General features: G+C 50.0%; 2 protein-coding genes and 1 long non-coding RNA gene across 9 annotated transcripts; 2 read left to right on the top strand and 1 right to left on the bottom strand.

The window, feature by feature from the left end:
* The first annotated feature begins 33,408 nt into the window (after positions 1–33,408).
* On the top strand, positions 33,409–51,925 carry HDAC11 (histone deacetylase 11). Of its 5 annotated transcripts, none has more exons than XM_049862902.1 (10): positions 33,409–33,553; positions 34,522–34,670; positions 36,914–37,014; positions 42,950–43,066; positions 46,243–46,319; positions 47,357–47,419; positions 47,809–47,917; positions 48,409–48,505; positions 49,608–49,786; positions 49,970–51,925. In XM_049862902.1, coding segments are annotated over exons 1-10 (1,110 nt in total). In that variant the 5' UTR covers positions 33,409–33,551; the 3' UTR covers positions 50,186–51,925. The 5 variants fall into 5 exon arrangements, with proteins under 5 accessions (XP_049718859.1, XP_049718855.1, XP_049718856.1 ...); XM_049862898.1 differs by lacking the exon at positions 33,409–33,553 and adding an exon at positions 33,562–33,792; XM_049862899.1 differs by lacking the exons at positions 33,409–33,553; positions 47,809–47,917 and adding exons at positions 33,562–33,792; positions 44,263–44,305.
* A 30,456-nt stretch (positions 51,926–82,381) lies between these two features.
* On the top strand, positions 82,382–207,052 carry FBLN2 (fibulin 2). 3 transcript variants are annotated; one of them, XM_049862516.1, is made up of 19 exons: positions 82,382–82,496; positions 101,670–101,814; positions 138,052–139,398; positions 173,930–174,041; positions 175,823–175,952; positions 176,975–177,155; positions 180,730–180,939; positions 181,598–181,711; positions 182,394–182,495; positions 184,614–184,754; positions 189,055–189,189; positions 191,172–191,309; positions 193,066–193,209; positions 193,325–193,453; positions 193,874–193,999; positions 196,753–196,869; positions 197,350–197,478; positions 202,633–202,756; positions 206,136–207,052. In XM_049862516.1, the coding sequence occupies exons 3-19, from the start codon at positions 138,111–138,113 to the stop codon at positions 206,491–206,493; spliced, it is 3,678 nt and encodes a 1,225-aa protein (XP_049718473.1). In that variant the 5' UTR covers positions 82,382–82,496; positions 101,670–101,814; positions 138,052–138,110; the 3' UTR covers positions 206,494–207,052. The 3 variants fall into 3 exon arrangements, with proteins under 3 accessions (XP_049718473.1, XP_049718472.1, XP_049718474.1); XM_049862515.1 differs by lacking the exons at positions 82,382–82,496; positions 101,670–101,814 and adding an exon at positions 104,727–104,823; XM_049862517.1 differs by lacking the exons at positions 82,382–82,496; positions 101,670–101,814; positions 184,614–184,754 and adding an exon at positions 104,727–104,823.
* LOC126063972 (uncharacterized) lies at positions 82,431–83,963 on the bottom strand. Its single transcript, XR_007514423.1, has 3 exons — positions 83,714–83,963; positions 83,278–83,375; positions 82,431–82,520 (listed from the first exon to the last, which is right to left on the bottom strand). It is a non-coding gene; the product is annotated as an uncharacterized LOC126063972 (long non-coding RNA).
* Positions 207,053–286,171: the final 79,119 nt, after the last annotated feature.

Here is a 286,171-nt window from a genome sequence, read left to right as displayed (position 1 = left end):
ACTCTCTCGTGCTGCTGGTGGAAGTGTAAATTGGTTCAGCCAATTTGGAGAGCTTTTTGGCACACACGTCTGCAAGCCTTTATTGAAAACTCTCGAGGCCAGATGTGTTTCAGAATTTTTTTCTTTTTTGGAAAAGGGACCTGGAAGGTAAAGGGTGTTGATACTCTGTGTCCATCACCACTCCCAATGGGTTCACAAGCAGCATTCCGTTCTCAACACACTGATTTTTCTGCAGTAAAACATGAATATTCACACTAAATGGGGGTAAATAAAAAATTTACATAGCCTATGACATCACGGAGCCCTGGTGGCGCAGTGATTAACAGCTCGGCTGCTAGCCAAAAGGTTGACAGTTTGAATCCACCAGCTGCTCCTTGGAAACCCTATGGGGCATTTCTACTCTGTCCTAGAGGGTTGCTACGAGTCAGAATTGGCTCAGTGGCACAGGTTTAAGGTCATCTTAGGTCAGTTTCCACTGACAGAGGATGTTGCTGCAAATGAATGGGAACAATGTGGTTTTTAGAGTTTTTTGGGTTGCAGAATTGTGGAGAAGGGGTCATGGATCTGTATGTAGTAAACATGAGCATACTCTACACTACCAGTTCATCCACTTTAAGTGCCTAACTTAGAATAGGGACTTCTGAACTGTTTTGAGCACAGTCCACAGTAAGAACTACAGTTCACGTGTAACTCGATCTACACATGCATTTATATAACTGAAACAAGCTTCTCTGAAACAGTGTTCACCTTTCCGGCAGCTGATGCCCTATGGTATCTCCTATATTTCACTTTTTGACTGTTTTCCATGCATCAGGCATAGATCTAAGCATTTTTTCTATATTTCATTAAAAAAAAAAAAGCTGTTGGATTACAGTTCAACAATAAAAAAACAAATAACCCAATTTAAAAACCAGGTAAAAGATCTGAGTCGACATTTTTCTGAAGAAGATGTACGAATGGCCAAGAAGCACACAGAAATATTCCTTATCATTTGTCATCAGGGAAATGCAAATCAGAACCACAGTAAGATACCACTTCACGTCTACTAGGATGGTTATAATAAAAAAGACAGACAATAACAAGTGCTGACAAGGATGCAAAGAGATTGGTACCTTCATACACTGCTGGCGGGAATGTAAAATCGTGCAGTCACTATGGAAAACAGTCTGGCAGTTCTTCAAAAAGTTCAGCATAGAGTTACCATCTGATCCAGCAATTCCACTCCTAGGCATATACTCAAGAGAAAGGAAGACATACGTCCACACAAAAACTTGTATGTGAATGTTCACGGCAGCATTATTCATAACAGCCCAAAAGTAGGAACACCCAAATGGCCACCACCTGATGAATGGATTTTAAAAATGTGGGGTATCATACAATGGGATATTATTCAGCCATAAAAAGGAATGAAATACTATACATGCTATGATACGGATGAACCTTGAAGACATCATGCTGAATGAAAGAAGGCAGTTACAATAGGTCACATATTACACGATTTCATTTACATGAAATGTCCAGAATTGGCAAATACGTAGAGGACGAAAGCAGGAGAGTGGTTGCCAGGGGCTGGGGCTGAGAGGTAGAGAGTGACTGCTAATGGTTACAGTATGTCTTTTTAGGGTGATGAAAATGTTCAAAATTAGGTTGTAGTGATAGTTGCACCACCCTGTGAATATCCTAAAATCCACTGAATGGTATACTTTGAATGGGTGAGTTTCATGAAATGTGAAATATATCTTAATAAAGCTGTAAAAACCTTTTTTGATTGGAACCTTTTACATTGATGTGTTTACATTGATTTCCCAACCCACAGTCTGACAAAACAAGTACAGAGAAAGTCTCACTCATGTGTACAAAGAGATACAAGGAAGACAATTTATTGCAATATTTAGTGAATGTAGGCAAATTTGAAAGCATTGCTAATTTCACTAAGTAAAAGGATCCATAAATACAGCATGATATGCTCATAGGATTAAAGACTATGTAACAGTTTAAAAGGATGAACCATATGCACATATCAACATGGCTAGATCATGAAACCATAGTGTTACATGAAAAAGGGAAGTTGTCGATGTAGGAGGTACTGGGATTTCTGGTGCCGTCAACGTTCTCTTTCTCAGTCTGAGTGGTGGTTTCACGAGTGTTCACTTTGCATCCTTTTGTTGAACTGGACACATACTTGATAGGCATTTTTCTGTATCTTTATAATTAACTTTATTTTAAAAAACAAAAGGACCAATGCACGCTACAACATGGATGAACCTTGAAAACATTACGCTGAGTGAAATTAGTCACAAGAGGACAAATACTGTATGATCTCACTTACATGAAATAAACGAATATATAGAAACCAGAGATTATTCATGGTTACTAGGGGTGGGAAGGAGGGGGAAGGGGAAGTTTTTGTTTGGGGGGCATTGAGTGTATGTTAATGGCAGAATATTTTGGAAAAGGATAGTGATAATGGTGGCAAAACAAACGTAATCAATGTCATTGACTTATAAATGTGGAAGTGTTGTATTGCCAAATGTTTTGCTGAGTCTGAAGCAGGCAGTCATGAAAGGGTTATCAAGGGTTATTAATCATCCCATAGTAGTTGTTTTTCAGAAAAGTCTACTCTTGCTACATTTTCTTTACAACTTTTATAGCACTTCACCATGATTGGTCCAATCCCCAGGTTTCTTGTCTTCTCCCGACAGGAGGCCAAGGCGCAGGCCCACCGACTCCAATCTACCCACTATATGACCTTCCTGGGGTGGCAGTAGCAAGCCCTCACCATTTTTTCAGGGCTGTGCACGATATTTTTAGAGCCAAGCGCAAAGACCCATTCACTAAAATTATGCGGACTGCACACACATCAGAAGACTGACGATCCTCCCCTCACTGTTCATGCATATGTATGTCACTCCCTATAAAAGGAGCAAATCTGTCCTGGTTCAGGGAGCTGGCAGCCTTAGGTCACGAGACCCTGCCTGTCTCTCAGTTTGCAAACTGTGAATAAACCTTTCCATTCTTCCAACCCTGCATCTAGCTGACTTCATTTCACTAGTCTGCTTGACAAGAACCTATTAGTTGACAGCTTCGAGTCTATTTTCACCACAATAAAAAATGAACAAAAGGAGGAACAAAAAAAAGGAAATGCAGGATGTTGTTACACGCAATGCTATTTATGTAACTGTTAGGAAGATGCCTCTCAATACTACTGTATCCATCCATTTCTGGTCAGGAAAATAGAAGTCATTCTAGATATTCATACAGAAAGTTATTTAATACAAATAATTGTTTCTAAATTGAAAGGGATGGAGGAGCAAAGGGAAAAGTAAACATTACCCAGACATCAGGAGCTTGCTTCTTACCCCTGGACTGCAGCCAAGAGCCCACACTGACAGCTGATGTGTCCCGGCCCTGCCTCTGCCGATGTTCATAACAGCCACTGCTACAGCCACTGCCACTTTATGGTGCCATAAAGAAAAAAATTTAAAAATCCCTTTCTTCCTTCCACTTTACAATCTCTCACTAGTGCTTCCCATGAACAGCAGACAAGGAGTCAGGGAAATGTAGTTTGGAGGCTTTTAACCCCAGGTGATAAAGCAGGGAAGGGTGGAGTAGGAGTTGGGAGCCAAAAGACAGAACATCTATATATCCTTCACACAGGAAGGTTTCCCACCCAAGTCACTATAATGATTACAGTCTACTTTGTTCACAATAGACTGTTTCTTTTACTTACAAAGTCAAAATCAAAACCAAACCCAGCGCCGTTGAGTCGATTCTGACCCACAGAGAGTCAAAGCAATTACAAAATATTAATGGTTGTTAATTCTGAGTTTTGGAACTATACGGGTTTGCTTTATTATTATGTATATTTTTCCATATCTTTTTAAAATCTAAAAATCAATTTTTAATTAAAAAAAAGGGAAATTACTGAAAAGATACTAAACCAATATGCTAACAGTCTTTGTGTTAGGGTGGTGAGTCTAGGAAATTTGTCCTTTTGTTTTAAATTTTCCAAATTTCTTTGACACTCTTGTATTCAGTTTATAGTGAAATGTTATAATAGGGATGCTCTTGTTTTTTTTACCTGATTTTACACGAATGCACTATGGTTTAGAGGAAACACCACGCCAAGAAAATAATTTAAGCTTATGTGACTATACAAAGCATTAGCGTTAGAGGTTTATTTGCCAGGACAGCATACTTTTAAAAGACGAAGAAAAGAAAAGAAAGCAATAGAAAAGTCTGTGGATTGCTTATTCATTCAATAGATCTTTGTTGAGTGGCTGGGTGTGCTAGGTCTTCGGGAAGACAAAAAAAACAAAATGGTGTCTCCAGTTGTTTACAGTCTCATGGAGAAGACAGACAACCATAAAGGCTATATCTGGGGCATGGAGCAGCAAGGAGGCTTTTATTTCTGCCTTATATATTTTTGTAAGGTTTGAAATTTTGCCAGAGCCCGTGTCTAACCACTGTAAACAGAAACAAAATAAAGTTAAAGGGATAGAGTGCAGGCGATGCTTTAAAAAAAAAAAAAAAACCCATGCTAGAACAACGATAAATATAGAGTGTTCTGGGAGTCCATCAGACACCCCCAGCCTAGTGTTGAAGAGGTGGGCATCCCAAAGGATGTTTCTGAAGTGAGAAGCATGAACCTCTTCTCCTGGGTTATGAACTCTTTTGTTGTTGATGTTGTTATTAGCTTCTATCCAGTCAGTCCCCGGCTCATGGCAACCCCATGCACAACAGAATGAAATGCTGCCTAGCCCTGCGTCACCCCCCGATCAGTTGCAGATTGGACTCTTGTGACCCATAGGGTTTTCACTGGCTGATTTTTGGAAGTAGATCGTCAGACCTTTCTTCCTAGCCCACTTTAGTCTGGAAACTGCAGAAACCAGTTCAGTATCGTGGCAACATGCAAACCACCACTGACAAGCGGTGGCGGTGCCTGAAGTGCATTGGCTGGGAATCGAACCAAGTCTTCTGCATGGAAAGCAAGAATTCTACTATTGAACCACTATCGCCACAATGAGCTCTTTATAGAGTTACAACTGTTTTTCTAATATAATTTCCTCCTCACAGCTAGGTAGCTAAGTAAAACCAATCCCATTTTACAGATCTGGAAACTGAGCCTCAGAGAAGGGAAGTGACTTTTGCAAGGTCATACGGCCATTTGGTTGGTGGAGTAAAAATTAAACCCAAGTCTCCTAATATCCAGACTATGGCCAACAAGATTGCCAATGCCTTTTTTTTTTTTTTTTTAAATAAAATGAGAATTTATTTTCTGTTTTCATGCTCACTCTGAGTTTTAGGTGTCATTTTCTATGAACACAGGAACTGAACCCATCTTATTATCTCTTCTATATTAATTAGTGTCAGTTTTATTTTTCTAGGGTCAGCTGATACACTGACCCAGGATATTAGTCATTAAGGGAAAAAACATAAAAAGCTTGTCCTGGGAGATGCTGTGAAGAGTTTTGTTATTCTCAAAATGCCAGTTTGACCCTTGAAGTGGGATGAGCTGTTTTGCTGCCACAGAACTGAGTGTGTCTTTCAGCAAAAATGGGCTGGATTTGGATGCAAAAGAGCGGATATTCTAAAAAGCTTCAACTTCGAAGATCAAGAGAAAATTACACCTCTTCTGTATTCTTCTTGGAGCTTTTCAGATGCCATTGGCATCTGTGATCTTTTCACCCTCACGGAAACCCAGAGAGCAAGGGCAAAGTGCTTTGAAGAGGCCCGGCAAATGCCATTTTTATTATTATGCCCATTTCACAGGTGAGGAAATTGAGACCGAGAGAGTGCAGTAAGGAGCCAAAGAGCTGACCCAGAACTTGCGCCTGGTGTATTTTCCTGTATTTGGGTCTGGGCATGGGGCAAGACAGAATATTCCCTCTGACCTGATTTAATCCTGAGGACAAGGCGGCGGGGGGGAGGGGGGTTCTGTTTGTTTGTTAATCACTTTCTTTCAGACAGGAGAATGGATCATGTTTCTATTTAAAATATCTTCATGGTCTTTAGACCAATGACTAGAAGATTATAGTTTGTAGAAAAAAATAATAATTTTGTTTAAAAAAAGAAAAGATAGATGAAGCAGAACATGACAGCTTCTTGAAGCGTGTCTATTAAATAACTGATTTGAACATAAAATTAATGATGTGGTCTGACTGCAAATAGAGAAAAATTATTGTCTGACCTCTTTCTTGAATTCCTCCAGGGACCCAAAAAACCCACTGCCGGGGTGTCGATTCCAACTCATAGTGACCCTGTAGGATAGAGTAGAACTGCCCCATAGGGTTTCCAAGGCTGCAAATCTTTATGGAAGCAGACTGCCACATCTTTCTCTCAGAGAGCAGCTGGTGGGTTTGAACCACAGACCTTTTGGTTAGGAGTGAGTGCTTTAACCACTACACCACCAGGGCACTTCCTCCATTTAAGTCAGCCCTGTTCTTCCGTATGGCAATCCACAATCTGCCTTCCTAGAGCTTCCCTCCAACCATGGGTCAAATTCTACTCTCAGGACCACCACACAGAACAAACATGATCACTGACCTACCTCCCAATGTTTGTCCTTTGCGAGCTTAATAGATGATGTCTGATATAGTCCCTGGTAGTGCAAATGGTTAACACTCACTACTAATTGCTGAGAAGTTGGCAGTTTGAAACCACCTGGAGGTGCCTCAGAGGAAAGGTCTGGCAATCTACTTCTGAAAGGTCACAGTCATTGAAAACCCTCCGGAGCACAGTTCCACTCTGACACACATGGGGCCACCATGAGTTGGAATTGACTTGACAGCAACTGGTTCAGTTTTTGGTTTTATGTGTAATATAGATATATAGTGGAGCCCTGGTGGTACGGTGGTTAGAGCTCAGCTGCTAATCAAAAGGTCAGCAGTTCAAATCCACCAGCTGTTCCTTGGAAACCCTGTGGGGCAGTTCTACTCTGTCCTATAGAGCCACTGTGAGTTGGAATCAACTTAAAGGCAGCGGGGTGTATCCTTCGGTGACTTTCACCTTTACTCCTTTCTTAAGTAAGTGTTTAAAAAACCAAAACCAAACCTAGTGCTGTCGAGTCGATTCCAACTCACAGCAACCCTATAGGACAGAGGAGAACTGCCCCACAGGGTTTCCAAGGACCACCTGGTGGATTCGAACTGCCAACCCTTTGGTTAGCAGCCGTAGCACTTAACCACTATGCCACCAGGGTTTCCTGTAAGTGTTTAGAAATATCAATTTCCTCTAAACAAATATTCGCGATGCAATGTTTTCACTATTACTCAGTTCAAAATGCTTTAAAATTTCTCTTGTGACTTTGTTTCTTATACGGTTTATTCAGAAGTGTGTGGCTTAATTTTCAAATAATTTTGCTATTTTGTAGATACCTTATTTTTATTAACATCTAATTTAATGTGATTTTTGAGACTTGTTTTTTGGTCTAACATATGGGCTACATGCAGCAAATAAATATTTCATGAGTACTTGAAAAGAAAGTAACTGCAATTTTTTGGCTTAATATTCTGTAATTATCAATTAGGAGAAGTTTGTCGATACAGTTGTTTAAAATATTCTAGATCCTTACTGATATTTACTTTTTTGTCTGCTGAAGGTAGGTATTAAAATCTTTAATATTATGAATGACTTTATGCCAATACATTTGACAACCTAGATGAAATTAACAAAGTCCTTGAAAAATACAATTTACCAAAACTGAAACAAAAAGAAATAAAACATGGGAATAGCCCTTCATCTCTTTAAAAAAATTAAAATTGTAGTAAAAAAAAATGTTCCCACAAAGAAGCTCCAGGTCAAGAGTGCTTCTCTGGGGAATGCTATCAAACATTGACGGAAGAAATAATACTAATTTACACAATGTTATGCAGAACATAGAAAAGGTAGAATTGTTCCCCTATTTTTTTCATGGCTCCAGCATACAAAACTTTGACGAGAACGTTACAAGAAAATACAATTACAGATCAATATCCCTTATGAACACAAACAAAAATTCTTAAGAAAATATTAGCAAAACAGAATCCGCTAAGGAACAAAAATATAATACATTTTGGTTTATCCCAGGAATACAAGGTTGGTTTAACATTAAAATCACTCCCTCTATATCATCTCCTTAACAGGATAAAGGAGGAAAGATCACAAGAACATCTCAATTGAGAAAATTCAACACCCATTCATGATAACAACTTCCAGGAAAGTAGGAAGAGAAGGGAACTCCTTAAATCTAATAAAGTAGACTATGAAATATATGTAGTTAAAAACATGCTTAACAGTGAATTATTAAAACCTTTTCCCCATGTAACAGATTGAACTGTGTCCCCCCAAAATATGTGTCAACTTGGTTAGGCCATATGTGGTTGTCCTCCATTTTGTGGTTTTCCTATGTGTTATAAATCATAATCTCTGCCTGTGGTTAAAAGGCTTTGGGTGGGATGTAACACTCTTGCTCAGGTCGCCTCTCTGACCCACTGTAAAGGGAGTTTCCCTGGGGCGTGGCCTGCACCACCTTTTATCTCTCAAGAGATAAAATGGAAGAGGAAGCAAGCAGAAAGGGGGACCTCAAATCACCAAGAAAGCAGCACCAGGAGCAGAGCATGTCCTTTGGACCTGGGGTCCCTGTGCCTGAGAAGCTCCTTGACCAGGGGAAGTTTGATGACAAGGAATCTTCCTCCAGAGCTGACAGAGAAAGAAAGCCTTCCCCTGGAGCTGATGCCCTGAATATGGACTTCTAGCCTACTGGACTGTGAGAAAATAAACGTCTCTCTGTTAAAGCCATCCACTTGTGGTATTTCTGTTACAGCAGTACTAGATGCCTAAGACACCTCATATCAGCAATAAGGCAAAGATGTCTTCTCTCACCACTTCTACTCACTATTTTACTGGAAGTTCTAGTCAGAGCAATAAGGCGACAAAGCAGGAGGAGAAGGAAGAAGAAGAGGGGACGAGGAGACTCGGATTGGAAAGGAAGAAATGGAGCTGTTTCTATTCACAGGCAACATGAGCCTGTGTGTAGAAAATGCTGAAGAATGTTAAAAAAAAACAAAAACCTGCAAGAGCGAATAAGTGAATTTAAGAAGGTTGCAAGATAGAAGATCGATATAGAAAAACTGTGTTTATATACAAAAACAAACAAACAACAACCACAAAAACCTGTGTTTATGTAATACTAGCAAGAAGCAACTGGAAAGTAAAATTTTAAAGGATACCATCTGTAATAGCATCAAAAACATCAAATATTTATAAATGAATTTAATGAAATAAGTACATGACCTCTGCACTGAAAACTACAAAACAGTGGATTGGAGAATTGAATATTTTTAGGATGTCCATTTTCCCTCAAGTTGATCTGTAATTTCAACACAAACCCAGTCAAAAACCCAGTAGGCTGTTTAGTAAACGTTGACAAGCTGATCTTAAAATTTATATGAAAATACAAAGGGGCTAGAAGAACCAAAACAATTTTGAAAAAAGAACATACTTGGAGGACTTATTTTTTTTTAATTTCATGACTCACTATAGAGCTGCCGTAGCCAAGACAGTGAGATTTTGGCACAAGGGCAGGCAAATAGATCTATGGAACAAAACAGAACCCAGAAATAGATCCACACATACAGTCAATTGATTTTCATAAAGGTGCCAAGATAATTCAATTGGAAAACAATAGCTCTTTTATAACTACTGGGTGGCTAAATCCATGCACAAAAAAATAATTTGAGATAGATCACAGTTGGAACCATAGATCTTCTAGAAGAAAGCATAGGAGAATACCTTAGTGGTCTTGGGGTAGGCAGAGAATTCTTAGGATACAAGATAAATTAGACTTCATCATAATTTAAAACTTCTGCTTTTTGAAAGGCACTGGTAAGAGAGTAAAAAGATTAGCCACGGACTGGGAGAAGATATTTGCAAATCACGTATCTGATAAAAGATTTGTATTTAGAATACATAAAGAGCTCTCAAAAATCATTAATACGAAAACAAAAAAACCAATAAAAAAAATCTATAAGAGATTTGAACAGATACTTCACCAAAAAAGATACATGGATGGCAAATAGGTACATGGAAATATACTCAACATAATCAGCTATTAAGGAAATACAAATTAAAATCACAATGAGAGAGCACGACATGCCTATTAAAACAAAACAAAACACTGTAGTCAGTTCTGACTCATTGTGACCCTGAAGGGCAGAGTAGAACTGCCCAGTAGGGTTTCCAAGGAGCCGCTGGTAGATTTGAACTGCTTATCTTTTGGTTAGCAGCCAAGCTCTTAACCACTGTTCCACCAGGGCTCCATATACCTATTTAAAAAAAAAACCAATGTTGCCAAGTTGACTCCAACTCGTAGCGACCCTATAAGACAGAGTAGAACTGCCCCATAGGGTTTCCAAGCAGCAGCTGGTGGATTCGAACTGCCAACATTGTGGTTAGCAGCAGAGCTCTTAAATGTTGGTGAGAACATGGAGCAATTGGAACTCTCATACTATGCTGATAAGGAATGTCAAATGGTACAGTCACTTTGGAAAACAGTCTGGTGGTTTTTTAAAAAGTTAAGCAAATACTATACCCACCGTAAGAACCAGTCTGCTCTTATTTACCCAAGAAAAGTGCAAGCATATGTCCGACAGAGACTTGTATTCAAATGTTCCTAGTGGCTTTGGTTGATATAGCCAACACACTGGACACATCCCAAAGGCCCACCAACATGTGAATGGATAAACAAACTGTCGGATATTCAACCAATGGAATACCATTCAATAATATAAAGGAGTGGAACGCTGATATATACTACAACATGAATGAATTTCAGATAATTATGCTCAGTGAAAGAAGCCTGACATAAAAAGAGCACATACTGTATTATTCCATTTCTATAAAAATCTAGAAAATGCACACTCCTCTACAGTGACAGACAGCAGGACAGGAGAAGGGTGCAGGGAGGCACAGGAAGGAGGGATCACAAAGGAAACTCTGGGGGATGGTGGATGTGCTCATTATCTCAATGATGGTAATGGTTTTCATGGAGATATATATATGCGTGTGTGTCAAAACTTATCAAATTATATACTTTAAGTGTCTATTAAGCTGTTTCCAAAAGTGAAAAGAAAACAGAAAATAATTATAATACCTATATCTGGAAAAGGAATCGCTCCCAGAATGTATTAAAAAAAAAATCCAACAAATTAATAACAGAAGACAAATAGTTCAATAAAAAGGTAGGTAAAAATGAACAGACCCTTTATAAAAGAAGATATACAAATGGCCAGTAAGCACAGGAAACAGTGCCCAGAGAAATGCAAAGCAAAGCCACAGTGAGACACCACTTGACACTCATTAGAATGGCTAAAATAGAAAAGAGTGACAATCCCAAATGTTACAAAGGGTGGGGAACAACTGGGACTTTCATACGTTCCTGGTGGAAGTGTAAAATTGTACCAGCTGCCTTGGGGAACAGTTTGGTAGTTTCTTATAAAGTCAAACAACTCTGTTGTCGTTAGGTGTCACTATCAAGAGAATTTTCAGCTTACATAGACTCCATGCGACAGAGCAGAACTGCCCCATAGGGTCTTCTTCACTGTAATCTTTATGGGAGGGTTCGAAACGCCAACTTTTGGGTTAGCAGCCAAGCGCTTAACCATTGAGCCACCAAGGGTCCTAAACTTACTTTATGGCTCAGCAATTCTACTCCTAGATATTTAATCAAGTAAAATGATAAATCTACAAAAAAATCTTGTACACAAATGTTCATAGGAGGCTTAGTCATAATAGCCCCAAGCTGGACATAACCCAAATGTCCATCTACGGGACTGTGGATAAACAATAACTTGTGGTATGTTTATAAAATGGAATACTGTTCAGCAATAAAAAGGAACAAACTACTGATACATGCAAAGAACACACGAACCGATCCCAAAGACATGAAGCTGACTGAATGCAGCCAGACACACAAAAGCAATGCATACTTATATATCCATTTATTGAAGATCAAGAACCAGCTAAACTAATCCATAGAGTTAGAAATTGGAGCAGTGGCGGCCTCTAGTGGGGAGGTGGATGGACTGCAAAGGGACAACTCCCTCGAGTGATGGAAATGCTCTATATATTGATCTGGCAAAGAAGTACGCACACATATACTTAAGATCTGCATATTGTACCTCAAATAAAATGTAATTTCTTACATTTCAAGTTTTATTTTAATAATGAGTCGGTTAAGTGCCATTTGGACATCCAGCGTGCTTCTATTATGGAGGGTTTACTCCATTCTGCAGTCATGAAGCCTCACAACCCTGCACACGGCAGGTACTTTTAGTGTTTCCCCTTTATGGATGGGCAAGCACAAGACAAGACACCTCGAACAATCTGCCTATGGCTTGCAAAGTGGCCAGGTAAATAAGGGCATCAGACCTCTTAATTACGCTGCCACCTGTTCTAGGCTACCTGGGTACCTGTGTTGGCTGCTAGGAACCCAGGGGAATCAGGTCCAAACTTGCCCTCATAGCGTGTCTGGGCCAGTGGAGGAAGCAGCATCTGAGTGGTAAGGACCACAGACATGCCAAGGCTCCAGTGGGGAACAGAGCCCTGACTCCACCTGTAAACTGAGTGAGCACAGATCTGACCAGGTTCCCCTCCTGCTTTGGAGTCACTGCCCAGTAAAGCCTAGCCACACTCTTTCTTCTTCCAACCCACCTTGCAAATGCTCTTGGATCACAGAAACCAGACACTGACTCTGGTACCTTAATCTAAAATTGGGGCTTAATGAAAGGATACTGTGGACTCGCAGGATTGCTGGGAGCCTGGAGGGACAGGCTTACCAACTGGGCTGGGACCCAGGGTGTAGGCAGAGGGGGAGCACAGCCGAGGACTGGGTCCCTCTGTGTGTCCCCACTCCACGACAATCAATACAGCCTTCAGGTTTCCCCATGACCTTGCCCCTTTCCTGAAGGGGCTGATCTAGGTGACTCACATGCCTTTCCATGCTCCCCTGGCTGTGCTGATATGGGGAGGAGGGAGGGTGTCATGGATGCTGTGGTCCCCACCTAGAAGCTCCCTTCAGGACAGAGGCACTTATTGCCCTAGCTGCCAGGTTTGCCTGTTGACAGCTCACAGGGAGGCATTGTCCCAGAGGGAAGGGAGCTGCCTCTCCCAAGGTTATGTCCCCTTTCTGAGGGCAGCTCACATCTAAGGACCAGTCAATGGGGTGGAGTGCTTCTAAAGAGCCAGACCCCTGCTTCAATGGGTCTATCTCTGAAGGACCATCCCAGCTCCAAGCTCCCTCTGCCACCCCTCCCTGCACACGACATCTTTGGAACCATAGGGCACTTCATTTTCTCCCTCTGCCTGGTCCTGCTTTCCTTACCCCCTCACGGTGTTGTTCCCCGGGCACTCCCTAGTCAACCTCATGCAACAAATCTCTCTCTCATAGTATTTCCCTCAGAACCCAACCTGCATCAGAGAATCTGCCTCTTCGTCTTCTTCATTGGGAGGCTTCACGTGCTCCATGTGCACCATGGGGTGATGGAGAGAGGATGCCTGGTTCCCCAGTGTCCGTTTGGCTCTTCCTGCATCAGTCACAGAACCCATGCATTTTGGTTGAGTCTGCCTAACAACATTTTCCAGACTCCCTTGCAAGCCATGGTCACGTGATTAAGTCTGGCCAATAGCACAAAGTGAAGTTACCTGAGCAACTCCTGGCCTGTGCCCTTGAGAGGAAGGCACTTCCACTCTCCCCTTTTCCACAGACCGGAAGAAGGGTGTGCGGGAGGAACTGGAGCAGCCATTTTAGACCCAGAGAACTGTGCATGGATGATGGCAGAGCAACAATTATGCCCTTCATTGTCCTAGAGCTGGAGGACCTGCCTTGGACCACTCACAGATGTTTATGTGCGAGGGAAATAAAATCTCACCCTGTTTAAAACCAGCTGCCGTCGAGTGGACTCTGACTCATGGCATCCCTGTGTGTGTCAGAGTAGAACTGTGCTCCATCGGGTTTTCAATGGCTGATTTTTCAGAAGTAAATTGACAATTTTCTTCCAAGGTGACTCTGGGTATACTTGAACCTCCAACCTTTTGGTTGGCAGCTGAGAATGTTAACTGTTTGCACCAAAAGTTGCTGTTAATTTTGTTATCTCTGTTCTAGCAGCCAAATACATACCCTAGTCAATAGAGAGGACTCTATAAAAGGAAGATTGGGTGTTGGAAGATCAGTCAGTACAAGGGAGGGTTCTAATACACACAACCACATGAACAGAGTCCTTAGAGAATGCCTTGTCACCTCTCTGTCGGCCCCAAATCATGCCTCCCTCCCCTGTTCAAAGTTCCAGCACAGCCACGGCTTCCTGGAGGAACTGGCCCTTGATCAGAGGGAATCCAGTAACATTGACAAAACGATCAGCTTGGTGGCCCTGGTTGGATGTTGAGGTTGGGAAAAAATTTGAAATTAATGATCTTAAATGTGTATGTGACTGAGTTTACTCTTTCCATTTTAAACCTCAGATGAAGGTAATTAAACCTTATCTCGGTAATCAAGTTCATGACTTTGCAGTCACAGCTGCAGATCTGGGAGCAAATAAGAAAAGGGAAAGAGAAACCTCAGGTAGAGGCTGTGTCTAAAAGGAAAAGCAAACTTAACTGAAAAGACAAGTTAACAACAAAATTAAGGGTAACTTCCACTTCATTTGGAGCCCTAATGGCAACATGGTTAAGCCTTTGGCTGCTAACCAAAATGATGGCAGATTGAATCCAACAGCTGCTCCTTGGAAACCCTATGGGGCAATTCTACTCTGTCCTGTAGGGTTGTTACGTGTCCGAATCGACTTGACAGCAATGGGTTAGGTTTAGTTTTGGGTATGCTTTATTCAACAGCTTGTACCTCCAATGGAGTTCATCTCAAATTTTTCAAATTAAAGCAGACTTGAGTCTTTATGTACTAAAAAATGTTATTTCTCTTTCTGAAACTTTGGAAAACTTTGGAGAGATTACTAAGTCCAACAATTCAAAGAAACTAGCTTGACTCCCCAAATTTCTCTTGAAAAGAAAACTGAACCAGAGACCCAGTTTTGGGTTGTGATTACTTCTGATCCTGCTACACGGCGTCTCTGTTGAAGGTAAGTCCTGCGCAAACCCAGACAAGTTGCCGTTGAGTTGACTGCAACTCACGGTGACCTCATGTGTGTCAGAGTAGAGCTGAGCTCCACAGGGTTTTCAATGGCTGATTTTTGGAAGTAGAAGCAGGCCTTTCTTCTGAGGCACCTCTGGGTAGAATCAGACCCCCAACTTTTGGGCTAGCAGCTGAGCGTGTTAACCATTTGCACAACCAGGGACTCCAGTGCTGTGCTAATGCTCTCATTGGGCTGGATCTTTTAACTGACCAAAGTGCTGCCCACACTGTTTAAGACTTTGGTTTATAATCTCATGTTTAGCCATTGTCCCCAAATCATGTCCACCATGCTAGGGTCACTATTTTGGCATAATACCTGACTCCTTCATTTCATACTCTGCCCCCCGACACACACACAACATAAACCTGGCATTGAGCACAGGTCACTATGTCCCAATGGTGATCTCCCCTTGGTGGCTCTATACATCCATTCTTGTGATGGGTCTCTAGATAGGACCACCCCAATCCGTCAGAAAGTTTATTATAATGGACTCTCAAAAGAGAAGGGGCTGGGATCTTGATTACTTTGTGCTCAAAAGGTAACATGGTCTCCATGCAAAATTGCCCAACTTTTCCCCAGCCACTACCTTTGACCAGCTAGTGCGCCTGTTATATTCTCCTTCTCCCAAGGCAAAGGGTGCCCCCTCTGCTTGCTTTGTATTTACCTAAGAGGAGTTACTTCAATGATTCTTCTCAAAATAACAAAAATTTGCTCTAAGGTGACTTTTTTTTATTCCTCTTAGATAAACAGGTGAGATATAACCTCTAAAAAGCAACTTCTCTTATTTGAAAACACAAACAGACACAACAAAAACTAAGTTCCATCTAATTGGACACCCTGCAACACATAGTAAATGATCACCCATCATCACACCATCCAGACACAACTAACCACTGATGGTTGTGTGCTCTCTTCCTGTCCTTGACCACCAATCAGACTTACTTTGACAGAGCTGTTCAGGCACCTGGGCCAGGAGAGAACTAAAGGCAGAAAACAAGCTTCCACCACACTTTGCAGGACTGGTGTTCAACAGTGACACCTTGTGGCAGCATCTAAAGCAACAATGCCACAGACGGGACTTTCCTGTTTGTCCTCCCTTTGCCTGGGGTTCTAGACCAGGGCTGACTCCTTTGGACTAAGTCAACTCCCAGGGTTCTAGATCTAGTAGTTTGGAGGAGGAGGCTCAAGAAGGATATAAAGAGACTTTTGTCTTATGTGGGGCTTATGTTCAAAAGCCTGCTTATGAAACAAAAATTGCATATAGTCAATTTACCCTTGGAAATTGCTTAAATTATCTTAAATTAACAGAATTCAGGGTTTTTGGAAGTTCAAAAGATAATAATCACCTTTTTTTTTTCTCTTCTTTTAATTTTGGCTATGGTCTTGCTTTCTTTGGGACAGTGAAGACCAAGGTCTAGTTTAAATGGAAGGAGAGGTAGAGAAAGGTGAAGGGATAAATAAAAGCTCTTTCTATCTCTCATATGTTTGATATGCTACAAGTTAAATAGCATATGATATAACTCCATTATGTTACTGGTGATGTGGGATTTAGTAAAAACAAACTGACCAAACCTGTTGCCATTGAGTCAAATTCTGACTCATAGCAACCCTATGGGACAGAGTAGAACTGCCTCATAGGGCTTCCAAGGAGCAGCTGGTGTATTTGAGCTGCTGATCTTTTGGTTAGTAGCTGAGCTGTAACCACTGAGACACCAGGGCTCCAGTGGGATACAGTGGGCATGGATACATTATGTTATTTCATCTCACAATAACTATATGAGGTAGGTATTATGATTCCCCACCTGCCCTTCATAGACGTAAAAATTGAGGCTCTGAGAGGGCCCATGATTAGCCTCAAGTGTGGAAAATGGCCACTCAGTGACCTCTCCCCAGCCCTGTTGGCTCATCATGTGTTCTTGCACAGTTCTGAACCCCAGGGGCAACCTCAGCTTAGGCTCAAGCTGGGGCCCAGCTACCCACGACACAACACAGTGTTCTGTATGAGAGCTTCAGACCAAGGGCTCTTTGAGCTTGTAGGAGCAGATGGTTCCAGGTGGGCACAGGTGCCAGAGACTTCCTTCTGAGGGGGCGGTGATGGACTTTGTTCCTGAAGATAGCCAATGAGTTAAAGGTGGGTGATGAACAGAGCAGAAAGGCATGTCAGTCAGGAAAAACACAAAGAGGAAATATGGGGCTGGGAGGTAGAGCTTGTTTCTTGGGGATTAGAGTATAAAGTAGGGGGTGATGTTTTGGACTAGCTAGGGGGTGCCAAGTTAGGATGAGCCCTGAGTGCTGTCATGAGGGTGAGCATGGGGAAGGAGGACATGGGAGACATCACACTCCCTGAAGCCCTGCTCAGGTTGCCCAGAAAGTGTGGCTGTTGGGTCCTAAACTAAGGTTGAAATGGCCTGTCTTGGGGTTTGCTGCCGTAGAGTATCTCTCTGAGCCTCTGCTTCTCACACATGAAATGGCAGTAATGATAGCTGGGGCCATGAAGATTGCAGGGCAGCACAGCGAGTAGTGCTCAATATCTATGACTCATGTGTGAACCTATTAGAAGCACTGACTATAGCTACTTCATCTTAAACTCCTACATGTCTCCATAAGGGCAGGTGTCGGAGGCCAGTCAAGCTGGGCGCAGACTGGGACAATGGGTCAGTCAGTGGCGGGTGATAGAAAATCCAGTTCAGACTAGCAAAAGGGAGTGTATGATCACGGGGAATGGACTCTGCAGGCATTGAACTGGCTCAGGCAATAATCCAGGATTTGTCTCTCTCAGTCTCTCCGTTTCGCTTCCCTAGAAGTTGGCCACCTTCTCAGGTAGGCTCCTTCCATCTGATGGCAAAGATGGTTGCCAGCAGCTCTTAACTTAGAATTCTGACCTGTTAATTTAGCAGCATCAGTGGGAGAAGTCTGCCTCTTCCAGAAACTTCCAGCAGAAGTTTCAGAGAGAGACCCACTGGCCCACCCATCCCTGACCAATCAGTGTGATTTAATGCATGAATTAAATGCCAGCCCTGGACCATCTCAGGAACCGAGAGAGGAGGAAGGCGAATTCCCCAGGAAGAATTGATGAGTCAGTCCTGTTACCAAGGGAGGGTGCTGGGCAGGTAATCCCACCACTGCCTACACCACCAGTCTATGTTGCTGAAAGGTGGGATCAAATGAAAACAGCTCTCCCTAACAGCTGAGCCATCACCAAGGCCCACAAGCAAGATGGGAAAGTTTCCACCCACAGTGATGACTTTGATCATCCTGGGTGTATCAGGTCCCCTCCCAGATGGAACACTTTCAGCATCAGGGATTCGAAAGCCTAACTGGTCTAGGCACTCACTGCAGCCCTGTCTGGCATCAAGCCCAGATGGGCACCATTTTTTTCTAAACCATCTAATTCCTTATCAGTTCATAGCAGTCTGAATTTAGATTCCTGATGGGAGTTCACTTAATGCAAGGAACCTGTGAAAAATAGATAGCCTTAGGTTTTTCTTTTCTTATACAAATGTCTTCCCAATTGCACTGTTATCTCTACTTCCCATAATTTTTGGTAGACTGCTTCACACCCAGTAGGTTCGTAATAATGTTCGTGTTTGTAGCACACTCTGGCGTCTATAAAGGGATTTTGATCATGTCCTTTCACGTGTGTTCACATCATTCCTGAGAGAGAGCCCAGCAAGTATTAATATGTCCATTTTACAGTTCAGGAACCTGAGGCTCAGAGAAGAGAAATGACTTGCCCAAGGGCACACAGTGAGTAGGTGGCAGACCTGAGATAGACACCCAGGCTGCCTAACCCCCAACCTCTGCTCTGAGTGTGTATCGGGGTACCTGGTACTCAGTAGAATGGAACAGAATTTTCTACATGGGATAGAATTGCCAGATAAAATACAGGACACCCAACTGCTTCAAATAAACCTTTTTTTTTTTTTTTAAAGTATAAGTAAGTCCCAAATATTGCATAGGGCAGCCTTATACTAAATGGTGATTTGTTGCATATCTGAAATTCAAATCTGAGCTTCCTGCATTCCTATTTACTAAACCTGGCATCCTAATTTGAGGGAGACTTTTAATGATCACTGAGGCCCAGAGAGGGACAGGGATTTACCTGAAATCACACAGGGAGTTAGTGGAAATCCAGGACTTGAACTGGTCTGCCTTTTCCCCAGGCGTCAGTCTTGACCCTTGCAGTCCCACCTCTGCCAAGTTCCCAGGGTGGTTGTGGAGGGCTTGGAAGTCTCTGGCAGGGGTTCTAGAGCACACAGCCACTCTCTCTCCAAAGGCTGCCTCTGTGCTCTTCCCATCCCCCCGCAGCTGTCCTACTGGGCAAAAACAACTCCCAGAGCAGCGGAGCTGAGAAGAGCCAGGTCACAGCAATTAGACGAGATGGTGTTGATTGAGATTTCCAAACAGGGAGCATGGACTGCTCAGGAAGCAGCTAATTAAGCAGGAGACTCCAATTAAGAAGTAAATGGAGCGTTTGCAGCAAACCCAAGCAGCGGCCCAGTGGAGCAGAGAGAGCCACGGGCTCAGATTTTTTCTCCTGCATTCAGCCACTATGAGACCTCAGATAAGTCATTCACCTCGCCGGGCTACTGCTTCATGGGCTGTGAAATGAGGGGATTGATTATGCTAGTTGATGCTGAAGGAACTTGCTGGCCCCAAGGACCCTGCTATCCCCAAAGTGGGTGACTCCCAGGAAGTGGGAGGATTCCTTCCCTCCAACAATGGAAAAATTTCCACCACATACTGTGCTACCTAAGGGCAATTACTTTCCACTTGCAGCGGATTGAAATTCCAGTCTGTAAACTCAGTTGTGCAAGAATTGTGCCTTTCTTCATTTCTCAAACTCCAACTTAATTCCTCTTTCTAGATCCTATTCCTGTAGGGTGGCACTCAAGGACTCTCTTCTTCCTACCCCCAGCATGCACCGGCCTTCTGCTACCTACAGTTACGATTGAGTGGACTCCGACTCACGGCTACCCATGCGTGTCAGAGGAGACCTGTACTCCATAACGTTTTCAATGGCTGATTTTTTGAAAGTCGATCGCCAGGCCTTCCTTCCAAGGTGCCTCTGGGTCAAGTTGAACCTCCAACCTTTTGGTTAGCAGCCAAACATGTTAACCATTTGTACCACCCAGGGACTCTTTAGCTGCATTTTAGGGGAATCATTTTTGGTTCCAAGTCACGGAGGGGGGTGAGCAGCCTTGATTAACAATGACCCCAATGTTTCTTGCTTCTCAATATTCACATCCTTTGGTAGTGCCCTTCCACACTGGCTCAGGCTTGGCAGTATAACCTGCTTTGGCCAACAGGACGGCAGGAAACTCGATGCATGCAGAAACTTGCAAAAACCCTTGCTTATAGGATCGCTGTGAGTCGGAATCGACTCGACAGCACTGGGTTTTTTTTTTCTTTTTTTTATTGTACCTTTGTCTCTTGGAATCCCACCTCTGCCATGAGAACACACCTGGGCCAGCTGGTTTGAAGGCAGTGAGAGGTACACAAGGGAGTCAATGGTAGACTAACTAAGAAGGCTGAATCGTCCCAGCCAAGGTCATCCTAGCTGACCCACCATCTGAGCCCAGTCATCTGCTGGCCACAGCCAAGATTAGCCAAGCCCTGCCCAGATTAGCAGAACCACCCAGCTGACCCATCAACTCGTAAGAAATAATGAATGGTTGTTTTTGTAAGCCTCTAAATTTGGGGGTCATTTGTTATACAGCAATAGCTAACCAATACATGGCTTTTTCCTGAACTGTACTAAATTTTTCCTAGACCTACGTGGATGGTTGACATTATGTATCAGGTATAGGAGAAGTTCTCCTATCAGCTAAAGAGCTTTGTAATCCAAGGTACAGGAGGCCCTACCATATAGTGATGAACAAGTTCCTCTCATGATATTCTGGGGAATGCACAAAAAAATTCCATCTTTGTAGAAAGTAATGTGATCATGTGTACCAACACCAGTTGCTGCTGAGTGAACTCTGACCCATAGAGACCCCATGTGTGTCAGAGTAGAACTCTGCTCCATAGGATTTTCAGTGGCTGGTTTTTTAGAAGTAGATCTCCAGGCCTTTCTTCCAAGGCACATCCAGGTGGACTCAAACCTCCATCCTTTCAGTTCCTTGCCAAGCACATTAACTCTTTGCACCTCCCAGGGATTCCTAATGTGTACCAAGAGCTTTTAAATTGTTCACACCCCTTGATTTAGTCTATATTCTAAGGAAACAGTCTGAAATTCAAGAAAGAGTAGAAAGCCTTTATAACAAAGATTTTCATTATAATTTTATTCATACTAGCAAAAAAATCATAAAACATCTAAATGTACAATAATACAGTTGAGTAAATTAAGATGCATCCAGTTGGTGATATATTATGTATAGCCATTTAAATCAACATTTGTAAGGAATTCATAAACTACATGGGTAATACTGGGTTATGCTGTTCACAGAGAAAGCAGATTATAAAATTCTACATGATCTAATCTCACAGATGCAAAAAAGTGGAGAACGTTAGTTGCACTTGAGAGGTAGGATTATGGCTGATTTTTATTTCATTCATGTTTCTGAATTTTCCATATTTTGCCCAATGGGCACATACCATTTTTATAATCTGGGAAAAAAACCTTCTTATTTCTATCTATGAATGTAGGTATCATCCAGGGTACAGCTAAAAAAAAAAAAACATAAACTGCTCAAATGGAATTTAATATAAGGAATTGGTTACTCAGGTGACGGATTTGCTAAGAAGCCAAAGAGTTGACTGTGAGGTAACCCAGAGACTAGCCACTGTCAGCTGGAGGGACAGAGAGAGGTGTTGGCATTACCCAGGAGCAGGGTTACCTGGTGAAGCTAGAACCATGGAGGGGGTTTCTTGGTAGGAGTTGGGACCATAGAGGTGGGCTGTCCAAGGGGAACTGAGGCCAGGGAGGCAAACCTCCTCCCACTGCTGGAGACATCACAGGGTGCAGAGGGAGGAAGAAATACCCTGGTCTCTCCTTTCTTCCCGCCTTTCAATACTCCATCACTGTTGACCATTGGCTGAATGGAAAGCCAGAGGGCAAGGAGAGGGGAGGGTAGATCTGAGTGTAGACGGACAACTGGTCGGCATGGTGTGTGCAGTTTTATATAGCAGCGGTCAGTGTTTCCTTATAAACCTGGGTTCCACCTAGTTTTGTTTGATTAAGATATACATTTCTGCGTCACCCCAGAGGCATCATAGAACTTCTCTCTTCTGGCTGCAAAGTACTCCGCTCATTGGCTTAACTATTTCCCTATTTTTCTGGTATTTCATTCAAATTTCAGTTTTATTACTTCTATAAAGACTGATGGAAACGCTGGTGGCGTAGTGATTAAGCGTTACCACTGCCAACCAAAAGGTCAGCAGTTCAAATCCACCAGGCACTCCTTGGAAACTCTATGGGACAGTTCTACTCTGTCCTATAGGGTTGCTATGAGTCAGATTCAATGACAACGGGTTTATAAAGACTGATAGCAGCATCTTTATATACATTGTTTTAAAATTTCTTCTAAATTATTTCCCTCAGCTAAATTCTCCCAGGATGGTTGTTATATATCATCAATTTCTTAAAGCTTTCAGAGAGGCAACTTTATGCTGTGGAAAGAATTCTGCATTTAGAGTCACACTTGCTATGTGAGAGCATCTCTAAGCTTCATTATTTTCCCACACGCAAAAAGAACACATCACTCCTGGCTGCCTTCCCAGCAGCCTTTGGGAGGATTGACACAGGTACCTGTCTGCGCATCCACCTGTATGCATGGCACAGTGGTGTCGTTGTGATGAAGAAGGAGACAACGCTTTGGCAGTCTTGGAGTTGGGATCAATGAGCATCTCCCCTCGTCTTGGGAGAGGTCCAGTTCCCACCAAAGCTTCCCCAGCACTGGGATCCAATAATCTGAGGAGGACAATTTCTAGGCCTGAACCACACCACATTTGAGCATCTCCACGATTTCCCTGCAGCCCACACGCTTCGTGACAATGCAGAGCATATTTTAATAATAAACGCTAAGACGCTGACGGCCAAATCCTGCTAAACTTTAGAAGGCTTCCCCTACCCTCCCATGCTGACACATTCATTCCCTCTTGTTTGCTGAATTTGCAACTGAAAAAAAAAAATTTTTTTTTAGATGAAACATCTGGCATAGGTTTTATCAGTTAGGAATACTTTTCAGGTGGAAGTAGCAACAAGCCCATTTCTTGATGGCTTAAGCATCATGGTTTATTTTCTTATACAACTGAAGGCGGGTAGTTTCTGTCTTTGGGTCAAATACTTACTAATACTCAGGGACACAGGGTTTTCTAGTCTTTCCTTGTCACTTTCCTTAGCGTTTGGTGAACTTCTCATAGGTCTCTGTCTTAGTCACCTAGTGCTGCTGTAAGAGAAATAACACAGGTGGCTAGCTTTAAAGAATAGAAATGTATTTGCTTGTGGTTTAGGAGGTCAGAAGTCCAAATAATGGCATGGTTCTAGGGGGGTGTTGTATCTTGTCTATATCAGCATGTAATAGCTGCCATCAGCCCTTGGCAATCCTTGGTGTTCCTTGGTGAGACTTTGTATTTCTTAGAATCTGTCTTCCCTGTGTGTGTCTTTGTGTCTATTCTTTCCATAACTCAGAAGTGATTAGATCTAGGACCCATTTTACTCTGGTACAATCTCATTCACATAACAAAATAAAAACCCTATATCCAAACAGGGTCCTATTTATAGGTACGAAACCAAAAAATCCATTGCCATTGAGTCAATCCTGACTCAGAGTGACCCTATAGAACAGAGTAGAACTGCCCCATAGGGTTTCCAAGGAGAGGCTGGCGGATTCAAACTACTGACCTTCTGGTTAACAGCCAAACACTTAACCACTGCGTCACCAGGGTTCCTCTTTATAGGTACAGGGGTTAGGATTTCAATCCATATTCTGGGGGGGACACAATTCAACACATTACAACCCTCCTCGGCCAGAATTGCGTGCGGTGGGGGCTGAGAAAACAAAGGTCTCACCTAGACTGGCACACTGCCACCCTGAACAAAGCTGGGAGCCATCAACAAGGAATGAGACATTGTACAGACTACTGACCAGTTGGCCTCCCAGGATTACAGACACTGTGGAGAAAATTTAGGAAAAAAAAAAAATGTTTGATCATCTTTGGTTTTAGGTAGAGGTTTTTAAGGCCCAGGAAATTTGCCAAGACAACTGTTCTTGGCAGACTTGTCAAGGGGAGAAGAAAGATGCTTAGCTCATAAACATGTGTTGAGGACCCACTGTCCTCAAGGTCTTGAGCTCTGCTTGGACACACAGAGAAGTCAGAGATGGATCCTGTTCTCTGAAAAGTCACAGTCTCACGGTGGAGATAGACATGAGTACAAAGAATTCAAATGAAATCCGTAAAGGAATTTTTCACCAGGCATATATGTTTATTAGATGCACATTATGTGCCAGGCCCTGTATTAGGCACGTGTGTGAACAATACAAGTGTTGCTTCCACCGTCCTAGAGCTTCCGATCCGGTGGAGAAGTCAACAGATGAGTAAACAAACACATGTGTGTATGTGTGTGCAAGGTTACAATATCTGATGAGCGTTCTGAAGGGAATGGAAAGGTGCAAGGATGGACAGCATGGGCTTGGAGGGGACTGGCTTTCATTTGGCGTCCAGGGAAGACCTCTATGATAATATAGCAGCAGCTGTTGACACCCAGTCCATAGCCCTCAGCATTCACTTCTTGCTGCGAATACCTGTGACTCAGCATGCAGGCTTTCCCTGGCTGCTTGGCCTGTGTGAGGGAAGGCAGAATTGTTGGAAAGTTAACACCCCTGGCAGTAGTCTCCTGCCATGATGGACAGGAGCCAGAGGATAAATATCCCAGCTTCCTTACCCCTTGGTGGGAAAATTCTGGTCTGTTCTATCCAAATGGTGTTGGAGCCCTAGTTGCCCACAGCAGTCGTCTGCTCATTGACACACCTGAATTGACTCCCTTCTTTTTCCTGTTACACTCCCTAGTCAGTACTTCTAGAATCACCTTCCAAATGAACAGTTTGCACTGAAGTCCTTGTCTCGGAGCCTTATTCTGGGGAACTCACACTAAGACAGGAGGTGACAACGTTCAAGCCAAAACGTGAAGGATGAGAAGAGCCAGTCAGCTAAAGTGTTGGGGGAAGAACTCCAGGTAGTGCAAAGAGCATATGCGAAGACCCCAGGATGGGAAAGGGGTTTGTGTTTTGAGATGCTGAGAGAATTCAGGATGGCTGGAATGCTTGAGGTTAGAGTGGGACTGTGTGAAGTTGTACAGCAAGGCAAAGTCAGCTCATGCAGGGCCTTGTCTTCTGTGAAAGATAAACAGACTCCATGAGAAGGGCAACGGAAGGCACTGGAAGGAATAACATGAAAGTGTACGGAGGCCTCATAGGAGAGGAGATGGTGCGGGAGGGACAGGGATGGAGGGGTCATTGGGCTGATATCCTTTGAGAACAAGGTGGGTATCACCAAGTGGAAAAGGGGGAGGAAAGGTAGAGGAAAAATCACAGGCAATCCTAGGATTCTAGGAGTCTCTGAGCCAGATTCTCTCATCATTTATATCTATTAGTTCCCTGAAATTGAGAAAGTTATTAAAACCGTCCCCCAAAAGTTCCAAGCCCAAAAGGTTTTACAGGAGAATTCCTTCAAACTTTAATGAAGCAGAAATTGAAGATATTATTTAAGCTGCATCAGAACATTAAAAAGGATAAATTTAATTGACTTTTATGAATTCAATATAACAGATACAAACATTCTATAAAGATGGTGTAAAAACTAAGTTGCAAGACTGTATATGCTGCCAAAATCCTAAATAAAATATTAGCAAAGAGAATTTGGTGGATCATGAAAGGAGTTTATCCTAGGAATGCAAGGACAGTTCACTCTAAGACATCATATCATTTAAAGTGACAGAAGGATCATTTTAAAACTCCACAGAGTGGCATCAAAGAAGACATAAGGGAATAGAACGATTCCCTGTCTCCTGGACAGGAAGATGCACTATTGTGGAGCTATCAATTTTCACTTCAACTGTATCTTACAGTCAGCCAGAACCTCCCACCACATTTCTCTGGTAAATTCATTCTTCTTCTTTCCTGGAGAACTGTTGGACATGTTCTCGTTTCAAATCTCTCATTCCTCCTACCTCATATCGCTCTTAGCTAATGCTCTCTCCATATCGATAAAAAAGCAAACAAACAAAACCCGGAAGCAAGCCAATGGGAACTACCTCATCTCCCTGCCATCAACTCCAGCAACCCACCGACACCACAAACTCGGCCTTCCTCCCTGACAGAGTAGAACTGCCCCATAGGGTTCCTAAGGAGCAGTTGGTGGATTCGAACTGCGACCTTTCGGTTAGCAGGGGAGCTCTTAACCACTGTGCCACCAGGGCTCCATAGTCAAAAGACAATTGGCAAATTGGGGAAATGTAATTCTAATACATATGCCAGAGAATGGACTCATTTCCTTTGCTAAGAAAGAGCTCATACAAATCAATAGGAAAGAGGCAAATAACCCAAGAGCAAACTAGGCAATGGATTTGAACAGGCAGCTCACGAAGAAGCTCAATCTCACTCAGAATGAAAAGAAATGCCTATGAAAACAACACTGAGTCCTAGGTGAATTTAACGGCTGTCCACACAAAAATCTGTCCGTGGATGTTCATAATAGCCTTATTCACAATAGCCAAAATATGGAACAATGCAAACATCCATCAAATGTTAATGGATAAACAAAATGTGGTCCATTCATGCAACACAATATTATTCAGCCACAAAAAGGAACAAAGTACTGATAAAAACCCCGTTATACAAGCTATAAAATGAATTAACTTAAAAAAACCATTATACTAAGTGAAAGAGGAAACCCTGGTGACGTAGTAGTTAAGTGCTATGGCTGCTAATCAAAGGGTCAGCAGTTCGAATTCGCCAGGAGCTCCTTGGAAACTCTATGGGGCAGTTCTACTCTGTCCTATAGGGTCGCTATGAGTTGGAATCAACTCAATGGCACTAGGTTTTTTTTAGGTAAGTGAAAGAAGCCAGACACAAAAGGCCTCATATTGTATTTCCATAAATATCCAGAATAGTTAATTCCATAGAGACTGAGTAGATTAGTGAATACCAGGAGCTGGGGAACGGGGGTGGGGGGGGGTGAGGCAGGAGGGACTGCTAATGGGGACAGGTACAGGGTTTCTCTCTGGAGTGATGAAAATGTTCTAAAATTGTAAATTTGGATGTAAAACTGAATATACTGAAAACTATTGAATTGTACACTTTAAATGGCTTGATTGTATGGTATGTACGAGTCGTAACTCAATAAAGTTGTTAAAAAGCAGAGATAAGACTTTTTACTCCTTAGATTGGCAGAACAATAGGAGTGCGGGGAATCAGACTCATATATTGTTGATAAAGTAAATTGTTGCTGTTGTTAGTTGCCATTGAATCAGCTCCAATTCATGACGGTCTATGCACACCATGACGAAACGTTGCTTAGTCCTCCACCATCTTCATGACCACTGAGTCCGCTGTTGGGGCCACTGTACATTTTGAGTGTTTTGCAACCTATGGGGCTCATTTTTCAGCACCATATTGGACAATATTCTATTGTGATTCATAGGGTTTTCATTGACTAATTTTTGGAAGTAGATCACCAGGCCTTTCTTTCTGTCTTAGTCTGGAAGTGCTGCTGAAACCTGTCCACCATGGGTGACCCTCCTGGTATTTGAAATACCAGCATCATAGTACCACACCAGCCATCACAGCACCACACCAGCCATCACAGCACCACACCAGCCATCACAGCACCACACCAGCCATCACAGCACCACACCAGCCATCACAGCACTGAAGAGCAATTTGGCAATTTCTACCAGAATTTAAAACGCGTGTGAGCTTTGATGCGCACCTCTAGGTTTAGCCGACCCTGTGGAAATACATGCAGAAGTATACCCCGGTGACTAAGAATCCGTTGGGCACTGAAAGAGAAAATAAACTGGAATTTAACATATATTGACGTAGGACACAGTTTTACAATGGAAAAAACACAGCCTTCAAAAAGGAGGTAGATGAGGTCGTGTTGATCTGGGAAGATCTGCAAAGATGTGTTTAAGGTGAAAAATTGAAAGATTCCAACTGGTGGACAGACTGCGATTCTCTTTTTTAAGTAAAAGTGCTGGTACAGGAAAGTGTTCAGGAAGGAAATGCAAAATAGTGATGATCTCTTGGGAGAGGGACTGAGATCGGAAAGGTTTCATTTTCATTTAATAATCTTTTGGAACTGTTTGAATTTTCTGAATGTATGCATGCATTACCTTTATTTTTTAAATGCTGCTGGGATCAACCGTGTGGTGGCATAGCAAGCCAATTTCGTTTTCTTTATGCTTTCCTGCATTAAAAAGAAAACCTTTTACAGTCTCATGCATTCCAGAAAGACGCATAATAGTTCTCCTTATGTATACAATGATTTACGGCTGTTTAAAAAAAAAAAAAACAAACAAGAACCGTCGCCCTGCCCCAAGAGAACCTGTTCCATTGAGTGGACTCCGAATCATGGTGACGCCACGCATGTCAGAGAAGAGCTGTGCTCCATCGGGTTTTCAATGCAGGCCTTTCTCCTGAGGCGCCTGCCATCTTTTGGCTAGCTGCTGAGTGCATTAACTGTACCACCCGGGACTCTACTGTTTTCCATGAGGATCCAAATTAGGGTTCGTGCCTTCCCTCCCTGGGCCTCCATTTCTCATCCTCACGAAAAGGCAGCAGGACAGGTTTGGCGGAGTGCTTGGGGAGGGACCCTATGGGTGTGCGTGTCTGTGGACACCTGTGCTTGGGCTCCGACATGCATTTGTGGGCTCCCACATGAGTTTGTGGTCCCTTCCGAGGCCCAGATCTAATCTTGTAATCCTAGTTGTAATCCTTTTTAAAGAACCTCCTTCCATTGTGTAAACATCAGGCCCAACAAAACCCAAATTTGCCCCTGGCGTGTATATAATGGCTACATCTGTGTCCTCCTGGTATTCTTTAATTCATTCATTCATTCTCTCCTTCAATATTTGTGTGCCAGCCACTTCCCCTTTTAGTGAAGGGACAGGGTGAGGAAGAAGATAACTTAGCTCCTGAGACGTTCAGGGAACCACATAATGTATTACTGAGCACCCCACCCTCGTCCTAGGCCAGCCAGAGAAACACACTCCAGTATATGCAGGCGTTGCCAAATCTGGGGCTAGAACACGGTGGGAGGCACTGTCGGTCTGTGTCTGTGAGAATCTGTGCTTGGGAATCGGAGGCTGTGTGTAGTTGTGCGACTGTGACACTGTGCGTGCGTGTCTTTGTGACTGTGATGCTGTGTGTCTGCATCCGTGTTTGTGTAGCTGTGTGATCGTGAGGCTGTGTGTCTGTACCCGTGGCTGTGTAGCTGTGTGACTGTGAGGCTGTGTGTCTGCACCCGTGTTTGTGTAGCTGTGTGACTGTGTGGCTGTGTGTCTGCACCCGTGTTTGTGTAGCTGTGTGACTGTGAGGCTGTGTGTCTACACCCGTGTTTGTGTAGCTGTGTGACTGTGAGGCTATGTGTCTGTACCTGTGGTTGTGTAGCTGTGTGATTGTGACGCTGTGTGTCTGCACCCGTGTTTGTGTAGCTGTATGACTGTGAGGCTGTGTGTCTAAACCTGTGGTTGTAGCTGTGTGACTGTGAGGCTGTGTGTTTGCACCTGTGTTTGTGTAGCTGTGTGATCGTGAGGCTGTGTCTGTACCTGCGGTTGTGTAGCTGTGTGATTGTGACGCTGTGTGTCTGCACCTGTGGTTGTGGGGTGTTGTATCTCTCTCTCCATCAGCATAGCTGAGGAGAATCTGTGTGTGTGCTTTGTGTTGTTTACCTCCCAGGCCGTGGTGGGAAGTGGAGCTAATTAAGAACGCGTGACAGAGGCCCGGCAGCACTGGTGACTAACGAGCTCCCATGGCCATGGAATCCCCTAGGTGCCTGTCTTCACTGGTACAAGGCACTGCCCGGAGCCCAGAGGTGCAGTGATGATTTCGTCCATTCCACTGTGTGCAAACTTCCTAGGCCCATTGCTGCCAGTCACAAGAGGCGCTGTCAACCTCGTGTGACTGAGGTTGCAGCTGGGGGCTCTACATGTACTCTATGTGTACCCAGGAGCTCTCACAAATGCAGTGACTTCTTGTCCCTCTGGGCATCACCTGGTTAGCAGATTGGACCAGTTCCTGGTAGGCAGAGGTGGCCACGACAGTATCAGTTTTCCATGGTGACAGGCCCTATAAGGGCTCTGGGTCAACAAGGCATTTGCAGGCAGTCCTGGAGACCGTAGGCAGGGTCACTTCTCAAGCTCAACTCACTCCTGTTACAAAGTGGCTCAGGAAGGGCTGGAGACATGTCCAAAGGCAGCCAGAATACCAGTGGATGTTCTCCACTCTCCACCGTCCTTACCTGGCTGACCTGTGGGTGGCAGGCATTATGGTTTGGGGGTTTCTTATTCATTTTAAGTTGAAATCTATTCCAAGATCTCATGAAAGGGGAAAATAATAAGTATACAATGTTGAATAGCTCAGTGTCTTCTTTCATCACAATGACATTTAAAAATAAAATATACATGGCTAAAATGTGGGATAAGTTTCCTCTCTTCAAAGGGGCTTCCCTTGACCACTGTATATTTTGGGCCCCCATTTTGTCCCTCACACAATCAGCTGTGCCCTTCACAGCACTTAGCACAGTTTGTAGTTATGATTTTTTCTTTGTTCCAGGTTTGTCTTTCCCACTAAACTGTGAGCTTGCCACAGGCAAAGCCCTCATCTTCTATGTTCACTGCTGTGTCCTCAGTGTCCATGTCTTAGACAGCACATGGTAGACTGCTGTAACAAAGAGGCCCCATACACCAGCTTGAATGACAGAAGTTTATTTCTCCTACAGGTTGTAGTGTGGGCAGGTGGTCCTTGGCTGGCATGGGGGTTTGAAATGTGGTGTTGGGTGCCTTCGCCCTTCTTCAAGCCCCCCAGGCTCCCCAGATCTCTTCAGCCACTGGGGAACAATTTAAATAAAACCTTGTCTTACCCAGAGCACTCCTACTCCCTTTGGCCTTAGCTCCTGGCCCAGATAGCCCCAGACCCTTGTTCTCCCAACCAAAGGCTCATCAGTGTGGCTTCCCAAACCACAGAGCCATTTCCCTGAAATGAAGTCAGCCTCTCCCACGGCACACAGGGCTGCATGCACTGTCTCACTTGTTGTTATTGAATATTAGTTCTTTCCTCCTGTGGGCTATAGTTTACACTTGTCTACATCCCTGGCCTTTGGGCAAGTTACTCCGTCACTCTGTGCTTTAGTTTCTTCATTCGGAAAGCGGAAGTAACCAGTTTTCCCCCCAGGGTTATTTTAGCTGCTGTCAGGTCAACTCCGACTCAAGGTAACCTTATGTCCTTGTGATCACCAGCATGTCCAAGTCCATCCTTGCGGCTACGGTGCCAATCCATCTCACTGAGGGCCTCCCACGCCCTTTTGGCCCTCTACTTCACAGAACAAGATATACTCCTCCAGCGATTGATCCTTCCTGATGACATGTCCAAAGCAAGCAAGTCTGACATGTTCTGTTGTGATCCATAAGGTTTTCCTTGACTGATTTTCAGATCTCCAGGCCTTTCTTCCTAGCCTGTCTTAGTCAGAAAGCTATGCTGAAACCTGTCCGCCATGGGTGACCCTGTTGGATTTGAATTATCAGTGGTGTAGCTTCCAGCATCACAGCAACGTGAAAGCCACCACAGTATGACAAACTGACAGACAGGTGGTAGTTTTAAAGATTAACTGAGTATAAAGCTTTTAGAACTGAGCCTAGCACATGCTAAGCGCTCTTTAAATAATACTATGTCTTTCTTCTCAACTTTATCCTGAGGCAGGCTGAGCAGGTATCACTTCATTTTTCAGACGCAGAAATGAAAGACCAGAAAGCTGAAGCTTTCTTGCCAAACACTGGCAGGTGGCTGGGTCTGGGTTTCAACCCAGGCCAAACCCTCAGTTACCTCGACATAAAATTGCGATGATGGTGGACCTCCTCATAGGAGTAGGTTCGAAACGACCAATGTTTTGTTATATATATTTTACCACAATAAAAAATATGCAAAAAAAACACAAAAAACAAAAAACCCTGTGCCATTCCCCTTTGCTGCACGGCACTTGATGCCACCCGTGGTCCAGACGATGCTCCTGGCAGCCCTATGGTCACCTGCTTCTGTTTGATTGGAGGGACAGCTGGGCAGACAGAGGTCCATTGTCTCTGTCCTCTGGGGCTGTCGTCGGGGCCTCCTCCGGGTTCCTGCCCCATAGACACTCCCAGCTTTCATTCAGCCTTGTCTTGGCTTTCCTGGGAGGGGGTGGGGAGTGCACCCTGAAGATGAAATCACCAGCCCTGCTTTACGGATGGGGAAACTAAGTTTAAGGACTTGTCTCAGGTCAGAGCCACTGAAGATGGGGCAGAGGCAGGGGGCTCACTCTTGTGCAGCCTCAAGTCACAGAGGTATAGGTCCCATTAGGTCAGAGGCGGCAATGCCAGAACAATCCCTCATTAACTCAAGGAAGCAGGAGCAGGGAACACGGACACTCGCCCAAGGTCGTAGAGTGCCAGCCACCAGGGAACCCAAAACCAACCCATTGCCGTTGGGTAGATTCCAACTCACAGCGACCCCACAGGACAGAGTAGAGCTGCCCCCCGGGTTTCCAAGGCTGTGGCTCTTTACGGAAGTAGATTGCCACATGTTTCTCCCGCGAGTGAGGAGCGGCTGGTGGGTTCCAACCCACATCATCCTCCCCAGGAGCAGCTGGCGGATTACCGCCGACAGTTGTTACACTGCGAGTGCTCAACCACTGCGCCACCAGAGCTCCTTCATGGCGGGGAAACCAGGCCTGCCTTTCCTCCGGTCTGGCGTTGTTTCTACCCAGTTGGGATTAAGGGTTGCGCCGGGAGGAGGGAGGAATTAGAATAACTCCTCCCCCTGGGCGGGGCGAAGGCGTAGGCTCCAACCCTCCGTGACGCGCGGTGGTGAAAGCTCGCCGCGGCCCCGCCCGTAAAGGGGCGTGGCATCCCGAGTCAGGTGGGATTCCACTGGGTATTTGCCTGCTGCGGGCGGGACTTCTGGCCTGCCTGGCCTTGGGGGCGTGGCCTCCTTCTTGGCGGCGAGCTCCCCGCGGGATTCCATTCCTCTGTGACGCTGGCGCCGGTGCGAGCGGGGCGGAGCCGAGCCCGCCAGAGCTCCGCCCCCCAGCGGAGGCGGCCGGGCCGGGGCGTGTCCTGGGCTGGGCCCCGCCCCTACCGGCGCCCCGCCCCGCCCGGTCGTAGAGCGGCTGCCACCGCAGGGAGGTCCCGGCCCCGGGATGTGAGTGCGGCGGGGGTGGGGATGCGGGGTGGAACGCCGAGCCTGGCCCCGGGGGTCCCCAGGGGTCCTTATGAACAAAGGCGTGAGAGCGCGGGCGGCCCCTGGTGCGGGCCCAGGCGCGGAGGGCCAGGGGCGCCCGCGCAGGGTGCGCTTAGGCGGGTCCCGCGCGCCGGGCCAGCCCGGAGCCCCTTCGTGGCGGAGGAACAGCGACTCGGCCGCGCAGTCCAGGCCGGGCGGGGGTGAGCGACATGCGCGGGTCTGACGTCTGCCCTCCCCCGGCTCCACCAGCTGTGCAGAGGCCCCTGGTGCCGGGTTTCTGGTGCTGGTGCTGCGGCTGCGGGGTGGGAGGGAGGATTAGCCCCTCGGCGGAGCCGTAGGTGACCCTCGCCCCCGGTCCGGGGTTGGGCCACAGCCTCCGTGAGCTCAGACCTGCTGTTTCTGGGAACTGTAACCCCAGCTCTCATGGACAGGGAGCTTTCTGTGCTAGGACTCTTGCAATTCATTATCTCAATCTTCCCAACAGCCCACATTTCACAGTTGAAGAAACCGAGGCTGAGGGCCCAGGGCCGCACAGTTGTTGGGTGTGATGGTTGTAGCTTGGGAGTGCAATGCTGAGGCCTTGCAGCCAGACCGGTGGGGGTGGGGAATCCCGGGCACCCCGCTGCTCCACAGACCCCTTGTCTGTGTGACCTTGGGCACGTCCTCCCCTCTCTGAGCCTCTGATGTGGTCTTGGTGCCTGCCTCCAGGGCTGTTGTGAAGATGGGGTTAGGTATGTCAGGGAAGGACAGTGAGCACTTAGTCAAGATTGTTATTGCTGCCACTGCCGTTGTTAAGTGGCCCCTTTCTGGGTCCTGGGAGCAATAGTGCTGGGTCAGGGCTGTGTGGTCAGCTACACAGGCTCGTGGGGAGGGGGCAGCTGTGACAGCTGTTCTCCACACTGAGGCCGCCCCATCTGTGCTCACTGAAGGCCACACACAACCCAGCTGTACCAGGCTGTGCCGGAGACGCGCTGGCCCATCGTATACTCTCCGCGCTACAACATCACCTTCATGGGCCTGGAGAGGCTGCACCCCTTCGACGCGGGGAAATGGGGCAAAGTGATCAATTTCCTCAAAGGTATGGAAGGTTGCCTCTCACCCTACATCCACTCCCGCTACCCCACCTGTCCCCCATCCCCATCATCCCTACTGTCTTTCCTCTAACACAAGCCTCAGACCTTCCCACCTCCAGTAGCCCCCCAGACTGCTTTCCACCCATGCTGTCAAAGGACTTTCCAACCTAGCCCTCTAGGCACCGTATGTGCCTGTCTCAAACCCACACCGGCTTCCCATGGCTGTGAACCTGAGCTCTGCCTCTGCCCGGGAAGGCCCAGTAGAAAGGGAGCTGATTAATGATGAACACAGAAGAGCAAAAATTTGAAGAAGTCCAGTGACCATGTTCAGCAAGCTCAGCCCAGGGGCAGAGAACCTTTGCTCCAACCTTTGAATACAGATGGGGGAAAGTAGGGCCCAGAAAGGTTGGGAAACATGCCCAAAGCTCCTAAGTGGCAGAGTGGGGTCTGGAACTTGGAACCCCAGGCTTCCAGTGGGGCTCCTTGCTGAGCAAGGTGGTGCTCTGGAGCACATTCATTTTAGCTGTAGCTACATCACTGGTCTGATTTCCGTGGGAAATTCAGGCATCACATGGGACTGGTATATGACTATTCTCCTTTTTTCCTCTATCAAGGCTTCTTTCATGGAGGGAGGTAGGAAATGTTACCTGGAAGTGTTACCTGGCATAAGATGAAGCATTGAATATCTTTAAACCACACCACCCTTTTGATCACATCAAGGAGAAAGTCTCACTTTGAGGCTAGCCTGTCTTTAACACCTCTCAAGCCTTGCCCATTTCCCTTTTTAACAAATTTAGAGCAAGCCTCTGTGCCTTGCAGAAAACAGGATCCAATTAGAGATTAATAACAGTGTGTTTCCACTGTATTTGTTTTTTGGTTAACTTCTATTTCTGGCAACGGTAGTGATTTTCCATTTGTAGTTGTGAGCAGAAAGAAAAATATTAGGTAGGAAAGTTGTGACACTAGGTGAGGTGTGTGGAGCTGAGCCCGCCTCAGACCTCGCAGGCCTCTGGCCTTCCTGCATATGGACCCTTATGCACCATTTCCAGCAGACCTAGCCTGAGTTCTCCTCTGGTTGCCCCTTCTCAGACTCGTGTGTCACCCATGGGCTTAGTACATGGGTTCCTTGTCTCCCTGTCTCTGAGCTGACAGTCAACTCTGAGTTCCTTCTTTTTCTCCTTTGAGGATGAGGGTGGAGAGAAGGCAGGGACCATATGGTGAAAGGCCTCAAATGTCCTGCCAAGAAAGGAATTGGTCCTTTATCTGAAGGCAATGGGGAGCCATGGAGTATCCTGGGAGGAGGAGCACCTGCATGGAGCTATACGTGAAAAATGTATGCAACCAGCTGGTTTCTATCAGGGTTGGTTTCTAAGGTTGATGCATTAAAATAGGTCCACTAAAGTCTGACCATGCCACTTCAACTTCCTAGAACCCAGAGCACCAGGGTCCTATCCTCCCTGTGCCCTGCTGCACTTCCCACTCTCAGCCTCAGGTTCTTCCTTTGCCAAACGGAGCTAATCTTGTCTGGTGCGTGTGAGGGGTGATGAAATCATGTAGTGTTTCCCAAACATCAGTCATTTGAAACCATTCTTGGGGCCTGGCCATCTCCTCATACCACCTGTGCCATCATTTTCTCCCTATTTTTATTTACTTAGCCTCTGTTTTTAAATACTTAAACTTGTTTTAAAAGGAAACATGAAGTCATCTAAGTGGGAAAAGCCAGTTTCAGCTGCCATAAATAGAAGGTCATGGTACAAAAGAAATGCCATGAAAACACAGCAGTTTGATTCCATTGAGGCTTTCTGCTGCCTGTAGGCTGTAAGCCGATGGCCTGCTGTCTCCAGGTTAAAAAGGAGCAGTGTCAGGCAGGCGTTATGGGAGGCCAGCATCACCCTGCAACTCTCTGGATGTCCTCAGAAGGCAGAGAATCGACAATAGCTTTACTCACCTGGAGGGTCAGTGTTCTTGATGCCTATGCCACCTGCCTCTGAAAATTGCTCACTCACACCTGGACTCACCATGTGGCTGTTAGTGGCTTGGAAACATGGGGTCACTGTGTGACAATGTCCGAGTACGAGGGCCTGACCAGTGTGCTCACTGGCCTGGACGGTGGCCGTTCTCAGAATGCCCAAGAGCCAGTAGTCCCTTCCATCTCTGAGGACAAGGATGGGGCAGCCAAGTCTGCAGCCTGGGGACGGGGCCTGGCGTGGAGGTCAGCAGGCAGCGGGGCTCCATTCTGTGATTTCAGAGGAGAAACTTCTGTCGGATAGCCTGCTGGTGGAGGCACGGGAGGCCTCGGAGGAGGACCTGCTGGTGGTGCACACGAGGCGCTATCTCAATGAGCTGAAGGTACAGAGTAGTGGGCCCTGGGGGGCTGCCTGCCCAGAGCCCCTCCTGGCTTATGGGACTAGGTGGAGAGGGGGCTGGAGATGGCCAGCCACCGCCAGTGGAGAGGGGGCAGCAGCTCAGCCTGGAGAAGCACAGCCTGAGGGCTCCCACTTCTGTCACTGGGGCTGGGGGAGCATAAAATGGTCTATGGCCCCAAGGGAAGGAGGAGAGAATGTTATAAAAAGGGAGATACCAGGGATGGGCTAGGCTGCTCCAGGTGGTAGTGAACTCCCCGTTGCTGGGGGTATGAAAGCTCCACTTGGTGGAGATTGAAACTGTACAGGGACTTTGCGCTTCTACATGGGTGACTTAAAATCTGGGCTCTGTGAACAGGCATTAAAGACTACTGCTGGCGTGATATATGGGGTGGGGGGAACCCAGCCCTTTAGTCCATCTAACCAGAGCTGTTTCACTTTGGCCTGTTTTTATACTGGGCTGAAGTTTAAGGTTCTGTTCCAAGGACTTCTGGTGATAGAGACTTGTCAGAAACTGTTGGGCTAAAATCTCATTTGAGGTGTAAGCAAGTGGGCAGGTGGGGTGGGGGGCGGGGGGGTGAACTGGAGAATGACAGTCCCTTCAAAACTAGGCCCGGCATTGCCAGAGCCTCTGGTTTTCAAAGAGAAGCCAGAGACCTGGATTAGTCAGTGGAATTTCTGATTTGTTAATGGGATAATGCATTTGACGGTTTTAAAATCCCACCTGCAGACTGCCCTGGGCTCCCAGGCTGCCCACTGTGGCCTCTTTCTAGAGGAGCCCACAAAACTCCTGTCACAGGCTGGGTTCTGAGAGCCTGGAGTTCAGTCCACTCCATAGGGCAGAGGGGAGGCGGGAGGGGGTATCAGCACCTGGAGCCAGCGTGAGCCCTGGTAGGGGAGGGGCCAGGGATGCCACAGGTGCTCTGCCCTCAAGAGTGTGGGAGCCCTGACCCCAAGCCCCGGTCTTCAAGGCTGGATTTGTCTTAGACTCAGAGCCGTAGCGGATGCCAGAGATCACCAGGCCCCCAGCTCTATGGGCTGAAAAGCCAGGGCCAGAGAGGAGCTGTTCTTGTTCAAGACCACCCAGGAAGTAGGGGTGGGCCTGCTGGAGACCCTGTCTTCAGTCAGGGCGTCCAGACGCGGGCCATGGCTGCTACCTCCCTCCTCCTGCCACCTGACCTGAGCTGTGAGAATTGTAGATGAGGCCATAGCAGTGTGAGCTCATGAAATATTACCAGGAAGAGGCTGACACCTGGTTCCTGGGCAAGGGAGGTGTATGAGGCGTTGGCAGGGAGCCCAGCACTTGGCTGTCCTCGTTTCCTGGGCCCGGGCATGTGTGGACACAGTCCACAGCCCCAGGGCCTGGACCAGGAGGTCAGAATCCAGAGGGTGAGGTGCGAGCAGAGATGGGGGGTTTGAGCTGGGCAGTGAGACACCAGCACAGGGTGGGGCCAGCACTGGAATGAGTGGACCGAGAGAAAGGTTGTAGATGGGGAGATGGCCTTCCGCATGCCTGTCCTTGGGGTTCTAAAACATCGACTGAAGCCTGTTATGTCATAAGTATTATGAGAAAGTCCCAAGTAGAAAACTGAAGTCAAGGACAGAGGGAGAATTCGAATGTGTCAATTGGAAAGGCTAACCAAGGTTCTGGGATTGAGCTGCATGTTTGATTTGAAGCTCCCTGGCAGCCAGAGCAAAAGGCGAAGCACAATGATTTCCATAGCACCTACTAAGGTGAAGAAGTCTTCATTCAGTCATCCAGCACACCTGTATTGAGTGCCCACTGTGTGCTGGGTACAAAGAGAATAAGACGCCAGGTTCCTACTCCCATGGGTTCGCATTTTCATGGTGGGAGACTGGAGATAAAGCAGTAAACACACAAGAGCATTTCAGAGAGCACCGAAGGCTAGCAAGAAAAGTAAAAATAGAGAGTAACTGGGTGGAGGTGTGCTTATTTAGACTGGGTGGTCAGGGAAGGCGTCATGGAGGAGGTGGCATTGAGCTAAGACTGAAGAATGACACTGAGGTGGAGCTTTGAAGGAAGAGCATTCCAGAGGCAAAGGTCAGAGGAGAAGAGCATCCTGGAGGGGTGCTGGGGCTGGGCTGAGGGAGCAAAGAGCTGGGTGGAGCAGACGAGGTCAGGGAGGCAGCAGTGGCCAGGTCACGAAGTCTTGGAGGCCGTGGGGAGGTGTTTGGATTTTGTCCCAGGTACTCTGCTGCTCAGGTGAGACCCATGTCTATTTCAGACATTGCTGGCTTCTGGGGGCTGCAGCAAAGGACCTCCTTCTCCCCCCCATTCAGCCAGTTGCCTGCAATGTTTCTTTCCTTTTCTCTGCTGCAAGCATCCAGAGAGCTGTCCTTGGAGAGTCCTACAGGTCTCCCAGGGACTGTTCCTTGGCCGTTTTGGTTCTGTGTGTATGGGGAGTACCCACCCCTCCCTGCCCCACCTTGCTCTGCCCCCCACCCTGATTCTGGGCCCCTGCCTGGGCCCTGAAGGAAAAGCAGTAGCCTGTTTGCAAGGCAATGTCAGTTCAGGGAAACAAACTTTTATTGAGCACTTACTATGTGCAAGGCCTAGAGTTGGTCCCACAAAGGGTGGTGGTTGGGTTGGGCCAGCACAGGGCTCGTGCCTTCTGCTGACCCCAGTGACCATTCGCCGTGGGGTGTGGGTTAGCGCAGATGCAGCGTACACATCTTGTCCTTGTTCACCCCATGCTGGGCAGCGCTCAGGTCACACTCATCCCGCTAGTATTCAGAGAGCACCAGGCCCTGTTCTAGCGGCAGAGATAGAACAAGAGAGACCGTGGAGCGGGCATTTAGCATCAAGTGAATGATATAGGGTGTTAGAAGTTGCTAAGTGCTGTGGGGAGCAAAGGAAGGGGGTGGAGGGGGCCCCTACCACGTACCAGATCAGTTGCCGTGGAGACCGTTCTGACTCAGAATAGAAATGTACTCCACCGGGTTTTCAATGGTTGATTTTTCAGAAGTAGAGCGCCAGGCCTTGCTTCCCAAGTGCCTTTGGGAGGGCTCGAACTGCCAACCTTTCAGTTAGCAGCTGAGCACTTAACCATTTGCACCACCTAGGGACTCTGGAGGGGACCCAGCAGGGGTATTTTGAATTGGGTTGTGAGGTCAGGCCTTTCTGACAGGCTTCCATGTTAAGCCCACATTGGAGGCCTTGTGAAGAGGAACCCCTGTTTAAAGGGGTGTGCTCCACAAGGGAGCCCTGGTGGCACAGTGGTTAAGAGACCGGCTGCTAAACAAAAGGTCAGCAGTTCAAATCCACCTTGGCAACCCTACGGAGCAGGTCTGCTCTGTCCTATAGGGTCGTTATGAGTTGGGATCAATGGCAATGAGTTTTTTTTTTTTCTTTTGGCTCCACAAGGAGCTCTGGTGGCACAGCGGTTAAAGCAGTCGTCTGCTAACCAAGAGGTCAGTGGTTTGAAACTACCAGCAGCTTCCCTGGAGAAAGATGCAGAGATTTACAGCCTTGGAAACCCTATGAGCTATAAGTCAGAATGGACTCGACAGCAGTGGGTTTTGGTTTTTCTGGGGGGCGGGGAGCCCACATTCGTAGCCAGTGATTGAGTCTGGGGTTGAGGCAGTTTGGCTCTGAGGAGGCCCTGAGCCCGTCCCCACCCACTGCCACCCAGCCCAGTCCTTTAGTGCCCTGGCCCAGGGTGAGGTGATCGAGGGCCTGACCGTTTGCAAGTCTGGGCAGCCCCACCCTGGCCAGCTGCCCTAGAAGATAAAGTATCTGTCCCCTCCACTGTGGCCCCCCCAGCCCACCCCTCCCTGCCAGACTGCTACCCAGAGCTTCCACTCTGACTGCCCCCGGAGTGCCTCGGTGGGGGCTTTGTGGGCACTGGAATTCTGTTTTTCAGCGCCCCCCCCGCCCTTTGTCAGTAAATGAATTTCCAGATGTTGCCCGCCTCCTCCCTCCCCTCCACGTCTGGCCACTCACCCAGGCTCTGCCCTCTCATCCCTGCCACCTCCTCTGTCCTCCCAGCCCTGTCCACCCTCTGCTGCCAGTCTGCCCGCCCCCCCCCACTTGTTTTTCACCCCAGCCACCGGTGGTCTTTACTAGAACAGTACTGACCATGGAACTTTCTGCAGCAGTGGACATGTTCTATGCCTGCTCTCTCCTATCTGGGTGCCACGAGCCACAGGTGACTCTTGAACACTTGGAATATGGCCAATGTGACTGAAGAACAAAATTTTAATTAAAAAAACAAAATTATTCATTCCTTATTACGTGTAAGTAGCCACATATGGTTGGTGGTGACTGGGTTGGACAGTCCAGGTCCAGAGCGTGAGTAGGTCACGTCACTGCTGTGCAGAAAGTGCCACAGGACCAGAGGAGACGCTGAAGTGCCCAGCCCCCCTGTCGCTCTCCTAAGTCTCCGCCTTCCACGCCCAGGCTCCCAGCTTTGCAGACTCACGCCTTCTCCCTTTGGCTGGATTCCATCCCTGCCCCGGGGGCTTCATGCCAGGCACCCAGACCATGCAAAATTCACCCTAGCTTAGAGGTTCCCAAATGTGTCCTGCACGACTCCAGTTTTGTAGAAGGTTCTGTAAAAAGCAAAAGGGCAGGCAGGGCTTGTGCTTGAAAAGTTTGGGAGACAGTGGGTGAAGCAAAGTAAGAGAGGATTCTTTACTACACAACCTCTCAGAGCCTTTAACATGCCAAAGTGCCTTGTGAATTTCTAAGAGGTGGACAGCATAAGCAGTGTTTCCCAAACTTCCTTGACCGTGGAACCCTTTCTCGGTGTAGTATTGGGATAGGCCAGTTGCTGTGGGACACACTTAAAGAAATACCCTTCTAGTGGCTTTATTTAATATGTATTGGGCCTCTCAAGAGGCAGAGCTGTGGCTTCTTCGTCAGATCTCCATCCCCTCCTGGATTGCTTAGCGAGGAGGGAGACAGTGAGTTAATTTGTTCCTTCAATGGTCTTTGTTCATTTATTTATTCATGGAAAAAATGGTTCCATACCTACCACATGGAGCCTACTCTGGGCAAATGATTCGTGAGTGAGGAGGCTGACCTCAGGCAGAGCCCTGCCCTCACCTACACCCACACCCCCGCCCCACAACACAGGGGTGGGTTCTACGGCTGTCAGACATTCATAGTCTAGCTCTAATACCCGCTTGTTACAGCAGGTGGACCCCCAGGCAGGGCCTGATGGGCACCTCTCCTTTCAGGCATTCATGGGTGCAATTCTATGCTCCCTTGAGGGAGGGCGTGTGGGGAGCGTGCCAGCCTTCCCAGCCACCAGCTCTCCTCAGCCTTGCTGGCCTGAGAGGGGTGCTGCCTCTGCTTTGCGTAGGTTCCTCCTGGTCAACGCACCCACCTGACCCTTCCAAGCATGCCCCCTTTCCTCCAGCACACCGGCTCTTGGCCTGTCTCTTTCCCACCCTACTGTCTCCTGCCCGTTACTAGACAGGCTCTGGTCTCTCCCACCTTAAAACTCAGCTGGGATAAATGATTCTCAACGGTGAAAGGGAAGGAGGAAGGAGACCTGGGTTTCCAGTCTTGGCTCCGTCCATGGCTCACTATGTGACTTGGACAGGTCCTCCCTGCTCAGGCGTCAGTGTCTCCTTCTGTACAGTTATCCTGAAGCCATCTTCCAGCTACAAGGATGTGATCTGGACCCCTGCGGATCCTGGTATGGCCACAAGAGGGCGGCCAAGGGCTTGGGAGTGCTAAGAACGTGGCTGACTTCACTTTAGGAAAACCCAACTGCTTGAGACTGCTCTGTTGTGGGGCCTGAGGGTGGTGGGGAGGGGTGCTCTTGTTTCTTATGAAGGGAACTTCCCTTGACCAGGTAGTTCACCCAGGGCCAACGTGAAACTGCCCTCACAGCGTTGAACAGGGCGTCTGATTGCCCAGCGGAGATCAGGGGCTGTGTCTCTTTCCACAGTGGTCCTTTGCTGTCGCGACCATCACAGAAATCCCCCCTGTCATCTTCCTCCCCAACTTCCTTGTGCAGAGAAAGGTGCTGAGGCCCCTTCGGACCCAGACAGGAGGAACCATCATGGTAGGTTGGGAAGTGGGAAGGAGGGGCGTGGGCTGGGGCTCCCACACCCTGGGCTCCTCCCCACCCTGGACTTTCCGTTTGGAATGCCCTCCCCCCACTTGGTAGTTGAACAAAATCCTAAATATTTCTCAAAGCCCAGCAACAATGCCCCTTTCTCCAAAAAGCCTTTTCCATCCTGGGACCTTAGAATTCATTGTTCCCACACCAATGGCCTTTTGTTAGCGTTACCGTATATGCTGGTATATAAGATAGGGCCCATCCCCCAAAGAGCATATCCAGAAATTATGGCTCCAGCATACCCAAATTCAGGGTGGAAGACCGAACCCCATAATTAAATGATGGATGATGTCCCCCCACCCCCATCATGGGTGTAGCAATAAGGGAAAATGAGGTTTCCCATCCAGCATGTAGTTTCCTTAAAAATTCGCTGCAGGCTGCCAAGGTGATTGGAGGCAGAGGAGCATTCCAGACTCAAATGTTTGAGGAGCTAACCCAGCCCAGATCAGTCCTTACTGATCCCTCTAGGTTTTTTTGTTTTTCTTCCTCTATTTTTTTTTTTAATCGTGGTATAATACAAAAAACATAACATAAAATTTGCCATTTTAACCATCTTGGAGGGTACACTTCATCGGTGTTAAGCATATTCACCATGTTGTGTAATCACGGCTATTTCCAGCTCTTTTTTATCAGCCCACACAGAAACTCTACCTGTTAAAGCATTAGCTTTCCATTACTCTTCCACCCTCCCCCCACCGCCCCCACACCTCCTGCTAATGTTCCTTGGAGCTTTGAGAATTTGTACTTTATTTGGTTAGGAGACTATCACTGCCCACCCCAAAACTGGGATCTCCTACAGGATCGCAGTATTCAGTCTACTGAATTGCCTTGAGCAAAAAATAGTCTATGTTCTCTTTCAGAGCCTCATTAAAATCATTGTCAGCTCATGTGTGACGATAAGTAGTTAACACACGTTTCTTCAAGTTTTCCTTGCAAAACTGCAAAGGGGCTCCCACACTGCCCCTGTCATATGCCAGTCCATCTGGACTGCTTCTGGGACTGACTCTGGGAATGCTGGGGGTGCCCCCCACCTCATACATAGCTCATCCCCACCCAGAGCCCATGGAGACAGTTGGGGAAGGGCTAAGTAATGGGTAAATGACCCGGGCTCCTGGCATCACCTGTGCTTGTCTCCAAAGGCAGGGAAGCTGGCCATGGAGCGGGGCTGGGCCATCAATGTGGGTAAGTGCTGCAGCCCCGGGAATGTCCAGCTGCAGGGGTCCAGGGGCAGGGAGGGTCTGGAGGAACCATGGGGGCGGCACTGTGCATGAACAGGTCTGATGCTCTTCACGTGGCCTCCTGGAGGTAGCACCTGGGAGGGACAGCCGGTCCCTCCATCGGATGTGGGATCCTTGTCTCTCCAGGACCCCTTTTCTCATGTCTGGTGAGGGGGGGTTCCCTCCCCTCAGAGAGCCTGTGCCATCCCGGGCAGCTCTGTGTGGGGCTGAGCCTGCTTCCATGAGGCTCCCCTGAAAGGCTCCGTGCCACCTCCTGATGGACAGCCCATGGGGACATGGTCATCTTGTGGTAGGTAGACAGACCCAGGATCAGTGCCATCTTCTTCTCAGGGGTTCTGAGGGCCTGCACTCCTCAGCCCCAGAGCAGTGGGGTCTGTACATGCCCTGGACTCTCCCACAAGACTGACTCATGGGAGGGCTGCACACAGCAGGCTTCCTGGGCCCTGCCATTATCGCCCATGGAGGGACAGCACTTTACAGCTTGCAAAACCCTTTCCTCTCAGGCCTCTCATGTGAGCCTGGCATAATTGTTACCAGACCCGTTTCATGGATGAGGAAATGGATGTCAAGAGAGGCCCAGTGGCTTGCCCAGAGCCCCAAGCAAGGCCCCGTTGTCTGTGAACTCTGCAGTGGTAGGACCTGAGTCTCAGGGGTGTTGATGTCGCCAGGACCCAGTGTTAGGTCAGGGGTAGTGACGGTGTGGTGGCGTTCTGCTATGTATTGATGGCAGAGTTCCAGCCCAGGGCCTGAACCAGCCCTCCCCATATTGGAAGGCATTATGGCCTGGCAGAGTGGCTAAGGGAGCTGGTCCTGATCCAACTGGGTTTGAACCCTAGTTCTGCCATTAGCTAGCTGTGTGACCCTGGGCAAGCTACTGAACCTCTCTGTGCCTCACCTGTAAAATGAGGGTGATGATTATAGTATCCCCCTCATAGGGCTGCAGGAAGGTTTCAGTGAGCTCAGTGCCTGGTGAGGAGTCCAAGTTCAATATATGTGAGCTTTTGTCTTTTTTTTTTTTTTTTGTCTTATCACTACCCAACAGTGGCTGCTTGAGTGGTGAGAAGGACAAGCTCCTTGTATCTGTGGGCCCAGCTTCACACTCTGTATATGTGGGGCAGGTGCTGGGCTAATTTCAGAGGGCCTCGCAGCTCAGATTCCCCAGGGCCTGCAGGGCAAGGGTCTTTGCAGGGCACTGAGGCTCCGAGGCTAGGGCCTCAGGGTTGGGAGCAGGCAGGGTAGATGGAGCTGGACCCCGGCCTCCAGGGCCCTCCGCATTGCCAAGGGCAGCCATGACCAGCAGAGGGCGTCCATCCCAACCAAACCCCAAAAACCCATTGCCATTGAGTCAATTCAGACTCATAGCGACCCTATAGGACAGAGTAGAACTGCCCCACAGGGTTCCAAGGAGTAGCTGGTCGATTTGAACTGCCAACTTTTTGGTTAGTAGCCATAGTTCTTAACAACTGTGCCATCAGGGCTCCATCACCTCTACCACCTGCAAAATCTAGGCAGCCCCATATTAAGCCTGTCCCCCCAACACACCCTGACATGAGGGAGTCACAGGAGGCAGGCCCCAGCTCTGGGAACAAGGAGCAGCTTTCTGCTGTGGAAAGGAGTGAGCTCTTGTCACCTGGGGGGGTAAGCGGGTGCTGCTGCTGACTTGTCCAGAGACCCTGAGAGGGCTCTTGCTCTGGGCAGTGGTGGTCACAATGGCACAGCCACTTCCTGACCCAGAGCTGGAGATGTGCCAGTTGCTCAGTTTCCCTTGCCCACCTGGAGTCCAAGGAGCGGGCCCTAGGAACTGAGCCAGGGAGTGAGGGATGCTGGGAGGACGGAGGCATGGAAGCCTGGCCCTGACTAGCACCTCTGTTTGTCCTGCAGGGGGCGGCTTCCACCACTGCTCCAGTGACCGGGGCGGGGGCTTCTGTGCCTATGCGGACATCACACTTGCCATCAAGGTAAGTTGTGGGCAGCGGCGAGGGAGGGGGCGCTTGCTTCCAAGAGCCCTCTCTGGCCAGGCCCTGGGCTGGGGCCAGGATCCTACCCGCAATGCCAAGTGTGGTGTTCTCACCCCATGTTATAGAAAGGGAGACCAAAGCTCAGAGAGGGTCGGGCTGGCTGGGTGACTTGGCCAGTCTTCGACTCGAGCCTGACCCTTCCTCTTCTTCTGTGTTGCCTAGAGGGGTTGCCTGTGAAGGAAGGTGGATATTACAGCCCTTGAAGGTGGCAGGGACCTGGGTCAGGGAGGGACGTACATCGAAAAGATTGAATCGTGGGAAGGAGAGGGAGGAAGAGTAGGAGGAGAGATGATAATGGTGGTGGTGGTAGTGGGAGCAACTGGCATTTAGAGCATGCTTGCCTCCGTGCCAGCCTCTGTTCTCTGTGAAATAGAATCTGTGTTTACCCTCATTTTATGGATGAGGACACCAAGGCTGAGAGAGGTAAGGCACAGCTGAGGGGCAGACTGGCCCCGGTCTCCATGTCTGTCAGGCCCTGGAACACCCACCCACTCTGCACCCAGCCTCGTGCTGGGCATCAGGACTGAGCTGAGGAGTTCCCAGCTTCCATGGGGCACATGGACTAATGGGGAGGCAGGCAGGTCAGGACAGGGGAGCACAGGAGACCTTGGAGGGTGGGGAGGGAAAGCAAGGCTTTCTGAAGGAAGAGGCATGAGAGCTTGGCATTGTAGGATGAAGCAGAAATTGGGGATGGAGTTCCAGGCACAACCTTGGGGGAGGGTTCCCAGGGCTCTGGGGTCCTGGGAAGCCCTGGGAACCCTGGGCTGTCACTGAGGACCAGGCCTGACCTCCTGCCCTTCAGTAGCACATACCGCTTCCTCCAGGGAACCTTCCCTGACCACCTCCTGCAGCTCTGCCTGCTGGTCTGTTTGCTCACATGCAGGATTGCCCTCCCAAGCCCCCAGTCCCACCTGGGCAGCACTCCAAATCCTCCAGCCCACTCAAGTCCTCACGTTTCCCTTCTCCTCCCCATACAGTTTCTGTTTGAGCGTGTGGAGGGCATCTCCAGAGCCACCATCATTGATCTCGATGCCCACCAGGTGAGTGCCAATGTGGGCCCAGGCCCCGGGACCTCCCCATGCCCCCAGAAGCCTGTCTGTTGTACAGAGCCCTCACTAGGGGCCTCCCTCCCTCTGGGAACACTTAGAGCCCCAAGCTGGCCTCTGCCACCTCGCCCTGATTTCCTGCCTCTCAAGTTGGAAGCAGAAGGGCTGTCTTTGTCCCTCTGCCCACTTACCCCAACCAGTGTGGGAAGGGTGGAGGGTTGAACCCAGGCCTTCCCCTCCCTCATCCTGGCCACCTTCCCTTCACTTTCCAGCTTGCTTCCCCTGCCCCATCGCATACCAGGCTGATAGCTCTTCCCAAAACCCAGCCTAGCAACGTTACTCTCATGCTCCAAACTCTGCCATGGCTCCCCATTGCTTCCTAGTCCATCTGGGGCGCCGACTTCCTGCACAAGGCTGGTGAACCTGTGGACCTGCCCCTCACACACAGGTCATGTACACATTTCAGGGCTGCACAGGCCCCTAAAGCCACTGGTAAGAGCTCGTTGTCCAGGGGGCACACCGCTGAAGTGTGGAGACACCTCTTCTCAGGATTCTGAATCCAAAGCTGGCTCCTCTGGTCAGGGACAGGGGTTCTGGAAGGCCCCCCGCACCACTACCATTGCATCTCTGTTTTGGTTGAGACCTGCTCTGAGCTCGTGGGACACTGAGCTCCTGGACCAAGTCGGGAGATGCTGCCCTCCCAAATGTGCACAGCCCTTCACAGTTTATGCTTTCACATCCATAAGCCCAACTGATCCCACCACAGACTTGAGAGGGTGGCCAGGCCAGGACTCAGAAAAAGGAAGCACAGGTCTGGGGCTGGCTCAAGGTCACGTGAAGGTCATGGGCCATGTTTTGAGGTTGAATCCCAGCTCTGCCGCTTAACAGCAGGGACAGCAGTGTTGCCCAGGCCTGTGGGGAGTTTCCCGGGGCAGGGGTGGGGAGGTCACCTGCCTACAGGTGGCTCCATGTTCTTTCTACAGGGCAATGGGCATGAGCGGGACTTCATGGGGGACAAGCGTGTGTACATCATGGACGTCTACAACCGCCACATTTACCCCGGGGACCGCTTTGCCAAGCGTGAGTTGTTGTCCCGCCCCTCACTCTGACCTGTGTTCTTGCTGGTTGGGGCTCGCTCTCCTGAGTATTTCCTGTGTGCTGGGCCCTGCACAAGTCCTCAGCATCCCTGTGAGGTGGGGACCGTTCCAATTTTACAGATGAGGAGACTGAGTCCTAAGGAAGTCACTTGACCCACCCAAGATCACATAAACTTGCTTTAAACACGCATGTAGGTTCTTAAATCACCCTCATTTAGTAGAATTTCCTTCTCCTAGGTCTGCATCTGTGTGATAGAAGGTAGGGAAGGACATAAGAGAAATAAGGAGAAAAATATAAATAGAAAATACAGAACAAGATGGCAGGAATAAGCTCAAATATAATAATCCACTCCCATCAAGTCGATTCCAACTCATAGAGACCCTGTAGGACAGTTGAACTGCCCCACAGGGTTTCCAAGGCTGTAAAGCTTTATGGAAGCAGACCACCACATCTTTCTCTCACACAACGGCTGGTGGTTCAAACCACTGACCTTTTGGTTAGCAGTCAAGTACTTTAACTACTGCCACCAGGGCTCTTCTCAAATACAAGAGTCATTAAAATAAATGAAAGTGGGTTAAACTCATCAGTTAAAAGACAGAGACTCTGAGATGAGATTTGAAAGCATAGGCAGTTGCTCAGTTTGCAGACTGGGGGCACGTATACATGAGGTGTGAGCAAGTCTGGGGAAGGTAGGCCAGCCACTGGTATAGCCAGGGTACCAACTTCTCAACTGAATCTTGCATGTGTTGACTTCGAGCTTGAGGGCACAGCAGGGTGTCCACATGGCTGGGCAGTAAAATTAGACATTGCCGACCTGGGTCCGTGAATAACCAGGGCAAAAGTGTTGCTGCTCTAATCCCCCTTTTCTCCTTCACTTCCTTTTTTCTGCAGCTCTCAGTAATCATTTTAGGTTAATTTTGGGTGAGATAAAAAGCAGACCAGTGCCTTTGTCTCCGGAGTCAGGCCGACTGGCTTCCAGTCGGGGCTAGGGCACTGAGGGCTCTGGGACCCTGGGCAATCTTCCCCTTCCTGAGCCTCAGTTTCCCTTCTCTATAACCCGGGACTGTTCCTGTCTGTGTCTCAGAGGCTATCAGGCGAAAGGTGGAGCTGGAGTGGGGCACGGAGGATGATGAGTACCTGGATAAGGTGGGGAGGAACATCAAGAAGGCCCTCCAGGAGCATCGGCCGGACGTGGTCGTGTACAACGCAGGCACCGATGTCCTTGAGGGGGACCGCCTTGGGGGGCTGTCCATCAGCCCAGAGGTAGGTCCTGACCCTGAGGTGGGAGGAGGTCTGCTCTGGGGACTTAGCGGTGGCAGGAAAAGTGGGCGGGCACTGGTGCTTCTGATGTCAGAGAAGAGCTAAGCAGAAGCAACAGCAGTCAACCTGGGCCAGGGTTAGACTTGCAGCAGGACTTCTGATACCCTCCTCCCCACTACTCCACAGGGCATTGTGAAGCGGGATGAGCTGGTGTTCCGAGTGGTCCGTGGCCACCAGGTGCCCATCCTCATGGTGACGTCGGGCGGGTACCAGAAGCGCACGGCCCGCATCATAGCTGACTCGATTCTCAATCTGCATGGCCTGGGGCTCATTGGGCCCAAGTCCCGCAGCGTCTCTGCACAGAGCTCGGACACACCTCTGCTGCCCATGGCAGTGCCCTGACCTGAGCTGCCCTGCTGGTCGCCTCCCTGCCTGCCTTGAGCCCAGCCCACCTGCCCGCCCACCTGATCTAGTGCTTTTGGTTTTCTAGTCTGAGGGGCGGTGCAGGGCAGCCAGCTAGGAGGCGTGGGCTGCCAGGCAGGGAGAGTGACCTGTGTGGCCTCTTGAGAGCACGGAGGGGCAGGGGCCTGCCCCGACTGGGCTGGCAGCTCCTCCACTCTCCCCATGGCAGCTGGGAGGGTCTCCAGGCCCCTCTGCGGGGTGGGAACAGAAGGCAGAGCCTGAGTCCCAGGGAAGACCCTGCATGGGGTCTTCATAGTCGTCTAAGAGAAGAGAAAGGAGGTAGGCAGTTCACAGAGGAGAGAGGATGGGTCAGGCCCGGGAAGCCACAGGGAGGCCCTGGAGGTGGGGTGTTCTGGTTTTCCAGAAAGTCAGACCCAGATCAGATCGAGAAATCTTCCATCTCTACCACGTTTGGCCTCATCCCTGCTCTTGCGTCCATGAGATTTGCTTCTCCCCTCCGTGCCTCAGCCAGGGTGTGAGGAGCAGGTGTGTCCAGGGATGGGGCTGGGAGCAGGGTGCTGAGCTAGGCTCCAGGATGTGGGGAGGGGGTTCCCAGATCACCTGGCCTTGAATTTGAGGGCAGTAGGGAAGGGGGTACAGTTGCCTCTCCCATCTGGGACTCCCCTTAATAAACCAAGGGCTGAACCAGCTCTCTGAGAGCCCTCCCGTGTGATTGAGGGATGAGGAGGCCTGTGAGCCCCCAAACCTCCACCTCAGCAGTGGTCTCATCTGCAGGTTTATGGGAAGGATCCTTAGCTCAGGGAGGAGCTTGGGCACAGTAGCCTTGATGGCGGCTGCTGACCCAGGTGGACAGGGGGCAGAGGAAGATGGGGTCATGGGAAGGCAAGGCCTGGCAGGTAGGTATCAGGGATGGATGCAGGAACTACAGCCCCAGGTAGGGCCTGAGGCATTGGCAAGGCCAGACTAGGGGGTTGTGGGGAGGTTCTTGGAGGGCGACCAGTAGTCTCCATCATGGCCAGGCCACCAGGAGGCTCTGAGGGTAGGTGGCTGAGTGGGGCCCTGGGTAGGGCTGCTGCCTCCACAGGCCTCACCTCCTGACCTATCTCTGTGTCCAGGGTTCCAGATGGGCCCTGACTTCTGGCCCTGGCCTTGGCCTTGTCTTCAGCTCTAATCCGAAGGGGACATTCAGGGTGCCGAGGAAGCCAGGCAGGGGGAATGTCCACCGCCTCCATTGCCTGGGCATATTCTTAGCCGGTGACTGTGGCCTTGACCACAGTCAGGGGAGGGAAAGTGGGCCAGCTGAGGTGTCCCCTGCTCTCGGTCAGCCCCACTGATGGGACTTGTGCTTGTGGTCATCTGGGGGATGCCCCCACATTTCCCTCACCCTCCCTCTGCTAGGGGGAAAGAGTTCCAAGATCCCCAATTGACTCAAATGTGCCAACCTCCTGGCCTGGACCTGGAAGGACTAACAATGTACTTGGACCCCCCCGCCTTGGCCAGTAGTCCCTGTGGACCTGACTCTCGGTACCTGACATCCATGCATTACCGCTGCAGGCCTGTGGCGTCGGGGCAGGCAGTGCACATGGTTTGGTGTTACTGAGTTTCTCTTCTGTTCATAGAGAATCATAAAGGCTCTTAAGTGGACCCAGCTGCTGCGTGTTCTTGACATGAACTCCCACTCCTTTCTGAGAATGACATGAAATAAAGATTAGAATTCACACAGCACGTGACCAGTACATGCTAGGGTTTTATTTCATCCTCGCAGTCTTACAAAGTCGGCAAGTGTTCCCATTTTACAGATGAGGAAACCAGGGTTTAGAGAGGAGAGGAATTAGGCCACACATCTAGCGCGTGGTAGAGCCAGGTTGGACCCGCTGTTCGTGTGCATGTGTATGTGTGTGCACACTCGCGCTCTGTACCAGCTGCCTCAAATTTAGTGGGGGGAGACAGGTGGGGTGGGGTTAGGGCAAGGATGTTGCTCTTCAGACAAGAGAGTCTAGGGCCCCTGGGAATGGGGTCTGGGAAATCATGGGGGTTGGCAGGCTGGCAGAGCTGGACTATGAGGGTGGCTCTGTGCGGACAAGGGATGGCTTCCAGCCTTGAGCTACAGTTGGAGCATGTATGGGGGTCTGTCACCCTGGGATGGGGTTGACATGGGGCTGGTGATTCCATGCTGGGGCTGAGGGGTTCAGGCAGGTGGTGAAGACAGAACCTCATCTTTAGCCTGGCAGGGTGCTGAAGGATCCCCAATGTCAGCAGTGCAGCCTGGGCGGGGAGCAGGGTCAGACACCACGCCAGGCTGGGATCTGGGTCAGCCCCACGGTAGGTGTGAGGAGCAGGATAAAGGTGACGTTGAATGAGCGCATACTAAGTATGTGTCAGGCTCGGTTCTAAACTTTTGATGGGAATTACCTGCTGATCTTCACAGCACTCTGCAGTGAGAATGGTTTTTATCCCTAATTTACAGATGGCAGAAACTGAGGCATGAAAGAGTTTGGTTACTTGCTTAAAATCCACACCTAGTTAGTGGAGGGGTGAGGATTTGAAGTAAAGCCGTGGGCTGCAGATCCTGAGTCTGTAAAATGAGGACTAAAGAAGACTCATCTCGTGGGGTCCCAGGAATACACGCGTCAATCTGTGGGCTGCACTTAGGGTGCTGTGTGGCGCTTTGTTAGCACTCAGTCAAGGTTAGCGACGATGATGCTGAGTTTCCTGGAGGTCAGGGAGAGGGCTCAAGGCCAACTGAGGTGATGTGTTCAGGACCTGTTCTTAAGATCCGTGCATTTTACTGTATTTGTATTATACCCCAATTTTAAAAGGCCAAGGGACAGATGCCAGCTCCAGGAAGTGGCTGAGGGCTGGCTCAGCAGCCCTGTCAGTCACAGTAGGTGCTAACAGTGGGGTGCAGTGGGCATGGGTTGCCAGGCTGAGGGAGGACTGGGAAGCTTGGGAAAGCACCGCCAAATAGGAGCCCATGTGGGCACCCTCTGCTGGCTTGGGCCAGCTGCTAATGCCCGGCAGATGAGGGGTTTCTGTGCAGAAGGAGCTGGGCCAGCGTCTCTGGAGCTCTGGAGCAGACATCTGGCTTGGGAGGCAGAGCCTCCGTGTGCTGGGGGCGGGCAGGCCAGGCTGCCAGGGGCATTGGGCAGGCAGTTTAGCCTCTTCGAGCCCAATTTCCTCAGCCATCATGCTAGATCAGGTCCTGAATTTGTAGGGCTGCATCGAGTGGCATACGGGGTGGTAGGTGGCACTTCGGAGCCTGACACCAAGTTGGTGCTGAGTTCATGCCTTGCTCCCAGTAGTGGTGCACTCTAGCACCATGCCTGGCTGTGGGGCTGGCTGAGGCCTGTGGAGCCTACATCTCCCAAGCTGTGTCACAGCTCTTTTCTCCTCAGGGGGCCGGTGAGGGGCCCTCTGTTGGGAAACCCAGACTGTCACCCAGCCTCCCACAGGAACCACTCTTGAATGTGGACCAGCAGGACCCCAGTGGGAGGCAGAAGCCGGAATGAATTCACCCCCCCGCTGCCTCGGGCGTAAACAAAGGCAGAGGCTGGCATGACCTCCCCCCAGCCAAGAGGGACTCCGGGCAGATCAGAAGGAAAGACTTTTATGATGCGTTCCTGGCTCCTCAGCCAAATGTTTGGAGTTTAGGGCCAAGAACTCCTTCAGGGCAGCTTGCCCTGTAGTTGGTTTCATTCAGCTCAGCCAACATTGGCTGGTATGTCGTGCTCTAGGCCCGTGACCAAATCCCTTAAACCCTGGAGCCTCAGCCCTGGAGTGTACAGTCACCATGATTGTGAGGGAGGCAGCAGGGTGCAGTGGTTAACGCACGGGCTCCAGATCCTCAGCAGCCTACTAGCTGGGTGACATGGCTTCTCTGTGCCTTAGTTTACTCATCTATAAAATGGGGTTAATCACACCAAACTTTTGGTTTGTTATGAGAATTAAATGAGTTTTATATATATACATATATTTAATAAAACAAACACCCATTTATTACCTCACAGTTTTGTCACTCAGGAATTTGAGAACATCAGTGGCTCAGCTGGATCTCTTTGTAGATGCTCTGAAAGTAAATTCCCTTCCAAGGTCATTCAGGTTATTAGAATTCTGTTTCCTGGTATCATAGAACTGAAGCCTGGCTTGCTCGCTGGCTTTCAGCCAGTGTTCATTCTTAGCTTGTACTGGTCACCAGCATGTCTGGGCTTGTGGACCCATCCCTCCATCTTTAAGCCAGACATGGCAGACCAAGGCCTTCTTACGCTTTACCTCTCTCTGACTTCCCCTTCTCCTATGTTTCTTTTCTTCCTCTTCTTATCACATCTTTCAGTTTACTTTTCTGCCTGCCTTTTCTACTTTTAAGGGCTCATATGATTACATTAGGCCCACCTAGATAATCCAGGATAATGCTATCTAAAAAATCCCTTCACAATAGTACCTATACTGGTATTTGCTTGACTAACCATGGGACAAGAATCTTGGGAGTACATCTTTAAAACTGTGCTTACCATACCTTGTATCTGACTACCTTGCTAAACTCACTTATTAATCTAATAATTTATGTGTAGATATTTTGGATTTGCTATGTGCACACTGATACCATCTAAAAAAAACTGACGGTGTTATTTATTCCTTTCCAGTAATTTTTAAAATAATATTTATGTTTTTGGTCAGAGTTTACACAGCAAGTTAGGTACCCTTTTAACCATTTCTCTACATATTGTTCAGTGACATTGGTTACATTTTTCACTATGTGTCAATATTCTCATTATTTCCACTCTGGTCTATTTCCACGACTCTAGTTTCCCTGCCCCTCTCCCCCCACCCCCATACCTTCTCATTTTTGCTTTAGGGTAACTGTTGACCATTTGGTCTCACATAGATGATTTTTTTTAAAGGATCACAGTACTCATGGGTGATATTGTTTATTTCATAAGCCAATCTGTTGTTCAGCTGAGAAGTGACCTCCAGGAGTGGTTTCAATTCAAAGTTTAAAGGGTAATAGTCTTAGGGGCTCCTCTAGTCTCAACTGGTCCAGTAAGTCTGACCTTTTTTAAGAATTTGAGTTTTATTATATGTTTTTCTCCCAGTCTATCTGGGAGAAAATCTATTCAGTCCCTGGTCAGGACGGTTGGTAGTGGTAGCTGGGCACCATCTAGTTCTTCTGATCTCAGGGTGGATGAGGCTGTGGTGTGTATAGACTATTAGTCCTGTCGACTAGTTTCTTCTTTGAGTCTTTGGTTTCCTTCTTTCTCTTTTGCTCTGGACAAGTAGAGATCAATAGTTGTATCTTAATGAGTTATTATTTTTAAAGTGCTTAAAACAGTATCCAGCATGGAGTAAGCACTCAATACAAGTTACCTATTGCCATCATTGTCATCATCTTGATTGTTTGCATCATTTTGGTCATCATTGTTGTCGATGTCATCTTTATTGTCATCATTATCATCATCATCTTTGTCATTGCCATCATGGCCATCATGGCCATCATCATCGTCATCATCATCACCATTTTACAGATGAGGGTGAAGTGACTTTCCTGGGATCACACCATCAGGCAATGAATGACAAAGCCAGGGAATGGATCCAAGTCTATCTGACTCCAAAACCAATGTCTTTTCTCCATACCAAGCCCTCTGGCAAAGGACTGGGATGAGAATAGTCTTGGTGAGCATTGCATCCCACGCCCATCCCTATTTCTAAGCCCTGGACAGCTCCCAACCTTACCAGCAGTCCTGGGAGTCCTCAGCTCCCCCATTGTCCAGATGAGAAAACAGCCCATTGGGAGGAGGCAACCCATCCAAGGTCCTTGAGTGGCCAAGTGGTAGGGCTAGGTGGAGACAGGTGTAGTGGGTGCAGGTGAGTGGCTGTCGTTAAATACTGGACAGCTGGACATGCACACTTGGCCTTCTGCAGGGCCAGTGGCTTTCAGCTTGAATTCTCAAAGTACAAAGTAATTTTTCTTAGCAGGTAGCTAAGACCGGCTTTATGGACTTGGTGTGTGCACAGTGTGTGTGAACTGCCTGTTCCCACCTGCTCATGGTGCATGGCACACTGAGGCACACCTGGTGGTACTGCAGCTGGTCATAGTGGGCTGGAGAGAGGTGGACTGTCCTTCACACAGGGCGTCCTCAGCTCCAACCGGGGCTGCTCACCATCACCACCAGTTTGTAGATGAGGAGCTGAGACCTGGGGAGGGCTGTAAGGATCCTGACACCTCTGGTCAACAAGCTGGGACCAGGACCGGGCCTCTTGGCTGGCACCTGACACTGCCTTTGTACAGCTAGGTGGAAGGGAGGGACCATAGGTGACATGGCAAAGCCTCACATGGAACCTGGCCCTGGTTAGACCTCCACACCCATGCACTACACCACTCCTGGTGCTCCCAACGTTCGTCCTCATGACAACCTCCCAGCGAGGGGCTATGAGTTCCATTTCAGAGATTAGCAAACCAAGGCTGAGAGGCCCACAGGACCTGCCACAGGGCGCACGTGCCTAAGCGGAGCTGGCTGGTCTGGCTCCAACGCCGACTTGTTCTCACACCTTCTGCCACCACCCTGGGCTCTTCTCTGGATTCACTGTTATCAAGGTTAAAGGAATCTGTGGGCTGGGTGACCAGGAACATGGGCTCTGCTGGGGGCTTTGGAGGTATAGCCAGCCTGGATTTGAATCCTGCCTCTGCCACTTGTATGACCCTGAGCAGGTATGACCCAGTGCAGGTGGCATCCGCTTTCTGACCATCACTTTTTTCTCCGTAGAGGACTGTGTGAGATAATGGAAGCTGTGCTGGCATACATACAGCAGGTGCATAATGTAAGTGAGATCTGCCATGGAAGTTCCCCTCCACACTGTTCTGTCCTCATCATCTCTTCTGCCCAGAACATGGGCAAAGCCATTTCTCTATCTCTAGTTTTGGGCATTCGAGTAGGTTGCTGGGGTAGCCCTTTCAGGGAGAGCCTGAGGCCAGGGCCTCCAAGGCAAGGGCCCCCAGGCCTGATCTTGCCCTACTCCCCACAGCCCACTCTCTCCCTTCACCAACCTGGGCCCACAGCCACTTAACCCTGGGGGCTGGCTGGTGTCCTGGAGCGTTCACGGGATCTTTTCATTGTGAGGACCTGGGCAGCACAGCCAGGCCTGGCTTCTGGGATGTGGGGGAGCCTCCCTGAACCTGCAGCCTTCAGCAGGGAAAAGGCTGGGTGGGTCACTGGAGCCCCCCAAGCCATGGGAGGAGAAGCTTCTTCCCTTGGGGAGGCAGCCTCATGCAGGGAAAATTCAGGCTCTGGACTCAGATTTGTGTTTGAATCTGGGCTCTTGGTGACTCTGGGCAAAAAACTTAACCTCTTTGTGCCTCAGTTTTCCCCTCTGTAAAACAGGGATAATAATGCCTTCCCTCCCAGGGCTGGCTTGACTGTTAAAAGAGATCAGGCAGACCCAGCACCAGCCTAAGGCCCCCTCTCACCCCTGCCTGGTGAGACAGTGCCCCCTTTCAGAAGGGGATTAGTGTGTTGGGTATGTGTTCAGGCCCGGGAGCCAGAGCAGAGGGTTCAAATCCTATTCCTGCTCCTACTCTTGGTGTGACCTTGGGCAAGTGGCCACCTCTCCATGCTGCAGGTGACCCATCTGTAGAGTGAGGGTCACATTAGTGCTGATCTCTTAGAGTGGTTGTGGGGATGAATGAATGAGTCCAGTTAAGCACAGAGAACTGCACCTGATAAAGCTTAGCTCTTAGCATTACCGAGGGGCGTAGGGATTGTGATATAAGCAAAATCACAGCCTTCATGTTCGTTAAGTCTGCAGAGCTATATGCAGTGATCTTACCACTATTGTCTGGGGACCTGCTGTGGGCAGGCCCTGGGCTGGCTGCTGGGACACAGACCATGCCTCAGCTCCCGTATTGGATCCAAGTTTCCCGAGGGTGGGACCGAGGCCTGTCGCATCTCTGGGTCATTTTAAGATAGAATCAGAGTCTACATGGTCAGTGTGGGCAGGACTCTTATGGCTCCTCTAGTGCAAACCTTGCGGTGCACAGATGAGGAAACTGAGGCTCAGAGGGACAGGCAGGAGCTGGACCCATGGGAGGCGGCTACAGTGAGTCAGTGTGACATGGTGCTGAGAGCTTGGCTCCTCACTAGCTGTGTGGCTCTGGTAAGGCATGTCACTATCACCTGAGCTTCAGCCTTTCCTACCGTAAGATGGGGCTCAAAATAGTGCCCCCTCAAGGGTCATTGAGATCAAATGAAATGTGATGCAGGTGAAGCAAGTGCCCAATTAATATGAACTAATGGTGGCACAGACAAGGCACTTGGCTGCTAACCAAAATGCCGGAGGCTGGAGTCCACCCACAGGTGTCATTTAAGAAAGGCCTGGCAATCTATTTAAAAAAATCAGCCATTGGAAACACTGTAGAGCAAATGGAACAACCAGAATGGAAATACTGAGACTGTCGACATGTAAAGACTGTAACCAACGTCACTGAACAATTGTACAGAAATTATTGAATGGAAACCTAAATTGCTGTGTCAACCTTCCCCCAAAATACCATAAAACATTGAAAAAGAAACAAAACCTATAGAGCACAGTCTACTCTGATACGTGAGGTTGCCACGAGTTAGAGTCAACCCGATGGCAACTGGTTTTTTTAAAATGATATTCAAGTTAGAACAAGGAAGAACAGTGCTCTAACCAGCGCTGTGCACGATAGTGGTAGACACAGGCAGAGGCTCCGGGTTCGCAGGCACACTCTAAGCCCTGGGCAGGAACCTCCCTGGCGTGTGCTAAAGCCTCACCCTCATACAGCTCTGCTTTGCAGATGGAGAACGGGGGCTGGGGGGGTCCTGTGGCTTGTCCAGTTCTCACAGCGGGGATGCAAGGGGCAGGGCCCACTTGGGAGCTTCCTCCAGAGCCTGGCATCTAACCTGCATGCTGTACACGCTCCGCTTTTGGGGACCCTGCCTGGGTGACCTCCCCACCCAGGAGGTGTGTTGGTGGAGGATTTCCTCTCAGAGGGGAGGCCATCTGGCTGGGCAGCTGCTGGGCATTTTCCCAACGCTTTCCCACTCCTAGAAACACTGGTGGCGTAGTGGTTAAGTGCTACCGCTGCTAACCAAAAGGTCGGCAGTTTGAATCCGCCAGGCGCTCCTTGGAAACTCTATGGGGCAGTTCTACTCTGTCCTATAGGGTCGCTATGAGTCGGAATCGACTCAATGGCAACGGGTTCGGTTCGGGTTCCCCCTCCTTAGATCCTTACTGTGGGGCAGAGGTGTAACTGAGGGGGAGGGGGAAAGGGGCAGGTAGGGTGCAGTCTGGGTGCCCTGGGTGCTGCTTGAGGCAGGGCACCACTTAGCAGTTTCTATTGGCCATCATGATATCATGAGCTATGGAGAAAAGATTGATGCTGTCAAGGATTTCATTTTACTTGGATCCACAACCAAAGCCTATGGAAGCATCATTTTATTGGACAAATCTGCTGCAAATGTCCTCTTTAAAGTGTTAAAAAGCAAACACATCACTTTGAGGACTAAGGTTTGCCTGACCCAAGCCACGGTGTTTTCAGTTGCCTCATACGCGTGCAAAAGCTGGACAACGAATAAGGAAGACCGAAGAATTGATGCCTTTGAACTATGGTGTTGGCAAAGCATATTGAATATACCATGGACTGCCAGAAGAATGAACAAATCTGTCTTGGAAGAAGTACAGCCAGAATTGTCCTTAGAAAAGAGAATGGTAAGACTGCATCTCATGCACTTTGGGCATGTTATCAGGAGGGAGCAGTCCCTGGAGAAGGACATCCATGCTTAGTAGAGGATCAGTGAAAAAGAGGAAGACCTCAATGAGATGGACTGATACAGTGGTTTCAACAATGGGCTCAAGCATAGCAACGATTGGGCTCAACCATAGCAGTACTGGGCAGAGTTCGTTCTGTCGTACACAGGGTCGCTTGAGTCAGAACTGCCTCGATGGCACCTAACAACTGCAACGTTGGCCATCATAGTTTCCATCACCAGCTGTGAGAAATCATTCAGCAACTTAACACTTATTACCTAGTTAGGCCCCTACTGTGGGGCCCTAGTCTTGGAACTCTTGGGGAAGGGCTGGCCTGCTAGGGAGGTTCCTGCTGGGCCGAGGGCAATGGGCTGGGCCCCCGGAACCCCACTCCCTCTCAGACCCTTGAGCCAGCGCACGCAGTGCCGGTTGTCTCGGTAACCGATACCCAGGCGGCCAGACAGAGTTATGGCATGTGGCTGGGAGGCTATTTTGTCTAATAGGCTAAAAGGCCTTTGGAAATTCCTGAAGCCCATCTGGTCCTAGTTACACCAAAATATTGCTGTCTCTTCAGCTCACAGACAAGGGAACACTTTTATTTCTCCTTTCAGAGCTCAGGAATGTGCCTTAAACACTAGCGGGCAGACGCCCATTTGGTTCCCGGAGTTCCTTGCTCACGGGCTGGACCCATCATTCTTTTAAAGGGCCCCTGCTCCTTCCCCTCGGCTCCTGGAGCCCCAAGCCATCCTGGAAATCCTGGGAGTGCTGTGGGGAGGGCAGCCGCTTTGTGGTGTCCTCAACCTCTGTGCTTCCTGTCTGGATGATGGGCTAGATGACTCCCAGGGCTCTTGTGAGAAGCGAACACAGCCTCTGAAAACCCTGTGGAGCAGTTCCACTCCAACGCACGTGGAGTTGGAATCCACTTAACAGCAACTGTTGATCTTTTGGAGGCCTTTCTTCTGAGGTGCCTCTGGGTGGACTCGAACTGCCAACCTTTTGGTTAGCAGCTGAGAACTTGACTGTTTGCACCACCAGGGACTCCTGTTGCATGGTAGGTATCCATAGGTGCAGGTTTCTCAGTTAGCTTGGTGAATTTTAGCAAGCCCTTGACTGGTCTGGAAACCCTGGTGGCATAGTGGTTAAGTGTTACAGCTGCTAACCAAAGGGTTGGCAGTTCAAATCCACCAGGTGCTCCTTGGAAACTCTATGGGGCAGTTCTACTCTGTCCTATAGGGTCGCTATGAGTCGGAATCGACTCAATGGCACTGGGTTTGGTTTTTTTTGTTTGTTTGACTGGTCCAAGCGAAGGTAGCCTCCTCTGTACGATGGGGTAGAAAATGGGGTGAAGGAGCTTTGGAACAGGCTGTGTAATTCTAAGGGGAGTCAGTCACGGTTCCTCACACATCTCATGCACCCACAGTCACCTCAAGATCCAAGAGGTGAAAACAACACAAATGCTCTGCATCGAAGGCATCTCTCAGAGGGTCCAAGCCAGGCACTCACATGCTTTTCCTGGGCACGAGTATGTGTTTGTTGTGGGACCCCTCCTGGCTGTGGTGGCCTGAGGCTGGCCGGGGCCGCCCCAGGCTGGCTTACTCAGCCATGATCCTCGCTCTCCAGACTGGCGGACTCTTGGCTCTGGCCCTGGACCACTGTTTGGGGCCAGCCGGCAGGCTCCCTGCTTTCTTGAGGATGTCCTGCTCCTCCAATCCTGTCACTCTGGTGAGGTGCCAGACTCAGCACCCTGTCCTCCCCACCCCATGCCTGCTGTTCCTTCCAGGCCAGCCGGGGTCGCACCTCTGACCCTCCTGAAATTAGGCATCACTACACGCTTGCTTTAGCCAATGAACTGTGACTGTGAGTGGCTTGGTCACTTCCGGGTGGAAGCTTTAAGAGCCAGTGCGTGTTTCTCCACGTTCCGTGGCAGAATCACGTGTCAAGCTATAGCATCTGTCAGCCTGGGTGCCTGTTTGCCGCAGATGAGTAGAGCCCATGGTCAAACTGGGGGAGAGCCACAGACTGAGCAGGAAATAAACCTTTGTGGTTTTAAGCTACTGAGACATAGGCGTGGCTTGTTGCAGCAGCACAGACTAGCTCAGCCTGACTGATACCGCATTTCCCTGATCAAATAGAAGTTAGTGATGCAGTTGGACTCCTGCTGGGCCAGGGTCTTACCTCCAGTTAGTTGTTTTATGGCTGGAGGGAAGGGGCCTTGTCTCACAGGTTATAGAGCAGCCAGGGGTGGGTTAACCAGTAAGCAAGGTACACACGGACTTACCTGTATTTACTTACTAATCTGTAGTGCACAGTTTCACATGGGTTTCACCACATCAAAAACAAGTGAAATTGTGTATTACGGATTAGTAAGTAAGCACAAGTAAGCCTGTGCTTGTTGGGTAACCAGTAGCTGGGAGCAGGCGTATTTCCCATCACAAACAAGAAAGCCTGTCTGAGTATGAAAGGGTAAACTGCTTTAAAAAAAAAAATGGCAGGAAAGGAGAATCCTAGTGACTTTAAGACAGGACGGCCATGAACAGCAGTGCAAGTTGTACACTGCACAACTCTAGGGGGTGCTATTCACACAGTAATCACCTTCGATGTGTGTATTTATTAGGACAATCTTCCAACAGACAGCAGTCAAGTGTCTTTAATGTGCACAAAATTGCTGTACAGGCTAGCCCCCATGCTGGGCGAGTACTGTATTTTCTCAAAAATAACGCACCCACGTAAATAGCGTGCCTGGGAAAATAATGTGTGAGTGGGTTGTGCAGTTGACAAAAAAGTATAATGTGCAGGTTATTTCCGTAAAGATATGGTACCTGGTTTCACCGAGAGCTTCCCTAGCTCAAGCAGTACTTGGTAGGGTGTATTCTTGTAATTCATAGCGACCCTATAGGCCAGAGTAGAACTGCCCCACAGAGTTTCCAAGGAGCACCTGGAGGATTCGAACTGCCGTCCCCTCCGGGTTTTGTTTTTGGGTATTCCTGTGATAACTTTCCTTTGTTGTCAAGCTCCGCTCACAGCCCAATTGTTGACGGTCTGGTCACCCATGAGACACATGAAGCTTGTTTTCTGTTTTTAGAATAAGCCCTGTGTGCTTTTTAAAATAATAGCTTAACAGTAAAAGAGGAGACAGCACAACCATTAAAAGCAGACACAAGAACAACAACGACAACAAAAATGGCAATTTGGGGCCATTTGTGTGGGTGTAAATGACCTTTCCTATCTCAACATGCACCGAGACCCCTACTGCACTACGCTGTGGCCTGAGAATTCTCCACATTGTTAAATTTTCTGTAGGAACACAGAGAAAACATTGTGTAGACTTCATTTCCTCTTAAAATGATTACATTAGAACTATGTTGTTGCTTAAAATGGTAAACTAAAATTATCTAGAGAATTCACATATGTAGCATAAGCTAGATAAATACCATGTCATCACATGTAAAAGGATGGTGTCAGTGAGGTCTAACCCCCACCCCCACCCAGCAGGGACTCTGACCCCTCAATGACTATAAATGACAGGAATTGTTGGGAAGGTTTGGGGAGCTATGGGCTCTGGGTTCAGATGTTCTGGGCTGGAGTCCTGGTGCTCCCTCCTTCTAGCTGTGTGACCACTTACTCAGAGCCTCAGTTGCCACTTCTCTGAAATGAGCATGCTGACACCTGGAGCCCATCTGGTCCTCGTTACACCTCAAGGGGTGGTGGGAAGGGTGAGGTGGGTATGGAGATCACACAGCACATGGTAGGTGCTCAGAGCCCAGCGCAGGCATCAGGGTGATGACTGGGTGGGCTCATGCATGGCCCAGAAGGCCCAGGCCCACTGGGCTTAATCTCCACACAACTTTGCTTAGTGCCTGTGGCCAAGTCACTCCACCCTGGTCTCCTCTCCGGTCAAGTGCAGATCACAGCATGTTCTGTGACTGCTCATTTCATTGTCTGTCCTCCCTCTAGAAAGAAAAGGGCACGGACTGGGCCTGTTCCCTCAACACAATCCCAGAACAGGGCCTGGGGCACTAGTAAGGCCTTGGTCTGCACCGTCACTTGCTCCAGTTGGGGGGCAGTTGGCTGGTGTCTATTGGGACTACCCCTGCCCCCTAGACTGTGGGGAGCTGACCAGGAAAAGTCTTCGGCCAGACCAGGGCATAAACCTGCCTCCCATCCCACTTCTGTGGAGCAACAGACCCGGTGTCTCCTCCAAACCTGTGGGCCCCCCCTACTCCTGGGCAAGTGCCCCCGCTCCCCGTCCCACTCTGGGTCCCTTCCCAGGTTCCTCTCTGTCAGGCCACTTGGCATCGGTGGTACATCAGGACATCCAGCAGACTGGGGCCAACACCACAATTATTTTTCCACCTGGAGTTTCCAAGGCACTGCTAGCACGCCAGTGGGTGAGAGAGGAAACCAAAACTAGGATGAGCTGGCTAGGGCTGGCCAGAACCCATGCTCTTCCAACCTTGGGCCCATGACTTCTTTCCCCTGGCCTCAGTTTCTTCGTCTGTAAAATGGGAATGATCCTCTTAACTACCTCTAAAGCGGCTGTGAGGAAGAAATATGTCAATCCATGTAAAGGACTTAGGACAATGCCTGGCATAGGAAATGCTGCAGAAATGAGGTATGATTATTATTAAAATTCATTTTGACCTGGATTCTAGTCTTAACTCTGACCCTTTACAGCTGGGTGACCAGGTCTGTCACTCTCTTCCCTGAGTTCCCCTGCTCCCACGTGAGGAGGGGGCTGTGAGTGACCTAGGTCTGTCACTCCCATCCCTGAGTCCCTGTGCTCCCACGTGAGGAGGGGGCTGTGAGTGACCCAGCTCTGTCACTCCCGTTCCTGAGTTCCCTGTGCTCCCACGTGAGGAGGGGGCTGTGAGTGGCCCGGGTCTGTCACTCCCACCCCTGAGTCCCTGTGCTCCCATGTGAGGAGGGGGCTGGGAAGCCCACCTTAAAGGCAGGTACATAGATGAAGTTGGGTTCATGCAAAGCCCCCCCTTCCTTCTGTCTTTCTTCGTCTAGACCGGGAGGTGCCCAGAGGCAGGAGATGGATCCTCCGACCTCTGGCAGGTCCTTCCAGCTCCATCAGCCATGAAAAGGGTGGCCCAGTGGGCCCGGGGATGTGGCTGTGCCCCATCCCCCACATGCAGAAGAAAAACTGAGTCCCGGGCAGGACAGGCCAACCCAGGTCACCCTGAAGCTGAGCAGCTGTCCACCCAGCATCGCCGAGGTGCGGTCAGCCCAGCTCCCCAGGGTCCAGCTGTGGGAACATGCTGTCCCAGCCCGTTTGGCGGCCGGCCTTGGCTGTTGTTTGGGACAGAGTGCAGTCATCAGCCATACTCCCGATGGCCCACCCTGCCGTCAGCCCCTGTAGCTGCTTGGCTGACCGAGGTTGTGTGCCGGGTGACCTGGGGCAGGCCTGACCCTCCATGGAGTTCTTTACCACCTAAAGAACAGAGAGAGGGGTGGGATGCTATCATCTCTGAGTGCCTCTCCAGCTCAGGGCCTGTGGAAGGAGATAGGAGGCTATGGGGAGGGTGTGATGCTCCACAGATCTGCACACCCTGATGGCATTTGGGTGGCAGGAAGAAGATGCAGAGGTCAGAGTGACTTCTCTGGCCATGGGGCATCTCCTCCATAGCCCTGCTTCCCTGCCTCCTCTACCCACCTCCTGTGCTGGCCCAGGTGGGTCTGTGCTGAGGGGAGCAGCTCCTGGCATGACCGGGCAGCAGAAGAGTGAGCTGCCAGGGACCTTGGGAAGGCATCTCCCACAGGAGGAGCAATCTATGGCATTGGTCAGGGCAGCCTGTCCTGGGCCAGGTGGATCTGGTGAGGGAATGGGGCTGAGGCAGGCCACGCAGGGGTTGACAGTCTGCCGGAACCAGGGGGAGCAGCAGGGTCTAGCCTTTTAGGCAGCCAGGGAAATCGAGGCAGGGACCCAATCATAGGGCCTAGTAAACTTGGCCTGAGGAGGAGGTAGCTATGTGTCCAGGCCCAAGCAGGGGAGGCCCATTCAGGGGCACTGGAGCCTGGATCCTGGGTTCAAATTCTGCCTATGCCACTCCCTGCCTGTATGCCCCTGGGCAAGCCTCTTCTCCTCACTGAGTCTCCATTTCCTCTGCTGTGAAACAGAAAGTAACAGCGCCACACACACAGGGTAGATGGGAAGCTTGGCAGCTGGGAATCCCAAATGCCTGGTGTGCAGTCAGTGTCTTCCTTCCCTGTCTCTTCTGTGGCCGCAGGGCCTGAGGAGGCAGGTGCTGGCCAGGTTTGCACTGACACTGGCTTCCACGGCCTGGGAACCCTCCAGGCCCGTCCTTGGCTGCCTCTGCTGGTGGTGCCAGCCCAGGGCAGATCCTCTGCTTGTGGGAACTTGGGTCAATCCCAGGAACAGAGGCCAGACTCTGGCTGGGAGAAGGGGCAGGATGGAGGCTTGGCTCAGGCTCTGCCAAGGTCTCTTGGGCACATGATAGACAGCGGGCACCTGCTGGCCGGGCCAAGGGCCAGCGGCTGGGGCTGGGCCTAGCACAAACAGTAGTAATCCCATGGGGCTGGGCATTGGGAGTCTGCGGAAGCCTGTAGGCATTGAGTGGGTGTGTTCCCAAAAGGTGCTTGGATCAATGCTCACTTGGGAGCTCCCTATGGTGGGCGGATGTGTGGGTCCTGTGGGGGGTGGTTGTGGTGTCTGCTGGGTGGGGGCATCTAGCTGGGGTCGACAGTCAGAGTCTAGAGCTGGGATCAGGTGTGCTGGCCTTGGGCTGAGGCATCGGAGGCCAAGCTCCATCCCTGGGCAGGTTGGCAAGACCCAGGCAGGCCATAAGGACATGGACCAGGGCTAGAGCTCAGCATGCCTTTGCGCACATGAGAACAGGCACACACAGCTGGCACACACAGGTATGGGGAGCGGAGTGTGGGCTCAGCCCTGTCCCTGGCCCAGGTATCCAGGTACCCTTGAAAATGGTACCCTGCACTCCTGAATTGTCCTGAGAGCCTGTCCTTCCCTGAGGCTGGCCCTGAAGGGCAACCTCTGTGGGGGAGGGAAGCCTTGACTGGCTGTGTCCCCAGAGTCTCTGCCTCCCTCATCAGTGACTTCAGGCCTTGGGGGTTGGGTAGAATGGGCTTTTTCTCTCTAACACCCTGACCCCAGCTTCTGGGGGTCCTGCCTCGGTGTCCTGGAGCAGATAGGGTTAGACTGTTGAGATAACTTTATGCAGACCTAGGGGTGCCTGAGTGTCCTGAGCAGGGAGCCGATGGAGTTCGGGCTCGCTGTGGAGTGACCTCCTGTAGCGGATCCTGCAGTTGCTCTGCCCCAGTACCTGCGAGTCAGGCTGGGGCTGGGTTCCTCCGAGCCCACGTCTTTGCCTACCTCCTTCCCAGGCCCTCTCCCCTTCCCTCAATGCCTCAGAGGCTCTCCAAGGAGCACTCCCTCCTGGCACTGCAGCTCCCCAACCCAGGGCAGGGCCAGGCTGAGATGGGGTGTTCTTCGCTCTGGGCCGGGGCCCCCTCAAAGCTTCAAGGATGGGCTCGGGGCCCTGAGGAGCCAACGAAACTCTCTGAGGAGTGTCCCCCCTTGACAGCCTGGGTGCTGGAGGGACTGGGGGGAGGGTGGGCGGGAGGGTGCGGGGGAGAGCTGCAGACAGAGCACTTGTGTTCCACTGCTGGCCCACAGGGCTACCTCAGAGAGCTGCCGCCTCTCTCTAGTAAAATGGAGAGTTGGGGTTGAAATCGTGGCTCTCTCAGCACATTCCCAACAGAATGTATTCGGCCTATTAATTTGCAAATCCTCCAGCTCTGATTGGAACTAAGCCATTGGCTTCCCTTCCCCCTAAAGGTTCTGTGGCTGCAGAACCTCAGAGTGTCTAGCCCCAGAGGCCTCTAGGGCTGTCCCCCAACAACCTAGCATAATCAGTGCTTTGAAAAAGGGAAGCGCAGGGGACTATGGGGGCCTTGAGGAGATAACTCCAGCCAGGGAAGGCTTCCTGGAGGAAGAGTCATTTGAGCTGACCCTTGAAGGGTGAATTGTGCATCTCTATGTTGGGAAGGGCATTCTAGACAGAAGGCCAGCATGTGCAAAAAAAAGCCCAGGGGCATGAAAGGTCTTGGTATTTTCCAGAGAAGGTGGGTGGGGCAGTGGTTGGAGCCTGGAAGACTGTGGAGGAGAGGGCAGGGAGTTCTAGTTTCCCTGATGCCTTCTCTCTATGCCAGGACCCCTCTGGTTTTAGCCTCTTCCTCCCCACTGCCAGAAAGCCACCTCTGTCTCTGGCAGCAGGAAGGGGATGCACTTTGGAATCACGCATAGCTGGGGGCCCTCTCTGTCCCTGCCACTTGTTTGCTATTTAGCTTTGGGCTGGTTACTTTTTTTCTCTGAGCCTCAGTTCCCTTATCTATAAAATGGGGTCAATCCTCCCTCCTCCCACAGTTGTTGTGAGGGAAAAAAAAAAAAAGGAATAAGCTCGGTTAAATCCTCTCCCAAGCTCTGGTACAGAGTACAGGCTAAAATAATGGAAAACCAGAGAACCAAGCCACAACATTAAAATAGTGAATTTCTCTTCCCACTCATCACCCTTTCCATTAGAGCCTCTGCCCTCTGGAGACCCTCATCCCAAGTCCAGGGAAAAGCACTGATCCAGGGCTTTTCTGCTTCTGCCTTCCTGTGTGATCTCAAATGAGATCTGCTTCCTTTCTGAGCCCCAGTTTCCTCATCTGTAAAATGGACATCACTGGGAGGATCCCTAGGGTTAATGCTTACAAAGCTCCTGACTGGTGAGGGGGCTTCTCAGAGAGCAGCCTAGCCCCCTGTCCACTCCTCTCCTTCCAGTTATGAGGATGACAGCCTGGATTGTCCACAACTAAGGAAACTGAGGCCCAGAGAAAAGCAGTTGCCAGCCATGCCCTTGCTGTATGGCCTTGAACAAGTCCTGACTTCCTGGCCACTGTTTTCCCAACTCTGGCTCTTTCTACATTGTTCCTGGAAATTCTTATTGGATCACAGTGAATTCCAAGCCCAGGGAAGACTGGGTGGAGGGAGGGGCAGTGGGAGGGATGGGGTCAGAGGAGCTCGCCCTCGGGGGCCCGGCTGTCCAGGTGAGAACAGCTTGAGTGCCCTGCCTCCGGGGAGGGCTCCCCACCACCACACATTCCTTCCCTGCCTGGAGCCTTTCCTTTCTTTCCTGGCTCCAAGGGGAGAGTATCAATCCAGAGATAGCGCTGTCTGAGCTGAGGCCAAAACCCTTACTGGGGGGAGCTGACAGTGTAGCCAATAACTTCTGGGAGGCTGTCCAGCTGGACAAGACCCCCAACAGGGCCTGGTCCCAGCACTGCCTCGTGACAGTCCCTCTCGGGGTGCTCTGCCGGGCTTACCAGGATAGTGGCTGTGAGCTCCTAGCCCAGAAGCCCTACTCCTAGACAAGCCAGGGTGTGACCTCGTAGGTGAGACCAGACCCTTCCATGGATGAGAATTGTGCAAGCCTCAGTATAGGTACTATTCTCTCTTCCTCTGTTAGAAATCTTCCGTAATAAAAGTTATAAGACAAATCCTACGGAATGACAAAATACTTTGACCATCGTAGCCCTAGATCACTCACTTTAAGGCCTCAGCTGATGAGTATTTTATTTATGAATAGAGTAAGGAAGCAGTCTACCTTCATCTGGGTAGAAACTTGGCAATTTGGTTTGCAATTTTGTGCCAAATGAATGCGTAACAAAAAGTGGAAACAGCTCAAATGCCGGTCAACAGAAGAATGGATAAACAAAAATATAGTATATCCATGCAATAGAACATTATTCTGCAATAAAAAAGAGAGATGTTAAAAAAATAAAAAAGAATGTAGGAGAAGACAGCACAACTGGATCAAGGCAAAGTCATTGAAGCGTCCTAGACACGTCCAAACACCTTGAGAGGCTGAGTTACTGGGGCTGAGGATCGGGGACCATAGTCTTGGCAATTGGCATAACACAGCTCATAAAGAAAATTTTCTATATCCTACTTTGGTGAGCAGCATCTGGGGTCTTAAAAGCTTGCAAGCAGCCATCGAAGATACATCTATTGGTCCCATCCCATCTAGAGCAAAGGAGAATGAAAACAACCATAGAACCAAGGAAAATATTAGTCCTAAGGACTAACGAACCACAGCCTCCACCAGCCTGAGCCCAGAAGAACTAGATGGTGCCTGGCTACCACCACCAACCACTCTGACAGGGATCACAATAGAGGGTCCTGGACAGAGATGGAAAAAAATGTAAAACAAAATTCAAATTCCCCCCAAAAGGTAAGACTCTGGTCTGGCAGAGACTGGAGGAAGCCCCGAGACTGTGGCCCCCTGGATGCCCTGCCAACTCAGAACTGAAGCCCTTCCCAAAGTCTACCTTTCAGCCAAAGATTAGACAGGCCTGTAAAACAAACAATAACACACATGAGGAACATGGATCTTAGTTCAATCAAGTATACACAACCAAATGGGCAACACCTGGCCAAAAGCAAAGACGAGAAGGCAGGAAGAGACGGGAAAACTGGACAAATGAACATGGGGAAGCTGGGGTGGAAAGGGGGAGAGTGCTGACACATCGAGGGGATTGCACCCGATGTCATAAAACAATTTGTGTATAAATTTTTGAAGGAGAAACTAATTTGCACTGTAAACTTTCACCTAAAGCAGAATGAAATTAATAAAAGGAAAAAGATACCAAGCTCTGATACATGCTGCACCATAAATAACTCTTAAAAACGTTTTGCTGAATGAAAGAAGCCAGACACAAAAGAACAAAGATTGTATGATCCCACTTACATGAAATATCTACAGCGGGCAAATGCACAGAGACCAAATTAGTGGCGACCAGGGTCTGGGAGAGGGGGCGAGGAGTGAATGCTAATGAGTACAAGCTTCTTTTTGGAGTGACGAGAATGTTCTAAACTTCGATTGCAGTGGTGGTAGTATAACCCTGTAACTATATACTAAGAGCCACTGACTCGTACACTTTAAATGGCTAATTGTAGGGATGTGAATTATATCTCAATAAAGATGTTAAAAAAAAAAAAAAAGATGTGTACTTTATTTGTTAACATTAACATGCCAGCCTTAAACAATAAAGTCTTTTGTACTGAAAATTGTGAAAAGCCATTCAAGTCTCTGGAGTCAGCGTGTCTGTGGTCTGAGCAGGGGATGTCTTCTCTGAGCCTTGGTTTCCTCTGTAAATGGGTATAATAATGGTACCTCCTTCACAGGGTACTTGAGAAGATTCAGAGTCGAAGCACTCAGGGCAGTGCTGTTGTATCACTGATGTTGTGCTGTGTAGTCAGGCCCTGACGGCTTCAGCATACTCCGCCCTCAGTTCTGGGTCGGCTTCCATGAGGCAGCAGGAGGCGGCTGTTTAGGCTTGGCCAGAGACAGTCCGTCCTACACAGTTGCTTGCCATTGGGCATGTTGGCATTCTCCGGAGGCTCAGTTTCCCCAGCTGTGAAATGGGAATGAAACCAGCGAGGCTCTGGCCTTCACTGTTGCGGGATTAATTATGTACACCCCCCCCCAATATGTGTTGTAAATCCTAACCTCTATGCCTGTGGTTATAATCCCATTTGGGAATGGCTTGTTTTGTTATGTAAATGAGGTAGGATTGGTATAGGGTATATTTTGAGTCAATCTCTTTTGAGATATAAAAGAAATTAAGCAAGCAGAGCAGAGATGGGGGAAGAGAGATGCCAAGCCACATGAAGATCACCTAGGAGCAGAAGCTCAAGGAGACAAGGGCATTCCTCCAGAGCTCACAGAGAAAGTCTTCCTCGAGAGCCAGCACCCTGAATTCAGACTTCTAGCCTTCTAAACTGTGAGAAAATAAATTTCTGTTTATTAAAGCCACCCATTTACCATATTCCTATTTTTTTTGTTATAGCAGCACTAGATAACTAAGACAATAAATTTCCTCAGGTCTCTACTCATGTTGGCTTCTCAGAGCTGCCTTTCCTGGGTGCTGTTTTAATTGTAGACCCATCATTCCCTGTGCTTGTTCCCTACTTGATTGTTCTTCACTTACCACTTCTGGAATATTCCATATTTTCTTACTTATATTTTTTATTGTCTCTCTCCTCTCACCAGAATAAGCTTCGTAAGGGCCCAGAACAGTGCCAGGCACCTAGTCGTTGCTCAGTAAATATTTTGGAGTGTTGAATAAATCATATGTATTGTTGACCAACAGCCTATGGGACAACACAGGAAGCTGGGATACTCCTGGCTCTGGGCCTTTGCACCTGCTGTTCTTTCCCGTAAATGTCACTTTACCTGACTGCCCACTTAATATTTACCCTGCACCTTGTTCTAGCTCTTTCTGCTTTTTCCCCTCACTGCAAGTGTCACTGTCTGACATGCTATTTACTTGTCTACCTTTGGTTTTTCCCACTAAACCGTCAACCCCATGGGAAGAGAGAATTTGTCTGTCTTGTTGATTGTTGGTTCCCCAGTGTCTGGAGCAGTGACTAGTCCAGAGTTGGTGCTCAACAAGTGTTTGTTGAATTGTTTGTTGTTGTCATTCCCAGCATAGTAGACCATGTGATTGTCCGATTCAAAACGGCCAATACCAGTCCATTTCAGCTCACTAATGCCTAGGATATCGATGCTTATGCGTTCCATTTCATTTTTGACGATTTCCAATTTTCCTAAATTCATACTTCCTACATTCCAGGTTCTGATTATTAATGGATGTTTGCAGCTGTTTCTTCTCATTTTGAATGGCGCCACATCAGCAAATGAAGGTTCCGAAAGCTTTACTCTACCCACGTCATTAAGGTCGACTCTACTTTGAGGAGGCAACCCTTTCCCAGTCATCTTTTGAGTGCCTTCCAACCTGGGGGGCTCATCTTCCAGCACTATATCAGACAATGTTTCACTGCTATTCATAAGGTTTTCACTGGCTAATGCTTTTCAGAAGTAGACTGCTGGGTCCTTCTTCCTAGTCTGTCTTAGTCTGGAAGCTCAGCTGAAACCTGTCCTCCATGCGTGACCCTGCTGGTATCTGAATACCAGTGGCATAGCCTCCAGTATCACAGCAACATGCAAGCCCCCACAGTATGACAAACTGACAGACAAGTGGGGGATTTTATTGAGCACTGACCAATAAAATCAAGGATAGGGCAGGGAGTTCTGGTGTCTTGGTCATCTAGTGCTGCTATAACAGAAATACCACAAGTGGATGGCTTTAATGAAGAGAGATCTAATCTCTCACAGTCTAGTAGGCTACAAGTCCAAATTCAGGGCTTCAGCTCCAGGAGAAGGAATTCTTTCTCTGTTGGCTCTAGAGGAAGTTCCTTGTCATCAATCTTCCTCTGGTCAAGGAGCTTCTCTGCACAGGAACCTTGGGTTCAAAGGATGTGCTCTGCTCCTGGCTTTGCTTTCTTGGTCATATGAGGTCTCTATGTCTCTCTGCTTGCTTCTCTCTTTTATACCTCAAAAGAGATTGGCTCAAGACACAATCGAGTCTTGCAGATTGAGTCCTGCCTCATTAACATAACTGCCACTAATGCCATCTCATCAACATCATAGAGATAGGATTTACAACACATAGGAAAATCACATCAGATGACAAGATGGCAGACAATCACACAATACTGGGAATTATGGCCTAGCCAAATTGATACATGTATTTTTGGGGGATGCAATTCGATCCACAACATTTGGCATTTTCCTCCCTGCTGCCAGAAAACCACCTCTCTCTTCGGCAGCACCTCTCCCAAGAGCATGCACTTGGGAGTCAGGTGTATCTGGAGCCCCTCCCTGTCTCTCTGCAGTTGCTGTCCTTTCCCGTAAATGCCAGGCACCATTTGAGGGGCAGGGTTACAGCAGGGAAGAGACCAACCAAGACTTGGCCTTCGTGGAGCTAACAGTGCAGAGGCAGGGGCACAAATTGGTATATATAGCACAGAGGTTCTCAAAGTGTGGTCCACAGACTCCTAGGATTTCCCAAGACTCTTTCACAGGATTCACAAGGTCAAAACGACCTTCATAATAATATTGTTGTCAGTTGCCGTCAAGTCAGCTGCAACTCATGGTGATTCCGGGTACAACAGAGCGAGACATCACGTGGCCCTGCACCATCTTCACAGTCATTGGTATGCTCGCTTATTGTTGCAACCGCTGTGTATTTTGAGTGCCTTACAACCTACGGGGCTCATCTTCCAGCACTATATTGGACAATATTGCATTGTGATCCATAGGGTTTTTATTGGCTGATTTTTGGAAGTAGATTGCCAGGCCTTTCTTCCTAGTCTGTTTTAGCCTGGAAGCTCCCCTGAAACCTACCCCTCATGGGTGACCCTGCTGGTATTTGAAATACTGGTGACACAGCTTCCAGAATCATAGCAACATGCAAGCCACTCCGATACAACAAACTGACAGACAGGTGGTAATTCACAATAATACTAAGATACTGTTTCCCTTTTCTCTTGTTAACATCTGTAGAGATGATGCAAATGTTGGTGGGTAAAGCTCGGCTCAGGGACGTGGTACGAGCTGTACCAGTCATCACTGGTTCCTCCCCACCGTGCACTCACGGTGAGAATAAGGCCAGTTTCACTTAAGAACGTCTTAAGAGAATTGAAAGCAGGCACTCAATCAGATCCTTTTATACCAATGTTCACTGCAGCACTATTCACAATAGTAAAAGGTGGAAACAACCCAAGTGTCCATCAGCTGGTGAATGGATATACAAAATGCGGTCTAGCCATACAATGGAATATTATTCAGCCATACAGAGAAATGAAGTTCAGATACATGCTACAATATGGAACACGAATACAATATGGAGCAATATGAATAAACCTTGAAAACATTACACTGAGTGAAATAAGCCAGATGCAAAAGGACAAACACTGTATAATTCCATTTATATGAAATACCTAGAATAGGCAAGTGTATAGACAACATCATGGATTGAATTGTATCCACCAAAAATATGTGTCAGCTTGGCTAGGCCGTGATTATGTGTTGTAAGTCCTGAATTCTATATGTTAATGAGGCAGGATTAGGGTGGGGTCTATCTTGAGTCACTGCCTTAGAAGATGTGACTCAAGTCACACCCTTACCCAAGTCACACTTTTACTTGACTCACATCTTATATCTTACGATAAAAGGAGAGAGAAGCAAGCAGAGACAGGAGAACTCACCACCACCAAGAAAGAAGAGCCAGGAGCAGAACGTGTCCTTTGGACATGGGACCCCTGTGCTGAGAACCTCCTAGACCCAGGAGACAGAGAGTTGTAACACTGGAGATGGCACAAGATGGTGAGAAGCAGTGGCAGAGAACCAGCAACAGCAGAACCAGGAGAACGACAGGAGACAGCGTAGTGGGTGTGCTGACCCACGGAGTGAGACAGCTGAGTGCCTTCAGGCAGAAGGTTTCCTGGCAGAGTAGGGTGCCTCTGGGCACTTACTGGTGCAGCTAAAGCTCTTTGTAACATTTGCCTGAGTAGGGCAGAGACCAGGCTGAGGAGCTGAGACAGATTGAGAGAGAGAGAGAGAAAGAGAAAGGCCTACCTTCAGGCATGGCTGAGAAGCTGTCCTCACTGAAGAACTGTATCCTCAGTCATTTCTGCTCCTGAATTGTAACTTGTTATGCCAAGACACATGGAAATCTCCAAGGTACATGGGACCCACAGAAGCTGAAAAGGAGACAGGGTCCTTCCCCGAAAGCCAACAAGAGATAAAGCATTCCCCTAGAGCAGGTGCCCTGAATTCAGACTTTTAGCCACTTATACTGTGAGAGAATAAATTTTAGTTTGTTAAAGCCATCCAGTTGTGGTATTTCTGTTCTAACAGCACTAGATAACTAAGACAGAAGCCAAAGTCTATTAGTGGTTACCAGGGGCCAGTGGGAGGGAGGGAAAAAAGGGGGACTCAGTGCTTAGAGGAAACTGAACTTTTGTTATGGGTGATGGTATAATTTGGAACTGAATAAGGGTTGAACAACACAATGAACGTAGTTAACATCACCGAATGGTGCCTGTGAAGATTGTTGAAATATCAAATGTTTTGTTGCACATTTAGCACACACACACACACACACACACACACAAAGAATGCCCTTGATCAAGTGGCAAAATTATGAATTTTGTTAAATCTTGACCCTTAAGTGCACATCTTTTTAAGATTCTGCACAATGAACCAGGGAGTGTCCATAAGGCATGCCAAAGAACGATAGTTTGTGGTGGGAAAGCACTTGTGAGATCGTTGAGTTGCGAGGTGAATGAGCCATCTTTTTTATGAGAACACTGTTTTTTCTTTGGAAGAATGACTGACAAGCGATGGCTGTCCAGACTTGGGTATTTGGAAGATGTTTTCCTGAAAAGGAACGAAGTGACCTATCATGTCAAGGAAAACCCTGGCAGCAATTGTTGCCAATGATAAAACTCAACTCTCAAGTGGCAATTAGAATATTGGAAAGCTTATATTGGCACCCAAAGCTTGGTATGCTGCTTGCCAATACATTAAGACTTTTCCAATAAGATTGGTAGCGATACCAACAGATGTGATTTTTAGCTATTGAACAATGAAAAGTGTCAATACTTGAAGATCAGTCAACCAATATTTTCCAAATAACCAAGACCTGTTGTTACAAATCATGCCTTGATAAAAGTTTCATTCCAAGTGCAAGATAAAACCAATCCCATTGCCACCGAGTTGATTTCAACTCATATAGCAACCAGATACAACAGAGAAGAGCCGCTGCATAGGGTTTCCAAGGAGTGGCTGGTGGATTCGAACTGCTGACCTTTTGGTTAGCAGTCGAGCTCTTAACCACTACCTCACCAAGGCAAGACAGACCCATGGATTTTCATGTAACCAAGTATGAAAAGTTAATTCACAAGTTTTCAGATTTCACACTGCAACTGAACTTTAAGAAATGACCACTTGTTGAGCTGTAGCAAAGAAAAATATTCACAATGATTTGAAAAGGCTATTAAAATGCTCCTCCCTGCTCTGACAGGGGTCACAATAGAGGGTTCTGGACAGAACTGGGGAAAAATGTAGAACAAAATTCTAACTCAAAAGGAAAGACTAGACTTTCTGGCCTGACAGTGACTGGAGAAACCTCGAGAGTATGGCCCTCAGACACCCTTTCAGCTCAGTAATGAGGTCACTCCTGAGGTTCACCCTTAAGCCAGAGATTGAACAGGCCCATGGAACAAAACAAGGCTAAAGGGGCACAGGAGCCCTGGGGCAGGGACTGGAAGGCAGGAGGGAATAGGAAAGCTGGTAATAGGGAACTCAGGGTTGAGAAGGGAGACTGTTGACATGTCGCGGGGTTGTTAACCAATGTCACAAAACAACGTGTGTGCTAACTGATGAAAAACTAGTTTGTTCTGTAAACCTTCATCTAAAGTTCAATAAATAAATAAATAAAAATAAAATGCTCCTCCCTTTTCTGACTATATGTCTGTGGGAAGCCAGATTTTCTTCAGGGAACTCAACCAAAATCACGTATCACAGCAGAGGGAAGGCAGAAGGCGATATGGGCATCCAGCTGTCTTCTATTAGGCCAGACATTCAAGAGAGTTGCAACAAGATTGCAAAACCCAATTCCACCCTTCTCACTAATTTTGTCGTTTTGAAAAATATAGCAATTTTCATAAAATATGTATTTAGGTTAACACGTAATGGAGTCACTCTTGTTCCTTTTAAATCAATGAATACACAAATATTTTAATGATTTTTCAGTTTTAACTTCTCCTACAGTAACTATCAATATTCCTAACCCACATAAACTAAAGCTTTTTAAGGTCCTCGATAATTTTTAAGGCGGTAAAGGTAGAATTGTCAGGTAAAATGTACAATATTTAGGATATAAAATACTAAATGATTATTTGTCATTTATCTGAAATTCAAATTTAACTGGGAGTTTGTTTTTAGTTATTCATTAAATCTGGCAACCCTGGTAAAGGAATCTTGAGGGCAAAATATTTGTGAACTGCTGGTTTAATATATTAATAAGTGTTTAGAAGGAAAATAAACCAGATAAGGATTCAAAGAGTGAGGAGGATTGCTATCTTATTGGGAGTGGTCAGGGACATGGCGACATTGCAGCAGAGTATGAGTGAAGGGAAGGAGGGAGCCATATGGGGGAAGAGGGCTCCAGGCGGAGGTCACAGTGAGTACCAGGTCCCTGAGGCTGGAGTGGGCATTGGTGATGGAGACACAGCAAGGAGGGAGGGAGACACGGTCTCTTCTGTGAGGTCGTTGTTGTTAGCTGCTGTCAAGTTGGCCCCTGACTCATGGCAAACCCATGCACAATGGCATGAAATGCTGCCCAGTCCCTGTGCCATCCTGGGGATCCTCCATGTCACCAGGCTGTTGTGATCCATAGGGTTTTCACTGGTGGATTTTAGGGTAGATTGCCGGGCCTTTCTTCCTAGTCCGTCTTAGTCCAGAAGCTCCTCTGAAACCTGTTCAGCATCACAGCAACACACAGGCCCTCCTGACAGACAGGCGGTGGCTGCACATGAGACAGGCCCTCCTGACAGACAGGCGGTGGCTGCACATGAGGTGGAGTGGCCAGGAAGCGAACCTGGGGCTCCTGCATGGAAGGGGAGAATTCTACCACTAAATCACTGCCTCTCGTTCTGTGAGGCAGGACATCTTTATGTTCAAGAAGTGGGGGCTCAGAGAGGTTTTGGAACAAGTGTGTATTTGCACAGCTGGCACAGGAAGTCAGGGAGCAAATCCCTTAGGGGTGACATCGAAGCCCACGTTTGACCGTTCTAGCATCTTCCCCAGCTGCAGGACAAGGGCAGGCTGGCGCAGGGCCCCATGGTAGTACATGCTCCACAGGAAGTTTTCTCCCTCCCTGGCTGAGGGGACGGCAGGGGAGGGGACAGCAAAACAAAGGCCTTTTGTGAGAGGGAGGGTTTGGGGTCTGGCCCCGTCTGCACATAGGATTAGGGTCATCAGTCTGGAGGAGCCAGCACGGGCTGATCCTGACTGCCTGCTGGGCAGGGCATCCCTGCTGTTGGAGGCTTGGCTGCTGGGTCACATCTCTGCAGTGGTGGATTTATGCCCGTCTGGGCTGGGAAAATAAGAGTCGGGGATCGTGACAAGCGTCCTCCTGGGGGCTGTAGGACAAAACCAGAAGTGTCCTTATCCTTGGTGTCTTAAGTTAGCTAGTGCTGCTATAACAGAAATACCATAAGTGGATGACTTTAACAAACAGAAATTTATTCCTTTACAGTTTAGGAGGGTAGAAGTCTGAATTCCGGGTGCCAGCTCCAGGGGATGGCTTTCTCTCTCTCTGTTGGCTCTGGGGGAAGGTCCGTGTCATCAATTTTCCTCTGGTCTAAGAGCTTCTCAGTGCAGGAACCCAGGGTCCAATGGACTTGCTCTGCTCCTGGCTCGTTTTGCTTGGTGGTAACAAAGTCCCTCTCCTTTCTGCTTGCTTCCCCTCTTTTAGATCTCAAAAGAGATTGACTCAAGATACAACCTAATCCTATAGATTGAATCCTGTCCCATTAAAATAACTGCCTCTAATCCTGCCTCATTAACATCATAAAGGTTAGGATTTACAACACATGGGAAAATTATGTAAACATAAAATGGAGGACAACCATATAATGCTGGGAATCATGGCCTAGCTAAATTGACACACATTTTGGGGGGGGGGACACAAGTTCAATTGGTAACACTTGGGGACCTCCCCAACATCACAACCTTGCTACCACTTGGATCAGAGACCTGGTGGTTGCCCCAGGCAACAGGGGCTGCCCTTCAGCTTCAGGACACAATTATAGGAGGGCAAAGGTGGTCTGAGGCCTACCAGGTGGGGTGGGGCAAAAGGTCAAAGGCTGCAGCCACAGGGCCTGTGCTGTGGTCAGAGGCTGGGCCTGGGACAGCAGGGAGGAGCTTCAGGACAGCTAATGAGATGCCAGGTCAGCTGTGGTCAAGGGTGAGTGGTGGGAGCATCTCTCCCCAGGACACCCAGGAAGGAGCACATTGACTGTACATAACGTACAACCATCATCAAAGTGACCAAAGTCAGCCTGTTGTTTATTATCACCACTCCGGAAGTGCTGAAAGAAGTCAGTGGTAAAATCCTCCCCCCTCCCAATTTTTTTCAGTCTCAGTGCTAAACAATTACCATGGATACTGTTGGTGCTTAATAACACATATGCATGCTTCAAATTAGCATATCTTTACGACTTATCCTTTAATAAACATTGGAAGTTAACTAGAGAACTCCCAGTTATACAGCCGGCCTGGTACACGCGATGATTCAAATGGAAGCATTTGCTTGGAGGGGAAGTTCATAACGGTTTGGACGCAGTGAAGCTGTTTGAGATGCAGTTTGCCTCTAACTCCCTGTGAACCACCTATGGGAGCCTTTAGGCCTTGGGTTCGAGCTAAACGATTGCTCACTGCTGCAATGATGAGGAAGCAGAACTGAGTTCACTTCAGTTCTGCCTTTCCACGTGACCACATGGAGCCTTTATTTGAGTTTAAAATCTATAACAGTGAAGCAAATACAAACTCCGAGTGTAATGTATTCGCTTGGTAAGTGTGAATTTTAGTTCCTACCTAAAATATATTCATTTCACTTCATGATTATTACTGGAAATAATTTCATCATATAAGAATCGGCCTCTTAATAGTTTAGTTTAACTAGTAAAAAAAAAAGCCTGCCCTGAGCACTATGGTCATTTAAGAACAATCTATATGGGATCCAGTTGACAACAGCAACTTGAAAGATCAGATAGAAATCTCAGGGGGCAGTAAGATTACGTTAATGAGGGAAGAACAACTCAGAGAAGGAGGGTGGGAATGGTTGCACAACTTGAAGACTGTCATCAACGTCACTAAATTGTACATGTAGAAACTGCTGCGTTGGTGTGTGTTTTGCTTTGTATGTTCCTGACAACGACAACAAGATAAATAAAATTTAGAAAAAAACCAAAAAGAACAGGGCTCTTAAAAATGATCTACTCTGGGTGTTGAACATACTAGGTCTGCCACTGGCCAGAGTAACCACAGAGGGGGCCTGAATTGGGTCCAGAGAAAATAAGGGCACCACCTAGAAGGTGGCTCTAGGCCCAGCTCAGAGTCCAGAGGAAAGAGGGGCTACACTTACATTACCTATGCCATATGTGTGTGTGGTGGGCTTTCACAAATCGAACACATTCATGTAACCAACACCCAGAGCAAGAGACAGGACCTGACTAGCCCCCAGAGGTTCCCTTCTTGCCCCCTTCCAGTCACACCCACCCCATGGGTGCCCTCCCCTAACTTCTGACAGCACAGATTAGTTTTGCCTGCTCTAGAATTTGGTAAAAAATGGAGTCATATAGGGGCACACCAGCCCGGGGGAAGGATGAGAAGTCAGGAGGGGACAGGAAAGCTGGTAATGGGGAACCCATGGACAAGAAAGGGAGAGTGTTAACACGTCGTGGGGTTGGCAACCAGTGGCACAAAACAGTATATGTATTAATTGTTTAATGAGAAACTAATTTGCTCTTTAAGCCTTCTTCTAAAGCACAAAAAAAGGGGGGTCATATGTGTGTAATCTTTTGTCTCTGACTTCTCTGCCTCAAAGTTACATTTCTGAGAGGCATTCATGTTGTTGCATGTGGCTGTACACCATCTATTTTTCCTGCTCTGTAGAATTCACTTGTGTGAAACCATCCAAACCAGCTGCCATGGAGTTGACCCTGACTCATGGAGACCATATGCTTTTCAATGGCTTTGACCTTTTGGAGATCACCAGGCCTTTCTTCCAAGGTGCCTCTGAGTGGACTCGAATTGACAATCTTTTGGTTAGCAGCCAAGTGTGTTAACGGATTGTACCACCCAGGGACTCCCAATTGTGTGAGCGCACCTGGAGGTATGGATCCCCTCCATGCTGGTGGGCAGCTGAGCATTTCCAGTTTGGGAATCTTATGAACAGGGCTGCCAGGGGTGCTTTGGTATGTGTTTTCCGGAGGAGGCACACTTTCCTCCCTCTCGAGTAGAAACCGAAGAGTGGAATTTCTGCATCATAGTAGACACGTGTGTTCAGCTTTAGACAATTCCGCCAACTTGTGTTTTCTAAAACGATCATGCCATTTCAGACTCCCAGCAGCCATGGATAAGAGTTCCAGTTGCTTTGCGTCCTTGCCCACCCTTGGTATTTCCTATCTTTTCCATTCTGTGATTCTGGTGGGCGTCTGGCCATAGCCTCTCTACGTGCTCCGCTCTGCTCCATCCGTGCAGCCTTATAGACATTTCACAGATGGGAACACGGAGTGCAGAGAGGGGAGTCCCTTGTCCACATCACACAAATGTAGGTGGCAGAATGGTGACTGGAGCCAGAAGTCTCTCCGGGAGGCTTTCGGCTGGGCAGGATGTGGAGGCGGGTGGAAGGCGGGGGTGGACACCCAGCAGATCTCCGGATTCGGCTATGTGCTGAGTGGGGGTTGAGGCCTCTCCTCCCCTTGAAGCTGTCCAGCAGGCCTGGCGATGACATGCGTCCCTGCCTATTCTCTGGCTTGCTGAGGAGAGGCTGCATTGTCCTTGTCTTCCTGAGAGAAGCCCAGGTGGGTTTGCTGGGGGAAGACACCCTGTGGGGAGATTTGGGGGCGGTGTGTTCCAGGCAGGGAACCTGGACTCAGAATGCCTGGGCAGGATTCCCCCTTAAGCCCCCCAAGCCTCCCTAGTCCCTCATCTGTAATATGGGCCTAGAGGCAATCCCCGCCTGAGGAGCTGGCATGATGGCTGGGTGAGAGGAGAAATGAAAACGCTTCCACCAGCTCTCTCAGCCCCATGGGAGGCTCAGATGTGGGCCTGGTGCAGCTGGGAAAAGCATGGGGGACTCCCCTCAGAGCCCATGGCATTGGCATTCTGGGAGGACGCCCAGACATTGAGAGGGGCCTGGGATGCTGCCCACCCACCTCCCGCCTCCCCCCATGTGTTGGCATATGGTTTTGTTAAGCTGGAGCCAAGCTAGGGGAGCAGGGGGAGGGAGAGATTCTGCCAAAGAGGCCGGGGAACAAGGTCCCTTTGTTGCTCCTGAGTCTGCCTGCTCCCTGGGCCTGGAATTGCAGGTCAGGTCTCAGGCCAGCCACTCAAGGGCACTGGCTGTGATGGGAAGGAGGTCAGGGGCTCCCCTTGGTACAAATGGGGAAACTGAGGCTAGAGAGGACCAGACCCCAGCTCTCCTGACTCCCAGTCCCATGCTCCCCCTCCTTCATCTTAATGTTAGCTCCCATGGGTCCCTGGGGTCCTCTCGGTGTCTGCTCTCCTTCAACAGTCCCACGCTGGCCCCTGCCAGTTCCTGTCCCCTTCCCTCCCTGCCATGTGTAGTTTTGGAGAGCTTACTTGGTGCAGCCATACTCTTCGGTTATATCCAGGGATATAAGCAGGAGCACTACGGCGTGGTCTTCGCCCTCAGGGAATTTGCTGTCTGGTGGGGAAGACTGAGAAGCCCACTGACGTTAGGGCCCAGGGGAGCAGCACCTGAGACACGAGTGCACAGGGGCTTGGATGAACAGCCTGGGGGTGGGGGTGAAGGGAAGCCTGGAGGGCTCCCTGGAGGAAGGGAGGCTTCAGCTGAGACCTGAAGGCTGCGGGAGAAGCGGCCAGGCAGGGAGGTGGATCAGCAGGGATGGTGGGGGGTGTTTCTGGTAGATGGCAGAGCACACGCAGGAGTGGGAAGGTTGCAACAGCAGGGTGTGGTCAATCCAGGGGAGGAAGCCCTGGAGGACCACAGCAAAGGGAGGAACTTGAGAGGAAAGAGGGAGGAAACGGCTCGTACCAAGAACGAAGACAGAGCAGAGCCAAACCACCACCTTGTCGGCCAGGCTGCTGAACTTGAACTTGGGCTTTATTCCGAGGCTGGTGGGGAGCCATGGAAGGGCTTAAGAGACAGGGAGTCACATGGTCAGATTTATATTTTAGAAATCAGCAGTTGCAAAAGAGAAAAAAAAAAAGTTTCAAGGGGCAGAGCCACGAGCAGGGATTTCATAACAGAGGAAATGCAGATGGCTTACAAACATATGTCAGGATGCACGTCTTCATTAGTAACAAGGGAAATGGAAAGTGAAACCATACCAAGGTAGCATTTCATACCTACTACACAGGCAAACTTTAACAAGTGTTGGCAAGGGAGTGGAGTGCCCGCAGAGGCTGGTGGGAGTGCCTGTTGGTACAAACACCCTGAAACTACAGCTTGGCGCGAGCCAGTGAAATTGAACGTGTGCACACCCCATGACCCAGTACTCCTACGCCATGATATTGGCCTTGGAGAGCTCCTGCAAACACCAAAGGAGACTTGGAACAAACACAGTTATCGCAGCCTGATTTGTGATAGGAAAAAATAGGAAACAGCCTAAATGTTCATAGACAACAGGATCACTCATTGTGTTAGAGTTAATCAGTGGAATAGCATACAGCGCTGAAAATAAATGAAGGACAGCTGCAGGCGCTGACATGGCTGCCTCTCACAGACACCTTGAAGAATACTTACAGGATGAGTCTGGCTACATTAAGTTCAAAAACAGCCCCAACTACAATAGCAGATGGTTTAGGGCTGTGTACAGAGGTGGTAAAACTTTGAAGCCAGTAAAGGGCAAGATTACCACAGAAGTCAGGAGTTTGCTTCTTGGGGAGGGGCTACACCACAGTGGGGTACATGAGAGGGTTTCCAAAGTCTGGGTGTCCCTGTCTTTCACACCCCCTCTGCAGTGTTTCCACATAGCTCACATTAGCCACTGGGCTCAGGTGACACTCTCCCCTGCAGGCTCACATTTTTTGAATGGGTGTAACCTGCTTGCTTTATCATTAGTCACTAACCACTAATCAACTCCACTTTCCCATCTGCCTTGTGCGCCTGGCCCCATTGGTACCCAGCCCAGCAAGAGATAAAGAAGCTCTGCATTGTAATTGGCTGGATTGGCCCAGGCTTCTGGGCTGAAAGCCAATCACTGATGAGCCTCATGAAGCCCCCTGGTGCCCAGTGGGGATCTTACAAGGAATATATTTTACAAATGTGTGCCAAGTACCTGACAGTGTGGTAGAAGAAATTGACCTCAAACCCAAGGCTGCAAACTCACCACCGTCCATAGGGGCCATTCATGAATTCCTCTCCAGCCTCCGACAACAGCCTCCAGTTTCCATTTAGAGATCCATCCAGCGCTCTCCCAGACTTTTAGAGAGAACATATGACCTGGGCTGGGCACAGCCATTCTCCTGGCCACAGCAATTGGTTCAGGATGGTATACCTGACTTAAGCCCTTCAATCAAAATGAGTCTTAAGACTACTGGGTTACTGCACTATTTTGGCTGCACCAGAAGGGCTGTGGGCTGGAGCTGCTGAGAAATTTTGGTTAACAGAAGAGATGGCCTTGGTGGAAAATGGAGGAGAGGGGAAGCAGAGCTGAGGGACCGGGGGGCGGGGGGAGACATTTGCTCCTGGTGTATATTTAAGCACCTGGATCCAGCTGTGCTTGAAGTCCACCCCTCCACTTTTTCATTCCTGAAGTCAGCTGCTCCCTTTTTTGGCTTAGGCCTGTTTGAATCAAGAGTACTGTGCCTTTCAGCAGAGAGTCCAACCCATCAGTGACACCTCCTGAGCCACAGACCAGGGAGGCATCCTGCCTCTCTTTCTCCCTCCCTCCCAACATTCACACCAGTCCTCTGCAGCCTTGCCTCTGAATAATTCTCCAATCCTACCACTTCCTCGTCTGCTCCTACCCCATCTGAACCCCATCATGTCCCACATGGATTCTTGTACCAGCCTCCTAAGGGCTCCCTGCCCCCACACTCAGCCTCTAGATGGATCTTGTAAGACAGAAATCAGACCACATCACCACCCCACTTTAAAATCCTTCAGTGGCTCCCCATTGCTCTCAGAATAAAAACCAAACTTCTTCCCATAGGCCACAGGACCCCATAAGGTCCAGGCCCTGGCGAGTCCTCTTCGCTCTCACTTCTTCCCCCAGATAACTTCTCAGCTTCCATATGACTTCCCTGGAAGCGTCCCAGAAACCTCACTAACTACTCAGGAGCACTTAATGTGTGCCAGGCCCTGTTCTAAGTCCTTCCCATCAAACCAAAAAAACCAAACCCGTTGCTGTCGAGTCAATCCTGACTCATAGCAACCCTACAGGAAGACCTTCCCACATTTGTACTAATTTAGCCATCATAAAGCCTGATGAGGTAGGCACTATTAGCCCTATTTTATAGAAGAGAAAAGTAGGCCCAATGAGGTTAGGAGCTTCCCCAGGTCATCATGCAGCTGGGACCCAGGCTGTCTGGCTCCAGCATTCATGGGCTTGACAACTGGCCCACACCACCTCCTCAAGGCTGCGTCTTCATGACTCTTTCACTCTTTGTCTGTGAGAGTAGTGACTTTAGATCTGTCTCCCACCCAGGCGTGAGCCCGTCATATTTATTGTCGAATATCCCCAGGAGGATGCGCAGTGTCTGGCCCGTAGTAGGTGCCCAGTACAGATTTGTTGAGTGAATAACCTTTGCTAATTTTGATTGTTTACTCTGTGCAAGCCACTTCCCGAGCACTTTACATATATTAATTCATTTAGTCCACACAACAGGGTTCTGACGTGGGCAGTGTTATTTTATATTTGGGGACATGGAGGCACAGAGAGGAAACTAGTAAGTGACAGAGCTGGGTTTCAAACCCAGGTGCCCTGGCCAGAGTCTGTGCTCTTAACCATGTGCTCTGTTGTCCCTGTATGGATGGATGGATGGATGAATGGATGCTGTGTGGATGGATGGATGCTGCATGGATGGATGGATGGACAATGCATGGATAGACAGATGGACACTGCATAGATAGATGGACAGATGAATGGATGGATGGATGGACACTGCATAGATGGATGGATGGGTCAGGGTGAGCAAAGATTATCAGTGTGGAGTGGAGACTGGGCCCATATCCTGAGCCTGTCAGGAAGCCAGGGCTGGACAGATGGAGAGTGAAGATTAAGGCATACCTTGCTGAGGAACTTCTCTGATTCCTGGGGCTGAAGCCAACTGGCCTGTGTGCTCCAGAGAGTGTGAGTTCACGCCCGCTGCCTTATCAGGGTCTTGAAGAGGAGGTGGAAGGAAGAAGAGGCCAAGGCAGGCTCCAGGGAGGACTGGCTGGGCTGGAAAGAGACCAAAGAGCGACTCAGTTAAGATGCCCAGGGGCAGATGGGCAGGCTTGTCCCTGGGTTCTTAAGGTCAGTTGGGTTAGCATGGAGCCAAGCAGCTCTGAATCTTCAGCTGGGGGGCTGGGGGACTCTGGAGTCAGTGCATGGTGGCTCTTTGATAACGTATTCAAAACAAAACTAATGAACCCAATTGCCATCTGAGTTGAATTCTGACTCATAGTGACCCTATAGGACAGAGTGGAACTGCCCCATAGGGTTTTCAAGGCTGTAAATCTTTGTGGAAGCAGACTGCCACATCCTTCTCCCATACAGCGGCTAGTGGGTTTGAACCACTGACCTTTCAGTTAGCAGTTGAGCACTTAACCATTGCACTACAGTCACCCCAAATAACTACTAACAGCTTGGGTCATATTACCTGAAGTCTTACGGTTAGAATATAGAAGGTGAAGCTTCCCTCTGGACCACAAAGGTTGCCCCCCACATCCCATATCCAGCCCCTACTCTAGCCCTGCCTGGAAGAGGGACAGGCTGAAGCTGGCAAGAGGAGCTTGGAGGAGCTGGGGTGGCTCAGCCTGGAGAAGAAGAGCCTCCAGGACCTTGCCTGCAGAGAAGCAGGTGGGTCCAGAGGACCAGAGGGCAGGGCCAGACCCCAAGAGGTGAGTCACCACCCTGTGTGAGGAAAACCTTCCTCTTGGGCATAGTTGCCTGGGAATGCAGGGTGCTGCCCTCCCACTCCAGGTTCAGCTGGGGCAAGGCCAGACCTGGGCTCCTTCCACCTGAAAAAGAGAGCTCTAGGCCTTGTCCGCTCTGGCATTTCTGTGGCCCAGCAGGGCCCAAAGCTCTCTGAGTTGGACAAAGAGACACAGAGCTTGCTGGGCCATGGCCCCAGGAGCAAAGGACCTGACTTGAGAGGCTCTGAATTCAATAAATTTCAACTCCAGGGGGACATAGAGCTCACCCAAGCTTCTTGGAGAGGTGGAAAGTGTCTGGGTATGGACCTAAGTTCACCTGTCTCTGAGCCTCATTTTCCTCATCTATAAAGTGGGGACACAGAGTGTTTAACTTCCAATGTGGTGGAGAGGGAGGAATAAGAAAATGGTTGGGTGACCATTTTTGTTACTATTTTTCTCCTTGCATTGGTTTGGGTCTGTCAAGAAGCAGATGCCTTCCCCAAGCCAACTCTTCAGATAGGGATCGGACTGGACTACAAGATAGAAAATGATACTGGTGAGGAGTGAGCTTCTTTGCTCAAGTAGACACATGAGACTATGTGCGTAGGGAAGATAAGAAGGCAGAGAGGGACAGAAGCTGGCTGAATGGACATGGGGAATACAAGGTAGAAAGAAGGAGTGTGCTGTCTCATAAGAGAGAGAGCAGCTAGGATTACATAGCAAGGTGTATATAAATTTTTGTGTGAGAGCCTGACTTGATTTGTAAACTTTAATTTAAAGCACAATAAAAGTTAAGGAAAAAAAAAAAAAGCAGATGCCAAGGCAGGATTAGATGTGCAAGAAAACTGTTGAGGCAGGGAGCAGGAGAAGGCAGGGACGTCTGTGAAAGGAGAGGGAGGAGGATGGAGCGCTGGGGAAGAAGAGTCTTGGGATGCAGCTCAGTTCCAGAAGATTCAGCCAAGACAATGGGGAGTTCTCCAGCTACTTTATTTTATTTTATTGTGGTGAAATATATATAACAATACATTTGCCAGTTCTACCAATTTAATGCATACAATTCAGTGGCATTAATTATCTGTCCCATGTTGCGCAACCATATTTGATTCCGATTTTTTCGTCACCCATCACAGAAACAGTACCACTTAAGGAATACCTCCCCCTTCAGCCGCCCTTTGCTCCCTAGGCATTTGCTGATTCTAGATATTTTCCATAAGTGGGATCAGACAATGTTTTTACTTTTGCATCTGACTTTTTTAACTTAGCATGATGTTTTCAAGTTTCAGCCACATCGTAGCATGTATCACAACTTTATTTCTCCTTATGGCTGAATAATATTCCATTGTATGGAGGCACCACATTTCTTTTATCCATTCGTCTGTTGATGGGCACTTGCGTTGTTTCCATCTTTTGGCTCTTGTGGATAGTACTGCAATGAACATTGGTGTGCAAGCATCTCTTTGAGTCCCTACTTTCAAGTCTGTTCTATATATACTTGGGAGTGGAATTGCTGGGTCATATGGCAATTCTGGAGCCCTTGTGGTGCAGTGGTTAAGAACTATATCTTCTAACCAAAAAGTATGCAGTTCCAGTCCATTAGCCGGTCCTTGGAAACCCTATGGGGCAGTTCTACTCTGTCCTATGGGGTCGCTATGAGTCGGAATCAACTAGACGGCAATGGGTTTGGTTTGGTGCTCTGCGGTTGGCTGGGAGCAGCTCACGGTGGTCTCAGCAGGATGCGAAGGTGGATCTAGAGGGGCCAGCAGTCACTCTCACATCAGGAGGTCTGAGTGATGCATTTTCATGGCGGCCATAAACATCATTATCCTAAACTGGTCCATATCCAAGGACTGGCTGGGTCGAGGCCTGTTAGGTAACCAGAGGGTATTTGAAGCCTCAGAGCTCAAGGTCTGCTATCTAAACAGAGGTGTGTTTTCCTTCCTCACATGCCTAGAAGGGGAGAGTACCAGGCATTACTGGAAATTCATGTCCCCCAATAAGGCAATGTGCTAGAGGACCCAACCACCAGATGTGTGGTATGTAGTAGCCAGAGAGCTGCGGGGTTAGATTTAAATGCAACAATTCATGAACCGATGGATGAATAAATGAATGAAAAAAAAAAAGAACTAGAAGAGAATATAGACAGCTTGCTATTTCTATCTCAGAATGGGGAAGGCCTTTCTAAGCACAAATCTGAAGCCATAGACCACACACACACACACACACACACACACACACTGCACAGATGCCGTATCTGTGATGCTCTCACTGGTCATTGAAACAAAGTACATTTATTATTGTGGTGCATACACAGGTTGTTCACATTCATCCGATCAGAGGCTGAGCACACTAGACACTCTCAGAGTGTTGGCATGTGAAAACTAGAGAGCAAACAACGCAAAGAAATCAATGTTCACTCTTGAATAATAGCTTCATGGTGAGGAGTCGATGTTTACTTATGTCACCTGTCTAGCACATTTCTTGGCCTGCCCCCTTCGCTGCTGGTTCTGCTCTCAACCAGCAGCCTCGGGACAGTCCTGGCTTGGTGTCTCCTGAAGCAGAACTATTCTGAGTGCAACCCTTACGCAGGGTGTACCCAGGCTAGGTGGAAAGGTCCCCTTGGCGCCCTCGGCCAGGCCCCCTGTGCCGTCTCTGGGCCTCTCGCTCTCAGCCAGGTTTCTGATTCTGCCCTCCTGCTCGTGGTCTCGGTGGCCTCCGGTGCTGCTGCAGCCCCCAGGGTGTTACACTTCTCTGCCCACTCCTCTCAGACCACTCTGCTCTCACTTCTCTGCTTAGCGGACTCCAGCTTCACTTCTCCTGGCCCCTGCTGCTGTTTTCTCCTGGCTCTGCCCTCTACCACATCCAGGGTTCCTGCTGCTTCTGATGTCTGTCCCTTCTGATGAGTCTTCCAATCTCTTATCCCCCAGACTGATGTCTCCACCCTGGGACAAAGACTAGGGGTAGGGGAAGTGTCCTTCAGCATGGAGCTTCCCTGTCCCCAGGGGATGCACTCACCCCCTCTCCAAGAACAGAGTGAGCCCAGCCTGGGATGCTCCAGTGAGCCAAAGGCTTCATAGACTTTTATTGGCTTCACCACGGCTTAGTCAGCATTGGGCCCCCAGGTGATCCCTCTTAGTTTGGCCGGCCCTCACTCCTTGGCCTTAGATGTGGCCTTGCTCTCAGAACTAGGACCAAAAGGCCAAATCATCCACTGCAAAGGGGTTCCATACCCTACAGTGTCTACGTCAACATTTAAAAATTCCCTATGCGAAAAAACAAAACAAAACGAAGTAACCAAGGTTAAAGCAGAGGCCGTTACTCCTACAAAGAATTTCAAAGTATTATCATAAAGGTGAACATTTCAATAGTGAAAATGAATGAAGAATAGATCGTTGACTCCAACTCATGGCAACCTTATGTACAACTGAAAGAAACGTTGCCTGGTCCTGTGTCATACTCTCGATCACTGGCATGTTTGAGTCCATTGTTGTGGGTATTGGGCCAATCCATCTTACCTGAGGGTCGCTCTGCCTCTTGATGGCCCTCTACTTCACCAAATGTGATGTCCCCTCTAGCTGTTGGTCTTTCCCAATGACAAATCCAAAGCAAGTTCCACAATGCTCTGTTGTGATCTATAAGGTTTTCACTGGCTAATTTTCAGAAGTTGATTGCCAGGCCTTTCGTCCTATTTTGTCTTAGGCGGGATGCTCCACTGAAACCTGTCCACCCTGTGATATTTGAAATACCGGTGGCATAGCTTCCAGCATCACAGCAACGTGAAAGTCACCACAGTACAACAAACAGGCAGGCAGGTGATGGGAATGAAAAATGTTGTTGTTGTTGTTGTTAGGTGCCATCGAGTCGGTTCCAACTCATAGCGACCCTATTATGCACAACAGAACGAAACACTGCCCCATCCTGTGCCATCCTTACAATCGTTGTTATGCTTGAGCTCATTGTTGAGCCACTGTGTCAACCCGCCTCGTTGAGGGTCTTCCTCTTTTCCGCTGACCCTGTACTCTGCTGAGCATGATGTCCTTCTCCAGGGACTGATCCCTCCTGACAACATGTCCAAAGTATGTAAGACCCAGTCTCGACATCCTTGCCTCTAAGGAGCATTCTGGCCACACTTCTTCCAAGACAGATTTGCTCGTTCTTTTGGCAGCCCATGGTATATTCAATATTCTTTGCCAACACCACAATTCAAAGGAATCAATTCTTCTTCGGTCTTCCTTATTCATTGTGCAGCTTTCACGTGCGTATGATGTGATTGAAAATACCATGGGTTGGGTCAGGCGCACCTTAGTCTTCAGGGTGACATCTTTGCTCTTCAACACTTTGGAGAGGTCCTTTGCAGCAGATTTAGCCAATGCAATGCGTCTTTTGAGTTCTTGACTGCTGCTTCCATGGCTGTTGATTGTGGATCCAAGTGAAATGAAATCCTTGACAACTTCAATCTTTTCTCCGTTGAATGAAAAAATACATGCATACAATTCTCAAAAGAAGAAACACAACTGGCTAATAAACATTTAAAGAATTTGGTCAGCCTCAACCAATAAGATTACTTTTTTTTTTTTTTTTTTGCAATTTTAACCATTTTTAAGTGTCCAATTCAGTGGCATTAATTACATTTACAATGTTGTGCAACCATCACTACTACGAGGTACCATTTTCACCTAACTGAATCAGCGAAAACTTGGAAGACTGATACTGCCTGTCTTAGTCATCTAGTGCTGCTATAACAGAAATACCACAAGTGGGTGGCTTTAACAAACACAAATTTATTTTCTCACAGTTTAGGAGGCTAGAAATCCGAATTCAGGGCGCTGACCCTAGGGGAAGCCTTTCTCTCTCTCGGCTCTGGAGGCAGGTCCATGTCTCTTTTGAGCTTCTGCTCCCGGGCAATCTTCATGTGACTTGGCATCTATCTCTCCCCCTACCCCCCACTCACTCATTTGCTTGTTTAATCTCTTTTATATCTCAGAAGGTATTGACTCGAGACACACCCTACACTAATCCTGTCTCATTAATGTAGCAAAGACAACCCATTCCCAAATGGGATTATGACCATGAGCATAGAGGTTGGGATTTACAACACATATTTTCTGGGGACACAATTCAATCCATAACACTACCTGTGACAGTGAATATGTGAGGACTGAGCATTTTCACACACTATTGGTGGGAGTAAATTTGCCCAACTTCCTAGAGGGCCCCTTTGCAATATATACATATGTATATCAAAAACATTAAAAAATGTACATACCCTTTGACCTCACAACTTTTGGAGATGGACAAGCACTCACAAATGTAGACTCGAGGAAATGCTTGAAATCAGTTTTCATAATTAGAAAAATTGGAAACAATCAACAGAGGATCAGATAAATAAACTGTGGCTATAGCAGACAGTGGAATACTATACAGCTGTTGACCATGATTCTGTAGATAAATATTTACAGATGCGGAAAATGGCCACAATCCAGCACATGAGAAAAACAGCACCCAAGATGTTCATTAGAATTTGTGGTAATAAATAAAACCAGTTGCCATCAACTGTCTCCGACTCATGGCGACCCCACGTGTATCAGAGTAGAACTGTGTGCTATAGGGTTTTCAATGGCTGATTTTTTGGAAGTAGATTGCCAGTCCTTTCTTCTGAGGCACCTCTGGGTGGACTGGAACCTCCAACCTTTTGGTTAGCAGCCGAGAGAGTTAATTGTTTGCACCATACATACAAAGGCAGTTGGAAGAATTTCACTTGCGAAGGTAGATTTGCTGGTGTTGAACGTTTTATTATATGTATTTCCTAATTCTTAAAATCAGCACCAGACTCTCTTCTTTCACAGAGAAGGAAACAGAGGTTCAGAGTAGACAAGAGACTTGCTGGGACCAGGCCTCCCATTTCTGGGCTACCTTTGCTGACTTGGGGGCCCCTTTCAGCCCCTCAGGGCTCTACTGTGTGGCCTTAGGAAAGTCCATTCCCTCTCTGGGCTGCTCCAGTAGGGAAGAGGCTCTGACACCCCTCAGCCTCCTTTCTCAGCACACTGGGAAGGTCCCAGCCTCTGAGCTTGGCACCCTTCCCTCCCTCGCCCTTTGCCCTGCCGGGAGAGCTGGCCTGAACAGCAAGGCTGGTCCAAGTCTTATCCAGGGTGACCACAGCTTCTAAGAAGTGCCAGAAATTTCATCACACCAGGCGGAGGGACAGGCGGGGTGAGTCACGAGTGAGCAGGGCCATCTGAGGTGGGGTCTAACCATTCCCAGACGGGAGGTGTCCAGCCAGGCAGCTTTCCTGGAATACGCAGCTTGGGAAAGTGTAGAGAAACCCCAGAGTGGAAGAAAAAGTTTAATGGTTCCCCCTTTCTCCCCTCTACATACCCCATTCCATGCACCTAGCCCCTCTGACCTCTCTGCCAAGGGCTCACCCCACCTCACTGCCTCACTATGATTTGTTCCACCCTATTTTTTTTTTTTTTATAGCAGGGTGAAACATGCAGACATGAGTCAGACTGCTCTGGGATGGGGTCCTAGCTAGGCCAGTGAGACTCAGTTTCTTTGTCTGTAAAATGGGGGCAATAATATCCAGCACCCCTAGGATTGCTCAGAGGATTAAATGAATTAATCGATGTAAGGTGCCTATGAATGTGCTTGGCATGCAGCACGTGATTAACAAATATGAGCTTATTTTTCATCTCAATTGTTGCCCCCCTTCATTTAAGGCAAACCACCCTTGGAGAGTGTGGCTAGCATAAAAAACAGGCCCCCAGTGACCAACCCCAGTGCACAAAGGGGGACTGGGAAGAACAGGCACCAGACTTGGTAGGCAATGCTGCCTCAATGAGACAAACCTATTAGTCAAGACTCTTGAGTGCAAGTAATAAAACCCCAACTCAAAATGGTTGATGCCCCAAAGGGAATGTACTGATCCCTGTAACTGAAAAATCTAGAAATGTGTTGGCTTCAGGAAGAGCTGTAACCAGGTGCTTAAACATTTTGTTGGGTGAAGGCTGGCTATCTCTTTCTCCTTTCAGCCCTGCTTTCCTCTGCTGCCTTTGAGTAGATTCTGACTCATGGTGACCCCATGTATTACAGAGCAGGACTGCTCCATAGGGTCTTTTTTTTTTTTTTTAATAATATTTTATTGTTTTTGGTGAAGGTTTACTCAGGATTTTAGGTCCTCATTCAATAATTTCTATACAAGTTGTTCTGTGACATTGGTTACATTCTTCACAATGCGTGAACTTTCCCTTTATTTCCTTTCTGGTTGTTCTATTTTTATTAATCTACTTTACCTGCCCCTTATATTCTCATCCCGGTTCTACAGTAATTGTTGACTGTTTGCTCTCATAGAGGTGATTTTTTTTAAAGGAGTGCAGTACTTACAGGTGATATTCATTATTTTTTGAGCCAATTTGTTATTTAGCCACAAGGTGACCTCAGGGTTTAGTTTTAGTTCAAAGCTTGGTTTTTTGTTTTAGAAACGTGAGGTTCTGTTCTACATTTTTCTCCCATTCTATCAGGGTCTATCTATGGTGGTCCTGGCTAGAATAGTTGGTAGTGGCACCGTCTAGTTCTTCTGGTCTCTGGGTAGGTGAAGCTGGGGTAGATGAAAAGCTGTGGTTTGTGTAGATCGTTTGTCTTGTAGACTAGTTTCTTCTTTGAGTCTTTGGTTTCCTTCTTTCTCTTTTGCTTTGGATGAGTAGAGACCAATAGTTGTATCTTAGACGGCCACTCGCAAGCTTTTAAGACCCTAGACACAACTCACCAAACCAGGAGGCAGAACATAACTTTATGAAGTATATTATGCTAATTGATCAAGATATCCCACGAGACTATGGTCCTAATCCTTCAAACCCAGAAATCCAGTGTTTGGCTATGTCTAAGAAGTATCCATAACTGTGTCCCCTATGTGCTTTATTATATATAAATATATGTGCATACAGTCGCATAGATGCACATACATATACATGTGCATATACTATATACACAAACATATATACATACCTATACTTATATATGGAGCCCTGGTAGCTCAGTGGTTAAGAACTCATCTGCTAAGCAAAAAGATCAGCAGTTCGAATTCACCAGCCACTCATTGAAAACCCCATGGGGCAGTTCTACTATGCTATGAGTTGGAATCAACTTGAAGGCGATGGGGTTTTTTTGTTTGTTTGTTTTTATACATATATGTGCCTACATACTCCACAGGGTTTATCTTGGCTGTAATCTTTTTTTTTTTTTTAATAATTTTTATTGTGCTTTAAGTGAAAGTTTACAAATCAAGTCAGTCTCTCACACAAAAACCCATACACACCTTGCTACACACTCCCAATTACTCTCCCCCCAATGAGACAGCCTGCTCTCTCCCTCCATTCTCTCTTTTCGTGTCCTTTTCGCCAGCTTCTAACCCCCTCCACCCTCTCATCTCCCCTCCAGGCAGGAGATGCCAACATAGTCTCAAGCGTCCACCTGATCCAAGAAGCTCACTCCTCACCAGCATCCCTCTCCAACCCATTGTTTAGTCCAATCCATGTCTGAAGAGTTGGCTTTGGGAATGGTTCCTGTCCTGGGCCAACAGAAGGCCTGGGGGCCATGAACACCAGGGTCCTTCTAGTCAGACCATTAAGTCTGGTCTTATGAGACTTTGGAGTCTGCATCCCACTGCTCTCCTGCTCCCTCAGGGATTCTCTGTTGTGTTCCCTGTCAGGGCAGTCATTGGTTGTAGCCAGGCACCATCTAGTTCTTCTGGCCTCAGGATGATGTAGTCGCTGGTTCATGTGGCCCTTTCTGTCTCTTGGGCTTGTAATCACCTTGTGTTCTTGGTGTTTTTCATTCTCCTTTGATCCAGGTGGGTTGAGACCAATTGATGCATCTTAGATGGCTGCTTGCTAATGTTTAAGACCCCAGATGCCACTCTTCAAAGTGGGATGCAGAATGTTTTCTTAATAGATTTTATTATTTGGCTGTAATCTTTAATCTGATAAACTGGAGTATATGAAGAAGAATGTGGCATCAGGATTGGTGGAAGACTCATTAACAATCTGTGATATGCAGATGACACAATCTTGCTTGCTGAAAGCAAAAAAGACTTGAAGCACTTGCTGATGAAGATCAAAGACTATAGCCTTCGGTACGGATTACACTTTAACAAAAAGAAAACAAAAATCCTCACAACTGGACCAATAAGCAACATTATGGTAAATGGGGAAAAGATTGAAGTTGTCAAGGATGTCATTTTGCTTGGATCCACAATCAGTGCCCGTGGAAGCAACAGTCAAGAAACCAAATGACGTATTGCACTGGGCAAATCTTCTGCAAAAGAACTCATTAAAGTGTTGAAAAGCAAAGATGTCACTTTGAGAACTAAGATATGCCTGACTCAAGCCATAATATTTTCAATTGCCTCGTATACATGTGAAAGCTGGGCAATGAATAAGGAATACAGAAGAAGAACTGATGCCTTTGAATTATGGTGTTGGCAAAGAATATTGAATATACCATGGACTGCCAAAAAAACAAACAAATCTGTCTTGGAAGAAGTACGGCCAGAATGCTCCTTAGAAGCAAGGGTGGTGAGACTTTGTCTCACATACTTTGGACACGTTATCAGGAGGGATCAGTCCTTGGAGAAGGACATCATGCTTGGTAAAGTAGTGGGCCGGTGAAAAAGAGGAAGACCCTCAACAAGATGGATTGACACGGTGGCTGCAATGATGAGCTTGAACATAGCAACGATTGTGAGGAAGGTGCAGGATTGGGCAGTGTTTTGTTCTGTTGTACATAGGGTCGCTATGAGTAGGAACTGACTTGATGACACCTAACAACAACAACATTCTTTATGGAAGCAGATCACCAGGCTGCTTCTTCCAATTTTTCAGTTAGTAGATAAGCACATTCATGTGGCCGACCCAAGGACCTCAATCCAGGCACAGTTTGCTTTAAATGATCTCCTTTATTTGAGCCATGTGCCCTTCCTAAGCCAAACACTGTGGTGGGGATGGAACACCCTAGTGGGCCAGGACAGGGCAGGTGCCCACCCAGGAGAGGAGGGTCAGCTCCTTCTGAACAACAGGATAAAGAAAAGGGGTTCTAGAGAGGAGACTCAAAGTGTTGATACCTGGAGTAGAGGAATGGGTGAGCAGAGACCACAGACGTAGACTGCACAAGTCTTTCTGGAGAGCTGCAAACCATGAGCTCTTGTGGAAGATTGAAGCACAGTGTGCCTGTGCCTTCTCAGCAGGAGCATTTGAGCTAAATATGGAAGTGGGAAGGATGGTCATCAGTTAGGTATAGGTTAGGCTGCTGTCATGGATTGAATTGTGTCCCCCCCAAAATATCTGTCAACTTGGCTAGGTCATGATTCCCAGTATTGCATGATTGTCTAATATTTTGTCATCTGATGTGATTTTCCTACATGTTATAAATCCTATCACTATGGTGTAATCAGATGGATTAGTGGCAGTTATATTGATGAGTTCTACAAGGTTAGGTGGTATCTTAAGCCAATCTCTTTTGAGATCTAAAAGACAGAAGCGAGCGGAGACACATGGGGACCTCATGCCGCCATGAAAGGAGCACCAGCAGCAGAGTGCATCCTTTGGATCTGGGGTTCCTGCACAGAGAAGCTCCTCATCCAGGGGAAGATTGACAACAAGGACCTTCCTCCAGAGCCGACAGAAAGAGAAAGCCTTCCCCCCAGACCTGGCGCCCTGAACTTGGGCTTCTAGCCTATTAGACTGTGAGAAAATAAATTTCCCTTTGTTAAAGCCAGCTACTTGTAGTATTTCTGTTATAACCCAGTACCCAAAAAAAACTATGACTAAGACAGCTGCTATAACACAGAGACCCTAAAAGACTGCTGAATAGCCCCGGCCTTACAAAGGTTGTTTCTCTTTCATGTGAAGATTGTGCCATTACAATTATCAGGAGCTCCTTCGAACTGCCAACCTTTTGGTTAGCAGCTGAGCTCTTGTAATACACGATGGCTGCTCAGCTCCAGGTCCACCACTGGCCCTCATTTCAGCCAGCAGGAAGGCAAAAGGGGAAAGGTACGAGCCAGAAGTTGCCCACATCACCTCTGCTCCCATGCAGTGGTACAAAACTTTCATGGTCCTACTGAGTTGCAAGGGAGGCTGGGAGTGTAGTCTTTACTAGGCAGCTGTGTGTCCAGCTGTATGTACATGTCTATCTGTCTGCATTGCACATGCAGACAGGCTGTGCCTCAAACTTCCACACAGCCATTAGACTGCTAGAAATAAGACACATACACCCATTGGCATCCACCATTCTATGTGTGCTACGTTCACCTGTGACTGAGCCAGACACATGAGACACTTACACAGTGTTGGCAACGTAAAAGCCATTATTATTATTTATAGAAAGCAAACATTAAACAATAACAGATTCTCAGAAGTGAAATGCTTACCCTTCTACAAATTACCCATGTCCATTCTCAGGTTGCTGTGCAGGTGTGTCATGGGTCAGGTCACATCACTGCTTCTTCCGGCTACAACCACGCTGCTCAGGGGCCTGCATGGCTCCTGAGGCTTCTGCTTTGCTGCTGGGCCTCGCTGGGCCTTGCTGCCTGATGGAGGATCCCTGCACTGGATCTCCTGAGCCTCTGCTGCCAGCTCTCCTCATGCTACCTGGGCCTGTGGGGCTCTCTTGCCACTACACTACCTGGGACCCCGCTGCCCAGTACAGGGGAGAGACATGCAACTCCTGCATGGGGTCCACTCAGGCCTCTCTTGCCCTGTACAAGCAACTGTTATAGCTTTTTTAGCTCCACTGGCAAGCCTCCTGCCCAAAGGTGCTCAGCTGTTGCTCCATGGGCTGGGCAGGCTCACCACCTCTGTCTCTCACCATCTTCAGCATTTGTTCTTTCTTCTGGGCCTAAGAGGTTCTCAGTGCAGGGACCCTGGGTCCAAGGGACGCACTCCACTGCAGACCCTTCCTCTTGATGGTACTGAGGTCTTCCTCAACCTTTGTGGGATTAGCCCTTCTAAGATTAGCAGGATGGCAAAACTGACCAATCACCTTAGTAGGCCACAGTCACCTTATTTGCATAGTAAAATGTCTGCAAGATTTTTATGCACCTTATTTGCATAGTCCCAGACAATCATTTAGTGGAAGTTACAAGATCATGGCTAGAAAGACCATATAAAAGCAATTCGTTACACCACATCAGCTAAAATTTCTATCACTGTGTTTCGAACAGCAGGGGCACAAGTGGAGAGGACCTGGGTGGGTAGAAAACATTCATGTGGAAAAGGAAATTGCAGGGAGGTGGGAAAGTACCAAATCAGCTTTTCATTTGGTTCAAGAATAGGAAGCTGGGGAGTAGGGATGGGGCATGGTTGGGTGAATGGGCTGGAAAGGTGGGCAAGGACTGGACTAGAGAAGGCTGAATAAGAGCCTGAATTTGGCCCCAATGTTTGACTACGTGCCCATATGTCCAAGCTCCATTTATGCCACCTGTCAGAAGCTCCTCTTGGCCATCCCTCAAGCCCAGAGGTCTGGAGATTGAGGGTGTGGCCAACTCTTGGGAGAACGAACAAGGGGAAGAAGGCTGCACAGCCCAGAGCCATTGAAACAGGGAATTCCAGGCCCTGGTATGTGGTCTAGAGGAGGGGGAGGCATCACAGGCTCCAGGTAGGCATGTTTCACAGACTTCTCACCCCGAGGGGAGGGGTGCAGCTGGAGGAAGGTGGCCAGAACGAGGCCCTCTAAAGCACGTATTTCAAACTTGGCAGCACCTGTCAACCAACTGAGGATTTAAAAAAATATACTGATGCCTGGCTCCACCTCTGAAGATTCAGACAGGATTGTACAGGAGTAGAGTCTAGACACTGGTATTTGAAAAAAATTCCCCAGGTGATTCTAACGCACAGCCAAGTTTGAGAAGCCTTGTTCTAAAGCTTGAGGCTGGGGTGGGGCTGCTCTGGTCTCTGTAGGTAGTGCCACCCCCTGGGTGAGGCGGGGGCCTGTCTGAAAGTTACTGCCTATCACCTTGGATCTCTCTCCTAGATCTGTGGAACTTGCCCCCTTGGGGTCTTGGGGAGGCTAGAACCTCAATTTCCTGGCCTCCGTTGCAGCTAGGGACAGACAGGGGACCTCGCTCACCAGCAGATGTGGCTGCAGCAGACTCTGACCGGGAGATAGGATGTGACAAAGCAGGCCCAGTGTAGACCCACTCTTGGAGGACAGGGAGTCCCCTCAGTCTCCAGAGGCAGTGGCACAGAAGGTCTGGTGGGTGGGGCATCCTGGCTCACCATTGGAGGTGGGAAAGACCCCATGCTGCCTGCACCCAGATGTGCAGAGAGATATCAGACCCTGTTGCTGGCTCTAATCCCTCCAAGCTTGGTTCCTGGAGACAAAATGTGATCACAAATCCCTTTTCTCCTCCAAATAGCTCAAGTTGGTTTAGGTTGTTTGCAATCAATAGTAACAACAACAGCAAACATCTAGTGGAAGGCTTATCATGTAGCAGTCCCTGAGTGGCACAAATGGTTAAGTGCTTGGCTGCTAACTGAAAGGTTGGTGGTTGGAATCCGCCCAGGGGTGCCTTGGAAGAAAGGCCTGGCAATCTACTTCAGAAAGATTATAACCATGAAAACCCTATGGAGCACAGTTCTGCTTTGACACACATGGGGTTACCATGGGTTTGAAGTGACTCAATGGGAACTGGTTTTTTTTGGTTCACCACATGCCAGACACTGCTCTAAGCATCTTAACTTCAAAGCAATCCTAGGAGGCAGGAACTATTTTATAGATGGGGCCACCAGGGCCAGAGAGGTGACGCCACCTATGGAAGAAGGGCAGACAGGGAGAATATGGATTTAAGCCAAGGCTGTTCGGCTCCAGAGCCCATGCTCCTAAACCCGACACCTTTCTTGTGGTGGTGGCTAATTCTATTGATACCCTTGTTTTTCAGATGCCAGTATTGAAGCACAGAGAGGGGCGGTGGCCTCCCCAAAGCTGCTCAGCAAAAGCCCACACTCAGCAATCCCAGTAAGCCTTCTCCTTCCATGCGGGCGATCCAGGTGGACAGGGGAGCCCCGGCGCCTGGTGCCCAGGAGGTGGGTAAGATTGTCATTGACGCACATAGTACCGCTGCCTGTTCTGTCTGTTCTGTCTGGGCCTCCTTATCCTGAAACTTCTTCCAGCCGCACTTCGGCCAGGCCAAGGGCCCAAATTCCTTGTGGGTGATGCGCGCTCTGTCTGCGATAACAGCCCTGGCTGGGCTCCCGGGGGGATCGCCGCCTTGGCGGCATCTCTAGCTCAGATAACAGAGGATGGGGAAGTGTCTCCACTTTATCTCTGAAGGTTGGCCAGCACTCAGCTCCCCCATGGGCTGCAGGGAGAGGCAACTCTTGGCTCACAGCCTCTCAGTTCCAAGCCTGGGGACCTGCCGCAGGAAGGAGTCTCAGTAGAGTGGCAGTGAGCTGCCCAGGGCCGCGCTGTGAGTGGGTGGTCCATGCTTGGCACCTTCCACCACCCCCGGCCACTTTCTTTTCTAACAGAGGACGGATATTCTATCAGTCACCCACTTATCGGCTATTCACCTTATACCAGGCCCTGTTCAAAATACCGTGATGTTTCAATTTGTTTAACCTTTCCACCAACCTCAGGAAATTGACCCCAATGTCATCATGTCCATTTACAGTTGAGGAAACCCAGGTGACACAGAGGGTGTGTGGTGAGCTCTTAACCATCAGACTAAAAGAAATTATCCTACCTATATTCATTTACAGATTAGTACTCCTTCTCCTTACTTACTGACTATGCTGTTATCTGAAATTTCACATTTTCGACAATAGTAAAAAATCTACTATGACTATTTGCACATTAATGATGTACATCTGGCAATCACAAACGCCAAGGTGCAAGGTAAGAGTAATGCTGGCTGTGACAGTTAAGGTTATGTGTCAACCTGGTTGGGCCATGAATCTCAGTTTGGCGGTTACGTAATGATGTAATTTGGTAGTTATATAATGCTGTGGTCATTCTCCATTTTTACATAAAGCTGATTTCGCTTAATGACCTGGTGTTTGGAATCTAACCATGTTGATAAGTGAGGAGCGGGTGTAGTAAGAAGTCAGCTAGTGGCAAGTATCTGAAGAAAATGCAGCAGATAACAGGTGAGATAGTGACTGGGGGGCAGTTGCTACTTCTGCTAGGGTATCAAGGAGGGCTTTTCTGGGGTGGTGACATTTCAGCTGATATCTCAAGGCAAGAAGGAACCAACCATGGGAAGATCTAGGAGAAGAGTGTTCCAGGCAGAGGGAACAGCAGCTACAAAGTTCTCTGAAGCCCAGGGTTAGAGAAAGCTAGGCCAGACTGGGCCCAGGCTCTTAGTTCTGGCTTTGCTCCTATGGTTCTCCCTGGTTCTTCTGTGACAAGCCCTGTCTGAGCAGCGGGGGCTGTCTTGGTCTCACTGCCTTCCTTCTGTGCGACCTGGGTAGGTCACTTCCCTTCTCTGTGCCTTTGCTCTTAGCTGTCTCACCTCCCTGCAGGCTGCAGGGAGGCCCCTGGGGTGGGGGCAGAGCACACTCTGGGCCTGTGGCTGCTGCCCAGATATAAGGCATCACACTGGGCTTGTTTCACTGCGTAAGGAAGGAGGGTGCATCTGAGCCCCAAGTCCTGGAGAATGTGGCCCTAGGACTAACAGAGACCCAGAGGCCAAGAGATGGAGTTAAAAGGAGAGGCAGAGTCTATGAAGGACAAACAAGGCAAGACAGAGAGATATGATGACATCAAAACAAAGATGGAGACAGAGACGGTGGGAGAAGATGTGAGAGACATCTGAGAGTGAGAGACATATGTGGGACATCTGAAGGAGACACCAAGAGATACAGAGAGAGGTTGAGTCACAGAGATAGACTGAGAGAGAGGACAAGAGAGAGACACAGATCAAGAGGCAAAGAGAGACAGACAGACAGATGGGAAGAGACAATCCCTGGAGCCCATAGCTCTGTATGCCTGACTGGTCTTTTAGACCCCAAATTGAACCACATGGTGTTAGGGGAAGGGTTTGGTATCTCTGTGGCATAGTTCAGGCCCAAGGGCTCAGTGGGTTCTGGGCCAGCCCTCTTCTGCCTGGAGCTGCTCTGGTGCTGGGACGTTTGCCCTGATCTGGACGAGCCTGGAATTGGCTTGCATGGGTTTTTGAGCCCTTGCCTGGAGGAAGGACCTGAGGCAACCCTGGCCAACTGTCTGTCCCAGGGTTGGGCGTCTACTGGCTCAGGCTCTAGTCTGCTCAATGGGGTGAGTGTGGATGTGGGGTCAGAACCACAGTAGAGTGCTCACTGCCAGGTGCTAGGAGCATCACGTGGGGCTCCCCAAGTCACCCCATCAATAGCCCTTATCTGGGGTTACCCTGCTCAAGAGGTGAGGAAGCTGGGCTTGGAGAGGTCAAGGGCCTCCGCTGAGCCCACTCACAGACAGCAGAGTTGGAGTGGGAAAAAGACAAATCTGGACTGACCCAAAGTTGGGGGCCCAAGGACCTGCAGGAACAGTGGGGAGCATGGGAGCCAGGTGGATGGAGTCCAGGAGCTCCCAGGACAGGAGGTGTAAAGTGGGCTGGTGAGGTTGGGTCTGCCACTCTGCCTCTCAGGCATCCACGACGTCCCCAGAGTTGCTGGGCACACCTTCCACGTGGGGACACTGAGGCCCAGGCTGGCTGAGGTGGCCAGGCCAAAGCCCCACAACCACTGGGTGGTGGTGCTCGGTCTAGAACTCTGGGTTTAGACTGGGCGGGGGAAGAGAGGTGCAGGGGGGCTCGGGGCTGCTCCGGGCTCCATAGCGCACACACTGGGCGGCATCTCCAGTGCCACAGTCCCCGAGCCTTGGTTTGGGCTTCTGGGCCCGAAGCAAGTCGCGCGGCGCTCGGCCCCCTGCCCGCCGCAGCCGAGACCCCGCCCCGGGGCGGGCCAGGGGAGGGGGGCTGGGGGGGCCGCCCGCCGCCCCGCCCCGCGTGTCTCCGCCCCGCCCCGCCCCGCGCCGCGCATAGCTCGGGGTGCAAGGGAGCTCGCACGCACCGACGGCCGGCGGACGGACTGACTGACGGACGCGTGGACCGCGCCGCGGTGAGTTCACGCGAGCCGCCTCCGGTCCCGGGTCTCCTTCTGCCCCGGTCAGCCCCGCGCCCCGCCAGGCCGCCCCTCGCCGCGCATGGCTTGGTGCGCTCGGACGCACCGACGGTTCGGCGGACCGACGGGCCGGGCTCGCTCTCGCCGGTCCCATCCGCAGGGGTGGCGCCTGAGCGCGGCGCGCCGGGCCCCACTGTACAGATGCGGGCGGGGAGCCCGGGGTCTCCCGCTGGGTCCCAGTTCCCCCCGGCCGGGTCCCGCCGACCCCCAGCCCTGCAGGGTCCCACCGCTTCCCACCGCGCCCTCCCCCCGCCGGGTCCCGCCGCGTCCCACAGCTCCCTCCCCCCGCAGGCTCCCCCTGCCCCGCGGCCCTGAGGCCAGTCACTTGGGCCTGGCATCGCCCCCCCCACACTCACCTCCGCAGTCACCCCTCCCCCCGCCGCACACGCACTCACGCCCGGCAGCCAGCAGAAGTGCCCGCACACCCTTAGCCATCCCTGGCCCCCACCCCCTTAGTCTCATAGTTGAACCCCAGCCCTTCTCACACTCACGCCCCTCACACTGTCTCTCTCACACACACATGCCTTGCAAACGCGGGTCTCAGAAACCCATGTCTGTGAGTTGGGTCCCTGTTAACATGTGTGCTCTAACACGCATGTCCACCACACATGCACATCTCTATCACAGACGCGTGTCTCCATCACGTGTGTCACCCATGTGTCCCACATACTTGGAGGCACAGCCCCACACCCCATGAGTCTCACACACAGAGTCACATGTGTCGTAGTCCACAAGCTCCCGGGCACCCCTCAGCCCCCATGGGTGGGCACAGTTCTCTGCATTGTGCTGGGTGGGGAGGGGCTGTTGTTCTTGGCCCAGACTTCTTTACGATGGGGCCTGCGTGGCTGTCGGGGGCACAGGGAGAGGGCTGTGGCTTCAGGGGCAGGCCTGGCTCCTGCAGGTCTCCCTACTCTTCCCTCCACTATCCTTTCCCCTACCCCTGCCCCACTCTCCTGAGCAGGGGTGCCCTCTGCACCTTCTTTGCTGTTAACAGATCTCGCCCCATGTCAGCTTTCTGATGGCCACTCTGGTAGGTCCAAAGCTGATCTGAGCCAGCAGGTGTCGCCGTGACAGGCTAGAAAAGAAAAAGTGGGTGGTTTCAGTGGCTGTGATCACCCAGAGCCCTTAAAGAGGGGCCCCTGTCTGGGGCCTCCCAGAGCGAGACCTGATGAACGTATCCATGTGGGCCTGGCTCTGGAGGGAGCGCCGATGTCTTTGCTGTGGAATGACTGGGGCTCTGAGGCCTGACCTTGTCCATATGCAAAATGGGGTGCAGATTCCCCACCTGGAGGAAGTAGGGACAGGGAGACAAGGCCCACAGGCCCAGGCCAGGCCTGGGTTTCCCACCCTGCCCTCCTGCACTCAGAGCTGTGGGGTGGGGGAGTGGGCTGGGAGTGAAGTCAAAAGAATCTTATTCTGGAGGCGCAGACCTGCCAGGCTGCCCGTGGCCGGCCCTGCATGTTTTGTTTGGCTCATGCCCTGTTATTATTATTTTTTAAAACTTAATTAACTGCCAGCCTTTACAAATTGGCAGGTTTCACATAAAAGTCCGGATTTCCGCCTTCTCTTGGAAAATCACAAGGCCTGGCAACTTGGGGTCCACATTCCCCAAGTGCAGCCTGTCTGTTGCCCCTGTGGAGGGAGCGGCGGGCTATTTGACTGCAGTTCCTACCGGCTCATTTTGCTCATTCTCGGTTCCTGCCTGGCCTCTGTAGGCCTCTGAATTGGCTGTGCCTACTGTACAAGGTGGGCCCTTTTTGCTGCATTGCCCACCCCAAGGGTGAGCACAGGCTGGTTCTGCCACCCATGGGTGGGGAAACATTGGGCTAGCCTTGTACCCCCTCAAGGTCTTAGTCTTAGGCTCGCTGAGGGGTGTGTCCAGGGGCCTGGACCTCAGGGCATTTTTGTGGTGGCAGTGGGTACTTTTTGCTAGAATGTGGAGGATGGTGGCTGGGAGGTCTGTGAGAGGGAGATAGGACCCATGTAGGGCAAGGCCATTCTCAGAGCCAGGCCATGCCCATGCGTTTTCTTCCCAGACCCTTTCAACAACTCTGCAAGGGTGCATTCTTACCTCACTAGACAGATGGGGAAACTGAGTCTCAGAAAGGGAGGTTTGCCCAGGGTCTCACAGCAGCAGTGTGGTTTTTGAACCAGAGTGTTCATGACTGGAGTTTGGACCAGGGTTTTCCTGACTGTAAAGCCCATGCTCTTTCCCCTGCCTCTCAGTGAAGCCACTCGAGCAAAAACTTGGTCTCACTTACCTGGGGGAATTCCCTGAGCCAGGTCCCTGCTGGGCACACTGTTACCTGTTGCTGTTGAGTTGATTCCGACTCCTAGTGACCCTATAGGACAGAGTAGAACTGCCCCACAGGGTCTCCAAGGCTGTAATCCTTATGGAAGCAGACTGCCACATCTTTCTCCTGCAGAGTGTGGCTGGTGGGTTCGAACCACTGACCTTTCTGTTAGTAGCCAAGCACTTAACCACTGTGCCACCAAGGCTCCTGGCAGGTACACAGTGGGTGCTTCATCAATGACTGCTGTTAAGTGAAGCTGTGTTCTCTGAAGGAGTCAGGGTGGATCTGAATTCAGGGCCTGAGGTGAAGATCACGCACAGCCTAAGTGACCTCCGATGAACCTTTTTTAATCAGCCGTGAATCATGTCCCTGGTTCCTTCTTGATCTTGATGGCTGCGGTTACTGTGACCACAGGCCACCAGACCGAAGACTGCGGCTTCTCGCTGAGTCTGCATGCCCTCAGCACTTGTCTCCCTGGGTCTGTTCAAGAGCTTGCCTTGCACTTAGGGGCTGTGGGTGTGAACATTTTTTCCTAAATACCTAGTCAGCCTTGGTGGGTGAGACACACACACAAGGGGGGACTCTGGGGATCCAAATCACATAGGGCACAGCAGCTTCTCCCCCCTAGCTGGTGCTTGCTGGGGGACTGTTCAGTGGGTGGCACTGGTGGGGCAGTGGCTGCATTGTTCTGAGTCTCTTGTTTGCTGCGCGTGTAGCTGAATTCATGGAAGTTAAACACCCCCATGACGTGAGGCCTCCTGGAACTTTGTTGAATGAATGAATGTAGACCAGGAACTCGGGGTTGGTGTGGGCAAGCCCTTGGCCTCTTGTACCTCCTGGAGAGGGCATTTGGTCTCTTTTTTGTTTTCTTTCCTGCTGGGGAGGAAGATGAGGGCTTGGCTGTGCAAAGTGGGGCAGAGGGCCTGGGGTGGAGTCCTGGCCCCGCTGTTGCCTTCTGTGTGCCCCTAGGCCTCAGTCTTCCTATCTGTAAAGTGAATACTGTCCTGTGGTCTTCCAGTGCTAATGGTCCTGAAGTGGGGAGGCAGGGTGGGAGCGCCGGGATCTGGTTTCTAGGAGGTGGTTGGGTGTAGCCCACCTCTCTGGCTTTCTGAGCACTGAGGTACCTCCCCCAGCTGGTGGCCTTTCCCTGGGATGTAGCTCCATCCTGGCACAGGATTCCAGGTGCTGTGTTCTGCTGGTCCCATGGGACCCGTGAGGGGGACAGGACTAGCACCAGCAATTGGTACAGCTGCTGGAGGTGTGGCTCTCCCCAGCTGAGTGTGGAGGTCACCTGCCCTCTCTTGACTGCTTTGACAAACACGAGTGCAGCCCCCGCCCTTGGCCAGCAGGGGCTGGGAGGCGAGTCTGTGGTGGACAAGATAGATGGTGTCTTTGCTCCTGCACATGTTGTGTTCTAGGTGGAGAGATGAGGTCGGTGAGTCCAGCCACAGGTGGATGAGTTAAAACGATTGCAGACTGGTATAGGTGCTGTAAAGGAGACCCAGCCAGCTGGCAGTGATGTCCGGGGTGGGCAGGGAGGGCCTCTTTGAGGAGGTGGTTTCTGAGCTGAACCTGGAGGTGGTGAGGAAGAACGTCAGGGCGGAGGAGGCAGCCAGTGCAAAGGGCCTGAGGTGGGACTACGCTGGGTGTGTGTAAGGGGCAGAAGAGGAGGAGTCTAGAGCCAGTGAGGGAGAGAGAGGTGGCCGCTAGGTCCAGCGGGCCAGAGCACGGTGGGGAGTTTGAAAGCTATTGAAAAGTATTGAGCCAGGGAGCAGAGGGTCTGGTTTCCATTTTAAGAGACCCTTGTTAGCTGCGAGATCAAAAGGCTTTGTGCGTCTGCTAAGAGGATGTTGGCAGAAGTGCAGAGCACCCTGAGAACTGCGTTAGAGCCGCTCTGTGCCAGGCCCCATGCCAGGTGGCAGGGTGCCGACGTGACTCGGGGGCAGGCAAGTGGGAGCCACGTCTGCTGACAGACATTTGAGATGTGTGTGATATGTGCTGGTGGAAGAGATCATGACACATCTTTACCACAGAATATTATGCAGCTGTGTAAACATAAGGTGCCCCCTCTGGAAAGATCTTCAAGATTTCTTAACAGAAGACAACAAGGTTCTCAGTGGTTTGTAAGGTGTACTAATTCTTGTGTAAAATAAGGGAGGTAGGAATGTGAATTTGCGTTTGCATGTATGTGTACCAGCAAAGCCCCCAGGAAATTCTGGAGCTAGTTTTTGTGGTTCCCTGGGGGTTGTGGTGGGGGGGAGGGGAGAACAGGAGAGGGACAAGAGTAGGTGAGACATATATAAAGGAATGTATGTGTCTTTTTATACGTTCTGGTTTTTGAACCATGTCGCGGCATTACGTGTTCCTAACACTAAATTAAAAAGCAATTGGTGGGTGCGTGTTCACTTGTGGGTTTCAAGTATTTAAGGTGGTTTTTCAAATCTCCTGCTTTACTGATTCTGTTGTCTAATGGACTGACTTCTGCCTGGCCTCCTATGAGAAAATTTCCACTGTGATTAAAACGACACGGTAACAAAGTCACTTTTGCAAAATTTGGCAAGTGAAGGAAAGAAAAAGCCCACCTTTATCCCTCCTACTTTTTCTTAACCTCTTTACTTCAGGTGTGTTTCCTCCTGGTGGTTTAGTTGCTGGCGCTTCCTGGGGTGGGCTGTACAGGGATTCAGCATACCGCTGCTTGCATTTCACGTTCTATCCTAAGCCTGTTTCCCCAGTTGGCCTTACTGACTGGGGGCCTAGCCACAGGCTCCCAACCCCATAGGGTCCAGAGCAGGCAGGCTTTGGAGCAGGGAGCAGCCAGCAGCCAGGTGTAATGGAAAGTTGTGGCTTTGGAGTCTGACCAGGTTCAAATCTCACCTTTGACACTCACAGACTGTACACCCTTGAGGGCAATGACTTCAGCTCTCTGAGCTTCAGTTTCCTCATCTAATAAATAAAATGGGTGTCATAATCCATTTCTCTCAGGGTTGTTGAAGAAAATGAGGTTCAGAAGGTATTTATTGAGCACCTACTGTGTGCTGGACGATGTTCTAAGCATTGGGGATAAAGCGGTGACCAAGACAATGTTCTCCACCCACGTGGAGCCTGCCCCTGGTAAGAGAGACAACAGGAAACACATAGATGTGTGATTTCTGGGGCTGACCATGCCTGCAAGGAAGGACAGACAAAGCTGGGTCTGAGGACAGGGTGTGGTGATGGGCTATTTTGAATAGAGGTCAGAGAAGGCCTCTGTGGAGAGGTGAAGATAGGGACCCATACCTGGGTATAGCTGGGGGAGAGGATGGCCAGGCAGTGGGCACAGCAGGTACAAAGGCCCAGAATGGCTGGAGGACAGGACCCCTGGGAGCTGAGGGGGTGGCCAGAGGAGGTGCTGTGAGGGAAGTGGGCCAGGGGCCACGGGAGGGCTTTCCATTTCATTCCGCTTGTGTTGAGCCCTGGAGGGCTCTGATACGGGGCGGGGGAGCAAGGTCTGATTTAGCTTTTAAAAGGCTCCCAGGTTGGAGGGTGGCAGCAGGTGTCCCTGCTGCAGCTGTTCCGGTGACGGTCTTGGGGCTTGGATCAGGGTGGTGGCAGTACAGAAGGTAAGAAGTGATTCCGGACTTATTTTGAAGGTGGAGCTGCAGGATTTCTTGATGGACTGGACATCGAGTGAGCAGGCAAGAGAGGAGCAAGGGTGATACCAAAGGTTCCGGCCTGACAGGGATGCTCACGTGGCCATCGGAGGTCAAGGTGTGGGCAGCACGGGTGGGAGTGTGGGCAGCTTGGAGCTCTGCCTCCCCATACCCGTCTGACGGGGGCTGCAGCACGCAGCCGGGCCCTTCCTGAGAGACTGGAACCGACGGGCTGATCCTGCACCCTGGTAGGGGCTGGTTTGGGGCCACGGGGCTGGATCTGTAGCCAGGCCATGAGGGGGAATGGAAGTGGTGGATTTCAACTGCTTAGGCAGCCCCAGTTGGCAGAGTTAAGAACCCCAGCCTAGTAGGGAGCAGCCCGCTTGCTGGCATTGGGGTCTCCCAGACAGGGGCTCCTTGAACTTCTGACCCAGGGACGCATTACCAGGGCCTTGGACTCTGTCTTGGTAGCATCTGGTGTGGCTGGTCCTGTGCCAGTTGCTGGGTACAGGGATGAAGAACACATGATCCCTCCCACTGCCGTCCCATGGGCCCCAGAGATGCTCACACAGACAGTTCCAGAATGCTTTGGCCGGGGCCATCACAGAGAAGAGCACAGAGGCTTTGGGGATGCCAAAGGGGTATCCAGCTGAGCCCAGGAGATGATCAGGGAAGGCTTCCCAGAGAAGGTAGTGCTGGCACTGTGACTTGAAGGGAGATACAGGGAGGAGAGAGGTTGGAAATGAGGCTGGGGTAGCAGCCTATACACCGACGACCCAAAACAACCAAAACCAAACTCACTGCCTTCGAGTCGATTCCGACTTATAGCGACCCTATAGGACAGAGTAGAAGTGCCCCTTAGAGTTTCCAGGGAGTGCCTAGTGGATTCAAACTGCCGACCTGTTGGTTAGAAGCTATAGCACTTAACCACTACACCACCAGGGTTTCCACACCGACTACAGAGGACCTCAAATCCTGGTCCTAGGACAGGTGGGTGATGCAGCCTTCAGGTGCTTCTGCAAAGGGGAGGGGCATGGCCAGAGTGGTGGGGTTCACAGGTCCCTCTGGCAGCCCAGGTGTGGGGATTGGACTGGAGGGGGCAGGACTGCAGTCCGGGAGACCTGTGCTGGTGATAGGACAGTGGACCTTGCAAGGTGTCCATTTTGCAAATGGGGAAACAGGCTTATAGGGGGTGCGCCTGGTCTGGGACCCACAGTGAGTAAGGAGGAAGAGCTGGTCACAGAGCCCTGGCCCAGGGAACCACTCGCTGGTTATCTCAGGTCACACTGACACGCCTACCTCCTTTGAGCATACCTCCTTCCAGCTGATCCTTTCCCCCACGCCCTTCTTAGGTCAGCGTATATGTCCCTGTGCACCATTGTCCTCCCCGTTGTTGGAATTTGGAAATGTTGCAAAAATGCCTCTCCTCAAATATGGCGATTGTTCCAAGGAAATTGCTGGCTGGGGGAAAGTTTACTTCCTTCCTCCAGGGCGGGGAGCCTGGCTTTTCTGAGGAAGGCTGGATCAGAGGCGGCCAGTGTGTCCCCGCCCAGATTGTGATGCTGGTGAGGAAGTCGGGTGCTTGCCCCAGGACCATGCCACAGGATGCTGGGAGCCTTGGCTGGCACAGAGGGGTGTGGGGGACAGTGACTACCCACCCACCCCATGAGCGATAAAACTGCCTGCCACAGCCACGGGGAGGCCTTGGCCTTCAGGCACACCTGGACAGCCCAGGCCATCTCCTCTCTTTGGGACTCAGTTTCTTCATCTGTGAATTTGGGGATAGTCCCTCTGGGTCTGCTGGCATTGGGCGGCCGGAAATGACCTGAAACTCATGAGAAGGATGCTGATGTGGGAGACCGTGGGGTGAGGGGCTCAGAGTATATATGAGGACACGAAGTGGGTCAGTGTGCCTGCCTGAGACTGAATCCTGCTCACCTTGAGAATCCTGTGACCCTGGAAAAGCACTTTCTTGCTCCCAACCTCAGCCTCTGCCCCTGTGAAGTGGTGATAGGACCCCCTGCATAGGGTTGTTATGAAGCCTGAAGAACCAACAGCCCCAGGCACAGCTGTTGGCAAGTTGTCAGTGCTTACTTATTACATGTTAGCAAGGTCTTTTGAGTGTGTGGCCCACCTCTCTCACTTTTCTCTGTTCTGATCATTGAGAAACCGTATGTCATAGTGATCTAGGGCTGCTATAATAGAAATAAAACAAGTGGGTGGCTTTAGCAAACAGAAATTTATTCTCTCGCAGTCTAGGAGGCTAGAAGTCCAAATTCGGGGCACCAGCTCCAGGGGAAGGCTTTCTTTCTCTGTTGGCTCTCTGTGAAGGTCTTTATCATGAATCTTCCCCTGGTTTAGGAGTTTCTCAGCATAGGGACCCTGGGTCCAAAGGATGCTCTCTGCTTCTGGCTCCTCTTGATTCGTGGTAATGAGGTCTGTGTCCTCTCTATTCACTTCTCTCTTTTATGTCTCAAAAGAGATTGACTCAAGATGCAACCTAATCCTGTAGATTGTGTCCTGTCTCATTAACATAACAGCTTCTAATCCTGCCTTATTAACATCATAGAGATTAGGATTTACCAAAAACAAACAAAAAACCAAACTCATATCACACCAGATCACAAAATGGAAGACAACCACACGATACTGGGAATCATGGCCTACCTAGGTTTATGCACATTTTTATATTTTTGGGGTACACAGTTCAACCCATAACACCATATTTGTCTCTGGGGCAGCCCTTGGCCTTTGATCAGGCAGACCTGTTCTTGATAAACCTCCCTGGGTTCTTTCCTCCATGGCCCACAACCATAAGATGAAGCTTCTTGGTGCTAGTGGGTCCCCAGATACAAACTCACATCCCAGCCCTGAACTTCCATACCACTCCTTGGTCATCAAGTGAGCCTTCAGGCAACCCAGAAAGTTCTGTTCTTCCTAGAGTCTCCTCACAATGAAAACCAACATTAAAAAAATTCCAGTAGAGAGCTCTCGAGACCCCTGAAAACACCTCCCTGGCTTCCCATGGGTCAAGGTCCTCCAGCCTGAGCAATAACCTTCTGGGCAGTGGGAGCCAGGGAAGGGTTTTGAACAGGAGAGTGTAGCCCCCTGGGGGTGGTTGGGAGGGAGCAAGGCTAGGGCCAGTTGGGAAGCAGGGCAGGGACCCCAGAGGATCAGGCCCACCCCAGGGGCCAGGTGGTCTTGAGATATGTCAACTGTTTATGGCACAGCCACTCTTGGATGCTCGATAACCCCAGACACATGCACAATCACACACCGCAACACACATGCATCACACCACACACACAGCACACTTACCACACCACACACATACCCTATACCTCACCTCATCTCTGACATCACACAAACACCTTGCATGCACTCCCACACACCCCACACACCTTGCACACATGCACCCACACCTCCCTACCCCCTCATAGCACACACACTCCATCCTCCCCACCCCCACGCCACACACACCTACACACACACTCCCCTGCCCCACTGTGGTTTCTTAGACAATTGGCCTTGGCAGCTGAGGGATCAGCCTTTCACTGAGCAACTCTGTGTTCCTTATCTGTTGCCCTGCATGTCTGTGGGAAGCAAATTTACTTCACCACCTTGTCGGTTAGGGGGCCTCCCAGTACCACTGGTGGCTTTAGTCTGATGGGCCAACAGAGGCTGTCCCCAGAGGAAGTACTTCTGCCCTTTCTTGGGAAAGCCCAGCTGCATGTTGGCATCTTGATAAAATGATGGTTAGCATAGCACCGCGTCCTCCTACCTCCTGCCCTTTAGGTTATCCTTAATCCTTTCCTTAAGTCCCTTACCTGTTACACTTATTTTAAAAGGAAACCTTTTATTGCAACCATAGGCAGAAATCAGGATCACTCATCTCAAATCAGAAATACTCATAAAAATAAATATAACAAAAAAACAAAGCAGTACTTTGAAATTCTATCTACCTTCTGTTTCCTGCCAGAGACTTGAGCCCCAGCCCTGCCCTCTCTTTGTTAAAGAAGAAGTGTCAGAGAGATGTTAAAGGCACGGCAGTTCTCTGGCTCCGCTTCCAAGGCCCTCTGGCTGGGTCATTGTACCCGTGGCATCTTCTGGGGACCTATTTCTGCTTTCTGGGCCCTCCTTAGGAAATTGCATGCTGGGGCCCTGGGCCTGGACATTAGCGGAAGCTCCTAGCCACTTGAACAGGGATGGCTTTTCTTAGACCAAGTCCCTGGTTCCCAGATAGTGGCTTGTCCCCACTCTCATGCAGGCACTGGAGTTGCCCTCTACACCTCCAGCCCTGCAACTTTCCTGGAGAGTGGAGATGGTTTGGCCTCGGGAGTCTGAGGCCTGGGGTCAGTGCCAAGGGGAATTAGTAGCTGGAAGCTGGACCTGTCACAGGCTTGGGCTTATGGCCAGGGCACCAGTGCTGAGAGAAGTATGTGACGGGGCCTGGCAAGTTAGGGCCGGGCCCAGGCTGTGGGGGACCTCGGCCTCGCTGGATAGAAAGTGCCATGTAGTTGGTGAAGTGCTGCTCCAGGTGAGCTGAGGTCGTAGGTATTAATCTCATGAGTGGTAACAATGACACCCAAAGTAATGGCCCCTTTGTTAGCTACAGAACCTGGTGTGGGAGAAAGTTTGCCTCGATCCTCTACCCTACCTGCATGTTTTCTTGAACTGAGTGCCTGGCCCCGTACTGTCATAAGGGACTGATGTAATTGACCACTAGGATGGATGGGACGTGGTGGCACCAGCTACCTGGCCTGAAGTGCCCCTCGGCCCTCCTGTGCTCCCACAGCAGGACTTACCGATCCAGAAGTGTTTTCTCAGGATTGAGGCGCATCCCCTCTTGGGCTCCAGACCTCAGGGGCTTGCTTGAGCCTCAGCATGTAGTGCCGTAGCCCACCCACGACTTGGCTCAGTTCCCTCACAGTGAGCCCCCACTCTTGGCTTCAGAAGTGTGGCCTATCATCCTCAACTGTCGCTGGGAGTGGGGCATCCTTCTCATGGGCTTTTCTGTCTGAGGCCACTCGGGAGAAGCGAAGGGCTCCATCCTGTCATCATAGAAGGACTGTGACCAGCTGGCCCCTGGGGAAAGCTGCAGGCAGGGACCTTAGTGCCACGAGAATATCCTCACTCCTTGTCTTTCTTTTGGCTCTGCTTTTCTCTGTGAGCATGATTCTCTCAAAATGGCTTCCACCACATGGCAGGAAATGTGGCCATTCTTTGCTTGGAGGCCTGATAAGCGCATAGTTTGTTCCACCTGAGATGGTCTGTGTTTTCTTGTAGTTTCAGTTTAAGATCCTGGGGAAGAGCTCTGATTGGCCCAGCTTGGTTTAAATGTCCAGCCTGAGCCAATCAGCTATGGTCAGGGGTGGGGTCAGGCAACCACGGTGTTGACATGATTCTGGGGCCTCTTGAGAATAGGGATTGAGTGATCCAGGCTGCCACCCCAAGAGGTGTCTCCTGCGGGGACACAGTTTAGTAATGCCAGAAACATGCTTGGGGTCAAGTCAGCCATGAATACAAGGTTGTTATTCTTGCTTTCTTGTTGCAGTTGGCAGCATAGTTTTGGTTGCGCGTGATAGAAAGCATGACTTAAGTAAAAAAGTCATGCAACTCAGTGTCATGGGGAATAGCATCAGGCCTGGCTGTATCCAATCCAAACCAAACCCACTGCCATCGAGTCGATTCCAACTCATTGTGACCCTGTAGGACAGAGTAGAACTGCCCCATAGAGTTTTCAAGGCTCTAAATCTTTACAGAAGCAGACTGCCCCATCTTTATCCTGTGGAGCCACTGGATGCATTCCAACCCACCTTTCGGTTAACAGCTGAATGCTTAACCACCAAACCACCAGGGCTGCTTTGGGTGTATCCAGGAGCTCTAAAGATGCCCCCGGGACTATGAGTATGTCTCCATTTCTTGCTGTGTTTTGTCTGTGTTGGCGTTCTTCTCAGGCAGGCTCTGCCCACGTGGTAGCCAGATGGCCTTAGTAGCTCTAAGCTCACACCCTCTAGCTCAGCAACCGTAGGGTAAGAGAAACTCTCTTTTCTAGGAGTTTCAGCATGGGCCCAGGTTGGGTCATGTGACTGTCCCTGACCAGTCACTGTGGGTAAGAAAGGAGGGTGCCCATTGGCCACCCTGCAGACCACAGAGCCTGAGGGTGAGAGAGGGGAGCTCCCCAGAGGGACAGGTGGGGTGCTCATCCAGGAGAAGGGAATTCCCACAGCATCTCTGGCTTGTGTATTTCTTTTCCTGTCATTATGTCATGTGGCGGCTCCATCCCTGAGGGACTGTTCAGATAGTCTCGTGTGGGTGATAGCAGATGTTCTAGATATGGCGATAATTCACATTAGATAGAGAGAGGTGATTGCTGGGTCTCGACCTTCAGCCCAACCACATTTACCCCAAGTTGTGAAAATGTGGGCAAAGAAAGCCTGTTAATCTCTGCAGGTTTGCTCTAAACATCTTTTTTTTTTTTTTTTTTTCACGTCTCTGAACCTAAAGATCCAGGAACTCCATATACAGAGTGCAAGGAAGTCACAGAGGTGGCAGTGAACTCTGAGGAAAGGTTTCCCAGAGGAGATATTGAAGTGGGTCTTTAAGGATGAGTAGGCGTTTACTAAGGGGCAGAAGGGTGTGCCTAGCAGAGGGTGTGCCTAGAGAGAACAGACTTTGGAAAGGAATGGGCAAGTCTGAATTCCTCTGAGAAGGTTTTCTTTTATATTGGACATTTATGGTGTGCCTGTTGTTTGCCAGGCATGGGCCTTCACATCATCTCCTTGAATCCTCCCAGCATTGCAAAGAGGCTATGGTGATTTGGTTAGTTTTGCAGATGAAAGCATTGCTGCCTAGAGGGCCACATGCTGCGACTTGCCCAGCAGTCCAGGTTCGAATCAGGACTCTGATCTCTGGAAGTCAGGAGCCTGCTTCTGCTCCCTGCCCCTCTGTGCTTTGGCGGTGGTGGCTGAACTGCATTGGTGAGCCTCCGTGGCTCCTGGGCCTCCTCCCCTCTACCTATGCCCAGCCTGGGCCAGACCCGGCCATTCACTCCACTGGCAGCCCTGACAAATTCCTGAATTTCAGAACCATGTAAATAAATGGGGGCGCTGACACAGTGGAGGCCCCAGGAAGACGTCAAGCTGCTGCAACCGGCTCCCCTCCACGCAGGGGCCGGGCTGCCGCCTCCCTGGCTCTGTGCCTCCTTCCAGATGCCTGTTGTTAGCAGCTAGCCCTGGTCTGCCGCAAGCCAGCTCCGGCTGCCTGGCTCCATCGTCTCCATCTCTGTTCCTGTCTGCTTAGCTGTCAATCTCTGCTTCTTTTTTTTTTTTTTTTTTAAATCCTCAGTTTCTCTTTAGTGAAATCTGTTTATAAACTTCCTTTTCATCGTCTATCACGCCTATGGTTGGCCACAAGAAAGGAACGGAGAAACATAGAGCAACTGAGTCACACCCAAACACAAAACAGTTATCACTGCCTCACCTGACATTTTTGGTGAGGCACAGCCCTCCCTTTCAAATTGTTTCAAATATCCTTGGCAGGAGAAAAGTCGTCAGACAAGGTGTGAGAACACCTCAGTGTTTGTGTGTTTTTAAGGTGAGGTCAGGCTTCCACCTGGCTCTTCTTTCCCGTTAGCATGTCCTAACTATCAAAAGGCTTACCAATGCTCATTCCGAGTAATCATAACAAAAAGAATAATATTTACTGAGCGGGTAGGTGTTCGATGGCACTGGGTGGGACTATATGCACGGGCTCTTTAAAGTTAGGTGGGCTCCATCCACATGTATGGTCTGTACTGCCAGTAGGCGCCCTGCTGCTGGCAGGTGGCTCTTGGGCAGCTTTATCAGGGTTAATTACCTGGTGGAGAATGTTTAAAATGCAGATCAGAGCTTCAGCACCAGCGATTCTATTTGCCTGCTTAGGATGGGGCCCAGGAATTTGGATTTTTCACAAACGCCTGGCATAATTCAGCTGTAACAGATCGTAATTTGAAACAAAACATTGTTTAGGGTATTGAGGGGACTCTTGGTCAATCTTTGCTTCTTTGTGTCTCTGTCTGCTTCTCTCTCTGACTCCGAGTCTTACCCACTTTCTGATTCCCTGACTGATATTTGTCCTCATCTCTGTCAGCCTCTGTGTCTCTCTGTCTCAGTTTCTTTCTTCCTGTCTCTCTTCTCCCCACTCCCGCTCCCAATTTAGAATCTCAGACCTTTCTAAGGCTGAAAAGAGGACATGAGAGTGGGCATGCTTTTGAGTAAAGGGTGGTTGGGTCGCCGTGGTCGTATGAAGGGCGGGTGGGTCGCTGTGGTTGTACCAAGGGCGGGTGGGTACCTGTGGTTGTTACAGTGGGAGGCTTCCGGCTTAGCCAGTGGCTTACCAGGTGACCTGAGGCAAGTTTCTCTTCCTCTCTGAAGGCTTTTCTGGGGGTGTTTGTGACAATTACATTCATAACTCAGCCCATGCTCTGTGTCAACCCCATGCCCATAGGGATTAATTAATCCACACCCTCTACCCACCCACCCACCCATCTCCTCACCCATCCATTCACACATCCATCTACCTACCACTCCATCCATCCATTCATCACCCACCGACCCACCCATATATCGACCCACCCATCCATACATCTGTCCATCCATCCACTTACCCTTACAGCCATCTACCCACCCACCCATCCTTCCCCTCATTCATCCTCCCACTTACCTACTCATCCATCCACACCCACCAACACATCTGCCCATCCATCCACCCACTCATGCCTCCAGCTACCCATTCACCCACCTGTCTACGCTTTCATCACTTTACCTACTTATCCATCCATCCACCACCCATCCACCTGCTGATATATCTATCCACTCATCTATCCATCTACTCACCCATACATCTGTTTACCCACCCACCCACCCATCTACCTATCCACACGTTCATCCACCCACCTATCTACCTATCCATCCACCTGCTCGTACATCCACCTGTCCATCTTCCCACCCACCCACATATGCATCCATCCACACATCCAACAAAAACACCTTTTGCGTCCATCCGTGTGCCAGGATTTAGCAGGAGCCAGGATTCCTGCCCTCAGAGAGTTACAGTCCAGTTGCAGAGACAGACAAGCGGGCATACGTGTTGGTATAAAATCCAGCTCCTCAGTGTGGAGAAAGAAGTTCCCAGCCCCAGCCTCTGAGGAACATCATATCTGGTTAGAAGGGTGACAGATCTTCTGTGAAATGGGGCCGATAGCAGAATGCTTCTTTCCAGGGTGCTGTTGTGAGCAATGAGTGGGCGATATCGGCAAGGCTGTCTGCACTGAGGTTGGCTTGAGGAATGGTGTCCTGTGGAGCAGGGTGGGCTATGATGGGGTAATGGAAGCAAGTCATTGAAGGACTTAGGAGGCCAGCATGGGCCAGGGAGAGGGGAATTGTCAGGGCACTGGGGACAGTGACCCATTGGGTGGGGCTGAAGATAGTGGTGGGACCAATGGAGAAGGGGTGGGAACCGCCAAGTGAGGGAGGCCCAGCACATGCACGTGCACTCCCACACGCTCACGCAAACACAGTCCCCCCCCCACAGTTCATATACACTTCTTCCTCATACATGCTCACACATACAGTCACACATGCATCAACATGCCTTGTACATGCGCACCCCCATATGCACTCCCATAGATTTCACATGCACACAGATGTGTTCACACTCATTCATCCTCTTCGTGCACACACCCAAACCCCCATGTACACATACACTCTCACATTTACCCAGATACACTGTCACATGCATATAAACACATCTCTCATGAGAGGGACTCTTGGTCTCTGGACTTCCCTTGGAAAAATCTATTAAAAGGAGAAGAAAAAAAGAAAACAAGGGAATGTTTAATTGAGCCCAGAGATGAGGGTGAAAACCAGGTTCAGGCCCCTGTCTGACAACTCCCCTCAATTCCCTGGAGCTGCAGTTCTGTCTCTGCTTAGCTTCTCAGCATAGATGACTCCATACTGGATTCCAGGACTCACCTCCAGGAGCTGGAGGAGGTGTGAGGAGGGGCTGAGCCAAGATGTCGCCTCCCGGAGGGGTTTGAGAGGCTCTGGAAGAGGGTGGACCCCAAAAGTATATATCCCACTGCCTCAAGTCCCACCACGTGTGTTGTTTGAGCAACGCATTAAACACCCACCCCCCAAAATGAAACAAAACAGAAAGACCAGCTTGTTCTCTGGGAGAGGAGATGTGTGAGCTTGCTCTGAGTATCTAGTTAGGAGGGGCCAGCTCCCATATGAGCCTAATCCTTGATTACCTTTTCCAGGCGAAGCTTACTTTTCTCAGAATTTTTAATCTCAAGATGCTGTATTTTATTGAATGCTTGTGCCAACACCTAGAGAGATGATCCTGTAGACTTTTTCATTTTGTCTCTTGTACTCTATTAACAAAGTGAATTGAACTGATTTTATATTGAATCACCTTTGCATTCCTGAGGTAAACCCTCCTTGGTCACAATATGTTATCATCCTTTTACTATGCTGCTGGATTCAATTTTCTAATATTTTATTTAGGATTTGGCAGCTAGATTCATAAGTGAAACTAGCCCTATAATTCTCTTTTCTTGTAGTATCCAGGTCTGCTTTTGGTATCAGGATTTTCCTACTCTTATGAAATGAGAGGAGGAGACACCTTCCTTTTTCTAGTCCCTGAAACAATTTTTTGTTTTTTAATAAGATGGAAATTATGGCCAGCTCTGACCATACCACGGCTTGTGCTAGAGTCTATAGATAATTTTTATTTAATCTTCACAGCACCCTGAGAGAAGAGGATGGTTGCATGGGGAACATGAGGCTCAGCAAGGCTACAGCTGGGCAGTGGCTCACTGGGGTTGGAGCTAAGGCCAGTCTGACTTAATGTCTGGGCTTTGTGTTCTACTCACCACTGCACAAGGACTGTCTGAAATGCTCATCTGTGGAAGAGCAATTGGCCTTGTTCTGAGTTTTTCCAGAGGGGGCTGGGAAGAGTACTGAATTGAGCAGCAAGAGACCTTTCCTAGCTTGACTAACCTATTCACTGATCCGCCTACCCACGATTTGTTCATTGCTCCATTACTTACCCAGTCTTCATCCGCCTTTCAGCTCTCCATCCACGTGCTGATCCACTCATCTACTAACTCATCTTACCATCCATCCATTCTCTGTCTAATACTTATCCACCCACCTAGCTACCCACCCCATCACCCAATACCACCACCAACCCCTCCATCATTTGTCCACATGCCAGTTCACTCATTGATGGATGAGTGATCCATTGATTGACTTTCCCATCCATCTGCCGTCCGTCTACCAACCATTCACCAATCATCATCTCTCCATGATCGGTCCACTATCTATCATCTATCCATTCATACACCAGTTTAGTTACCCATCCATTAATCTACCTTTCCATACTCTTTCCATCTGCCCTTCATCTGCTACTAACTCATCCATCCACCCACACCCATCTACCCATCCATCCATCCATCCACCCATCCGTCATTCATCCATCGTGCATCCATCCATCCACCCACCACCCACTGTCTGTCTGTCCGTCCGTTCATCAGTCCATCCATCCATCCATCCTTCCTTCCACCCACCCTTGGGACTTAACCTTAAAGAAGGGGGATGGGATTTGGGTGTACAGAGATTCAGGAGGAAGGGCATTCTGGGTTGAGATAATGATATGAGCAAAGAACGAGGGTCCAGAAACCAGAGAGAGTTTTCCAGGCTTCCAGTTTAGCAGAAACTGGGTACGTGGAGGACAGCAGACAGAGATGGGTTAGAAAAGATAGGTGGGGGGGAGGGGTGGTGTGCTAGATAGTGAAGAAATTTTCATTTTTTACTTAGGCTAGGGATCTTTCTTTAACCTGGGGTCCATGAGTGAGCGCCACGAAGTCTGAAAGACCCCTAAAATAAAGTTAGTAAATGTCCATATATTTAAGACTCTTGGTTGCGAGTGACAGAAAATCTGGTCAAGTTAGCTTCAACAAAATAGGTTTATGTCATTGCAGAGTCTAGCTTTTCAACTAGCTCAGGCATGGCTTGACCAGGTGCTGAACGGATAGCACTATGACCCTGTTTCTCTCTCCCTCTCTTGGCTCTTCTTTTTTTGAATCAGCTTAAGATGGCTGCAGGGACCCTTGACATGAAATCTTCTCATGTCTGATACAGTGGGAAAGAGAGATGCTGTTGGCCCAGTGTCTTACCCAGAAGCCCTTGAATTGTCTCTCATGGGCTCTAATTGGCCTCGTGTCCATTCCTGAGTTCAGCGTGGTTGCCAGAGGAATGGCCAGGTTGGAGTGGGAGTGGGCTGGTGTGGACCCCACAATGAAATCCAAGGGCTGTTATTGGAAGTATGGTGATTATATGATGGCTAGTTGGAACCCAACCCACATCTACTACAGAGTTTTGTTCATATTTTTCTTTTTGGGGGGTGTGGCATAAGTATTTTATCCATAGCTTTTCCCAGATTTTTAAAGGAGCCAGAGGTGAGTGATAGGGAGCCATTTGGGATTTTGATCAGGAGTGGGAGGTGATCGGATAAGACACCAGTAGGCAGGATGGCAGGCGAGCTGGAGGGAAGACACCTGGTGGGAAGAAGAAGGGCTCAAGGATATGATGCCCGACTCCTCACCGGGACTGGGTGGAGGTAGAGGGACTGTGGAGAGCATCAGGTGGGAACTGGTGAGCTCAGTCTTGGCCGTGGGCAGGGCCGTTTCTCACTGCTGCCGCCCTGGGAGTGTTTCCTCTTCCCAGCATAGTGACTTGTGGGGAAGGAAAACATCAGCTCCCTCCTGGTGCCAAAAGCAACATTTTCTTTTCTCAAAGGTTGATTATGAGTCACGGACATTAATCTTTGTAATTTTTCACCTGGTTACATTGGTAATGAGATTAGTGATTATAGCTGGAGGGTCAGCTCTCACTCAAGGTTTAAGGAGCTTTTTTTTTTTTAAATTCATTTCACTTCTTTTTTTCTTTTTTAGGGAGGCGAGGGAAGGGAGGGGAGAAAACCTGGCCGTTCCACTTGAAGGATTATTTTTCCCAGTGTTCTCATGAGCTCACCCCGTTGAAGGAAATCCCCAATGGCTGATGAGTGTGAGAGGAATGCGGGGGCAGCAGTGCCCCTCGAACACCTCCTTGGGGCCTTGTTGCCCAGCTAGTGCTTTGTATTATGGTTTGGTCAGAGGCTGATGTCTCCCTTTCATTCTGGGTCCAGCCCCCCTGCTCCGCATCAGGGACTTCACACCACCCCCATCTATATCTTCCGCCTTGCCGGATTCTCCCCTTGCTCAAACCTCCCTTCTGCTAAAACAACCACAGACCCCTTCTCTGGATCCCCTGCCCCAAGACCCTTCCCTTTATGGCCATCTTGTCTTTTTTGCAAGTTATGTCATCAGTGACTAAGGCCTTTGTCTGCAAGGAGATGAAGGAAAATATGACTTTAAAGGTGAAAACCAAACTCGAGCCCTTTTCTTTGGCTAATTCATGACTCTGTTTCACATTATTCCCCCCTTTCCACTTCTTCTGCCAGCTCCCTCTTTTGACCTTTGTGTCCTTTTCCTGGACTACTGCAGCTGCTTCTTTTTTCTTTAAAAAAATCTTACTGTGAAAAAACCACACCTACAAAAAAATACTTAAGAATCAGTATACAGTTTAACAAGTGATGATAAAGTAAACCCTCGTGTAACCACCACCCAGGTGAAGAAAGAGAACATTGCCAGCCCCAGTGGCCCCGTGGTCCTTCTTGACCCTCCCTTCCCCAGGTACCCATCACCCAGACTTTTATAGTACTCACTCTGGCTTGTCTCTCTAGTTTTGCCTCCTATGTTTGCATTTCCTTTTTTTTTTTTTTTTTTATAGTTTAGGTTTCGCCTGTTTTTGTACTTTCTATGAATGGAATTCCTTGGATTTCTTGAAAGGCATGTCTGCAGTCCTTTTTTGAATCCCCAGTGTGCTCTGACCTAGTGGTGGCCCTCACCACACTTTTGGTACCAAAACCCGTTGCTGTTGAGTCGATTTTGACTCATAGCAACCGTATTAAAAAACGAACAAAAGACCCATTGCCATCGAATTGATTCTGACTCATAGTGACCCTATAGGACAGAGTAGAACTGCCCCATAGAGTTTCCAAGGAGTGCCTGGCAGATTCGAACTGCTGACCTTTTGGTTAGCAGCCATAGCACTTAACCACTAAGCCATCAGGGTTTCCATAGCGACCCTGTAGTGTCCACTAAATGGACAGGGTGCTTTGCTGAATTCCCTGGGGTACTGGACATGGGTGATCTACTTGATCACTTCCTTTCAGGACTTCTTCCTTAATTTTCATGCCCCCTACCTGTTCTCTGCTGCTCACCTTTATCTCCTTGTTCCCTGTAAGCTGCCACACTGGCGACAATATGTCAGCCTTGTCCCTGCCTCAGGGTCTTTGCACATGCTGTTCTCTTTGCCTGGAATGCCACTTTCCAGCTCTTTGCGTGGTGGCCACATTTTTGCCAGGCAGATCTCAGCTGAAGTGTTACCTGCTTGGTGAGCACTCCTGCCAAAGGAGTCTCCCAATCACTTCCCATCACTTCACTGTCTTCCTATTTATTTTTTTCCTTGTCCGTTTCCCCCTCCAGAATGTTACCTGGTTGAGGGTAGGACCTTCATTGGTCTTGTTTATGTCCACATTCCAGCTCCCCTAACAGGGTCTGGCGGGTAGCAGGTGCTGAGAAATAGCTACCAAATGAAGGACTTGGGCCGTATCCCCTTGATCAGACAGACCTAGGTTCAAATCCCCATGCCGTCTTTATTAGTGATGTGACCTTGAGTAGTTGTTTTACCCAGTCTGGGCCTTGGTTTCCTCATCTGCAGAGCGTGGTTAAATAAATAAAACACATTCCTAGAAATGCGCGGCCCAGCGTTTGGCATGTGCCGGCACTGAGGAAATGACATTAAACGTGAACTTCATCAGCAGCTGAAATCCCTGCTTGCATCTGTGCCAAGAACACGTTTATTTTTCCCAGTGAACTAGATGACTTCCTCTTATCAGACAAGGACTACTAGGCTACCTCTAATTTCCCTTTTGGCCTTGGCAGCCTACTGAGGGAGGTCTCAGTGGAATCCCTCATTTCCTGTTGAGTCTTCAGCCTAGTTCCCTCTTCCCTTTCCTCTCTGTACTGTTTGATTATTCACTTTTGGAATCCACAGTGGACATGCGTTATTACTATTATTTTTTAAGTAAATTACTGTCTTATCTTACTTGGCCTGGAGTAATCTCAGACAAAATTATAAAGATAGCCTTTGGGCAGTTTCTAGGACCCAGCTGTTTCACCACATTTGATCAGATGGGTAGAGATTCTTGTGTGTCTGTGTGTAGACGCTGCAGCAATGGCTGGTGCCCCAGCTGGGTCCCTCACCTAGAGGTGTACTCAGCCCCCAGCTGCTACAGGTGTTGGATGCTGATGGCTCACACCTGAGCCCTTCTCCATCCAATTGACCTTGGCTGACAGACGCCACCTCCCCCCGATGCTGTGGTCTCTGGCCAGTGATGTACTATTGTGCCTCTGAGTAGGACCACCGTGTGGTGCCATTCACACTGCAGGGCTCACATGGGGTCGGGCTGGGGCTGGACTCCAGCTGAGACCACATCTTTGCCCAGTTTCTACCCCTGCCAGCCTGGTTTCCCTCTTTCCCTGTCTTATGAGAACTCTATTCCAGTAAACCACACGCCCAGAATCCCATTCTTCTCTGCCACTCACCTTATCTCCTTGTTCCCTGTAAGTGGCCACACTGACCACAGCGAGTGTAAAAATGGCATGGCGCCGTCTGACCTCTAACTTCACAAGGGGGAGGGAGAATCAAGATCAACAGCCCAAGGCTGATTCCTATGAGGTGGGGGTCAGACGTGCCTCTACTCTGCAGCCTTTTAACCAATTGTGACACCAACTGCCCCTCCCACGGCATTCCCTACTTCTCTGCTGGGTTGCATAATTCATTGCAGTGGCCACACAGAACTTACAGACCATACTCATGATTATGGGGTTTATTAGGGAAGTAGCTGGTTATAGATCAGGTTCAGGAACACTTAGGATACAGTTCCTCCATCAGGACAGCCTCTACTCAGCTGTGCCTGCAGGCAGGACTCTCTCTGGCCCTCAGCCCCTTGGCCCGGCCTCTACCCTATTCAGGCAAGTGTTACAAAGCTCTTTCAGCTCTGCTGATAAGCACCCCGAGGCACCCCAGTCTGCCAGTAAGCCTTGGCCCGAAAGCGCTCAGCTTTAGCTTCGTGGGTTGGCAAACCTAGCTCCACCAAGTGCCTGGAGGCACCCTACTCTGGCAGCAAGGCTTCTGCCTGAAGGCGTGCATCTTTTTGGCTCTGTAGGCTGGGGAGCCCACTGTGCTATCTCTTGCGGGTCTCCTGGTTCTGCTGCCGCTGTTTCTCTATCAGTGCTTCTTGTTGTCTCCGATGTTATAGCTCTCCCTGTCTGTCTTGGTTCTGTTGCCTCTGCTGCCTCTCTCCATCTTCTGTGTTACAGCCCACTCCCCCCACACCCCCATCTCCCTTTAAGCCTAGTGGGATGGCAAAACTGACCAACCCCCTCATTCGTGTTCCATACATCTCATTTGCATGGTTCCACCCGCATCAGGGTGCCATGCACCTTATTCACATTATTAGCAAGCTATCCAATCCTCTTGGTGGGCCATAAGCACCTTATTTGCGTAGTCCCGCCCAGTCATTTGGTGGGAGTTGCAAAGACTATGGCCAGAAAGGCCATATTTAAGTAATTCACTGCAGCACGATATGTTAACCATGTTCTTGCCTTAGGGCCTTTGCTGGCCCAGTTCTGCTTCTGCGGAGCCCAACCTAAGATCATGCAGCCAAGTCACATACTCCCTGCTCCCACTGTGTGTCTTGTGCAACTGAGGGTGTTGGACTGGATTCGAGTCTGATCGACAGACCGATGCCTGCTAGGCCATGTGGGTCGGAGTGGCCTCCTCGGACGGTGGTTAGTTGCTGTTGAGTTGACTCTGACTCGTGGTAACCCCATATGTGCAGAGTAGAGCTGCTCTGTAGGGTTTTCAAGGCTGTGACTTTTGGAAGCAGATCGCCAGGCCTGTCTTTCAGGGTGCCTCTGTGTGGGTTCGACCGCCAACCTTTTGTTATTAGTCGAGCACTTAAGTGTTTGCGCTACCCAGGGACTCTTTTTGAAAGGGATCTAAAATTCCCAGTGTCCACTGTTTATAGAAGAGGCAGGTCCTAACCCAGGAGTCCAGGATATGCAGGAGGGGACATTGGCCAGCCCCCATCTGGGCCTCTCTCTTTTGGTGTGGACAGGAGAAACTTGGAGCCCAGAAGAGTCCAGGAACGAGGGGGCCTGGTAATACCAGCAGAGAATGAGTATGGCTCTGGGTTAGACCGGGGACCCTGCTGTCAGGCAGAGGGTAGCCTCGTGTGGCCCAACCTTCTGATTTTCCTAGAGAAGTTAGAAACCCAATGTCAGGGTAGAATTTTCTGATTTTTGTAATATTGGCAGCTAATTTAGAAAGTACCCTGTAGCCCCGGCAGACCCGACTGGATGAGCTTGAGACTTATGGTTTGTGACTGACCTCTGGTTGGACTTGTGGGGAGGGGGTGCCATTTGGGCCAGGCTTCTGGGAGGGGTGTCCGGAGACAGTGGTTGTTTTCAGAGGGTGGGCCAGGTGGGTTTGATTACTTGTATGTTTGTAACTTGTATTTTTACAAGTTACAAGCGTCTTATATGTTTATTTCTCTCTTGTCATCGCTAGCTGTTTGAAAGTCCCAGTATTTTGATGCACTTGCCTGTTGTTTAAAAGAGAGCTCCTCTGCAAATACTTAAAAAGTTTGAAAGCCATATCAGCACCAACCTGAGGCTTTTTTCTTGTTTGGGGTTGCCAGATAAATTATAGGACTCCCAGTGAAACTGGAATTTCAGGGAAATGATGAATGAATAAGTATTCCCTGTCTTAGTTATCTATCTAGTGCTGCCATAACAGAAATACCACAAGTGGATGGCTTTAACAAAGAGAAATTTATTCTTTCACAGTCTAGGAGGGTTGAAGTTCGAATTCAGGATGCCAGCTCCAGGGGAAGACTTTCTCTCTCTGTTGACTCTGGGGAAAGGTCCTTGTCATCAGTCTTCCCCGGTCAAGGAGCTTCTCACCTTGCTGGTCCAAAGGATGTGCTATTCTGACTCTTGTATCCTGGTGATATGAGGTCCCCCCTCTCTCTGCTGGCTTTTGTCTTTTATATCTCAAAAGAGATTGACTCAAGATACAACCTAATCTTGTAGCTTGAGTCCTGCCTCATTAATATAACTGTCTCTAATCCTGCCTTATTAACATGATACAGGTAGGATTTACAACACAGGAAGATCACGTCAGATGACAGAATGGTGGCCAGTCACATAATACTGGGAATCATGGACTAGCCAAGTTGACACACATTGTGGGGGGACACAGTTCAGTCCATAACATGCCCCAAATACTACTGCATGGGACATACTTATACTAAAATGTATTCACTGTTTATCTGGAATTCCAGTTTAACTCCACAGCTATATTTTTATTTGCTAAATCTAGTAACCCTATTCCTGTTAGAATCCGAAAGATCAAAGAATTGAAAAAAGAAAGAATTTTCTTACTCTGTGACTTGATGTTCTCTGAGGCCAGGCCTGTGCACCCACTATGGCAGGGTCCCACTTTTATAAGTGGTGGCACTGGCAATGAATGCCCCCAGGGTGGCCTTGATGTTCCAGGGTCCTTCCCAACTTTCCTTAGGGGCCTGCTGTGGATGGGTGCCAGGTTTATTTTATTGAAGGAGGAGCTTTCCCTTACTGTAAGGATGTGTGTGTATATTTTGTGGTGAGGGGTAGCAGAGAGGACAGCAGCGAAGAGGGGGCATTTCTGACTCTGGTAGGCCAGTTACCCACTTCCCCCATCCCGCCTATGCCCACCCCTTGGTGGTGAGTCTGTGGAGAGTGTATTTGTTTCCTAGCACTGCCTTAACAAATCACCACACTCTTCGATGGCTTAAGACAACAGAAATTTATTCTCTCGCAGTTCTGGAAGCCAGAAGTCCAAATTCAGGGTGTCAGCAGGTCCATGTTCCTCTCAAAGCCTCTAGAAGAGGATCCTTCCTTGTCTTTTCCAGCTTCTGGTAGCACCAGGCATTCCTTGGCTTGTGGCTGCATCACTCCAATTTCTGCCTCCGTCTTCACATGGCCGTCTTTCCTCTCTATCCCTGTGTCTCTTCTCTGCTTTTATAAGAACACCAGTCATTGGATCAGGGCCCACCCTACTCCAGTATGTCCTCATATTAACTATATCTGCAAAGACCCTATTTCCAAACAAGGTCATGTTCGTAAGTACAGGGGTTAGCACTCAACATAAATTTTTAGGGGACATAATTCAACTCATATCAGTGGGGACGTCTTCAGGGGAGCTTGTCACACCAGCTGAGGTACATGAGGCTGTGCTGTGCTGGTGAGCATGCTCAGTCTTCTGTCTCTGGCCAGACGTTCCCTGGGAAGAGACTCTGGCCAAGTGTGAGCCCTGACCTCTGCTGATCTGTCCTGCCCTCTTCCCAGTTATTGCCCTGAGGACCTAACCCAGGCGTAAACCCTGCCACCCAGTATAGAATCTCCCCATCCCATCTACAACCAGGGCTCTGACCAGCAAACAGCAAGAGCTGTGACGGCTGGATGTCTGCACCTCAATTTGCTCTTCGTGTGCCCATTCTTGGAGCCTGCTCCAGTTTCTTGAGCTCTGGAGAGCAGAGACTTACTGCAATAACTGGACAGACTTCCACAAACCCTGTGTGTTAAAAGGCCCTGAACATATTCCATTTTCACCTAAGGCAGGTTGTCCTTGTGGCTCTTTATTATGGAGAATACTGAAGGTGGTTACAGGAACCCAGACACCTTTCACCTAGATTAATCATTGCTAACATTTTGCCATATTCTTAGGACATATTACAGACATAATGATATTTAAAGTATTAATCTTTAAAAATGCCAGTGGTTGCCAAATGTTATGGATTGACTTATGTCCTTCCCACCCCAACACCCCCCGGCCCCCAAAATATGTTGAAGTCCTAACCTCTGTACCATGAATGTGACCATGTTTGGAAATAGGTCTTTGAAGATGTTATCAGTTAACATGAGGTCCTACCTAATTATCTAAGACTGGTGTCCTTATAAAAAAGGAGAAGAGGCACAGAGGCAGAGAGGTGACAGCCATGTGAAGACGGGTCTACAAGCCAAGGAAAGCCAAGGATTGCCAGCTGTTGCCAGAAGCTAGGAGAGGCATGGACAGATTCTCCCTCAGAGCCTCCCAAGGAGACAATGGGACATCACCCTGATCTTGGACTCCCAGTCTCCAGAACTGTGAGAGAGTAAATTCTGTTCTAATAAGCCACCTGTTGTTTTGTGCTGTCCGAGTCAGCTCCGACTCGTAGCGACCCTATAGGACTGAGTAGAACTGCCCCATAGGGTTTCCAAGGAGAGGCTGATGGATTCGAACTGCTGACCTTTTAGTTAACAGCTATAGCTTTTAACCACTGCACCGTCAGGGCCACCTACTTTGTGGTATTTTGCTACAGCAGCCCTAACAGAATCAGCTGTCACTCCTTGGTAGCCTCATATACAGCGTTCACACTTGGAGTCCTCAGCTCTCCCCCAGGTGTTTTTCTCTGCTGGTTTGTTCAAGCCACGGGTCCAGTCGGGATCACATATGTATTTGGTGGTTAAACCATGGGTCTCCTTTAATCTGGAGCACTTTCTCTCCTCGATGCTTTTCCTAGGGGCTGCAAGGCTGGGGCCATTTGTCCGTAGACTGTCCCACCTCTGAATCTGTCCGTTCTTAAGTGCGGAGTTCAGATCCCACTTCTTCTGGCTATCTATTGCTACATAGCCAATCACCCCAACACTTGGCGGCTTAAAACAATAGCAATCACTTAACTTGCTCTGGAAGTTAGAAGGGCTTGGCCGGGCTTTTTTTCCTGCTCTGCAGGGTGTCATTGGGGGCCATTAGTGCGTGGCGCTCACCAGGGTCTGGGCTGCAGGGTCTGGGCTGCAGGGTCTGGGCTGATCGAGGCCTTCAGAGCAGCTTCATGTGCATGCCTGGTGCTCTGCCAGGGGGGACCCTGGGAGTGTCGGGGTGTGTCTGAGGAGGCGGGCCTCCAGGGACAGAGTAGGTGGAGAAGGGCAGGGAGGGGATCTGGGGCTGGGAACCTGGAAAATTCCGGCACGGTGGCCTCCTCTTGCCATCAGCTGCCACCAGCAGCACAGTGCCGCAGTGACCGCTGTGGGCCCATTTCTCTGAGGACCGCACTTGACTTTGGTCAGCTGGGCATTACAGTAATAACACCATCATCACTGTTATTGCCGATATGCTGCCTTATCCAGCTCTCTCAGCGTTGCCAGTCAACCGGGTGGGGAGGGAGTGCTTATGGTGGTTTTCCTGGCATTTCTGATTCCCAAGGCACGTCCCCCTGGGGGTCTGGCTCAGGGAAATGTGCCTGCCTCTGTGGCTGGCCCTGCAGGCGCTGAGCAGCCAGCTTCCCAGGGCTGGCTGTGCAGGGGAAGAAGGGAATGTCTGGCAGAAAGACAGGGCCCTTCTGCACCCCACCCCACAGGGAGGGAGTGGGGGTCTCTGCAGGAGCTGAACACCGGGAGGCAGCGAACAGGGGCCCAGGGGCTGTGGGGAAGAGCAGCTGGAGCTGCTGGGAGGGTAATGTTGAAATCTGTGGCACGAGAAGTATAGAGAATGTGCCTGCCCAGTCACAGCGTCAGCGTCCTGGCCCTGCTGCTTATCTCTTGAGATGGCCCTGACAGGGAGGAAGCCTTCCCTATGTGGAACTGAAACCCACCATATTTGTCCCCACCCCCGGGGAACACGTCCCATCCAGAACAGCTGTGAAGACAGGGCTGGGGGACCAGGGCCCTCAGGCTCGCTTTTCTAGGACGAGCCACCACAGGGCCTGTCCCCCTCCTCACCTGGGCCACCTCCCATCTAGTCCTGCTGTCCCGCTCCGGACGGCCTCAGATAGGATGCGGGCGGGAAACTCTGAGCAGGCATGCAGGCATTTCAGTAGGGGCCTACCTGGAGGCCACAGTGGGAAGCATAAGGCAAAGCTTACTGCCCTGGGGGAGTTGTGCCAGGGGCTATGAATTCAAACACTCAAGGCTGTGATAGTGAGCGAAGAGGCAGGGGAGCTCCATGGGAAACGGGGGTGTGTACACACCCCACTTGATAAGCAGGTCCCACCCAGCTGCAGTCCCAATGTGGCCTAAGCTTAGTTTTCAATCAAAGCTGGGAATCTGAATTTGTTTGTGAATGTTCCCAATTTTTAAATGCTGGTAACTAATTTAAAACTTTAAAAACCCACTGTGTGGGCTAAACAAAATTTACTTATGGGCAAAGTAATGTCTGAGGGTCCCAGGCCGTGGCCTGAGGTGGAGCAAACCTCTTCACTGCATAGGTGCAGAGGCCCAGGAGCAGAGGGGCCAGGGCCCTGCCCAGGGTCACACAGCAGAAGTCATGAGAAGCATGGAGATTTGGGCCTGTTGTTCTTTATCATTCTCCTGGGCTTGGGGTGGGTGGGGCACATGTGAACCCGAGATCTGGGATATCCAGGGGTCATAGGGCCAGGCCACCCTGGGAGGCTGTGAGGGTGAGCAGACAGATGAGGGAATCGTGGGGTGGGCGGTGTGGTGGCTAGGGCCTAGGTTGGCTAGGAACCAGGTTCCTCCAGGAGAAGATCTGGGAGAGCTTGGCTGCCCTCATGAAACCTTATTTTCCTCTCAGGATGCATGGTTCATGCCTGTGTGCAATCCTGCATGCGTGCGTGTGATGGGTGTGTGCCCGTGAGAGTGGAAAGGAAAGTAGGGGGCCAGAGAGAGGGGTTAAGGCTTGGTCTGCAAAAGGTCTCCTTCCTGAAATGCCACTGGCCAGGATGGGCCAGATGGCATTTCTGTACCACTCTCCCTACCTCCACCATCACCATTAAGAGCCACACTTCTTTGTTCATTGGGATGGCAGACCTAGCTCTAGAGGGGACACAGTTCAATCCATATGACCAAGGGACCCTTTCGGGGCCACAAGGGCTGACATGCCTGTCCCACTAAGCTGAGCTACAAATGACTGGAATCAGGAGCTGGTCCTGGGAGAGCTGGGCCTGCAATCCAGTGAACAAAGAAAAGTCCTTCTTGATGATAATGATGTGGTGGGGAGAGGGTGATGGTGGTACAGAAACACCGTCTGGCCCACCCTGGCCAGTGCCATTTTAGGAAGAAGACCTTTTCCGGACCAAGTCCTACAGCTTCTCTCCCACCCCCCACTTGCCTTTCCACACTCAGGGGCAAACACCCATCACATGCAAACGTGCATGCATGCTAGCACGTGCACATGCATGCAGGCATGAACAGTGCATCCTGAGGGTGGCACAGTGGTTAAAATGCTCAGCTGCTAACCGAAAGGTCAGCAGTTCAAACCCACCAGCCATTCTGAGGGGGAAAGATGTGGCAGTCTGCTTCTGCAAAGATTACAACCCTGAAAACCCTGTGGGGCAGTTCTACTCTGTCCTGTGGTGTTGCTCTGAGTTGACTCAACCCGACAGCAATGGGTTTGGTTTTTTTAATACCTGTGGCTATAATCCCATTTGTGAATTATATGAGGCAATATTAGCTAGGTGTGTTTTAAGTCAGCCTGTTTTGAGATATACAAGAGATTAAGCAAGCAGGCAGAGTTGGGGGAAGATAGATGCACACCACATGAAGATGGCCCAGGAACCAAGGAACAGGACCTTCTCCCAGAGCCGACAGAGAGAGAAGGCCTTTGCCTAAAGTCAGCACCATGAATTCAGATGTCTAGCCTCCTGAACTGTGATAAAATAAATTTCTGTTTGTTAAAGCCACCCACTTGTGGTATTTCTGTTTTAATAGCACTATAACTAAGGGAAACCCTGGTGATATAGTGGTTAAGTGCTATGGCTGCTTACCAAAGGGTCGGCAGTTTGAATCCACCTGTCACTCCTTGGAAACACTATGGGGCAGTTCTGCTCTGTCCTACAGTGTTGCTATGAGTTGGAATCTTCTTGACAGCAACAGGTTTTTTTGTTTGTTTGTTTAGGTACCTAAGACACTTGGGCTTCCGGGCCTCTGAGCCCTACCTAGGCACAGACTTCTGTCTCCAGCAGCCTCTTTTCCATTTCCACTTGGATAATTCCTAGACTTCCCCAGCTCCTCACACCCAGATTGAAGGCGCTGTTCCCTCCAGCCCTCCTTTGCAGCCTTCTTTGTTTCAGGAGCAGAAGCTCATCCTTCCAGATTCCAGACCAAAGACCTAGCTCCTCCTGACCCCTCTCTTCTCCCAGCCCATCCAGCCCATCAGCTGGTTTTGTGACTCCACCTTCCAGATCAATGCTCTTTCCAGCCTTCTCTCCCCATCCCTTGTCTCCTACCTCCTGCCCAGGTTCCCTTGCAAACTGTTCTCAGCACAGCTACCAGCAGACCCCTTTGTTAGAAAGCCCCATCCTGTCACTCCCAAGCCCTGGCCCTTCCAGCCACACTGACAGGCACCTTGCTCCATGCAGCCACTGGCCTCTGGTCCTACCTGGCCTTGGCATCACTCTGCCCTTGCTTGCCTGCCCCAGCCATGGCCTGCCTGTGGGCTGTCCTCAGGGACTTCCTGCCTGGCCCTGCCCCCGGCCCTTTGCCCACGTTGTTCCTTTCTGCCTGACTGACCTTGCCTCTGGCTAGTCATGTGGCTGTGACTCCATGGATCCATTTAGGTCTCAGCTCAGGTGTCAACTCCTCAGAAAACCTTCCTTGACTACTCTTGCTACATAGGCTCTCCCTACCCACAGTCACTTCTGTCCCATTTCCCATTCTTCGTTGTATTCCTTACTGCCTGCCGTTCAGTTGTCTGCTGATTTGCTTGTGGGTTTATGATGTGCCTCCCACCAGAATGCCAGTTCCGGGAGGGCAGGGACAAGGCTCGTCTTACTCACTGACAAGTCCCCAGGTCCTCAGTGGTACCTGGCATACAGTATTGTTGTTGTTAGTTGTTGTCAGTGCTGACTCTTGGTGACCCTGTGTATAACAGAACTAAACAGTGCCTGGTCCTGTGCCATCTTCATGATTGTTGGTATGTTTGAGTCCATTGTCATGGCTGTTGTGTCAGTCCATCTCATTGAGGGGTTCCCTCATTTCTGCTGACCCCCCGCTTTACAAACCACAAAATCCTTTTCTAGTGCAGCACACAGTAGGCCCTCAGGAGGGACTGGGTTACGGACTGGTAGGCCTTCTCCCTTCTTGCTGCGCTGGCCTCAAGGGGTGGGACTGCTGTAGGTATGGGGACCAGGCCTGACGCCTCTCTTCTCCCACCCCATACAGCCCATCAGCAGGTTCTGTGACTAGTCTTTGTGACTCTCAAGCCTCCAGAACCTAGGAGGGCTCAGGTCCTGCTTGCCCTGCCCTTGCTGCCTTGCCTAGCCCAGGGGAGGCCAGTGGCACGTGGGCTGCTTTCCTTCGAAACAACCGCAGCTAAGTCTTGATCTCCATTCTCTTCTTCCTCAGAAACTTCAAAAAAATGTTTTTTATTTAGGTTTGAAATTGCAAACATTTAAATACTAGCAGTGTTTCTTCATTGTTTGTTTCTTTTTTAGTCAGACCATTTTAGCAAAGTGACAATAAGCACAGTGCCTGGGCTGGGGGCAGGGCTGGGGGATGGGCTGGGGGCTGGAGTCGGTGGAGAAGGGGCCTTTGTCTGGGACTTTGAGGAGCCTCTGTGAGGTGGGAGACAGGCCTGGCCACTGAGTCACAGGGGCTGTGGGAACCAGTGCTTTCCCAGGGTGAAGGTGGATGAGGACTGAGAGAAGGTGGCGTAGGAGTGTGTTTGTGGAGGATGAAGAGGAGGGTGTGGGGGAGTCTCAGGGCTGCAGGCTGGGGGTGGGGAAGGTTTGGTGGCGCCTTTTTTTTATGGGCTTGAAAGCAGGGTTGGGCCGGAGTTTGGACCTTGCTGCTTGCTGGTGATGGGACATTGGGGCAGGGTGTGTCAGATCAGCTGCTGTGGGGATGATGCTGGCTTTCCAGGACAGGAGGAGTGAGTGGGAGAGGGCAGGGACAGAGCTGGCATGTTGAGGGCAGATGGGAGGTGAGACCTGAGCTGGAGCCAGACATGGTGAGGAGAGGAGTGCTTTTGGGGGGGAGAGCCGACATGACTTGTGGGGGGTGTGTAGGGGGCAGGGGGTGTTAGGGACAGTGAGGTATCCAGGATAATTCTGGGAATGGTAGTCGTGTTTGCTGTTCCGGCTGAGGTGGGTGGCAGGAGTGTCTCCTGGAGCTAAACTTACACTATGGGGCGCTCTCATGTGGGTGCTCCTGAGCCCTGGATCTGGGGGCTGGGGGTGGGGCTGGCGTGCCAAAGCTGGGGAGGTGCTTGTTCCTGTCCAGCATCTGGGGTTGGTAGTTGGCTCCTCTGGCCAGCAGCCACGGGCCCTCTGGGCAGCTCTTTAGGGAGAGAAATTATTTCGGTGGTTGTGTGTATGTGTGTGTATGTACTGGCAAGTAGGTGTGGCTGTGTGTGTGTGACAGTGTGTGTGATTGTGTAGAGGTGACGGAGGTGGGATGTGTGAGTGGCTGTGGCATGCCTGTAACACATGCCTGTCATGGAGGGTGTGAGAAGGACCCAGTGTGCCCGTGTCATGCTGGACGTGAGCCCTGGTCAGGTAGTGTGACTGTGAGTGAGGGGGCAGCTGTGTGTGTGTGTGTGTGTGTGTGTGTGTGTGTGTGTGTGTGTGTGCGCATGCATGTGCGTGTGTATGCCCTGCCCTTGGGTCTGGTGTGTATGTATGCATGTGTGTGTGTGTAACTGGTCTGACTGAGGGCGTGTGTCACCATGGAGATGAGGGTGGGGGTTGAGTGGCTGACTGAGTGAGTGGATGTGGGGTCCTGTGGCTATACTGTGGTCTGGCCTATGGAAGAACACATGTGTGGCAGTGTCTGTGTATACCTGAGCCAGCAGGACTGAGAAAGTGTGGGGGAAGTGTGCCTGGGGTGGGAAAGATTGTACCTATAGCTTCTAGCCATGTGTACGTGTGAATGAAGGTGCCTGAGGCTGGGACCAAGTGCTTGCATGTGCTGGTGTGTGTGCATATGGGAGTGCACACGTGTGTGCTCCGGGCCCAGCATGGGCCGCTAACAGGCTTACTTCCTGATCCCTCAGGGCCTCAAGGAGAAGGGGACCATCCGGCGTGAGGTGGCACCTGAGTTGGCGGTGGGACGATGGTGCTACCGTTGGGTCCTACTACAGCCTGCCTGGCCCTGGTCCTGGCCCTGGCCCTGGTGTGTCCAGGCGAGGCCGCTCCACCACAGGACTGCACGGGTGTTGAGTGCCCGCTGCTAGAGAACTGCATTGAGGAGGCGCTGGAGCCAGGTGCCTGCTGTGCCACCTGCGTGCAGCAGGGCTGTGCCTGCGAGGGCTACCAGTATTACGACTGTCTGCAGGGTGGCTTCCTGCGTGGCCGTGTGCCCGCTGGCCAGTCCTACTTCGTGGACTTCGGCAGCACCGAGTGCTTCTGCCCGCCAGGCGGTGGCAAAATCAGCTGCCAGTTCATGCTGTGCCCAGAGCTGCCACCCAACTGCATCGAAGCTGTGGTGGCTGCAGACAGCTGCCCACAGTGCGGCCAGGTGGGCTGTGTCCACATGGGCCGAAAGTACGCCGCCGGCCACACCGTCCACCTGCCGCCCTGCCAGGCCTGCCACTGTCCTGACGCGGGTGGTGAGCTCATCTGCTACCAGCTGCCTGGGTGTGACACAGATGCTGAGGCAGTGCCAGCTGCCACCGCCACCCCTACAAACTTCTCAGACACTGAGGAGGGTGACCCCGAGCGGCATTATGAAGACCCCTACAACTATGACCAGGAGGTGGCCGAGGCAGAGGCGGTGGCTGCAGCGGCCTTGGCAGGGGAGCTCCAGGCAGGCGCAGGGGGCCCGGCTGCTCTGGGAGGCGGAGGTCAGCCCCTTTCTGCCATCCAGGCAACACCCTGGCCAGCTGCCCTCCCCAGGCCCACTGCAGCTGCTGCCCTAGGCCCCCCAGCCCCTGCTCAGGCCAAAGCCAGGAGAGTGAAGGAGGACAGTGAGGAGGAGAAGAAGACAGAAAGAACTGTCATGGAGCAGCTGGCTTCAGGTGGCCCGAAGGGGCTGGAGGGGCCACCTAATGCAGACCCAGCTGGGCCAGGTCTCCCCGTCCAGGAGGTGGGGGCGGAAGCTAGGGCAGGGCCTGAAGAGAACCTCATCCCCGATGCCCAGCCCACCCTCCACAGCACAGGGCAAGAGGGAGCCAGACCTGCATTGGCACCTGGTATAGCAGGTCCCGTCCCCACACTGAGTACTCCTAAAGACCTGGTCAAGCCCACTGTCCGCACCACCTGGACCACACCACTGCAGGAGGTAGCCCAGGACCTCCCAACCCAGGAGGTGGCCAAGCAGCCGAAGATTCTGTCTCGTCCCCGGGCAGAGGAGGACATAGACCCCAACTCCGTCCATTCTGTCCCCAGAGGCAGTTCTGAAGGTAAGACCCTTTCCTCGATTCTCTGGAGCACTTTGCCTGTTCAGGGGTGCAGTCTCGGGGGCTCTAGTCTCTGCCCCAGGTCTCTGCACAGCTGCCTGGGGCAGGGGGAGCCGGGCAGGGGGAGCCAGGCAGGGCCTGAGGAGAGCCTTGTCCAGGACGCCCAGCACAGGCCATGGTGTAGACAGAAGGCTCTGTGATGGAGCTTTCTCCAAGCCCAGCTGTGTGGAGGTGGAGTGGGGTGGTGGTGAGTGAGGCCACTACTGCAGGGGGATTGGGCCACCTGATAGGGCTCCTCAGGCATCCCTCGTCAGAGCTGGGAGATCCCTGAGGAGGGTTTCTGCTCAGGGCAGGGTGGGCCCAGCAGGGAGTGCTGAACACGGACCTGTTGTGGCCAGCAGCTCACACCCCGGCCTCCTCCTGACAGAGGTCTCTGGGCATGGCTGCATTTGTGGTCTCTTGTAGGGGCTCCTTGTGGCACCCTAGTTCCCTACCAGATCTGCTGCCCCTTCCAGCCAGGGGTCCCATTAACATACAAGTCAGGCCTCATCCCTTCTCTGCTAAGAATCTCCCAGGGCTCTGCTTTATGCAGAGTAGAAGCCCAAGTCCTCACCAAGGCCACAGACCCTGCACGCCTGGCCTCCTCCCTGTCCCTCCTCCTTGCCAGGTACCTGCCTGCCCCAGGGCCTTTACACTTGCCACTCCCTCTTCCTGAAATGTTCTTTCTTGTGGCTTACCCCTCCCTTCATTCAGTTCTCTGCTCTGTGTCACCTCCCCAGAGAGGCCTTCCCTGATCCCCCCACTAGATAGAGGAGGCCCACCACCCCTTCCTCCTCTCTGCTTTATGTTCTCTTAGGAGTGCCTGATGTGGAAGCATGTAGTTACTTGTTCACTCGTGTATCGCCTGTCTCCCCCAGTACAATGTTAGCCCGCACAGACAGGGACCCCGTCTGCCGTATCCACTGCTGTGCCTGAGCGCCTGCGGCAGCGCATAGCACACAGTGATGCTTTGTAAACACTGGGTGAATGAAGGAATCAATGGAGCAGGCTCTGGCCACCTCCCAACCCTCAGTCTGCTCTCCTTCCAGCATACTCCACGCTGTCTCCCTAGAGGCCGTGCGTTTGCTCCCATGTTCCCATAGCCAGCTCAGGCAGCACCTCCTCCAAGAAGTATTCCTGGAATCTCCCCCGGCCTGGGCTGGACTTTGGGTCTTGTCTGACCCCTGTCGTCCTCCTACCTCGCCTCCCCCTGCCCCAGCTCTGAGTGTGCCCTGGCTGTTATCAGTCTTTCCCCAAGCACATGTCCTACTGTGTAGGCCCTTGGGAGGCAGAGATGGAGCAGTGCAGCCCTGGCCCACAAGGAGGGATACCTGGGTGGTATCTGGGAAGGCTTCCTGGAGGCAGCGGCATTTCTGCAGCTTTCCTATCCACCCATGTTGCCACCCAGCTATGTGGCCTCAGGCAGGTCTTTTACTGGCCTGATCACGCGTCCCCATCTGTCATTGCTCCTGCGCTGACGGGGACCCTGTTCTGGGTCCAGTTGGTGTGCCTACAATGAGGAATGAAAATGGGGAGCTCTGTGACGCACATGTCTCTGCTTCCAGCCCATTTGTGGGGGGAATGTACCTGGCTGAGCACCTACAGGGCCAGGCACTGTTTCTGTGACTTGATCTTGCCCATAAGCCCAGAGGTAGGCTCGATATCCCTGTCCTAAGCTGAGGAAGTTGAGGTCAGAGGTAAAGTTAGTGGCCCCAGGCCACACAGCTGCAGGTGACCTGCTAGGACAGGGGTGTTGGGCTGCAGGGCAGCTCCTTTGCTTCCTCCCTAGCCCTGGGCCTGCGGGGCGTGGGTGCGTGGGGCTGTGCTCGGGGCTAGGCGTGATGCTGGGCGGCAGTGCTAATGAAGTGCACGTGTGGATGGGCAGGGTTCAGGGCTGGCTTCCTGCAGGGTGCAGCTTGTTTGGGCTGCCGACTCCAGGGTTTCCAGAAGAGCTGCAGCCCCCATCTTGCCCCCGCCTCTTGCGGCCAGAGGCCTCACTGTGGTTCTGGGCCATTGGAATCCTGGAGAAGGGCTTTGTTCTCATGAGCCCCAGCCTTTTCTCTGCCCTGGGCTTTCTCACGTGGGCTTCAGGATGTGGCCCTTAGCAAGGGCTGCTGAAAAATAGGGGTCCTGTCCGTCTGAGGGCTGCCCTGGCTGATGGCCAAGCACATGCAAAGGCCCGGAGGGCAGAAGGAGCAGGGTATGGATAGGGATGTAGAAGTAAGGGAAGTAAGGGAAGGTATGGGGGCAGGGGCATCTAAACAGGACCCAAGATGAGGCACTGCCAGAAAAACCAGGGCCAGCCTGCTATCCACGGCCCCATCCACCCTCCCCTCCTACTGACCCACCTGCCTCTACTATGTGTGTGACTCAGGCAAGTGACTGAACTGGTTTGTGCCTCAGTTTCCCATCTGTAAAGCAATGGAGAAGAACAGTTTCTGCTTCATGAGGCTGTTGTGAAGATGAAATGAGCTAATGCAGGTCAGATGCTCAGCACAGAACTTAGTAGTTGCTGAGTAATTAGAAATGTTAGCAGACCATTCTTCAGTCCACCCACTTCTTTCTTCAACAGATGTCTACTGAGCTCCCTCTCTGAGCCGGGGGTCATGCCAGGGAACAGGCACAGCCTCTCCCCTTTTGTGGTCTGATGGAGGAGGAGGAGGAGATTAAACAGACAAACACAGATTTGTCTGTGGTGATAAGTAAGGGCGGGTGACGGGAGGCTGAATAGGGGAATCAGGTTGCCTGTTTGAGCCTCCTGGAGAAGTAGGGGTGGGGATGCAGTTGTGGGGGGAGGGCCAGGGGTCCTGGGTGGTGGAAGGGCTCTCAGTGGGGAGGAGCTGGAGAGGTAGCTGGCTCAGCAGTGGGGCCTGTGGAGAGACAGGCAAGGGCTGGGAAGGACCCCCCAGTCATGTTGCCTGGAGAAGAAGCCAATGCCCGAGGCCTAACTCGGGCGGGGGTCCGCCTTTGAGCCAGAGCTGTGCCAGGGATCCAGGCTGCCTCAGCTGGGCCGTCCCCAGCTTTGAGCATGTCCAGATGTGGCCTAATGGAAGCCACATGCCCAGCTCCCTACTCCGGGAAGAAGGGGTCTGATGTCTGTTGTTGCTTAGGGGTCTTTGTTTGGGAGGGCAGCTTTTCTTGCTGGCACGACGGGAGGAACCATGGATCCCCCTCTCCATCTCTGGCCCCTCCTGGGCCACAGAGGAGGAGCCAGGCTGACCCTTGGGGTCAGAGGCTCTGAGAGAGGTAGAGGCAGCCCCTCCTGGAAAAGGCTCCGGTACCACCTCTGTGGTCCCCCAGGACGTGTGGCAGTAACGTGGCCCCTTCCTCCTCGGTGCCTCACTTGACCAGAATCTCCAGGGGTACGGCCTCTGAATACTTTGACATTCTGGTTACCAGAGAAGCTTTTAAAAATTCTAGTTACTGTTTATGTTAATCACAAACACCATCTAGCATTTAGGGCTTGTGCTGGACACCGTGCTAAGCACTCTGCAACGATCAGCCCCTCTCATCCTCCCAGCAGCCCAGTTAGGTTGGTGCTCACATTTCCAGGGGAGAAAAAGGAGCTCCAGAGAGGGCAGGCCATAGATGGAAAGTGATGACCCAGGCTTCTCCAGTTTTTATTCTGTTCTTCATCTGCACTTTTGAGTGTTCAGTGTGTGCATGGACTGTGGTCGATGGTGAATGTACAGTGTTGAGCAAAGCCCAGCAGAGTCCCTGCCTTCAGGAAGCTTATGGTTTTGTGGGAGAGATAAAGAATCTAACAGTCCTGCAGATATGAAGGTGTGGGCTGCAGAGTGGAGGCCCAGTGCTTTGCCACCTGTCCAGGGGGTTGACTTGTCCTGGAAATCAGGGAAGACTTCCTGGAGGAAGTGGTGCTTGCAGGGAGATTTGGAGGGGTGTTAACTTGGTATGTGGGGAGCAGTGAGAAAAGAGTGCTCCAGGCAGAGGGAATAGCATGTGCAAAGGCCCTGCAGTCAGAGGAGACTTGGTAAGTTGTTGAAAGGAGAGGCAGCTGGGACAATGGGGGACGTGTTTATTCTCAGGATGAAGATTTTGGCCTTTGCCCAAAGGGCAGTGGGGAGCCACTGAAGGTGTAAAGCAGGGAGTGGCACAATCTGATTTGTGCTTTGCAGGGGACAGGGAGGACAAGCTGGAAGCAGGGCTGTGGCCCCTGGGACCAGCACTCCAGGGCCCCCCAGAATCACCAGGCTGTGGCTCTGGGGAGCAGGAGGGAATGACCCACCAGTCTCTCCCTGCTCCCTGGGAGGACCCCTCACTTTGCCTCTCCTCTCCAGTCTTGGCCTGTGGCAGTGTCAAATTTGTGTCATAGTCCAGGGACCCAGGGGGAGCCGGTCCAGGATTCCAGATGCCTGAGCCTGTATCCTGTGAGACACAGGCATATCCTGCCAGAACTAAAGGCCCTGGAGTAGCTGTGGGTGGGGTGGCCGTACCATGGCCATGGATTCAGCCAAGCCTTCCTCTCCTCACCCCCAGCCACTACGGAGGCCCCTGTGAAGGTCTCGAGATGGCATGTCCCTGACTTCCAGGGCCCTGCTGGGGCAGCAGTGAACAGGTAGAAAAGAGGCCTGAGTCTCTACCAGCCCTGCATGTCATCAGGCGAGTCCCTGTGTGGAGCGTGGTTAACAAGGCCCTGGAGTGGGAATGTCAGAGCCGCCTGCCCTGTGTATCATGTGCTGGATGCAGAGTGCTGGCCTCCCTGTAATGGAGCTTTGAAGATGGCATGTGCCAGGGCCCACCCGCATTCTGTGTATAACCTGGGGCTGTAGTCTCACCCCTCTGAGCCTCAGTTTCTCAGTGAAGTGGCGTGGATAGCAGTTCTGGGTATAGGTGGCTGCTCTGAGGATGAGGAGTGAGGGCCCCCTGTGTCTCCTGTCCCCGCGGCACCAGCTGTGCCACCATTCTGGGGACACCCCTCTCATCCGTGCACATGCTCACTCTCTAACACGTGTTTGTCAGCACTGGGATTTGTGACAAGCATTTACAAACTGGAAGGCCTCACGGTCAGATCCAGCTTTCTGGTTTTGGTTGAAAAATTGGAAGACGTGCCCATGCTAGGCCCACATCTTCAGGCCAGCACTGGGGAAGCTAGGAGAACTGCCCCTTCAGACAGGACAGGCTGGGTGTCCTCGGGTCACATCGCCTGCCCAGCCCTGTTGGCAGTTGGGTTTGGGGCCTCTGCTGGGGCAGTGTCAGACGCACAGAATTCTATCCCATGGAACTTCAAGAGAGCCTGGTGGTGTATCACATTCCATGGGAGAGAAAGCTCGTGTCCTGGGAGGGGGGCTTTTCTGGAGGTCACAGTTGGGTCCAGTCCCTAAGTGGAGAGGGGTGGGCTCCTGGCTTCTACCCAGAGCTGGGCCTGCCCTGCCTTTGCCTGCCCTGGAGGTTGGTACTTGTCGAGGGTGCATTTTGACAGCCCTTCCACATGGTGAGGGCCTAGGGCCAAGGCTAGGCCAGTGGTGGGTTTCTTTATTTTAATTTTTAACACTAACTCTTTTCTTTCTTTCTCCCCCCTTCCCCCGTCTCTCTTCCTCTCTCTCTCTCTCCCTCTGTCCCTTCCTCCCTCTGGCTTTCCCTCTCTCCCCTTCCTGCCTTCTTCCTTCCTTTTTTCTTTTTAAACAACCTTATTGAGATATCATTCACATGCCATAAAGGCCACCCATTTAAAATGTACAGTTCAATCGTTTCAGTATATTCACAGACTTGTGCAACTATCACCAAAACCTGGTTTTAGAACATTTTCATCACCCCAAAAAAGAAACCCCATACCCCCTAGCAGTCACTCCCACTTTCCTCCTTCCTAGCCCTTGGCATCCACTAATCTACTTTCTGTCTCTATGGATTTGTCTGTTTTTCTGGACATTTCTTATAAATAGAATCCTACAGTATGTGGTCTTTTGTGACTGGCTTCTTTCACTCAGCATAATGTTTTCAAGGTCCATCCATGTTGTAATATGTGTTCTTGTTAGGTGCTGTTGAGTCAGTTCCAACTTACAGCATGCCTGTGTACAACAGAATGAAAACACTGCCCAGTCCTGCGCCATCCTCACAATTGTTGTTATGCTTGAGTCCATTGTTGCAGCCACTGTGTCAGTCCATCTCATTGAGGGTCTTCCTCTTTTTCCCTGGCCCTCTACCAAGCATGATGTCCTTCTCCAGGAACTGGTCCTTCCTGATAACATGTCCAAGCTATGTGAGACAGAGTCTCACCATCCTTGCTTCTCAGGAGCATTCTGGCTGTACTTCTTCCAAGACAGATTTGTTCATTCTTCTGGCAGTCCATGGTATGTTCAACATTCTTTGCCAACACCATAATTCAAAGGCATCAGTTCTTCTTTGGTTTTCTTTATTCATTGTCCAGCTTTCACACACATACGAGGGAATACACCATGGTTTGGGTTGTAATACCTATCAGTGCTTTATTCCTTTTTATAGCTGAGTAATAATGCTTGGTAAAGTAGAAGGTCAGCGAGAAAGAGGGAAGACCCTCAATGAAATGGGTTGACACAGTGGCTGCAACAATGGGCTCAAGCATAACAGCAACTATGATGATGGCACAGGACCGGGCAGTGTTTAGTTCTGTTGTACACAGGGTTGCTATGAGTTGGAGCCGATTTGACGGCACCTAACAACAACAACAACAATATTTCATTGTATGGATATACCACGTATTGTTTATCTGTTCGTCAGCTGATGGACACCGGGTTGTTTCCACCTTTTAGCAATTGCGAATAACCCTGCTGTGAACATTCGTGTACAAGTTTTTCTGTGCACATAGTTTTTATTTCTCTTGGGTATACACTTCCGAGTGGAATTGCTGGGCCCTATGGTAACTGTATTTAACCGTTTGAGGAACTGCCGGAATGTTTTCCACAGTGGTGGCACCATTTACATTCCCACTAGCAGTGTATGAGGATTCTGATTTCTCCACATTCTCATCAACACTTGTTATTATCTGACTTTGATTGTAGCCATCCTAGTGGGTGTGAAGTGATACCGCATTGTGATTTTTATTTGCCTTTCCCTGATGGCTAATGATACTGAGCATCTTTTCATGAGCGTACTTTAGAAAATTCTAGAAAACAGGAAAATACACAAGCACACATTCCATTAGCCATTAGAGTGATGACATCATCACATTGTCATGTAGCATCTGGAAGACTCCACTGTACAGTCATGGGAGAATTAAGATGAAAAAGGCAATTAATGTTCTAGTGTTATTATGAAGACAAATTTGACCTCACAGACCCTTAAGAGGGTCTTGGGAACGCTCAAGGACCCAGAACCAAACATGAGAATAGACATAAGCATGTTGGTGTGTACATATATTCTTTTTCACAATTACTAGCATATTTTGCACACTGTTTTGTGCTTTTTTCAAGTAACGGCATATCTTCGAGTTCTTCCCTCTTGGTGCGCGGAGAGTCCCTTATTCTTTCTGACAGCTGTCCAGTACTCCGCTCTACACACATCCATCTTTTATTGACTGTCCTCTGTTGCGGGCCATTCTGATTGTCCCCAGCCTTTACCATTAGAACGTGATACTACAGTGAACATATTTGAACTCACACCTTTGTTTCATGCCTCAGTATAGGATCGCCAGCCCAGTGGCTATGGGCAGTTCTTTATTTTTTCTTTGTAAACGTTTCATTGAAATGTAACCAATACAAAGTATACTTATCAGAAATGTGACCAGTATGGAGTCCCTGGGGAGTGCAAGTGGTTAACGTGCTCCAGTACTAAATGAAAGAAAGATTGGAGGTTTGGTCTACCCAGAGGCACCTTGGAAGAAAGGCCTGGTGAATCTCCTTCTGAAAAATCACCCATTAAAAACCCTGAGGCCCACAGTTCTACTCTGACACACATTGGGTTGCCATGAGTTGGAACTGACTTGATGGCAAATGATTTGGTTTGGGCTAATGGGTTAATGATTAAGCAGCAGAACATGACTGCCCCAGAAAAGCCCATTTATATGTGTATTTATATTCCTGGTTGATGTTGTCCACTTGTTCTCCCGGGAAGGTGTACTGGTTTTTACTCACACCCGCAATGCATGAGAATGCATTTCCCCGTTTTATTTATTCAACAGATACTTATCGAGTGCCTGCCTCCCTGTTCTAGGTGCTAGGGATACTGATGTGAGCAAAACAACAATATCCCTTCTCCTCGTGAAGCTTCCACTCTTGAAGGGGGAAATACACAATAAATAAAATGAATAAGTAAAGTGTATGGTATGTTAGATGGTGAGGAGAAGATTTGTCAGGATGCTTTCTCTACGATTCTGAGCTTTGCCAATCTGAGAAGTGAAAAGTAGCCTCTTGTAATGGTTTTAACTTAAGTGTGTGCTTTATCCTTTTTCCACCTTGGCCAGCAGCTCCCTGGCACATCTGAGTGGCTACATTCACCACCAGGGCCATGGTGCTGTGTTGTAGTCTTTGTACCACTCTGACCAAACCGGTTCCAGCCTTACCTGCTGGAAACGTATTTTGGTCACTATATGAATTATTATTATTACCACTGCCACAATAATGCTGAGTTGCAAACATGTACAAAATCTCTGTGGCAGATAACAGTAAAGTATTATTGCTCACACGTTCGCGTGTCGGCTGTGTCTGGTTAGCTGGGGGTTCAGCTGGGGGCTCGCTGCTCCAGGATGGCCTCAGCTTGGATGGGGCATCTCTGCTGCATGCGTCCTCTCATCTGCTGGTGGGTTAGCCCTGGCTTGTTCTCATGGTGGAAACAGAGGTCCAACAGAAGGATTAGACATGCGCAAGGAGTTGAGCCAAGGCTCGGGACTACCAGGACCATGGCTTCTGCCCAGAGCAAGTCAGGAGGCCAGCCCAAGGAGGCCAGATTCAAGGACTTCTCTTGATGTGAGTGGGAGAAGGACAGGAGGAGTGGTCGGTCAGAGCAGTCAGCCAGCCTACCAGTCCTAAGCACCAGGCCCCAGGCCCTGGGCTGTCACTTCAAGTACATCCTCTCAGTCCCCACAACAACCTGGCAGGGAGTGAGTGGTGGGTCCCTCTCCAGCCCCAGGTCTGCTGAGGCCTCAGATGTCTCTGGATTTCTCGCTTGGCTCGTTGGGTGGGCCTGCTCTAAGGCTCCAGGACTTCAGGCTGGCTCTGTCCCTCACCAGCTGTGTGACCTTAGGCAGATTGCTTAACTGCCCTAGGCCTCGGTTTCCCCATCTGTAAGCGAGCTTAGTGAGCTCCCTCCCGGAGCTGTGTTCTCAATGGGAAGACAGACTGTGTTGGGCACCTGGTGGGTGTCTGTCACAGCAAGGCTCTGCTTCCAGCTGGAGTCCTGGGTGCTGTGATCCCAGCCCTGGGGGGCATTGCCTGGTGGGCAAAGGCTGCCGGCTCCGGGAGCTTCCCACTCACGCCCAGGCTGAGGCAGCAGATGCGCCCCTCCTGAGGCTGAACCAAGCCTGGGAAACATTGGCCTCCTGCCCGCAATCCCTCTAGAATCTAGGTGCCTCTGTGCACTGGACCTTAGGAATCTGTGCTGCGGGGGCAGTGTCGGCATCGTCTGCCTGCAGTACCCCTTCCAAGCCAGGCCAGGGTTGTGTGGCCTTTGGCCTCTTTGTCCTGCAGCATCTGGGGCTTTGAGGGGGGTTCTGCCTAGCTGAAATCAACATTGCATGGCTAGCTCCTGGGACTGCCCACCCCCTTGTCCACACCAGGGTCTCCATGCAGGGAAAACAGAATTGGCACCAAGTCATGCCCAGCTTGGCTCTCTAGAGTCCTGAGTGTGAATCTTGCCTCTGCCATCCCTGGCTGCATGACCTCCAGCAAGCAGCTCACCGTCTCTGAGCCTCAATTTCTGCATCTGTAAGAAGAGGAGAGAGTAATCTCTACCCCTAGGGTTCTTGAGGAATGGTGAGTTAGTGTAGGCCAGCACAGGCAGCAGCTCAAGCCAGCTGTGAGTTCCCTTCTTTCTCCTGCTAGAAGGTCCCTATGCTGGGGGCTGGGAGAGGGGCCGAGTATTTGTTTAAGCAAACAGATGTGTGTCTTTTCTGGTGGCTAGAAGCTGTCACCTCTGGTGAAAGAGCCAGAGGGGCCAGGCCTGGGGAGGTTGGTGGGAGGTGTCGGGGCTCACTTCCTGCCCCCACCCCTGCGACGGTCTCAGAGCCCTCTCCAGATGTGCCATGGGGCTTCCTTGGTGGCTGATCCTCCCAGCCCTGTGCTCTTGTTTGCCAGCTGAGTCAGCAAACACTGCAATCCAGAGACCTTTTCAGCAGTGGTACAGCTGGGCTGTGTAGACCCTGTGAGGAGCTGAGGGCACCATCTGGAACCTGAGAATGAGGGGGAGAGAGGGTGTGGCGCAGGGCATCCTCCCCTCTGACCCTTGTGGTGTTGCTGACATGATGGAGGCGCCCTGCTTATCACTTTACATGCCCCGAGAGGGTGCCCTCCTTACTCCCCTTCTGTAGAGGAGGTGGCCGAGGCAAGGGTGGGCAAGGAAAAAGTCTGAGGTTCCTGAGGCCAAGGAAGCAGGCATTGACTTGGCCTCTGCATCAGGCACTTTGGTCACTGACTGCCCGGCGGGAATCATATTTTCTTCATGTCAGTGGACCAAGGTGCAAGTCTGCCCCTACCTCTGGTGCCCGGGGCACTGTGGGGCCTGGGGCAGGGCCGAATGGCCTCAAGTTCTACACTTGCCATAGCCCCAGGCTTCCTCCCTGGCACAAAGTTTAGGACTCTGGGATTCTCTGGGGTCTGTATGGTGATGGTGGCGGTGGGGGCCCTGGAAGAGCAAAATCTGGCCACAGGGAACTGCCTGGGCACAGAGTGCCCTTGGAGCCCGAGAGAGAGCAGCTGTTCTGTCTTGCTCCCGCCCCCTACCCTCACTTTATCTGCCCCATCCCTCATTCATGACACTTATGGACACGTGCTCTGGACCAGGCAGTGTTGGGTGCCTGGAATCCAGGAGAGTTAGGAGGCGAGGACGCTGTCCCCTGGGACGCACACAGTGGATATAATGCCTCCAAACTCAGGGCAAACCTGGGGGCCTGAGAGTGAAGCAGAAGCTGGACTGGTGGGGGCCATGGGGACTGAGGACTTGTCCTTGAACCCAGGGGTGGTCATCATTGCCACGGGTAGTGGAAGCCTAGCGTGGACGTACTGGATTTTCCAAAAGGAGCCTGAAATCTGGAGTTTCATGTGAAAGCTCCCAATTTGTAAACGTTGGCAATGAATTCAAATATTTTCAAGCACCGGCAAAGCACACAGCTGTCCCCAGCTTGCCATCACAATTGAGCTGAACAGAGTGTACATTCCTCATCCCCCTCACACTTGGATTGTACAGCTAGGACTGCACAGCAGCCTGGAGACAGGTGAGGAGCTGGCTGAAGACACAGTGAGCTCAGAGGACAGGGCCCCAGCAGTCCTGGCTTCTGACCCCCATGCTTTCCTCCCAGACCTTCCTCCCAGCCAGCAGGACACAGGCATGCTCAAAGGAGTGAAAGGCGGGGCTCGGGGCCACCAAGGGACAGTGCAGTGCCTGGGCTGGTAATAGAGGGGAGCCAGGCCTGAGCTGCGGTGGTGTCGGGGTGGAGGTGTGGCCTCAGAGGATGCAGCCCCTGCCTGCGAGGGACCACAGTGCCCCCCAACCCCGTCTGCTTCCCTCTGCAATGAGTAGGACCAGCAGGATGGGAGGGGATCTGGGGACAGACAGACAGTAGACAGCGGACCCGGGATGGGTTGGCTACACAGGTGCGGGTTAGTAAGGATCAGGGGCTCTCGCCATGCTCAAGGGCAGGGGTTGTCCTGAGATGGCAGCCAGAGGTCAGTGGTGAGAGGCACCCAGGGTTTGGTTTGAAGACGTTAAATTGAGTTATCACCATGTAGGCCACAATGCAGCGTCGGCAGTGGGGTTTCTGAGCCTGGGGCCGAGGGCACAGGTCTGGGCCATGGGTGGAAATCTAACCGGAGAAGTCTGTGCTCCTGCTGCCTCTTACTTGCATGTTGGTGGTGGTGCGTGGTGGTGAGGAAGGGATCCTGACTTCCTGCAGAAAACCTGGATGAGGGAACAGAGGGGCCAAGCGAGTTCTGAATCTAGCCTCCGGCTTACCAGCTCTGCCTCTGGTCACACCCAGCTGATGGACCACTTCCAGTGTGAAAGTGCTGTCTTGCTGGGCATGGGGTAAGGACTCTAGCCTGGCCTCTCCTTGGTGCCTTTTATCAGTTCTGGTGGCTTCACTTTAATATCCAGAGTGACCAGTCACTTGGCAGGCTGCAGGAAAAAAAAAGGAAGGGGTTAAAGGGAGGATACACTTGGGTGGAGGGAGGAAGAGATCAGCTCGGTCAGTGCATTGTCAAGGTCTAGGCAGGACAGGCCTGGCGGGGCCATGACCTGCGTAGGGAAGGGAGAAAGAGAAATGGATAGTTTCTAGGCGAGTCCCTGAAGTTTGGATCTGAAAGGGCCCCACTCTGGCCCCATCTGGGAACCTTTGGCCTGCAGAAGAGAACTGCTGACCCACGCTTACAACCTCCAACACCAGACCCCTTGGCCCTTGGCCCTGGCTTGCTCCGGCAGAGCCGCATCTGGGGCCTGTTCCTGATGCAGCTGCCCCTTCTCCAGGCAGGACTTCTGGGTAAACACTGGCCGGTGCGGTCACCTGGGGCTTGGCAGGAAGTTGCTCTGGACAGCACTGGTTCCCAGCTTCCTGTTAGCCTCTAAGAGAAAAAAAGTTTATTTCTTAAAAAATGGGATTTTTTTTTTTTGTGGCCTGTACCATAATGCATTATATATATATATTTAATGTTTATTGTGCTTTAAATGAAAGTTTACAAAGTTAGTCTCTCATATAAAAACTTACTTATACCTTGCTATGTACTCTTAGTTGCTCTTGCTCTAATGAGACATCACACTCCTTCCCCCCTCTCTCTATCTTCGTGTCCATTTGGCCGGCTTCTGACCCCCTCTGCCCTCTCACTTCCTCTCCAGACAGGACCTGCCCACATAGACTCATGTGTCTACTTGATCCAAGAAGCTCACTCTTCACCAGTATCATTTTCTATCCCATGGTCCAGTCCAATCCCTGTCTGAAGAGTTGACTTTGGGAATGGTTCCTGTCTTGGGCTAACAGAAGGTCTGGGGACCATGACCTCTGGGGTCCTTCTAGCCTCAGTCAGACCATTAAGTCTGGTCTTTTTACAAGACTTTGAGGTCTGCATCCCACTGCTCTCCTGCTCCCTCAGGGGTTCTCTGTTGTGTTCCCTGTCAGAGTAGTCATCGGTTATAGCCAGGCACCATCTAGTTCTTCTGGTCTCAGGCTGATGTAGTCTCTGATTTATGTGGCCTTTCTGTCTCTTGGGCTCATAATTACCTTGTGTCTTTGGTGTTCTGCATTCTCCTTTTTACCATGTGGGTTGAGACCAATTGATGCATCTTAGATGGCCACTTCCTAGCGTTTAAGACCCCAGGTGCCACTCTCCAAAGTGGGATGCGGAATGTTTTCTTAATAGATTTTATTATGCCAATTGACTTAGATGTCCCCTGAAAGCATGGTCCTCAAACCCCCGCCCCTGCTACTCTGGAAAAAATGGGATATTTTTATTTTTGCATTTTTAAAAATCAATCACCATTTATTAAGGTAAAAAGAAAGTAATGCTTGCATTTCTCTTATAGTAAATGCAGGTCTGGGAAAGCCGAAATTGCCTCTTAGTTAGACATCTTCTTTTATTAAGCTGTATGTGTATGTCATGGATTGGGAATTAAAATATCTAGAAAGAGCAATAAAATAGAATTAAGTCGTTTAAAAGAGTCGTCTGTAAATGTTACGTACAAAACACTATTCCAAGCACTGAAATTCCATCAAACTTCATTTTCAACAAAAATATAGTCTCTTCAGTAGCAGCAGTTTCTTAAGCTAACAATGAAAAACATAACTCAAAATGTCTTCGGAAGAAGAACAGAAAAAATCCCAAGTGTCTGGATGGTTTATTTGCAGTTCAAATTACCCCTGAAGGCAGTGAAGGTGACTGGAAAATCCAGCCCAGGGGACTGGGAGGGATCCGTAGAGGCTTCCTCCAGGACAGTGAGGAAAGAAAGGATCTGGAGGCCATAGTAGACCTCATCTTGGAAGAGCATAGGGGAACATGGCCTAGTAGCCCAAGTGGGACACTGGGTGGAGGGAGGAAGAGCTCTCCTTTTAGATGGAGGTCTACCAGTTGGTGAGGGGCCATATGAGGTCAACCCTTGGCCACACACTCTTTGGAAAAGATGTTTGTGGTGTTATGACTCTGGAATGATGTAGTGACTAGCTCATTTTTATGATTTGAGCCATGCACTACTTGCGTCCTGAGTGCTTGACTCTTTTTTTTTTGTTGTTCTTGGAAAGTTATTTCCCCCTCATTGATGGAGTTGGCCCCATTCAGGTTTTCGGTTTTCCTACAGGTTCCATATTTCTGGTGACTCTAGGGTGGTATTCTCTAAAAATGATACTGCTCCTTTTTTTTCTTTTCTTTCTTTTTTCTTTTGTTGTTGATGAGAATATACACAACAAAACATACACCAATTTAACAATTTCTATATGTACAATTTAGTGACATTGATTACATTCTTCTAGTTGTGTAACCATTCTCACCCTTTTTTCGGAGTTGTTCCTCTCCCATTAGCATAAATGCATTGCCCCCTAAGGTTCCTATCTAATCTTTCGAGTTGCTTTTTGTCAGTTTGATCCCGTGTAGATTGTTCTTCAAAAAGAGCATAATGCTCGAGGAAGTCATATTTTACTAGTTAATCTATTGTTTGGTTTTAAGAAGACTTTGTAGGATATTTTTGGTTCAAGGTTTAAGGATTATCTCAGGGTGATAGTTTCAGGGGCTCATCCAACTTTCATGGCTCCAGGATGTCTGGAGCCTGTGAGGATTTGAAATTCTGTTCTGCATCCCCCTTTTAATCAGGATTCTTCTATGGAATCTTTGATCAAAATGTTCAGTAATGGTAGCTGGCCACCATTCAGCTCTTTTGGCTTCATGGTGCCACTCCTTTTGAACAGAGCTAAGAATTTTTGTACTTTTGAATCAGGCAGCACGTTTTTGTGCAAACCCCTTTTCTCTTTTTACACAGAGTTGGCTTTTAATTGTTTGTCAGAGTCTGAACAGAAATCACCTATTAAAATACCAGTGACAGGTGAATATCCCATCTGCTCCCTGAGAGGTCATAGAGGGAGGGGGGCCTGTCCACAGGCCGTTGGACAGATTGGCCACCATCTCCCAAAGCTTCCAGTTCAATGATTTTTACAAGATATGAAGCATTTCAAGCACACCAGAATGTTTCCTGGTGTCCCTTCTCCTTTGCTGCACTTCCCACCCTCCCATTGAAACCACCGTTCAGACTCTTGCCACAACCAATTTTTACCACCACCAATTTATTTTGCCTGCTCTTTTTTTGTTGTTCTTATTGTTGAAAACATATGGCAAAACATACACCAATTTACCAATTTCTACATGTACAATTCAGTGACATTAATTTTGTCTGTTCTTGAGTTTATTTTAAATAAGGGGAACCATACAGCATGAACTTGTTTTTGTTTGGCTTCTTTAGCTCAGCATAATGTGTTTGAGATTCATCCATGTTATTGCATGTAGCAGTATTAATGTTAACTGCTCTTCGTTATTTTGTTGTATGAAGAAATCATGGGTTATTTATCTGTTCTAGTGTTAATGGACATTTGGGTTGTTTTCAGCTTTTGTCCGTGATGAATACAGTTACTGTGAACATCCTCACCAGGAACGAATGAGACTTAGTTGCTCCACATATTCACCAGCACTGGACGTTATCATTCTTTTTGATTTTTGCTAGTCTGGTAGATGTGTACTGGTATCTTATTATGGTTTAATTTGTATTCATTGATACGTAATGATGTTGAGCAGATTTTCATCTTATTGTCCATTTTTTGTCATTTTCCCATTTTTATATTGGGTTACCTTTGTCTTACTGATTAGTAGGAGTTCTTTATGTATTTTGGTTATGAGTCCTTTGTTGAGTTACAGGTATCTTAACTCATTCTGTGACTTGCCTTTACTCCCTTAATGATGTTTTCTGATTAACACAAGTTATTAATTTTAATAAAGTTCAATTTATTGACCTTTGTTTTTATGTTGGTACATTTGATGTCCTGTTTCAGAAATTTTTGTCTACCCCAACATCATTGTCTTAGGCTGGGTTCTCTAGAAAAGCAAAACCAGTAAAACAGATAAATATGTAGAGAGATTTATATCAAGGAAATGACTCCCGCGGTTGTAGAGGCTGGAATGTCCCAAGTCTATGGGTCAGGATAGAGGCTTCTCCTGATTCATGTAGCTGCAGGGGCTGATGAACCCAAGACTGGCAATCAGAGAGCAGAGCTCTTGCTCATAGGCTGTGAAGATTGATGAATCCCAAGATTTGCAAGCAAGACTGCAGGTAAGCTGCTAGCTCAGGTCCCAAGAACTGGAGGTCACATGAACAGGAGGAGCCAGCTGCAGGATACAGCACGAGCAAAAAGTCCCCAAGGCTTGCTAGAATGTCTGCCTATGTTCAATGAAGTTCACACACCCAAGGAAATTTCCTTTCAACTGGTTGGCTATTCACAGCAGATCCCATCATGGAGATGATCGCATATCGAATCTCAACAGGGAAGTGATCACAACATTATAGGACTGCCAAAACACTGAGAACCCCGGCCCAGCCAAGTTGACACACAATCTTAACCATAAAGATGCTTTCTTATGTAATATTTTAGACTTTTTGTGGTTTTGCCTTTCATATTTAGATTCTCAGTCCATCTGGAATTTTTTTCTGTGTGATATAAGTAGGAGTCAAAATTAATTTTTTTTCCTAATGGATATTCGATTGACCCAAGAACATGTGTTGGAAAGGCCATCTTTCCTCCACTGCATTACATTGTTACCTTCATCAAGAATTAAGTGACTATGTATGTGTGGATCTATTTCTTTTTTTAAATTTTATTTTATTGTACTTTAAATGAAGGTTTACAGAGCAAACTAGTTTCTCATTAAACAATTAATACACATGTGTTTTTGTGACATTGATTGCTAACCCCACAACATGTCAACAGTCTCCCCTTCTCAACCTTGTGTTCCCCATTACCAGCTTTCTTGTCCCCTCCTGCCTTTAGTCCTTGCCCCTGGGCTGGTGTGCCCATTTACTTTCGTTTTGTTTTATGGCCCTGTCTAATCTTTGGCTGAAGGGAGTGACTTCATTACTGAGCTATAAGGGTTTCCGCGGGTCATACTTTAAGGGTTTCTCCAGTCTCTGTCAAACCAGTAAGTCTGGTCATTTTTTCTTTTTTTTGTGAGTTAGAATTTTGTTTTCCATTTTCCTCTAGCTCTGTCCAGGACCCGCTATTGTGATCCCTGTCAGAGCAGTCTGTGGTGGTAGCTGGGCACCATCTAGTTATGCTAGACTCAGTCTGGTAGAGGCTATGGTACTTGTGGTCTATTAGTCTTTGAACTAATCTTTCCCTTGTGTCTTTGGTTTTCTTCATTCTTCCTTGCTCCACATGGGGTGAGACCAGTGGAATATCTTAGGTGGCTGTGCACAAGCTTTTAAGACCCCATACACTACTCACCAAAGTAGAATATAGAACATTTTCTTTATAAACTATATTATGCCAATTGAACTAGATATTCTTGGAGACTGTGGTCCCCACAGCGCTCAGCCCTCAGCCCAGTAATTTGGTCCCTCAGGGAGTTTGGATGTGTCTATGGAGCTTCCATGACCTTGCCTTGGACAAGTTGTGCTGGCTTCCCCAGTATTGTGTACTATCTTACCCTTCACCAAAGTTACCACTTATCTATTGTCTATTTAGTGTTTTTCTCTCCCCACCCCTCCATTCTCTGCTAACCATCAAAGACTTTCTTTTTATGGTAAAACTTTTCATGAGTTTTTATAATAGTGGTCTCATACAATATTTGTCCTTTTGTGATTGACTTATTTCACTCAGCATAATGCCCTCCAAATTCATCCATGTTGTGAGATGTTTCTCAGATTCATCATTGTTCCATATTGTTGTGTAGTATCCCATTGTATGTATGTGCCATAGTTTGTTTATTCATTCATCCGTTGTTGGGCATCTAGGTTGTTTCCATCTTTTTGCTATTGTGAACAGTGCTGCAGTGAACGTGGGTGTGCATATATCTATTTGTGTGAAGGCTCTTATTTCTCTAGGATATATTCCCAGGAGTGTGATCGCTTGATCATATAGTAGTTCTAGCTTTTTAAGGAAGTGCCATATCATTTTCCAAAATGGTTGCACCATTTTGCATTTGTGTGGATCTATTTCTGTAGTCTCTTTTCTGTTCCATTGTCTGTTTATCTTTGCACCAATATCACATTGCCTGGATTACTCTAGCTTTATAGTAATTTTTAATATCTGGTAGTAGAAGTTTTCCAGCTCCATTCTTTCTTTTCAAGGTATTTTTTGGTTATTCTAGGTTATTTGAATTTCAATGTATATTTTAGAATCAGCTTGTCAATTTCTGTTTTTAAAAAGTCTGCTAGGATTTTGATTGGTATTGTGTTGAACCTGTAGATCAATTTTGGGAAAATTGATGTCTTAACAGTATTGTTTTCCAACTCATGATCGTGGTATGTCCCTCTAATTATTTAGGTCTTCTTTAATTTTTTTTCCAGCAGTTTCATAACCTTTATTAAAAGTGGTCTTACACATCTTTAATTAGATCTCTTCTTAACTATTTGATGTTTTTGATACTGTTGTAAATAATATTAATCTAGACATTTTATTTTCTAATATTTGTATGTTTAGGTTGTATCCAGCAACTCTCAGTACGTATTTTTTAAATGAACTTTATTGTGGAATAATTTAAGACTTATGAAGAGTTGCAAAGATAATACAGAGAATTTCCATATCCCCCCATACCCAGTTTCCTCTGTTGTTAACATCTTATAATACCATGGTAGGCTTGTCAAACCTAAGTTACTAGCACTGGTATATGACTGCTAATTAAACTCCAGAGTTTATTTGAATGTCACCAGTTTTCCCATTAATGCACCCTTGTGTTTCAGGATCCAGTCCAGGACATCACATTGCATTTAGTTGTCATGTCTCCTTAGTCTCCTCTGATGTGTGACAGAGTGTCTTTTCAGTCTTTCCTTGTTTTTCATGACCTTGACAGTTTTGAGGAGTACTAGTCAGGTAGTCTGAAGAATGTCCCTTGATTTGGGCCTGAATTTTTTTTCTCATGATTAGATTGGGATTATGGGTTTTGGAAAAGAATACCACATAGATGATGTGCCCTTCTCATCATATCATATATCGGTGGGTACATGATATTCGCATGGTGATATTAACTTGATCATTTGGCTAAGGTAGTGTTTCCCGGGTTTCTCTATTGTAAAATTTACCTTTTTTCACCTTTCCATATTTGTTCTTTGCAAGCAAGTCACTAATCCAGTCCATCCTTGAGGTGGGGGTGGGGGAGGATCAAACTGAGGGAAGGAGTATCTGTGTATATTATTTGAGATTCTTCTGTAAGGAAGATTTGTCTCCCCCCCCCCCCCCCATTTATTTATTCAGTGATTGAACTATATCATGATGGTCTCATGTATATTTATTTCATATTTTGGGTTGTAATCCAACACTGTGTTACTGTGTTGCTCAAATTGTTCCAGCTTTGCCCATTGGGAACTCTTTCATGTTGGTTCCTGTGCCCCTTTTGACATACCCCATGCTTTTGTTTTTTGAGCATTCCTTTCCTTTCTGAGAGTACCAGAAACGGGGCTCATTCTGTATTTTCCCTGCCCCAGCCCTAGAATGGAGCCATGGTTCTTTTTATTGGAGAATGGTATTTAGAAACCAAAACCTGGACACTGGGTGTGCTCAGTGCTACAGGGGTATTGTTGCTTCTCAGCTTTCTCAGTAAACAGAACAAGGAATTATATGTATATGACTACTAACCCATGCATATACACATCTATACTTGTTTCTGTATTTATCCCTCTGTATAAATGTTAAGCTAAATATGAGTTTTATACTGATGTCTCCAACTTTATTCCAGTGCCACAGGATTTATTCAAGCCTTCCTTTTTTGCCTGTTAAATCCTGCTCTAAAAGTAAGAAAACTGGCTCTTATCATCCATTTATATATGTTTTTAAAAAACACTATGATTTCTAAGAGTGGCAGATGCAATTTTTTAAAAAGTATAGCTGGGTAGTAATCCGGGATGGAATGGTGCTAAAATATATATGTCCTAATTTTCAATTTACTTGTAAAAGCCAGCCTCAAGTAGTAGGATGAGAACCTGCTGCCCAGTGACTTAGGCCAGTGTGACAATTCACATCTGTTGGGTTCTTTTTAATGAATTTTGGCAGCTTTTGATGACTGAAGGAAGATGAAAACCTCTCCTTTGGGTCTTCTTGATGATAACCTCACTATCAGGTGATTGAGTACTAGGAAAGCGGATCTCAGGCTGAGTCCTGCGACACATGAAGACTTGTTTTTAGCAAGCAGGTGCAGAAAGAGCTATACGACCTTTTCCTGTAAGTGTAGGGAAATACCACACTTTCAAGGTTGCAGTCCCTGACCTGCTCAACAGTATATACCCCCTGGTTGACAGGCATCTTCCTTTCATCAAATGCTGCAGAATCTTGATGATGGGATCAGCTGGTCATATTAGGTGACAGAATCCTCTGTGAAGTGAGGAAGCATAGTATCAAAGGGGGGTCTCCACTTGAAGCCCCTCTTCAAAGGTATTGGATGAGCTTCTCAGGTTCTTGACCCCTGTTTATGCAACAGTGACGTGCCTATACACTATTTGTAGCAAATCACTTGTCTTCAACACGATCCATTTTACCCAGAAAAATTATTTCTGACACCCCTTATGTGAATCAGCAAACCCTGCAGTTCTCATTTAAATTGGCATTTTAATTAGCTTTTGCAACGATTTATTTAGCTCATGATCCTGTGGGTTGGCAATTTGGGCAGGGCCCTGTGGACCTGTACCAGGCACGGATGATGTCAGCTAGGCTCACTCATTTGTCTGTGATCAGCTGGCAGCTCAGCTAGGGGTTGGCTGGTCTGCAATGACCTCAGCTGGTCTAGGTGGGAGCCAGCTGGGGTGGCTCAGCTCTGCTCCATGTGGTCTCTCATTCTTCAGTGAGCTAACCCAGACTTGCTCATCTGGCGGCTTGGCAGGGTCTCAAGAGGAGAGAGCAGAAGCTGCCAGGCCTTTTCAGCTTTAACATCCATGGTATTCCGTTGGCAAAGCATCTTAGTCATGGGCCAGCCTTGATTCGAGGGGTAGGGAAATACACACCACCCCTAATGGGAGGAGCTACAAAGAATTGTTACTCTTTTTGCAGTCATCACAGACTGGATGACAAAATTCACATTGAATTTAGCAGTTAACCTCTGGAGTGTTGAATCTCATTAAAGTCCTTCAAGTGTTAACTAGTCAGGTGTGAGTTAAAGTTAACCTGCAAACTCACATTGCGATATAGATCACACGAAAATATTTTGAAGTCAGTTTGAGGCAGAAGATAGCCTGGGCTTTGGAGTTGGGCAGAACAAAGTTCTAGTCTTAGTTCACTTATTAGCTCAACCTCTCTGAGTCTCATTTTCCTCAGCTGTAGGAGGAAGATAATTATCCAAAACTTGCAGGGCTGTTGGGGAGAATTAAGTAGGGTAACAACTTTAAAAGTCCCCATCCTAGCCTGGGTGGTGCAGTAGTTGAGAGCTCCGCTGCTAACCAAAAGGTCAGCAGTTCGAATCCACCAGCCGCTCCTTGGAAACTCTATGGGGCAGTTCTACTCTGTCCTATAGGGTTGCCGTGAGTCAGAATCAACTCGACAACAATCGGTTTAGTTTTTGGCTTTGGTTTATCATAGCTCACCGAGTCCCTGGGTGATGCAAATGGTTAGCATGCTCGGCTGCTCACTGAAAGGTTGGAGGTTCGAGTCCACCCAGAGGTACCATGAAAGAAAGGCCTAGTGATCTACTTCCAAAAAAATAGCCACTGAAGACCCTGTGGAGCACGGTTCTACTCCGACACAGATGGCGCCACCATGAGTCAGAATTGACTCCCTGGCGACTGGTTTTACTGATTTGTCATAGTCCATAATAAAGAAAACCAAAACTCAAACCCACTGCCATCGAGTTGGTTCCAACTCATAGAGACCCTATAGGACAGAGTGGAACTGCCCCATAAGGTTTCCAGGCCTGTAATCTTTACAGAGGCAGACTGCCACATCTTTCTCCTGTGGAGCAGCTGGTGGGTTCAAACTGCTGACCTTTCGATTAGCAGCTGAGCACTTTAACCACTGTGCCACCAGGACTCCGCAAATGTAAGTTCTTCCCTTCTCACCCCTCTAAGTCAGAAGCAGCCCCAGTTTTACCTCTACTGGTTTTTGTAACAAGCTATTTACCTCCATTTCGGAGTTGAGCAGAGCTGCAATTGACTAGCTGATATCTTATTAAAGGTTATAGACCTTTAAGTGAACATCTTTCTGTTTCTATTTGAATTTTGGAGCCTCTGCATTTTTCTCCCAGAGCCAGGGGTCAAACATTTTTCAGACCTTTGGAAAACTTGTAGGCCCCAGATCCTGGGTCTGGCCGAGGGTGCCCGCTCTCCTTGAGTGTTTGGGGCTGTGTTCACATAATGCGGTCAGAGCCCTTCATTTCCCAGATGGCACCATACCTGGGCCTGCTTGGGGAGGGAGCGAGGACAGTCTCCTTGAGTCTGCTTCAGGCCTCTGACCCTGTGTCCCACCATTCCTGGGCTCAGGAGATAACAGCTTCTCACAATGTAAGCCTGCCATTTAAGGACCTCTTGCGAGACCTTGGGCACGCTGCGTGGCTTCTCTGGGCCTTGATTTTTCCTGCTGGGTGGTGATGATTCCTATAGTGACCCCTGCTCTGCATGGGCAAAGGAATCCTAGCCTCCATCCCAGGGCAGGCGAGGGGTGTGGGGCCGGCCGGGAAACTGCTCCTGCCTGGGTGCTGGGCACCCTGGGCTTGCAGAGGTGGAGGGTGAAGCATGGTCCTAAGCCCCAGTTGGTGGGGGAGGCCTCTCAGCCCCAGTTCTGTGCAGACCAGGGCAGGAGGCAGCTGAGATGCCACTGTGTACCCGGAATCCCTCTCTGAGAAGCTAAGAGCTGGGCTTGAGGAAGGGCCTGAGGGAGTGGCAGTATGAGCCCTGCTTCCCTTGAAATAATTGGGGCTGAATGAGGAACTGGAACTCCCCCTTCCTCCTTTTTCCCTCCCTCTTTCCTTTCCTTCCTTTGGAGTGGTGCTGAGAAGCCGGCATTCTGGGGCCATGCAGCCCAGGTTAAAAGCCTACTTCTGCCCCTCCTGCAGTTGTTGCACTGCACTCGGCCACCTCCTGCTCATCTGTACCATAGGGACGGCGCTATGCCCTCCTCCTAGAGCTGAAGAGATGAAGCAGGCTCAGCCCAGGCCCCACAGTGGGATGTCAGGCCTGAGTGACCAAGCCATGGCCTGGCCAGACTCAGGGCTATGGTGGGAGCAGGTGGACAAGCACCAACCCAGGAAGGTGGGACAGGGCAAGTCCCCACAAAGTAGATGGAGTAGTATAGATGGAGGAGGTAGAATAGGGTGATGAAGGAGTGGGGCTAGGGCTGCCTCAAGCTGGGCATTGAGGACGACATCTCCATGGGGTGAATTGAGTGGGTGCGGGCAGGGCCTCAGCCTAGCAGCTCTGCTGTTTCTCAGCCATTCCCAGCCTGTGTCTGTGATCTCTCCTGGGCCGGGCCCGGTGTGGCTGGAAGACAGGAGCCATGCTCAAGGACCCTTCTTGTTTATCTACGTTGCAGGTGTCGTAAAAAGAATCAAGGGGCCCTGGGGGCTGCAGGTCACCCCCCAGAAGAGCACAAAGCCTGGTGGCGCTTTCCACTGCTGACACTGTCTGAGCTGTTTGCTCAGGCCCCACAAACATCCTGTCCAAACAGGGGGCCTGGCGGAGGTGGCGGGCTCCTCCTCTGCCTGCAGGTGTAAGGGTTGTTCTTTGGAGTTTCCAAAGCTGGAATTCTTTAGGCTTTAATGTCACAGAGAGGGGACTGTCTAGAGGGTCATGACTTCCTGCTGGGGTGTCAGGGCACCCATTGTTCTGTGATCAAAGGAGGTTAGCATCCCCAGAATCTTGGAATCTTTTTATAACAATGTTTCTTGAATGGGCAATACCTGCATGAGATAAGAAATAAATAACAATAAAAAAGGGGTCAACAGTGAAAGGTCAGACTCCTCCCTCTCTCGCAAGGGCTGGGTCCTTCCCCAGAGGCTTCCACAGTGACCGGTTTCTTGGGGTTGCTTCCAGAAGTACTCCGTGCACGTTCACGCATCCCTTTAGAAGGACAAAGGTTAGCTTCTTACACACACTGCCTAGTGTTGTGCCTTTTAGAATTCTTCACAGCACATCTCAGAAACTGTTCCACACACGTGCATCAGATCCGCCTGATGCTTCTTAACAGCTGCGTGAGATTGGATGGATGTCACACAAATGATGTAACCATTGCTCTGTGACAGAGATCTCCGTTGTTTGGGGGCCTTTGCTGTCATGAACATGGCTTTGGTGAGCATCCGTGACATGCGTGTTTGTGTCCACTCCTGAGTCTCTCAGTAGATTAAATTCCTAGAAGGGGAAGCGCTGAGTAACAGTTTAAAAAGAATCTTTTGACTTTCGCCACCACCTATCTGTCAATTTTTTGTACTGTGGTAGCTTGCACGTTGCTGTGATGCTGGAAGCTATGTCACCAGTGTTTCAGATACCAGAAGGGTCACCCCCGGTGGATAGGCTTCAGCAGAGCTTCCAGACTAAGACAGGCTAGGAAGAAAGGCCTGGGGATCTACTTCTGAAAATTAACCAATGAAAATCTTATGGATCACAACAGAAGATTGTCCAACTTGCTTGCTTTAGACATGTTATCAGGAGACATCAATCACTAGAGGAGGACATTATGTCTGGTGAAGAAGAGGGTCAAGGAGGGCGTGGGAGACCCACGGTGAGATGAATTGGTACCATAGCTGCGACAGTGGACTCAAATATGCTGGCAATTGTGAGGATGATGCAGGACCAGGCAGTGTTTTATTCTGTTGTGCAAAATGTTGCCAGAATTCACAGTCAACTCGAAGGCATCTATCTATCCATCTGCCTGTCTATCTTTGACCGTAGAATTTTCTAATCATACTACCTTTTGCAGTAATGATCTTACTGGGATGTGTTTGTGTATAGAAGAGTCTGTGGAGCCTGTGTGAACAGCTTGCGGAAACGTTTGGAGCAGGCACCACGATAGCACCGGTTAATGGAGACAGCATGGCCGGCCACCCTGGTCATACCTCTCGGCTTTACAGCTACTGTGGCCCTGACTTCCTCCTCTTTACAGATTTACCACCCCCACAATCTGACTCTGGGTTCCTTCCCTCTGTTTTTGAACCTCATATAAAAGGAAGCATGTAGTTTTCTTTGATGACTGACTTCTTTCCCCCCAGCATCATGCTTGTACAATTCACCCGTGTGGTGGCGTGTGGTTGCAGTTTGTTCATATGCGTTGTGTGACTGTACCAGAGTTTGCTCATCCATCCTCCTGGCACTGGGTGCTGAGGTTGTTTCCAGTTTGGGGCTATTATGAGCAGCCGTCTGCAGGTGCCCACAGACATGTAGCTAAGAGTGAAATGACCAAATTGTTGGGCTTGCACATTTTGGCTTTACTCGATGGTGGTGAACTGTTTACCAAAGCGGATTTTCTCTCTCCCTGACACCAGGGTTACCAGAGGAGGGCATCCTGCTGGGGCAAGGGGTAGCGTGCTCCCTACAGCCAGGGCCCTGGCCGCCCTGATGCTGAGAAGTACACTGGGGTAGAGAGGTTTCAAGCCAGGATGGGGCTGGGCTGTGTCCTGTTAGTCCTGGGTGGGCCAGCATTCTTGTTGTCACAGCAGGATGCCACCTTCACCTCTCATCACCTGTAACTGGTAGGGAGGAAGGCCACACGCCCTCTTGGCCTGAGTTCATGCCAAGCGGCAAAGTGGACAGAAGCTGGAAAGTCAGTGAAATCTCAGAGGAAAGCAGAAAAGGCAGGGCTGGGCAGTGCTGCAAGCTCCAGCAGCATCTTCTGCTGAAGGGGAAGATCGTCCTGTCCACCCGTTTACTCGTCTGTTCTTTAGTTTGTTCCTCTATTCATTCCCTTCGTTGTAAACACCGTTTATGTATCGGGGGACAGGGAGGTAATGTTTACTGAGCACTGTTGTTGGCTCTTGGTAGACAGACACTGACACGGAAACTTCCCACCTCCCCACTCTGTGAGGTGGGGGCGAGTGGGGGGTTGTAAAAATGGCACGTGGGCACATCCGATCTCCTCGCTCTTCACGAGGAGAAGGAGAATCAAGATCAGCAGCCCAATGATTCCTATGAGGCAGAGGTCAGAGATGCCTCTTCTGTCCGCCATCTTTACCAATTCTGACACCAACTGTACCTCCCATGGCACTCTGTTTCTCTGCTGGTTTGATAATTCATTGCAATGGCCACACAGAACTCACAGACCATACTTATGATTATGGGGTTTATTAGGGTAGCAACAGATTACAATTCGGGTTCAGGAAGGCTCAGGATATAGTTCTTCCTTCAGGGCAGTCTCTTCTCAGCCGTGCCTCCGGGCAGGCCTTTCTCTGGCTCCTTGGCCTCTGCCCTGCTTAGGAAGTGTTACAAACCTCTTTGGACCTTGGCCTGAACTCTGCTTGGGCAAATGTTATGAAGTCCTTTTAGTTCTGCTGATAAGTGCTCTGAGGTACCCCACTCTGCCAGTAAGCCTCAGCCTGAAGGTGTTCAGCTCTAGCCCCATGGGTCAACAAACCTAGCTCCGTCAAGTGCCTGGAGGCACCCTACTCCACCAGCAAGCCTCCTGCCCAAAGGCGCTCAGCTGTCTTGCATTGTGGGCCAGGAAGCCCACCATGCTGTCTCCTGTTGGTCTCCTGGTTCTACTGCCTCTGCTGCTGGTGTTTCTCTGCTGCTGCTTCTCACCATCTTGCCGCCTTCAGTGTTACAGCTCTCTCTCTGTCTCTTGGGTCTAGGAGGGTCTCCCAGGTCTAAAGGACACACTCTTCTCCTGGCTCTTCATCTTCGGTGGTATTGGGATCCTCCCTCTGCTCTGGAGTAAGCTCTCTTTGAAGCTTAGAGGCATGGCAAAACTGACCAGTCCCCTTGGTGGGCTACAATTACCTTGTTTGCACAGTCCCACCCAGTTACTTGGATGTGAGTTACAAGACCATGACAAGAAAGGCCATACAAAAGGGATCCATTGCACTGCAGGGGTCTTTTGCCCATTTTACAGGCGGGGAAACAGAGGCTCAGAGGAGTGAATAGTAGGTCCAACTGACCCCCTGGGCTCCCAGTGGTGGTAAAGACACATCTACACTCATCTTTATCACCCATGGTAGAAATGCTTCTTGGAGGGAGTGTGAAGGGAGGGTGGACAGTCTGGGGTTTGAGTTCTTTGTCCTGATTTTTCCAACCCTGCACCCCTGGGTCATGTGTCTTTAACTCCGAGAACCTCTGTTGACATGTCTAAGAAATGGAGAGAGTCCTACTGACTTCATGTTGTTGAGATGAACCTCAGATGAGATGATGGACATCAGGGGCTTGGTCTACTCCCTCTACCGCCACATTCCGTGAGGACATTGGGGACCCTGAAATAACTTAGACCCATCCTCAGCCTCTGAAACCCTTGCAGTCTGGTGGTTGAGGCCGGCCTGTCACCTGAGAGTGACAACATGGTGGAAGTGTATGCTACTGACAGGGAGGACAGAGGAGGCTGTGTGCCCTGCCTGGGACAAACGTGGGTGCTGGTGGGAGCACAGTGGACGGGGAGACACTTTGGATTGGCTTTTTAAGGATGGGTAGGGGGACATTTGCTAGCTGGACACGGTAGAGGAAGGAACTTGCCTGTATGCAACAGCATGTGCTGTCGTGGTGAGAACAAGCATGTGTGGCAGGAGCAGAGGTAAGAGCTGGGGCACGAGGCTGGGGCTTTGTTGTGGAGGCCCTGATTGTCCCAGCAAGGAGGGCACTTTATCTGTAGGGCAGTGGCTTTCCAGTGGGGTCTGTGGAGCTCCAGAGTTTCCCAAGTCAATTCAAGGCTGGCAAAGTCCAGGCGTTGTAAGGAAAACTAAGTAGGGTGATGCGGTGAGTGGTTGGGTTGGAGGTTAGTTAAGAAATGGAGGTCAAAGGAGGCCCTTTCTGAGGAGCTGAGATCCTAGGTGGAGGAGAAGCTGCCAGCCTGGTAGAGAGTAGGGGTGTAGTGGGGTACGGGGAAGGGGAGGAGGATTCCAGGCAGAGAGTGCGACGGGTGCAAAGGCTCTGGGGCAGGAATGAGCCTGAGGAGTTCCAAGAGTAGAGAAAAGTAGGTAAGATAGGGAACCAGAGAAAGGAGATGGGTGGGGGGGAGGAGGGGTGGTCCTGCAGGGCCATACCATGTAGGGACCATGGGGCTTGCAGGCAGAGGAATGACCTGATGTGATTTATGTTTGTGCAAGATCATTCTGACTCTGGCCTGGTGATGTACTGGAGGAGGACAGACATGAGAGCAGAGAGTCTGTCGAGGCCAGAGATGGTGGCAGAAGTGAGGGGAGAGGTGGATGGATCTGGATGCATTTTGGAGGTGGCACCAGTGGGTGATGGACAGGAGGAGGGCAGTGAGGGATGGAGTAATTGATCCTGACCATGGTGGAGCCCTTTACTTACACAACAAAGTTCAGGGGAGGAGGTGGTTGGGGGAAACTCAGGAGCTGAACAGAGTCAGGCAGCATACCAGTGAGACATCAGATGGAGGTTCCATTGCATCGGTCTGCAGAACCTGAGGGCTGGAGACGGAAATACCGAGGGAGCAAAGCAAAGATGGTACAGGTGGTCCCTGACTTAGGATGGAGTTCTGTTCTAACAGCTCCTTTGTAAGTCACTTCTGACAGAAGTCAAATACCTCATTTTTTTTTTTTTAGTTTTCATTATTATTGCCTTTTATTATCAGTATCTTTATGAATTTCATCTTGTCTTTGGGCGTTGGAAATATTACATGTAAACTTACAGATATACTTCAATAGATACATATATGAAAAATACACAAATCGTAAAAATGTACTCTGACGATGAGGAAGGGTTGGACGCCATTGGCATTTTGTCAGTTTTGGTAATAACTCCACTTATGGAAGGTTCTGGATCATCTGGATAATCCCTGGGAATGGGGATGGTGTTTCTAGTCAGAAAACTAGAGTTTTCTGTATAGTCCTTTTCTTTTTTTCTTCGTCTATTTTGCGGTAACATCTTAACTTCTTTCTGAATCTGCCTGTTGACTTTAGCAAAGCGATCAGTGTTTGGGTCCATGTTTTCAAGCAACTCAAGCCCTTGATTTAGTTTAGAAAAAACTTAAGCTAATCCTTTCAATGTAAATTACTACAGATAAGATGTACCAAAAAAAAAAAGCAACAAAAAACCAGACGGTTGTTAAGTGAGGTTCATTGTAACTTTAATAGGTCTTAAGTTGGGGAGTATCTGTGTTTGGAGCTCAGACCTGGGATGAGATCACCCAGGGCGAAGGGTGTAGATAGAGAAGAGAAGGGGCCCCAGGGCAGGGACTTTTAAAGGTTGGTGCTCAGGAATTTAAAAAGAACCGTAGAGAAAGATAGAGACTAGGAGAGCACAGAGGGTGGTTGGGGAAGGTGGCCTGGAGGAGAGGGCCTCGGAGCTGAGCTTGAAGGATGGAGGTGGGGCGGGGAATGGGGCCCTGGATGAAGAGATGAGGGGCACACATCTTGTTGGCTTTGCTTAGCCCTGCCTCCCACATTTTGAACAGTGCCAGACAATGCCACACTTGGCCCCGGCGTAAATTCCCCCTCCTGCTTAGAGTAGGTGGCCCTCCCAGCCTATGGGATCATGGCCCCTAAGTTCCTTTGTCTGAAAAGAAGGGAAGCTGGGGTGGAAAAGGCCAGGAGAGAATGGTGGGAATTCTGCCAAGCATAGGCTGAAACCTGGCATGGGATCAAGACGAGCAGGAAGAGAACACCATTCCCATGGAAACTGGGCCACCTCTCAGGCTGGCAATGGTTAGAGTCACAGAATGGACTTCAGGATCAGCTGTATCAAGTCACTCGTGCTACAGACATGGGGAAACTGAAGCCTGGGGTGGGGAAGGGAAGAGGGGAAATCGGGGCTTGTACTTCTGATCCCCTACCTCATCTGTGAAATAGGAATAGTAACAGTACTCACTCATAATTTATGCTTGTAAGGATTAAAGTGCTTGGACCTGCATCTGGCTCACAGTGCATTTCAGCTGTTACTATTGTCCCGATAGGCACCTATCTCATTTCTTCTGGCTAAGACCCAGAGACCTGTCACACACTCCAGATCTCTGTAAGGCAGTCTTGCAGAGGGCTTAGAAAAACAGAGTTCAGTCCAGTAAAAGAAGGAACGTTCTGAGTGTGAGCTGTGCAAAGAATGGGCAAGCGGCCCGGGTGGAGTGAACTCCTCATCACTGGGAGTATTCCAGAACGTGAGGAGAGTTAACCACGGCTTGGGGCCTCACTCTCAGTCACCACAGAGACTCGTGTTCTGGCTGTGTGGCATCCAGGCAGACGGAGGCTGGGCTCTGCCTGGCACAGAGACCAAGCCCCGGGCCAGGTCTGTCTCTGCCGTGTTACTTTCAGAGAGTGAGTACTGATCCTGCCCTTGGGTGCAGCAGTCCTCAACTGCCTGGTGTCTCCGTGATTCATTCAACACTCACTCACTGAACACCCACCATGTGCCAGGCATGGTTGATAGATGAGACCCTTACCTTCTTGGAGCTGACATTACAAAGAAGGAAACAGAAAACCCAAAAAGTAAACCTGTAAATAAACAGAAGGATTTCACAGAGTGATAAGTGCTATGAGGAGATTTTAAGAAGGGATGTGATAAGAGAGTAATGGGGCGGGGCTAACTTTAGTTTTGGTGGCTGGGTGTGGTGCCTTTTAGCATACAGATATTTCACATTTTGATATAGTCAACTGTGTTAAGGTTTTCCTCTATGATTGCGGACTTTATTTCTGAAGAAGTCTCTCTTTATAAAGTTATTTTCTTCTAGTACTACCTTTATATATTTTTAAATCGTCATGAAAATATACATAACAAAACACACCACCTTAACAATTGCTTCATGTACTATTCGGTGACATTGATTACATTCTTCAAGTTGTGCAACTGTTCTTGCTATCGCTTTCCAAATTAGATTTGTTTTTAAGGTTCAGCTAATCCATCTGGAATTTATTTTCGTGTATGGTAGGAGGTAGGACTCTTTTTTTTTTCCAAATGAATAACCAGTTTCCCAGTATCGTGTGTTAAATAGTCCATCCTTTCCCTCCTGAGTTTGAATTATCATATACTAAATTCCCATACGTACATAGTTCTGTTTCTGAACTCTGTTCTGTTCAATTGGTCTCCTTGTCTCTTTAATTCTTAGAACTTTATAGTATGTTTATATCTAGTAGATAAAGGCCCACCTTCCTTGTTCTTCTTTTAAATACATTTTCTTGGGCACTCTTCAGCATTTCCTTTTTCTAAATGAATTTTAGAATCGGTTTGACAAATCGTGTTGGGATTTTGATTGAGATTACATTAAAGTTATAGATTAAGTATAGAATTGACTTCTTTGAGGTACTGGATATTCTCATCCAGATACATGATATGTATTTCTATTCATGTCTGCTATCATATCCACCAAAAACCTGTTGCCGTCAAGTTGATTCCAACCCATAGCAATCCTATAGGACAGAGTAGAACTGCCCATAGGGTTTCTAAGGAGCACCTGGTAGATTCGAACTGCTTATCTTTTGGTTAGCAGCTGAGCTCTTAACCTCTTTGCCACCAGGGCTCCTTATATCCATTAGACAAGTTAAAAACTTTTCTTCATGTAGAAGTGGCATGTTTACTATAGATTTCTAGACTTCTTTGCTTTGAGTAGGATTTTTTTCTACTATCTTTTCTGTTTAATTGTTGCTATTGTATAGGAAAACCACTAGTTTTATTATGTTGATTTTATTTTTGGCCACCATGTTAAATTTATTATTATTATTAATTTCAATACTTGCTAATTTTGATTCCTTTGGATTTTCTAGGAGGATGAAGCTGTAACACCTGAAATAATGACTGTTTTCTAATATTTCTATTGCCCCCTTTTCCATCTTTTATTGCGATTGCTAGTGTCTCTAGGACAGGGCGGGGGGTCGGGGGTGGTGGCTAAACAGTAGCAGTGCCAGTGGGCATTTTTGTCATCTTTCTGACTTCAGTGGGGATGTGTCTCATGTTTACTGTTGAGTGTGATGTTTGCTACTTGTTTCTGGTAGATACCAGTTATCAAGAATTCTTTTCATTCTTCCTGGTGCCTCAGAACAGCCCTCAGGTGGTTACTGAAGCTTATCTTCTGTGTCTTACAGAAGGGGCGATTGAAACTGAGAACAGTTCAATGACTTGCCAAGTCCACGAACAGAGGAAGCTGACGGTATTTAGCAGCTCTCTGTTGCTAGAGCCCTGCAGGCCCCTGACACCCCTTGGCTCATCTGACTCTCAGCCCTGCAGAGTTACATGGATTGCGTGATAAATCCTCCTAACCAGGAAGGACGCTGAGTCTGTAGGGAGAAACGACCCACTCATGCTCACATGGCTGTGAAGAATTGCACTGAGGTGTGGACCCAGGCCTGTCTGGCTCCAAAATGTTCCCACTACACCCTGTTGCCCTCAGCATTTATGTGGGTATTCTAGAGGAGCTTCATGTGTTCTTTATTTATGAATGTAATTCATTTCCAGACCTCAGGGGCAAATGTTTGGGTTGGTTATGCTCCTCATGTCCTGGCACCTTATCATGGCCTTTGCAAGACTTTCTCTATGCATTTTATCCCCTGTAACCCCTTCCCCTATGCCTCTTCCTGGATTCTTGTTCCTATCCCTATCTCCCCGACCCCGAGCCAAGTTTCTGTTTAACCTGTATTTTTGTTCTTACGTGTCCTTGGAAGAGGTACGCTGTTCTTTTGTGCACACTGTTTTTAATTTGCCTGGTGGATCTTGTGTGGTTTCCTTCTCCTCTCCTCAGCGCTGTGTTGCCGCACATTGCGGTGTGCATGTGTCCAGCTTCATGTTGCTGCGTGCACATCTGGTCTGTTGTTTCTGACAGCTGCAGAACCCTCCGTGGAGGGCATCCCCAAATCTCACCCACTCCTTCCCCCAGTAAGGGACACCCAGGCTGCCTCCAGGCTGCCTCCAGACCGCTTCCACAAATAACACAGAAATGGGCACCCTCGTGCCTTTGACTGCATGGGCCTGTGGGCCTTTTCCTGGGATCTGCACCCAGGCGGGACCTGTGGGGTCCTCCGTAATGCACGTACTTGACTATGTAAGTCGTGCCAGATCACCCTCCAGACTGGCTGCTCCCTTCTCTGCTCTCACCCCCGGCCCAAACATTCCAGCTGGGCTCAGCATTTACCCCACTATTTAATGTTTTCCAATTTAATTGGTGTAAAGCAATATTTTATTGTTGTGCTAATTTGTCTTTAATTTAATTGGTTTGAATTTTTTTTCTGAAAAGATGAGTTTGAGTACCTTTCTGTATGCCTTTTGGATTTCTTCCATCAGGTGTCAGTTCATATTCTTTGCCTATTGTACTTTGGGATCGATCTTTTTCTTGTTAGTGTTCAGGAGTTTATTGTATTTTCTAAATAGCGATAATTCCTCGTCAGTTTTTAGGCATTCCAGAAGTGTCTCCCAATCTGTCAGCAGTCATGTCCATGGAGTTCTTTGCCATACAGAAAACTTTAATTTTGAAGTAGTCAAACTCATCTGTTTTTTAACCTTCGGTCTATGCCTTTGAGTTTTAAGAAGATCTACCTTCCCCTGATATTCCTGCCTGTCACTATTCACAAATATATTCCCGTTAGCTTTCCTAGTGAGTTTTAAACCTCCCTCATTATTATTATTGTTGTGTGTTCTTATCTCTTGCCCCGTCTCAGTGAGTCCCTAGACGCAGAGCCTGAGATGGGGATTCTTGTGTGCGTGTTCATTTGGGAAGTCCTGTCAGGGTGGAGCAGGGGAGGAGCTGGACGAAGCTGGGTCAGCCTCACTCAGTCCAGCCTCAGCCTGAGCCCACGGGGAGCTCTGGAGTGTGATAGCACTTTGAGACAAGTGGCTAGGCTTCAGCACCCCCATGTGAATCACCTACTGACTGTACTCCCCGCCTGGCCACCCCCCATGGGTGGACTGAGCCCCCCAGGCGATTTTCTAAAGAGGGCTACAGTTATGAGCTGTAAGCAGCCAAGGTGCATGGCAAGGGGGGAGGGAGAGAGAGCGGGGTAAGTCCCTGCCCAGTAAAGGAGACCTGGATGGGCCCCAGCAGCATCTCCTGCACTCAGTGACAGTAGACTCCTTGAAACCACACCCTGTTCAGGGTGGTGACTCTGTCCTGTATTGTCACCCCCAGTCTCCACCAAGGACCTGATTGAGACATGCTGTGCAGCCGGGCAGCAGTGGGCCATCGATAATGACGAATGCATGGACATCCCTGAGAGTGGCGCGGAGGGTGATGTCTGCAGGTAGGTGGGACCCTCCAGATCCCTGCTGGCCTTGGACTTCAGCCCCTGCTGTGCCTCCCTCCAGGAGCAAAAGGGAACTTGGATGTGGCTGCTGTGGGTCATCTGGATAGCCGAAGACTGAGCCCAAAAATAAACGAACCACATGAGTTAGTAGCCAGCCTACCGGGCACTATCACAGGGGGGTAGAGTTTAGAGCAAGGTTGAAAGGGGACTGTTCCTGCCTAGGAACACTTCGGTACTTCTCCCACCACACTCTGTGGTTGCTGCTGTGCAGGTGCTTGGCCCATGCTGGCTTCCTTTCCTTAGCTTTGAGCCGGAGGTCCTCTGCCCTTTCTCCACGTTTCCCCTGGACCTCCAAAAGGCAGACCTCCTACCGCCCTGCTCTGTTGCCTGTGCTGAGTATCCCTCTGGCTCTGAAGTTGTCAGCAAAGCCATCATTTATACGCATGGCCTCTGCCTGCTAGGTCCCAGAGAAGAGCTTGTCAGCCATGTACCCTCTTTTCTCCAGGGACACCATCTTTCCAACCTACTTATATTACCAGACCAGGAAGACGGGGTTCCAAGAGGTGACATGATTGACCCAAACCCAAATAGCTAATTAATTGGCAGCATGGCCAGGACTAGACCCCATGTTTCCTAACTTCCAGCCCACTCTGCCTTCTTTAGAAAAAGTTTTAATTCTGACTTGTCCCTTTCCTCTATCTTCTGCTGTCCCATAATTTGAGGCTACTTGGTGGCGAAAGCATGCACCATCCAGACCGCTGGGGCTTTGATCTAAGCAGCTGTCTCTGTTTCCTAGTAACAAACTACCTCAAGCTGGGTGGCTAACAACGATAGAAATTTATTCTCTCACAGTTTTGGAGGCCAGAAGTTCGAATTCACGGTGGCAGTGGGGCCATATTCTCTCTGAAGCCCTAGGGGAAGATCCTTCTTTGTCTCTCTCTCCCAACTTCTGGTAGCCCAGGTATTTCTTGGCTTGTGGCTGCATCACTCCAATCTCTGTTTCTGTTGTCACAGAGCACTCTCCCCTGTGTCTGTCGATCTCTGTGTCTCTTCTTTTTTGTAAGGACATCAGTCATATTGATTAGAGCCCTCATGTTAACTAGGTACCAGGGTTGAGTACTTGAACACCATTTTTTTTTTTTTTGGTGGGAGGGGGCACAATTCAACCCAAAATAGCAGCCCTGTTGCACGCATGCATCCCTCCTGTGATGAGAAGCTCACCCCTTCATGGACACTGGTTCCATCCCTGCACAGCCCTCGCTGGGAGCTGCTTTTCCTCAGTGGGGCTGAAACAGGCTTCCTGGGACCCTCCCCTGCCTTGGGGTCCTGGTTCTGACTCCTGAGGCCCAGGGCAGCTCCACAGAGACTGGGAGGCAGGGGCCAGGGCCCTGGAGGTTGTGCTGCCCCAGCCCTTTTTGGGGTTGATTTTCCATGTCCTTCTTAGCCCTGTGGGGGGCTCTGTGCCAACCTTTCTTCCTCACTGATTATGGTCACACTGTACTGTGTCCGACAGGACTCAAGCCCGAGTCTTCTTTGCTGAGCTGAGACATGAAACCCACCTGGCTCGGCAGGATTTGCCGGCTTCTGCCAATGCCCCACCCACCAGCACTGGTGACTACTCACTGTGTAACCTTGGGGAGGGAACTTCCTTTCTTGGAGCCTCAGCTTCCTCTCTGTGCAGTGGAGCCTGTAGCCCCCCTGGAGCAGGTCACTGGGGGTATGCTGGTGTCCTGTGCAGGTGGGCACTCGCGTGGGGCTGAGCACACCCTCTGTTGCAGGACAGCTCAGAAGCACTGCTGCATCTCCTACTTAAAGGAGAAGACCTGCATGGCTGGTGTCCTGGGGGCCAAGGAGGGCGAGGCCTGTGGGGCTGAGGACAACGACACCTGTGGCATCTCCCTGTATAAGGCAAGCTGGACCCGGGTGTTCATAGCCTGAGATGGGGGAGCAAGGCTGGGCTGGACCTGAAGGCCCTTGAGGGCCGAGGGCTTGGACTACTCAGTGGAAGTAATGCTCACACCAGGTGGTGAGGGGAGGACTCATCATCTGCGTAGAAAATTCCATCAATTGTTAATTACTGATCAGTTAATTCAAGAAGTATTCATTGAGTACCAGTGTGTGCCAGGCCCTGTTCTAGGCTTTGGGGATGCAGCAGTGCATACGACAATATCAATTGCAAAGACAGTGGACACAGAGAATAGTGAATAATTGGGCTCTTAATTGCAATCAATCTACCACAGTAATTTAAACAAAGGATTTATTTTTGGAACTAGGCAGTCTGGGGTGGGGTGAATCTAAATGACATTTTCAGGGACCTGAACTTCTTTTATTTTTCTTCTCAGTCGTGTTTAGCTTGTAGCTTCTGTCTTCAAAGTTACTTCATGGTCCATTATGGCTGCTGGAGCTCCAGCCATCACATAAGTGTTCCTGAGGAAGAGGGAGTGCAGGAGGGATATACCTACAGGTTGAGTCAGCCCCAGTTAAAAAGCTGTTCTGAAAGCTCTACCCATTGACTTCCATATCTAACTGCCAGGGACACTGGCAAATGCTGTCTTTTAGCTGACCTGGATAGAATTGGGGTGCTGTTAGTAAAGATGAGGGGATAATGGATATAGCTGGGGAGTAATTTGTAGGTTTTCCTCAGGAGGCTCTTTATTATTGCAGAAAAAACTTGTTAGCCCTTTTCTGTGCTAGCCCTAGTTGGGAACTGGGATGTGAAGACACAGGCAGAAGAGACAAGACACAGATTAATTCCATCCCACTTACCAGCCTGTCCCCTGAGCTTGGCCCTAGGCTATACCTGGGGACCCTGAGTGATCACACAGGCTCATAGGCCATTGAGAAGACAGGCAGGAGGGCTCCGAGGGTCCAGTGTGACCAGATACCAGGGAGTGGTGAGTGGGTAGTAATGGCTGAACCTCTCCCTCCAGCAATGCTGTGACTGCTGTGGCTTGGGACTTCGCGTACAGGGCGAGGGCCAGTTGTGCCAGTCCAACCCCAACCTGGGCTACCCCTGCAACCACGTCATGCTCTCCTGCTGTGAGGGCGAAGAACCCCTCATCGTGCCTGAGGTCCGCAGGCCTCCAGAGCCCGCAGCCATACCACACAGAGGTACGTGCTGCCCCCTGGGCCAGGGAGTACAGGCAGTTGGATGAGGGGGGCAGAACTGTTAGGGCTTTCAGCCAAGGCTGGGTGCCCTCTGGCCTTCCGTGGGAGCCTGGCTCCACTGTCATCTGTGGCTTGAGATACAAGTTCCCTTCTAGATAGGGTTCTTCTTTGGCCTCTGACTGTGGACTCTCCTGTTATTTCTGAGATGGTGATCTTTCAATTTTCTATTCACCAATCCACCCATCTAACCACTAATTACCTACCACCCATCACCCTTCTACTTTCCACTATCCACTCACCCACTCTCTGATCACTTTTTCTACCTACACACCCATACATCTTCCTTTTCATCCATTTATCTGTCCATATAACCATCTTCCTTCCCCCATTCATCCCCCATCCGCTCATCTATCTGTTCACCCACCTATCCATCCACCTACACCTACCCTCCCATTTATTCATCTACCTACAGGTCCATACGTCTTCCTCATCATCAGTCCACGGAGTCACCAATCCATCCTTTTACCCATCCATCCATCTCATCCGTCTTCCACTTGTCCCCCTACCCATCCATCCGTTCAGTTTCCCATTCAGCTCCTCATCCCCTCATCTCTTCATCTCACCCACCCGCCCATCCGCCCGCCCGTCCACCTGTCCACCCACCCGTCCATCCACCCGTCCATTCCTCCCTCCTTCCCTCCCTCCATCCTTCATCTATATCTGCTCATGTGTTCACCCTCCAGCCAGCCAGCAAGCCTTTCAGTCACCCATTCCATCGCTTACCCTTGCTTCCTCCATCCCTCTCACCTATGCTATTCCTGTGTCCCCAGCGCACAATACATAATCAGGCCCAGAGAACGCACTAATGTTTTCCCCACTTGCCTAATCAGCCCCTTCAGGCCAGAATTGTCTTGTAGCTCTGCATTCTCAGTGCCGGGCCTTGTGCTTAGTCCAGAATAGACACTAACAAATGATTGAATGAACGGATAATGGGTTATTTGTTAGCCACTCCTTCACCACCCGTAGAGCCCTTTGAGGGCTACCAAGCCTGTGCCCTTCAGTCCTGTGCCCTGCCGGAGCCCATCCCTGAGCAGCTCTAGGCAGTATGTGCAGGAGCCTAGAGTCCTAGTGAGCCTCCAGGTGCCCATGTGAGCTGGAGCCTGTGTTTGTGCCTGGCCTAGAGTCAGCGTCCCTGGTGGCTCCTCTCTCCCCACCTTCCCTGTGCTTGTGGTCACTGTCCAGCTGTCATGTCCAGCCTCTGTCATGCTAGCCAGACTGCCAGGGCTGTCTTCTGGACTTGTGGCCCTTAGCCTTCTTTCTACCTGTGGGGTTGGGGCCTGTGGGAGCCTGACCAGGGTGTCCCAGCAAGTCAACAGGCATCCTTGCTGCAGCCGGCCTTGCAGCCATGGGCTGGGTGCTGTTAAAGTCCTGGATGGCTTCCTTTGCAGTGTCCACATGTTCAACCTTGACTGACCAGGGAGGTTCTGGAACCACCAGCCTTTTTTTCCTCCATCCCTGTGGACCATCTGGGGCCCCCGTGGGCATATCCTGGGCCCTTCCTGGGTTGGGAATTAAAACTGTAGAGGAGTCCTAGTATTGAGGTTGAACTCATGGCTTCTGGTGTCAGGCCAACCTAGAAGCAATCCCAGGCCCACTGCTTAACCTTGGGCAAGTTGTGCCCCTGCTCTGAGCCTAGTTATTGCCTCTGTCTGATGGGATGCTGCTATACCTTGTCATCTGTCCGAGAATAAATGATGTGATGCTTGTCAGGAGCTGAAGACAGTGCCTGGCAGATTGTTGGCATGCGAAGAAGCCCCGCCATTGTTACTGTCATGTTTCAGCGGGCCAGAGGGGTAAGCTGAGGCCCAGAGAGGGCCAAGGCCTTGCCCTAGCCACATTGCCAGTCTTGCCACAGCCAGGACTGGATGCCTTGGCTCTGACAACTCCCACTCCTGCCCCTGGGCTTCCTGCTGCCCTGGACTTGACCCTGACCCCAGTCAGCCCTGGCCCGAATCAATCCCAATCTCTGTCACTATGATGCAGCATGTTGGGACTCTGTACATGGGAGTGAGATGCTCATTGTTCACAGGCTGCAGGGTTGAGGGGCTCCTAGGAGAGAGGCTCACCCCTCAGGGTACAGTGTTTCCTGGATGTTGTGGTAGGCCCAGCAGGGTAGGGCAGGGGCAGGCCTGTGGAGGTTGGACCAGGCCATCAGGGTGAACTAACCAAGACAGAGGGACCAGGCAGCCTCTCCTGGCCAACACAGGATTGGAGGCTAAGTCCACTTGCTGGGGTTGGCTCTGAAAGGACTGTTGGAGTACTGGTGTGAAGGCCAGGTGAGGACCTAGAAGAGTGGTTCAAGATGAAGTTAGGGAGGAACTCTCAAGAGGGTGTGTAGCAGGTGGGCACCAGGGCCGGCAGGGTCCAGAACCAGAGACATATGCTGCTGTCCTCCTGTAAAAAGCTGGTAGGTGACCTGGGCCTCATTGGATGCAGGCAGCGGCATCCGACAGACCTGGGTTTATTTGAGTCCTGCTCAGATGACCTTGTACAGATCACTTTGCTCCTCCAAGCCTCGGTTTCCCCTCTCTGGGCCATTGTGAGGATTATGCTCGTGAGGATGATCTGAGCCTGAACCCTAGGGTTGCTGTTCAGCCCTCAGCTGGGCCAAGGAGCCCCGGACCCACATCTGTCTGCTGCCCGCCTGTGATGCTGGGTCTCGACACGGGTGGATGCCGGCCACTACGGCCCTGCCTGCAGGCTCCAGGCCAGGGCTGAGTGGGCTGGAGCTTAACGTAAACACTCTCAATATGAAACACGTTCCTCAGATGTGACTTCATGCAACAGCTTGCTCAGGTCTCTGCCCAGGGGTCTGGTGGGGAGGGCTGAGGCGCCAGGCCAATGCAGAGCCTTAGAGGGGCCACGGGCGTTCACCTAAAGTCCTGACCCCATGTCTTTCCCATGGCTGTAATATGAAGAGCTTCCCAAAGCGGCTCAGTCCCAGGCCATCTCTCCTTATCTCACCTGCTCCTCACTACAACCCCAGGTGGCGGGATTCACCCTAGAGCACAGAGGCACAGAAATTGAGAGCTGCTCAGGTGACAGTGAGGGAAGGCCTGAGTCAGGGTCAAGGCCTTACCTGCTGGAATCCAGATTTGGGGGGCCCTTCTTGATAGGGAATGTCCTCCCTGATGTCACTCAGGTGCAGGTGCTTCCCAAGGGCTGTTCTGAGCCTGGCCCGTAACGTTGCAGGAGGTTTAAGATGCTGAAGGTTGGATCCTGGCTCTGATGGGTTTGCTCTCATTGCTGGAGTTTTCTCATTCATTCATGTGTTCATTTGTTCGTACATTCCTTCATTTATCCCTCCACCTACCTACTCACCCATCCACCCATCTGTCCATCTGTCCATACATCCGCCTGTCCTTCTGTCCATCTCACTAACCCTTACCCACATTGTCTCTGCTGGGCACACAGAAGGTTCTAATGAGGACCTGTACTGATATTGGGGTGGTCCATGGTCTTGGCTACCAGCTCAGGCTGACCTGTTCCTACATCATGAGTGCTGACCCCACCCCAGTTTCAGAGGCAGAGGTGGGGGCCCGGGAGGCCCTGTCACTGGGCACGGAGGCTGAGTTGCCCAACAGCCTGCCAGGCGATGACCAGGATGAGTGCCTGCTCCTCCCGGGGGAGCTGTGCCAGCACCTCTGCATCAACACCGTGGGCTCCTACACCTGTGCCTGCTTCCCTGGCTTCTCACTGCAGGACGATGGCCGCACCTGCCGTCCAGGTACAGGCCCACCCACCTGGTTTCCTGGGCAGCTGGGGCAAGGAGGGTCGGGGGCTGTCTTGCCAGTGGAGCACAGCATTCCTGGGAGAACGGCAACAGCAGGGTCAAGACAAGAAGGAGGACTGCAGGACACTTCACCCTTGCCATCTGACATGGTGAAATTGTAGAAGCCAGTGCCCCCAGCTGTGAGGATGGGGGAGGTCCTGCAGACAGAGACCTCAGCCCCCACCCTGGATTCGAGCTCAGGGATGGGACCCCAGAGGGCCTCAGAGCTAAACCCAGGCTGTGTCCCCAGCATTGGGCCTGTGGGGTCAGTACCAACAGGAGCCTGAGTCCTGCCCCAGCCCCTGGTCCCAAAGGGCTGTCTCCCTGCCGAATGTCTAGAAACTCTCCTCCCTTCCCCTTTCTTCTTCCTTGCCTCCTTCCTCCTGATGTTATGGAGGCCTCCTCCTCACTTAGCCCTGAATAGCTATGAGGTGTTTCCTGGCCTGAGGTACATTTCGGAACCTCAGTTTCTCGTGTAGAATGGGGAGGATTAAGTGAAGTGATCTCTATCGAGTGCCCAGGGCTTGAGCAGGGCTTCATGCATTAGTGCCTGAGCCTGATGAAGAGATGAGACATTCCCTTCTCCACTCTTCTGTCTGTCTGCCTGTCACAGATCGTGACCCCCCAAAGCCGGAGGCTGCGCCAGAGTCTGCACCAAGGCCACCATCATCCCCAGCAGCCCCCAACGTGATCCCACTACCTGTACCACAACCCAACACCTGCAAAGGTAAGCAGAGGGGATGGTATTCCCCAGTAGGAACTTAGGTGGTCTGGGCTGCTGGCAGGTGGGAGCTCTTGGGCCTGGGAGGGTGCAAGATGGCCTCCTGCCAAAGTTGGGTGCTTCTGCTTTGGGGGCTGGTTGGGCTTGACCATCTGAGGCTGGGTGAGGAGCCACCTGTGGCAGGGGCTCAGTGCAGACTGACGTGTGCTCTAGTCCGGTGCTTGTCCTTCCTGAACGAGGGCCCCTGCTTCTCAGTACTGTAAGGGTGAGACAGTACAAGCTGTGCTTGCAGGACTGAGGGAAATGCATTCAGGAATGCACAGAAAGTTCTCTTGTTGCTCTACTCCCTCATTCCGTTTCCCTCCTTCTTTCCCCTCATCTCTGCTTGCTTTCTCTTCCTCCTCTGTCTTCTCTCTTCCGTCTCCTCCTCACTGTCTTTATTGTAACTCGAGGGAGAGGTTTGGGATCTGAGTCGTGGGGTCCTCTAGGGAGAGTCAAGAGCATTGTCACAGACCTGGATGAGGCCTGGCACATGGGCTCCACAGCAAGTTGTCAAAAGGAGCATCTCCACTCGCTGGGCCTCTGTGCCTGCCTCTGACCCACGGCTGACGGCTGTAGCTGGGGTGATGAGCAGTGCGGGCAAGGCCACAGCCTGGAGCTCTTTGATTCCTGTGCCGCTTCCTTCCAGACAACGGGCCCTGCAAGCAGGTGTGCAGCATCGTTGGGGACACAGCCATGTGCTCCTGCTTTCCTGGCTACGCCATCATGGCCGATGGTGTGTCCTGTGAAGGTGAGTGCCCTGGGGTCACCTTCTGCCTGTGAACCTGAGTTGGCCTAGGGTGGGGGTGCTGAGTGAGGATGGGGTGGTGGAGGTCTAGCACTTACTTGCCGTGTTAGTTAGGAAACAGGTTTGGCTTCTGCCATGAGAGCACCAGGTCTAGCAGCTTGAACAGGACAGCAGTAACTTCCCACCCAGGTGACCTGGCAGAGGTGTGTGGGCAGGGCAGGGGGGTGTCCAGGATCTAGGTTCCCTGTACATGGCTGTGCTGCCAATTCCTAGAACAGTGGTCTCAGACTTCACAGGTGTCAGAGTCACGTGAGACCTCCTTAGAAATGCAGGTTCCTAAGCCACACCCCAGAAGTTCTGATTCAGGAGGTCTGGTGGGCGGGGCCCAGGAGTCTGCATCTCTGATAGGATCCCAGATGTTGCTAATGCTGTGAGTTCACGGCCCATTCTCTAACTAGCCCTTTCCTTGAGTGTCACCCCATCTGCATGGTCAAAGTTGGTTTGCAACCACTTGTCCATGTTCCAGCTGTGGGTGGGGAAAGAGAAGGAGGGAAGCTCTGTTACTTGAGCTGCAGGACCCTGAAGTGGTGTTCATTACCGCATTTGCACCTGACTGGGAGTGGAGGGTGGCTGGGGGAGAAGATCATCTAGCCAGATGGCATGTGCTTGTCCCTTACTAAAATGAGGAAGGTGAAGATGGAATTGGTAACGATGAGTTGCCTCTGCCACTCGGGCCCTGGAGAGGTTTGACAAGCACACCCTTTCTACCTGGTGACCTGCCCAGGAGCTGGGGAGTGGGTGTGGTCTGGTCTTGGTGGCACCCATAGGCTGGGACCTCCCTGCTGTAAGATATGGCCTTGGGTTGATACAAGCACTCAGCAGCGTTGGTTCCCACAGAGAATGATGCCTCAAGGACCAGCCTAAGAGGAACTTTACTCCTCATGTCTAGGGGCTGAGCAGGCACAGAGGGTCCAGGGAAGGCTTTGGGTCAGCCCAGGAGATGTGACCCTGCTGCATATCCACAGCTAAGCAGGGCAAGTCTGTCCCGAAAAACACTCATCTCCTGCCAGTAGCCAATATCTTGTGTCAGCCACTTGACTGAGACTGGTGTTCTGATATGGATAAACACCCTCCTTGTACCCACAGAGGTGGGAAACTTGCCCAGGGGCATGCAGCGTGGTGGCGACCTAGCTGTCCTTTCTCTCAGATGGCATGGGGGCAGAGCTTAGGCCCAGGTTGTGCTGTGCCCTCTGGGCTTTGTCCCCCATTTCTTGGGGCCTGTCTACCAGAAGGTTGCCCTGAAGCTATGAGTTCTTCTCACCGGACCCAGCCAAGCAGTGGTCCTCAGTGGGCATGGCCCTTTCAAGGCATGGGGCCCTGGGCTTGGCACAGCCCTTTTCCTGCTGGCTGTGCGGCTGGCCTGTGCCCATGCTTCCCCAGGCCTCCATTTTCTCCTTGAGGGGCCACTTGCAAGAAAAATGGCGGTGTCCACGCCAGAGGCTACAGACTGGCATTCTGAGGACACAGTCTGGCCTGCAGAGGAGTCCTGCTTCGTCTGCCAGATATAAAATATTCAAATGCATTGCCAACCCTGAAAAGCTCAAAAACTTTTTTTGTAATTCCAGATTCTAGATTTCCCTTGAAACTTTACAAAATCTGGCCCCGGGGACCCACATGCTGGTCCTCCTTTGGACAGAGCCCAGACTCCGCAGCTTCTCTTCCCCTTTCTGTCGCTAGCCTGGCCCCCGAAGCACTTGAGTTTGCATCCCTCCACTGCCTGGTTTCTTTCGCTGCCCATGGAGGTGGGGTGTGTCTGGAGACTGGGTAGGGGACTGCCTCTGGTCCTGTCTGGCTGCGTGGCATTGGGCAGGTTGTCTACCCTCTCTGAGTCCCTCCTCGCCACCTACCCAGTGTGAGCAGTGCGTCGAAGCTCCGAGATCTCTTGACTCTACAAACTCAGACTTGGTTCCAAGGCCCAGCTCTCCTGATGATGGGCTGGGAGACCCTGGCAGGGCCCTCTCCCTCTCCAGGCCTCGGTTTCCCTACCTGTTACTGGATGCTCCGTGGCAGGCCACGCCCCTCTAACGGCCCTTCTGTTTTTCCTTCTGTGGCTGATGCTAGACCAAGACGAGTGCCTGCTGGGTGCTCACGATTGTAGCCGGCAGCAGTTCTGTGTGAACACCCTGGGATCCTTCTACTGTGTCAACCACACAGTGCTGTGTGCGGAGGGCTTTATCCTCAATGCGCACAGGAAGTGCGTGGGTAAGCGAGAGCGCCTGCCTGCTGCCCACCATCACGGCCCTCTGCTCTGCACCGTGCAAGCCATGCCACTCTGTAGCCACATGCTAAAGGGCCTGGCCCTTTGCATATGAGCTCTCAGCACAGCGACATCCCTGCGTTCCGTGTCATGTCTTCCATGTCCTGGTGTCCTTTCCCGCTTGTGCCTCGGCTCTCCTGGAGACTGCTTTCCCCAGGAACGTGCCTGGAACCAGACAGCTCAGCTGGATGTGTGGCCTGGCTGGGCCCTTGACCCTGGCTGGGCCGCAGTAAATGAGGGGTCAGGCTATTGCGCAGCAGGATAGTATATGTGACGCCTGGGCTCCACAGTTGGGCTCCGCCCCTTAGTAGCTCTGTGGCTTTGGGCAGATGGTTTCATCATCTGTAAGTGGGGGCAAAGATCCCCTGTTTGGATGTGATTCTGAGGTTATGTGGTGTGTGTGCAGTGAGCAAGGCATCTGGGACTCAGTGAGCATGTTATGTCAGCCGCTCAGATTACCTAGATGCATCCAGAGCCAGAGGCGAGTGGACAGATGCTAGGGTCCGACAGGCCTGCCTGTGTACTCCAGGTTGGTGTCTCTTTGCTGTGTGACCTTGAGAAGTTGGCTCTTCTCTCTCAGTCTCCATTTTTTTCCCCTCTCATGGGGGGTGATGCTGCTGGCCAGGCCGTGAGGCCCAAGAGGCCTGGGTGAGGCTCGTGTCAGCTTCCAACCTGGGCCTGGCTTGGTCAGGACTCGGTAAGGATTCCCCCTCCCATCTGTTGACACTTGTGTGCCTGGAGGACTGTGGGCCTGAGGAGCAGGGACTTGAACTTCCTACATGGCTGGGCGGGTGTGATGTTTACAGAGGAAACATAAGCCCTGTCCTCTGTCCTCCTAGAGTTCCCGGTCCCGAAGAGATAGACCCAAAGTAGCAGGGACTCGGGGCAGACTGTGGTCATCGCTATAGCAGAGACACAGGCAAAGGGAGAGTAATTCCAGCTGTGGAATCGGACATGCCTCCTGGAGAAGGTAGCATTTGCACCAGTCTCCAAGGATAGACAGACTTGGGCAGTGGGAAGGACACCAGGATGGCAGGAACAGCTTGAGCAAGGGTTTGGAGGTGGGGGCAGGGCAGGGTGGGTTCAGGGCATGCTGGCTGGGGCCCCGGGCCTCTCCTCTGCTTGTGGACTATGCCCAGCCTGAATGTGTCCTTTGCTCGCCCTCTGCCGCAGGGCAGACGGGCCCATAGCACTGGCTACACCCATGTTTGCCCTTGGCCTCTGGCCACTAGCACAACATGTGCCCTCCCCATCTGCTTGCAGGACTGGGCAGCCTCCTTCTGTTTGAAGCATACCTGTGTGTGTGTCTGGGAAGGCTGAACCACTGCCTAGGACATGCTTCCCTCTTGCCATATCAAGGGGATGCTTCCCTTTGCTTCTTGAGGTCCCCATCTCCCCAACTTGCCTTCCTCATGTTGAAAGGGGTCCCTGGGCACCTGGTAAATGGATTCTGCATTCAAAGAGCCAAGGTACATTCCATTCAGCAAAATTTATTAGCCCTCAGTCCCATCCCCTCAGTTCTCTCCTTCTGTTCATCCTGCACAAATTTTCAGTGCGTCCATTGTCATGCTCACTTATCACCCATTAGAACCTGCTCCTCATTCCCTCCATCACTTCTTCATCCACAAGCATCTGTTGGTGTCTGCGGTTCATTTGTTCACTCCACACGTTTGTCAACCAGATGGAGAGGCTGGTGCACTGCTGAAGCCTCTCTGTGTCCTGGCTTGGTCACTTTCTAGTTGTAAGACCTTAAACAAGTCAGTTAACCACTCTGAGCTTCAGTTTCCATATCTGTGAAATAGGATGGTGATAGCTCTCACCTCAGAGGGTCATTGTGAAGATTAAATGAATTAATCCATGTAAAGTACTTGCTGGTGTTTGGCATCACTATGATTCAACAAATGTGTGATACTGAGGCAGTCTGCAGAGGGAGTGAGCTCCCCATCACTAGAGGTGTGTAAGCTGAAGTGGGTCAGTATTGAGTGGGGCTGAATGGAGAGGTCCTCTAACAGATGTGTGACCGCTGCTGGGGACTCCCTGGGGCTTTGCCATTTGCCTTTTGTGCCCTGCACTTTGAGGACTGTCCTGGCCCCTGGGAAACCATGCAGATGGGCTGGCCTGTGAGGGGATGGAGGGTAGCAGCCCTAGTTGGTCCAGAGCCTGGGTGATGGGGAAGGGCACGCCCCCAGTGGGGGCTCTGGGCCTGGTACTCTGGGTTCTACTCTTGCTGCTACCACATGGAAGACCTCATTTCCTCATATGTAATTTGGAGCTGCCCACTCCTTCATGAGCCTCAGCTAATGGCGGCACTGTAATTTATCCTTGTGGTTCTTCCCACGGCATTTCTGGGACCCTGGGAGTGTCTCCTTATTAACCCAGTGGTCTATATATCAGAAGTCTTCATCATGCCCAGCCAAGCCTTCCTTGGAAACCACTTTCTCTGTCCCCCACCACCCTTGGCTGCCTCATGTGTTCAGTTGGTTCACCTGAGGTTTGGGAGGGCCTCCTTCCTCACAGCCTGCCCCTCCCTCTCCACCTGGTCTGTCCAGGACTCCAAGTGTTTGGCTCTCTGCCCTGTGCCCTTGGGGACAGTGTCTTTCACCCCAGCAACCTCACCCTACCTCAGCGGATGAGCCTAGCAGCCCCTCAGAGGCGGGGGCTGTGTGTCCAGTGAATGAGTGATGTGCCCCTCCCCCCGCCAGATGGTGCTCTGAGAAGGAGCAACTGGGCATGTCCATGTATCCTTAGCACCTGCCTGGAGGAGAGGTTTTTCTTGTTTTTTTATGGTGGTAAAATATATAACGTAACACTTGCCGTTTTAACCATTCTTAAGTGTAAATCAACTGGCATTAATCATATTCTCCATGTATGTAACCATTACCTCTATTTCTTTCCATAACTTTTTCCTTACCCAACACAGAAACTGTGTACCCCTGAAGCCATAACTCCCCGTTCCTTGCTCCTCTTGGCAGCCACTACCCCACCTTCTGTCTCTCTGCATTTGCCTGTTCTGATATTTCACTTATGTAAGTGGGCCAGACAGCAGGGGGTGAGTTTTGACTTGGTGAACTCTCTGGCTTTCCTCTTCCCCAGTGCTCCTTCCCTCTCTCCTTTGCTGGCTTCTCCCCTCCCCACAGCCTGTTCCAGGAGTGTCCCAGAAGTTGGTCCTCGGCCTCTTCTCCATACGCCCTCTCCCCCAGTGACCACAACCACGCTGGGCCTTTTACCACCCATATGCTGACCGCAAATTAACATCTCTAGCCAGAGCCTTCTGGGCCTCAGACTTGGGTCTCCAGCCCCCTCTGGACCTTTCCACTGGGCACCTCTCAAACACCGTGGTCACAGGGCTCGGATCTGCCCTGTTCGCCTGCTGCCCCCAGCCTGCCCCATACCGGTAGATGGCGCCCCCTCGTCCAGCTATTCAGGCTCACACCTTCCTCTCATCCTTTGGTGGACCCTGCCGGTTCCACATTCAGAGTATTTCCAGAGTCTGACCGCATCCGCTCACCTCCATGGGTGGCGGTCTGAGCCGCAGCGCTCCCCTGCCTGGACTACTCTGATCCTCCTTACAGGCCTGCCTCCTTGCCTCCACCTTCACCTGGAGACTGTCTTCCAGTGCAGCTGGGGACCCTGTTAACAGATAAGTCAGATCACGTCCCTTCTCCCTGGCCCCTCCCTTGGTTCCACTGTCCTCAGGGTCAAAGGCAGCCCTCAGCTCTCTGACTCATCTTCTCTTTTCTCCCGCCACACTTGCCCCCCTCTGTGTCCTCTGTACCCTGCAGGTTCTCTCCTCAGGGCCCTTGCACTGACTGTTCCCTCTGCCCAGAACAGCCTCTTGGCCTGCCTTTCAAACCCTTGCTCCACTGTCATCTTGTCTGAGCCCTCCCTGACCATGCTGCACCCCTGCCTCAGCCCTTCTCGTTTCCTTGGTCCTGCCCCGTTTTTTCACGTGGAACCTGTGACTACCTTCCATACTACATGTTTCCGTATTTATCTCTTCATTGTGTCTCCTCCCTGAATGTCAGCTCCACGAGGGCTGTCTTATTCACACGGTATCCCCAGTGCCAAGAGCAGTGCTTGGCACTTAGCGGGTGCTCAATAAATATTTGTTGAAGGAATGGATGGATAGATAAGCGGCATTGGCCTCGTGTAGCTCTCTGGTTGGGGAGCACCTGGACGGCAGGGCCTGGCTCTCCCTCCCTCCTGGCTGCCTGTGGTGCCCCTGACAGCCCCCCTCTCCCGCAGACATCAACGAATGCGTGACTGCTCTGCACACGTGCAGCCGGGGCGAGCACTGCGTGAACACGCTGGGCTCCTTCCACTGCTACAAGGCCCTCACCTGTGAGTCGGGCTACACCCTCACGGATGGCGAGTGCACAGGTGAGACGCTCAGCTGCTGGCCCCCCTCCCTCCACCCTCACTTGCTAAGAGCCTTGTCCCTTCTGGAGAGCTGCCACAGCGTTCCTGCCCAGGTGGAGGTGTGTGTGGCGGAGGGGGAAGCCAAGGCTCTGGTCTTGGCATTGTGATTCTTGCTGGGCAGTGCCGGTTATTCCCCTCGCCATGCCTCAGTTTTCCTGATTATACGTAGGAGTGGAGCCCCCTTGAAGAATCACTTCCTCCTCTTTTACTAGAAAATTCTTGCCCTCAAAAAAGAGAGGGGATTTTTTATTCAGCCAATTCAACAAATACTTCTTGAGCTTCTTTTATGTCCTGGCAGGGTCCTGGGTGACAGGGAGACAGTGAGGGGTGTGGTGGTCCTTGTCTCTGACCTCCTGTTTATCTCCCAAAGGGAGAGATGGACTGTCGCCAAGCACATGGCATGGTGATAGAGTGTGGCTGTGGGCTGGGTGCTGTTTTAGGTGTGGGGAGGAGAAGGCCCCATTGTGGAGGTGATGTTGAAGGGGGCACGTGAATGATGAGACTTGGGAAGGGTGTTCCGGGCAGAGGGAACAGCAAGCCCAAAGGCCCTTGGGCAGGGCAAGGGGACAGTGTTGGCATGGTCAGAAGCAGAAAGGAAGTCTCAGGGTGGAGCAGAGCATGGGGCGGGTGTTGAAGGAGACAATGAGTTGGCAGGCCTGGTCACAGGAGCCGGATGGTTCTAATCCACATGTGGTGGAAGCAGTTTTTTAAACTTAAGTCCAGAGGAATGCCACCGAGGAAGTGAGCCTTGTAGAAGTGCTTCATTGTTCTGAGCCCTGGAGAATGCCAGGCGTGAGGAGCGGCCTAAAGGTTAGGCTGGGAGCCAGGAGGGGGGACATGGGAGGGAGGTGAGCCCCTGGCCCTCGGTATGGGTGTACATGGCAGATCCAGGGCCAGCTTGCCCCTCTGAGATCCCTGTCACCTTCCCGACACCTGGGAAGGGCACCACCTCCTTGGGTGCACCCTAGCCCACTGCCTGCCTGGTTCATCTCTGGGTGCGTGGAACCCAGCACAGGGCCTCACAGAGTTCGGACTGCTATGGGAAGTGGTAGAAGCCTTGGAAACCAGGAGAGGTGTTAGATGGAGGGAAAGAAAAATGGACAGATGAGTGCCAGACTAGCAAATGTTGGCCTGGGAGCCATCAAAGCTGAGGAAATCCAAGCTAGGCCTCTTATTCTCTGTGTGCTGCTGTCCTGCTCTGTGCCTCAGTTTCCTCATGTGTCAAAGGCTTGATGACCTCTGTTGTGTAGGACCCATGAGGGGCAGCATGGGGCCTGTGCTTTGTAAACTGTAGAGTGTGGCGCAGATATGAGCAGCCCTCTTGATGGCCTGAGTGGAGAATTCCAGTGAAGGTGCTCCACAGCAGCGGGCCCCTGGCACAGGCTAAATAGTCCAGCAACTTTTTTGGCTGCACAGCAGGTGGGGGAGCAGTGACTTGATCCCAGGTCTGGCAGCTCCATCATCGGAAGCCCCAGGACTTCCTGCTGTCAGCACCACCTCCCAAGGATCGTTGACCAAGGACCTTGGGTTTAAGCACTTGTTGCCCTTCCTGCCTACTCCTGGGCAGAGTGGGCAGCAGTTAGAGCACAGCCTCTGGAGCCAGGCTGCCTGGGTTCTAATCCCACCCAATGTGCCCTAGTCGTGCCTCAGTTTCCCCCTTTGTAAGATGGGCATAGTCATAGTACCTACTTCCCAGGTTGCTGTGAGAATTAATTAAACACATCGAGGAGTGCTTAGAACAGTGGCTGGTACAGGGGGAAGGCTCCAGAGGTGTGCTCGTGTTATTTTGTCACGCTAGGCAATGTTGCTCCCTCAGCTTCCCCAGTGCTGAAGAACTTGGTTATCACGGTGGCCTGAGGTCGGGGATGTGCTGCGTTGCTGTGACCAGGATGCTGGGGTATAAGGGGCAGAGGGCCACCCCTAACGTTGGCCTCTGTATACAGATGTGGACGAGTGTGCACTGGGCACGCACAACTGCCAGGCGGGCTTCACGTGCCAGAACACCAAGGGCTCCTTCTACTGCCAGGCTCGGCAGCGCTGCATGGTGGGCTTCCTGCAGGACCCCGAGGGCAACTGTGTGGGTGAGTGGGATCTGCAAGAGGGCAGTGGGGTTCTCTGAGGGCTTCAGAGACCATAGCCTGCTGTGTTGTGCCTCACCCAGCCTCAGTGCTCTTCCATGCAATTGGCATGAGCCGTCTGACCTTGGCTGACCCTCTGTGCCAGGCCCTGAGCTGGACTAATAGGGGAAAGAAATGAGGCATCTCTTGGGGCTCTTTCTTTTCTTGGGGGCTTCGGTTTACCCATCTGTGGGGTTGACTTAATGAATGTGTTTAATTTTTTTTTAATCAGAACCAACGGTATGAAATTTATATGTTATATTACGACCTGGTACATACACACACACAACTAGAACACAAATTTCACAAGACAACCTTACCCTGACTGCATGTGATACACACAAATTTTCTGTTTTCACAACTTGTGAGTTGAGCACTTCTAGACCGATTTCATGCTCTGCTAATCGGTTTAGACTTGCAGTTTGACACATGGGGGTCTAGCTGTGGTTCCCAAGTGGGTCTGAGATCCCCCACCCTCCCTGCCCCACTTCAGCCTCTTCCAGAAAACCAGGAGGCAGGAGGCCCTGGCCTGCGCAGAGGCGGGCACCAGCGCCCCCTGCAGGACAGGCTAGGCTTCAAGTAGGAGCCATCAGGAATGTGAACAGCCCTGGGAAGGCAGGTGTGGGCCAGGTGGCCTGCGGTGTACCATGGACCAGGACACTACTTTCCTCACAATAACCACATATGAGATTGTGCTCCTGTTGTAGGGACGAACTGAGGTGCAGGAGGGGAGCTGCTGTGTCAGAAAGCTTTCTCAAGACTCGATGGAGGTCACCTCACAAGTCTGGGAGCTAGAGCTCTCCCCGAGGCACCTCTCTAACGCTGCTCACCGTGTGACCTGTTGGTGTCCCCGGATGCAGAAAACCTCTAAGGGTTCCCATGGTCAGCCCTGGGACCACCCGCCCAGCCGGGCTTAGGGCAAGGTGGCGAGGTCTGCCTGACTCCAGACAGCTCGTCAGTGATTCAGTCATTAACAGCATTTCCTACTGAGTGCCTACTGAGTGCCAGGGTTTGAAATGTTGGGGCGCTACCCCAATTTGACAAGGCGTTTGGGAGGACTAAATAAGCAAACACATTTATGAAAGTAGCAGTTATTCACAGGTACTTTGATAACTAATAAAACAAGTCAGGGATAAAAACTTCAAGAGGAGACTCCTACCTGGTCCGAGAGGACCTCAGTGAGCAGGACATTTGGCCGGGACCAGTGATGGAGCCAGCCATGAAAATAGGATGGGCTGTCTGTGCCAGGAAAGTGGGGAACAGCATTTGCAAAGGGCCTGCAGTGGGACTGTGTGGGCATTGGAGATGGTGAGGGGCCCAGTGGGACTGAAGTAAAGGGTGTGGGGGCGGGGGTAGGAGGAGGTTGCACAGGTCAGCAGGGCCCTATACGCTGGGGTGAGGTGTTTGGATTCAGTTCTGGGTAAGACACGGCTTTTGGAGACTGGAGAGCAGAGGCACACCGTGTTGTGGTTATCTTAGACATTCGCTGCGATTTCATTCTAGCGTCTGCATCAAGGGCAGATGTGAGAAGCATGTAGGACTTCACCTGCAGGTGCTTAGGGTCCCAGGAAACTGAGCCCTTTGGGTCAGGGGGAGACGGAGTGGGACAGTCTGGCCTAGCAGCTTTGAACAGGGCCTGGCTGCCCTGGCTGCCTGGCACATGGCCCTGGGCCCAGGTACTGGAACAGGGAAGTGACATCATCCTCACCCACCTCCACAGACATCAACGAGTGCACGTCGCTGTCTGAACCCTGTAAGCCGGGCTTCAGCTGCATCAACACGGTGGGTTCCTACACGTGCCAGAGGAACCCCCTGCTCTGCGGGCGCGGCTACCACGCCAGTGAGGATGGCACCAAGTGTGTGGGTAAGGCTGGCCTCCACCCCTTGTGGCCTGCCAGGCCTGCTCAGATTCCCCAGTGCCCACGGGGGGCCGTGCAGAGGGGGAACCCTGGGCCTCAACGAGCCCACCCCCCCCGCAGATGTGAACGAGTGTGAGACAGGTGTACACCGCTGCAGCAATGGCCAGGTGTGCCACAACCTCCCCGGTTCCTATCGCTGCGACTGCAAAGCTGGCTTCCAGCGCGATGCCTTCGGCCGGACCTGCATTGGTATGTGGGGCTGGGGGCCGCACCTGCTGTTCCTCTCCACCTCCCCACCTCTGGGCTGGGTGACTGCTGGTACCCATTGCCTGAGTGGTGCCCACCTGCCCAAGGCCACCCCTTTGGGTTCCTTTCCAGGCACCCCTAGGCCTGTCTGTGGGCTTGGCCACCTCTCCTATCCTTTGTGTGCTATGCTGACTGTTCCCTCTTTGCTCTGGCTATCTGCTATCCCTGCTTCTCTCAGTCTCTGTCTGTCCCTCTCTGTCTTTCTCCTTCTCTGTCTCTTTGCCTCTGTCTGCCCTGTCTGGGTCCCTCCTTGTCTTTTTTCCTGGTTTCCTCTCCCCACCCAGTTTCCTCCATGGCCTGGGGAGGTGCCTGAGGGTGGAGGGAGGCCTGATGCTGCCCATCTGTCTGCCTGCCCACCTGCAGACATAAACGAGTGCTGGGCCTCCCCGGGCCGCGTGTGCCAGCACACCTGTGAGAACACGCCTGGTTCTTACCGCTGCTCCTGCGCCTCGGGGTTCCGGCTGGCTGCTGATGGCAAGCACTGTGAAGGTACCGCTGACTGGCCCTGCCCATCCTGGTCTCACTTGCAGGCCTGGCCCCATCCACCGTCACACCTTGACCCTTGGCACCCCCCACTGTACCATTTCTCCCATCCCCCATCCATCCAAATCCTCCCTGGTTCAGCGAGTCAGGCGGCTTCCCCCCTGTGGGCTGGGTCCTAGCTGCCACAGACCACAGGGGCTGGGTGTCTGTGTTGTCAGCAGCCCCAATGGGAGCTCCTTTTGGGCAGGGATGGTGGGTGAGCTTGGGCCTCAGGGCCTGGCCCAGCCTTTGGTAGAGCAGTCTCTGGTTTCAGTCTCAGCTGGCAATGGTCTGGGATCCAGGCAGGGACTGGAAGTGGGTGAAGCCCCAGAGAGGGCCCAACCAGAGAGCCTAGGGGCAGATGGAGCTGCCCTAGTGCAGGCTCAGGTGCCGATCCCAGTGCTGACCCCTGGTCTTCCAGAGACTCCAGAAGCCTAGGTATTTATGTGAAATCTCCTGAATTTTACATATTGCTGATACAAAACCTTTAAAAAACTCACTGTGGGCTAAGCCAAGTATGTCCACAAGCTGGACCATTCACAGGCTGGTATTTGAGGTTCATGTTCTCATCCATGTGGAGATGGACCCAGGGCTGATGGTGGGACCACATGAAGGGCCGTCTCCACACATCCCCTGCACAGTTGGGCCGGGTCCATCAGGAAGAGACCCTGAGGCTGGTCGGTGAGGGGGCAGGGGGTGAGTGAAGGGCCCCACTGACCTGGTGCTGTCTTTCCCAGCCTCCCCTCAATGTGAAGGTCTTTCCTTACTGCCCCTGGTGGAAGGAGTCCCTGAGACCCCCGGAGAGACCATCTGCCCCTACCCAGTCACCTGCCTGTGGGAGATCCCAGGGGTCAGGCCCAGTCCAGGAGCAGGATGGTGTGACAGGCCTGGTTATGTCAGACGAGATTAGGCTCTGAAAAAAATTCTGTCACTTTCGTTCATGTATTTACTCATTCAGGCATTCATTCATTCACTCATTCAGGCATTCATTCATTCACTCATTCATGCATGCATGGTATGAGCACATGTGAACATCTAAGCCATGCCATGGGCTGAGAACTGTGGGGATGGAGGCCTTTGTCTCCTCTGTGTAGTCATAGAGTCATTCGTTCATTCTTTAGTCCTTTGGCTGACTAAATGCTAGAGATGAATCTGGTATGGTCCCTCACCCCTAAGCAGCTCAGACACCAGGAGAGGAGAGAATGCATTCATTCATTTGTTCATTCATTCCATCATTTTTTGTGAGCACTGTGGATGTTGCCAGATCGTGAGGATTGAGACATGGGTCCAACAGTGGCCTCCCACCCTCTCCTTGCTGTTCCCTCTGTCCTCGCCTGCCTCCTTGCTGTGCTCTGACATACCAACATGCACCCACCTCAGGGCCCTTGCCCATGCTGTGCTCTCTGCCTGGAGTGCCTGCCCCTAGATGTCCACACACACCTTCCCTCTTAGTGACTCATTCCAATCACCCTACTTAAACTGCAGCTGCCCAAACACACCCCTGCCCCTTCTCTGCTTTATTTCTCTCCACGGCACGTGCCACCTCCTAAGATTAGTGGTTTTACTTGTTTATCTACTCCCCCTGTCTTAGTCATCTAGTGCCGGTATAACAGAAATACCACAAGTGGATGGCTTTAACAAAGAGACATTTATTCTCTCCCAGTCTAGTAGGGCTAGAAGTCCAAATTCTGGGCGCCAGCTCCAGGGGAAGGCTTTGTCTCTCTGTTGGCTCTGGAGGAAGGTCCTTGTCATCAGTCTTCCACTGGAGCTTCTCACCACAGGGACCCCAGGTCCAAAGGATGCAGTATTCTCCTGGTTCTTGTTCTTGGTGGCATGAGGTCCCCATGTCTCTCTGCTCACGTCTCTCTTTTATATCTCAAAAGGGGTTGGCTTAAGACACAATGTAATCTTGTAGACTGAGTCCTGCCTCATTAACATAACTGCCATTAATCCCATCTCATTAATATCATAGAGATAGGATTTACAACACTTAGGAAAACCACATCCGATGACACAATGGTGGATAGTCACACAATACTAGGAGTCATGGCTCAGCCAAATTGATACACGTATTTTTGGGAGACACAATTCAGTCCATTGCACCCCCAACATGAATGTCAGCTCCATGATGGGGAGACTTTTGTCATCTTGTTCACAGCCATGTCCCCGTCCTGGCACAGACCTGGCACACCGTAGGGGCTTAGTAGTCCTTTACTGAATGAATAGAAAGACAAGTCCCTGCCTGCAAAGAGCTCAGAGTGAAGGAGACATTGGCTTTAGCTGCCTCGCTCACTCGCACATCCTCTCGTTCACTCACATGCTTGTTCATTCCATACTGTGGGCCTACTCTGTCACCCATGCAGTTCCACATGAGCCCCAGGCCCCAAGAAGGTCCTTGTCAGTGCCCTGGGCAACGCCTCCAGGAGACATTGGTGCCAAGTGCCGTGGACCCTTGTAGGCTTCCCGCATAGGGGTTCTGAACCCAATCTGTGAGTGCTTCCTTCTAGCAGCTGGCCAGGAGCCCACCAGCAAGCCCCGCTCTGTCCCTACCCCAGCTGCATGCCCCAGGCAGGTGCTTTGCCCTTCCTGGGCCTCTTTCCCCCATCGGCCCCTAGGGGCGGCTGTAAAACCAGGCTTGAGGTGAGCCGTGGGGGCCTCAGCCCTCATCCCAGGTGGGGGAAGGCTGGAAGGGCCCCACTGTGATGGCTCACCTCCTGCAGACGTGAATGAGTGCGAGTCCCAGCGCTGCAGCCAGGAGTGTGCCAACATCTATGGCTCCTACCAGTGCTACTGCCGCCAGGGCTACCAGCTGGCCGAGGATGGGCACACCTGCAGAGGTACCTTTTCTCTCCCTGGGGCCCACAGACACCCCTCCGCTGTGTTCCAGACTCAGGATAGACATAGGCTAGTGTCCGATCTGAGTTTGAGTTCCAGCCCTGCTGTTTTTTGGCTGAGTGACTTTGGCAAATTACTTCCCCACTTGGAGCCTCAGGCTTCTCCTCTGTAAAATGGGATAATGACCCCGACCTCAGAGGGGATGGAGGGTTAGGTTAAGTAATGCCTGTGAGAGTGCCCGGCTCATCACCAGTACCTGTTGTCCCTCAGCCAACAGCTGAAGTTACAGAGCAGTCCCCGGGGGCAAGCACTGGGAGGGAGTGCTGTGTGGCTGTATTGCCCTGGGCTTCTCTCTGGGCCTGCTGTCCTCACTTGTGAAGCGGGCCTCTCAGCACCGTGGCTGTGGCGGGGCAGGTGGACTGTCCGCAGCCGGGCCCTGGGGGTGGCCGGGGCTCCTGAGGTGCCGCTTCTCTCTCCGGCAGATGTTGACGAGTGCGCGCAGGGCGCCAGCATCCTCTGCACTTTCCGCTGCCTCAACACGCCGGGGAGCTACCAGTGTGCGTGTCCAGAGCGGGGCTACGCCATGATGGCCAACGGGAGGTCCTGCAAGGGTGAGCCAGTGTTCCCCTGCCCCACAGGCAGCCTCATGCGGCCTGCTTCGTGCTTGGAGCTCCCACACCAAGTCTATCAGTACAGAACGGCCAGGCCGCCAGTGGCCGCATTAACCAAGGCCTATGCCTGGCATGAGGAAGGTGACAGTCCTCCTACTCGGGCCAGCTGAGAGTCTTCCAGGCCTGGGCTCAGCTCTGGGCCCTTCCCTGGGAGGGGACGGGGTACCCTAGGTAGTTCTAGAGGAGGCAGGGGAAAAACAGCCTCAGGTGTCCCAGTTGCTGTCCTCAACTCTCTGCGATGCTCTCCAGGGAAATGGGCAGCAGGTGGTCTGTGGACCAGAGGGTATGGGGACCCAGGGGAGTGGAGAAGGGGTCATGGAGGCGTATCCCTGCTCCACATGCCTTCTCCTAGTCAGAGCTGCTCAGGGAGGGAAGGGCCGCACAGGAAGGAGGGGCTCTCCATTCCTGGGGACATGTAAGCAGGGGCTGGGCAGCAGTCTGGTAAATTTGCGATAGAGGGGTTCCTGCCTAGATGGGGACCAGATTCTGTGACGTCTAATGTTCCTTCTAAGCCTGAAAGCCCAGGATTCTAAGTTCAGTTCCACTGGGGTTTACCAAGGCCCCTGAGATTAAGCGGGGCAAGCCTGAGGGGCCTCAGCCACCTGGCAGGATGCAGGAGGGGCTCCCAGCAGCCCTGGGAGAACCATTTGCGCAGTGTCCAGAGTTGAGGCCCCTGTCCCTCTCCTGGCAGCCACAGACTGCATCTTCCTCAGCAAGGGGAGTTGAGGACCCAGAGCTCCTGGGGCTGCAGCCGTCTGACTCTGGCCAGGGTCCTGCCCCAGTCCTGGGTGGCATTTTGGTCCACAAAGGCAGGTCCTCTTGTCCAGGGGCCAGAGTCAGCGCCCAGCAGAGGACAGAGTCAGACTGGCATGTGTAGGCTGGTGGCTGCTACCTATGCGTGGATCCAGAAGTCTAGCTAGTGGATCTCAGCAGCTGTTTATCTTCTTAGTACCTTAGCCTGGAATACAGGGTAGGGTGGGATGGAATGGCCTGGCGTGGACTAGGTCAGAGAGCACTGTGCCCAGTGAGAGTAGCCCCAGTCTGTGTGTGCACTTAGTCCCAGTGTACTAGCATTCCTTACTGTTCCTGCTGTGAGGGGAAAAATCTCAAAGGCCCTGAGGAACACCATGTGGATCGTGACCTGGAAGCCCACAGGGGCTTGAGAGGGTAGCCTGGGTCTCCTCGCAGCAAAGTCCTTTGCTTTGTCATTTGAAAAATAATATGTGTGGATGCTATAAAAGGTAAGGATTTTACCCATCATAAACTGAGCTGTGCAGGCAACGTGGTGTTACATTTCCAGAGCGTGATTTTATCCTCGACACTGAGGCCCTGATCACAGAACACTCAGCCAGACACTTCAGTGGTTTTTGCTCTTGGGGATAGTTCCTCTCTGGCCCTCCTTCCCCAGCCCTGTGCTGAATGCTGCCTGGCTGGGGTGCCCGTAGGGGTCCAGGGCACATGCACGCTCTGCGCGTCTGGTTTCTGTGCAGTGGGATCCAGTGCCTGGCTCCAGCCCGGGGCCCGCAAGTGCCCAGGCTCACTTCTGCCCTTACTCTCTGCATCCCTTTCCTCTGCCCCCTTGCAGCCTGCTCTGTCACTTGCTGGTGGGTGTGAGGGGTGGGAGTGAGGGGGCTGCCTCCCTGAGGGCAGAAGATCTGGCAAGCCGGGTCTCTACGCTCTAGTCCTCATTGCATCTCCAGCACCTCTCACCCCTTGTGCTCTCTGGCCCTGTTCTGACTTAGACTGCATTGAGCTCCTGCAGGTGAAATGGGAGGGTGACCATGGGCAAAGAATATGCTGGCTACTCCTATTCAATATTAAATGAAAGGATGGAAACAGACTCAGAAATGCAGACTCAGACATCCCCTCCCTAGAACATGCACTCCGTGAAGGTAGGGCCATGTCCGTCCTGTGTCCTAGCACCTAGAGCAGTGCCCACAGTGGAGGTGCTCATGGACCATATGACCATGTGACTTAACCAAGAGGCAGCTACTGCTGATACACGGATCCATCTCCTTCCAGGATTTCTTTATGCAAACATGTTGTTGTTAGGTGCCAGTGAGTCAGTTCTGACTCATGGTGACCATACGTATAACAGAACGAAACACTGCTCAGTCCTTTGCTGTCCTCACAATCATTGCTGTGTTTGAGCCCATCGTTGGCAGCCACTGGGTCAATCCCTCTTGTCGAGGGTCTTCCTATCTTTCACTGACCCTCTTCTTTACCAAGCATGATGTCCTTCTCCAGGAACTGGTCCCTCCTGATAACATGTCCAAAGTACATGAGACAAAGTCTCGGCATCCTCGCTTCTAAGGAGCATCCTGACTGTACTGCTTCCAAGGCAGATGTGTTCGTTCTTCTGGCGGTCCCTGCTATATTCAGTATTCTCTGCCAACACCATAATTCAAAGGCATTGGTTCTTCCGTCTTCTTATTCGTTGTCCAGCTTTCGCATGCATATGAGGTGATTGAAAGTACCATAGCTTGGGTCAGGCACACCGTAGTCCTCAGAGTGATAGCTTGGCTTTTGAACACTTCACAGAGGTCTTTTGCAGCGGATTTGGCCTATGCAATACATTGTTTGATTTCTTGACTGCTGCTCCCATGTTGTATATATGCAGACATAGGTGCAGGAAATATAAAGCTAATTCAAATCATACTGGAAATAGTCTTGAATCCTGCCTTTTTCTTAGGTGAAGGTACGTGAAGCCCTTCTCAGCACTTGGCTCGATAAGGGGTGACTTTGAGCAATAGCTGTTAGAATTACTATGGATATAAGTGCTTGTTTTCCCAGGTCTTTCAAAAGCCTTCGGAGACGTCTTCTGGAGGCTGTGTTCTATAACATTTCTATGCTTCTGTGTTGTTTTGCTTTGTCCGCTATTTCTGGGCACCTGAGTTGAGATTGATGCCATGGGTGAGGGTGCAGTGACACCCCTGGACAGGCAGCCTTGTCCCCATCTTGCACATCCCCTAGCCTGAGCTATCCTGGAGAGGTTGCAGCCACCGGGGCTCTTGTGACAGCTTCCTGTGAGCTTGGTGAGGCTGGGCTGCAGTCAGTGACTGTAAACTCCATCAGCCCCTACCCAGGGCAGACTACCCCATTCCTGCCCCACTCCTACCCCAGCCCCACGCCCAGGCTCCAGGAGTCAGAACTCCTGCTCACCCGAGTGGGCAGCCAGGTCATAGGTTGAGAAACAGAAGGGGACCTCCCTTCATGTGGAGTCAGTGAATTAACCAGGGGCAGGACAGTGACCCGCCCATCCTGGGCCCCGCCCCATCTGGCTTCTTTCCATGTGTTCCCTCACCCATCTTTGTTGCCACCCTGGGAAGTTGGGAGCATGACCCATTCGGCATAGGAGGAAAGTAAGGCCTTGAGAGGTGAACTAACATGGGCTGACTCCTGCTGCAGGGCGGGGGCAGACGGGCCAGGTCGGGAACGGGCTGTAGGTTGAGCCCACTCAGCCCTGCGGTGGCATGTGCCCTGGGCTCAGCTGTGAGATGGGGTCCAGGGCCTGCCCCATGGGGTGTTGTGACGGGTAAGTGAGTTGGTGAGTGCTGACTACCTCAAGTATCACATGGATGTCCTTTAGGAAACTCTGGGTGTAGTCTGGTTATTACTATTATGTTGTTGTTGGGAATCAGCTCGGCATAGTGATCAGATCCCAGACAGTGGCGTCTGGCAGACCTGACTTCCCACCCCAGCTGCCCTGCTGCCTGCTGTGTGACCTTCAGTAAGGCTGACCCCCTCTCTGAGCCTTGGTTCCCTTCTCTTTCAGAGGCTGGTGGCCCTCATCTCACAGGGCTAGTGTGAGGATTCAGTGAGGAAACCTTCCCATACAGGGTCCACATGGAGAAGTGGACAAGACTCAGAGCCCCTCAGGGTAGCCCGGGGTTTTCATCCCTGCCCCTGACAGGCCCACCCCAGGTGACGGCACCTGGGGCCCCCTGAGTCTGCCCTTTCTGAGTGAGCAGCTGACTTTGCAGAAGGGGCCTCTGGAGTTCATTTATTTGGCTTTTTGTCTAATAGGTTGGCCTTCAGCTCTCCCTCTCTCACACGTGCGCGTGTACACACACACACACACACACGTACACACACTTTCTGTCTTTCACTCCTGCACATTCACACTCCTGTACACACGTGCTTGCTTCTCTGAGCTTTTGTTGGAGCTTCTCGCCCATCCGTCATGTGTGTGTTTATGCCTCAGTGTCCTGAATGGGCCTCTGTGTGCTTGTGTGCCCATGAGGGTGTGTACGTGCCTGTTGGTGTTTGCACGTGTGGGGTGTGTACATGAAGCATGAGCACGTCTGCAGTTCACGATGACATTCATACCTGTGCATCTTGGACTATGTACAAGTGACGGGTTGTGTGCTTCCATGCAGCAGTATGGATTGAGCCCCGGCACTGGGCCAGGCATTCTTCTTGGTAGTGAGGATGCCGTGGGAGCGAGAAAGACAAAAGCCCCTCCCTACTGGACCTCATGATGAGGAGGGGGTGGGTGGAAACAGGGCAGATGTACAGAATAGCTTAGGCGTGCTTCTGTGCTTGACAAGTAGCAGGAAAATAAATGGGTGGTGGGATGGAGAGCGATGGGGAGGGGGACATGTAGGGTGGTTGGGAGCTGAGATCTGAAACATGAGAAGGAGCCATGTGGGAAGATGTGGGGAGAGTTCCAGCAAAGGGCATAGCATGTGCAAAGGCCCTGAGGTAGGCAGGGGATCCACATGTTAGGGCAGCTTGCAGGAGTTCAGCGTGACTGCAGCCCAGGGGAGGGGAAGGGCTCAGAAAAGGGCTCAGAGGCTCTGCATCCAATAGCTTGGTGTCCGTGGCAGGTACTTAGCTTTGACATTAGGAGCCTGGGATGCCACCTGAGGACATGACATAAGGTGATTTGCATTTCAAAGCAAGGCTCTGGCTGCTGGGTACAGAAGGGACCAGATGAGCATGTGTGGTGCAGGGTGGCCTATGAGCTTGTGGGTTCCCAAGTCAGGACCAGCTGCTCTGGGACCCAGGATTCCACTGGGGGTGTGGGTGGTTCAGGCTGGGGTGCCACAGTAAGGGGGATCCCTCACTTTGCCCTTCTTCTCCTCCCTCCAGATCTGGATGAGTGTGCGCTGGGCACCCACAACTGCTCCGAGTCCGAGACCTGCCACAACATCCAGGGCAGCTTCCGCTGCCTGCGCTTTGAGTGCCCACCGAACTACGTCCGTGTTTCCGAAACGTGAGTGCCCCTCCCGGCCAGGCCTGGCCCTGCACAAACTCTGTGGTATTCAAGGGAAGCCCTGCCTGGACCACTTCCTACTGTGCACAGCCCCCAGCTGCCTGGGCCTTGGTCCTCATTTACCAAAAGCAGATAAGTGTACTTTGCAGGAAGCTCAGAGTATAGAAAACACAGAGGAAAATGTTCCCAGGAAGTCTCATCTCCTTCCCTGCTCTCATTCACTTTCTCTCTCTCTTTCACGTGCACACACACATGCACAGATACTTATTAGTTATCTATTGCTGTGTAATGAAATTTCCGAATAATTAGCAGTTTACAACGACAAACATTTACTGTCCCATGGTTCCTGAGGGCCAACAATCCAGGAGCAGCTTAGCTGGGCGGTTCTGCCTCAGGGTCTCTCATGAAGTTGTGCTCCAGCTGTTGTGAGGCTGCAGGAGCTCACTGCTCCTTCCTGTGGCTGTGGGCAGGAGGCCTCAGTTCCCTGCCCCATGGGTGCTGCTCACACACGGCTGGCCCCAGAGGGAGTGATGAGACAGAGCCCTGGCAAGGACCGAACCTGACCTTGAAAGTGACATCCCCTGCCTTCTGCTGCTGGTCACACAGTCCAGCACGGAGAGGCCACTGAGAGGGGGCCTGCACAGGGTGGGAACACCTGGAGGTGGGCACAGGGCTTCTTGCAGGCTAGGGACCACCTGCCTGGTGGACACTCTCGGTGTTTGGCTGTATTTCTTACCCTTTCTTTTGTAAATATGTATTCTCTTAATGTTTTCTTGTTCTTAGTATAGTAGTTTGTCTTCCATTTATTTTGTCAAGTATTTCCCAGATTTAAATTTTTTAAATTACAAAGTGATGCAGTTGATTCTCATTATTCACGTAGTTATGTTCTATGAAGTTGCCACAAACACTGAATTAGGGAATACTGGACCATTGCTCCAGGGGAAATGCAGGGGTAGTTCCTGTGAGCCTCTGGTCACAACGTTTTCTTCAACCCATCGATGTAGAACCTTGTTTTCTGTGTGTTTCTGTTTAAAGACACCTTATTTTAATATAGATTGTTCATTGACGCTGAAGTTGTGGCCAACAACACTATAACCCATGCCTGAATAAAGCTCAAATAGAACACACAGGGATCTTCTCCATTAGGCACAGCACAGTCTTGTTCTTAGGAACACTAGACAACATTTCAGCACAACGCTTGGGGCCATTTTAAAAGGTGAAATCACCAACAAAAGGCCCTAAAATGCAGAAAAAATGGCACTAAATAGACTGTGCCAAGGACACTTGTTTGCAGTGTGAGAGCTGAAGCAAGACAGCAGAGTTGCCTTGCTGGCCGTCAGCTGGGGGTGTGCGTGCGTGTCGGGCAGCTTACATTTTGCTGCTCTGTGGGGGTCCCCGAATAACTATGAAAGGGCTGCAAGTATTGATTTCCGGGTTGTACAAAAATATTAGCAAATAGGTAAATTCTCGAATATGGAGTCCATGAATAACCAGGATTGGCTGTATATGCTTGTAAAAAAAAATTAAGTAGTAAAAGCCTACCAGCCAAAGTGAAAAATTCTTATCCCCCGACCTCTCCAGTAAATGGCATCTGTGTGACTGCTAACAGGTTAAGGTCTGTCCATCTGCTCTCCCATCCCAGCATAAACCAAACATGCTGGCACTACTTTTGCACAGCTGGGCTTGTTTGTCTGCAGCTGGCCCTGTCACTTTCATGCTGTCTTTGACATCAGCACATGCAGGCCACCTCCCTGTTAGAGTGACTGCTTGGTATTTCCTAGTGGAGGTGTGTCATTATTGTCTACCGGGTGCCCCCATGGCCCGGGTGAACGTCCATGTGCATGTATCTTGGGACACTTAGGTGAGCATGTCTGGGAGCCTGGGCAGGTGACCTCAGCTCTCTGGGCCTCAGTTGTCTCATCTGTAACATGGCGATGATAATAGCACAACCCAAGGAGGGGTGTTGTGAGTATTCATGTCACGTCTTAGCACAGTGCTGGAATAAGTGCCGTTGTTGTGGTTGTTACTTGTGGCATGCCAGTCAGGAGCTCCGTTCTGGGTGATTCTACAAAGCTCCTGAGCCCCTGAGTGCCTGAGCAGTGTCCTTTTTTGGAAGCAGGGAGTTTTTTAGTCTGTGATTTAATGATGGAGATAACAGTGGCTCACAGGGCCAGGAAGAGACTGGATTGTGGCTGTGAGTGCTTAGAGATCTGAGGCCTCCGCCAGCCTGGAGGTTGACAGACATTCTCTCCTCATTGTCGTCTGTCTAGCGTGGCCGAGCCTCCAGGCTTCTATCCGGAGCAGGCGCCACTCTGCCTTGATGCTCAGAGAGGTTTCCTCCCAGGAAAAGCAGCTCCTCCCAAGTCAGAAGAGCAAATGGCTCATTGTGGAAGAAACAGAATTTAAAAATAATTAAAACAATAAACCACCAGAGCCAGGGAATCCACATAGCTGAGGGGTGTGCAAGATAAAAAGATTTTTTTAAAGAAAAGGATGATAAAAATCCAGGAAGTGGATAGGAAGGAAGGCAGGGATGATGAAAGGTAGAAGTGAGTAATGAATCAGTGAGTGGATGGTTGGTGTATGCATGAAGGCGTGGGTGGGTAGATGGATGGCGGGGAAGAAGGACGGTGCATGCACGTGAATGGACAAGAGCTGCTAACAAACCATGTCAGGCACTGTGCCAAGCACTGCATGTTTCTAAACTTGCCCCGTCCTCCTGTGAAACGATGAGGTTGTTATTAGCCCCATCTTACAGATGAGCAAACGGAGACCTAGAGAGGTGATATGACAACACCATCTAGTAAGTTGTAGGAAACCCTGGTGGCGTAGAGGTTAAGTGCTATAGCTGCTAACCAAAGGGTCGGCAGTTCAAATCTTCCAGGCACTCCTTGTAAACTCTATGGGGCAGTTCTATTCTGTCCTGTAGGGTCGCTATGAGTCAGAATCGACTCGACGGCACGGGGTTTGGGTTTTTGGTTGGTTAGTAAGTGGTAGAGTCCCTGGGTGGTGCGAGTGGTGAAGTGCTTAACTGCTAACCAAAAGGTTGGAGGTTCAAATCCACCCAGAAAAGAAAGTCCTGGCAACCTACTTCTGAAAGATCAGCCATTGAAAACCGTGTGAAACACAGTTCTCCTCAGACACACACGGGGTTGCCATGAGTTGAAGTTGACTGCATAGCCACTGATCCAGGTACTTAGTGGCAGAGCTAGCATTTGAGCCCAGGCGCACGAGCTCTGAGCCTACACCGAGGCCTGATAGCACGCACAGGAGTGGACAGAGTGGGTGGGGGTGGACGGTTGGGGTGGAAGAGCCTGAGAACAGACGTGCCTGTTGGGACCCTGCTGACCAGGCCCCCCTCATCTCGCTGTCCCCGCAGGAAGTGTGAGCGTACCACGTGCCACGACTTGATCGAGTGCCAGAACTCACCGGCACGCATCACGCACTACCAGCTCAACTTCCAGACGGGCCTCTTGGTGCCTGCCCATATCTTCCGCATCGGCCCAGCGCCCGCCTTCGCAGGGGACACCATCTCCCTGACCATCACCAAGGGCAATGAGGAGGGCTACTTCGGCACACGCCGGCTCAATGCCTACACGGGCGTCGTCTACCTGCAGCGCACCGTGCGCGAGCCCCGGGACTTTGCCCTGGACGTGGAGATGAAGCTGTGGCGCCAGGGCTCCGTCACCACCTTCCTGGCCAAGATACATGTCTTCTTCACCACCTTTGCCCTGTGAGGCTGGCCGCCCTGTGGGCCACTGAGGCCTCAGGCCCCTCTAGTAGTTCCACGCCGTGCACCCTGGGCTGCTGCCCTCACTGTACCGGGCAAGCTCTCCTTTCTGTTTCTAAACCACACAGGTGGGGTTGGGAAATTATTGGGATGGTTTTACTTATAACTTTGTAAATTAACTTAATTTTGCTGACTTGATTCCTCTTGGGTTCCTGAGCCTCTCGCATGCCCCATGTGGAGGGAGTTAGCGGTGGGGGGTGTGTCCATAGGTGCATGCTGCGTGGAGCTTTGAGGACGGCTTTGAGGTGACTGCCAGACCCTCCAGGTGGAGTCGAAGACACAGGCTGGGCAACTACTGCAGAAAGGAGACAAACTGCCACGTCGGGGCTTTCGGACTCAACTGGATGACCTGTCCCAAAGCGGACGTTTCGTTTCATCTTCCACTGTGATTCGTTCTTTACCTTTTTAGAAAAAAAAATCATTGTAAGTTTTTTTGTTTTTGTTTTTAAACTATAAAAGTAGCACATGTGCATTGTAAAAAAAAATTCAAAGTAAAAACCTTCTGGTCCCTTACCTTGACGTGTTTGAGTTTGACAATGATGTCTGAATGTCACATCATCCCTAGTCTGGCCTGCGTGTCAGAGTGTGGGTCGCGACCTTTCTCGATGTCTTACGCAGACAATTAACCTAAAAAAAGGAGCTCATCTCCAGGGTGGAAGAATGGAAGTGCAAACAAATGCCCACTTTGGGATGCTTTCTTCTCTTCCTGCTTCTCCTCCCTCCTCCCCTCCCAGAGTGGACCTCCTCTGGTCTGTCATTTTGGATGCCCTCCAGGACCCCATCCCTGGCCCTGTAGGTCAGACAGTGGACTGGGGCAGCCTGGAGGAGGTGAGAACTCAGCTTTCCTTCTCCAGTGCAGGGTTCTGGGGCTTTTAGGCTGGGGCAGAGGGGACTATTGGCACTGGGGAAACTGAGGCCCTGAAGTGGAGGGGACATCCCCAAGGTGCACATCGAGTCAGAATGGGCCTCTGGACCCAAATATGAGAACCCCACATGCATGTCTCTGCCCCATCCCTGGCTGTTTCTCCAAGCTGGTGGGTTCCAGACTGCATGCCACAACCCCTGTGGGTCTTGAGGTAGTGGGCCATAGCCTGTGCTTAAATGGAATAGACAGCTACAGGGCTGCACGTTTAGGAAAGGTAAGAATTGGCCCACAGAATGATGGATGTGTTTGTGTGCACGTGTGTGTGTGTGTATGGAGCACACATAGTTGTGTACGCGCCAGCTCTGGCGTGCTGTAAAATGCGTTTCTTACTGTGAGCAGTCATCAGAAGTAAAGGCGAGAAGCAGCCAACTGGAGAGTGGAGGGCTGCCCTGTGTGAAGGGGCGACCCCGAGGCTCCAGTGACGGTGTCTTCTATGGGCATGGACACAGGTGGCCAGCTGTTCAGATATTTCAAGACAACTTCTCAAACTACCCTTTAATTTAAAACTTCTTGATTTTAAGATGTGGCAATTAATGAAAACCGTTAAAAACCAGGTGTGAGCCTGTTTGCCAGTCAGCCTGCCTTGAATGGGGGAGGCGGCTGCAGCCTCTGCCTCCTGGCTCCTCCCCTCCTCCTCCCCCCGGCCCCTGCCCTGCTCCGAGGTTGGGCAGCAGCAACAAGGACTTCCTCCTCAGTCCCGGCTGCACCTCTCTTTCCTGGTACAGGAACCTTGAACTAACACTCTTGTTGTCCAAGGTCACTGTGTCAGGCAGTAAGAAATGGGATTCCATTCAAGAGGAGGGCAGGGTTCAGGGTTAAGAATGCTACAGGGCATGGGGCAGCTGTCCTGCTCCTGCAGGGTCTTCTCGTCCATGCTTACCCCGTGTGCCCTCAGGCAAGTGACTCCACCTGACCTGTGAACGGGGCACTTTCTCCCCAAAGGCCTGCCACATGGATGGAAGGGGCAGACACGTAAGGCATCCAGCCTGGAGCCCGGCCCACCTGTGGGCTCTGCGAAACATTTCCTTCAGACCTTAGAGTTTCTGAGCCTCAGTGATTCTAGAATTCCATGCTTCTAAGATTTTAAAGGAGCCTTTGGATGGTGCACGTGGTTAACATACTTGGCTGCTAACTGGGATCTTGGAGGTTCGCGTGTACCCAGAGGCACCTCAGGAGAAAGACATGATGATCCACTTCTGAAAAACCAGCCCCTGAAAACCCTAGCGTGCACAATTCTACCCTGGCACCCACGGGGTTGTCACTGACGCACACGGGGTTGTCATGAGTCGTAGTCAAATCAACAGCAACTGGTTAAGAGTTAAAATCCAGGCAATCTTGGATTGAAAAAGCCTCTACCTAGAGGCACCTTGGAAGATAGGCCTGGCGGTCTGCTTCCAAAAGATCACAGCTTGAAAACCCTATGGAGCAGTTCTGCTGTGCGCACGTGGGTCTCCGTGAGTCGGAGCGGACTCAACAGCAGCTGAGAACCACTGTGAGTCTGCTGTTTTGCCGAGGCTAGAAGGGGGCTGTGTCGTTTTTGCTATAAACACCATCAGGTTCAATCCTCCTGGCAGCCTGTGAGTTTCCATGTGACACATGGCAACAGGGACTCCGAGAGCAGTGGGGTTTTTCACGAGGCCCTACAGTGATTGTCAGGGTTGAGCCCAGGACAGCCTTAACCCCACGGGCCCTCGAGTGCAGGTCTCAGTCTGTGCCCCTGGCTCAGAGATCATTCCCTTCCAGTCAGGGCCCCTGCCTGGGCCCAGGTGCCCCAAGTTTCTTTCCACTAAGAAACAAGATCAGTGAGGAGAAGTGGGTCTGAGAGCAAGACGTGTGTCCAGTTCCATTTCCCTGAAGCTAAGAGAAGGACACACTCAGCCCAACAGCAGCACCGTTCTCGTGGAGGGCAGGAGAGACGGAAGTGTCTGCTTCATGTGATTGGACACTGAGCCAAGCTCCGACAGGGTGAGGCCAGGAAAGGGTGAGCACTAAGAATGCTGACCTTCCAAAGACAGACCGAAGAGGCAGCAGGACCTATGTCCAGAGGGTGCCACTGCTGAGCACACACGCAGCTTCACTCTCCTGCCTGCCAGTCATGGTCAGTCATTCAGGGGTGACCTTTTGTGCATATTCTCTGCTATGTGCTGGGTGCAGTGTGAGGTGCTGGGATCATGGTGAACACAGGAGAAACCTGCTGGCCTGGAGGGTAGGTGATCATGGGAGAGGGCCCTTGCAAACCTCCCGCGGCTGCACTCTGAAATCCATCACTCAGTGCGCACCGAGCCACTCCTCCTGGCTGCTCCCAGCCGATGACGCAGCACGAGAGAAACACTGAGGCAGACTTGCCCCAGAGACACCAGACTCCTCTGGCGGCCTTGGAACCAAGGGCTCCTCAACAGTCTAGCCGGATCCCCCACAGACTGCACGCAGGTGGGACACTTTGGCACAACCGCCCTCCCTCTCCTTCCATCGGGATTGGACCTGTGTTGATGGCTCTCCAGGTTTGTCTGCTCCCTCCCCATTTTCTCTCATAGGCATCTCCCTGATTATATCCTTCCTGTTTAATCCCAACATGGTCAATGCTTCTAGGATAACCTAGACTAATGCAATTGGCACTCGGGAGCACCATAGTATGCGGATTTGTTCAAACTCACCACTGCCCAGAGGGTGAAGAGGAGGCTGGCCTGTCCTGGGTGGTGGTCGGGGCACAGGTAGTCCCTGCCATGAGAAGGCAGCATAATTGCTGAACATTGCACTAGAGGTGACCTGGGAAAACGTCCCAGTGGCAGGGAAGCCTGCAGCAGTGCAGAGGTGTGGCCATTTGAAAAAGGTAGGGACAGTGCCTGTGAGTTGGAGAGGTGGCTGGTGTATTCGTCTCCCAGGGCTGCCAAGAAAACATGCCACTAAGAAGCTGGCCTCTAAGAACAAGTTTATTGTCTCACCATTCTCGGAGTCTGGGAGTCTAACATCATGGCGTCAGCTGTGTTGCTTCCTTCTGAGGCTCTGAGGGAGAATCTGCTCATGCCCCTCTCCTGGCTTCTGGTGAAAGCTGGCAATCCTTGGCGTTTCTTGACTTGTAGATCCATCACTTCGATTTTGCTTCTGTGGTCACGTGGCATTTTCCATTTGTGTCTCTTCTATTTTATAAGGACGCCACTCATACAGGATCAGTGACCCACCCTACTCCAGTTTGACCTCATGTTAACCTAACTGATAACATCTTCAAAGACCCTGTTTCCAAACAGGGTCACATTCACAGGCACTGGGGTTAGAATGTCAACATATCTTTTGGGGAAGGACAGAATTCAACCCATAATGGTTGGTTACTGTTAAGTTGTGTTGATGCCCTGCAGAGGGATAATGAGGGACTGGGGGTTGTTAATAAGCAGTTCATGGCTAAGAGTGAGAGCCAGGGGACCTGTGGCAGCTCACGCAGAGCCACCTGTGTCCTGCCATGGAAAGGCAGGCTGGAGACCTGCTTGTGGAACCACAGAGCTCCAGAGATGTCTGATCACTCCACTGCGGCCTGTCCTGTGAAGTTCAGGGCCCTGGTATGGAGCGTAGAATCCTGAACATGGACGGACGCATCAGGATGGACACCCCTGAGGATTTTGGCTCCCGAACCATCTGGAGCCCTGCGTTTCCCTTGTAGGAGCTGTCCCTGCTGTGCTGGAAGAGGTTGCAGAAGCCTCACCCCCTTTAGGCAACAGGTACCCCCTCAGGGACTGCCCCACCTCCTCTCCCAGCTGCCGTCCAGACAGCTCTGACTCTTGGTGACCACATGTACAACAAGACGAAACGGCTGGTCCTGCACCGTCTTCACCATAAACTGGTTTGCTCGAGTTCATTGGTGCAGCCGCTGTGTATTTTGCGTGCCTTCCAACCCAGGGGGCCCATCTTCCAGCACTGTCAGACAATATTCTGCTGCAATCCATAAGTCTATTTCATTGATCTTTTCATAGCCAGGTCTTTCTTCCTAGTCTCTCTTAGTCTGGAAGCACCAATGAAACCTGCCCACCTTGGGTGACCGTACTGGTATTTGAGATACCAGTGGTGCCTGATCAACAGGGCTGGAACAGGAGGCTGCAGAAGCACAACTTCATTGACTGGTAACACCTTATTGGGACACAGCTTTTAACACTGGGTAAGGCCCCCAGGTGGTGCAAATGGTTTGTGCCCAACTACTAACCTAAAGGTTGGCAGTTTTAACCCACCCAGTGGTTCCGCAGGAGGCAGGCCGGGTGATCTGCTTCTGTAAAAGTTACAGCTAAGACAACCCTGTGGAGCAGTTATACCCTATAACACAGACAGCCACAGTGAGTTTGGTTTTTGGTTTTAAGGAACCCAAGGGATGGGGCAAACTCACCGCAAGGTAGTTCTTAGTGACCTGGAAAAAGTGATGGCCAATTGTGAGGTTGGCATGGAAGGCTCTGCCATTGTTGAGTGGGGCCAAGAGCCAGAAAGGGTGCTCTACAGCAGGTCCGGGCAGCGAGGCAGTCAGCCCTGCCACTTGGGCCAAACCATGGACTGTCTGGTGCTGGAGGTGTCAGTAGTGCAAAGAGATATAACATGGCACTCATGCCAAGCCCCAGGGGGAGACTCAGTGAAGGTCCCCGGGGCTCTGGAGCAAGGCCGTGCCATCTATGCTTTAAGAAACAGTTTGTGGCATGATACGAGCCTGAGAAGAGACAGCACTTAACCACGGGGCACCAGGGGACCATGCATTGGGATCACACATACACACACACACAATTCTTTCTCTCACACCTGCATATACATGCAACACAATTCTCTCACACACATGTACACGCAGTTCTGTCACACACATGCACACATGCAGTTCTTACACATATGTACACACACACACACATGCATACACACACACTACGCACACGCACACACATGCACACGCACGTGGATGCATGCGCACACACTCCTGCACAACACACACTCAGGGTGAGTCCCACATCCCCTTGGCAGGATCTAGCCCACCTACAGGGCCCTGCTGCCAAGGCCTTCCTGCTGCCCGTTGGGCCAGCACCTGCTCCAGGCACAGCCAACTTGAGACTCAGCTCGAGACGGCACCACCGCAGTGGGAGGGTTCACACCAGACACTCTGCCATCTTGTTCCCTGGGTCTCCCTCCTGGGCCTCATGAAGGCTGGTGGGTGTTTCCACACACACATACACAGGGCTGTGTGGAAGACACCTGAGCTCAGCTGGCCTCTCTGTTCTGTTATTTTTGAGACCTTGGGGCAGAGGGCTGGCACTCATCCCCACCACTGTCCTGGGGGCTGTCCATGCCCCGCCCCCTGCTTTCAGGCTTCCATCCTAACATCTTTGCTCTGTCGGGAATAGCTTTAGAAAATGTGTACTATGGATTGTTGTGCATGCATTTTTAGAATAAACATTTCATTTTAGAGTAGTTTTGGATTTACAGGAAGTTGTAAAGATAGTACAGAGAGACCCCAATCCTCCACTCCCACCCCAGTCTCCCCTATTGTTAACATCTTACGTTAATACACGCGTTTGTCACAATGAATCGGCCAATACTGATACATCATTAACTGAAGTCCTGTTGTACATAGGATCACTATGAGTCAGAACCAACATGATAGCACCTAACAACAACAACACAAAAACTGAAGTCCGCACTTTATTCAGATTTCCTTAGTTTTTATCAAACGTCTCTTTTTCTGCCCCAGTGGGGTAGTGGTTAAGAGCTTGGTTGCTAACCACAAGGTCGGCAGTTCGAATCCACCACCAGTCGTTCCTCGGAAACCCTATGGGGCAGTTCTACTCTGTTCTGTAGGGTTGCTATGAGTCAGAACCAACTCAACAGCACCAGGTTCATTTTTTTTGGATTCCATCCAGGACACCACATCACATTTAGTGGTCCTGTCTCTTTAGGCTCCTCTTGGCTGTGCCAGTTTCTCAGGCTTCCCTTGTTTTGGGGTGACGGCGACAGTTTTGAGGAGCACTGGTCAAGCAGTACTGGTCAGACAAACTCTCCATTGGGATTTGTCTGCTGTCTTCCTTGTGATTAGATTGGGGTTATGGGATTTTTGGGAGGAAAAGAACAGAAGTAAAATCCCATTCTTATCACCTCATATCAAGGGGACTGTATTGGTTTTGTAGGGCTCCTGTAACAATTTGTCACAAACTGGGTCGCTCAAAACAACAGAAATTTATTCTTTCCCAGTTTGAGTTTCCAAGGAGTGCCTGGTGGGTTCAAACTGCCGACCCTTTGGTTAGCAGCCGTAGCACTTAACCACTACGCCACCAGGGTTTCCTTCTGGAGGCTAGAAGTCCAAAATCAAGGGGCTGGGAGGGCCGTGCTCTCTCTGAAGGCTCTAGCGGAAGATGCTTCCTTACCGTCAGCTTCTGGCGGCTCCTGGCAATCTGTAGTCTTCCTCGGCTTGTAGACGCGGCACTCCAGTCTCTGCCTGTCTTCACATGCCCCTCTTCCCTCTGTGGCTCTCTGTCCTTGTGCCTCTTCTCATTTTATAAGGACACAAGTCATATTTGATCAGGGCCCACCCTAATGTTAACCTACCCGGTAATATCTTCAAAGAAAGTCACATTCACTGGTACGGGGCTTAGGACTTCAACATGTATTTTTTGGGGGACACAATTCAACTCATCACGGATACATACTATCAACATGACTTCTCACTGTTAAGGTTGACCTTGATAACCTGGCAGAGGTTGTGTTTGTCACATTTCTCCACTGTAACATTACTCTTTTCTCTCTCTTTCCATATCGTACTCTTCTGTGCATGTATTTTTAATTGGCTGAAACGGTATTGTGTTATCGATACCTTTTGGTTTCTTGTTTTGCACTCAGCACAATGGTTTACAGTCGCTATTGCATGTGTCCGTCCAGCCTGTTGCTGCTCTCTGCTGCAGGCCATCCACTTTCCCCGGTGATGACTCCTCCACAGACTCCAGCACAGTGAACATCCTCAGGCCCCTGGGACCTGTTTGAGGACTTCCCTGGACACGTGAACAGGAGGGAATTGCTGGGTCACAGGGTGCTGGAGTCCTTGGTTTGACCACATCTTAGCAGACCGCTCTCCAGAAGGTGGCCTGGTCTCCTGTGGAGCTAGCTCCCCCTCAGTGACCCCACTTGCTGACAGTGGCAGGGCTGCTGCTGGGTAAAGCAGGGCTATCTCCCCGTTGTCCCATGCAAGGGAAGGGGAGGGCTGCCCTGAGGTTTGCGTCGTTAAGTCACTGAGCTACACCATAAACCAGGACCTCCAGCGCTTGGCTGGTACAATATTTAGAAAGTTTTGAGCTAACATGTAAACACTGAGAAATTTCACATGTACTTTTAGACTTTGAGGCTTCTTGTTCCTGTGGCTTCCTGAGGTAAAGCTATTCTCTTAAATTTTTTTGATCCCTTAAGACCACCTGGCTTTTCCAGAATAGGGTAGAACTACTGTAGAACTCTCTCCTTGCAGGCAGAGCTGTCCTGCGATGAGCCGGGCAGCCTGGGTGGAGGTGGTGATCACTCTGTCACAGAAGGTGTGTAAGCCTGGAAGGTCCCAGGCATGGAATAAGCCTTTGAAATTTGGTCTTCTTTAGACTCTGATTTATGAGACAGGCGTTCTCCCCTCCATACTCCCTGGGCTGCAGCCTCAGAGAGCTGCCTCAGTTTCTCCAGCACAGAGCCCCAGCCTGGTTTCCAGGGTACTCTGAAAGCCCAGGGGTTTGGAAGCATCTCCTTCCAGCTTCCTGGAGGAGTCTGGCAAATCTGAGGGCAGTGGTGCCCCCTGGTGGCTACAGCCCCAGCCCAGCCCACTCTGCCCTCTACCAATGGAGAGGGCTGGGTTTGGACAGGTGGGTGTGGTAGAAAAGCATGTTTGGCGGGGGGGGGGGGGGGGGGGGGGGTTGTGGGACCTCCCAGGGCACACCAGGGGCCCTGACCATGACCCAGTGTGGCTGGAGGGTACGGTGTAGTAGAAGTGGAGTTCAGCAGTCTGTGGAGGCCAGATGGAGGAGGGCATTGGTGCTGAGCGTGGTGTGTGGTCCTTGAGGGAACTTGTTCAGGGTGGCAGAGCATCCGCCTCCCCTGAACAGCAGGTGTGTCCCCGGCTCCAAGATTGTGGTCTCTCTGGGGACTGCAACTCTGCCCCATCCCTGAAGACAAGAATTCCCATAACGAGAATCTTTGTGCAAACGGGTTTTCCAGCCTGGCCTGGCCTGCCCTGCCTTGGATGGGACCACAGCTGATTGCCAGGGTGAGATGTCTCAGTCCCATTACCATTTACCTGGTAGCACTGGCATGTGCCAGGGTCTGTGCTTGGGGCTCTGCATTTCTAAGATCTCATCCCATCACACTACAGCCCTGGGAGGGAGGGCTTCTGTCCCCACTTCACAGAGGTAGGCACTGGAACTCAGAGAGAACACAGCACTTGCCTAAGGTCATGGGATTCAAACCCAGGTGTGCCTGCCTGTAGACCTCGTCACAATACCCCACCCAGCTCACAGCCTGGTGGGGGAGTTGGACCCAGAAACAGGTACGACATGTGTACAGTCAGTGTAACAATGACAAGGCGACAGGGAGCTGTGGACACTGTGAGGGGCTCCTAAACCAGCTCAGGGGAGGCTTCCTGGAGGAGCTGTTGCCTCCAGTGGGCTTCGATGGTCTAGGTAGCGAGGCAGGGGAGGGTGCTCCAGGCAGAGGAACCAGCATGTTCAGGTACCAAGGTGTGTGGGGTTGGAGAGTAACAACGTTCCGAGGTGAAGTTGCAGGAGGTGGGAAAGGGCGCTCTGGGCACTGCCCCTTAAAGCAGTGCAGAGCTAGCCATCGGTGAAACCGGAGGTCTGGGTTTGTGGAGGTTCCTCTGGGCCACGATGTGTGCACAGCGACACCTGGTGGTGGAGCTTGGGGCTGTGGGTGGCCGCACAGGCACCAGGCAAGGGGGAGTGGGGTGGGATGGTGGTGGTGGTGTGCTGGCCTGAGCTGGGCAGGCCTGGGGCAGGGCAGGGGGTCTGCAGGCTGAGTCCCAGAGCAACTCCAGAAAAGCTTCTCTGGAAAGATATCAGGGAGTCCTTGGGCATGAATGCACTAACCTCTGATACTAACCTCTAAGAGAAATATAGTTGTTGCCTTAATTATGAACACAGGCAATAAGCCCTCGTAGCATTAGCTGTGTTCTTATTGCATTATCTGTATGTCAAAATATCATTCATCACACTAGACCGCATTACTTGTAGTGCTAAGAAAGAAGCCACGTAGTGCCATATCACAGAGCTAGGTTTTAGTATTTTGATAACTGTAATTTCAATCTGGAGCCCTAGTAGGCCCAGTGGTTAAGTGTCTGGCCACTAATCAAAAGGTCAGCAGTTAGAATCCATCAGCTGCTCCTTGGAAACCCTATGGGATGGGTGGTTTTTCTCTGTCTTATTGGTGAGGACATTATGCTTGGTAAAGTCAAGGGCCAGTGAAAAAGAAGACCCTCAACAAGATGGACTGACACAGTGGCTGCAATAATGGGTTCAAGCCTAACGACTGTGAGGATGGTGCAGGACAGGGTAGCGTTTTGTTCTGTTGTACATAGGGTCGCTATGAGTCAGAACTGACACAATGACACATAGCAACAATGTGAGTCAGAATCAACTCAACTGGCAGTAGGTTTGGTTTGGTTAATTTCAATCTTACTGTCATTTAAAAACCAACAGACTTCCCAGCCAGCCAAAGGAATTTCTGGCATGCCTATGATCTCACACACACACTCACATGCACATAAAACCAAAAACTAAAACGCTTGCCGTTGAGTGGTTTCCGACTCATGGTGACCCTATAGGACACAGTAGAATTGCCCCATAGGGTTTCCAAGGAGCGGCTGGTGGATTCAAACTGCTGGCCTTTTGGTTAGCAGCGGAACGCTTAACCACTGTGCCACCAGGGCTCCCACACACATGCACATATGTACACACATGCACGTACACACGTGCTCTCATGCGCACTGAGAGCCCCTCTAGAGAACAGTGACGTCAGCCAGTGTCCAGTATGAGGCTCTGACTATACAACTTGTCATCTAGATCTAGACACTTGAACAAGGAAGGGGGCACTACCAATAATTAAGCTGGGGCTGGTGTAATTTGGGACTCTCCAGTGTAAACCACAGTCAGGGCTCCCCCATGTCTGAGGCCTGTGGGGCAACAGCGGTGGTATCTGTCTGTCTGAGTCCCTGTGGGTGTGAACGTGAGTGTGGGGTTGCCTGGTGGAGTGGGTCTGTGTTGGCGGTTACGGGTGTGTGCGTGTGGGTGGGGTGGGGTGGTCCTGATCCCTGGTGCCTGTGCTCTGGCAGATGCCTGATCTGCAGCCCTGTATTGGACTGGTCATGCTGGCTCTCAGGGAAGACTTGGCCTTGACCACAGAGGGCTGAGGGTGTTCCCAGAGGCGAGTGGTCTGCCGCAGGGACTGCCCTGCCTCCTCTGATGGAAACCAATGAGCTGTATGTGTAGACTTCCTGCAGCACCAAACTCACCCTTCCTGTGATCATCCCCATTTTACAGATGCAGAAACTGAGGCTCAGATAGTTGAATATTTTGCCTAGGGCCACACAGGGGCCATGAAGATCTGGGGATGGGAGCGGGGCAGTCACCTGCTCTTTCTGAGACTCGGTGTTTTTGCCTGCCATGTTGGAGGTGGGAGGAGGATGTCCAAGGCTGAGCTAGCACAGGAGGCACTGGGCTCTGAGAAGACCCTGGTTCCCAGTGTGTAAAGCCCACCAGGACTGAAATCACACACAACCTCAGGCTCAAGCTCCGCAGCCTGGCGTTCTAGCTCCTCGACATCCTCATCGCCCCATCACTCCCCACCACTCCCTGTACTCCAACTGCCTGGGCCCCTGGCCCCCACAAGCTCCTTCACACCTCCATGTCTCTGCCCTGTTCTGTTCTGTCAGTTTGGAGTGCCTGGCAAACTCCTATTCATCCTGCCATGCCCAGCCCGACCATCCCACACAAGGCTGGCACCTTCCTGCTGTATGCCCCCATGACCTTCATGCACACCTGCAGGGTAGCCCTCCTCAGGATTTATGTACACAAATATCATCTCTGAAACCCTAGCACCTAGCACCAGGCACAGCAGAAAGGAGGCGCATAAATGCTTGTTGAATGAATAAACTTGTTTTTGTACTCCCTCCTCCCACCCACTGAGCTGCTTGAGAGGGAAGCCTGGCCCTTTTCAGCTATTCAAGTGGTGTGTAAGTTTGTTGAACCCCCAGGCTGGGGCCAGAGCTGAAGGCAGGAGCAGGGCTGGGTAGCGGTGGTGGCCGCAGTGGGGGTAGGGGTCTCAGGCTGGGCTGATCTGTGAGCTGAATCTCCCCACATAGACACCTAAAGCTCCAGGTTCCTTTCTGCACATTTCCTGGGGGGAGAGGAGGGGTTCATTGTTGCTTCAACACAAATCTCAGGGGCCCCCACTGGGGCTCAGCCCTCAGTGGCTCCATCTCTCCAGCCCGGAAAGGTCAGTACTGGGCCAGGCCTCATCCTCTTATCGTCCATTTATCAGGTCGGAAGCTTGAGGCTGGTCCAGCCCGGATGGGACCAAGGTTTATGTGCTTGTCCTCCCACCCAACCCAGCCACTCTGACCCCATCAAACATGCCAGGAAGGGTGAGGACAGGAAGAAGACCTGTCAGTTGTGTCGGGATTTATGCCTCCATGTTCCCACCCCAGAGCTGGTCATCAGGCGATGCCCTTCAGCTGACACTGAGCTGCCCTGCAGGGGACCAGCAGGGGCCAAGGACCAGGGGCTGGCTTGGGTCAGGGTGGGGGTGGCAGGAGGAACAGAGGGCATTGGAGACACCAGCCTCCCTTGAGACTTGACCTGGAGTGAACACAAGTGCCCTGTCACTGTTGTGGGGCAGGAACTCCCCGGAAGCCCATTCATCCCACGTGGGGAAGAGAAAGAATCCGTCTGATGGGGCCTAAGTTCAAGCCCTGTGTCCATCTGAGAGACATCGGCTGGGACATCTTATCTCCCTGGGCCTCAGTTTCCTCTCCTGTCAAGGGGCATAGTCTTAGTAGTCACCCCTGGGGCCCCTTGGAAAACACGTGTGTGGGATCCCTCTGCAGTGGCTTGGTTGCTTGTGTCTGCTGGGTGGCCCTTTCCATACTTACTGTGCCAGCCCCACCCTTGTTTCCTTTTGGGGCACTCTCCACCCCCAACCCCCATAGTCTTTGCTGGACCGTCTGAGGCACACCATCCCACCCGTCCTTCTGGGCGTGGGGGTTGAGCAGAGAACCTCTTCAGGAGCAGGCTGGGTCTCAGAGGGGAAGAGGTGATTTTAGGAGATTGCTGGCAGCAGACAGAGTGCTTGGAGTTGCAGTGGAAAGGACTTGGGGGCGGGGAGGAGGGCGAGCCTGAATTGGATCAGGGTTTGTGCAGCAGATGGTGCCACCCAGTTGCTCGGTTAGAAACCCCGAGTGGTCGGACTCCTCTCTTTCACCCCCCACATTCAAACCGTGGGCGAGTTTTGTGCAATTGACCCTCAGAACATTCCAGAACCTGACCACTTCCTCCTCCTCTACTCTCTCTCACCCCCATCCAAACCATCATGGAGTCCTACCTGCTCAACCCTCAGAACATTCCAGAACCCTCTCACTTCTCCTGCCTCTGTTACTCCTAATGCCCCACACCCAAACCATTGGACAGTCCTGTGCCCCCGACTCTCAGAACACTTCAGAACCCAACCACTTCCCCGTCTCTTCTGCTACCAGCCTGGTTCCAACACCATCACCTCCCTCCTGGATTGTTACAAGGGTCTCCTCAGTGGTCTCTCTGTCTCCTCCCTTAGCCACACCTCTGCTGTCCTCACAACTCTTTCACCTCACTGCTGCCTGAGCAATTGTTTTAAATAACTTGCCTGCTCTCAAACCTCCCACTCCCCGTGGTTTCCCATCACATCCAGAATAAATTGAAACTCCTTACCACAGCCTACAAGACCCTATGAGTTCTGGCTCCTGTCCACTTCCCTGACCTCATCTCTTCCACTTTTCCTTTCACTCACACATCCACACTGGCCTCCTCACTCTTCCTGCGGGCACCCAGTACATTCCCACCTCAAGGCCTTTGCACTTGCTGTTCCCTCTACCTGGAGCATTAGTCCCAGGTATTCATAAGGTTCCTTTCCGCCCTTCATTCAGGTCTTTTCTAGAATGTCACCTTCCCAGAGAGGTCCTCCCCGACCACCATATCTCTAATCCCTCTTTCCCCCACTGGCTGCCATTCCCTATCTTCTTACGCTTTTCTATTTTTCTTCAAAGCACATTCACTTGCTGATACTGTTTTATATATTCTATTGTGCCATTACTGTCTCAGGCCCCTATGGTGTGACGACTGCTAGGAATGGGGAAACCTGGGGCTGCAGGGATTTGGAGCAAGTTGCTGCCCCTCTCTTGGCCTCAGTTTCCCCATCTGTACCCTGAGGTCTGGGCTCTCCCTCTATCCGCCTGCTGACATGATGTGGTAATTCTGAGCCTTTGCTTTGTCCTGGAAGAGGGGTTGCCATGGAAACAGAGGCACCAGGTGCCAGCAGACTAGCATCCTCCTTCCTTTGTTAGATCCACAGTGGCCTTCTGGGGCTCCTTGCTGCCTAGTTTTTGGAAAGGACACTGCCTGAGGTCTGTGCATGCTGAGGGGCCAGTGGGCAAGACTTTGGGGGCCCCACTCTGGCCATGCTCCCTGTCTCCCACAACCTACATGTGCCTCACCAGATGATGAAGGGCAGAGTTTACCCGGGTGAGGGCTGGGCACCAGAGGCATGGGGTTCCAGGGGAGTGTCACCCACCCACTGTGGCTTTTGGCAGGTTCCCCTCGCCCCCATTCTCTACATCCCGAGCCCTGGCGTTTCCATCTGTACACAGATCTGCTTTGATAAAACCAAGACCCAAGAGCTCCTAAGCCTGCCCCCTGCTACGACCCCACTGGGCAGAATGTTGGCTAGCTGGGGCAGGGAGGGTTGGCAGCCTTCAGGGTGGGTACAATGAAAGAATTCCCTCTGCCGCAAGTTCTGCCATTAAGGGCCCAAGTGATGCAGGAAGGGAGGCCCTCCTGCTGAGCACAGCTAAGTGGTTAGGAGGGGGAACCAGGCTCCTGCCCTCCCGGGACAGAGCTGCGCGCCAGCCATGACCTCCGGGCTCCGGATGTGGCTGCTCTCTTCTAGTCCGGCAGCATCTCCGAAGGGTCAAACCTACTGTCTTGGCCAGGAACCACCGGGGCAGGACACCAGACCTCTCTGGAAGAACCAGGAGGGGAGACTGAGGCTCGAGAGGCGCAGCCCACTGGGGAGCTGGTCCCTCCACCTTCCGCTCGCCCGCCGCCGTCCTGAGCCGCTCCCGGGCCGGGCCTTAGCCGCCCCCACCCCGCAGGCGCCTCTTCCTCTTCCCGGGGCGCGCCCCTGTCCGGCCGCCCGGGCACCCCTGCACCCCGAGGAAGGCCCCGCCTGCGCCCAAGGCCGCAACTGGCGCCGCCGCGCCGCCAGTCGCCGCCAGGGGGCGCCGCGGCGCTGTCAGACGCGCGTAGGATGGAATCGGCAAGATTTGCGTGGCGCGCGGCACCCTGAGCCAAGTCCGCCCAAGGCATGGTTCAGGTGCACCGGCCATTCCCACCCTGGGGCTGGCCACTCACACTGCCACTGGGGAGGTTGATGGGACCCGCTCACATCCCACCTCGACGCTGCCTCAGCTTCCGCCAGTAGTGCCCATGTGAGTAAGACCTGGGGGTGGGAGAGCCAGGGAGCCCCCAGACAAATCTGAGAGTACCATTGCCCAAGGAACTTCCACCCCCTACGCTTTTCAGGAGAAGCAGCTGCCTGGAGACTTCAGGGAGTCTTGGGGTACTCCCCAGGGAGGCGCAGGTGCCCAGCACTTTCTCAGCCCGCACCTGAGGCTTGGAGCCCTGGTGGCGCAGTGGTTAAGAGCTCAGTTTCTAACTAAAAGGTCAGCAGTTGAAGTCCACCAGCTGCTTCTTGGAAACCCTGTGGGGTAGTTCTCTGTCCTGTAGAGTCGCTATGAGTCAGAATCCACTCCAAGGCAATGGGTACCTGAGGCTTGCACTTTTGTTTTTTCCCAGAGGACCGAAGGTAGCGGGTTTCCATGGGAATATTTGATTACCCTCACACTCTGTTAAACCCGTGAGCCCATTGGTATCTAGTTGATTCTGACTCACGGCGCCCTTATAGGGCAGAGTAGAACTGCACCATGGGGTTTCCAAGGAGCGGCTCGTGGATTCGAACTGCCAACCTTTTGGTTAGCAGCCACAGCTCTTAACCACTGCGCCACCAGGGCCTACACTCTGTTAAAAAAAAATTTATTGCCACCTTTTTTTTTTTTTTAAAGGAATAATGGTGGCGAGACATATTTTTATTTGGGAAACACAGATGTTCTTTGGGGCACAGTGGGGAAATGCTGGCCAGAGAGAAAAAGGGCCAAATATCCTATCTATGTAATGGGGTCTCAGGCAAGAAAATCAGAGTTGTCCTATGAGGTAGATCTGAGGGCCATCTCTAACCGAGGAACTACAGAACGTTTTGTGGGGAGGCGTTTTATTCTCTGTGAAGTCAGCGCTTCTTTATTTATGCCTCTCTTGTTCCAAAAAGGATTCCCAGTGACTGCATCAGAACCTAGAGATTACACTGTAAACGCCCAATAGTTAAATGGTTAATCAAAATGTGTCATAATTAAAATGGTGGTGTAAAAGATTAAATAATGACACAGGAAAATGTTCCCGGTGTATTATGAAGAAAAGCACTGTTTGTTTTATTGTCTAATGCCATTTTGGTTAAATACACGTGTGTGTATACATAGAAAAACTGTCCACTGAGTAGTCACTGTGTGGTTATAGGAAACCCCGGTGGCGTAGTGGTTAAGAGCTATGGCTGCTAACCAAAAGGTTGGCAGTTCAAATCCACCACGCACTCCTTGGAAACCCTATGGGGCAGTTCTATGCTGTCCTATAGGGTCACTATGAGTCAGAATTGACTTGATGGCAATGGGTTTGGTTGTTTTTTGGTTTGAGTGGTTATAACTAAGAAGATTACAGGTGATTTTTATTTTCTTTTATTGTGCTTCTATGCATTTTTCAAATGCTGTTCTAATTATGTGTATAAAAATTATATACATATATTTTTTTTGTTAAAGGCAATTCAGGAAGTTTTAGGTGGGAGACTTTGGTCTGCACAACAGTACTTCATTTTAGTACAACGTAAATGTGGTGAGCACAGGCAACGTGGGTGCAAATCCTTGCTCTCCACTTACCTGCTTTGTGACTGGAGGCAAGTCCCTTAACCTCTCTGTGCCTTGGCTTTCTCACCTGTGAGACTGGATTAATAATAGTGCCAGCCTCCTAGGGTTATGGTGAGGCCTGGAGGAGTTAGCGCACGTTAGGTCCCAAACCATCCATTTCTCTTCCCTCCTGAGGCTGCTGCTGCCATCTCCTGGGCAGCAAGGGAGGGCTGGGCAGCAGCAGGGTGAGCAGAAAGGAGCACCAGATGGGGGTGCTTGGACAGGCACACAGGTTCAGCGTGGAGACAGGCTCAATAGCAATGAGATGTGGCTCCCTGGGTCCCAGGGAGCTTTGTGACCATTGTCATTAGCCTCACACTATGCCGAAGCCTGAGGAGGCTAACGGACTTGTCCGAGGTCACAGGGCCAGACACAGGTGGGTGGGATGAGGGGGGCCAAGCCCATATCTTTTTGCGTGTGTAATATCCAGGCCAGATTGATTTCGGCAGACAACTCTGCACCAGCATAGTGAGAGTATGGAGATATGTTTGTTGAGTGAATGGTTGTTTCTGTCAGGACACATTACCAAAGGTCTATGCTTGTAGTGAAGGAGGGGGTGTTCAGCTCTGCTCTGTTCTTCTCTGAGCTCCGTGGGTCCTGTGCTTGGTTTCAGGCCATTCAAAGACTGTGAGTTGGACATTGGCACCTGGAGACCCCATCCTGTGAGGATATAGAGTGGCTCAGCCTGGGGGAGAGTGGCCTCGTGGTCCTCAACTGGTGTTCCCAATTATCTGCACTGTTGTTCTGGGCAGGTAAGTCTGTGGGAGGGCCCGGACCCTTGGGGAAACAGGACCCAGGCTTGTGGGGAAGTTCCACCATTTTAGTTATCCAAAAACCCACTGCCATCCAATCGATTCTCAATCATGGGCAGGCTGCCTTGAAGGGACTGAGCTCCCCATCATGGTGGTGAGCAAGGCTGGGATGACCATTTGATGAGAATGTTTGTCAGTCATTTGTTCAGCAGTCATTATTGAGCACCCACTGTGTGCCAGACACCAGAGCTGACATTATTTTGCTGAAGTATGTATAGTCAACAAACAAATGAATAAATTTATAATGTGATGGCAGGTGGTGACCAATGTAAAGATGAACAGTAGAGCAAGGCTGGGGGCAGAGGATGATGTGGGGGATAGGTTACACAGAGGAGGTGTCATAGGCCCGGAAACCTGAATGGTGAGGCAGCCGTCATGTCGGAAGCAAGAGGGAGTGTTCCAGGCAGAAGGACCTGCAAGTGCCAAGGTCGGAGCTGGGAATGTGCTGGGCCTGCTGAAGGACAATGAGGCGGTCAGTGTGGCTGGAACAGAGTGAGCGAGACTGGAGAGCAGGACTGTGCACCAGGCCCCATGTCCCAGGGCCCCCTTCCTTCTGTCCAGTCCAGCCAGCCCTCCTCACTCTTGGGCGCTCCCAGGGCCCAAAGCTGTGTGCCTCTGAAAGGCTGCATCAACTCCATCAACCACACAGGGGCAGCAGAGAACACAGCTGGGACGGAGGGAAGTGGCTGAAGGCTGAACCTTCGCACCAAGCACTCAGGCAGCCAGTCAGATACAGGGCCCACCGTCTCAATCCCCTGCCCTCTGTACCCATCCTTCCTTCTGTCTTCCCAAGCTCCTCCCTTCTAAAGAGCAGGAATAGTGCCTGCCAAAATCCAGGGTTCACCACTTCCAGCAAGTCTCCCTTGAGCTTTGAAGCCCACATCTGAGAAATGGGAGCAATCAGAGTTCATCTCAAAAGGGTACATGGTAGGCGCTGAGTGACCCTCGGGCGGCCCCAGTCCTGGGACTCCTGCCTGAAGGGCAGTAACACTGCCAGCTTGCAGTCATGTGACCTTGGACAAGTTGGTTACATGCTCTGAGCCTCAGTTTCCCCATCTGTAAAATGGGGATGATGATAGGACTGTGATGTGGGAATCTTGCCCAGGAAAACTGATAAAATGCATGCTAGGTACTTGGCACGGTGCCTGGCCCTTGGTCGGTGCTCAGTGGTAATAACTGATAGTAGCATTTACGACCTGGAGCTTAAAGCTGGGAGAGACCTGCTGTGCAGATGAGACCACTGAGGCTCAAGCAGAGGAGAGATTTGCCCAACTTGTACTCACTGGAAACGAGGAGGCTGGGAGGCCCCTTTGAAGCTGCCTGCCCATTTGACAGATGGAGATGCTGAGGCCCAGAGAGGGCTGGCAGCCTAGGCAAGGCCATCCGGTGGCAGGTGAGACAGGACTAGAATCTGGGATGCCCGCTTCCCAGCCCCAGCTTACCCTGCCACGTCGTAGGGCTGTTCCCTTCAAAGCCCCTGTCCCTAGCCTTTCCCCTATGCTGGACACTTCTCCCCATAAGTGACCATCCAGGCACTGCTTGCATACCCCCAGGAGGTCACCCCCTCTCCTAGACAGTCCAGCTGTGGTGGGGGAGTGCTCTGCCTCACACTACCTTCCTCTATGTACCTCCTTGAGAAGGGGCTTGGGGGAGGTCAGGCTTTCAGGCTGTAGCCCCTTCCTGCTGCTCTCTCTCCTCCAATTCCTCTGGACCAGATCGTGTGGAACTAGAGAGCTGTGGGTCTTGGAGCCTTGGGTTCTCGGAAGCCTGAATTCTAATCTTTGAATTCGTCAAACTTCCCATTGGAGCTGGGGCTCCTCGTTTCTGAGGGAGCCTCTTGATTTCAATGTTCTCTGGGGGTAAATGAGGTGTTTCTGGTAGCTGGCAGCCCAGGGGAGGCGGGGGAGGTGATGGTGGGGCTGGGCTGAAGGTCAAGGGGAGGAAGGGGGTGTGGGGAGCACAGGGTGCAACCCCCCCCATCCGAGTTGAAAACCTCCTCCTGGCGACTGTGTCTTGCCCTCGGAGTGGAAAGGAAGGAGTTTTCCAGGCTCCTTTCTCTCTGTGTCCTGGTGGGATGCCTGCAGCGCTCTTGGAATAATACCTCCCAAACCTCGAATACCTGCAGCGTCTCCCAGAGTATTTTTCTTGTGGTTAAGGTGGTATTTACAGTGAAAACAGCTATTGAAGTGCATCGCAAAAATAATGTCAATAATTCCACTTTTGACAAAAATGGGAAGGCAGGTGGTTTCTTGTCTGTGATAAGCACGTCGGCTTCTGCAATAATTACTATTTGAGATAATTATGAAAAAGAATTTAAATACTTAAGGCATGCACCGGGCCAGGACAACTTTCTTTCACCTTATTCATAATTTCCCCTGCAAGCTGGAGTTTTCTGCTGGCGCTGGAGGGGTGTGGGAGGGATGGGGGAGGGCAGCCAAGAGGAGGTGGGAGGGTTCTCAGACCCCCACCCCGACAGAGTCCCACTCGGGGATCCAGGGCTATGGTTGAGTCGCAGGACGAGCACGAATAAGATACCCCTGGGCTGAATCTGAATGTGTTAGCTGAGGGATCCTGGCCAACTTTCTATGCACCTCAGTTGCCTTATCTATAAAATGGGATTAATTATTGGGCTCACCTTAGAGGACTGTTGTGAAAATGAATGTAACTAATGGGTGGGAAGGGCTCTGCCCTGTGGTGTACAACCAGGGCTCAGTACACGATGGGCCCTTCCTGCGCCAGGCGAGGCCTGGGCCAGTTTCTGCAGCTAAAGAACCCAAACTTGAGTTAGCTTCCGGCATGCTTGCACTTCGTCCCCTCCTCTCTCCTGCCCAGACTTCTTCCTGGGTGCAGAATTCAGAGAGTGGCAGAGCAGCACTCAGCCAGGAGTGAGAGAGGAGCACCTCAGGGTGCTGGTCCCATCCCCACGTTTCTGCTGGGCTGTCCTGGGTGAGCCCAGCGCAGGGCAGGACCCAGGATCCTAGGCTTCCTGTCAGAGCTCAGCAGTGTCAGGCTGGGCTCCGGGGCAGGAAGTGCTTTCCCCGCTGCCTGGGGTGTACAAGCAGCACCTGGGTGACCATCTGCTGGGATGCCGTGCAAGGGAAGGTCTTGGGCTGGGGGCCCCTGAGGATCCCTGAGATTTTAGGGCAACTCAGAGCCCAGGATTCCTAGTGAAGGGCAACATGGAGGCAAGGAACTGAGGTGAAAGAAGCACACACAGGTCAGAGAGGGCCTTGTCCAAGCTCACACAGCATCTGTGGCAGGGCCCAGGCCTCCCGATGGCCCTACCCCATGCATGGGAACAAGACAAGGGGTTGGCCTCGGTGACCTTGGAGGAAGAGGGTCAGTGATGCCTTATGGCAGCTCATAAGAAGACAAGGCAGGCACGCCAGTTCTGCCCTGGCCCTGCAGAGGCGTAACTAAGGTATGGCAGGCAGGGCAGGTGCCCTGGGCACCACTTGAGGAGGGGCGCCAGCCAGCAGTTTCTGTTGGCCATTGCAGTTTCCATCGCCAGCTGTGAGAGATCATTCAGCAATTTAAAATTAACTGACACAGGTGCTATTTTTCCATAGATAGGCCCCTGCCTGCCCTGACTCATTGACTTCACACAGGTCACTGTGACTCAGGTTTCAGTTTCCTTATCTCTACAATGGGAGGATTGGACTATGTGTCAGTTAGAAGTAGGTTTGACTATAAATGAAAGCCTGAAGAACAATGTCTTAAACAAGATAGGGGTGTCTTTCTCATTCATATAAAAGTCCAGAGGTAGGTGGTCCAGGTTGGGTGTGGGACCAGCCTCCCTTCCAACTCCCAGATCCACCAAACCTCTTAGTTGGAGAGCTGGTTCTTGTGGTCCATAATGACTGCCAGAGTTCCAGCCATCACATCTGAGTTCTAGGCAGCAGGACGAAGTGGAGAGGGGAGAAGAGAAAGGCACAAAGTGTGGGTATCAGATGTCATTTGGGATAGGTTCCTGGAAGCGAATGTAGGACACTAGCTCACATCCACCGGTCAGAGCTTTGTCACATGGCCGCTCCTAGTTGCAAGAGAGGCTAGGGGATGAGGTCTTCATTCTGGGAGCCCAGCTAAGCATCAGGAATGCTGCTGCCCTGAAAACAGGTAGACATAGTCTGGGGCTACCAGCCAACTTAGCCATAGAGTGACCTCGTGGGGACTTTCTGCATTGACTCTGGATGGTTGGAGGGTCTGGAAATGTGCAATTTGCCATGTCCCAGACTTTCAAGAACAGAAGATGGGCTACATTGAAATAAAGAACTTCTCAAAATTCTAAGATTCTAGAATTTCCAAATGTGTGTGTGTGTGTGTGTGTGGAGGAGCAAGGTCCCCCACAGGTGGCAGATTTGGGGCTCTCCCCAGGGCAGGGGGCTGGCCGCACCCCGACGGTGGCCAGCCTCTCCGAGACCCAGCGGGTTGCTCCTCGGCTCCTGGAATCCCATCGTGCTGGCCTGTCTGCACACGTGCCTGCTGGAGCCCCGGGCGGAGCACGGGAGGGGCGCCCAGGAATGCCTGCTCCCTTTAGGGCCAAAGTTGTCTGTGCAGACTCCAGAGGGCTGGCTCCACGGCCGGGCGGTGGGGGGCGCTTCAGAGCAAAATCCTGGCACAGAGGGTGGAATACCAGGGTCAGAGCTCCAACTTCCACCTGGAGCCCTTGTGGTTGTGATTCAGACATTTATTTGCACCACTATGTGTATGGCACTGTTCTGGGCACTGGAGATACCGTGGGGAAGAAGGCAGACCCGGCCCCTGACCATTCAGTGCTTTGGTCTGGTGGGGGGACAGTCAGTTCACCAAACAAGTCAGTCAGTAAGTGTGTGTGGTAAGTATTAGGAGCAACACCAACAGGGAACGTGCGGTGAGTGATAGCTGGGGCTGCAGTTCTGACGGTGGTCATGGAAGGACACACTGAGAAGGTGGCATTTGAGCAAAGACTGGAAAAAGAGGAAGGAGAGAGCTAAGTGAATAGCTAAGAGAAGGACATGCCGGCTGAGGGACGCCAGCGCAAAGGCCCTGGGGCAGAGTGGGCCAGGCATGTGGGAGTTCCAGAGAGGGCCAGAGAGGAACAGACCGGGTGAAGGGGAAAGTGTATGGGTGAGGTTAGAGAGGCTGCAGGGCCACAGTAGGGTCATAGGGTTTTACTCTGGGTGAGGTGGGGGTTATGGAGGGTGCTGAGCAGGATGTGTGTGTGTGGGAGGGGTATGGGGTGTAAGTGTGGGGGATGGACTCTGACTTAGGTTTTCACAGCGTTCCTCTGGCTGCTGTGGGGAGGATGTAGGTGAGGTAGTGGCACCTCAGATTCCCACAGGCTACCCTCCTCCTCCCTCCACCACCACATCTAGAACTCACCCAGCAATGCCCAGCTCCAAATCCCCCCGTTCTCTCTCCTAGGCCTTCCTCACGCTGGCTTCCTCGGCCTCCTCCCAGCCTTCGCCCAGTTCTAGCTCGTGCCTCATCTTCCCTCACTGGGGATCATCTTGTTCCTGCCCTCTCTGGTTTCAAACTCCCTCAAGATGGCAGAGTGGCTGCAGCCTCTCCAGGCCTCACTGGCAGGATTTCTGGCAGAGTCCACAGAGGTTCTGGCCTTTGCACTGATTGGGCCATTTTGGTGCCAGTCCCAGGACAGGAGGATGCCATGCTCTGATCGGTCTCCTTCTAGGCTTTCTGGACCAATCAATCATTGAGGTAAGGGGATGGGATGTCACTGGCCAGCTTGGGTGGGTCAGGGTGTAGCCCTGGTGCTAGGGGTGGGTCAGCTCCTCCTGGCTGATGTGCATGTCCAACACGCCATGGCCAAGGTGCGGCCAACACTGTGTCCACAGCTCCAGCCCAGAAAGGGATGTGGCTTTCTGATGGGTCACAGCAGTGTCCAGTGGGAGGTGTGCCCAGGGCTCCTGACACACAGGCCATAAGCTCCAGGGTCCCATTCCTGCAACCTCCAACTGTTCTATCCCTTGCCCTCGTCAAGACTGGCTTGTCCGCCGCCCCTCAACTTCAAGACTGACATGATGTCTGTGTTAGTTTCCCATGGCTTCAGTAACAAATTAGCACAAACATAGTGGCTTCAAACAGCACAAGTTTGTTCTCTTACAGTTCTAAGGGTCAGAAGTCTGACACAGGTATTATTAGGTGTCAGCAGGGCTGCATTCCTTCTGGAAGCTCTGGGGGAGAATCTGTTCCCTTGCCTTTTCCAGCTTCTAGAGGCTGCCCACATTCCTTGGCTTGTGGCCCCTTCCTCCGTCTTCAAAGCCAGTAGCTGGGCATCTTCCCATCTCTCTGTATCTCTGAGCTTCCCCCTCCCTCTTCCACTCTTTAAGGACTCCTGTGCTCATATTGGGCTCACCTGGGTAATCCAGGATACTGCTTTAATTTAATCACATCTGCCAAGTCCCTTTGCCATGTAAGTCACCTAGTCACAGGTTCCGGGGATCAGGGTGCGAGCATCTCTGGAGGCTGCTCTTCTTCCAACTGCAGCAGCCCCTACCTCTCAAGGCTGTGAGGCCCGCTCTCCAATTCTGTCTCATTTGGCAACAGGCTGCGGGGGCCCTGAGAGTGGCCTGAGGGCAGACAGCTGGATCCAGGCTGTCGGGTGCCCTGTGTGCACTGTGGTGGGGGGTTGTCTGGGGGTGCGAGTGGTGGTGGGGATTGTGCTGTAACGTGCACGCAGCTGAAAGCGGGGGTGATTTCCTTTCCCTTCCCCCATCCCAACACAGAGCACTTTGAGGTTGTCCCTGTTGTGTCACTTCCCACCTCTGACCCTTCTTCCTGCTTTCTGGGATGGGGAGAGAAAAGGAAGGTGTCACCGCCAAGAATTGCCCCCAACCCACAGCCGCTTCTGCAAGTCCAGGGCAGCTCATGGGGGTTCTCATCATCCTCAGGGTGCCGTGGTGAGGGTCCCTGCCACATGGTGCTCTCCTGGCCCAAAACCAACCTCAGAGGGCAAGGGTGGCCACTTGGGGGCCCCTCCCCACCCAGAGTCAGAGGAAGCCAATGGTGAAGTCAGCCCTGGAGCCTGGAGTGTCCAGGAGGCGTTGCACAGTCACTGTGGGAAGCTGAACTGATGGGCCCACTTTACAGAGGAGAGAACTGAGGTTCCTGGGCCAGACCCCAAATAGACCTTGTCCTCTGGGCTCCATTCTGGCTCCCTGATCCCCCAGTGCACAGCTGGCCCTCAGCGATTCCCAGATGAGCCCTGGCCTAATCCTGTGCTGCCACAAGTTGGTGCCCTTTGCCCTGCCACACCTTTCTTGGGTTGTCTCCAGCCTGCAGACCGGTGTTGTCTCAGACACAGTGTTTTAAGTGATTCAGTCAGGCGAATGTATATAAAAATTCAGATTTCTTGCCCTTTTTTTTTTTTTTAAACAACACGAAAACAACCCAGAAACTTCGGCAACCCACATTTCCACCTGGCAGCAGCTGGCTGGAGCTGAGAAGGCCCTGTTTTTGAGGGGACACGTGCTGTCCGGTTTACCTCAGTCCTCACCACTCCCTGTAGTCTGCCCAGGCTGAGCTGCTTATCTCATGTACGTTCTGCTTTGCCTGTGCCTGGTACAGGGGCTTGACTCTACAACACCCCATGTGCTGCAGATTCAGACCTTTGTATGCCCTCCAGTGCACCCTGTCCCGATACTCTAGAGCTGGCATGGCCTGGTCAGCAGGGAGTGCATCTGAGCAGACCCCTGCCCTGGAGAAGGCCTTGGTATCTTGGCAAAACATGACCCAGGTAGGCCAGTTCCCTTGAGGGGCCTGGCAAGGGCAGGAGGTCATGCTGGGTACACAGTGAGTGCCCAGTAATGTTCCCGGGGTCAGGTGAGTGGGTGCCTGCAGAGGGAGAGGCCTGTCTGGTACAATATCCTCCAGGTCTCATGTCCTCTACATTTCAGGCCTCCAAGACTGTGGTCCCCATTGGCTGGGCGTCCGGACACCAACTTCAGTCTGCCTCTGCCTTTGACTTGCTCTGTGACCTTCAGCTGCTCCCTTGATCTTTCTGAGCTTTAGTTACCCATCTGTAAACAGGACAGCGGGTTGGGGGATATGTTCTCTAGGATGCCTCCTGCTCAGGCTCTGAGATGCAGCCTTGGACCGCTTTTGAAGACATAAAGAGCTGGGTTTAAAACCTGCTTCTACCGTGGTCCTCCCCAGCCTCCACTTTCCCATCTGTAAAATGGAGGCATTAATCCCCAGCATGGGAGCTGTTAAATGTGATAATGGCCTGAACACATTAAAGGGAGGAGGGACTTAGCATTTATTAAGTTGCCTGCTGTGTGCCAGGTACTGTGTTTGACAGTGGACCCCCACAGCCACTCTGAGTTGGATTCACCACCCTCTTTGACACATGAAACACTGAGCTTCCCCCAAGGGGGATAGAGAAGTGCGGGGAGAGGTCACGATTTGAATGGAGGGGCTAGCCACTCGCTGTGAGTTCAACCCCAGTGAGCTGCAAGGTAGGGGAACACTTTTAATTTAGCTCCTTGCAGATTTTGGAGCTAACTTCCAGCCCATGGTGAGAGGTGGTGGCTCCAAACAACGGGTCTGGCGTGGTAGGTGGGCAGGTGGGTCGTTTGCTGGGCAGGGCCACTGGGTGGCGGGGAAGGCAGGAAGACAAGGGGCCTTGGACCCTGCCAGACAATATTGATTCCAGTCCCCAGGCGCTGTGCTGGGGCCCAGCCAAGAGATGAGGTCATAAATGATGGGACAGTGACTCTGCAGGCTGTGATTGCCTAGTGGTGACGTGATTACCAGGAGTGAGGAATCTCTCCCTGCCTGGAAGACGCAGGGCTCTCTCTCTCCTTCCTTGTCATTGACGACTGCCTTGCCCCAGCCTGTGACGCCTGGTAATGGGAGGACTGTGGGTCCTGCCTTGGATTTGCAATGCTGTGTGACCTTGGGCAAGCCACTGCCCCTCTCTGGGCCTCCTGTAGGACTTGATGGCTCAGGGAACACCTCCACTGGAGACCTTTGCCCAGCCCTACTCAAAGCCCTCAGTCTGTGGGGAGGGCCGGGGAGGCTGGGGTGTCTGAAAAGGGGGCTACCATCACCTCCCAGCGCCCACCCACAAGTGGCTGCTTCCTCAGAAGTTTCTTAAAGACAGGAGCGTCTCTGTCCAGCTCCCTCTGGACTGCCCCCATTGCAGTGGGAAGTCAGAGCCCCAGGCTTTCCCACCTACCTACAGGCTGTTTGGCCTCTGGCAAGGTGCTAAACCTCTCTGTGCCTAGTCTCCCATCATGAGTTTGTGGTGAGGGCCTGTGTAGAGCTGCGCTGGCAGGGCCCAGCCCGTGGCAAGAGCGTGTCAATGTTGAATGGACAGGTGCTCCCATCTGGTCACGTGTCTTCTGGAATCTAACTGACCTGAGTTTGGGTCCAAGACTTGGTGGATTGGCTTCCTTCTCTGAGCCTCAATTTTTCCATCCATAAAGTGGGGACAATAATGTCTCTTAGACTGGGCTCTTGGGGAGCTGAAGGGAGGTGGTGTTAGGCAGCACTTGGCCTCAGGGTTAACATCTGAGGGCACCCCCCCCGACCATGGATGCCGAAACCCTGCTAAGCCTGCGCCCACTCCTTCCTTCTGGGTGACTCATGCCACTGGATTTGGTCCAGGGTGGAGCAGGGCCCTTCCCTAAATGTCCTATTAGTGGACTCGGGTACGGGTTGGTGCTTCACCACAGAGCCACAGCCCAGCACCTACCACTCTGAGCCCCACCTGGACCATAGAAACTCAAAGCCATGCATTTGTTTAAAGTTTCCATTGTAACTGAAAAATGAGACTTAGAAGAATTAAAGTAATTTTAGGGGGATGGGTAAACCAACTGAAGACAATAAAATTTGCCTGTAATCCCTCCTACAGAGGTAATTCTTAGCAGTTCTAGTCTCTCTCTCTCTCAGACCATGCTTTGGAGCCTTGCTATCTCATCCTGACCATGCATTGTGCACACCTTTCCATGTTGTGAAACATTTCTCGACAACGTCATTTGCCATGGCCATATACTTTCCATGACCTTGGCATGGTGTAATAAGTGCAACCAAACCCTCCATGGACACTTAGGTGTTCTCTGGGTTTTCACTGCTGTAAATAACAAGCCCCTGGTCACTCTTGCAGCTAAATTTTGGTTTCTATCTAAAACTGCTTCCTTAGACTCAGGCTTTTGAGGCAAAATTGCTGGGCCAAAGGGTGTACATTTTTAGTGTTTGAGTTTTGGTACCAGTTCATATTCCCAGAAGCTGTGGATGAGTTTTTATGCAAAATGTCCTGGGGCCAAAAGAGGCCTGTGTTAAATTTGTGTCTTCCTTCAAATACAGCTTTCCGTGCTTTGGAAGAGCTGACCTGGCCCAGGGAGGCAAGCTTCTCTAATAACGGTCTCATCTCCTGCTCTCTACCCCTTCCAGTTCATTCCAGCCTTGTCGGCCTCCTTGCTGTTCCTTGAACATGCCAGACATAGTCAGTCCTGCCTCAGGACCTTTGCACCTGCTGTTTCCTCCATCCAGAATCTGTTCCTTCAGAAAACCATGATCTTGTCTTTTTCTTAACAACTCCAACATCTCCTGAGAGCTCTTCTCTGGCTGCCCTAACTAAATGGTTCTCCCTGCCCCATCTTTTCATTATCCTGTTTATCTTTATCATAGCACTACCACTTTTGGAATTTATCTTTTTATGTATTTGTTTACTTGCCTCAGGCCTAGCTCTCTCAGGGGCACAGAGGGGCACCCAGTAAAGGCAGTGATGCTGACTGGATGAGGGCCAGCCTGGTTTTTTCAGGACAGAAAAAGCAGGGGCCTGTCTGTGCTGTTCCCTGCTGTCTCCCCAGAGCCCAGAACTGTTCCTGGCAGGAGCAGGACTCAGCATGTATTAGAAGAAAAATGAGAGTTAATATAGCCATGGGCTTGGAAGCAGGTGGGCAGTGACCCGATGTTGGGCTCTCTCCAGGGCTTGTTCAACAGAACACACCGTGGACAGTTTCGGGTGGGATTGATTGGGAATGTTGCAGCCCTGGTTTCCTTCTCCAAGTCTCAGTTTTCCCAGCTGTAAAATGGGAATGAGGTTTTCTAACCTAGCATATCCTTGTGAGGAAGAAAGACTGTGATGGGTGTAAAGTGCCTAGCACTATGTTGGCACACCACAGCCACTGTGTCAGCTTGTCACAGTCAAGGCAGGCAGAGATGATGCCCACTGACATGTTTGGGGCCAGGTTCTCTGCACTTGACTTATAACACCTGTGTGATGTGAGGTAAACCCCAACACTTTCCCCATTTTACAATGCCCCAGAGAGGGCATTGCCCAAGGCTACCTGCTTGGGAGGGCGGAGCTGGAATTCCACTCTGGAATCTGGCTCCCATGTCTAACCACTCTGCAGCCTGCCTGCATTAGCACAGTTGGAATCCAATCTTGACCCTGATGAGCTGTGAGACCTTTGCAAGGATATCCTCGCTACCTGCCTCAGTTTCCCCATCTATAAAGCACAAAATACACTGCCTCACCCATTTGTCAATGATTTTTGGGGGCAAAGTGGAGTTGAGTCGTTGGGAGGCATCTGGCAGGAGGAGGACAGCAGCCCCAAGCCCAGGATAAAGGGGAAAGCAAAGGATGGAAAAAAAGAAAAAATTAGATTTTAAGAGGGCCAGGATCTGACTCAGGCTCCCACCTCCGTAAAGAGATCACACTGCCCCACCCTCTACTGGAGATGAGGTGAGAGCCCTCCTGCGCCCCTGCCGTGGCCTTTCCAGGGGGAAGATGCCATCACATCCTGCCCATGGCTGCTCACAGAATGTGGGGGCTGGGCTGAGGTAGAGATGGCCCAAAGTAGTGGACAGGCCACAGACTGACTCAGGAATCAGAATGATCTTGTCACACTGGCGGGAATCATGCAAAAAGTGAATTTGACTAAGAATGCATGTCAGTTACAACACTTGGGTCAAAAAAGCAAGCTGTACACAGCCAGATCAGGAGATATGGCTTAGCGCTGTCCATGGTGGTCAGGAGCTCAGTCCTTAGGAAACCAATATGCTCCCAGGTCGAATTGCCTAAGGCATAGAACCTAGAAGGAGGGAGGTGATTTGCTGTCTCCCCTCTGTACTTTTCAGAACCCCTAAATGCTGCCACTGAGCTCCTTGAGAAAAGAGCAGGTATAGGCTGGAGCATGTCCAGAGGGGGCAGCCAGGCAGAAGAGACTTCACTTTGTGGAAAGCAGTTGGGGGAGCTGAGCTACTCAGCTTGGAGAAGGCAGCCTCAGGGGTCCCAGCCATTACCTCCCCACATGTCTGCGGGGCTGTCCTGAAAGGCGGGGGTCAGACAAGTCTGTAGGCCAGACAGCAGGTCCAGGACCCTGTATGTGTCTGGTGTGACTCTGAGAGAGGCTGGTAGCTCTGTCTGAGTAAGTGCTTTTTTACAGTCCCAGCTCCTGGAAAGGGGATGAGCCATCTTGGGAAATATGTACCTATCCATCCATCCAGCCATGCATCTCCCATCCATCCACCCATCTATCTATAGATATTTATGGAGCCTCCTTGTACTTGTGTGTTGCTGTGTGCTGGAAGCTATGCCATCAGTATTTCAAATACCACCAGGTTTGCCCATGGTGGACAGGCTTCAGTAGAGCTTCCAGACTAAGAGATTAGGAAGAAAGGCCTGGCTATCTCTTTCTGAAAATTAGCCAATGAAAACTCTATGGTCTACAACAGAATATTGTCCAATATAGTGCTGGGAGTTGTGCCGCCTAGGTTGGAAGGCACTCGAAATACACAGTGGCCACAATGGACTTGAGCGTACCAACCATTGCAAAGATGGCTGATGACCGGGCAACGTTTTGTTCTGTTGTACACCAGATGGCCATGAATCGGAGCTGACTCGACAGCAACCAACAACAACAATAATTGTCACTTCAGGCTTTGGGGGTGAATATGTGGCTGGGGCCTGGCCAATCAGAGCACGGCATCCCCAACCACAACGATTGAGCCTTAGGGAAGGTGACATGACAAGACAGGCCAATAAGAGCCAGTCCTAGGATTCTGTTTGACCGCATCAGGAGATCAGTCTTTCTGCTTTCTGCTGGTCTTGGAGCTGCCTTGCTGTTGGGAGCTGCCGGTGGCCGTCTTGCCACCACGGGGAAACTCTGCCTGAGGATGAAGTCACATGGAACAAAGCAGCGATGAGAGAAAGAAAGAGACAGGTCCTGATGATGTCTTTTAGGCCCTGGATCCAACCATGTCTGAATCCCAGGCCACTACTGGGCTTTTTATTTACCTGCGACAATATATTCCACTTCTTCATTTTCTGAAGTTAGTTTGAGTTGGAAGTCTCTTTGCAACTAAAATAATCCTGACCAATATATCCTCTTGCATTGTACCTGCAGAGAAAACGGAGCCCCAGTGAGGAGAAATGGCTTTCCCCAAAGTCTCTCACAAGCTGGTACAGTGGACCTGTCCTGAAGGCCCTTGCCCTCTAGCTCAGTGCCCTGTTTTCCACAGCTTGCCAGGCCTTCCCTGGGCTAAAATGGCTTTTGGGAGGGATGGCTAGTATGTGACCAGGAGCCCCTGCATGGGGCTGGGCAGGGACAAGTCCTCCACCTGGCTCAGGCTGCAGGCCTTCCAACAAGGTCCCTTCAGCAAACAGAGCCCCAACGCTGCAGCGGGGCCCTGTGGGCAGTGGATGGAGCTGAGGGAGGGAAGGGGTGGCTGCTTCTGTCTGTGCCAGTGCAGTCTAAATTCAGCCCACGGTGGAGGAATGGCCCAGTCCCTGGGCTCTCACCTGGAAAATCCATCTGCAAATTTCACATTGAAGTGTCAATGCTCAGCTCATGCCTAAGGTTCAAATAGTCTTTCATGGAGACCCAGAATTCCAGGGACCGCTTGGGATCTACGGAATGTGGGCTAGGGGGAAACAGCTACACTTTTCATCTTTTATGTTTTGGGGATCCCTTGAATGGTGTTGCTTGAAAGAATAAATGGAGGCTCCAGCACTAAAAGAAAAGTTTGAGATACATGGGACTTGTGCCTGCAACCATTTTACAAATGGGGAAACTGAGGCTCCAGGCTGGATTGGGACTTTGCCAAGGACCCTTAGCAGGGCGGTGCCGAGCAGGGACTCTGCTGTCCTGTACCTTCCACAGCCTGGCCGCACACAGGGTGAGGCTGCCTCTAGAAGGTCTGCCAGCTTCGCGCTCTGCATCCCTGGTTCCCTCCTGGGCTCTCCTGTCCTGGCCGGAAGCTACTTCTTCACAGCCACCTTCGACGAAACAAGTCACTCCTGTATCCAGAAAGGACGTATGAATCAGAGGGGTGATTAGTGAAGGGACTAATGCCATTGCCCAGCTGGCTTCGTCATTCCTTTGTGTCTTGAATAAAATTCTTCTTCGGTATGTGCTTTTCAGAAAAAAAAAAAAGAGGACAAGGGCAAATGCATCCTGAGAGATAGATTGACCCTGATAATATCAAAGAGTTAATTCTGAGCTCATTCCTGAGCTTTGGGGGCCTGGAAGGCTTTCTGTAAGCCATAAATAATGCATTTTAATAGTGGGGACTTTGATTCCTCTCTGGGGGCTGAAACTGTATTGTAATTCAGGTGGCGACTTGTCAGGGTGCCAGCGTGGGGTTTTTCTGGCACCTACCAAGGGATTACATATTTTGGGCATGTTCAGGTCTTCATGGTCTACTGGAAAACCATCCTGCCAAAAATGCTTTTGACCCAGGGAAATGGACTTTTAATGGAAAACGACTTTTTTTTTTCCTCCTCTCAAGTTCATTGTTTACCAGTTTCACCCTGAATTTGGTCGAAAGTTATTAATTATTTTCCCCATTCTTCTGATCTTACAGCAACAGCATGACTCAAAGATGACGGTCGTCTCCCACCTCATGGTCCCCATGTCCAAGTCCATTGTAAATAGTGGAATTTTGATTCTTCGGGGAACGTAGGAACTCCGCCTTAGACAACCTCCAGGTTCAGTCTGAACAGGCTCAGGAGAACTGGGTTCTGCTTTTTGCTGTGAACTGGCTGTGTGACCTTGGGCAAGCCATTTCACCTCTCTGGGCCATGTCTCCTCCTCTGTGAAATAACAACTTCAAGCCCAATGACTCTGTGGTTTGATGTTTGAAGTCTTTAGAGGAGGCTGTTTTCTCTCCTATAAAATGGGGCTGATTGTACTTCTGCACAAGAAGCACTTGGTTTCATTGCAATTCAACAAATGTTTGTCAGGTACCAACTACGTGCCAGACTGTGCTCTAAGAACTGAAGACAAAGCCACAGACAAGGCAGGCACAGATCTTACAACTGCCCTGAAAACGGTAGGGATAGTCTGCTTCATTTCCAGCATTTATGCTTCTATAAAGGATGAAGGAGAAAAATATAGATAATCATGGCAGATACTGCTAGTTACTTAACCAATATCCCTCTCCTGCTTTTCCTCAGTAACAGGACCCTGATTTTGTTCAGAGCTGCATCATGCCCAGGTAAATTTTCAGCTTCCCTTGCAGCTACAAGTGGCCATGGGGCACAGTTTTAGCCAATGAGTTGTAAGCAGAAGCTGCTGAGAGGAGCTTCTGGGAAACTAATTTTGCTGTTTGCCCTCTGGCCATTCTTTTCCTTTCTGTATGGGATGTGGATGTGATGGTTGGAACTCTGCAGCTGTCTTTGGAGCATGAGGACAAGGAGCATACCTGAAGGAAGGCAGAATGGAGTGTGATGGAGCCTAGCTCTCTGAGGATAATATAGAATGGCTTCCTAGGCCTAGGGCTGCATACCTCCTGGGTTCTAGTTATAAGAGAGAAAAACAAACCATATTTATGTTTTAAGCCATTGTTGTTTGGGTTTTCTGTGAAGTGCAGCCCCACAAACAAATGTAATGGCAATAAAAACTTGAGGGCAGGACAAAATATACATCTAACCAGAGATCAAGTCTGAGAAGGACATAAGAATGCAGCTTCATGGGCCACAGAGTTCCATACAGTTTCAAAAGTTGAGTTGCAGATTTGGCTTTGAGCTTCCTAGTAGCCACATAAAGGAGGAAACACAAACACTGACTTGATTCTCATTATTCCTGAAAAGGCGGGGAGGTTAGAAAGAGAGGCTCAATTTTTTCTGGGACTTAGTGTTACCTACACAACTAACAGATTTTTCCAGTGTCTGGCTCAGTGCCTGTTGTAGAGTAAAAAAAAAAAAAAAGTAGGTACCCAATAAATTGTTGTCTTTCCTCTTAGCCTCAACCTCCAGTTAGATGAGCCATACTAATTTGAAGTAAATGTCCTCACTGTGGATCCACTATAAGCTTTGACCTTTGCAGGGAGACTTTCAGAGGTATTTTAAAACAGATGGACCTCCTTCCATCCTGCCACCCCCGAGTCCTACCACCAAAGACACCACAGCCCAAGCTGTTCTCATTTCTCTCTTCCTGTCAGGGCTCTGGGTCCCTTTCCTTCTACCTCCTGGGGCCAGCCTCTTTCAGCTATCCCCTCGCCTGTGTCTTGAACCCCTCCCTATCTCCTGGCTCCTTCCATCAGCATTAAACATGCTTAAACTATATCCATCTGAAAAATGAAGCCCTCCCTCAATCCGTTCCCCTGTGTTCTATTTCTTTTCCCCCTTGACAGCCAAACTACCTCCACTTCCTCACCTTCTGCTTTCTGGATTTGTTGTCAAACTCAGAGGTCTATTCGCTGTACTTATCTTACTTGGCTCTCGTTCGTTCGTTCTACAAATTCAACAGTGAAGAGAACAGACACAAACTCCTGGCCTTGTGGAGCTGATTCTAGCTAATAAACACATGCACCAGTAAATTCATAGAGTGTATACACATGTATAGTATTTTCCTTCCATGCAGGCGTCCTGGGTTTAATTCCTGACCAAAGTACTTCATGTACAGCCATCACCCACCTGTGGTTGGAGGCTTGCTTGTTGCTATCATGCTGAATGGGTTTCACCAAAGCTTCCAGACTAAGACAGACTAGGAAGAAAGGCCTGGAGATCTACTTCTGAAAATTAGCCAACGAAAACCCAGTGGATCACAGTGGTCTGCTCTGCAACCAGTCAAGGGGACTACACAGGACCAGGAGGTGTTGAGTTCCGTTGTGCATGGAATCACCATGAGTTGAAGGGCTGACTCGATGGCAGCTAACAACAACACAGCAATATATTTGCATATGTTGTTCTGTTGTTGTGTGCCATCGAGTTGATTCTGACTCATAGCAACCCTATAGGACAGAGTAGGGTTTCCTAGGTTGTAATATTTATAGGAGCAGATTGCCAGATCTTTTCTTCTGCAGAGCCTCTGGTTGGTTTGAACTGCTGACCGTTCAGTTAGCAGCCAAACTCTTAACCATTGTGCCACCAGAGCTCGCTCTCTCTCTCTCTATATATATACCCAAACCCATTGCCGTCGAATTGATTCTGACTCATAGTGACCCTATGGGACAGAGTAAAACTGCCCCATAGGATTTCCAAAGGGCAGCTGGTGGATTCGAACTGCTGACCTTTTGGTTAATAGCCATAGGTCTTAACCACTGCTGTCATCAGGGTTCCGTATTTATATATACACGCCCACATGTACATGTAGTTGGGAAACACTCTTTCTCAAGATTTTTGTGAGGCTCATGCCCTCACCTCCTTCAGGTCTCTTCTCAAATGTCACCTTCTTGGTGAGGTCTTCCCTGGCTACCTTATCAGTACAGCCCGCCTCCCACAATACTCTCCATCCCCCTAACCCTAAGTTATTTTTCCCAATAGCATGATATATGTGTGTGTATATATAAATAATTAATAAATATGCGTGCTGTATTGATAAGGTGACATTTGAGCAGAGACCTAAAGGAGGTGAGGGCATGAACCTCATAAAGATCTTGAGAGAGAGTGTTTCCAGGCAGCAGTGGTGTTATAGGGAGGTGCGGGGGGGTGCGGACTGCACTGGGTGACACTGTCAGAGGAGTGACATCAAAATGACTGTCTATAAAATTTTTGTGCAGTGTTTCAGCAGAAATTTATTATATTTTATAAAAATATCCGTAGTTAGTTATAACCACAAAGAATTTTTTTTGTGAGCCTGGCTTACATGTGTCAATATACCTACAAGGCTAAAACTCTACACTAATTTCCTTTTTGTACCTTCTAATGCGCCCTGTCAGAGCTGTCATTATTACCCAATTACAATGACGCTTCAAATCACGTGGTTTCATCTGCACGTGCTACCGCTGTTTGTTTCATTGCTGCCGGTGTTTTTATAGTCACTGAATTTGTCAAATTTTCTGGTGTTTTAGCTACAATATTGTGGTAATTAGCATGGGGGGGGACACCATGAGTGTCATAGATTGAACTGTGTCCTCCAAAAATATCTGTCAACTTGGCTAGGTCGTGCTTCCCAGTATTGTATGATTGTCTACCATTTTGTCCTATGATGTGATTTCCCTACGTGTTGTATAGCCCGTCATTATGATGTTAATGGGATCAGCAGCTATATTGGTAAGATCTACAAGATTAGTGTCTTAAGCCGATCTCTTGAGGATATAAAAGAGAGAAATGAGCAGGGAGACATGGGGACCTCATACCACCAAGAAAGCAGCACTGGGAGCAGAGTACGTTCTTTGAATCCGAGGTCCCTGTTCCTGAGAAGCCCCTCAACCAGAGGAGGATTGATGACAAGGACCTTCCTCCAGACCTGACAGAGAGAGAAAGCCCTCCCCTGGAGCTGATGCCCTGAATTTGGACTTTAGCCTACTAGACTGTGAGAAAAAAAATTCTTTTTGTTAAAGCCATCCACTTGTGGTATTTCTGTTATAGCAGCACTAGATGACTAAAACAATGAGTTACTGCGCTGGGTGACATTGACCCCAGTGACGCCACTGCCAGGCAGTGGGCACAGCAAATGCAAAGTCCCTGAGGTGGAATACACTTGGCTTGTTCCAGGAACAGCGAGGAGGGTGGAGTGGCTGGAACACAGCAAGGACAGAGGAGTGGAGATGAAAGTGGAGAGATGGGGTGTAGGGCAGTGGATCTTTAGGGCATCGTGTGTGGTCGTGAGGACTTTGGCTGTTACTGTGAGGGAGGGGGGAGCTGTGGAGGGTGCTGAGCAGAGGAGGGATGTTGCCTGACAGGTGTTATCAGGATCCCTTGCCGAGGTGGGAAGTGTGGGAGGAAACAGCTGGAGGCTGCTGTGATGAACCAGCTAAGGGGAGCTGGTGAAGGGGACTCAGGTAGGGGGTGGAGGTGGTGAGAGTTTGGCTGTCTTAGCAGCATTTCCTCCTGGATATTTTCTCCACATTGATCTCCTGGACTGTTTCTGCTCCCTCTCAGTCTCCTTATCTCCCAGATGTCAGTGTCCCCAGGGTCCAATCTTCACTTCTGTCCCTCCCACAGTATCCTTGGTCCTTCCTCCCTCATCACCACAGTCTGAAGTGACCAAGGCCTGTGTGTCTTCCTCTTCCACTTCCCTCTCAAGTCTCTCACCTCCTCTCTACTACCTGTCACTCCCCTGCCCCCACCTGGCCTCTTCCCTGTCTCCAGCCTCATCCCCAACCTGTCCTCCATCCACTGTTCACCTTGCATCTCAAAACTCTTCCTTCAAACGCTCCAAGGTTCCCCACCCCTAACCTGGACACAGGCTAAAGTCAAACTCCACAACTGGGCATCTGTGAGCTGGCCCTTGCCTGCCTCTAGTGTCCACCACAGCCCTCTCCCACATGCTACTTTTCCCCAAGCCTGGGCACAGCGCCCTCTCCCACATGTCTGTGTCATTGCACACACTATTGTCCCTGCTTGGAATGCACTTTTGTATCTTGCCTACCTGGCCGACTCTGACTCCCCCTTGAATCAGAATCATTTAGAGTGATTTTGGCTGCAAGAAACCCATTGTTGGTGCCTCATCAAGGACATTTATTTTTTACATTACATGAAGTATGGAGATGAGGGGCAGTGTGGGCTCAGTGGCTCAACAAAGACATCAGGGAACCAGGTCTTTCCATCCACCCACTTGGCTTCCTCCGTGTGTTCACTTTCCTCTTCAGGGTTGTGCTTCATGGTCCCAAAGCGGCTGCTGAAGCATCAGCCATCACAGAGTTGAAGCAGGAAGTTAAAAAGTAGGGCACAAAAGGGCTTTCTCCTCATGTGCTTATCAGGGAGGAAACATTTTCCCAGAAGCCTTCTGCCTACGTCCCCTGATGTCCCAGGTCATCTCTTGACTGGTCATAGGGCAAATGATGACAGAGAATCGTAATTAACTGGTACCTATCATCATTCATTCTCTATGACTATACGTTTGTGCCTCACTGATGAAGAGGTCGATGAAGGTGCCCCACATGAAGGGATCCAGAGAGTGATAGGGGCTTGTCCAAGATCACTATACCCACCTAGGGCCAGGAACTAAAACAGGACAACTGCCAGATATTGTTGGTCAGCAGAAAGAAGCAATGGCTGTTGGGTGCACACCAATCAAATGTGCTGCGTGAAGTCTGCTCAAATGTCCCCTCCCCTGTGGTGTCTCCCCCTTCTCTTGGATGGCCAGAGCCTGAACCCCAGACCCCGCTTCCAGCCCATCCTGGTGCTGGGTTCAGCATTTCTCAGCCTGTATCTCATGTACTTAGCCCTCTGAAGTTAGTGCTGTCACCCTCGTTTTACAGAGGAGGAAACCGAGGCTCAGAGCTGGAAAGGACAAAGGCAGATATTGAGGGTTGGAGGGGAGAAGAGACCGGCCTAAGGTCTCCCAGTGAATTTCTACTGGAGATGGGCTGACCCATAGCACTTTTTGCAGTGATGGGAAGGGCATATGTTTGTGCGCTGCCCAGTATGGTAGTCACTATTTATGTGGTTGTTGGGCACTTGAAATATGGCTGGTGCGACTAAGGACTGGATTTTTAATTTAAATGACCCCATGTGGCTCTTGACTGCTGTATTGAATGAGGCAGCAGTGGAACCAGGTCAGGAGCTTCCAGTCCTCTTGCTGCAATCCAGAGGGTGGACCCCAGGCTGCCGGCAGGAGGTGGGTGGGAGGCAGACAGGTGGCCCCAGTGTATGAACTGGAGTTTGCCCCTCCTGACCCTTGCTGAGAGGCCTGGGTTGAAAGTCGGTGCTAGAACCATAGTTACAACCTTGGAAAGGGCTTGGCAGGGCTAGGGAACCGTTCACCTGCCAGGCAGCGCCCAGAGAAAACGCTCACCCTGAGAAGACTGAGAAACAATGTCCTCACCATTTGTCCTGCCCAGAAGCCCTCGCGTTTGTCCTGAGGGCCCACTCTGCCTCACAAGTGGCAGCCAGTGGTCCCAGCTTCCCCTTCCCCTCTAAGGCCAAACTGTTCCATCAAAGCCTGGGCTCTGTTTTCAGGGTTTGGGAGGTCTAGTGATACCTACAGGCAGCCTTTCATATCACTGGAGGGGAAGCTGAGACCCAGACAGGGACATGTCACAAGCCAGTGACAAAGGAGGTGACACATTACCCAATGTGTCTATTATTGGACTGAGCACCTGTTAGGGACCTTGTTGTGGCCTCCTTAGCATCTATTCCTTCTCCTCCCCAAGTGTGCAGTGGTTGTGAGGTGTGGGAGGTGATTGTCTCCACTCAGCTCCAGCATGGGCTCTGCTTGGCCCAAGTAGGTAGGCACAGTCTCATCCATTTGAATCCCATCATTCATAGTGATGAATCCGTAATGAACACCCAAGCCAATCGGTGTATGAGGGTCAAGTCCCCTGAAGGCCAACATCCAAAGGACTGTAGAGAGAAGACAGTCACAGAGAAACAAAGCAGGAGCCTGGATCAAACCATACCTGAAGCCATATGATTTTGAAATTTTCTGTTAGGTGAGCTAACAAATTCTTCTCATAGTTGAGAATAGTTAAAATTGAATTTTTTGTTACTTGTCACCAAAAGCACCCTTCTGGATGCGACACCTAACATCCATTCTGTCCCTACTCCGCAAATTCTTGTGTGGTAGGGTTGATTAACCCACACTACAGATGAAAAGGTACAGAGAGTGACAAGATCACTAAGTCCGTTAGGGTAGAGGAACTGAAATAGAACAACTGTGGCAGATCCACTACCTCACTTAATTCTCCCAGTGAGCCTGGGAGTTTGGAGTTGGCGCCCTATTTTACAGGCAAGAATACTGAGACTCAGAGATGGAAAGGGGCCTGTCCTATGAATGAGCTTAAAAAAAAAATGAATGAGGTTGAACTACAAGTATCAACATAGACAAATCTGAAAAAATACAATGTCGAGTCAAAGAAGCAAGTTACAAAAGGATGCTTGTAATTGATACAACCACAATGCAAAGACAGTCAAAGCAATACTGTTGATAGTTTACGGTCACACACCTATAGGATAAAAGGCCAGAAAATGAGCGGACTTGACAAACACCAAACCTGGTATTGTATGCTATTCTGAGTGTCCTCTGGAGAGCTGTACAGACCATGTGGTCGCCTGCCAGCCCTCTTGCCTCCCAACTGCTCATTCTTCAGACTTTGGGTTGCTCTTTCAAGACCCAGAGTCCTAGGCTGAGCATCTGACCAGTCAAACGCAGATCTGCCCTCATCTGGGGCTGCCGTAAGGCAGGGAGAGAGGGAAGTTGATGCCTTAGATTTTCTTGGGAGGTGGGCACTCACTTCTGCTAAGAGAATCCCCAGAGAATGGGAAAGGAAAGGTTTCTGAAAGAACGCTGTGGGTAGATCTCTGCTCACCCACGTCCAAGTCCCCCTCCACCTGCCCTACCCCCTAGACACAGCTTTGAGGTCTCCTCTGTGAAATCTTCTTGGATTTCTGGTCTGACTCAATACTTTTGGGCTTTTCCAAAGCTCTTTGTCTTCTATTCCTCTCTTACGGCTCCAAGAACTTTTAGTTGTTCTGTATGTGTCAAATCATCGAAGGCACGGGGTCTGGGATGTGTCAAATCAAGGGGCCGTGGTAGAGTTCAGTCAGTGGTGGAGTTCTCTCCTTCCATGTTGGAGACCTGGGTTCGATTCCTGGCCAACGCACCTCATGCAGAGCCATCACCTGCCTGCCTGTGGAGGCTTGTGTGTTGCTACGATGCTGAACAGGTTTCAGGTTCAGTAGAGCTACGAGAGTAAGATGGACTAGGATGAAAAGCCTGGTGATCTACTGAAAGTTAGTCAATGAAAACCCTGTGGGGTACAACAGTCCAGTCCCATTGTGCACGGGATTGCCATGAGTCAGAGGTCAACTCAATGGCAGCCAACAACAACAATGCGTCAAATCAGGACCTGGCAGAATGTACGGGCTGAAAAGAAAGGTCAGAAGGAAGGTAAGCAGGAAGGGAAAGAAGGAGGAAGAGAGAGGAAGTAGGTAGCTGAGGCGGCTGTACCTCCCCCATCTGTTCATGGCAGCATCCCAGCCCTGAGGAGGAGTTTAGCTGACTGGTGGTTATGGAACATCTTAGGGTAGACGGCGATGGTGACTGTCCCCCAATTTTTCTACAAGGTGACAATGAATACCATTTGACCATGTGTCTTCTTCACTTACCATGGAGTGAAGGATGTGACTCCACTGGGAACCCCAATCCTAACCTCTATGCCTGTGGTTATGATCCCATTTGGGAACGGGTTGTCTTTGTTATGTCAATGAGGCAGGATTAGTGTACGACGGTGTGTCTTGAGTCAATCTTTTACAAGATATAAAAGGAGCAGATAGTCCTTTTCCGTGCGGCCGCCAAGGTAGAAGGGTCTTGGAGGCACCCTCTGCTATGCGGCGGGGCGTCGGCGGCAGACCCCGCAGGCCCAGTAGCCGGGCTCTTCAAGATGCAACAAAGCCTGAGTTTTGAAGATGTATAAAGGTCATCATGATAAATGTTTTCTGAAGATTTGTCAAAGAGAATGGCCGTGAAAAACCTGCTAGGACCATAACTGCATGTTACAAGTGGAACCAAAAGTTACATCATACAGGTAGCTGAGGATGAACGTTCAGGTCCTTAACCATGGTATTTAAGAATTCTTCATTGCCTCAAGTGTGACATATAACATTTTGGGAAGGAAAAATGAAGACTTGGTCATGAAGACATGAATAGAAGCAAGTGAAGAAAATTAATATTTGACATTGATAACCTTATTTCACAATAATTATGTAGAAAATACATGTTTGGATGCTTAATATCTTCTTTGTTTGGCAATAAAGTTTTTTAAAAAAAAATAAAAGGAGCAGATAAGCAAGCAGAGATGGGGGAACAGAGATGGCAAACCACATGGCAATCTCCAAGGAACTAGGAAACAGAAGCTGAAGAGACAAGGACCTTCCCTCAGGGTCGACAGAGACAGCAAGCCTTCCCCTAGAGCCAGAGCCCTTAATTTGGACTTCTAGCCTCCTAAACTATGAGAAAATCAGTTTCTCTTTGTTAAAGCCATTCACTTGGGGTGTTTCTGTCGTAGCAGCATTAGACAACCAAGACATGACTCCCCGGGAGCTTCTTTTTCTTTGGATCCCTGTCTCCTGCCTCTGGCCTCTGCAGTCTGTGGCCCAGAAATCCCTCCAGCCTTGTTTCTGCCCTCACTGCCTTTGGTTGGTTCCCCAGGAGCAGAGCTTGAGGCAGGGATTGGGTGCCTGGTTTGTTGAGAGAGAGCTATAGTGGACGCCTATAAGAAAGGGAGACAAGCAGGATTAGGCAGGGAATAAACCAAGGAGGGTTTCTGGAGGAGTCTAGTCAGTCTGACCCCATGGGGAGCTCAGGAGAGTATATGGTCCTGCAAAGCTGTACTCCATTGGGAAAAGGGGCTAGACTTTTATAACTTTATAGCAGTCAATCATTGGTTGGTGGTGGGGGTGGGACGGTGCATATACTTCCCAGGTAATTTCAGATGCTGGGAGCAATTGTTTTGTAAAAGGTGTAGCTGGCAGCTATTAGCAATGATCCCTCACAGCACCTGGGTGACGGGTGAGCATTCTGGTAAGAGGAATCTGGGGTTAGCACCAACAGCATCCACTGCCCTCGTTGACCTGGCCACACATGTGTTCCTTGAGGGTCTGGAGAGTCCCCTGGACTTGCTCCTGGACTCCCAGGCTGTGCATAGCTGGGCCACTTAGTTTTTGGAACCTTGAACTTGTTTTTGGCAGAAAGAATGCTTAGGACTAGACAAGAGGCTTCCAACGGGAGCCCAGTGTGCACATTTTTAACATTAGGAAACGTCAAGCACCAATCTGGATCTCTGACCTTTCTAGAAAATGCGAAGACCTGGCTCCTGGCCTATATTCCCACAGGGAAATAATGGGCTGGCTCTGGGCCTCAGGGCCCTGTAGCCTGGGCATGTGTTCTCCAGTTCCCCACAGGCCCGCCTGGCCCCTTCCCCTCATTTATGGCAACTGTGGGCCCCTGTGAGCCTCTGGCCTAAATGATCCCGAGACCTTTGAGCACAGACATTCTGTGTCTTCAGTAACAGGGTTATCTTTACTGAGAACCTACTGTGTGTGGCACCTCGGCAAGATACTTTATCACCAATGGTGACAAGTAGCTCTTGGCTTCTTCCTACAAAAAGCTTATGCTCTGCTGGGAGTGGACAGCAATGAGAGGGGCACACGGAGGACTTGGGTAGCCACATCAGAGACTATTTCCAGAACCTCCCATGCCTTCAGAACTCTGCCTGCAGCCCGGGCCTCTGTCCTGGCCTCAGACCTTCATGTATGGTAGCCTCTTGCCTTCACTGGAGTGTGCCATAAACACCCCAGACCTGGCCCACCCAGACTGGCCCCATGTCTCCCCACCAGGGTGCACATGGAATGTGATTCCAGGGTGGTTGCTATGGAGATTGAGAGCTGGGATGGATTCAAGAAAGATGGAGAGAAGAAACCAGGAGGGCTTGGCTAAATGTGGTGCCAGAGATGACTTCCGGGTTTCTGGCTTGACTCGCGACTGAGCAGGCAATGGTTCCCTAGGTGGAGCAGGGCCTCACCCTGACCATCATCTTGGCTGGCCAGCCACACCTGTCCGAGCCTGGCCTGCCACACCTGTCCGAGCCTGGCCTGCCCCTGCAGGGAGAAGAGTGGTCATTGAACGCAGACCGGAAGAGTAAGGCATCAAACCTCACCATGGCCTTGGAGGAAGGTGTGATTCCTGCATCTTAGAGATGAGGAAGTAGAGGTATGCACAGGTGTAGTGGTATGTCCAGGGAAGTAGAGGTATGCACAGGTGTAGTGGCATGTCCAGCTCACACAGTTGAGCCTCAGAGTCTGAGCGTAACTGCTATCCTCTGTGCTGCTTCTCGTGGTGTCCCCAAACCAGGAGCTCTAGTGAGTCAGGAGCCAGGCCCCTTCTCTCTGCTCTCAGAGACCCCGAGACACTTATGGATGAAGGCCACAAAGGCCACACTGTCCCCACAGCCCAAAGCTTCACTTCTCTCCTGATCGACCTTCTCTCATCCACATCCGGGAGATGAGCTCAAATGCTATTCCTGTCCAGTGACGTCACCCAGCCAAGGGTTGGGGGGATGCGGATCACCCACCTCCTCAGACACTGCCAACCTCTCCCTCTCACACACATACTCTCACACTGTCTCACACACACACTCTCTCTCACACACACACTGTCTCACACACATACTGTCACACTGTCTCATATACACACACACTGTCTCACACACATACTGTCTCACACACATACTGTCACACTGTCTCTTACTTTCACACACACCATCACACATACACTGTCTCACACACACACTCTCACACACATACTCTGACACTCTCTCACACACACAGTCTCACACCCATGCTGTCACACTGTCTCATACACACTTTCACACTCACACCATCACACATACACTGTCTCACACATACTGTCATACTGTTTCACACACACATACTCTCATACAACTGTCTCATAGTGTCACACACACACTCTCACACTCACACCGTGACACACACATACTCTTACACTCACACTGTTTCACACACACACTATCTCACACACACACACCCTTGCACTCACACTGTCTCACACACACACTCACATACATTCTCTCTCACACATACATTCACACTGTCTCACACACACACTCACATTTGCACACTCACACTGTGTCACACACTCCATCTCACACACAACTCTGTCTCATATACACTGTCTCTCACACACACACTCTTTTAGACATGCTCTCTCACACACACTCTCATGCATGCTCACATTCTTACACACATGCTTGGAAGCTCACAACCTCCCACACTTGTGACTGTTCCCTCTGACACACCCCACTGGCCCTCCTCACACACTCACACCCTCAGGTCCTCATACACCCCCACCTGCTGACTCACTCATAAGCACGTGCACTCACTGCTGCCAGCACATTCTCTCGTGTCCATGTTCTCAGGACCTGCTCACACATGCCGATGTCCACGCTGGAATCTCTCAGCCACAAGCAAATCTACTTGATTGGGGCCCTCCACATGCCCACTCTGCTATCTCCGACTCACCTATTCTGCCCACGAGCCCACAACCCCAAGTGCCAATCACCCACATGCATCCTATTCTCCAAGTTTATTCTTTGTTTATACCTCAGGCCCCCTGTTGACAAGGTGCTCACTATCTCTCCAGGTAGCTCTGAGATGCTGAGAGCCACCTGAAGAGACCATGATTGCTGTCTCCCATCTCTGCAGGCCAGACCACAGGAGCAAGGGGAGGAGAGTCGCTGGGAAGCCAACCCCAAATCCAGACAAGGGAGAGCTAGGTACAGAAGTGAGCACCCTGTCATGGGAGGCATGCAAGCATGGCCAAGCCACTTCTTGGGGAACTTGCAGAGGGACCTTCAGCCTGCCTTGAAGGGAGATGGGGTTAATGGAAGGACTTTGCAGCCCAGAGACCCTGGGAGTGTGGGGAATGAGGGAGCAGGGCTGGGCAAAAGGCTCCTGAGTGATGGGGCCAACAGGGGCAGGAAAGGGGCAGGAGGGGGCAGGTAAGAGTGGGGCTCGCAGCCCCAGAAGGTGAGGGCTGTCTCACCCTGGCCTCCATAACTCAGCTGGGGTCGACAGCTTCCTTTCTCCTACCTGATTTACTGCCTGCTTTGGAGGGGTGAGGCCCATTCTTTGAACTTCAAAGGGAGCAGCTAGTGAAGCTGTGGCTGTGGTGACAGCCTACTGGGCCTGGGGGCCTGTTCCCCCCATCTGCCCACATTTTGGCAGGGCCTGAGAAGCCCTTGATCGTGGGTTTGCGGCTCCAGGGTGCCCAGAGACTTCACCAAACCAAGAAAACGCCCTCCATCACTGATAGAGGCACTGAGGGATGAAAAGGAAGGTGGATGAAGGCCACCACCCACTTCTCCCTCCCTACCTTTCTCCCACCTGAGAGTGGGCATAGCTAGCAAGGTGGGTGAAGGCTATGCGTGCCACATAGAAGGCACCTGGAGCCCCTCCCTCCTTGCCAAGCCTCAGTCTCCTCACCTGTAAGATACGCTCCCAAATCCCAGTCTCCTAGGACGACTCAAGGTCACGCTCCTGCACTTTCCAAAATGCTGTGGGCTGTGACACCAGGGTCTATTCCAACTTCTCAGTTCAGAAGCTCTGTTCAGATCAGAGGGAGAACCTGTTAACTTCTTAGATGTTTTTTAGAGTCCCTGGATGGTGCAAACAGTTAAACATGCTCAGATGCTAACCAAAACTTTGGAGGTTCGAGTCCACCCACAAGCACCTTGGAAGAAAGGCCTGGTGATCTGCTTCTGAACAATCAGCCCCTGAAGACCCTGTGGAGTGCAGTTCCACTCTGACACAGATAGGGTCGCCGTTAGTCAGGGCACACTTGATGGGAGCTGATGGTGGTGGCGGGTTTTGAAGGACGTTTCCTTTTAGCCCATCTTTCCTTCATCATCGTCACAGTGACAGAAGCATGGGGAAGCATTGTTATTTTATTCATTCCTCTTTGTGCACGTGGGTAAATCGAGACCCAGAGGCATTAGGGCTGCCTCTCGCCATATAGAGAAGCCCTGGCCTTGGTCCCTGGTCTCTCCCCAGAACTTCCTCGTGGCCTGTGTGTCAAGGATTAGGAGTCAGGCAGCATTTGCTTCCAGACCTTTTCATCTCTTTGGCTGAAGGACTGAGCTGGTCTGGGCTCTACCACTGAGCCCTGTGTAGCTGTGGGCCTCGATTTCCTCATCTGTAAAAAGGGCCTATATGCTAGAGTTCTGAAACTCTTACTTGAAGAGGATCCCAAGCCCTCTGCCTGTAGTCTGGGTTAGACCCACAGACGGGTTTCTTTGCTGGGAGCTGTGTTACTTAAAACACTCAGGGCAGGTGTCAACATTGAAAAATAGGAGATTTCTCATAGCAATCTGGGCTTCCACCTTCTCTTGAAGAATTAGATATCAGTGTTCCCAGCTGCTAGCGGTCGGCTGGAGCCCCGTGCCTCCTTCCAGCCAGTGCCCTCATGGATGTGCTTTGCCTGACCCCGAAGCTCCTGAGTAGGTCACCCCTAACTTGCTTAGGCTGACCTGCTTTGGAATCCCTGCCCTGTTTCTTACCAGCTGTGTGACCTTGGGAAAGTCATTTGGCCTCTCTGAAAACATGGTTCCTGGAGGGGGCTCAGCACAGGCCGTCTTGGCCTTTCATCCTTGTGGCCAACTGTAGCTGAGCCTGGTGGGGAAGGCAGAAGGTGAGCATAGGGCCTTCCCTCACAGGGCACACAGGAGACCAGATGAGACACGGGAAATGACATACGCCAAAGCCCACGGGCTGGGGACCCACTGGGAACCTGCTGGGAACCCGCTGGGAACCTGGGGTTGAGCCCTGGTTCTGGCACTTTCTGGCTGTGTGACCTTGAGAAAATTACTTATCCTCGGGCCACCTTTCTGTGGGCAGCTTTTCCTGTTAATCCTCACAAGAAGGTGTTGTGGAAACTTCAGGGGGTTAATGTGAGGAATTGCCTGGCTTGCAGCTGTGCTCTGTGAGTACCCCAGAAATTCAGGACAAAAAGAGAGGCTCCGCTGAGTGAGGGCCTGGCACCCGAAGGCCTCGGGGAGACCAGGAAAATGAGGAGGATTTGGACAGGAGAGGCTAAGATTGAGGGGTGGGGTGAGGGTATGGGAATGACGCCAGCAAAGTAGCCTGGTCAGCCGTGGCTAGTCTGGGAGGGTGTCGGGTGTATGTGTGTTGGGGGGGTGGCCTGGCAGAGGGCTGAGGAAGTGGCAATGGGGAGCCAGGGGACTTTTAAGCAAGGGGGTGATACCCTGTCTCTCTGAAGTCAGTGGTGATGCAAAATAATTCGCTTCCTCTGGTGCTCACCTCTTGTGGGGGTGACAAAAGTATTCTCAAACATCTTATCCTGAGTCCACGGAAAGAACAGTCCCAGAAGAGTTTGGGTCTTTAATGCTGCCTGCTGACCCTGCCTCACCCTGGATGTCCAGCTCTTCCTGTAGTCTTGCTGGGTGTCATGAGCCAGGACTTAGGATTCAGACTAGAGTTCAAATCCCAGCCCCACCCCTGTGTGTCCTTGGAGGATTTCCTGTGCCCTTCACTCCACGAGCCTCGATTTCCTCACCCATAAAACTCATCGACAAGCCACTTAGTCTAGAAGTTTCCTTCCAGCTTAGACATGTTCTGATTCCTTATCCTCAAGGCGGGGAGTCACAGTGTGTCTGTAGAGGAGGGGCAGCTCAGCTTGAATTGAGAGTCTAATTCCATGGCTGGTTGGGGAGTGTGGGACTAGAAGACTCTGGGGGAAGGGGACCCTCGCAAGCCATCTTTTGCCGCCACCACAAGGTAGAAATACGCAACCCACACCCCAAATGCTGCTGACCTGGCAGCTGTGGCCTCCTCAGCAGGGAGCGAGGAGCTGGTTGTACAAGAAGGAAGCCCTCTGGTTGGGAATGTGTGCTGTCTCCTAGAAATGATTTGGGGGCCATAAATTTTCAGTGGCAAAGCAATCCCTGGAGTTTTCATAACGCTGAAGAGTTTAGACTTGTCTTCGGGGGTAACAATTTCACCCAAGTAGTGCCCCAGCTCCAACTATTTGTTATTGCAAGGGTTGATTTTTTTCCCTTAAGGTAGAATCCTCCTCAGATGTCATGCTCTGCTTTAACTTGTTTTATATCACCCAGACACAAATAAAAATAGCCCACGAGGTGCACAGATCACCCTGATGGAAGTTTGTTCCTTCTTCCCGGTGCAGAGGAAGCAAGGATGTTTGCAGAACGTTTGCTAGGTGCTGAGCCTCATCTGTGCCCAGGGAGCAGACCCCTCTGGCCAGGTCCTGGGCGGGGTGGGCAGGACAATACGGATTCCTCAGCGTGGCAGTCTGCAAGCCCTGTGAATCCTTTTAACTCTCTCAAGATTCAGCCAGTTCACCGATGAAGAAACAAAGACTCAATGTCACCCAGCCAGCACTTTCGGGAGCCAACATTTAAACGCAGGCCCACGTGACTCTAAAGCTTGTGTTCTTTTTGGGGGAGCAGAAAACTATTTGGGGGCACATCTCTTGAATTCCCACTCAGAATTCAAAGGCTGAAGCTTATCTCCAAGTCAAGATAACCGTCTCTCCAGCTGAAGTGCAAATTCTGAGTGTGAACAGATTGCAGGGAGAGGATGTTTGAAATAGTTGGTTCCCGGGGCTGGTTGGGAGTCTCCTCAAGCTCTGCAGAAGCCCCGTTTCCATGCCAACAGCCGCTGTGCCACTTACAGGCATTTTTATCTCCTTTCCAAAGCAGTCCCTTAAAGGATGCCAAAGGAAGCACAGAAGCAGTTCATTTGCATTCCATTTGCATATTCTGTCATTTTTCTGGATTCTTCCCAACAGGGGCCAGCTGACATAGTGAGTGTGTTGTCTTCAGGGCCTGACGTGACAGGATGAAAGGCTCTCAGAATTGTGCTGTGTGTTGATGGGGGGTGGGGCGGGGAGATGTTGAGGCTGCTGAGCCTGGAAAAGAGAGGTCTCAGGGGGCCATCGCTGACCCAGGTCTCTGCAGGCTGTCCTGGGACAGGCAGCAGGCAGGTCTGAAGACCCAGACCCAGCTCTGCGTCAAATGCAGAGGAAGCCCAGGGAAGGCAGATTGCAGCTCAGAGTCAGTATGAACATTCTCCACTCAGAACTGTTGAGGTGAACCTCTGTTTTTCAAAACACTCAACCTTTATCTACACTCATCAGGTGCTTTGTAAAGTTCCTAGGTGGTGTAAATGGTTTGTGCATGACTGCTAACCTAAAGGTTGGCAGTTCAAATGCAACCAATGCTACCGCGAAAGAAAGTCCTGGCAATCTGCTTCCGTTAAGATTACAACCAAGAAAACCCTATGGTGCAGTTCTGCTTTGTAACACATGGGATCGCCATGAGTTGGAATTGACTCAGTGACAAATGACAACAACAAGAGCAGGTGCTTGTATGTGTTATTACATGCTCTCCCTGAGAGAGGTGGAATGACTCTATCCTACGGAGGAAGCCAGGGCAGAGCTCTAACTAGAGCCAGGCTCCCAAAAGTGGAGAGAGGCCGGGGTGTGGTAAGCTAAGGAGGCGTGGGGAGGGCACTCCAGGAGATAGGGACACATTTATGGAGGGGGAATTATCATGGTGGTGTCAGTGGGAAGACTGACGAGGGAGTGAAGGAGTAAGAGGGTGGGTGGAGGAGAACCTGGATCCAAGGAGCCCTAAGTGCCAGGCTGAGGATCTGGTCTTGCAGTCTCACATGATGGACACATGCTGCAGTCCCCAAACCAGGGAGCATCAGGACAAAAAGGACATTTGGAGCCAACTAGGCTGGTGACATCTGTGTTGGACTGGGTCAGGGGTATCTGAGGAGATGGCCAGCTCGTCGAGTAGTGGTTTATGACTCAAGTGTGGGAGCCGCCTTGTGCAGGCCAGCTTTCTGGGGGCTTAGCTGGGCTGCTTATGGAAAGGTTAGCAGTTTGAATCTACCTAGGGGTGCCTTGGAAGAAAGGCCTGGCAATCAGAAGATCATGGCCATTGAAAACCCTCTGGAGCACAGTTCTACTCCAAGATTCTACTCCAGAATCGACTCTAAGACAATGGTTTTTTTTTTTTTTTTTTAAAGGGACTTATAGTCCAGGAAAAGTCACTCAATCTTGAAGTCTGGGTTTCCCCTAAAATTCAGAGCCTGAGGCAAGGGTTTAAGACGAGGTGGTTTATTTTGGGGAGACAATCCCAGACACCAGGAGTGGAAGACTGGGAGAGTATGGCAAGGAAATGGGAAAACCAAGGCCAGGAGGTGTTATTGAGCCAGTCGCTGCTGTGGACACCGAGGCTCCATCCTGCTGGGGACCTCTGAGAAGCATGTGGCATGTGCCTCTGAGGGACAGAAGGGGGTGTGTTTATCTACTGTCCTGTTGCTTATTGGTTAAGGTCCCTGTGGCATGTTATTCCCGGCACTTGCAGGCTTGCTTATGTGTCAGAATGGCCCTGGGTCTGCTGTGTCCCGTGTGGTGGCTTCAGGAAAGCCCAGCAGCAAACGCGAGAGATAAGGGGGCAGTCAATAAGGTAAGGTGCTCTGGGCTTTAACGCATGCCCTGCTGGTCGCTATAGCCACAGTTGGAGTGACAGCAGGGTCCAGGGGATGCCAGGTGGAAAACAAGAGGGTCTCAAACCTGCCAGACTGGTAAGAAATTCAACAAGTGGAAGCCCACCTACTTCAGGGAGCTGAGCTCCTGCTTCTGATAGGCTTTGCTCAGGGCCTCTTCTGTGCTAGGCCCTGCGCTGGATCCTGTGGAGCACATGGAGATGAATCCGCCGTGGTTCCTGCACTCTAGGAGCTCGGGGAAGCAGTGACATCGATAGTGAGGTTGATAGGGGAGAGGCCTGTATACTACAGGGCCGGCCCAGAGCAGCGGCTTTCCATTTCTGCCCTGCGGGTGGGGAAGGAAGTATCACAGAGACAAAGTCATAGATTAGGGCTCTGGAGGATGTGTAGGAGTGTTTCTGGCCCAATGGAGGCTTCCAGGCAGGGGGAGCGAGGCCCTTGTGGGCAACCGATAGGCCAGAATCTGCGATCTGGGTGCTCCTACTCTTCTTGGGCACACGGATAGGGCACGCATCTCAGGCCAGCTTGCAGTTAGTGACTGAGTCCCGGCCAGTGGGATGTGGGCGGGTGTGATACAGGCCACTTTCAGAAAACAGGTCCCCCTCCTCCACATGCTGTCTTGTCCACTCACTGGTCGATGATGACAGGGAGGCCAAGGGTCACATATTGAAGATGCTAGTGCACCAGATGGAAGGAACCGAGGTCCCTAAGTGAGTGAGGGAGCAGAGCCCCTCGGCCAGCCCTCACTGAACTACAAAAAGAGTGAGAAATTGAGCAGAGAGCTTTGGTCAACTGGAATGAGGCTACTTCAGACAGAAACCTTAGATGCTGTCTTAGTCATCTAAAAAAAAAAATCATCTAGTGCTACTATATAACAGAAATACCACAAGTGGATGGCATTAACAAAGAGAAATTTATTCTCTCGTAGTCTAGGAGGCTAGAAGTCCAAATTCAGGGTTCCAGCTCCAGGGGAAGACTTTTTCTCTCTGTTGGAAGGTGCTTGTCATTAATCTTCCCCTGGGCAAGGAGCCTGTCAGCGCAGGGACCTCGGGTCCAAAGGACTCACACTGCTCCCGGCGTTGCCTTCTTGGCGGTGTGAAGTCTCTGTGCTAGATTCTGTCTTTTATATCTCAAAAATGATTGACTCAAGACACAACCTAATCTTGTAGATTGAGTCCTGCCTCATTAACATAACTGCCTCTAATCCTGCCTCATACAACACATACGAAAATCACATCAGATGACAAAATGGTGGACAACCACACAATACTGGGAATCATGGCATAGCCAAGCTGACACAGATTTTGGGGGGACACAATTCAATCCATAATACCTTACTAATACAGAAATTGGTCATCTGAAGTTCAGTGTTACCATAAGCAAAAAAAAGAAAAAATGTATTGCTGTTGAGTTGAGTCTGACTCAAGGCAACCCCATGTGTGACAGAGTAGAACTGCTCCATAGGGTTTTCTTGGGGTCATCTCTATGGAAGCAGATTACCAGGCCTTTTCTTCCGAGGTACTGCTGGGTGGGTTCAGACCACCAACCTTTTGGTTAGTAGTCGAGTGCAAGCCATTTGAGCCGCTAGGGCTGCCTAATGTTACCATAAAAAAAAAAGAACCTAAAATATTGGCATAGCTGCTGGATGGCAGGCAGTGTGGAGACTGAATATGGCCTGCTATGAAGTGGCAAAGTATTTGGGAGAGCTTTGCCTGTGACAGCTCAGAAGGTAGAGCAGCCGGGCACTGAGCCTGTAGCTTAAGGGGAAGTGGTTGAGAAGAATTAATGGATTAGTATGTCTTGGCCATTATTGGCTGCATTTGGCAGGGTATTACAGGAAAGAGATGAGCTCGGAGAGTAACAGCTGTTTTGAAGCAGAAACAAAAGGGAATAGAGAGAGGGGCTTTTCAGGGTTGGAAAAGCCAACTGCTCTGGACCCGAAACAGAAGGAAGTAAGAGTGAGAAAGACTTCAGGCTTCACTGAAGATTAGATTAAGGGTGTGACATTTCCACTCCATCACCTAGCCACAAGATTGTCATGATGAAGTTGGGAGGAAGAGGGAGGGAGGTAAGGAAATAGAGAAATAAGAAATGGGGCTCGAAAATTAAGTCTGGGGAAAAATTGTGGGTCTGCTTATCGGTACATAGAATTGACTAGAAGCAAGTAGTTCCCATTGCTCATAGGGCAGCCACAAAATTTAGGTGTTGAGGAAATTGTATTGCTAAAGAAACCGTGATCCTTTGCTTAAAAAAAAGTCTTTTGAAATGTAAAATGTCCTTAACTATCCGAGAATGAAAGTCCCTGAGTGGTGCAAACATATTGTGCTCAGCCAGAGACCAGTTCCTGGAGGAGGACATCTATGCTTGGTAGAGTACACGGCCAGCAAAAAAAGAGGAAGATCGTCAGTGAGTTGGATTGACACAGCGGCTGCAACAATGGGCTGAAGCATAGCACTGGTTGTGAGGATGGCGCAGGAACAGGCAGTTTTTCTTCTGTTGTACACAGGGTCGCTATGAGTCGGAACCAACTCAATAGCACCTGACAACACCAACCTAAAGTTTGATGGTTTGAAGCCACCCAGGGGCGCTGTGGAAGAAAGGCCTGGCAATCTGCTTCCATAAAATTTACAACCAAGAAAACCCCATGGAGCAGTTCTACTCTGTGACACATGGGGTCACCATGACTGGGAATCGACTTGACAGCAAAGGGCGTTATCCATGAACAGGGAGCAGACTCTGGAAAATCTACAACACCCAGGGAGATCATACCATCCAACTTCCACATCAGATGTGGCCGTGGAGGAAAATAAATAAGGAAGGACACCATAAAGGGTGGAACCAGGGGACATGGGAAAAATGGACAAGAGTTCTCCAAGGGGGCGGAGCCAGAATCTAATCAGGGGACATTCTCCCCTGCCAGGACAAGGAAGCATCTCACCCCCTGGCCCATGAGGTTACACCATCCATCCAATGGACCACTCGCCACTGGGTGTCTTCCATTCTTTATTTTCTGAGTGGGTGTTTTTACTGAGGTTTTCTAACCCCTGCACCACCATTATATCTCTGTGTGTACATGCGTACAAGGGCAGCACGTAGTTCTCTTCTTTAGTTCATAGGCCACCAGAACTTGCAGAGCCGCACTGGAACTGGAAGGAGAGGATTGGCTGGACTCTGAGCTGGCTGGCTGGGACTTTGTGTTGTTTCCCCTGGGAGAGGATGAGTGTTTCCCGTATAGGATGAGGGACACGCATTGATATATAGTGGCAAAGGGGCAGACTGTGGCAGAGACTACCAGGGCACAGGAACACTGTTGCCTTTTCCTTTCCTCCTGGGCACTCCACTAGGCCACATTCCCAGCCCCTTGCAGTTAGCTGGGGTCATGTGATTGAATTATGGCCAAAGGAATGTGAACAGAAGAAATAAACACCATCCCCAGGCCTGGCTCCTGAAACCCTGCATCATCCTCCACATGTTCTCTGTTTTCATTCACCCACTGGCTGATGCCAAGGTGACATCACAAGGTGATCATCATGATGCCACATGTTGAGGATGGAGGTGCACAGAATGGAAGGAGCCTGGGTCCCTGGATGACTGCATGGAGCAGAGCCTCTGAGCTAACCTGCAATGGATGGTGACATGCATGGTCAATAAACCTTAGCTGTGTTAACCCACTGTGATTTGGGGGCTCTTTGTTGCAGGATTAACTAATGCACACACCTACCTCGGCCCCCACCAAACCAAATCGTGTTATTCTCCTGCAGACAACTCTAGGATGATTCCCATTGCTCATATGGCCATCGCAGATCCGACCACAACCCACACGACGTCCACGCCAGCCCTCTCCTCCCCTCTCTGTGCTTGCTCCCTGTTCTCTGCTGGAAATCTCCTCCTGCACTGCTTGTCACATTCACCCCTGTTACCCTTTGGATCTTAGCTCAGATGTCACTTCCTCGGGGAAGGGCTCTCAGCACCCGCAGACTGTGTCGTGTCCCCCACGTACCAGTTGTGGATCTTAGTTCTGATCAAGCAGAGAGGCTCTGGCTTAGACAGAAGAGACATATTTTTGGATGTTGTAGTAGATGCTGCCTACCACCTACCCCATATCCCATCTCCTCCTTCCTCCTTACTAACAGGACTCCACTTTGGTTCCAGGAGATGATGTGCCCTTGCAGCTGCTTCCCCCATTCCCTTGATTCTACCGGTGGCCATGTGACCCAATTCTGTCCAATGGGATATAAGCAAAGGTCGACTCGGAGGGATTCCTAAAAAAGCTCTTGTTCCCCTAATAGAAGCTGGCACAAGCCTTGTGCCCTTCCTTCCCAGCTTCTCCCTACTTGGAGGAGGATCTTAGCTGTGTGAAGGTGAAGGCCACATGCTGAAGATGGTGGGCCAGGACCTGGGAGGTGGCTTTGTCCTCCATGACAGCCACCCTCCAGAGAAAACCAAAAGCCTGCTTGGTTAAGCATGGAAATAGATTTTTTGCTACATGGAGCTGAACACAATCCTAATTAATTCAGATAGCTTCTAGGAATCAACAGGGAAGCTGGAGGACCATGCTCGGGTGTGCTTGGAACCAGAGGCCAGTGAGGCCAGAAAGCACAGCCTCAGTCAGGGGGTCAAGGCCTCAGGGACAGTTTGCTGGGTCACTGTCCTGAGTGACTGGAATGAATTCAGACTTCCCCTGGCTTCTCTGAATCTTGTTTAAGATTCAAAGTCTTGGGCAGGACAATCTGAGTGGCCAAGCCCAGGCTACCTGCCCATACTGCCAGGGGCAGGGAGGGGGACTTCTAGAGCGGGAGGGCCAGGTCCTGCTGACACCTGCTGGGTGGTCTCATAACACCGGGTGCTCTTGTTACTGTAGGTGTAAGCCAAGGCCACCATCACTGTGAAGCTGGGCTGGCTGTAGGGCCCAGAGGGGCAGACCAGGTGTGGGGACACCGGGGAGGGAGCAGTTTCAACAGCTAGAAGGTGTTCGGGGTGGGGAAAGCTCCCAGGAGGAGGAGTCTCAGGCAGGTACACCTTGAATTTCCTTGATGCTACCTCTTTCTCTTATTGTCCCACCCCCAGACACAGCCAACCCATGGACTGGTCCAGCCTCTGCACACAGAGCTGCAAGGGAACTGGATTTAGAGACTGGTTTGCTGAGCCCTCCCACTTCTCAGATGATGACCATGAGGCCAAGAGAATGAGGTCTTCTTAAGAAGAGTCAAACCACACTGATGTGGTGGAGCCACGAGTTGTGGGTAGCAGTCACAGGATCGGCAGTGCAGTGGAGGGTTAAGGGTGCCAGCTGTGGTGCTAAGCTGCCTGGGTCTGAATCACGGCTCTCACGTTGTGAGGAGCTAGTGAGATGATGCGGGCAGCATGCTTCCTCCACAGTCCCTGGCAGGCAGAAAGTCAGCCTGCCCGCCTGCCTGGCCAATCTGTTTTGCCTCAGAACAGTATCTATCACCCCTCAATTCTTTCTTTACATTAAGTGATTCAACCAATGGCAGCCTCATAGTCCCATCATCGATCGCCAAACACTTACAGAGTCTCTACTATGTACCTGGCCCTGTTCTGGGTGTGGGGACGACCACTGAGCCCAACCCCTCCATACTCTTGCTCTCCTGTTGCTGACAGTCTCCAGAGGGGAATAGAGGTTAAACACATGCAAATATATATGTGCACAGTTATAAACTGTGGGAGCGCTAGAAGGATCGTGGGATGGTGCCATGAGAGAGTAACCTGGGAAGTCTTCCTGGTGGAAGTGACCCTTGAGCCCAGCAGGAAGGTTGGGTAGGAGGTCAGATGGGCAAAGTGCAGAGAGGGGCATACCTGGGAAAAGGCCCTGCCTGGGCAAAGGCCCGGAGTCTGGAGGAGCTGGTCACCATGAGTTTGAGGAACTGAATGTGGGCCAGGATGGAAGAAGGACATTCAATGAGACGGACATGCAGTCAGAGGGTAACGCAGCCAGACCCAACCCACTGTCGATTTCATCTCACAGTGATCCCAGAGTGTTTCCAAGGCTGTAAATCTCTACGGAAGCAGACTGCCGTATCTTTCTCCCGTGGAGCCACTGATGGTTTCCAACCAATGACCTTTCTGTCAGCAGTTGATCACTTGAACCACTGTGCCACCAGTGAAGTAGGAGCCACGGGAGGTTTGAGAGCAGGCAATTGGTTTTGTCCCTCTGTTTTATTTGCTTGTTGTTGTTGAAAATATACACAGCAAAACATACACCGGTTCAACAGTTTCTACATGTATAATTCAGTGACATTGATTATATTCTCCAAGTTGTGTAACCATCCTCACTCTCCTTTCCTGAGTTGTTCCTCCCTCATTAACATAAACTTACTGCCCCCCCAGGGTTGCTATCTAGCCTTTCAAGTTGCTGTTGTCAATTGGATCTCATATAGATAGTTCTTAAAAGAGCATAATGCTTAAGGCGGACCTTTTTTACTAGCTAAACTATTGTTTGATTTTAAGAAGACCTCAGGGGATACTTTTGGTTTAAGGTTTAAAGATTATCTCAGAACAATAGTTTCAGGGGTCCTTCCACACTCCATGGCTCCAGAAAGCCTAGAGTCCATGAGAATTTTAAATTATCTTCTACATTCTCCCCCTTTTGATCAAGATTCTTCTATGGACCCTTAGATCGAAATGTTTAGTAATGGTAGCTGAGCACTATCCAGTTCTTTTGGTCTCACGGCAAAAGGGGAAGTTGTTCATGGAGGCAATTAGCCACGCATTCCGTATCCTGCTCCTATTCCTGATTTTCCTTCTTCCTCTGTTGCTCCAGGTGAATAGAGACCAATTGTTGTGTCTTGGATGGTCATGCAAGGTTTTAAGACCCCAGGCACTACACAATGAAGTAGACAGCAGAAGAGAAGGACTAAAGACATTATTAGGCCGATTAACTGGGGTGTCCTATGAAACCATGACCCTAAACCTCCAAATCAAGGAAACAGGTCTCATGAGGTATTTGGTTGTACATAAAGAGCCTCAGCAGATACTCTCTTTTTTTTCATTGTTACGAATATATCTATCAGACAACTTTTTCCAATTCAACTTTTTACAAGTGTACAACTTATTGACAGCAATGACAATAATCGTCTGTGCAACCCTACCCTTAAAGCGATTTTTCCATCATCATTAACTTTCATTTTCCCCCTCCCTTCTGACCCTGGTAACCAGTAGTAAACTTTGGCTTTTGTACATTTGCCTTTTCTTGTTTTTTTATATAAGTGAGGTCATACCATATTTGTCCTTTTGTGATTGGCTTATTTCACTCAGCATAAGGCCTTTCAGTTCCATCCATACTGTAGCATGTATCAAGACTTCATTTCTCCTACTGGCTGAGTAGTATTTCATTGTATGTATGTACCACATTTTGTTTACCCATTCATCTGTTGATAGGCATTTAGGTTGTTTCCACCTTTTGGTTATCGTGAATAGTACTGCAGTGAACATTGGTGTACAAGTTTCTTTTTGAGTCTCTGCTTTTAAGTCTTTTGGGTATATACCTAGGAGTGGAACCGTTGGGTCGTATACTAGTTCTGTTTTTAGTTTTTTGAGGAACCACCACACTGTTTTCCACAATGGCTGTACCATTTTGCATTCCCTCTAGCAATGGATAAGGGTCCCAATTTCCCCATATCCTCGCCCACATTTGTTATTTATTTATTTACTTTACCTTAGCCATCCTACGCCAAAAACCTGTTGCCGTTGAGTCGATTCCGACTCATAGCGACCCTATGGGACAGAGTAGAACTGCCACATATGATTCCCAAGGAGCACCTGGTAGATTCGAACTGCCAACCTTTTGGTTAGCAGCCATAGCTCTTAACCACTATGACACCAGTTTCCTTAGCCATCCTAGTGGGAGTGTAAAGTTATCTCATCATGGTTTTGGTTTGCATCTCTGGTAGATACTGATGCTGAGCATCTTTTCATGTGTTTGGTGGCCATTTGAATGTCCTCTTTGGTGAAACGTCTGTTCAAGTCCTTCGCCCATTTTATGATTGGGTTGTCTTTTTGTTGTTAAGTTGTTGAAGTTTTATATATATTTTGTTTATTAGATTCTTGTCAGATACATGGTTTCCAAAGATATTCTCCCAGTTGGTAACTTGTCTTTTCACTTTTTTTGTAAAATCTTCTGATGAACAAAAGTTTTGAATTTTATGAGTTCCTATTTATTTGTTTTGTCTTTTAGTGTTTGTGCTGATTATACTTCTAAAAGATTTCTCTGGTGCAGTGTGGAGGTGAGATTATAGGGGGCCTGGCTGGAGGCGGGGAGACCAAAGAGGAGGCCACTGCAATCAGCCCAGAAAGAGATGGTGGTTGCTTGGACTGGGATGCGGGTGGCGGTGGAGAGGTCGTGGGCTGGAATGATATTCAGATATTCAGAATGATATTCAGAAAGTAAAGTCAATATGATGTGATGATGATTTGAGGAGGATGAGAAGAGATGGAGGAGCCGAGGACAACCTCCTAGGATTCTGGCCTGGACCCCTACGTGGTTAGAGGTGCCATTTATTGAGATGGGGAAGAATGGAGCATGAACAAATTTGTAGCTCAGTCTGGAATGTGAAAGAGTAGAGTTGTCTCAAAGGGAGAAGAAAGTAGGAGTTTGGTTATACAGGTCTGGGGGCAGGTTAAACACATGCAAATACATGTGCACAATTATAAACTGTGGGAGCCCTAGAAGGATCGTGGGATGGTGCCATGAGAGAGTAACCTGGTAAGTCTTCCTGTTGGAAGCGACCCTTGAGCCCAGAAGGAAGGTTGGGAAGGACAGACATCTCTAGGCCTTTTCTCCATGCCTGTCTCCGAGCTGCAGATGGAAAGAGAGGCCTTTGCTGGGCTTCTAAAGCTTGCAGTCCACTGGGACCCCCGTGTGCCTCCTTGGTTGTATCACATAGGGTGTAGGCTCAGCTGCTGTGATTAAGAGACCCCCAAATGCAGTGGTTTAAACAAGACAGAGATGGGAGTCTTGGGAGAGTTGAGAGCAATGGTTCGTTTCTTACATTTTATAGTCTGGTAAGATGTTCCAGGGCTGGGAGCAGACTCTGGCGTCCTTACAATATTTCCATTTCTGAGTTCAGTGTGGCTGTTCCTGGGCTCACCTTCCCTCAACTGGCAGAGAATAGGAAAGGGCAAGGGGAAGGCAAGCCTGTTCTTTACATGGGCCCAAATAAGTAACACGCATCGCTTTGGCTTACCTCCCACGTGCCAGGACTTAACATAGGCCTGCACCTGGCTGCAAGGGTGCCTGGGAGATGTAGTCTCCAGTGGGACTAGGGCACCATGTCCAGACATGATAATACTTTGCAGTTCGATACTAGTGGGAAGAAGGTAATGTGAGTATTTGTGGTCTCTGCCTTGTAGTCTGGGTGCTGAAAGCCACACAGTATGGCCAGGAGTGGAACCTCTCACACTGTGTCCTGCGACAATGTGTATCCGAGCCTGTTTAGGTAGTGAGCGTCCTCTGGGAACCACAAGTGGTGCTCCCATGCTGGCTGGCTTCTTGTTCAGCCTGGGGAACCTGATTATGGGGCCTTGTTGGAGATCCCACTGCATGCCTTTACCAGGCAGAGTCCCAAATACCCCTGCGGGAGTCCCAGCAGGGCATCCTCCAACCCTGATTTGCACATCTCCCCTGATGGGAAGCTCACTCCTTTCCGGGCAGCCTCTCTGGTTTTCTGGACCTCCTGACTGGGAGAAAGACCTCCTCATAAGGAGATGTGATTTGGCCCTGTGACCGCCTTCCCAACCCCCTCCCCATCACCTGTCAGTCCCAGCTCTGCCCTCTACTCTCCCCTTGCCCCAGAACAATCTGACAGAAACTTGGGTGGACAATGAAGGTCCTCTAAAGCTGCTTCTCCTTCAGGAGAAGAGAAATGGATGGCTATCTGAGACTCCTGGGACACTTGAACCCTCATGGCCAAGGTCTCTCCAAAAATACCTATGTGCTCTGATGCTCAGGAAAGAGGCAGTGTGGGGCCTGGACCAGGTTCAAGTTCAGGCTTGGCCAAAGCCTGGTTATATGACCTTGGAAAGTTGCTTCATCTCAGTGGGCCTCAGTTTTCCTATTTGTGAAATGGGGATTAGCAGAGCATGGGGTTAAGTCCAAAAGCTGTGTCTTATTCGTGTCTTTGCCATCTACTAGCTCTGTACCTGAGGCCAGGTATGCCACCTGCTAGAGCCCCAGTCTTCTCCTTCTTAAAATGGAGGTAATGATCAATAACACCAACCTCACAGACTTGTTGGGGGCTTGACTAAGCTAACACTTGTAGAGAACTTAGCATGTTGTTGGACACAGTTAAACAGTTCTTTTTGCCCAGATAGTAGTGCCACTCCTTGGCCTTCCCTCTCATTTCTTCCTCTCCCTCAATCCATTGAGCCAGCTTCTTCCTGGCTTTTGAGTTCCACTGTGAATGGAAGGTCTCCTGGAGGCCTTTAGAAAGTTGGGCACGGCTCTGGCTGCTCTGTGCACTTTATCTCCTGCAGTCCTAATGCCCACCTAAAGGCAGGTGCTCTCAGCGTTCCCCTTTTACAGACGAGAGAACTGAGGCACAAGGAGGTTATGTGTGCTGCCCAGGGGCACACAGCTAGTGGTGGAAGAGGATGTGCCTTTTGGGGGACCACTGTACTCTTCAGCTGGATGCTACAGTGGGAGCCTGGAGCGCCTGGGAGCAGCAGCCTCTCCCCTCCTGCCTGGACACACGATCAAGCCTCCCCAGGCTAGGGGGATGGGGAGATGAGAAAGGAGACTTGGGGAAGCTGTGGGGTCTTGGACAACACTGGACCCCAGCTCTAGGCCCTCAGATTAGCTGGAGGGCTCTGCTAGCAGACGAGTCTTGTTCTGCCACCCCACAGGAGCAGAGGCTGGTGGTGTGTGCTCTGCAGCCTGAAGTGGCCAGGGGACCCGAGAATGCACACAGGAGCTGCAGAGCAGTGCAGAGAAGGGTGCTGAGTGTAAGAGGCCTCTGCATAGACCCAACGCACCCTGATCAAGAACCAGGTTAGTGGTCAGTGGCTCCTGGGCAAAGGTGGGGGTGCCCCAAATGGACTGAGGTTAAGTTTTTGCAAGAGCGGAACTTGAAATGTTAAAAAAAAAAAAAAAATTTTTTTTTTAATTTCTTGATCGTCTGATGCTGTGGACTGAGCGTCATCCTGGTTACATGCTCAATGTTGTTGTCGTCAGCTACTGTTGAGTCAGCCATGACTCCTGACAACCCCATGCACAACAGAACAAAACACTGCCGGGCCCTGCGCCATCCCCGTGATCGCTTGTGGATCCAACCTTTATGACCCACAGGGTTTTCACTGGCTGATTTTCAGAAGGAGACCACCAGGCCCTTCTTCCTAATCTGTCTTGGTCTGCAAGCTCTGCTGAAACCTGTTCCGTCTCATAGCAACACACAAGCTGCCACTGACAGGGGTGCTGGCCTGTGCATGAGGTGCACTGGCCGGGAACTGAACCCGGAAGGTGAGAATTCTACCGCTGAACGACCGCTGCCCTCACATGCTCAATACACGTGCATTATTACTGTTTTTGCTCTCAGTATACAGCTGTGGAAGTGAAGTGGGATTGTGCTGGTGTGTGTGCGTGTTGTGTGCAGGCTTGTGTGTCTGTGTTTGCGAGCATGTGTTTGCGGGTGAGTGTTCGTGTTTGCTTTTGTGTGCCTTTGCACCTGTGTATATCTGTGTGTGTATATACCTGTGTGTGGGCGTGTGTGTCTGCCTATGCTTTTCTGTGTATGTGTGTGCGTAGGGACATTTCTGTGTGCCCATGTGTATACCTTCCTGCGCATATGTGTGCATGTGTGTGTGTGTTGCCTGCCCTAAGCCTGTCTGCACAGAGGCCCCCCTCTCTGCCTCACTCCCCAAATGCTGTATTGTTTCTCTCCTTTTCATATTCAAATATCAGCCTAGCTTCCAGCATCCCCCAGGGATTTATGGGCTGATTGTGTATTGTCGGAGCTGGGGGAGAGGGTGAGCTCATCACTGGCTTGTGATGGTAATTCCTGCCTGAGCCAGGGGCCCCCATCTGCTCCAGAGGGGCTTGCCTCTGCCCTACCCCATCCCCAGCCCACACCAGCCATTGCCTGGGTACCCCCAGACACTCATTCACTCCAGAAATATTTAACAACAACCCTACCAACAAAAACCAACCTTTTCTTATTAAGGGCAGACAATTATTTTGTCAGACACCATTTTAAGTCTTTTCATGTTTTACCTCATTTTAACTCTGCTTTATGGATGAGGAAACTGAGGCAGAGGAGGATGTCCAAGGGCAGACAGCTTCTAAGTGAAAGATGAAGGTTTGAGCCTAGGCATCTGGTCTCTGTAAGTGGCACCCCAACCTTACACCGACTGCCCTCAGGTTGCCCAGGTGGTGGATGGGGAGAGCTGAGCCCCTCTGAGAGGCTAAGTGTCCTTCTTGCCCCTCCTATTTAGCTCCACTTCTGCCCAAACCTCCTCTCTCTTATCCATGCATTCTCTCCAGTACAGCATCTGCCTTAGTCTTGCCCTCATCCTTTGGGACCTTCCCTACCCTCAGCTTGGCCTCCCTGCCTCCTATGAGCTCCTCTGGCCTCAGCACAGCTTCCTAAAACTTCCACCACTCCTCTGCCTAATGCTTCCATGTCTCCCAGTTGTGCTCCAGCCAAAGTTCAAAATTTTCATAGCATTCAATGCCCCAGTGGAATCTGGTCCTGCCCCAGCCTCAGCAGGGCTGTCCTTGGGTGGGTGGAGCCGAGGGCAGAGCTCCGCATTAGGGGAGGCATGTAAGTGGGCTGCTGGGTGAGTGTTGGTGCTTCTGCCGGACTTCAGCCTGAAGCAGTAATCCATGGTGGGACCTAACGGTTCCCACCCTCAGCTGCAGACATGACCCAGTTTGAGGTCTTTGGCCTCAAGTGCCCCTGCTCCACCCTTGCCTGCAGGGGAAGGGAAGGAGAGGGGCTCTCCCTAGGTTCAGGTAAGGGCCACACTGAGGAAGCCAGAGATTCATGGACTGAAGGGGCTGGGTGGTATCTTGTCTGCAGGACCCTGAGGAGCAGAGGGGATAAAAGATGGGGCGGGCTAATACATGGCATAAACAGTATACAAAACATTACTAACAAGAAAAACTAGATAACTGGGAGCTCCTAAAAATCAGACACCTATGCTCATCCAAAGACTCCACCAAGAGTAAAAAGATTGCCTACAGACTGGGAAAAAGTTTTTAGCTATGACATTTCCGATCAGCACGTGATCTCTAAAATCTACATGATACTGCAAAAACTCAACTACAAAAAGACAAATAACCCAATTAAAGAATGGCAAAAGATATGAAGAGACACTTCACTAAAGAGGACATTCAGGTAGCTAACAGATACGGGAGGAAATGCTCACGATCATTAGCCATTAGAGAAATGCAAATCAAAACTACAACGAGATTTCATCTTGCTCCAACGAGGCTGGCATTAATCCAAAAAACACAAAACAATAAATGTTGGAGAGGGTGTGGAGAGATTGGAACACTTATACACTGCTGGTGGGAATGTAAAATGGTACAACCACTTTGGAAATCAATTTGGCGCTTCCATAAAAAGCCGGAAATAGAACTACCATAAGATCCAGCAATCCCACTCCTTGGAATATATCCTAGAGAAATAAGAGCCTTTACACGAACAGATGTATGCACACCCATGTTCATTGCAGCACTGTTTACAATAGCAAAAAGATGGAAGCAACCAAGGTGCCCATCAATGGATGGGTAGATAAATAAATTATGGTATATTCACACAATGGAATACTATACATCGATAAAGAACAGTGATGAATCTGTGAAACATTTCATAACATGGAGGAACCTGGAAGGCATTATGCTGAGTGAAATCAGTCAGTTGCAAAAGGACAAATATTGTATAAGACCACTATTATAAGAACTGGAGAAATAGTTTAAACAGAAAAGGAAATATTCTTTGATGGTTATGAGAAGGGGGAGGGAGGGAGGGAGGGAGAGGGGTATTCACTGATTAGATAGTAGATAAGAACTACTTTAGGTGAACGGAAAGACAACACACAATATAGGCAAGGTCAGCAGAACTGGACTAAACCAAAAGCAAAGAAACTTCCTGAATAAACTGAACGCTTCGAAGGCCAGTGTAGCAGTGGCCAGGGTTTGGGGACCATGGTTTCAGGGGACATCTAAGTCACTTGGCATAATAAAATCTATTAAGAAAACACTCTGCATCCCGTTTTGGAGAGTGGTGTCTGGGGTCTTAAACGCTAGCAAGCGGCCATCTATGTTGCATCAATTGGCCTCAACCCACCTGGAACAAAGGAGAATGAAGAACACCGAGGACACAGGGCAATTATGAGCCCAAGAGACAGAAAGGACCACATAAACCAGAGACTATATCAGCCTGAGACCAGAAGAACTAGATGGTGCCTGGCTACTACCGATAACTGCCCTGACAGGGAACACAATAGAGAACCCCTGAGGGAGCAGGAGAGCAGTGGGATGCAGACCTCAAATTCTCTTAAAAAGACCAGACTTAATGGTCTGAGAATAGAAGGATCCCACTGGTCATGGCCCCCAGGCCTTCTGTTAGCCCAGGACAGGAACCATTCTCAAAGCCAACTCTTCAGACAGAGATTGGAATGGACAATGGGATAGAAAAAGATCAAGTAGACACTTGAGACCATGTTGGCATCTCCTATCTGGAGGGGAGATGAGAGGGTAGAGGGGATTAGAAGCTGGCAGAATGGACACGAAAAGAGAGAGTGGAGGGAAGAAGCAGGCTGTCTTATTAGGGGGAGAGCAATTAGAAGTATATTTTTTTGATATAAATTTTTGTATGAGAGACTGACTTGATTTGTAAACTTTCACTTAAAGCACAATAAAAATTAAAAAAAAAAAAAGGTGGAGCGGGGTGTGGCACTTTGGTGTCAGATACTCCTGCATTCCTTCCTTTCTCTTCTCTGCCAATTGCCAAGTCAGCAAACCTCTTGGAGCCTCAGTCTCCTCATCTGAGAAATGAGACAACGCAGAGTTGCTGCTAGCATCGAGAGGTTCCATCTGAGAAGGGCCTGCATATAATAAGCCTACTTAAAAAAAAAAAAATTTAATGAAAATGGCATTTCTACAGCAGGCAATTTGATCTCTTTCTCCCCTTTCCTGTATTATTACTCTGAATCTCAGTTTCCCCATCTGTCAAATGAGACTAATGATGGCCTCTGCTTCCGAGGATTAAACGAGATGAAGTTCTTTACACATAGTAGGTGCTCATCCTCTCTGAGTTCCCTCCTCCCTGCCAGCCAGCCTGCCCACCTTCACTTCCCCGGACCCTGGCACTGGGACATCAGAGAGGTGGCTTCGCTGCTCCGCTGGCTGGAGTGGAAAGAGGGATTCGGATCCTGTTACTGCTGGATAGGTCCAGCTGCCAGGACAATGGGAATCTCATTAACCTTGGCCAGGGAGTTCACCATCTGTCTGAACGGAGGGATCAGCGGGCCCACTGCCTGTGTGTCTGAAGCCTCTGCTGCTCCCTCCCCAAATGTCTACCCAGCAGACTCACCTGGGCCTCAGTCTCCCCGTCTGTACAGGATCTCCTAATCCTGACTCCCCTTCTTCCTCTGTTGCTCCAGGCAAATAGAGATCAATTTTTTTGTGTCTTGGATAACCTCTCGCAAGCTTTTAAGATGCCAGGCAGTATGCAACAGACTCGGAGGTAAAACAGAAGCACTAAACACGTCATTAAGCCAAGGAACTGGGACGTCCCATGAAACCATGACCCTAAACCTCCAAACCAAGGAGCCTAATCCCGTGAAGTGTTTGGTTGTACGTAAGCAGCCTCGGCAGCTACCCTTTTTGTTATTGTCTTTGGTGTAAGTATATCTATCACACTTTTGCCAATTCAACTTTTCAACAGTTGTACAACTTGACAGCAATTACAATAATCGGGTGTTCAACCCTACCCTTAATCAATGCGATTTTTCCATCACTGTTAACCCCCATTTTCTCCCTCCCTCCCTCCTACCCCTGGTAGCCATTAATAAACTCTATCTAAAATAGCCCATATGGTCACTCTGTCCCTTACCCTGCTTTATTTTCTCTGGAGCAGTTATCATGGCCCATGTATATTTGTTTATTGCCTGTCCTCCTCACTGGGGTGTAAACTCTAGGAGAGCACAAGCGGCGTCTGTCTTGTTCACACTGTATCTCCAGTGCCTAGTGCATGGTGAAGGCAGGCGGGCAGGTGGGCAGGCGAGCGGGCAGGTAGGCAGGCAGGGCCTTCTAATGTGTCCCTCATCAAAATGCCTTGTGACCATCATTTTATACGTTTCTCTCGCCAAACAAACTTGGAATTCCTTTAGGGTAGGGACATGTGTTGTCCCTCTCTGTGTCCCCAGCACCTGTCACCAGACCAGTTCACAACACGTGCTTGATCATGAACAGTAAAGCTGGTGTGGCGGTTTGTTTACACAGAACCTATTGCCGTCGAGTGGATTCTAACTCACAGCAGAGAAGGCCCCACCATTCCTCGCATCCCCAATCCCCACCCCCTGCAACAGGACTTATCTGTTCCTCCCTTCAGAGGTGAAGTCTTTTCCCCCTCCCCCCTTGGCCATGTGACTTGCTTTGGTGAGTAGAATGTGGTGTGAGTGGTGGTTTTCCAATTCCAGGGCTGGGCCTTAAGAGACCTCGCTGTTTCCACCTTGGCCACCATTATGGCAGGAACAGCCTCCTCATTGGGGATCTTCAGAGACCTGATCCATTCGTTCATTCGTCTGGACCTGTTTTGTGCCCAGCCAGTGCCAGGTGGTGAGAATCAGAGATGAACCCCAACCTCTACCTTGACACTGCTCCCTATCTCATGAGGGAGCCAGACAGGAAAACCATCAATGACAGTGTGAGGAGATGGTGGCTGTGACGATGACAGTGAGGATGATTATAATAATAATAATTAGCAAAAATATAATGCTAATAAAAAAAATATGTTATATGCTCGCTGTGTCCCAGGCACGCTTCTACCATGTTATATGTACTGTCTGACATAATTCTCACAACAACCCTAGGAGTTGTGAGGCACAGAGAGGTTAGGAGACTTTCCTCGTGCCAGACAACTGATAAGTGGTGAATCTCAGAGTGATGGGGATGTCTAAAGACAGGAACGATTAACTCTGCTAGGGGCACAGGGGAAGACTTTTCTGAGGGGCCGTTTGTCTTAGCCTTTGGAGGACATATAGGAGTCCACTGGGCAGAGATGCAGAGGGAGGGTGTTCAAAGCAGTAGGTACAATGTGTGCAGATCTGAGGGATGAGGAAGAATTCAGAGTTGGCTCAGCACAAGGCATCACACTGGAAACCACTGGGTCTGCCTTGTTCCCCTAGCACAGGAGCCAGGCAAGGGAGGGAATGACAGCCTGAGAGACAGAAGCAGGGGGCTGCAGGGCCTGGGAGGGCTGTGTGTGGGCTGAGAAACCATCTTGGCAAATTAACCCTCATCTAAGGTCCCAAAGGTCAGGTCCCAAAGAGGGAAGTGACGGTGAGGCTGCTCGGACCTCTCCCCCTCAATCCCCCCAGCATCCTGGTTGTCTATTGAGGTGGAGCCCCATCCTCGGGGCAGGGACACAGAGACCAGCTGGGGTGAGAAGGGCTCAGAGACAGGCTCCTGTGCTGGATTGCAGTGTGGACGGATGCAGCTTTGGAGACCGTGGTCTTTTATGCATTTACTGTTCATCTATTTAACACTTTGCTGTAGGGCGTGTATAACTTTTCCTCCAAAGTAGGATGCTGAGAGCGAATGGGGCACTATTCAAAACTAAGCCAGGATAACAGGCATAGATCAGGACGTATGGTCTCATGGCCTACATGGCTGTACTATGAGCTTCCCAATTACTAACTCATTTAAGCCTCCTGTGAAGCCTGAAAAGGAGGTTGCTGTTCTCCCATTTCCCAGATGAGGAAACTGAGGCACAGCAAAAGAAATTCACATACATTAGTACCTACTGTGTGTTGGGCACTGAGCTAGGCCTGTTCACATAAATCTCATTTCATCCTGCCAACAGATATGCAAAGGACAGGCTAGGAACCCCGCTGACAGATGGACAGACTGAGACTCAGAGACCCAACCCAAGTCCAACTGACCCTCAGCCTCGGCCTCTTCCACTGCCCCACAGGGCCTCCTCAGCACAGCATTCCAATCGAATCTCCTGTCTCCATGCTGTTTTCATTTCCATTTCCCCTGGTTCATTGCAGCAGGGCGAAAGGTGTGTCTCTGGCAGAAAAATTCGTGTTCTTTTAGGTGAGGTGAAGACAATGAGGGGAGAAGAGGCCTGGCTACTGGGGCAGGGGTGTGGGTGGGGTGGGGGGAGTGGGATGGTTGGCAGCAGAACGTGCCAAGTTGGCTTTCCAGGCTTGGACACACACACACGCATACATACATGCACACCTGGGCACACACATACACACATGTATATGCACACGTATATACATGGGCACATGCACACACACAGGCACTTGCACACACACACACACGTACTCTTAAGGAAACAGGTGCACGAAGAACACACTGTGGACAGCCTTTACTGCTGGATTCCACCTCCCAGGGCTGGGTTCCGACCTCCTGTCTGCTTTGCCGGTCACTGACTCGCTGTGTGACCAGGTGCCAGGTCCTCCACTTCTCTGGAACTCCAGGGGCTGAGACTCAGGGCCTTCACTGAGTCTCAGACTCTACAGCCACTGGGAGTGGTTAAGGCTTCTGGAACCAGGTGGCTTGGGAGCCAATTCAGGCTCTGCCTTTTGAACCGTGACTTCAGCGTGAGTTGTTTAACCTGCCTCAATGTGCCCATCTGGAAAATGGGATGATGATGCTAATAGGAACTCCCTCATTAGGTTGCTGTGTAGATTAAATGAGTGAGTATATGAACAGTGTTGAGAGCAGAGGAAGAGCTGCATACATGTTTGTTATCATCTTCTGGGGTGAACATGGGAAAGCCTGTTCAAAGGGAAACAGGTGGGCTGCCCTGGATGGGGGTCCTCACATCAAACCCCAGCTTCTGCCAGCTCCTTATCCTCAGTTCACAGTCATGGTCCAGGAACTAAGTTAACTCAGAGGTGGGCCGGGGTCTTGGGGAGAGGACTAGAGGGGGTGTCTGGTGGCCGCACAAGGAATAGGCAGGATGACACTGCAATGCTGGGAGCCCACAGGCCAGGGGAGCTGAGCCTGGGCACCTGCTGGGAGCCAGGGCAGGGCTGGTGGGTGGGCGCGGGCTGAGTGCCCAGGAATCTGGCCCCACTGCCAATGATCAGAGCTGGAGGAAGTGCAGCCCAGCCAGGCCGGCGTCTCCCCAACCTCAGTCCTTTGGGCACCACTTTTAAGGGTTTTGTCTATAAGCATTGCTGTAATTTATTTCACGCTTGTCTTAATTTTAAATTTATTTTTTCATTTAACTTGGATCTGAGCTACGCTCACATGGTTCAAAAATCAAAAAGATGAATAAGTTCTTGGGGGAAAAGCTTCCCTCCACCCCTGTCTCCCACCACCTGGATCCCCTCCCCACTGGCAAAGGCTATTACTGTATCTGAACAAATATCAAATACATAGCTTACACGTTCTCCTCATTTTGAAGGCAATCGTAGCATGTGATGCACTCTGCCCTGCACCATGCCTTTTTCACTTAATATATATTTTTTCCCTCTCAAAATTGATCTTCTCTTCTTTATTGTGGCAAATCTATATGTCACAAAACCTTTGGTGTTCAGCACCCTTCACATGCACAGTTCAGTGAGGTTATGTTTACCATGTTGTTCAACCATCAGTATTATCTTTCTCCAAATATTTGCTTAGGAGACACTGAGCTTCTGTGAAGCGTGATGGAAAAATTTAGAAAAACTTGAAAAAAAAATTTAAATCAACTTTTTTACCTAAATGAATTTAAATAATACTTCCTGTCAATAGAAGGTAGCCGTGAAAACAAGCACAGTGGAAGCAGAACAATGCCGTGGAATTCCAGTGGGATCCTGTCCGTGGAAGCCCTGAGCTCAAGTCCTGCCCTTTCCTTGTTCTAAAGGCCACTCACTAACTAATATTGATGTGGGGATGCTAAAGATGCCTAGTTCCATGTGGAGCTGACCCTGTTTCTGTGAAGTCATCAAAGGGATTGGAAAGATGTGGACAGGAACCAGCTTTCCCACCTTGGAGTTTCATGTATTTAATACAGCATTTAATATATTTAATGTATGATGAGCAAATAACCTGAGAAACTGGATTATGTGAAGAACGCAGCATCAGGATTGGAGGAAGACTCATTAACAACCTGCCATATGCAGACGACACAACTTTGCTTGCTGAAAGTGAAGAGAACTGAAAGCACTTACTGATGAAGATCAAAGACCACAGCCTTCAGTCTGGATTATATCTCAACATAAAGAAAACAAAAATCCTCACAGCTGGAGACCAATAAGCAACATCATGAAAAATGGAGAAAAGATTGAGGTTGTCAAAGATTTTCGTTTTACTTAGATCCACAATCAACGCCCATGGAATCAGCAGTCGAGAAATCAAAAGACGTATTGCGTTGAACGAATCTGCTGCGAAAGATCTCTTTAAAATGTTGAAAAGCAAAGATGTCACTTTGAGGACTAAGGTGCACCGGATCCAGGCCATGCTATTTTCAGTCACCTCATATGCATGCAAAAGCTGGATAATGAATAAGAAATACCAGAGAAGAAATGATGCATCTAAATTATGGCGTTTGCAAAGAATACTGAATATACCATGGATTGTCAGAAGAACGAACAAATTTGTCTTGGAACAAGTACAGCCAGAATGCTCCTTAGAAGCGAGGATGATGAGACTTAGGCTATGTTATTGGGAGGGACCAGTACCTGGAGAAGGATATCATGTTTGGTAAAGTAGACGGTCAACGAAAAAGAGGAAGACCCTCAACAAGATGAATTGACACAGTGGGTGGAACAATGGGCTCAATCAGAGCAACTATTGTGAGGACGGCGCAGGATGGGGCAGTGTTTCATTCTGTTGTACGTAAGATCCCTATGAGTCAGAACCGACTCGATGGCACCTAACAACAAGTGCAGTGTTGCATGCTATCAGTGGTATAAGCCCACACTTTGGGAAAATCTCATCTTGTCCAACAGCCTAGGCACTTTAAAGAAGGGTAAACTGATGCTCAGAAAGGGGAAGGACTTAAAATGACCCAGCTACTCAGTGGCAGAGCCTGGAGGAGACCTCAGGTTTCCAGGTCCCTGTCTACACTCACTGGGGTGAAATCAATGGGGCTTGTTTGAGAACAGATCTGCCTACTCCTTGCCCCATACTTGTCTCCCTACCTGGCTAGAGTTTTCACTGAGTGAATGTTTGCTGTTTTGACCACAGCACCTCTTGGCAATGACAACTCGATTTTCATTCAGGGGCCCCCATGCCCCAGGCAGCTGACCACAGCCCTCATAGGGGAAAGGCAGTCCCTGGACTGTACCCAACATTGCACCTCAGCCTAGCTGGGGGAGAGGTTGGTTGAGGGAGAGGCTAGATGGCTTGATCCAGCCAGTGAGTGTAAGAGGGACCTTTGCTGGGTCTTCCTGAAGGAAGTCTCTTTCTTCTCCTGCTGGGACTCTTCAGAGATACCCTCCTCTTCTGAATGAGGTAGGATTGGAGCCAGACTGGAATCCCAACTCCACCACCCAGAAGTTGGGTAGTTTTGGGCAAGTGACTTGATGTCCTTGTGCTTTAGTTATCTATAAAACTGAAATAATAATAGCACTGCATTCTAGAGTTATTATAAGGATTAGATGGGGGCAATTCCTACAAAATACTTAGCACAATGCTTGGCAGCATCCAATAAATATGAATTATTATTACTATGATTTTTCTGCATGATGTGATGTCTGGATTTGCTGCAGCCATTTTGTTACCAGGAGGGAGACCAGTCTAAGAATGAAGCTACCATATCTCCATGGTATCATACGTTGTCACACCATGCCTAATACCTCTGGGGCTTTACAGTTACACATGTCAACATATTACTCTCAATTTAAAAAACAATTATATTGCACAATATAAAATAACACAGACCATAAATATATAGCTTAATGATTATAGAGCAAATACCCATGTTACCACCACCCAGGCCAAGAAACAGGTCATTGTCAACACTCTCAGGAGCTCCTCTTGTGCCCCTTTTCATCATGACCCTTTTTCTGTCTGTTCGACACTCAGGGTAATCACTTTCTTGCGTCTCTTTATACTTTCATCTCCTAAACGGGCATTGGTTAGCAATATTGTTAGGTTTTGCTTGTATTTGTGTCTCAGCATTATGTCTGAGATCTGTCAGTGTTTCTGGGTGTAGCTGCTGTAGGTACATTTATTTTCACTGCTGGGTGGGATTCCATTGTATGGTTCAGCCACAATTGCTCATCCTTTTTACTGTTGAAGGCATTTGGGCTGTTTCCAGTTTGGGGCTAGTGTAATTAATGTCACTGTGAGCATTCATGTACGTCTGCTGGTACACACATGTATGCATTCCGGTTGGGTATACACCTAAGGTATCATTTCTGGCTCATAGGAAACATGCATCTTCAACTTCATAAGATAATGCCAAATTGTTTACCAAGTAGCTATACCAATTTATGCTCTCACCAGTAATGTATGAGAGTTGCCAATATCAGGTCTTGTCCTTGTGTTTAATTTTAGCTATCATGATGGGTGTGTAGTGATATTTCTTTGTGACCTTTGTTTGCATTGTCTTGAAGACTAATGAAGTTGAACACCTTTTCATATGTTTACGGGTCATTTGGACTCATGAGCCTCTTTCGTCAAGTTCCTGTTCAGGTTTCTTGCCATTTTTTTGTACTGGCATGTCCAGCTTTCTCTTACTGGTTTGTCTATTGTAGGTTCTGGACATGAGACTGATGTCAGTTCCATGTGTTACAAATACGTGGTCCTGCTCTGTGGCTGGTCTGGTTATCTGTTGCTGAGAAACAAACCACTCCAAAGCTTAGTGGCTTAAAACAACAGTAGTCGTTTGTTTACTCATAATTTACAATTTTGGTGAGGCTTAGCAAGGAAGGCTCGTCCCTGCTCCGTTTGGAGTCAACCGAGATGGCTCAAACGGGGAGTGGAGCATCATTTCCAAGATGACTTAAACTTATATGCTTGGTGAGCTGGCTCTTGGCTGAGAGCTCAGCCAGGGGTGAGGGTCGGGGCCTCAGTTCCCCTCCACGTGGGCCTTTCCAGGTGGGTCTCAGCACAGGTCACTCAGCAGTGAGAATGTTTGTACATGCAGCAACTACATCCAGGAACATGGATGGATCTCAGCAAGAGTCCCGGGGAAACCAGGAGGAAGCTATACCCCCTTTGATGGCTTAGCCTGGGGAGTCACATGGTATCAGTTCTGCTGTATTAACAAGTCCACCCAGATTCAAGAAGAAGGAATATAGACCACTCCTCTTAATGGGGGGAGTGTCAAAGTCACACTGTGAGAAGAGCATGCGGGAGGGGAGATGCCATTGCAGCCGATTTTTGGAAAACACAATCTGACACAGAAAGAAACCCTTTCTGTTTCTTAACGGTGCCTTTGCATAAGTGAAGTTTAATAACTGAATTTTAATATAGTCAAATATAAAATCTTTAAATATATGGTTAATTTTTTTTTGTTTTCTGTTTTAAAATTATTTCTCCACCCACAAAGATATTGTCTTTTTTTTTTTTTTTAAAATAACAGCTTTATTGCAATATATAGTTCACATATCATGCAATTCACCCATTTAAAGTATACAACTCAGTGGTTTTTGGTCTATTCACTAGTGTGTGCAGCCACCATCACAGTCAGTTTTAGAACATTTTCGTTACCTCAGAAAGAACCCTGTACTCCTTAGCTGTCCACCCCCCTTTCCCCTAGCCTCAAGCAACTACTAATGTACTTTATATCTCTACCGATTTGTCTATTTTAGGCATTTAATATAGATGGAATTATATAATATGTGGTCTTTTGTGTCTTGCTTCTTTCACCCAGCATGTTTTCAAGGTTCATCGGTGTTGTGGCATGTATCAGGACTTCATTTCTTTTAGGGTCAAATAATATTCCATTGTCTGGATATACCACATTTTCTGTATCGATAGACATTTGGGGTGTTACCACTTTTGGGGTATTCTGAATAATGGTGCTATAAACATTCACGTACAAGTTTTTCTGTGGACATACAGTTTCATTTCTCCTGGGTATATACCTAGGAGTGGAATTTCTGGCTCATATGGTAACTCAATGTTTAAAGAACTTTCAGATTGTTTTCCAGAGTTGCTGCACCATTTTTATTCCCGCCAGCAGTATATAAAAGTTACAAATTTTTCTCTACCTGCCAACACTTGCTATTGTCTGACTTTTTGATTATAGCTATATTGGTACATTGGTATTAACTGAAGTCTATATTAGGATTCACTCTGTGTGTTGTACAGCCCTTGAGTGTTGAAAAATATATAATGTCATGTATCCACCATTACAGTATCATACAGAATAGTTTCACTGCCCTTAAAATGCCCTGTATTCCACTTATTCATCCTTCCCTCCTCCCCATCCCCCCCCGACAGCCACTGATCTTTTTTTACTGTCTCCATAGTTTTGCTTTTTTCAGAATGTCATATAGTTGGTATCATACAGATTGGAGTTTTTCTGACTGGCTTCTTTTACTTAGTAATGTGTGTTTAAGTTCCCTCCATGTCTTCTTGTGGCTTGATAGCTCATTTCTTTTTATCACTAAATAATACTCCATTGGATGGCAGTACTACAGTTTATCCATTCCCCTATTGAAGAATATCCTGGTTGCTTCCAATTTTTGGCAATTACAGATAAAGCTGCTATAAACATTGGTGTGCAGGTTTTTGTATGGATATAAGTTTCAACTAATTGAAATAAAAACCTAAGAGTGAAATTGTTGGAACGTGTGATAAGCCTGTGTTTTGCTGTGTGAGAAACTGTCAGGCTGTCTTTCAAAATGCTTATACTATTTTGCTTTCCCACCAGCAATAAGTAAAAGTTTCTGTTGCCCCACATCCTTGTCAGCATTTGATATTGTCGGCGTTTTAGATTTTAGCCATTCTAATAGGTTTGTAGTGGTATCTCATTGTTTTAATTTGCAGTTCTCTAAATAAATAAATAAATATTTTTTTCAATAACAATGTTGAGCATCTTTTCATATTCTTATTTACCATCTGTAGATCTTTTTTGGTGAGATGTCTATTCAACAGATCTTTTGCTCATTTTGTAACTGGGCTGTTTGTTTTCTTATTGTTGAAATTTAAGGTTCTTTGTATACTTTGCACAAAAGCATCATGTATGTGTTTTGCAGATATTTTCTCCTGGTTTGTGACTTTTTATTCTCTTAACAGTATCTTTTGCAGAGTAGAATTTTTTAATTTTAATGAAGTCCAACTTACCAATTTTTTTCTTTGCTAGATTGTGCTTTTGATGTTGTATCTAAAAAGTCACTAAATCCAAGATCACTTAGATTTTCTCCTATGTGATCTTGTAGACATTGTGTAGTTTTGTGTTTTGCATTTAGGTCTATGATCTATTTTGAGTTAATTTTTGTGGAAGGTGTGAGGTCTGTGTCTAGATTCACTTTTTTTTTTTTAATGTGCATATCTAGCACCATTTGTTGAAAACACTATCTTTTCTCCATTTAGTTGCCTTTACTCCTTTGTCAAAGATCAGTTGAAAATACTTGTGTGGCTTTATTCTGTTCCACTGATCTATCTGTCTATTCCTTCAGCAGTACCACATGGTTTTGATCACTGTAACGTTATAGTAAGTCATGTCATCAAGTAGTGTCAGTCTTCCAACTATGTTCTTCAGTGTTGTGTTAGCTGTTCTGAATCTTCTGCCGTTCCATATACACTATAGAATAAGTTTGTCAATACCTACAAAATAACTTGCTGCAGTTTTTGATTGGGACTGTGATGAATCTGGAGCCCCGGTGGTGAGGTGGTTAGGAGCTTGGCTGCTAACCAAACAGTCAGCAGTTCGAGTCCACTAGCCCTTCCTTGGAAACGCTATGCGGCAGTTCTACTCTGTCCTATAGAGTTGCTATAAGTCAGAATTGACTCAGTGGCAATGTCGTTTTTGTTTTTGTTGGTGGCGATGGATCTATAGATCAAGTTGGAAATAATTGGCATCTTAATAATATTACATCTTCCTATCCATTACCAAGGAGCCCTGGCGGCGTAAATGGTTAAGCACTCAACTGCCAACTGAAAGGTTAGCATTTCAAACTTACCCAGTGGCTCTACAGGAGAGAGAACTGGTGATCTGCTTCTGTAAATATTACAGCCTAGAAAACCCTATGGGGCAGTTCCAGTCTGTCCCAGGGGGTCGCTATGAGTCGGAATCGACTCGACAGTACCTAACAACATTAATTAACATGCAATTTTTTTTTTTATATTTAGATCTTCCTTGAGCTCTTTCATCAAAGTTTTGTATTTTTCCTCATATAGATCTTGTGCAGATTTAGTTAGATTTGTACAAAAGTATTTCACTTTTTGGTGCTAATGTAAATGGTGGTGTGTGCTTAATTTCAAATTCCTATTATTTATTGCTAGTATGTTGGTTAGTATGTAGGAAAGCAACTGACCTTTATATATTAACCTTGTGTCCTGCAATCTTGTGCTATAATTGCTTATTAGTTCCAGGAGAATTTTGGTGATTCTTTGGGATTTTCTACATAGAAAATCATATAATTTGTGAACAAAGACCGTTTTATCTCTTCTTTCCTGATCTATATACCTTTTACTTCCTTTTCTTGTCTTAATGTTTGCTAGGACTTCCAGTACAATGTTGAATAGGAATGGCGAGAGGGGACATCCTTGTCTCGTTCCCCATCTTAAGGGGAAAGCATCTAGCTTTTAAGTATGATGTTAGCTGTAATTGTTTTTGTGGATGTTATTTATCAAGCTGAGAAAGTTTCCTTCCATTCCTAGTTTGCTACAAGTTTTTATCATGAATGGATGCTAGATTTTGTCAAATACTTTTTCTATATCTATTGATATGATCATATAATTTTTCTTCTTTGGCCTGTGGCTATCAAGAGTTACATTAATCGATTTGTGAATGTTGAACTAGCCTTTGTTACCTGGAATAAATTCCACTTGGTTGCGGTATACAATTCTTTTTATGCACTGTTGGATTCTATTTGCTAATATTTTATTGCAGGCTTTTACATCTATGTTCATGAGATATTGGTGTGTAATTTTCCTTCCTAGTAATGTCTTTGTCTGAGTTTGGTATTAGGGTAATGCTGGCCTCCTAGAATACTCATATTTTTTGGAAGAATTTGAGAAAAAGTGTTGTTAATTCTCCTTGAAATGTTTTGTAGAAATCACCAGTAATAACATGTGGGCCTGGTGAAGTCTATTTTTGGAAGATTATTAATTTTTGGCTGAATTCTTTAATATCCTATTCAGATAATCTGTTTTTCCTTGTGTGAGTTTTGGTAGAGCATGTCTTTTAAAGGAATTGGCCCATTTCATCTAAGTTATAAAATTTAATGTCCTTGGGATGAGTTGTGATGGCCCCTATTTCATTCCTAATATTTTGTGTCTTTTTTTTTCTTGCTTAACCAGCTAAAGATTTATCGATTTTATTGATCTTTTCACAGAGCCAGCTTTTGGTTTTGTTGATTTTCTCTATTAATTATCTGTTTTCAATTTTGGTGATTTCTGTGCTACTTATTATTCTGTTTCTGTGCTTACTCTGGGTTTAATTTCCTCTTCTGTTTTGATTTTCTAAGGCAGAAGCTTATATTATTGATTTTAGATCTCTCCTCATTTCTAATATATGCATTCAATACTATAAATTTCTGTCTAAGCACTGTTTTCCCTGAACCCCACATATTTTGATAAGTTGAATCTTCGTTTTTAGTTAGTTCAAAATATTTTAAATTTCTCGTGAGACTTCCTTTTTAACTCATGTGTTATTTCTAAACGTGATCTTTAATCTGTTATTGATTTCTATTTTAATTCCATTGTAGTCTGAGAGCATACTTTGTATAATTTCTACTATTTTACATTTGTTAAGGTAAGTTTTATGATCCAGTATATTGTCTATCTTGATGAATGTTTCACGTGTGGTCGAAAAGAACGTGCATTCTGCTGTTGTTGGGTGAAATATTCTGTAAGTGTCAAATAGATCC

The sequence above is a fragment of the Elephas maximus genome, chromosome 20 (genome assembly GCF_024166365.1).
Source record: "Elephas maximus indicus isolate mEleMax1 chromosome 20, mEleMax1 primary haplotype, whole genome shotgun sequence".
In the NCBI taxonomy this organism is placed as follows: Eukaryota; Metazoa; Chordata; class Mammalia; order Proboscidea; family Elephantidae; genus Elephas; species Elephas maximus.
Note: the sequence above shows the minus strand (reverse complement) of the source record. Positions and strands in the feature narration are given on the sequence as shown.

Bases quoted from the DNA above. Each gene is read 5' to 3' on its own strand.
- HDAC11 (XM_049862898.1), top strand. From the start codon at position 33,575: ATGCGGGGTGGAACGCCGAGCCTGGCCCCGGGGGTCCCCAGGGGTCCT. The intron at 48,506-49,607 runs GTGAGTTGTTGT...TCTGTGTCTCAG, and splicing joins CGGGGACCGCTTTGCCAAGC to AGGCTATCAGGCGAAAGGTG. The intron at 49,787-49,969 runs GTAGGTCCTGAC...ACTACTCCACAG, and splicing joins GGCTGTCCATCAGCCCAGAG to GGCATTGTGAAGCGGGATGA.
- FBLN2 (XM_049862516.1), top strand. From the start codon at position 138,111: ATGGTGCTACCGTTGGGTCCTACTACAGCCTGCCTGGCCCTGGTCCTG. The intron at 177,156-180,729 runs GTACGTGCTGCC...ACCCCACCCCAG, and splicing joins CGCAGCCATACCACACAGAG to TTTCAGAGGCAGAGGTGGGG. The intron at 193,454-193,873 runs GTATGTGGGGCT...GCCCACCTGCAG, and splicing joins CTTCGGCCGGACCTGCATTG to ACATAAACGAGTGCTGGGCC.